The 263448-nt window shown below is 39.5% G+C and overlaps 3 protein-coding genes and 1 pseudogene across 8 annotated transcripts; 2 read left to right on the top strand and 2 right to left on the bottom strand.

Moving 5' to 3' along the window:
* Positions 1 to 20746: 20746 nt before the first annotated feature.
* Positions 20747 to 112500, bottom strand: nadsyn1 (NAD synthetase 1). Of its 5 annotated transcripts, XM_028793792.2 has the most exons (21): positions 112318 to 112493; positions 104579 to 104639; positions 95812 to 95928; positions 94448 to 94501; positions 91635 to 91724; positions 91227 to 91278; positions 86870 to 86958; positions 83382 to 83499; positions 80347 to 80478; positions 71967 to 72041; positions 69436 to 69560; positions 67536 to 67584; positions 67168 to 67270; positions 63837 to 64005; positions 63057 to 63192; positions 58062 to 58168; positions 55467 to 55598; positions 45867 to 45936; positions 39621 to 39749; positions 26539 to 26715; positions 20747 to 21169 (listed from the first exon to the last, which is right to left on the bottom strand). In XM_028793792.2, exons 1-21 carry the CDS (start codon positions 112400 to 112402, stop codon positions 21119 to 21121), a joined length of 2121 nt encoding a protein of 706 aa, XP_028649625.1. In that variant the 5' UTR covers positions 112403 to 112493; the 3' UTR covers positions 20747 to 21118. The 5 variants fall into 5 exon arrangements, 3 of the variants coding, with proteins under 3 accessions (XP_028649625.1, XP_051779671.1, XP_051779672.1); XM_051923711.1 differs by lacking the exon at positions 112318 to 112493 and having other exon boundaries at positions 95812 to 95870; XM_051923712.1 differs by lacking the exon at positions 112318 to 112493 and having other exon boundaries at positions 91625 to 91724; positions 95812 to 95870; positions 104579 to 104624.
* Positions 112501 to 115106: 2606 nt separating this feature from the next.
* dhcr7 (7-dehydrocholesterol reductase) lies at positions 115107 to 191710 on the top strand. 2 transcript variants are annotated; one of them, XM_028793791.2, is made up of 8 exons: positions 115107 to 115389; positions 162849 to 162961; positions 171080 to 171302; positions 175542 to 175632; positions 182407 to 182620; positions 183942 to 184146; positions 188547 to 188678; positions 188891 to 191710. In XM_028793791.2, the coding sequence occupies exons 2-8, from the start codon at positions 162855 to 162857 to the stop codon at positions 189353 to 189355; spliced, it is 1437 nt and encodes a 478-aa protein (XP_028649624.1). In that variant the 5' UTR covers positions 115107 to 115389; positions 162849 to 162854; the 3' UTR covers positions 189356 to 191710. The 2 variants fall into 2 exon arrangements, with proteins under 2 accessions (XP_028649624.1, XP_028649623.1); XM_028793790.2 differs by lacking the exon at positions 115107 to 115389 and adding an exon at positions 143739 to 144211.
* Positions 191711 to 253563: 61853 nt separating this feature from the next.
* On the top strand, positions 253564 to 256299 carry LOC114645887 (uncharacterized). Its single transcript, XM_028793789.2, has 3 exons — positions 253564 to 254532; positions 255677 to 255895; positions 255987 to 256299. The coding sequence occupies exons 1-3, from the start codon at positions 253709 to 253711 to the stop codon at positions 256192 to 256194; spliced, it is 1251 nt and encodes a 416-aa protein (XP_028649622.1). The 5' UTR covers positions 253564 to 253708; the 3' UTR covers positions 256195 to 256299.
* A 73-nt stretch (positions 256300 to 256372) lies between these two features.
* LOC127525843 (G2/M phase-specific E3 ubiquitin-protein ligase-like) lies at positions 256373 to 263008 on the bottom strand (annotated as a pseudogene).
* Positions 263009 to 263448: the final 440 nt, after the last annotated feature.

Genomic DNA, 263448 nt, shown 5'->3' with positions numbered 1-263448 from the left:
TTTATATAGGAACATTAACAGTATAAGTCATCATAAGAGGCCTCATGTGTAAATGGTGCATACTCACAAAAATGTTGCATATGCCCATTTCCTTGCTCACTACGAGATGCATTAAAAATAAACTTGGCATACAGACACATACATTATCACGGCAGCCTCACACTATGCATACACAAGTTTATGCTTGGTTTTGCAAACTGGTGGCACCCAGTGTTAAAGCAGTGCTACTGTTTCTATGTGGTCTCCCTTTTTTTAGATTCACACCAATGACACAGGATTTATCAAATACACCAAAATTAATTACATATCATTTCCAAATTTAATTCACTTGATTGTAATCATTCTGTAACAATGTAATGGTGCATGGAATGGCGAAACCAACTACCATAGCTGCTTTAGCATTGTTAGAAGACAAATGAAAGAATAGAGAGCACATTTTTTTTTATTATTATTTATTTATTAATTTTTATTGTAACCATTCCATACAAATAGATCAATTTATAACCAAACAAAATTGAAGACAAATCAAACCCTACCCCTGAGAAGGAAAGCTAAGCCAAAGGAGAATTGCTTAGGGCTTTTTAATAAGGCAACAATAAATAAAAGAAAGGGAGAAATAAATATATAGGTAAAAAGAGATGGAGAAGGGAATTAAATGAGGTAATAGTTATTTCTCTTATTCTAAAATAATATTGATTAGATCCTGCCAGGTTTTGAAAAAATTTTGTACAGATCCTCTAACTGAGAATTTGATTTTTTTCAATTTCAAATAATATAAACCATCGGTTTCCCACTGACTTATCAGAGGAGAGTTAGGATTCTTCCAATTTAACAGAATAAGTCTGCATGCCAAAAGTGTAGTGAATGCAATCACCGTTTGCTTGTCCTTCTCCACTTCAAGTTCGTATGGAAGAACACCGAACACAGCTGTTAATGGGTTAGGAGGAATTGTGATACCAAGGCTGTCTGAAAGGCACTTAAAAATTTTGGTCCAAAATGATGTTAGTTTGGTGCAGGCCTAGAACATGTGACCCAGTGAGGCAGGAGCTTGGTTGCAGCGTTCGCAGGTTGGATCTTGCCCTGGAAACATTTTGGACAGTTTTAAGCGAGACTGATGGGCTCGATATATAATTTTTAGTTGCATAATTCTATGCTTTGCGCATATGGAGCTCGAGTAAATTCTCTGCTTTGCTACCTTCCACTCCTTTTCTGATATATTGATTAAGAGATCTTCTTCCCAATGTCCTCTTGGATCTTTGAAAGGTAGGGACTCTAATAGGATTTTATGTAATGCGGAAATGGTGTTTAATTCCTCAAAATTGAGCAGTATTTTTTCCAGCATTGTGGAGGGTGCAAGGTGGGGGAAATCGGGCAATTTCTGTTTAACAAAATTTCTAATTTGAAGATAGTGAAAGAAATGTGTAGCTGGGAGGTTGAATTTTGAACATAATTGTTCAAAAGATGCAAATATGTTGTCTATATAAAGATCTCTGAGCATTTTAATCCCAAAACTTTTCTAGGTATTAAAAACTGGATATGTTTGCGAGGGTCTTGCAGAGGTGCCACAGATAAAAGATTTTCCATCTTAAAATGCTTTCTAAGTTGGTTCCATATTCTGAGTGAGTAAAGCACAATTGGGTTATTAGTATATTTGCGATAACTTGCATTTATTGGAGAGCAGAGCAGGGAGTATAAAGAAGTACTACAGGATTTTACTTCTATTGCGGACCAAGCCTGTGTATGTTCATTTATTTGTGTCCAGGTTTTTATGGCTTGTATGTTTGCTGCCCAGTAATAAAACTGAAAATTAGGTAAAGCCATGCCACCTTCTGCCTGAGGTCTTTGTAGGGTCGCTCTTCGGATACGTGGGTGTTTTGAGTTCCAAATGAATGAGGTTATTGTTGAAACTAACTGTTTAAAAAACGATTTATTGATATATATTGGAATGTTTTGAAATAAAAAAAGAAGTTTAGGAAGGATATTCATCTTAACAATGTTAATTCTTCCGGCTAGAGTGAGATGAAGGGTTGACCATCTATGCAAGTCTTGCTTAATTTTTTTCATACAGACGGCAACATTTTGTTGATAAAGAGCTTTATGTTTACTTGTGATATTTACCTCTAGGTATTTAAACTGATCTGCTATGGTAAAAGATAGGGTGTCCAATCTAATATTATATGCTTGTGAATTCACTGGAAAGAGTATACTTTTATTCAGATTAATTTTAAGACCAGATATCTTTTGAAATTCTGTTAGTGCTGTTAAAACTGCAGGGACAGTGTTTTCTGAGTCTGATATATATAAAACCATATCATCTGCATATAGAGAAATTTTCTGTTCCAGTCCTTCTCTGACAATCCCCTTTATCTGATAAGACTTTCGGCAGTGAACCGCCAGTGCAAACAGCAGTGGCGACAAGGGACATCCTTGTCTGGTACCACGTTCTAGCTTAAAGTAGTCTGAGCAAATGTTATTAATACAAACTGAGGCTTCTGGATTGGTATACAGTAGTTTGATCCATGCACAAATATTCGGGCCAAACCCAAATTTCTCCAATGCAGTGAAAAGGTAGTTCCATTCAATCATATCAAATGCTTTTTCTGCGTCTAATGATAGTAATATCTCTGGGGTGTTTGATTTTGCTGGTGAATATATAACATTAAACAAGCATCGGAGATTGGAAGATAGATGTCGGCCTTTAATAAATCCAGTTTGATCCTGTGATATTACCGAGGGCAGCACTTCCTCCATCCTTCTAGCTAGAATTTTTGAGAGTATCTTAACATCATTATTCAGGAGTGAAATTGGTCTGTATGATGCACATTGTAACAAGTCCTTATTTTGTTTGGAAAGACGGTGATTAAAGCTTGACAAAATGTTTGAGGTAGTATTTGGTTGTCTCTAGCTTCTGTAAATGTTGCCAATAAGTGGGGAGCTAGCTGAGTAGAGAATTTCTTATAAAGTTCTACGGGGTAACCATCAGGGCCTACTGATTTCCCGCTTTGAAGTGACTTTATAGCATCTAGTAATTCTGTTAGCGTTAGAGGTTTATCCAGTTCCTCAGCACTTAAAGCATCTATTTGTGGTGTCTGTAATGTATCCAGAAATGCATTAGATTGTGTGTTGTCTTCTTTGAGCTCAGTAGAATATAAGGATTTATAATAATCTCTAAATGCGTGCATTATATTTTTATGGTCAATAATTTCTTCTCCATTCGTGTTGGTGATTACTGGTATTGCATTGCGAACTTCTTGTTTGTGAATTTGTTAAGCTAAAAGCTTATTAGCTTTTTCTCCGTGTTCATAGTAATGATGTCTAGACTTATACAATGGTGTGAAAAACTATTTGCCCCCTTCCTGATTTCTTATTCTTTTGCATGTTTGTCACACAAAATGTTTCTGATCATCAAACACATTTAACCATTAGTCAAATATAACACAAGTAAACACAAAATGCAGTTTGTAAATGGTGGTTTTTATTATTTAGGGAGAAAAAAAAATCCAAACCTACATGGCCCTGTGTGAAAAAGCAATTGCCCCCTGAACCTAATAACTGGTTGGGCCACCCTTAGCAGCAATAACTGCAATCAAGCGTTTGCGATAACTTCCAATGAGTCTTTTACAGCGCTCTGGAGGAATTTTGGCCCACTCATCTTTGCAAAATTGTTGTAATTCAGCTTTATTTGAGGGTTGTCTAGCATGAACCGCCTTTTTAAGGTCATGCCATAGCATCTCAATTGGATTCAGGTCAGGACTTTGACTAGGCCACTCCAAAGTCTTCATTTTGTTTTTCTTCAGCCATTCAGAGGTGGATTTGCTGGTGTGTTTTGGGTCATTGTCCTGTTGCAGCACCCAAGATCGCTTCAGCTTGAGTTGACGAACAGATGGCCGGACATTCTCCTTCAGGATTTTTTGGTAGACAGTAGAATTCATGGTTCCATCTATCACAGCAAGACTTCCAGGTCCTGAAGCAGCAAAACAACCCCAGACCATCACACTACCACCACCATATTTTACTGTTGGTATGATGTTCTTTTTCTGAAATGCTGTGTTCAATTTACGCCAGATGTAACGGGACATTTGCCTTCCAAAAAGTTCAACTTTTGACTCATCAGTCCACAAGGTATTTTCCCAAAAGTCTTGGCAATCATTGAGATGTTTCTTAGCAAAATTGAGACGAGCCCTAATGTTCTTTTTGCTTAACAGTGGTTTGCGTCTTGGAAATCTGCCATGCAGGCCGTTTTTGCCCAGTCTCTTTCTTATGGTGGAGTCGTGAACACTGACCTTAATTGAGGCAAGTGAGGCCTGCAGTTCTTTAGACGTTGTCCTGGGGTCTTTTGTGACCTCTCGGATGAGTCGTCTCTGCGCTCTTGGGGTAATTTTGGTCGGCCGGCCACTCCTGGGAAGGTTCACCACTGTTCCATGTTTTTGCCATTTGTGGATAATGGCTCTCACTGTGGTTCGCTGGAGTCCCAAAGCTTTAGAAATGGCTTTATAACCTTTACCAGACTGATAGATCTCAATTACTTCTGTTCTCATTTGTTCCTGAATTTCTTTGGATCTTGGCATGATGTCTAGCTTTTGAGGTGCTTTTGGTCTACTTCTCTGTGTCAGGCAGCTCCTATTTAAGTGATTTCTTGATTGAAACAGGTGTGGCAGTAATCAGGCCTGGGGGTGGCTACGGAAATTGAACTCAGGTGTGATACACCACAGTTAGGTTATTTTTTAACAAGGGGGCAATTACTTTTTCACACAGGGCCATGTAGGTTTGGATTTTTTTTCTCCCTAAATAATAAACACCATCATTTAAAAACTGCATTTTGTGTTTACTTGTGTTATATTTGACTAATGGTTAAATGTGTTTGATGATCAGAAACATTTTGTGTGACAAACATGCAAAAGAATAAGAAATCAGGAAGGGGGCAAATAGTTTTTCACACCACTGTAAATAAGTTGTTCAGTTTCTTTAGTTGTTAAGATGTTAAGTTCTGTATGCAGGGTGTGCCTTTTCCTGTGGAGAGCTTCACTTGGACACCTGGCTTGTTCTTCATCTATTCTAGTAATTTCGCTTCTTAGCTCTGACACTTTCCTTGTTTCTAATTTATTTCTGTGGGAAAGAAATGAAATAATCTGTCCTCTTAAGAAGGCCTTTAGAGTTTCCCAAAGTGTTCCTGCAGAAACCGCTGTGGGCGTGTTTGTGTCTAGGAAGAAGCTGATTTGTTTGGATATAAATTCTGTGCAGTTCTCGTCTGCCAATAGAAGAGGGTTAAGGCGCCATCTGCTAGGTGAGTGTGAGGGGCTTAATGATTTTAGCTCCAAGACTAGAGGGGCATGGTCGGAGATAACAATTGTGTCGTATTTGCATGATTTAATTGTAGGCAGGAAATTATTATCTATAAAAAAATAATCAATTCTTGAGTAGCTATAATGCACTGGTGAGTAGAACGAATATGTTCTTGAGTTTGGGTTAAGAAACCTCCAGGGGTCTGATAAGTTGTGATCATTTAAAAACTGTGTAATTGTCTTTGCAGTATTAGATGTCGTCCCCCCTGTTACAGGAGTCCTATCTAAAAGTGGATTTAAAACACAATTAAAGTCCCCAACCATTATAATTTTATGAGTGTTCACATTGGGAATGGATGCAAATAGATTTTGCATGAATTCCTTATCATCGACATTGGGTGCATAAACATTTATCAAAATCATTTTACTGTTATATAAGTTGCCCATGACCATCACATATCTCCCTTCAGGGTCCGATACTACATCTGATGCTACAAATGGAACTGTTCTGTGTATGAGAATTCCCACTCCTCTAGTTTTCTTTATAAAGCTAGAATGGAACATTTGGCCAGTCTAGTCTTTTTGTAGTCTGAACTGATCCTTGCTTAGTAAACGGGTCTCCTGTAAAAATACTATTTTAGCGTTTAAGCCTGTTAGGTGAGAGCATACTTTCTTTCTCTTTAATTCGTGATTCAGGCCTTTAACATTCCAGCTCACAAAGTTAACTGTCCCATCATGGAGACCTTGATTCTGAGTTTTTAATGTCATTTTATAGTCTTAACTGGTAATGAGGCAGTTTTAAGCTTAGTTTTAAGATTCCCCATGAGTTATTGCATTTTAGCCTATTGTTGCATTGATACTTATAGTTATAGGGATTAGAAGAATAGATTAGATATAGCCTGCTCTCCTTCTCTCCCCCCTTTATCCCCCCACCTCCCCATTTTGCCTCCCCACATGAGGCTTTATCCCACTTCGTGATGTCCCGGTCCTCTGACATACGAAGAGACATAGCACGTCCAAAACAAAACAAACCCCACCCCGCAGCGGCGTTAGAGAATTAAAACAAAGAGATATCTATTGCAGCTGAAGTCTAAATACTATCTGCCGAAAATATAATCATTAACAGTCTTTAAGCTTAAAATAATCAGTTGTGCACAAGGATCCCCAGACAGAAACACTATAATTTTTTTTTCTTTCTTCAAACTGTCCTCGTACTGGTTTTTTTTTTTTTTGCTGTTTTTGTTTTCTGTGGTTTTCAGCGATACCTTTTGCTTATTGCTCGTCAACATTTGAAAAACACCCATTGGAATTTAACTCATTGTCACCCTCCTATAGAAACGTCAGACACGAAAAAATGATAACAGTTCATATTAGAAAAGAAAAACTTTACATTTTTGCAGCTCTCGATTGTGGCAAAAAGAAAAAAGACATTGCCAGTGAATTTGGAATTTCACCATTGACCCTGTCAACTTTCTTCAAAGACCAAGCAAAAAAAGAAGAAAAATCTCGGGTTGCAAATGTATGTGAACTGCTGCATTTGAAGATGTTGAAAAAGCGTTTTAATATGGTTCAGTGATGCTCGTTCAAGAAACATTCCTATTCATGCGGCACTCATTCAAGAAAATGTGAGGTTTCTAAACTCTCTTGGGACCTCCCCCAACTGGACAACACACTGAAGAGCGTCCCGAAGTGCGATCACCGCATCAGTGGAAGACTGTTTATCTGTTGCCAGGGCAACAGCAGGCTCACAACTCTGATGCGGCTCAGCACTGAAACAAACAGAAAAGATTCCGATGGGTGATGCAAGGAACATTGTAAATGTGTAAATGCAAATGCAGGGAACAGTATTACTTGGCCACTAACCTGGCCACGTCTCTGCCTGACTGCTGTGTTTGTGTATAGGAGAGAAGCAGAGTACGGCACGCTACAATAAATAACTGTGCTGTTCCTGTGTCAAGCTGAATAAAGCTTGTTTTGCTAAAGTACTGAGACTCGGTCTTGTATTTTGGGGTATAAAACAGGGACTTATAGCGTGACCCAGATCTTTTAGGATTTACTTCTGTAGCGCTTCACTGCACCGCTGTGAGCCTGCTGTTGCCCTGCCCCAGCAATGGACGAACAATCTTACACAGACTTGGCGATCTCGCTTCGGGGTGCACTTCAACATGACATTCCTGTTGGGTGGGGGGGATCCCAAAAGAGTTCAGAAACCTCACAATATGAAGAAGAAGAAAAGATTGATTCAGCTTCTGATTGATAACTGTGCTGCCCACAACATGCTTCCACATTTAGATAATGTTCGCGTTGAATTCCTCCCACCCAATTGCACAGCAGTGCTTCAGCCATTGGATTTGGGCATCATTCGCACCCTTAATGTGTGTTATTGCAAGAAAATGCTGAGAAAATTCTCGTCAGCATAACTTGTAGACAGAAGGAGATTAAAATTTACGCGAAAGAAGCTATTGAAATGATTGCAAATGCCTGGACACAAGTTAAAGAAAGCAATATAGCAACAAATACAGAATCTCATTACAACAAAATTTTCATTACAACGAAATATTTTTTAGGTCCCTGGCAGTTCGTTATAATGGAATTTAACCTGTATATACACACACACACATATGTATACAGGTCAAATTCCATTATAGTGACTACCAAAGTAATGAAATTTTCAGAATAACAAATACTTTTTGTGGGCCCAGATAAGCATTCATACAACATCATGTTAAATGAATTTTGTTTTAACAAAATGTACAGTACATTTCAGTATAATGAATGTTTTTTGACCAAAAATGGCCACCGAAGGTAAAAATGCAATGCAAAAAATAGATTCCATGCAGAATCTTGGGGACCCTGCAACAGACTGTCTCAAAGAAAGAGACAGTCTGTTGTGAAATTTCTGGTCTCAGGCAGTCTCAGTGAGGCTTGGCAAGAGTGTAAGGCACGACATTGTACATCGTAGCATCTGCATGGGTAGTTGTGTTGTTTGCAGATACTGTATTGTTTGAGTTTCACAGCGCTTCTCAAAGTTTTCTTTGTGATGAACAAAAAAACAAAAAAATAAGTGAGAAAAAAAACATCAGTTTACACTGAAAGAAAAATTAACAATCCTAGAAATTGCAGCAGATTCCGGAATGAAGAAAAATGACGTAGCGAAAGTATTTATTCTTTTACAATGTATATGTGTCCTCTATCTCTCTTTTTGAATTTTCAGCTTCATTTAATGTTGTTTATCTATTTTGCACATTAAAGACTACTAGCCAACCCGCGGCGTAGCATACGCCGTATAATTATTTATTGATGACTGAACACTTCCTGAAAGACACAGTTGTCCAAATGGGGTGGGTTTGAGGATACAACTGTGAGTGAATGAAAAGATGGAACTCTGGAGAGAGCAACATACTGACATTGTCAATAGATGGCACCAGAAGGTCAGCACGTGTGTTTGTGAGAGGCAAGAGAACTTCGTAATGCCCATGATCCAAACGACCGCTAAAGAGCAGGGATATGGAGAGACGTTGGCCCTGTTTGTACACTCGAGGAGAGGCATCAGGACGTTCTCAGAAGTGAATGGTGATAGTAGCTGTAAGTATTTGGCACATCGCCACAATTTCTGCCTCACCACCATAAACTCCGGAAGTATTCATGTAGTCAGCGTATTGTTTAGCAGACTGTATGACTATGCTGCCGTGACTAAGAGCAACGGACAGCACGTCACCGAAGTTATCCCAATGTTAGCAAACAAAGGTTACAGCCATGTTGCGAAGTTCAAGAGCAACAGTTTCGTCAATGACATTTTTCCAAAAATATCCGACTGATTGAAACAAACAGTTACCTGATGCAGGAATTTGTATTACATTGAAAGAAGCATTTTTTCCATGAAATACATCTGAAGTGGTGGCCATGTTTGGAAAATGAACAGTCAACGTGGCTCAGAGGTGCATGTAGACTGTAGCACAGACCAAAGCGACTCAGGATGTGTTTGGAAAATTAACAGTCAATGTGGCGCACAGGTGCATGTGGACTGTACAGATGAAAGTGACACAGGTGAGCATTTGGGGGCGAGGCTGTGTCTTGCGTGTGTGCATATCCGACATCCGGGGAATAAGGACAGTTTGTGACAGGATGTGTTTGGAAAATGAGCAGTCAACGTGGCGCACAGGTGCATGTGGACTGTACACAGATGAAAGCGACACAGGTGAGGAGTTGGGGGCGGGGCTCTGTCTTGCGTGCGTGCGTATCCGACATCCGGGGAATAAGGATAGTTTATGAGGTAGCAGCTGCGATAGTTTAACACTCCAGTACATTGCGGTGAATGCTGGTAACAGTCAGGCAGGCGGGCAAGCCATGCTCTTAGTATGGTATGAATCATGTATTTGTAGACAAAGGTTTTCCCCGTTCCTGCAGAACCATCTAAGAATCTAAGAAGAAACGTGTTTCTCGCGGATGTGAATCGGTGTATGCAGCGTGTAATACATTTAACACTCCAGTACATTGTGGTGAATGCTGGTAACAGTCATGCGGGCGGGCAGGCGGGCAAGCCATCAAATACACTATGCTCTTAGTATTGTATGAATCAGGTTTTTGTAGACAAAGGTTTTCCCCATTCCTGCAGAACCATCTAAGAAGAAGCATGTTTGTTGTGGTTGGGAATCGCTGTATGCAGAGTGTAAAACAGTTTGCGAGTGTGGCAGGAGGAGGGTTAGAGTTGGTGGGCGGGGCTCTGTGAGTTGGCAGGCGGGGCTCTGTCTTGCGTCTTGCGGCCCATGGTCGGCTGCTTTAGTGAATTATATATATCGATATTTCAGCCCTCAGATCACATCCTGTTTGTCTGTTTGTTTGTTTGGCAATAATGCAAAAACAGCTGAACACATTTTCATGAAATCTTGCATGTAGACTGCTGTTAGTCTAATTTAATATATGAGTTATATGTTTTATCAAATATTTCATTGGGGAAGGAGGATGTAATAGATGCAGCTCAAAGACTGCACATTATTCCAAAATGGCTAAATCAATCTTAATGAAAATTTACATGCATAATAAGATGGAGTGAATTTAAAATCCAGCCTGCATGGCATTTCAGTAATCATTAGGATAGGTAGTTGTAATGAATGGGCAAAAAATGCATCACCCCAAAACATCTGAGTTGAAGTGTATGGAATCTTGCATGCATATTGCTGTTGATATAAAATGCTGTTGATATAAACTTAAAATTTAGACTTCAAGGTCTTTAAAAAGTTCCATCAAGAAATGGGGTTTACATGCCATATCAATGATTCAGTTATTCAACTAGCCATCATATTTAATCATGTGGAATTAGACATCTATTATTGAAACCACAGTAAATCAGGAAACAAAAAGTGGTATTTATGGTTCTAACCCATCAAAGAGTTTCTGCAATAATGGAATCCAATCATACACAAAAAGTATAAATTTTTGACTACTGAGAGCATAGAAACTGACAATTATCAGGACAGGTAGTGAAGATGATGGATGGAACACTTGAATTTCAGCCAGCCATGACAAAAGGGTCAACATTTAAAAATCACATAAATACTTTATACATATATACAATACCTGGTTAGTGCATCCTACTTTGACTATAATATATACAGATAGATGTGTGCTTGTCCAGTATACATATCCACACAAATGAACCCATCTCTGTGAATTTTTGCACATATTACTCATTTGTACAGGGGAAGACCATAAGCTGTGATAGTGATGGCACCTACACTACACCTACACCTGGTAGTATACTGTACACTAATCAGCCACATTAAAACCAGTGACAAATGTAGTGAATAATGATTATCTTGTTACAGTGCCACCTCTCAAGGAATAGGATATGTTAGGCATTACGAAAACAGTCAGTTATTGAAAGTGATGTGTTAGAAGCAGGAAAAAATAGGCAAATGTAAGGATGTGAGCAACTTTGACAAGGACCAAATTGTGATGGCTAGATGACTGGGCCAAAGCATCTCAAAATGGCAGGTCTTGTTGTGTATTCCTGGTATGTACTGGTTAGTATCTACCAAAAGTGGTCCAAGGAAGGACAACTGGTGAACCGGCGACAGGGTCATGGGTACCCAAGGCTCATTGATGCTAGTCCATCTGATCCAGTCCCACAAAAGAGCACAGATTGCTGAAACATGTAATGCTGGCCAAGAGAGAAAGGTGTCAAAACACACAGTGCACTGAAGCTTGCTGCATAACTTTAGACTGGTAAGGGTGCCAATGCTTGGTGTACACTGTATATATAATATGTATTTCAAGTATGTTTCTTTTCTGTATATTCATTGTTATGTTACAATATTTGTTTTTATGATTGTCTGTTCAATAGCCTTACAATCTATGGATACAGTATCAGCTCTTATATGATAACCATGCACAACTAATTCATTGCTTTTTATGTTTAATGTTGTAACAATCACATGATTGTTTGGCAATAAAAAAGGGAAATGACTAAAATAAACATGCAGAGTTAATTCCCTCTCTCTGAACCTGATCTCTTGTGAAAGATACAGAACACAGAGATAGATCTGAAAATTAATGGCTATAAAGATCACAGAACAAAAAGTGACATTCTCAAACCAACATAATCCATTTCAGGGTCATAGGGTTGAAGCCTATCCCAGTAGCATTGAAGACAAGGCAGTAATCAGCCCTGGGCATGTTGGCAGGCCATACATAAAGTCACACTCCCAATCACATAGTGGACAATTTCAAATGGCCTGTTAATTTTAGCCACAGGCTCATTCCACCACGGTGTGCTAAGAAGTGCCTCTTTTTTATCCACTGCTATCAGGCAATTCAATGCTTATACTTGATGTACTCATTTTTATTTTATTTATTGATTGATTGGATTGGATATATTATTGGTCCCTTGAGTCTGTATTATTATTTTTTATGTTTCTGCTGCTGCATGCATTTCAATTTCTCCATGGGGTTAATAAAGTTTATCTAATCTAATCTGCACATCTTTAGGGATATTAGCAGAAAGCCCATGTAAACACAGTAAGAAAATGCAAACTCCACAACCAGGTCACTGGATCTGTGAGAAAGTAGCACAACCCACTGCACCACAGTGTTATACCTTTAAAAAGATGTGACATTCAAAATCTTTATAGAGTGTCTGAAATTCTATATGCATGAAATATTATATGGGCAATTAGGAGGAGTGTATTTAAGTTTATTTTTGATCTCATTTACTGTACATAAACATCTCTGGTAGAGAGCACAATGAGACTAGGACATTTTGCCCAAATACACACATACAAATATATGTGGGGAATGAAAATTGAAAGCCTCCTTATATTAAACCCTTTATCCACAATCCAGCTTTTTTCTGATGGACACACAAAGGTACAGGGTTCTTGGCTTGTGTATAATTAGAATCTTGAAGTAGGCATGGTTTTAAATTAATCTGTGAAGAATATAGCATTTTGATATGTTATATAATATTATAGTTAATGTTTTCAAAGAGAAGTAAAATGGTGATTTGGTGAGTAGTTTTGCAGCATTTCAGCATTTACACCCCACTCTTATTCCCAGTTTAGGTCACTGCTATATACATTTTTCTTGTTCTTCCTATAGTCATGTGGGTTTTCAGTAAGGACTTCGTCTTCCTTATGCAGTGCAACAAAATATAATTCTTAAAGTGTAGATAGAGAATATGCTAAAGATTAGATATCTTTAAGAAAATAAGGATTTTACATAATTAGTAACATCAAGTTGCACTTTCATGCCTATTCCTTGTAAGTAGATCTTGGTGACTGGCAAAATTGTGAGTTGTTTATTTCTCAAGATGTCCTTGTATGCTTACTCGCTCAACCATCAGTTGATATCTGGCATTGACACATAACTTCTTATACCAGTACACTCATTTATTCATTTTTCTGAAACTGCTTTTTTCTATTACATGTCGATGAGTCATAATAGCCTACTCATGCAGCACCAAGCAAAAGGCAATACCTAGCCCAGGATGGAATGCCAGAGCGCCTTCACATATATTTTCATAATGAGCAAATTTAGAGTCATCAGTTAACCTAACAATCATGTATTGAAATGTGGGAGAAAACTCTAGTATCTCCACTGGACCCACGTGAACACAGGGAGATGGAGTAAATTGTCTTAGCCAGCAATGGATTCCAATGAAAAATAGCAGGTGTACTGTATCTGGAACTTGAGAGTTATAGAAAGACTACAGAAAAATGTACCAATGCAATCAAAGTAAATTTGAATACCCTCTTTGGTACACCATATGTATTTCAAGCAATGTAGGTTAGTAGCTAAGCAGAGCAACTTACAGACCACAAAGTTGCCACTTTATAAGCCCCATGGTCATATGGTCATTTTACCCACTTTTGATTTAACTACACAAAAACATACAAAACCATTATATTCTATCCTTATCTGTCTGCCAGATATGTAGTAATGATAATAACTTATTTTGTTTTCACAGATATATTTGGGAAAGTACAGTATTTTAGCAAGTTATCTTTCTACATGCCTAAATTACTTTTCTTAACTTCGGGATAGATTTCTTTAATTTATAGATAATAATAGCTAAAAGGTTAGTTTTCCCTTTCTAAACTAATTTAAAAGAAACTAGAAAAAAGAATCATGTTGCAATTAAGTTATCTGCTGACTCATGAAGCAACCTACACTACACTGTAGCAATATGACACCTTAAAGTGATGTTGTGGTTGTGGGCTTTGCACTAGTGGGGGTGGGGAGGTTGGGCATGTGGACAATTAGACAACAGCTTAGACTTGGCCTTAGACTGCCTGAGTAAGATGTCATGGAAAATGTTAGCAGCCAGTGGGCCATAGACTTGTGATGAGTCACCCTTTGCTAACTGCAGATGAAATTAAGAAGGTAACCAAAATGGCACTTTCAATGACAACTACTACCAGCTGAAGACAACACAGACAACAGAACTTCTCCTTGTGTGGAAAAACATACATTTTTTGGAATTTTCCCTTTTCCTAGAGATCTGATAAAGAATTTTGTTCTTTGCTCCACTTTAATTTCCCAAGGATTATATCGGCAGACAAAGCTTTCATGAACATTATACACACTAACTGGGCTGTCACATAGTACATATTTTAGCCTTGAGGATGATATAGCCAGGACAGTCCATAAATAATAGAAATCACAAACAAAAGCTAACAGTTTTTAACAGACACTTTTTGGAAATATTTATTACATACTGTAAATAAAGTGCTGGTTGGATCAGTTGCCACTGGCAAGGAGGCCTGAGTAGTATCCCTATGCCTCATAATCATTAGGCTCAAAGCAAGGTCAGATGGAAGTAAGTGCAAAATTAGGTTATTGCTAGTAAAATAGGGATGGAGTAGCAGGGCGCACAGGCATTTATAGTCTGAGCTCTGGCATGCAGATAGATAGATAGATACTATGAGCCTTAAGTTCCTGACCAAGTTTGTTGGTGCAATGTCCAGGTGCTAATGGCATTTGCTGAATCCATTTACAACAGTATTACATGTGTATGGTCATCCAACCTTCAAGATGAACAACCACTTTAATTAGAGCAGGAAAGAGGTCACAGCCCCAACCATGGGTTACTAGAAACAGCTGAAGACTGACAGCATAAGATGGACCTATGCAGTGAGCTCAAATTTTGAGACATCATTGCAGCAATTACCCTCAAGCCAAATGTTGTACTGGTATCTGAATCATGTAGACAGGTAGTTCTGGTTAAGCTGACCATGCCTTGAAAAGACCAGATGGAAATGGCCAATGAGAGGAAAAGAGCCAAGTGCAGCATGAATGGCTAAAGTGCATGATGTGTACCCTTTAAAGTAAGATGCAGAGGGTTTGTACCTCACACCCTCTGCATATATGCTATTAGGGATACACATCAAAAAAAGGCCATCAGAGATACAAAAAGGGTGATGAAAGGGCCTTTAAATTTTTGAGGGTCAGGACAAGTGAGCAAAGATCTAAACAAAGATCTAACAATGATACTGGGTCACCTGGGTGAAGGTATCTGATACTTAAAGACCCAAAACACTCAATGAATCTAGACAGCTTTTATCCAGAAGTTTTTATGTGTGTGGGAGGGGTTTGTTGTTCATTATTTCTATATTTTTTCCTTAGCTTCTGTATAGTTTCAGCTTCCTATTGGGGACAAATAAAGTATTTATGTATGTATCTGTCTATCTATCTGTCCATCATCACTACTGATGTGCCCAAGTCTATCAAAAGGTACATCTTATAATCAAACCAGTAACTTGTTTTCTCCACTCTACAAGCCTGCTTCTTCTCTTCTTCCGTCAGCATCTTTTTGCGTTAAAACTGATTAAGTCAGTGTTTGTGTTGCAGTTACTTAATACGTTTTCTTTAATTTTTCACTTAAGTCACAATCTGCCTCAAGAATGATTTAAGATATGAAGAGGTAGGGGAAGTGATGGCGAAGGTGGTAGGGATGAGAACGGCACCCGTACGCATGGCTGCTGCCGAGAGTTTATTCTACAATACAATAAATAAAAATAAAAAAAGGAATAACTTTGGAGGTCAATCCAAAAAAACAGGTAGTAGATGTTATGTAGTATATGTGTACCAAATTTCAGGTCAATAGTTCAAACAGTTTGCGAGCTACAGGTGATTTAAAATCCTGGACAGACAAACGAACAGCCACGGTAGCATATTATATATAAAGATGGTTTGTTTGTAAAGTCGCACAGAGTTCATGTACCTACTGAATGTATTTCATTTTGTTTACATTTTATCAATTGACTCAAATCGCACTTCTTCCACTGACTCTCTGTGAAAAGAAATTCTAGGAAGAAAGCTTCCAATTAACTGCAGGGGTTTCAACCAGATTCTAAATTTGTATCACAGAACATTTGCAGACTACCAGAAATATCCTGATCCTAGTTTCAATAATAAAGGTTTTGCCACATTAGGTAATTATAACTATCCTTGGTACAAATAGTCCTCTAGCTACAAATGGCTATAAATTTGAAATTTCTAAAAGTCTGTATTGCTGAATGGATAAAGGATCTGAAACTAGATGTTTCCATTCATTTAAATCCCTTTGTGGATATTAATTTCCTGTGTGAAATTGTTTGATAAACCACAAAAAAGAAACATTATTTATCAAATTAGATGTACAAATACAATAAACATTATTTATGAAAAGAACACGTATATATACCTATCGTTAAAATGTAAACCTGAAAGGCAAATAAATTCATTGCTGTCCTTATAATAAAATTGAATAAAAGTGAATTTTCTTTAGAAGTGATATGAAATTAATAGCATTCTTTCTATATGCTGAACTTTTTGGATCCCTGTTGGGGCAATTCTCATAAATATTTTTAAATAACAGCCAAGATCACCAATGCAATGAGTCAAATGTGGACATCCTTTTTAATAGCATTGGACTCAATGGAGCCTGTATATTAGCAGCAGAGGTCTTATACAGATTGAAGAATATCACAGAGCAACGATCTTAAATAACATATGTTCATTTGTATGATAATGTTAAGAAACACATTAGTCTGCACCAATCAGCATACAGATAAAAGGTATAATCTATAACATGCCCTATACCTTTGTATATCTAAAAATTAAAGTGTTACATAAACATTCCATCATTGAATAGGATATTGTTTATATATATACAGTGGGGCAAAAAGTATTTAGTCAGCCACCAATTGTGCAAGTTCTCCCACTTAAAAAGATGAGAGAGGCCTGTAATTTTCACCATAGGTATACCTCAACTATGAGAGACAAAATGAGAAAAAAAAATCTAGAAAATCACATTGTCTGGTTTTTGAAGAATTTATTTGCAAATTATGGTAGAAAAAAAGTATTTGGTCAATAACAAAAGTTCATCTCAATACTTTGTTATATACCCTTTGTTGGCAATGACAGAGGTCAAACGTTTTCTGTAAGTCTTCACAAGGTTTTCACACACTGTTGCTGGTATTTTGGCCCATTCCTCCATGCAGATCTCCTCTAGAGTAGTGATATTTTGGGGCTGTCGCTGGGCAACACGGACTTTCAACTCCTTCCAAAGATTTTCTATGGAGTTGAGATCTGGAGACTGGCTAGGCCACTCCAGGACCTTGAAATGCTTCTTAGGAAGCCACTCCTTCGTTACCTGGGCGGTGTGTTTGGGATCATTGTCATGCTGAAAGACCCAGCCACGTTTCATCTTCAATGCCCTTGCTGATGGAAGGAGGTTTTCACTCAAAATCTGACGATACATGGTCCCATTCATTCTTTCCTTTACACGTATCAGTCGTCCTGGTCCCTTTGCAGAAAAACAGCCTCAAAGCATGATGTTTCCACCCCCATGCTTTACAGTAGTTATGGTGTTCTTTGGATGCAACTCAGCATTCTTTCTCCTCCAAACACGACGAGTAGAGTTTTTACCAAAAAGTTCTAATTTGGTTTCATCTGACCATATGACATTCTCCCAGTCCTCTTCTGGATCATCCAAATGCTCTCTAGCAAACTTCAGACGGGCCTGCACATGTACTGGCTTAAGCAGGGGGACACGTCTGGCACTGCAGGATTTAAGTCCCTGTCGGCGTAGTGTGTTACTGATGGTAGCCTTTGTTACTTTGGTCCCAGCTCTCTGCAGGTCATTCACTAGGTCCCCCCGTGTGGTTCTGGGATTTTTGCTCACCGTTCTTGTGATCATTTTGACACCACAGGGTGAGATCTTGCGTGGAGCCCCAGATCGAAGGAGATTATCAGTGGTCTTGTATGTCTTCCATTTTCTAATAATTGCTCCCACAGTTGATTTCTTCACACCAAGCTGCTTACCTATTGCAGATTCAGTCTTCCCAGCCTGGTGCAGGTCTACAATTTTGTTTCTGGTGTCTTTTGACAGCTCTTTGGTCTTGGCCATAGTGGAGTTTGGAGTGTGACTGTTTGAGGTTGTGGACAGGTGTCTTTTATATTGATAACGAGTTCAAACAGGTGCCATTAATACAGGTAACGAGTGGAGGACAGAGGAGCCTCTTACAGAAGAACTTACAGGTCTGTGAGAGCCAGAAATCTTGCTTGTTTGTAGGTGACCAAATACTTATTTTCCACCATATTTTGCAAATAAATTCTTTAAAAATCAGACAATGTGATTTTCTGGATTTTTTTTCTCATTTTGTCTCTCATAGTTGAGGTATACCTATGATGAAAATTACAGGCCTCTCTCATCTTTTTAAGTGGGAGAACTTGCACAATTAGTGGCTGACTAAATACTTTTTTGCCCCACTGTATATATATAGAGAGAGAGAGAACAAAAAGGGAAATAGTTGTCATTATATCATCATCTCCATAGTAAATGTGCTGGAAACAAATGGTATAGAATGTCTTAGTTACACAGGCACAAACAGAAACACTTCACAAACTCACACAAAAAGTTTTCCTTAATGATCTGTTACAGTAACCAAAGGACTGCATGATTATTACTTGGAACTATGCAAGCTTATACACAAAGAAATGAACAAGTTATCTAAGTTTATTAGTGGCTGTCATCCATCTTCTAAGCTGATATCCTGGCAGCACTAGACTTATTGCAGAAACTAACTCTCAACTGACAAGGCGACAGCTTACAGTAGGGCACACTCACTCATACGGGACAATTTTGAGTTGCCAATCTGAACACTTAAGTGTTTAGGATGTGGGAGGAAAACTTGAGTCACAGACATGGTGGAAACACACAACATGGGTACTGCCTGTGCTAGATAAATAGCTCTGGAACTGTAATTGCTAACACTAGGCTACCTTGCCCTCATCTAGAAACTCAATACTGACAAATATAAAATGGAAATTGACTAGAACTACTGTATTACATAACATTGACTAGTAAGTTATGTGACATAACATATACTCAAATCCTCTTAATCAAGTTTAGGGTCATGCTAGGCCAAAGTCTATCATAGGAGCACTGGGCACCAATGCATCATGGAGACCACTCAAGCACTCACCCAAACTGTACCAATCTCCAATCAACATGCGTTAATGTTCAGCTATCAATTAGAATAGAATAGAAAGCCTTTATTGTCATTGTAAAATAATTTACAACAAAATTATGAGCGTCACACCCAATGGGTACATAAACAAAACAACACTACTTTTGTGAAAACAAACCGATGCTACAACATTTAATACAAAGAAGAAGAACAACAAAAACAAAAAGAACAAAATCTAAAACAGTAATATACTAGACAAAGAGCCCGTTTCGACAACGTAAGATGAAACGGGCACGAGTTTGTGTCAGCAGTGTGTGAAGAACAAATGATAAGTAAAGAAGAAGTTGTTTTGTAATTATTGTAGTCCGCTTTATTCATTACTGTACAGGCTTGTACAGTTAGTTGATGAATTTTCCAGGCCTATAGTATAATATTGAATGATGAATGTTCCAGTACAATATGGAATAGTAATAAGTATAAGCACCAAAAACCTGATATAGGTGTATTGAATGAATGTGTAATTGAATCAGAATGCATAATTAGGCCTTGAGCTGTAGTCGAAATCGCCTTTCAGGCCTCTAGAGCTTTAATCGAAGTTGCCTTTCTCTTTGAATTTTTGCGGTCATAAATCCGCTACCTGCCGCGATGTTGAGGTTGGATGTCGGTCTCATAAGGTTTTTCGGGCAGCTGCGCAGAAGGCGACTGCGCATTCGGCTTCGGACGTGCGCAGAAGGCGACTGCACATTCGGCTCCGGACGGACGTGAGTGAGTGAGTGAGGAGGCAGGCGAATTATGTATTAAGAAGTAATATATGTAAAAATATACTTTTAAAGAAATGGGATAAAATAACAACAAAACCAGCACTACAATACAAAAAATAATACCATTTCACTGGAGAATAGCTACATGAGAGCAGCAGCAGTATGTATAGGTCTATTTCTCAGCACTGACCAAAATTTATTTAAACTGACTTAATTTGCTTATTTTTGTTCAGTGTGTTTATGGCCATTGACTAGAAACTGTTTCTGAATCTACTGGTCCGTACTTTCAAAGATCTATAACATTGACCAGAGGGCAACAGTTCAAACAGTTGGTGACCAAGATGTAAAGAATCCTTAATGCTGTTTGTGGCTCTGTTGAGATAGTGGGAGTGGGTAATGTCTGTCCAACCTGGAAGACAACAGCCTGTGACTTTTTGTGCTGTGTTTATGATTCTCTGAAGAGCTTTCTTTCAGTTTCTGTGCATCTGCCATACCGTACTGTAAGCCACCAATAGTTTTTGCTCCAAGTTCTTTTTCCTGAGCACTCAGAAAGTGTAGTCTCTATTGGGTTTTTTTTTACCATTGCTGTGGTATTCTCAGTCCAGGAAAGGTTTTCTGAAATGTGGGTTCGGAAGAATTTGAAAGTTTGCACCTTTTCCCCATGGTCTCTGTTAGTATGACAACTTCTGTTAATTAGGTCATTTGGGGGAAAACAAACAAACAAACAAACAAAAAAACACACCAAAAAACCTTACAGCCAGGGATCATTTTTTATTTAATTCTAGAATGGAGTGAACTGCTTAGCAAGTGTTTGAATTCAGATTAAATTAATTTTATTTCTTAGTCAAGGTGTTTTAATTATTGTTCATATTAGATTACTGAATATCACACAAGCATAATCATATTTAAACTGGATTATTCAGAATAACAGCTTTACCACTTACTACAGTTAAAAAATTAAGCAATAAACCAACACAGCCATTTTAACTGCTTTTATGAAATTTGGTTTACATGGAACCAAATGGAAAAGGAAAAATGGATGCTTTCTGAGGTAGAATAGAGCATTGCAAGGATGGAATAAATGCAGTTCAAACTTTACAATTATACAGATAAGCTGAACACTTCAGTCTAAGGAGTCACTCTGGCTGACACCATCATCTGAGATCTCAGATACCTGAAAACAAATGAAAAAGAAAAAGATGCATTATATATGCTGCTTTATTTTTATCATTTAAACATCCACAAGGAGTGTTATAGAGTTCATGGCAGTCATTGAGGTGAAGTAGCGAGGCAAGCAGGGATGGTACTGGAAGGCACTCTGATGATACAAATAGTCTTTTATGTGGCTTGAGGGCTGGAGTCAAAATTAAAAATAACGCACACAATTACACAATGGGATATTGTGTATTTTAAACAGAGCACAATCTAACTAGAATAAGATTGTTAACCACTAAAACTACATTCATAGTCTCATCCAAACTATTTTTTATATGGTCTAAAGTAAAAGAAGGGCAAAATGCTGATTAAGATCGGCAGAGAAGCCAAATGAAAAGAATGGGAAAAAATGGTCTGATTCTTGTTTAGTTAAGTGAACAGCTTTCAGAAGGCAACAATACATTGTCTCAATTTTTCAATTTGACATTATTTATCAGTTTTGTCTAGCTAACTTGTGATGTCCATAGCTTTTCTAACATATAACAGGTTTAAAAAGTTGCTTCTTTGTGATATTCCCAACATTCACGTGCATCTCTAATCACTATTGGGTCATTCATAACATCATATAACATAAATAAGCCTGGGTACAAATATCAACTTTCCGATTGTTATTTTTCATTTAAATGATTATATTTTGTGTCTTAAAGTCTCAAATTCGATCTTGTGAAATCTCCTGCCTGCTCATTTACAATATGTAGATTTTTGCTCATCTTCATTTTTGGCATCGGATCCAGTAGATGTCACTAATTAAGGCTTTCTGCAGAAAAAGCACTTTACTACTTTGCATAAAATGGTGTGTCCTCCTCAAATGAAATTAGTGGACGTATTACAGATTCAAACAGTGCGTTCGTAAAGAACAACTGTATAAAAGCAAAGCCATATTTAAGCTGTGCAACTTAGAAGTATTGTTGTAACACAACAAATCTGAGAATTCATTTATTCAGATGTCATCCATAAATGTAATCTCAGTTAATATTCAAATGAGTAGAGAGTGCACTGCACTCGCCTCAGGCCCAAAAAAATAATCTATAGCAGTTTTTATCTGAAACATTAAGAGAACCCTACACCATTGTTGAAAACAAGAACTTCCAGCAAATGATACAGTCGTGGGAACTGCATCATGCTTTACCAACCAGAAAGCAAATGAGTGAAATTATAGTATCTGGGGTTTATGAAGATCTTAAGCAAAGCATCACAATTAAAAATGACTGAACACCTGTGGCGGATGTGTTGTAGACAAGGGCACTGAATGCCAGTCACACCAGGAGCAATCTTGCTGCTGAGATGGCTGGCTGTTGTTCCAAAAACCTTCAATCATTTCCAATGCATTATTACATTGCGGAAACACATCAATCCCAAGTTTCTGTGTTGGCAAGTCCAATAAACGTTGCTTCTCTTCTCTTGGCTAGCTGTACTGTTATGGTGGAAAAAGTTTTCAACATGCCTCACCTAGCCAACCAAGCGTGCAAAGTTGGAATTTTCACAGTAGCCTGTGATACCAAAGTGAGTGTGTGCGCAAAGCAGCCAACGTGAAGTAGCTCCAAAAGCTGTACCACATGGATCATATAAGCAGCATCATCAGTCACAAAGGCTGGTTGTCTTTTATGTTTAATTCATCCAATGCTGCTGTCAGCATGCATCAGAACTAGATTGCTGTTTTAAAATGCTTCCTTTTTGTCGGAGGAGGAACTGTGTGGACACATTTTCGAGACAGATTAATGTGACTGCTACACTTGAACAACTCAGGACATGTGTAACCTATAGAATTATAGAAAGACATTAGACTTCCCAAGGTATGTTTAATTTCAACGAATTCAAGATTATTTTAAATGTCCTGTAGGGGAATAAATTTGACTAAAAGGTTAGTTGAACAGTGTCTGCATGAAGATTCATAACACACGAATAGGTTACTGAATAACAAATATTTATTATTTAAGCAGCAATATTTGATACATTTATATTGATACATGATATAGATGTTTAATAAAGTAGATGTCATTGCAATGTACTAAAACAAGGAACTACCCCATTATATGAGTGGACTCAAATGAGGCAATACATGTTAGTTAAATTATGGTGACTATTGAATGAGTGCAGTGCTGTAAATGTTTTTGTTTTGTTTTAAAAAGAGCAATATTATTTTTTTCCCCATCTTATACTGATGTTAACTGTCCATTGCTTATCACGCATTGCTTCTTAAATGTCATTCCATGCTTATGCATATGTTATGAAGTCACTAAGTAGACACCCTTCAAATATAGTGTTACTGAAATTAGAAATTTCACATTATATTAATGTTCAATATGAATGTTTCAGTAATCTCTAAAACAAAGTGCACACTAATTAAATCAAGATTTAATCGATATTGAATCGATTCTGGACATTGTGAATCAAAACGTAATCAGGACATCACTTTTGATACCCAACTCTAAATGTAATATTGCCACATCTGCTTTCTTCAATTCAAGGTTCCAGAGGACTGGGGCCTACCCCAGCAGCAGTCAATGCAAGGCAGGGGAGCAATCCTAGACAGACAGTCAGTCCCTTGCAAGGTCCTCTTTAAACTAAATGAATCATAGGAGAGACAGAGTCTTCAGAAGTGACACTTAGCTGGCCTGAAATCTAGGCTGCAAATGAAACCCTCAGTCCACCATTTAAAAAAAAAAAATTGGACGTGAGCATCAGTAGGCTTTGCGCTCTAGGAACCAAGTTACCTGAACTATCCTTGAAACGTCTGATGTATCCTTGAAACGTCTGATGTGAGAAGGTCCTTCAAAAAGGTCAATCCTTGCAAAGCTCCGGGACCAGACGGCATCCCAGGCCGTGCCCTCAGGGCGTGTGCTGACCAGCTAGCAGGTGTGTTCACCAACATTTTCAATCTCTCCCTGAGGCAGTCAGTGGTCCCCACTTCCTTCAAGGCATTCACCATCATTCCTGTCCCAAAGAAACCGGTGGTCTCCTGTCTGAATGACTATCGCCCAGTTGCACTGACATCGGTCATTATGAAGTGCTTCGAGCAACTGGTCAAAGGTTATATCTGCTCCTCCCTCCCCGACACGCTGGATCCTCTCCAATTTGCTTACAGAGCAAACAGATCGACAGAGGATGCCATTGCCCTCACCCACCTGGAAAGAGGAAATACATATGTAAGAATGCTGTTCATAGATTACAGCTCAGCATTCAACACCATCATCCCCTCAAAACTCGTCTTGAAGCTTGACGACCTTGGGTTGGGGACGACCATCTGCAGATGGATTTTCTCTTTCCTCACAAACAGGCCCCAGGTGGTGAGAGTCGGCAAACACACATCCTCATCACTCATTTTAAACACAGCAGCGCCGCAGGGCTGTGTGCTTAGCCCCCTCTTGTATTCCTTGTTCACCCACGACTGTGTTGCAAAACATGGCACAAACACCATCATCAAGTTTGCAGACGACACAACCATCATAGGCCTTATCACTGACAACGATGACACGGCCTACAGAGAGGAGGTGCTGGCATTGAGTAATTGGTGCCTAGATAACAACTTGTCTCTTAACGTCAGCAAAACCAAGGAGATGATCGTGGACTATTGAAAACAACAAGTTGAAAGGGTTAACAGCTTCAAGTTCCTCGGAGTAAACATCACCGAGGATCTCTCGTGGACCCTTCACATAGACACTGTGGTCAAGAAAGCTCACCAGCAGCTCTACTTCCTGAGGAGGCTGAGGAAGTTTGGCATGAATGCCAGCATCACCTCAAACTTTTACAGGAGTGTGGTCGAGAGTCTGCTGACGGGCTGCATTACCGTCTGGTATGGGAGCTGCTCTGCCAGCAGCCGGAAATCACTACAAAGAGTGGTGAAGGCAGCAGAGCACATCACAGGCAAGAGTCTTCCTGCCATTGAAGACATTTACCTCCATCGGTGCTTGCGTAAGACAAGCAGCATCATAAAGGACCACAGCCATCCAGCACGCCAGCTGTTCTCCTTGTTACCATCTGGCAGACGATACAGGAGTCTGGCTGCTCGGACTATAAGACTTAAGAACAGTTTTTACCACCAGTCCATTCGACTCCTCAACAGCAACACCTGAACACTTACATACACTTACATTACATCTACATTGCACTATTCACACACAAACTGTACCTGCACACACTCAGAATACTGACTGGAACATGCATCTGCACTTTATGGAATATGCATCTGTACTTATAAAACATTATCTGTGCAATAACTGTCATTTGTACTTGCTGCTCATTCAACTCATATTGTTCTATAACTTCTTTTAAAACATACACATTTTATTTTATATGGCTTGTCTATTTTTAACTTGTAATCTTTTTTAAGCTTTATTGGATCTAGGCTGAGTGACTTGTTTTTCTCGTCATACACATTTCATTGTATGTTAACCCTGTGTTAACCTATATATGACAAATAAACCTAAACCTATTCTATAACATTTCAGTAATTATTTACCGCTCTGATCTTAAAATAGGCCATTACAATAGCAACTGATGAGAAGAATTCATAATTACTTGCTGAATTATGGTATTTGAAGGTTCCTCTAGACTGCCTCTTTCTCCTGCATGATTTGGCTCAAAAACTAATCAACACATCGCCATTTCATAACAGGCTTAAGTTCTGAGTTTAGTATTTTTCCATCCAAACGGTTTAACTCTAGACTGTGACACACACACAGATAGACACTCACCCATCATCGAGTTACCTACAATCAATAATATGTTAATTTTCTTACACATTAATCCAGTGCAGGGATGCTAGAAATGTCTACAAATGTCTAAAGGTTCCTACCTTGATAGCAGTGGACCATCCTACCCTAGATAGGACACCAGGCCATTGAAGGATATGCAAAAATATGTGGCCAATTTAGACTTGCTTATTAACCAAAATGCACATCTTTAATAATGTGCAAGGAAGGAAAATCTGAGTCCCAAGGAAAAACGAGTGCAGAAGCCGAGAGAATATGAAAACTCCACAGAGAAGGTGACCCGGCAGAGACTAAAACTAAGCACTAGGGTGCTGTGAGGTAGCATTACTAACTACAGTATCTAGAATTAATAATGCCACTTCTTATACTTTAAATACCAAGCAATATCCTATAGTAATTTTGATAAGCAAAATGATGCATCTTTTTAATTGTAAACACAACTAAGCTCAGTTTCCATTGTATCTATTAATTAGCTTTACCAGTGAAAGAAGGACATCTTGTAAAAGTATATTTAAAAAGATATTAAGCAGAATTAGTTAATACTGCATATGTGATACTTGGTCACAAGCAGAAACGACAAGCACATAAAGATTACAAGAAGCACAATGTCTCTCACCTTTTGGTCAATATATCGGAACTGCCAGGACCATGAAGTATTATACAAGAAGGGTCTAAGGTCAAAGCGGTTGTCATCCGGGCTGTAGTTCTCAGCATGGTAGGCAGGTGTGACTGTTGTCATCTTATGTCTGTTGATAGAGTACATTCTGAAGAAATATTTGACTTTCGCTGCTACCTGTAGTTGATATTAAAGCAACCAAGAAAATTTGAAAGGTTTTGATATACTGTACATTCAACATATATTCAATTATATACTGTACTCTTCTTTGATATATGCTATTATCTTCTTATATTTTTGCCACATTAACATGCTATAAAGATATGTATGTATGTATAATGATCATTATGTTTTTGATACTATTTGACTTAACATGGTTGTCAAGTTTTGTAGATCATGGAGATATAAAAATCCCAGTTTGATCTCCTTCAAATTCAAAATTGAAGACAAAATGTGGAAAAGTGTTGTTGGGACGAGTCTATTCCAGAAATCATCAAGTGCAAGGCAGGAATAAAACATGGAAAGGGTGCCAGTCCATCACAGGACAAATACACAAACACCCACACTAGGGCCAATTTAGCAATGCCAGTTCACCTAACCTGCATTAATTTGGACTTTGGTAGGAAACCAGAGCACCAAGAGGAACATCATGGGGACACAGGGAGAACATCCAAACTCCATGCAGGGAGCACCTGAGACATGAACTCTAGTCTCCTTATTGTCATATTCTTAGCATTCTTAATCTACATCAAGTAACTCAAATTTTGTTCCTGGTGGGCTGCTGTTTTTATTTCAGCCTTTTTTTTCAATTATAAGTAAACTAGGGGGCTCCGCCCCCTGCTCGCTTCGCTCGCCAACCCCTGGCGTTGGGAATGAGAAAGAGCGTGATGTATGAATGAGATATAGAATAGTGTGAAGGTGTAGATGATGCAAATAGAAAGCAAACAATAAAGTGTGTGGCACAGTGTAAAGGTTTATTGGAAAATTTCTTTGCACATGCCGTTTAAGTGTAAAAGGTAATTCCAGGTCAGAACTTGTAAGGTCAATGAAGATGGTTATTGTCGTGATCAGAGTCAAGTTTGTCAGAGCTTAGAAAGAGTAGTGTCTCTCCAGGAAGTAATGCAATGACTTGGGTATTTATGTTTTCCACATTAATATTTTTTGGACATAATATAGTGCATTGTGTTAAAAGGGGCATTTGGTCTAATGAGATTGCTGTTCCAAATCTGTCTGTAACTAAGTCGGCGCAGATAAAGGCTTGAGGAATTGTAATAATATCTGGGAGAAGTCTATCTGTATTGGTGAGTGTACCATCTCCCAGTTGTAATAACCAATTGTTATGATCTGGATGTGGACATCGCATGTTTTGTACTAACTGTATCTTTTGAAAGCAATGCCAATTGTCTGCGTATTTTAAGGTGCACTGAACAATAGCTGAGCGCATGGAATGTGGAACAATAGCTAAGCACTGTCTAAAATCTCCTCGTAATAAAAGTACCTTTCCTGCAAAGGGAAGATTATTATTCATAAACGTTTGTAGAAGTTTATGAATGGTGTTGAGTAAGTGAGTGGATGCCATTGTATATTCATCAATAATTAACAGTTTTGCAAGACGGATGTCATGTGCAGTGCCACTGTTAATGTTCATAGTGGATACCGATTTGTAGGATCTAATGCAGTTCATAAAGATTTCACTTTCAGGTACATCGTTAGTTAGAAGCTTCTGTAGATATTCAGGATATGAATGTAAAGGAGGCAGTCTAATTTGACCGTTTTGATAACAACGTGTAAATTCATTACTTGTATTGCCAGTTGTTTCTTCAGGGAAGTTAAGTGAATGACAATGATTGCAAATAACATCCATTAATCCCAATGAATTTTCCTGAATAGTGGACTCATTATTGAACGCGTTGTCAGCCACCTTTATTTATTTTGTCCCTTCGCTGCCGTTTCTGTATGTCTGAGGCGGGAGGTGTTTCGTTTTGAATCCGTGCCTGTTTTGATGTAGCACTTTGAGACGCGCGCTGTATGCGTCTACGTTCAGTGTGTCTGTTCATATGTGCTCGTTTCTGATAATGTGTTAGTTGAGCTTTGCGTTTTTGGAGCCGAGACATTTTTTCTTCCGGAGGTTCAGAAGCGCGTTGTAAGCGCCGCCGTGTATTTTGTTTTTTCATGCGGGTTCGTTTGTTTGGTCCCGTTATCCGAGCCATATCGTTTTGTACCTGTGATCGTGTATTTATGACTTGTTTGTTCTTCAACGTGAGAAATATGGATAAGTAATAAGGAGGATCGCACTCACTGTTAATATGGAGCCTTTTCTGCAGTTGAACGGTTAATAGTGCTTCAGTGTAAGGAGATCCACCTATGCTGCATAGTGTGAAGGTGTTGAGATGACGTATGTTTAATACGGACGGGCACTGACTTTTAATATGGAGCCTTTTCTGCGGTTGAACGGTTAATAGTGCCTCATTGTAATGAGATCCACCTATGCTGCATAGTGTGAATTGTGTTTGGTCCCGTTATCCGAGCCGTATCGTTTTGTACCCGTGATTGTGAATTTATGACTTGTTTGTTCTTGAGCGTGATAAATATGGATAAGTAATAAGGAGGATCGCACTCACTGTTAATATGGAGCCTTTTCTGCGGTTGAACGGTTAATAGTGCCTTATTGTAATGAGATCCACCTATGCTGCATAGTGTGAACGTGTTGAGATGAAGTATGTTTAATACGGACGGTTCATTTAGAAATGGGGCTCTGTGTGTAGATTTGTGCATATTTGCGTTGTTGATTTGTTTCAGGGTGCACCGTTCCAGTGCGATGCAATATTTGTCCATATATGCGAAAGCAGTATGGGCCATTGCCTTTTGGTGGCCTGATATTTACTGCGGTAGATGCAAAAGCAAATGAACTATTGTAGGATCTAATGCAGTTCATAAAGTTTTTACTTTCAGGTACATCGTTAGTTAGAAGCTTCTGTAGATATTCAGGATATGAATGTAAAGGAGGCAGTCTAATCTGACCCTTTTGACAACAACGTAAATTCATTACTTGTATTGCCAGTTGTTTCTTCAGGGAAGTTAAGTGAATGACAATGATTGCAAATGACATTCATTAATCCCAATGAATTTTCCTCAATAGTGGACTCATTATTGAATGCGTTGTCAGCTAAGTGGCGCAATCGTTTAGCAGGTGTCTGCGGACGGTTCCTTTAGAAATGGGGCTTTGGGTGTCACTTCTTATTGATGTTAGTGTGTTTGTGGGTCTGAATCGTCGTTGTTGTGAACGTTTCGTGTGCCATGTCCGTAGTCAGTCCCGTTTCGTCTCTAATGGGCTTGGTGTGGCGGTCACGGCTTCTTTTTTTTGGTGTGGCAGGAGCTTGTTGAATCCTCCTCTTTGTGTGCGTCCCGTTTCGTGTGCAATGGGATTCGTGCGGCGCTGTGTGCTTTGCCGGCGTCTGGGGGGGATGTTGCTTGGAGGGGGTGGTGGGATTAGTGGGGCGCGAGCGTCTTCTTTCTTTTTGTGTGCCAGGGGCTTGTTGAATTCTCCTCTTTGTGTGTGTTCCGTCCATTGCTTGTGTGTAGGTGCTTGGAGGTGGGTGTGGGATTTGTGGGGCGCGAGCGGCTTCTTTTTTTTTTTGTGTGCTAGTTTCGTGTGCAATGGCTTTCGTGCGGCGCTGTGTGCGTCGCCTGCGTTTGACTCCTTTTTTCTGTGCGGACTCCTTTTTTCTGTGGTCGCGGCGCCTCATTTCTTTGACTCCTTTTTTTTGTGCTCACTCCTTTTTTCTGTGGTCGCGGCCGCCTCTCGCGGCGCCTCATTTCTTGGGGCGCCTGCGCAGTACGTCTTTTTGCGGCTACGGCCCATGGCCGGATGCCCTGCGTCCATCCTGTTTAGCATTCTTGGTTAGTAATGTGGATTATTGGGCTAAAGATAAATACTTTCTCTGTTACTTTTACACTTTACTCAACTGTTCAGATTCAGAATCCTTAAATACTTCTTTTCCCTTTAAAGAAACAAAGTGGCACAGTGGTAGTGCTGCTGCCTCTCAGTGACGAGATCATGGGTTTGCTTCCCGGGTCCTCCCTGTGTGGTAGTGCTTTGAGTTGTGAGAAAAACACTATTTAAATGTAAAGAATTAGTATTATTATTATTAGGGCTGGGTATTGGCACTGATGTCCTAGCTCAATTCATTTTCGAATCACAATGTCCAAATTTGATTCAATATTGATTTTAAATTGACTGAATTAATGTGCACTAATATATTTGAAGTGCTGGTGTTTTTAAAAATTATTCTCCATGCACAGAGAGCATTAATATAATGTGACAAATTTCAGTAACACTTTATTTGAAGGCTGTCTACATAGTGACTTCATAACAAATACATAAGCATGTAATGACATGTAAGAAGAAATACGTGATTATTAATCGACAGTTAATATCAGTATTGGAAAGATGTGGAACAACATTCACTATAATTTAACATATGTATTGCCACATCAGATTCCACACATATTATGTGTGTGCTCCTTCTTTTAATACAATGCAATGGCATCTACTTTATAAAACATCTATATCATCTTGTGAATAATATTATTGTATAATAACAAACTATTGTTTCTTAAATAATAAGTATGTTATTCAATAACCTATTTGTTTGTTATGAATCTCCATGCAACACCCTTCAATTAAACTGTTAGCCAAATGAATTTCTCTTTGGACATTTAAAATAAACTTGATTTAGTCGAAATTAAAGCTACAGCAGGAAGACTTGTGTCTTTCTATAATTCTACTAGTTACACTTATCTTCAGTTGCTCATGAGTAGCAGTCACGTTAATCAATTTTTGCAAAAGAACTGGACATTGTGACTAAAACCTCCATTAATATGATCCATACGGTGCAGCTTATGAAGATATTCATGTCGGCTGCATTGTGCATAAGCTCACTTTGGTATCATTGAAGATTCCAACAATTGCCCGCTTGCTTGGCCGGGTGAGGCACATTGAGAAGACTTGTGACTGATGTAGTCATGCAATAAAACACTCACTGGAAACCGTAAAAAGGTTTTTGGAAAAACAGCCTGTCATCTGAGCAGCTGTGCATACTGTATAGGTAGTGAGGTTGCTCCTGCTGTGACTGGCATGCAGTACACTTGTCTGCAACATATCCACCACAGGTGCTGAATCAAGTCAAGTCAAGAGTCGGTCTTAATGTAGTGACATGTAATTGCCACGTAGGAATCTGCTGTCCTGGATTTTCAGCTATCGCAAGTTAGGGTTACTCTCTCCGCTGACCTGAGAGACTTGGTGATGCTTTGCTTAAGACTACATAAAGCCTAGGTACAATAACTTCCTGTATCATTTATGGAAAGCCCTCATTTTCAACAGTGATGTAGGGTCTCATATCTCTACAGATAAAGACTGCTATAGATTCTGTTATTTTGTGGGCATGAGGTGAATTAAATGGAAGCTTGGAGCTACCCGCCATTTCCAATTTGGCTCTACTTGTTTGGGTGTCGACTTAGATTGTTTATGGGTGACGTCAAGATAAAGAAATGATTTCTCAAATTTGTTGTGTTACAACAATACTTAAGTTCTAAGCTGCACAGCTTACATATGGCTTTGCTTTTATTCAGTTGTTCTTAACAGATGCACTGTATGAATCTGTAGAAAGTCCACACATCTGATTCAAGTGTCGAAGGCGCCGGAGAGTAAAGTGCTTTTCCGTTGAAAGCCTTAACAGATGCATTAGTTACATCTACCGTATTGGACGCCAAAAAGAAAGATAAAGAAAAATCTGTATATATAATAATTGAGCAGGATAGAGATTCACAAGATCGATTCTGTGACTTTGAGAATCAGTATCAAATTGTTTAAATGAAAAATAACAATGAATCGGAAAATCAATATTTTTACCCAGACCTAATTATTATGAAGAGTCTTTTTTTCTACTGCAAATGAATCCTGTCATGCAAATAAAAAAAGGAGACAACTGCAGATTTGGTTGCATGTGTACCTTATCTGTCTGTTTCAATGAATATTTAAAAAGAAATAAAAGAGAAAAAAGTAAACAACAGGAAAGTAATAATGTGCACAAGTCCACAAAACATTCCAATGGTGTTCTCAAAAAGTTAAGAAAAATAACTATGTCTGATGTGGAAGAAAATAATAAGAACAGTGCCTTGCAAAAATATTCACCTCCCTTGGTGTCTGTCCTCTTTTGTCGCATTACAATCTGGAATTAAAATGGATGTTAATTTGGATTTTATGCAATGGACTTAATGAATATTTGTTGATGTGAAATGAAAATAAAATATATGGTATAATATATAAAATAAGATAAAAGAAACAACTAAAAACTGAAAGGTTGAGAGTGCATATGTAGTCATCTCTTTTGGTATGAAACCACTAAACACCATCTGGTCCACCATATTAACTTCAGAAATCAAATAATTAGTTGATTAGGGTCCACCTGTGTGCAATTAAAGTGTTGCATGATCTGTCACATGATGTCTCTATAAATAGACATGTTCTGAATGTCCCATAACTCTGCAACATCACTAAGGAAGCAACTTGTAGACCAAGGAGCACTCGAAAAAGGACAGAGACAAAGTTGTGGAGAAATATACATCAGGGTTAGGTTGTAAAAAAAAAATATCCCCAACTTTGAATAACCCAACAGAGCACCATTAATCCAATGTTGCAAAATGGAAAGAATATGGCACCACTACAAACCTGACAAGAGAAGGCCAGCCACCAGAACTCACAGACTGGTCAAGGAGGACATTAATCAGAGGTACAACAAAGACACCAAGGATAACACTGAAGGAACTGCAAAGATCCACAGCAGAGATGGGAGTATCTGTTCATAGGACCACTTTAAACCATACACTCCACAGAGTAGGGCTTTATGAAAGAGTGGCCAGAAAAAAGGCCATTGCTTTAAAGACAAAAAATAAGAAAACACATTTGGAGTATGCCAAATGCAATGTAGCAGACTCCCCAAATATATAGAAGAAGGTTCTCTGGTCCGATGAGACTACAACTGAACATTTTGGCCATGGTGGGAAGCAACCATGTGTGGTGCAAACCCAAACACTTCCCATTACCCTGTGAACACCATTCCCATAGTGAAGCATGGTTATGGCAGCATCATGCCTTAGGGATGTTTTTCATCGACAGGAATGGGAAAACTGGTTAGGATCTAAGGAAAAATGGATGGCACTAAATACAGGGCAATTCTTGAGGAAAACCTGTTTCAGTCTGCCGGAGATTTGAGACTAGGATGAAGGTTCACCTTCCAGCAGGACAATGATTATAAACGTACTGCTAAAGCTACATTGGAGTGGTTTAAAGGGAAACATTTAAATGTCTTAGAATGGCCTAGTAAAAGCCCAGACATCAATCTAATAGAGAATCTGTGGCATGACTCTGAAGATTGCTGTATACCAACACAATCCATCCAACTTGAAAGAGCTGGAGCAGTTGTGCCTTGAAAAACTGAGTGAAAATCCCAGTGGCTATATGTGCATTCCTAAAGAGACTAGCAGCTGGAATTGCAGGAAAAGGGGGCTCTTGGAAGTATCAACTTTGAGGGGTGAATACCTATGCACACTCATGATTTCTGTTTTTTGTCTTCATTATTGCTGCAAATTATTATTTTGCACCTTCAAAGTGGTAGGCATGTTGTGTAAATCAAATGGTGTCAACCCCTCAAAATCACATATCTATCTATTGTATATTGTGCCTCTTATAATATAGTGCCTTTAATATCTATCTGTTTATCTATTAATCTGTCTGTTCTATATAGTGCCTTTCCTATCTATCGTATATTTTGCTTCTTATAATATAGTGCCTTCCATATCTATCTGTTTATCTATTCATTTATCTGTCATATATACTGTATAGTACCAGGTTGAAATATGACACACACAGAGGGGGATGAATACTTTCACAGTCACTGTTTTAGAATTTAAATGACATTTTTCACTAGTAGTAACTATTGGCCTATAATTTTGAATTGAGACCACTCTTCAACTTTAAGGCTGGTAAATAGTTATATAGAAAAATATTCTCTTGCATTTATCACTAGACACAGTTACAGTCTTTCACCAGTGCTTTTCCTAATAATCTGTTTTCTAACAGTGGAAGCTGACTTAAGTGTATTGATTTTTTTGTCAATAATTACCACTGTAGACAGCAATATATCTTACCCAGAGTAGAATCATACATTTACAGTTACAAAGGAATGTGTTTAACTTTTTGATACAGTATGCCCATCTGTGAAGTGTTATGTGAAGTTTATGTGTCACTGGTTTCCCTGGTGTTATGCCAAGCCTCGGATGGTAATAAGAATTATAAGGAGGATAGAGCCCTTTAAAAAAAACGTCATACAGATATGTCTCTTTAATAATGCTTTGTTTTATATTTCTGTTTCCAGGATGACAGACTTCTGTGTATTATGACTAATTTCCAGGAAGTGTTATGTAGTTTGCACTATTGGTTATAAATTATGAGGTATGATTTGCATATTCAATGTACAATATGGCTATAAATAAACAAAAAGACTTCCAGATTTTAAACCCAATTTACTTTTTTTTGCAAGTTTTGTTTACCTTTCTTATTTTTCTCCTCTGTTTTTACCTGCCTGAGATTCCACGACCAGTTACTTTCTGTGGGAAGTCTGCATACTTCTTCCCACGCTTAAATTGATTTTCTTTAGTTATGTTCTTTCCACATCCCAAACATGTGTCTGTTAGGTTAGCTGGCATCTGTAAACTAGCCAGGTGATGGGCTGGCAACCCACCCAAGTTTTAGTTCTGCCTTACTCAGAATATTTCAGGAATAGACTTCAAATGACCTTGGAAAGGACAAAATGGTTTTAGAAAACGTATCGATTGAGGTTCATTTTTAATCTTTGAAAGAAGTGCAAGTTTCATTGTTTCATATTATCTTTACTATGTTAAAGATTTCTGGTAGCTAGACATTTTTACAATTAACACTAGAATTACCAGAGCCTACGAAAAAACTCGTAAATCCGTCCCACCTTAAATCGCGTCTTAAATCCGTTTGCACCTCTCCGCCAGAGTCCTTTGTCATCTAAATGTGCTGATAAAGCTACTAGCAGCCAGCTATTCCATCCCCCCACCGACTTAGAACGAACTTCTCCTAGCTCAAGCCTTGCCTTGATTTGATTACCTGGGATTGAAGTGGAGTTTTACAGTGGAAATAATTCTAGCGTTATTTGGAATACACGCATTTCATGTGTGTTCCATTTCTATAGTTGGCTGTGCAAACACATTTTTAAAACAGAAACGTTTTTCATATTCTAATAGTAAATGACAAAATGTAGGCATAAACTATATAACGTATGAAGCCTGAAGTCCATATATCAAAGAAACACTTTCACAAAAGGTACAAATAAAAGAACACATGCGCTTTCATTCAAAAAAAAAAAAAAAAAAAAAAAGCCGCGTTAGCATGCCACATTGACACTCTTACTACAACCGCCGCAGTGGCGTAATGTTATCAGCGCCTGACTGGGAGTCAGAGGGTGGCGAGTTCGATTCCGCACGGTTCCACTTCGAGAAAATAACTGTTCTTATTCTTACAATTTTAGAATAACAATATAAATTTGATTTCAGTCTGTAACAGGCGGTGTAACTTATGATACTGGTAAAGGTTAGCTTTTTTTTTTTTTTTTTTTAATTCACTTTTCATTCTCGCAGTCACATTCAGAATCAATCCATACAACCCCATCTGACACAGCTGGTTTCACATAAATAAAAGTGCACTTTTATTCAAGACTATAACCGAAGAATAAAGAAAGCAAGTTACAGTTGGTGGTTGATACGACAGCTTGCGTGGTGCAATGTTAAGAACTGCTGATTTCCGATCCGTGCTATATAAAATCATCACATTCAAATATTAACAGTTCCCACACACCCAAGGTCCGCCATTCCTATATTTACGACATGTGTACTTGTTGCAGTGTACACACCTCTCTGTGCTATGGTTCCTATTACAGTGAATGAGCACCTGACACTGTACTTTCTTCCCTGGGGGAAGCTGAGGTCTTAGAACGGAAGTTTGTTGACGCTGTATCATCTTTTCTTTTTCCATCGCCTTTTCCTGTAAGAAGCGACGACGAAGTTCCTCTGCAAGGTGAGCCATGAACACTCTTCTTTCCTCAGCGGACCCCGTGCATGCCTTATACAATACGTGTGCGTTCATCGCTGCTAGGTCAAGGATGTTGTACAACACAGCAACCGGCCACCTGCGTGTTCCTGTGCGCACTGAACAAGCACGCGCCGTCTGGTCCATGATGCCAACGCCACGCTGGGGAAAAAAGAAAGACAAATATATGTGACATTTTGAAGAAATCATTTTATCACCAGAAGAGCACCAGAGTACTTCGTCACACTAATATTTTTTTCATTAGCATACCTTCATGTGGTTGTAGTCTGTGACCGTGTTTGTTTTTTTTTTTTTTATCTTGCCCAATCTCCACATCATGGTGCATTGTGCTGAGAATGCAGACAGACTTCATCTTTTTGGGCACATACACTGTCAGCATGGCACTGGGAGATCTAAACACCAGCGTGGAGAATTGTTCGTGTACTGAACTGACTTTAGCTGCAGGTGGAAGTTCCCGTCGCACTTTATTCATGGTGCCAAGCAGAGTTGTATTGCGGTGCAGCAGTCTATTAGCCAGCGAAAGTGACGTGAAGAAGTTGTCTGTTGTTACGGTTCTGCCTTTTTGGATTGCGGCAGATTTGGAGACAAAGTACATGTGCAATGCCACTCCTTATTTAGGAAAAGATCCCAGTCATCCCACGGGAGAAAGACTTTCCGAGTCTGTGGTCATAAAGCTTATGGAGCCATTTCTGGACAAAGGCAGAACCGTAACAACAGACAACTTCTTCACGTCACTTTCGCTGGCTAATAGACTGCTGCACCGCAATACAACTCTGCTTGGCACCATGAATAAAGTGCGACGGGAACTTCCACCTGCAGCTAAAGTCAGTTCAGTACACGAACAATTCTCCACGCTGGTGTTTAGATCTCCCAGTGCCATGCTGACAGTGTATGTGCCCAAAAAGATGAAGTCTGTCTGCATTCTCAGCACAATGCACCATGATGTGGAGATTGGGCAAGATAAAAAAAAAAAAAACAAACACGGTCACAGACTACAACCACATGAAGGTATGCTAATGAAAAAAATATTAGTGTGACGAAGTATTCTGGTGCTCTTCTGGTGATAAAATGATTTCTTCAAAATGTCACATATATTTGTCTTTCTTTTTTCCCCAGCGTGGCGTTGACATCATGGACCAGAAGGCGCGTGCTTGTTCAGTGCGCACAGGAACACGCAGGTGGCCGGTTGCTGTGTTGTACAACATCCTTGACCTAGCAGCGATGAACGCACACGTATTGTATAAGGCATGCACGGGGTCCGCTGAGAAAAGAAGAGTGTTCATGGCTCACCTTGCAGAGGAACTTCGTCGTCGCTTCTTACAGGAAAAGGCGATGGAAAAAGAAAAGATGATACAGCGTCAACAAACTTCCGTTCTAAGACCTCAGCTTCCCCCAGGGAAGAAAGTACAGTGTCAGGTGCTCATTCACTGTAATAGGAACCATAGCACAGAGAGGTGTGTACACTGCAACAAGTACACATGTTGTAAATGTAGGAATGGCGGACCTTGGGTGTGTGGGAACTGTTCATATTTGAATGTGATGATTTTATATAGCACGGATCGGAAATCAGCAGTTCTTAACATTGCACCACGCAAGCTGTCGTATCAACCACCAACTGTAACTTGCTTTCTTTATTCTTCGGTTATAGTCTTGAATAAAAGTGCACTTTTATTTATGTGAAACCAGCTGTGTCAGATGGGGTTGTATGGATTGATTCTGAATGTGACTGCGAGAATGAAAAGTGAATTAAAAAAAAAAAAAAAAAAAAAAAGCTAACCTTTACCAGTATCATAAGTTACACCGCCTGTTACAGACTGAAATCAAATTTATATTGTTATTCTAAAATTGTAAGAATAAGAGCAGTTAATTTCTCGAAGTGGAGCCGTGCGGAATCGAACTCGCCACCCTCTGATTCCCAGTCAGGCACTGATACCATTACGCCACTGCGGCGGTTGTAATAAGAGTGTCAATGTGGCATGCTAACGCGGCTTTTTTTTTTTTTTTTTTTTTTTGAATGAAGGCGCACGTGTTCTCTTATTTGTACCTTTTGTGAAAGTGTTTCTTTGATATATGGACTTCAGGCTTCATACGTTATATAGTTTATGCCTACATTTTGTCATTTACTATTAGAATATTAAAAACGTTTCTGTTTTAAAAATGTGTTTGCACAGCCAACTATAGAAATGGAACACACATGAAATGCGTGTATTCCAAATAACGCTAGAATTATTTCCACTGTAAAACTCCACTTCAATCCCAGGTAATCAAATCAAGGCAAGGCTTGAGCTAGGAGAGAAGTTCATTCTAAGTCGGTGGGGGGATGGAATAGCTGGCTGCTAGTAGCTTTATCAGCACATTTAGATGACAAAGGACTCTGGCGGAGAGGTGCAAACGGATTTAAGACGCGATTTAAGGTGGGACGGATTTACGAGTTTTTTCGTAGGCTCTGGTAATTCTAGTGTTAAGTACATCTGATAGCAGGTCTAATGAAAGAAATCAGCAGCATTTTGTGATACTTTGGCAAGCATATTCATTGATAAACAGTGGCAGTGACATCAGTAGTCAGGTATATTTTCATTCATCCATCTATTCACTGAACCTTCTTTATCAAATCTTAGACTTATGGAATCCAAAGCATATCCTGTCAGGACTGAGTGCAATGAAGGGTCCAAACTATTGCTGGACACAAACACACACACACAATCAAACAGGGCAAGAGTTACCAATTAACCTAGCTTGTATTATCTTTAGGATACAGGAGAAAACTCTACACAGATATGTACAGGCCTACCTCCTGAAATAGTTTCAAATGAACCCGAAGGCACACCTTTCAAACTAAAAGAAATGGTAAAAACAAAACAAACCAATTCAACAAGTGACTATGGCCCACCTGTGCAGGTGAGTATGCTTCTCTCCAGGTGTGAATGAGTTTACAGAACATGCTATAGGGGCCACATTTGGAAATCTTCCTCAACTTTCCATACATGGAGAGTTCAGCATAAGTCATACCCATGTCAGCCTATGGTAAAAGGAAAAGGAGATCAGTCACAGAAATTGTCATTTCTCAATTTCCAGTGGAATATTTAGTCATGTGACCAACCACATGAAAGACTGATATTTTAGATGCTGGGTCACGGAGAGGGAAAAAGCAAACAAGAAAAAAAATAATAAATAAATAAATAAAAATATACTTTATCATGACGATGCACAAAATCAGTTTTGTTACATATTCTGGTTGAAAAGAGGATCAGAATCTACCCTCTGCCTTTCATTAATTCTGAACTGCTTTTTTTTCATAGGGCCTCTAAGGTTACAAAGGCCATTGACACAATGGTGGAGAAAAATGCTTTCATCAGACTTGCATAGCAACTGAAATAATGTCACCAGTTCTGAATTTCACAGTCTAAACTGTGCTAAATCTGAGCATAAAGTATATACTGTAAGAAGCTGGAGCATTCAAGCTTCAGTGAACGACAGAAGGCATTTAGTTCAACTTGACATGCCCAGCTTGTAGTATTTTCACAGAAACCCACTTACCAGATATATTTAATAAAAAGCTTTAAGAAGCAGGTCTACATGCATAGGAAGTAAGTATATATAATTACCACAACTTAGCCACCTACATGCTATCAGGGTTCTCAGGAAACAGGTTCAAAAAGGTGATGAGTCATGCAGTATGGTGGAGAAACACCCTAGTGTCATACTGTACACCATCATGCAACATCTTTGAAACAAACTCCATAAAAATAAACTTTGTAACAAAATAAACATTGTACACATTGTGCCTAACTGGATTGTGTTGTTTCAAGCAAATATCAGAGCAGTCCCCAAAAATATAGTATCCCCCCACCTTAATGAGCATTCTGTAAACCATGCTAGTAAGTAGAATGCTCTTTCAGCACACTAACAGACATTCATGAAGAGCAGCAGAGGGAAAAATAAACCTAATACTTTTTTTAAAATATCTCAAACTAAATCAGATTATGCATTTCTTCAGGAGTTCCATGGATCATGCAGGACATAATTTTAATGCTCCATACAGGACTGAAGTTGGTTTTGCACACACAATGTCACCCAATGCAACTCTAGATAAAATTTGTATTCCTCACCAACACTTTTTCTAGTGAACACAACCAAAACACACAATCATAAACAGAATATTATTTTGTTCCTTACACCCTCCTGATGATGCTTTTCCGCTACCTCCCAAATGAGGTGAGGTTGACCAGTTACTTTTATCTCAAACCCAGAAGTACTTGCAATGCAAGGACATGGTCCTTTGGAAGCACTTCTGGGTCAGGCAGTAGTCCCATGAAGCAGGGATTGTAAACAGCATCAACCTGGTGACACCCACAGAACCCAACAGGGCTGTACTGCAGTTCCCAGTATGCCCTGTGGGTATCCAAATGGCTATTGAAGCAAACCCAGGGAATCCGTCATCTGGTGTATTGAGGGAGAAAATATTCACCAGTCATCAACTCCCACTGTCCTTCCATTGTCCTGGCCTCCTGGCCATGTAATAGGGTTCTTGTTCAATTACAGCCAAGATGCTAACCCATGTATGCCATCCACTACAATAATATAACACTGATCCCTCTGCAGACTGCATCACATGCCTAATTTGCATGCACAATTAGCCATATGCCCAGCTTAGATCTCAAAACAAGCCTTAAAGGATCACTTCTCTGTCATTCTCGTGTAAGAATGAGAAGCCATTAAAGATTTATTACTGTTTACAAAGCATTTCAAAGGAGAAAGAAAAAAGTGAGAAGCTGCACCTAGTGCCATGACTTGAAACAATGGAACAAGTCAGCCCCACGCCACTGCCAATGTGTGACCCAAGATTAAAACTATGTGCATGCAGTGATCTTATATTCAGTTACTTACTGCTACTGTAGTTGCTGGCCACCTATTGCATTTTGTATATGGTATCCGTTGTACCTTCATTTTTTGTTGTTTGAGACATGGTGGCACAGTGGTTAGCACTGCTTCCTTTCAGCTCAGATCACATTCTTGGCCACAATAATAGGTCCAGCATAGGGACCCTTAAAGGACCATTTCACCATTATAATCCACTCAAAACTAGTTCAGTTTCTCTTTCCCCATTGACTTCAATGTAATTTGTGGAGTTTGGCGAAATTCACAGACATTTCCATGGTTTAGCTAAACTCATGGCGAAGCAAAATTCATGATGTTCACTCATTACTAGTGGAGAGCTAATAAAAAAAAAGAGTGCCCGGAAAAGACTTACAAACTCTTCCTTGCAATTTATCATTCTGTGCTGCACAGCTTGGGCATAAGTGCCAAGGAAGGATGGCAATAAGCAGCAATGAATACTTGTTCTGAGGTCTGAAACAATGTCTTTTTGTTTTATATATAGTGCTTTGAGAAAGTACCCATTTTCTGTTGATTATTTCTCATTTTGCAATGTTGCAAAGTCAGATTAAAACATATTTAAATGGGATTTTTTTATTTCTGTGGATGTAATTGTCTATAATGTTAAAATGAAATTTTTAGATGTCTTCAGAAAAAAAATTGTTAATTGCTTAATTGGTAAGTATTCCCCCCTTTTGTTTTAACAACCTAAATTGGGTGATATATTTAATTTTATGAGATCCTTCTGATTGCATTAATAAGATACATTAGTGTTCATTTGGACTCTTGATTACACAATAAATATCACTGACTTTGTGAGGTTTGACAAGTTAAAAAGCAGATCAAATAACTCATACTGTCATGTAGACCAAGGGGTTGTCTGTGGAACTTCAAGATGACATTTTTAGGAAGGAAAAAAAAGCTGAGATGACAAAGATATGGAAAACTTTGAACTCGCATAAGACCACAATGAAATTCATTCAGACAAAGTGAAAACATGGCACAGACATTACATTACCAACATCAGGCCTTTCTAGCAAACTGGGCAACCAGACAAGCAAAGTAGTTATCAGAGAAGATGCCAAGAGGCCAGCTACAATGAGAGAAACTGTCCAGATATCAACAATTTCTTCAGCATGTAACAGATGCTGCCTCTTAGGGAAGAGTATCTAAAGAAAAGCCACTTCTGAGAAAGGTCAACATTAATTTATGAAATGAGAAATCTGAAAGCTTTTTGGAAGAACATTTTGTGATGTGTTGAATTCTTTTTTGGAAAGCAAATTACTATGCTTGCCTCAAACAAAATAAAGTTCAGCACACTTGGTTAAGTGTGGTGGAGGCAGCATCCCAATGTGTAGTTGCTTTTCAGCAGGAGGTACTGGAAAGCTTTTTTCATCAATGACAACATAGATTGAGCCAGATAATGGAAAATACTTGCAGAATCTGTTTTAGTCCACCAAAGTCATGTGGGTTGAAAAATAATTTTACCACAGGAGAACAACTCGAAGCACGTGACAAAAATTAATAAGAAATGACTTGAAGATGCAAAGTAGTTTGCACTACCAAAGCCCAGAGAATTAAACTGAAAATCTGTGGTATAACCTGAAAAATTCTGTCCACCCTGCATCTAATTTGGCAGAGTTGGAGAGAATTTGCATTAAAGGATTGGGGAATGGTTAGGTAAAATTGTGAGTACTTTTGTTAATGAAAAAAAAAGTTGTTCACTCTGAAGGAATTAAAGTTTTTTAAATAAATATATTATCATTCAATTAATTGTGTTAATGAAGGTAGAAAAATTATTTCAATATGTTTAAATTTAGAGGTTTTACAGGAACAAACATGAAGACATTCCAAGAGATGAATACTTTCTGAAGGCACAATAGAGAGAATTTTTCTCAGTTATAAAAACAGATGGCCACTGCATATTGAATCATATTGATATGAAGTAATTTAGTGACTATATTTTTCCCTTGAAGTGACCTTCTGTAGGTTGCATAAATGGCTAATGCAAACTACCCATCTAACAGATATACTGATATAAGCATACGTTTTGCTGTTATAGGATGTGAATTACGATTAAACAGTTTTGCATCTGTGTTGTCTGCAACTACATCCTCAGTGCCATCTTGTTAAATTTATTAGATAATAATTTAGTCACATATTTTATATGGGGCTATTTAATATTTTTAGAATAAAGTTGACACAGATTAATTGTTTTTGGTATAGTGGCCTGTCCCAGGAATGTCTCATAAGGTTTTTGCATTGTTTTGATAATTTAGGTGATTTTGCATTGTGACTCAAGCTTAATATGTCAGCTCACAGCACTGTCTTATAAAGTGCCTATAAAAAGGATTCACCCTTATGGAAGTTTTAATTTTATGACTATTAATTTAGACCACATTTACTGAGATCAGTTTTCACTTTGACACTGAGTCTTTTTCTGTTTCTTAAAGTCAAAAAAGCCAAATTAAATTCATTATGATTCAATTTTGTATAACAATAAAATGTAAAAACATTTTTATGGGTTGAATACTTTTTGCCAGCTAAAACATTGTGCACATAGAAATAGTGAACATGGCCAGGAATGATGATGTTAAGTGCTGCATGTCTGTTAGGAGCTGCCAGTGGCCATACAAGACAAGATCATAGTGACCTTTTGAACTCTCTCACCAACACAGTATGAATGTTTTGTCAGTGATATGAACAACAGTTCAAATGAACCCAAATATTTTGGTAATTGTGAGTGTGTGGCCAGCCTGATGACATATGTTTAGTGTACAGATGAAGCAACCAGACCAGTTTAAAGACTAGGTTAAATACACTCTCTGTCAATGTACTGAGACCATTGTTTAAGAGTAGGCAATCATCAAAATTGTATCAATTTGTACCCTTTCATTCCCCAAAAATCACTAGCAAGCAATAAATAACATAACCAAATACTAGTAAACCAGTGTACTTTGATAACCAAAGCACTTAGTAAAAATCAAACACATTCCAATGCCCCACATTTACATACGTTAAGAAAATGATGCTAAATATAAATGTATAAAATAATTTTTCCACTCCTGTCTCTCCAAATAAATTTAAAAGGTAAACCAAAAACACTACTTACCCAAAACATTAAACATATCTGATAACCCAGTCTGAACTGTAACAGTCAGTAACAAGTGTAGATTAAAAACTACTGCAGGGGAATACTGCCTATGAATTAATTAGAATATACCTAAATGATAAAATAGAAGTAACCCCATTTAAGAAGAAACTAAAACAGTCTCACTGAATGTCTGTCGAGAACCCACTGTAAGCCGTGCTACATTGTCTGAGGTAAATTTAGGTGGCTACTTTACTAGCAGGTGTGACAACAGAATGATAGTTGCAGGTATGATTCCTTGAAGGTTGTCATGCCCACTGAAAGTGTTCTGAGAGGCTCAAAGAACAATCCCACATCATAGCTAGCACCTAATGAATGCTTTTCACTGGCTTCTGAGATACACAGGGCTGTGGAGTCGGAGTCCTGCAGTCAGCAGCAAATATTGGGTTACTACTGTCGGTGTTGGTAAAATTGTACTGACTAAATGAAAATTGTAATATAATGTGTTAAAATTTCCAATTTCATATATACTAATTCAAATAAAATATTTTTTTCTTCTGGCCACTTGATAAAAATATAACCTCTTTTTAAAACTTGTAAGTTTTGTCTTTTCTTTTATGTTATTCAATGTTTGTAACTTCTTTAAAAGAATAATACACACTGGCATCACTACAGTCTTTTAAATCCAAACTTTAACAGGCAGTGATAAAATGCTTTGTATCTTGTATGTTGTGTGCTTTCCGTCAAGTCACAGTAAATACACTGCACTGTAATTAAACCCCTTAAGTCACCGGCTGTTTCCTAAACTTTCTTCTTTATTCTCGGTTATACTTTTGTTGGATGACTGCTGATAGGTGCAACTTGTTAGGTACAGGAGTCTTTTTTGAAAGCTAGTTCATTTCCTTGCTGCGATACGATGATGTCCAGTCTGACTCTGCATTGTTTTTCTACAGGTTGCCAAGTGTATTTTAAACAGCAGGATGTAAAAAGGGAGGCTGCCATGGAACTGAAAAGTCCTACAGATTATCTGTCGGTCAAGGTCACCCAACCAGTTTTTGTTTCAGTAGCTCGCTGTGAACAAGCTGATCTGCTGAATAAAGACTAACTGACCTTGTTATGCCAAAGCTTAACATCTTCTAGGAATTAATGAGTACAGCCACTCTATTGTACCTCATCAGTCTGCAAAATCTGCCCATCAGCCAGGGGCTCCAGTTCTGCTGTTGGAGGAGCGGAGAGGATACTAGAAAGGAAGACAAATTTGATTTTTCTTCATTGCAAAATGGCAGCCAGCTTTGACACAGAAAATAATTCTCTTAAGACTAGATTACAGCAAATAAAAATAAAACTAATGACATAAATAAAGTTCACTGATTTAATTTCAGAAATTTTAAAAATAAATTTTGAAGAAATATTTTTCATCATAAATTAGTTAAATGGACTCTTTCACAAATTTTCTTTTGTTTTGTATTCAGTTTGAACATTTTCTACCAACATTTTAATGAGGACCTTCGACCTTGTACCCAACACGCCTAAAATAGGCCCTGCCCCCCACAACCCTAAAATGGATTAAATGAGTTTGAGTATGTTAAGATACCTTTAATAAATATGAAACATAAAAAATAGACATTCACATTAAAAAATAATCAATGGAAACCATGATGAGTGACACAGTAAGATGCTGACAGACAGTTCTAGAAAACATGGCTTTAAATCTCATTCCATTCACTTGCATTGTGGAATTTGCATATTCTCGAAATGTCTCCATCAGTTGTTCTCCAAAAACAAATCAAATATATGAGTTAATTGGTTGATCTAAACTGGCCCAATATTTGTACATGTGCCCTGTGACGGGTTGGGACCTTACCCAGGAATGGTTCCACCTTTTACCTTTACAGGACAGTTTTGAAATATAAAGAATGAATGGACATTTCTGCAATGAATACCATTCATGGATGGTTTAATATATGGTTACTTGTTTTTTACAGCTGAGATATTGTTAGAGTACTTGACTTGCTGCAGATGATACCGGTGATCATGTGGTTTAAAGTCCAACTCCTCAGCCACTGTACCACAAAATATGAGGATAGACCTTTGGACTTTTTGATTGCTTGGCATGCTTGCTTTCATATTGTAACAAGCTTATTTATTGGCACTCTTGTAGTGATGGAAAAAAAAATTAAGAATTTAGAAGAAAACTTTCTACTGTAACTTTCCATGTAATAAATAACAACTAGCTTGCTTGCTCTGTTCATGTGTAACAGGACAGAACAAGCTAAAAGAGGAACTTGAGGTATCCTGAACAAGCACAATAACCACAGGTTGGGGTCTGCAAAGACAAAGATACATTTTTACCATAGCCTAGAGTTATGGGTTAGAATGATGGTTGATAGAAGGTTTGAGAACATAGCCTGGATTGGTTCATAGGCACAAGGCCTCGGCATTACAGAGGAATGGGTCTCCAAACTATGACACCCCACTGGGCCAAGACAGACCGGCTCTCCAGAAGCTCAGAGTTTCTCTCTTTCATTCCATCAGTTCCATCCAGAGTCCATGCTCTATCAAAGATCAATCAGCTCATAAGCACACACTGAGTGTCTGTAGACTTCTAGCGAGAAGAGCTGTAATCCATCTATGTTGTAATGTTAGTTGCTTTGCTTCTCCTTTGGACACATTAGGACCCTTACGGCAGAGAATGTTAATTTATAATTGAGTGAATAAAATGTAAATCTGATCCCCTGGTTGCCTTGTACTCTCATCTAAATGACCTCAGAATCTAGAGGCAGGAGAAGGGAGGAAGGAAGTATTTTAACCATAGGTGAAGTCATCCCTGACAGACACCACAAGTGTAACAGCAGACTGTAGCTGCATCTCCATGATAGTGTGGCAAGCTTAAATTCATTAGTGCAAGACAAAAATGTTTAAGATGTTCAGGTCTTTATAATGAAGTGTAGAATCATAAAGTGATGACAGGGTCATCATCAGACCTTTCCACAATAAGCACTATAATATCCTCATGCCACCTTCCCAAACAACTGCTTCCAAAAAGACAACTGATTTTACTGCAAAATTACCAGAACAAACTAGATCATGGAGGAATGACCAACTATTGAACATGTTCCACTCAAGATACTAGCTACCATGGTCGTCTTTTTAAAGTATATTATCACTACAAGACGTTAAGTGTCAAGCCCTACTGCAAAATAGAAGCACAAACAATGACATATATACAAAAGTCAAACATTTAACAAAAAGGACACAAAGAAAATGTCACAGCAAAGTCAGCAGTACTGGTTTGTCACTAAGCACTAGCTCACTGTTACCATGAAAGAAAACATTGCTAATATCTCTTTTATTGCATTGCAATCGTCTGATTCTTTCTTGCAACCAATTTAGATAAAATGTGCACCAGATGTGAGCTAATCAACATTCCTTACATAATGTATGTGTATATGCCTGTACAGTAGATCAATGAATTCAGTGCAGTTCTGGAGGGTCGCAGTGGCTACAAGCTTTTGTTCTTACCTAGTTGCTTGATTTGAAGTCAGTTATTACCCTAGCAACATTTTAATGCTTCATTTTAGTTAACTGGCCTTTTAAGATTATCTTAATTAATTTATTTCATCTTAAACAACTGCAATGTTGTTTTTTAATTGCTTTTAGTCTTTTTAGCCAGATGCCAATAGACAATGAGATGAAAATGACAAACAATTCACAAATTAACTTGGGTTTCATTTATGTATGTGTGTCCATCACAAAGTATTTGTTTGAATAAAATATTTGGAAAGAAAAACTAAAGGGCTGAGACTTTCTACTGTGCTCTGGGCCACAAGTTAGTTGCAGGATATCCTTTGAAAAAAAAAAAATCTACAATCTAAGAATGAGCTGCCATGAAAGAATGAAATCTATAGAATTAAATAACAAGTTCTGTTATCAGCCATGACTAGCTTCTAATTTGTTCTTATTGGAACAAAAGCATGCAGCCACTGTGCCCGCCAGGACAAAACTCTTTTGAAACATGTCTCAAAGCAATAGTGCATGATATCTGATTTTTACTGATAAATGAGTGCATCAGCAGTAAATACAGATAGTAGATCATATTCACCAAACTACTATCACAGTTTGCTGTGTTATAGCTGAAGTTGCAACAAATTTCCATTTTTTTTTTGTATGACTAACAAAACACTTTACACTTAGATTTAAAAACAAGTAAAACAAAATGCAAAACTGACAACTCCAGCTCTGAAAACTATAAACCATTAATCGCTATGTCACTTTAATTAGTGCTGTAAATGGCTTTACAGCCTAATATGTGCTGCTTTTGCTAATTTTCCACATTATAGATAAGTTCACCTTTCATTTTAACACAAATGTAAACTAATTAGGGATAGCATGGTGGCACAGTAGATGGTGCTACTGCTTTTCAGCTCCAGAGTACCAAGTTGAAATCCCAGGCTGCGTATCGCCTGCGAGTCTGGAGTTTGAATCCCACTCTGGGATCTGCCTATGTTGAGTTGGCACATTCTTTCTGTGTCTGCCAGTGTTTTTCCTACACATCAAAATACATGAGTACGAGATTTAATATGAACTCTAAACTAGCCGATTGTAGGTTTATGCATAAATGAGTCTTGCAATGGATCGTTTTAAACATTTTTAACAAGAATACTCCAGAATGTTTCTGTTTTTTAAAGAAGAAGGGATAGTTTGGCATGTATGGTAACAACATTGATAACCAGACAATATTTTTTTAAATATTGAATAAATTATAAAAGATGCAACTACAACAACAGTTATCAAAACCTTCTGTTGGCTCTCGGTTGCAATTCCTTAACATTACAGTGCCAATCAGCTTTGCCACCCATCATTTTGGAGCTTCTTCTTTAAACCTGTAAGCCAAAGCATACTTGAAGAGACAACTGAGCAACAAACAAGAAACATATCTGTTTTTCCCTCTTGGGCCAGATGTACTTGTTCTAATGATGCTAATATGCTGCTTTCCTGTGACTTGCTAGCTGTTTTCTTCAAGAAGTTAAGCCAGCATTAGACATCAAGCTTTCTCTAATTTTCAAGTGTCCCATTGCCCAAGTGTCTGGATGGAAGTATGAGGCACCACTGTGCAATTATCATTTAAACTGATTTGATTTTTTTTTTTTGCACATCCAACTCTTAAAACAGTTTATATGCAAAGGTGATTGCTCATTGTAGCCTTTTATTCTAGAATTTGGACATGTCCACACAACTGTCTTTTCAGCAGCAATATATTGTACACCAAAATTTATATTCTTCCGTAGCTGGGCTGCAATTGGGGCCCAATGTGTGCAAAAACACAAACCATCATCTCTGAATAGCATGGGTTGGCAAAGTCGGACCTGCTAAACTTTTCTGAGTGGGTTACTGCTACTTTTTTGCATTAGATATTAAAAATCCTCCACCAGGCATCACAACTTCAAATAGCAGCTTCACCGTTATAGGAAGTAGGTTTATTAAGCAGTGTATACAAGAGATCATGGAGGAGATGTGCCTGGAGAACCAAACCCATCCATCCATCCATCCATTCTCTTCTGCTTATCCAAGGTCGGGTCGCGGGGGTAGCACCTTGAGCAGAGATGCCCAGACTTCCCTCTCCCTGGCCACTTCTTCAAGCACTTCCGGGAGAATCCCGAGGCGTTCCCAGGCCAGCCAGGAGACATAGTCCCTCCAGCGTCTCCTGGGTCTTCCCCGGGGCCTCCTCCCGGTTGGACGTGCCCGGAACACCTCACCAGGGAGGCGTCCAGGAGGCATCCTAATCAGATGCCCGAGCCACCTCATCTGACTCCTCTCGATGCGGAGGAGCAGAGACTCTACTCTGAGCCCCTCCTGGATGACTGAGCTTCTCACCCTATCTTTAAGGGAGAGCCCAGACACCCTGCGGAGGAAACTCATTTCAGCCGCTTGTATTCGCGATCTCGTTCTTTCGGTCACTACCCATAGCTCATGACCATAGGTGAGGGTAGGAACATAGATCGACCGGTAAATTGAGAGCTTTGCCTTATGGCTCAGCTCCTTTTTCACCACGACAGACTGGTGCAGAGCCCGCATCACTGCGGACGCCGCACCGATCCGCCTGTCGATCTCACGCTCCATTCTTCCATCACTCGTGAACAAGACCCCAAGATACTTGAACTCCTCCACTTGAGGCAGGATCTCGCTCCCAACCCTGAGAGGGCACTCCACCCTTTTTCGGCTGAGGACCATGGTCTCGGATTTGGAGGTGCTGATTCCCATCCCAGCTGCTTCACACTCAGCTGCGAACCGATCCAGAGAGAACTGAAGATCACGGCTTGATGAAGCAAACAGGACAACATCATCTGCAAAAAGCAGTGACCCAATCCTGAGTCCATCAAACTGGACCCCCTCAACACCCTGGCTGTTCCAGTTAATGAGTTTATTATCTACAGCAGTTTCTAGAGAAGTAGAAGAAATGGATGACAGTATTTTGCAACAGCTTTACTAATAAACAGAAGTTTTTTTTTATACATTATTAAATCACACTGGATGAAAATACCAAATATAATGGACATTGCACAGCTGCCCATGTTTACTTGGGGAAGTGAGTAATCATTCCAAGTCACTGAGGAGCTAACTGCACTACACAGCCTGAAAAGCAGTATCAAGGAGGTCATGACAGTTTTTGTATCTACTGTACACTTTATCTGCTCATGTGACCTTAATCACAGGCAGTTCCAAAGTCCGTTGGATGAAGCTGATACACGGTATGATGATGTAATCTGCAAAACCAAAGCAAGTCAGATGGCTCAATCAAAGCACAGTGCTGAAGACATTTTTGACTTGTGCTCTGAAATCCATGCATTCGTGACAATAAATGGAAAAGTCATCAAGGAAATATCTGACAGTATGCAGATTTGGAAGATAGCTTTTCTGACTGATCCCATACAACATATTATTGACCCTAATAACCAGATTTTAGGGCAAGGGGAAGCTTATTTGTGACTTTTACAGCTGTGTGAAGGGATTTTAAATGTCGCTACAGCTGTTTAAAACAGCTGAAAAGAAACCACATCACTTTCCCAAAGCACTCCTGACTAGGGTTGTGCAGCATAACGGTACTGGAAAATTACACAAAAACACAAATTTTAAAAAAGTACGGTACTATCATTTTGGGATTTTCGGTAACAGAAGTAAATGTCAGCTTTCTTCTCAAGAAGCTATGATGTCCTTCAAGTGAGCTAACACCAGTCTCTCAAAGGTCTTCATTTCCACAGATGTCACAGCAACAGGCCTGTTGTAGTCTATCAGTTCTGTCATACTGGATTTTTTGGGGACTGGAATGATAGTGGCTTCTTTGAAGCATAAGGGACGTTCACACAACACTAATGATTTGTTGAAAATCTGAGTGAAAGACAGGGGCCAGTTGATCAGCACAGATTTTTAAGCAGGATGATGACACCCCACCCAGACCTGTTGCTTTCTTAGTGTGTTGTTCTTTGAAAAGCCGACACACATCCTCTTCAGAGATATTTAATGCAGGGAGTCGGAGAATGTGTGTGGTGGTGGTGGTGGTGGGGGGAGTCTATAAGTCTGTACACTGAGAGGGCTGCAGATAATGTCCATTGTATTCTGGGGCTTGTCAAACCTGCAGTAAAAAGCATTCAATTCATCAGCCAGCTGGGCGATTTACTGCAATATGGGGGGGGGGGGGGGGGCGTGGTGGTGGTGGTTTCCTGTAATTTGTAATATTTTGTAGCCCTTTCCACACTGATGCAGGGTCATGGGCTAAAAACTGATTTTTCAGCTTTTCAGAGTAACTCTTTTTTTGCCAATCTGATTTCTTTTGTCAGTGTGTTCCCTGCCTGTCTAAAGAGTGTTCTATCCCCACTTCTATAGGCAGCTTAATTAGCTTGACAAAGTTGCTCGAGTTTTGCAGTGACCCATAGTTTACTATTGTTAAATTGTAACCAGGTCTTGGTGGAGACACACATATCTTCACAAATGCAAACATAAGATGTTACTGTGTCAGCCAGTTCACCTAAGTTAGCAGCAGGATCTTCAAAGACCCTCCAGTCCATACAGTCAAAGCAGGCTTGCAGTTTCAACTCTGATTCAATAGCCCACCTTCTTACTGTTTTACTCACTGGTTTAGCAGATTTGAACTTACCCCTGTAGGTTGGGAGCAAATGAAACAAACAATGATCAGAGAAGCCCAAAGCTGCACAGGGGACGGGGTGAAAGGCATGTTTTAACACTGTATAGCAATGATCTGGTGTGTTAATGTCTCTGGCTGGGCACTTTATTTGCTGTATACATTTAGGAAGTTCCTGGCTGAGATTTGCCTTATTAAAATCCCCTACAATAATCAGAAGGGAGTTTGGATCATTTTTCTCCATGCTAGTTACCTGATCAGTTTCTGTGGTGCCGCACTGACGCACGTGTGAAGTGGAACGTAGACACTAACCAGCATAAATGAGGAAAACTCCCGTGGTGAATAAAAAGGTCTACAGTTAACAAAAAGCCTTTCTAAGTCAGGGCAGCACAGTTTACTTAACACCGTAATATCAGTACATCAACCTTCACTGATATAAAAGCAGATTCTGCCTCCTTTTCTTTTCCCTGATGTCTCCAATGCACGGTGCGGTCTATAAAGTTCAAAGCTGGACAAATGTAATTCTGAGTCGAGGATGGATTCATTTAACCAGATTTCTGTGAAACACAGAGCAGAACAAAGTGAAAAGTCCTTGTGAATTCTGTTGAGGAATAACAGTTTATCCATTTTATGGACTAGAGAGCGGAGGTTTACTAGATGCAACCTTGGGAACACCGTTCGAAAACTCCACTATCTTGGTCTAATGAGTGCACCAGCGTGCTTCCCCCTTTTGTGATACTTGTGACTGCGTCTGCTGTCGACAACTACTGCTCCACCAGCTAAGATATCCAGAACATTCTTAATTGTGAAAAATCCAGTGTCAAATCACACAAAGTGAATTGCCGAATATACAACGATTCTTTACGGGTATACTTAATTATAGTTGAACACCAAATGACAGGACAAATAAACAAAAACAGACAAAATACTAGAGAGAACCAAACCAAGGCTGCCATTAGTAGTGCCATACCATATAACAGTAGCAATCTATAAAATAGTTCAATGTCTTGAACTGGTTAAGTCCATAAATGCACCTGAATAATACCCCATGCATACATTTTCTAACTTACATTTTTTTCATCTAAAACCAGGGAGTGAAATTAATGTAGCACTATACAATATGTAAATTCAAATAATGGCATCCATGTAATTGTACATTTTTTTCAACATTCAAACACAATACATGTTTGTAGAAACTCATACTTTCTTTGGTATAAGTTACTGGTTACAGTATGTGTTTGACAGATCCATGTCTAAAATACTAAAATAAGATTGATACATTAAATGTAGGGCTCATAATTTCATTATTTAAAACAGCCATTCCTAAAGGCAAAAATGCAGTTATCTTCAAACACAGTAAAGAACACAGTTAATAATTACAATAATAATTTTTTAATAATTTTTCGCATTTATATAGCGCTTTTCTCACTACTCAAAGTTCTAACCTATTTATTTACTTAGACATGTGTATATTGTAACAGAGCACCTCCAAGTGGGCACTTCAACTAGAATTTAAATTGACAAAAGAAAAGTCAAAAGAATCAAAAATGAAAGATGACCAAAATGAGCAGCTCAAAATGTCAAGTAAATAAATAAGTAAATAACTGATACTTTATTAGGCCTGACTATATTTTTTCCTGGAAATCTTTAAAGACTGAAACCAAGAAATATCCATTTACACAAACAGTCATGGGTGTCTAGACAAACCACCGAGTCATGAAACCAAAGAGGAAAATTTGACTGCTCAATAAGAACCTGAACGACATACGACTAAGCCACTGGCTGACCAAATAAGCTTGATAGACTGAATGTTTTCTTCTCATTTGTCAGATTTTATGTTCTTATCAGACAGAGAGTCTCAATTACTCATCCACCTCTATTGGCTAACTAAACAATATTCCTCTCTCTTTCCAAAATTTTCCTGACTATACTATTTTCTTGCCTGTGTGTCTATTTTCCTTTTCACCTTCAAACTGTAGAATCTGCATTTGGGCCTTTAAATTCCGAACCGGGATAAATCTGGGTGTTTCTACAATCATTTGTGAGGTCAGGGATGCCCCTAAAAATGTTAAAGATCTGGTGGCCTGCTGAAGCACTACACCATGAGTTTCCCTCTCTCAGTTAAAGTAACAAAAGAAATTAATATTTTTAGGCTATGTACCTTCTGCACTGGGCAGAAGAGTCCCAGCTTTACTTACCTTTCCAGATAGTTTTAATCTGACTTGCTAATAGTCTTTGATGGCTGGTCTCTCTCATTTTGATGTTCATGTAGTAACTTTCTTTAGAAATTATAGGCAGCTACGTACAGTGGTTACTGCACAATGACAGAGAATTTGAGTTCTTTATTCCATAATTTGGATTATTCCTCTTTAAATGGCCCCTGTCCAGCCCCTTATCTGTTCAGGGTCAATTTGATTCTCCTTCTGTGCAAGCAACCCTTTACTAAGTAGGCGACCTTTCACTTATACACTGCACGCATACAAACAGACTGTCCTAAACCATAACATTAAACAATATTCTCAAGCTATCGTAATCTAACCATATTAAAGTTGTACTGCTCATCAGATTTTGAACTATTGGATACTCCAGTACAAAATGGCAATCCCTCCAGCAGTAGCAAATTTCCTGCTCACCTGCGTAATACACTGAGGTTGAAGTTCTCGATGCAATACTGAATGAAGCTTCTCAGATCTGTCTTACTGATGCCACCTATAGGATTGATATCTGCACTGGAGCAATCATACTTGGTCAGATATCCTCTGAGGCTGAAACAAAATGGATTGAGAATCAGGAAAAGCCATTAATAGCCCTGAAACAACTGAAAGTCACGCATTGGCAAATATTTAGTCATTCTGAAATAATCTGGCACATAGCATATAAAAACTCAAACAATATGAGAGCACAAATAAAGAAGTTTTAGGGGAAGATTATTTTTCCAAGCTGCGATGATTGCTGTGAATACTGTGTATACTGTAGTCTTCCTTCGTCCGTCTGTATTTACTCTTGGAAGTAAATACATTTTGGAGCTGTATGATGTGAAAGGTTAGTTAATTGTTAAGCAGACAGTGAAAATATAAGGTCTAGCAGCATCTTTCAGAGACAACATTCAAATTAGTCTTATCTGAAGACCTTGTTGGGTGATGGGACAAAGGTGATATTCCTGGATACAGATCATATAACATAATGTAACAATTCAAGAAATTTTAGGGGAAACCACCGAATTCTTTCTGTTTTTCTTTTATGTGGTTTCATTCGAAGCTTACTCCTGGCCTTGTCACTTTGAGGATTTCACACTAGGAACCGGCCCTTTGTCAAGGGGTAAAAAAAACAAAGCAAAATGGCAATTACAGAAGTCAATTATAAGTCATGTACTGTAGACATATAATGCAAACTAGCAGTTCTACAAGTGGAGGTTTGGATACAATTTACAAACAAGACTGTTTAAAAACTCTACCTGATATGAATTTATTAAACGAATACTGTAAAGGTAGATTTAACCATGTCCTTTGTATTTGCAAAACAGTCACCCAGGAAGTGAATATAAGAATATAAATATCTGCACAGGTGGACAGACAGCCCTAAACACAGAGATGTTCTACCAGTCTAAAATCTTTCTTACTTCTTGTGCTTTCACATTCAGTACATGAATGATTATATATATTCACCCATGCCTTTATTAACTAATCCCAGTCATTGTAGTACAGTGAGGTGAGGGCCACAAGGTCGGTGATTGTTCAGGCTTACACTGCAGGCAAACATACTCACATACCTACACTCACAGAACAGCAATTCAAAATCAACATAAAGGAGCATTTTTAATATATTCTTGTTTATCAAGCCGTGGGAGAGAGGAGAAGTGATGCATGCTGGTCAGACTTACAAGCAAGGACTTCACTGTGCTCTGAACGTGACACTGTTACTGCTAGGATTCATGTAACCTCCACATCTGAGGAATGCAGAAAAAAATGAAGTACCTGGCTAAAACCCAGGGGCACTTTGAGAGACAAATTCCACACCATGTCTGGGCTGGAATTAGAACCCAGGACTCCAGACATATGGGGAAACCACTGTGTCCCCTGCATGTACACTAATAACTAGTAGGAAATAGTAACTAATACTAAGAAAAACTAACTATGAAATGATAATCAAATGAAATGTGTAATGTGATCGGTGTGGCAGCTGTTTGAAGTTTCCTTCACAATAAATAAAGATTCAGACTACAAATGCTATGAATGTAATGACTCCAATCTCCAGGCTGTCAAATAAACAATCCACACACTGTGGCTTAGTGTAAAGAGTCTTTGCTTCAGATGCTGACGTCCGAGGTTCGATCCCCGAGAGGGGTGCAGTGGAGTGTGTACGCCTGATGAGCCCAAATATGGGCGAAACGCGTGTTGCATACTCTTTGCATTATTTGACAGTAAACTATGTAATATATATACTAGACAAAGAGCCTGTTCCGACAACGTAAGATGAAGCTGGCACGAGTTTGTGTCAGCAGTGTATGAAGAGCAAATGATAAGTAAAGAAGAAGTTGTTTTGTAATGATTGTAGTCCGCTTTACTCATTACTGTACAGGCTTGTACTGTTAGTTGATGAATTTTCTAGGCCTATAGTATAATATTGAATGATGAATGTTCCAGTACAATATGGAATAGTAATAAGTATAAGCACCACAAACCTGATATAGGTGTATTGAATGAATGCGTAATTGAATCGGAATGCGTAATTAGGCCTTGAGCTGTAGTCGAAATCGCCTTTCAGGCCTCTACAGCTTTAATCGAAGTCGCCTTTCTCTTTGAATTTTTGCGGCCGTAAATCCGCCGCCTGCCACGATGTTGGGGTTGGATGTCAGTCTCGTAAGGTTTTTCGGGCAGCTGCACAGAAGGCGACTGCTCATTCGGCTTCGGGTGTGCACAGAAGGCAAGTGCGCATTCGGCTTCGGACGGACGTGAGTGAGTGAGGAGGCAGGCAAATTATGTATTAAGATATATATATATATATATATATATACACACACACACTCTCTATACTATATTATATATTTTTTTTTCACTTTGTCATTCTTCCCTTTTAAAATTAATATTAAATGAAACTGAAAAAAAATTTAAGCAAAATTTGGGCCTCACTCTAAAGCTGGTCTCTCCCCTGGTGTTTAATCCCTAAGAATGAGCACCAAGTGGCTGTTTATATAGTACAATTGAAATGCACAACAAACATTCACTTACCATTCATCCACATTGGCAGATCCAAGCACCAGGAGACCACCAGGTTTCCCTTTAGCCCAATGGCTTAGCTGAGCAAATAGATATGCCAGAACCATTCTTACTCTGGCCTGAGGCAAAGAAAAAAACAATGTTCAGCAACTGACAGTATAATACTGTATAAATTGCATTAAAAAAAAAATAATGACGATTGTTAACAATAACATAACAATTCACTACAAATATCAACATGAATTTAAATGACATAGTTCAGCTTAAACATGTCAACTAATACAATCAGGATTATGCTTTCATAATTCATATTTACAATTTTTATGAACAATTATATTTCTATATTCTGCAGAACTATAGGGGTTTAAATATGTTCTTAATTCTGTCAATGTTACACATACAGTAAATATATAAAATAATATGAATATTCAACCATCCACACATTAATCCATCCAACTTATCCCAGCAGCAATGAAAAAAAAACCCTTAATAGAACACCAGACTATTGTCCATTCATGTCAATTTAGATTCTCCTGCTAACTTGATGTGGACTTAAGATGAAATTGGAAATTCACTTAAGCATTTAAATGGTGTGTTATTAATTCTTCCATCCGATCCTTTCTATTTTGTGTTTTACTTTAAGTTTGTTTGTTTTCTTTTTACTGTCTTGGCTCCTGTACTGATGAAGCCTATAGAATGCCTTGGCTAAAACCGATACCAACTTGAGTGAAGGTTTTGTGGCATGAGCTGACAGATGTCATGTGGTATTTTCTCATTTTTTTAAGGTACTGATTTTTCTTTATTGACAACCAGCAAGCCCGCGATTCTTGAAAGAATCGCAAATTCAAGAATGGCAATCACTTTCTGTTCCCTCCGATACTTGGAGGGATGAAATATCATGGAGGGTGGGTGCGTCCTAGGAAAGTTCATATAAATAAATAAACATATTTGTACTAAAGCGGTTTCTTTTTGGAGCTGTGACTCAGTTGTAGGCGCCTTCGTTTATTGTGTTTAGCCATGCAGTCTCGTTTTGTTTTTCTATGGGTGTGTCGTGAGCGAGAAGTCGGTTGCTGACGGCGGCGGATTCGTGTGCTGAAGTGGCCATGGCGGCGGATCCGGGCATGGAGGGCCACATTACTAAACGAACGTGGTATATGCGGTGGTGTGGGCGGTCACGTTCGGGCGGCTGTACAACGTGGCGTGCACGCTTCACCTTAGGTTTAGTTTATAGGTCGTAGCCTTTCCGTTACTTGAGGTGTTTCGTTTTGGAGCTGTGACTTCTTCGCTTGTGGTGTGTTTGTTTCTCTGTTACTGAATTACCATTATGTGGTTCAAACATGCCACACAGCCCGCTGGCACACACATACTACTGACTCTGGGAGGCTGCTGCGTTTGACTGTGGGTTGTGGTGTTTGGGCGCCATCTACTGACTCTGGGAAGCCGCTGTGGCGCACTGCGCATGCGTATCGGTGCCTCCGTGCATGAGTCTGGGAAGCCGCTGCGTTTAACTCTGGGGCGCTGCGGAGCACTGCATATGCGTATCGGTGCCTCCATGCATAAATTAAAACTGTGGTTTAGTAATATAGATAAATGTTTTAATCCCCTTTATTGTTGGTTACTTTGCTTGTTCACAGCATTAGGCTAGGGGCTGTTCATTCAAATCTATAATTCCGAGAGGTAATTTAATAAGGAAGTCTCAGCCTGAATTACTCCTATTTCGGAACCACACTGGTTTTCACATAAGCAGACTTTCAGGTTTGTGACAAAAGTTTAAGTTAAAGCATTTACAACCTATGGAGATTGCAAGGCTGCATTTTTCACTGAATAAGTTTCATTTCCTCATCACAGACTCCTGCTCTAGTGAATGCTTGTGGGATAGCAGATTGGAGTTTGAAAAATGAACCAAATTTTGTGGAAGAAAGTGCCCCTTGCAAAGTATGGTTTAAAGATAAATAGACAGGTGCCCAATGATCAAAAAGTCTGCAGTGTTTATAAAGTTGTTAATCCATGAGAAATAGCAGTGCTTGGTGGGTTCCTATAATTAAAAAGAATATGGCAACTGGCAAACTGTAGATAATTGACTAGACTTGCAGTACTCTTCTTTGCCAGTGGGTGACATCATTAAAACAAGACTTGGCACAGGAGCTGCTTTAAATCGATAAAATTATATACACTATACAACATTATATACAAACTGTACAAAATGAATGACACTAGTGTAAACTAAGGAGGCACAGTGTCACAGATGTTAACGCTGCTGCCTTACAGCTTTGCGTGGGTCTTCTGCCAGCATGCCAGTTTCCTCTTACAGTCCAAAGAGAAGTCAGTTTGGTTATGTGTCAAGTCTAAACTGATCCAGTGTCAGCATGCTGCACAACGAACTGATGTCCTGTTCTGAGTTTGTAAAAGTTTGCATTGCACCCAATTCTATTGTGATAGAAGGAATGGCATGTCTGAGTGTTAACTACCATGTATGTTTACTTGTGCTCCGTACAAACGTTTTCTGAAGTATACAGTATTAAAAATATACTGAATATTCATTGAGGCATTTGTAGGCCTGGTAAGTTCACAGATGCAAAAATATTTGTGTCATGCATATTACTGTATTATGTATTATTTGGCTGATGCTTTAATCAAGGACTACTTGAGTTCAGTGATGCAGAATGCCTGAACAAACTTATCAGTAAGGCCAGCTCTATCACAGGACTGACTCTGGACTTTCGGGAGGCTGAAAAGATGGTGGCAAAACTGGATATCATCATGAACAATTCTGCCCATTCCCTCAAATGGGTACCTTCCTGGAGTACTTTTACCCACTGATTCATACCTCTATGGAGCAATATAGGGTGGTCCAGATCTAACTATGCAACTTTTAATGCAATGCAGGAAAACAATGCAAGACAAAAGAATTGTTCGAAATATCTTGCAATAAATGAATGCAGGGCAGGTGCTGCCATCTATTGGCAACAAAAATCATTTTTTGTGAATTCTCTATGTAATAAACTTAATAAGTTATAGCATAATTAAAATTGCATAATTGAATAATTAGATCCGGACCAGCCTGTACAAAGCACCTCTGGGGATCATTTCTGCCTTCAGCAATTAAGTAGTTCAATGCTTCATCCCGATGTCCCTTCCTTCATTCCAGCCAAAAGTCCAAGGAATACAGTACAAACTTCAATTTTCTAGTTATTTTAGCATGACACTTATTGTATTATTTTGATTTAATTCGATATACTGTACTTTCTATTAATCACCAAAGGGAAACTGTCTTTGCAATTGACCTTTTTGGGTCAGAGAACACAGTCAGTCACTCTACAGCGCCCTTAGAGAAATTTTCAGGTTAAGAGTCTCAGTCATGGGTGAAATTGAGTAGGATCACTTGTTGCAGTAATGGGGTCTGAACCAGCAGCCTTCCAAATACCAGCACATATCCTTAGCCTCAGAGTCACCTCCCCACTTTAATTATATTTATGTTATAATTAGTTATATTTACATGTTTTTATTATACAGTGATCCCTCGCTATATCGCGCTTCGCCTTTCGCGGCTTCACTCCATCGCGGATTTTATATGTAAGCATATTTAAATATATATCGCGGATTTTTCGCTGCTTCGCGGGTTTCTGCGGACAATAGGTCTTTTAATTTCTGGCACATGCTTCCTCAGTTGGTTTGCCCAGTTGATTTCATACAAGGGACGCTATTGGCAGATGGCTGAGAAGCTATCCAGCTTACTTTCTCTCTCCCTCTCTCTCTCTCTCTCTCTCTTGCACTGACGTAGGGGGGTGTGAGCAGGGGGGCTGTGTGCAGCTGCTTCCTGAAGGACATGCTGCACGGAGCTTCGCATACTTAAAAGCTCAAAGGGCACGTATTGATTTTTTTTATCTCTCTCTCTCTTCCTGCTCCTGACAGAGGGGGTGTGAGCTGCCGCCTTCAACAGCTTTGTACCGGCGGTGCTTCGCATACTTAAAAGCCAAAAAGCCCTATTGATTTTTTTTTTGACTGCTTGCTTTGCACTCCTTTGAAAAGGAAGATATGCTTGCATTCTTTTAATTGTGAGACAGAACTGTCATCTCTGTCTTGTCATGGAGCACAGTTTAAACTTTTGAAAAAGAGACAAATGTTTGTTTGCAGTGTTTGAATAACGTTCCTGTCTCTCTACAACCTCCTGTGTTTCTGCGCAAATCTGTGACCCAAGCATGACAATATAAAAATAACCATATAAACATATGGTTTCTACTTCGCGGATTTTCCTATTTCGCGGGTGGCTCTGGAACGCAACCCCCGCGATGGAGGAGGGATTACTGTATTGTCTTATATTGTAGTTTGACTCAATATCTATGTGTTTTACATTTTTATGTTTTTTTTGTTTTGCTGCAGTATACAATTGAATTTCGCCTTAGTGATCAATAAAATATATCTAATCTAGTCTAATTTTAAACATTTGGAAGATACAATAGGTTACATTTCCTTTGCTTTTCCAATTGGTTTCACATGCAGGTGAAGTGACTTGCTCAAGGTTACATGCTGTCAGTAGTGAGATTTCAGCCTACAGCCTCAGGGTTGGAAGTCCAAAGCCTTAACCACTATAACACACTGCATTATCAAGGACTTCATCCATATATACATGCATTAAGTAAATGCAAAATGTCAAAGTTAATGAAAAACTTGTGACAACACAAATCATGATGTACCCATATTAGCTTAGTACTCCATTCTGTTACATCAATAAACTAAACATAATTATGATTACGCAGCTTATGAAGATTTCTAGTTACCTTAATAAGAGATGAGAAGCATAAAATATGTGCATTAAAATAAATTGTGACTACCTGTACAATACAAATCATCATTACCCATATACGTTTTTCTGTGCCATCAAAGAGAACTCTGTACCTCTTTGAATATAAAGCTCTTTCGAACATGACATAAAATTTCTGAACAGCTTACTAAGACCTTCAGATATGGAACGCTCAGCCATCACCTTGAAAATCCTGTCTATCCCACCTGAACATTTTGGAGGGCCAGGTTTTCTCTTGTGGTGCCGCCGTTAACTCTAAATTTTGGCCACTTGCCAGTCACAATGGAGAAGATCCCCATCACAGCTTTCACTGCTGTATCAATGTTTATATTTAAATGGTAGCTGTAAGGGAAAGAAAAAAAATAATAATTTAGACATTTTACAGGCCAAGTGAATTTAAAAGATTTAAACAGCAAAATAAGAAAGTGATAGGACTGATTCACTACACCCAAGCACACAAAACTGAGTAGTTCACATGAGACTCTATTCGAAATATCCTATAATCCTATATATTACTACTTGGTAATATGGAGAGTAGTGTTGTTAATATATTTCTTGACAATAACGTAACATTGCCAGACCTGCTTAATCCAATTCAGGTTCATAGCATCAGATTTAAGGCAGGATCCAGATCAGGGCAGACTGAGGTACACATCCACACTTACTGATACAGGCCCAATTTAGAATCCTCAATTGATGTTACACACATTTCTTTAGGTTGTGGAAAGAAAAATGAGGTAAGAGGAAAAACACCCACGCAGTAATGAAGAGAACATGCAAACTCTACGAAGACAGTGACTGAGCAGGGCATTCAGGTCCAAGACACTGGACTCCTTAAGGCAGCAATGCAAACCAATGCATCAACATGAAGTTTGTTCACCATAAGCAAATGGAAAACAATGTAAGACCACTGAAAATGATAAGCACAACAAGCATCCGAAGACTGGCATCAGTGTTACACTAACCTGAATACACAACTAGCTCACCTGCCTATCTGCTCCGCCAAATCCTTGGCTCGACTGAAAGTGTCCAGAGAGGAGTTTTCGCTTGCCATGTAACAAGTGGTAAAGATTCGGCCACACAGCTCTCTTGGGCTTTGAGGCATAAAGTCAGGCTCACCCACTATCCTCCGCACATAAGCAAGGACCTGTTGGTCTAAACAATGGCAGGCAATTGAATTAAGGCAGCATTAAGGAAGACCTTACTGAAACAAGCAAACAAGTGAACTACTATAAAGGACATGCATAGCTGCATAACGGGGGAAAAGCAACACAATTTGGCAAGAGTAATAATTCTTTACGTTTATATAGCGTTTTTCTCACTACTCAAATCGCTCTCCACACAGGGATGACCCGAGAAGCGAACCCACAATCTCCTTACTGCAAAGCAGCAGCACTACCACTGCACCACCTGTGAGGATAGGAGAGTGGGGTCCAAAAGGACACTGGTTATGGAAAATTCTATAAACAGAAGGGCAGGAGAGATGCTTGATGCCTAATTTCATCCATTTGCCAAATTATCTGTAAAGAGCACTAAAGAAAATTTAACATACACTTCATGTCATGCTAGTCTTTTCATGTCAAATATAGTGCATTTATCTTGTCTGAAACATCCAGAAATTCGAAGAATGACTTTCTGAAATGTGCATTATGTCTAAAATTTTTTACTATTTTAAAAAGGTTTTTCCTGAAAAATAGAGAGAAAGAGGTTGAGAGCATGCGCTGCTTACATAAAAATACAAAAAAATCCTAAATGCACATCAAGTAGCAGTAATGTGGTAAAGGCAGAAAAAAAATGGGAAAAGAACACACTATGCAGTCAGTTCAGAACACTGGCAGCTGACAAAAGAAAAGAAACAATGGAGTATGTAAGTGTTACAAATTACTGTATATGAAAGCAGAGGTGTTACTGGTATTTTTTTACTCGTGTTTATTTTTTAAGAGTGTTATGTTTAGGGTTTGTTATTCGAATACTGGATGACAGGAGCCAGAGTCTATCCTAGCAAAACTTGGCACAAATCATGACTCAACTGAGGATGGGATGCCATTCTATTGCAAGGCACACTTGGTAGCTTTCACTTCTGGGTGCCACATCATGCAGCAGTCTTTTTACAGAATACAATTTGGCCTCTGGCTTGTTACTTATTACTATAGTTTGTTAAATGGATTTTTAAATTGAATTGAAGATCTACTACTGTCAACGTAGACCCAAGCTTCGGCTCATCTCAACTGCCTTTTTAGTCGAGCTGTGAATTTGAGAGATTTTACAGAATGAGCATAGTGGATCTAAGGTTACCATACATCTTCAGCATCATATGTAAGAGACTCTGATGAACATAAACTGGGATATACTAAATATTCTGGTAGTCAGCAGGAGCACTGCGATCACTACCACCAAAGGAAATATCTCACACCTTATCAGAGGAGCAGCTGGTCTCAGGATAATAATAATAAATACTACTACTAATAATAATATCACATTTTATTTACATATGGAAAGATCAGGGGTAAAAGTAAGTTGGAAAGGATTCAACACTCCATATAACATTTATTTAACGGAATGTTAAATTGCTTTTTAAGTTGATAGAACTATCACATCTCAGGGAGAGTCACGGTGAGTTCAGGTACTGTGGCATTTTTGTTACTGAGGAAAGCTAGCTTAAACTCCCTATTTCAGATGCTGTTTAATGCTGGACAGGTTTCATCTGATATGACCAAACAGAGTTGAAAAAGTTGACTCAGGATTGGGTCACTGCTTTTTGCAGATGATGTTATCCTGTTTGCTTCATCAGGCCGTGATCTTCAGCTCTCTCTGGATCGGTTTGCAGCTGAGTGTGAAGCGGCTGGGATGGGAATCAGCACCTCCAAATGCAAGACCATGGTCCTCAGCCGGAAAAGGGTGGAGTGCCCTCTCAGGGTTGGGAGCGAGATCCTGCCCCGAGTGGAGGAGTTCAAGTATCTTGGGGTCTTGTTCACGAGTGAGGGAAGAATGGAGCGTGAGATCGACAGGCAGATCAGTGCAGCATCCGCAGTGATGCGGGCTCTGCATCGGTCTGTCGTGGTGACAAAGGAGCTGAGCCGTAAGGCAAAGCTCTCAATTTACCAGTCGATCTATGTTCCTATCCTCACCTATGGTCATGAGCTATGGGTAGTGACCAAAAGAACGAGATCGCGAATACAAGTGGCTGAAATGAGTTTTCTCCGCAGGGTGTCTGGGATCTCCCTTAAAGATAGGGTGAGAAGCTCAGTCATCAGGGAGAGGCTCAGAGTAGAGCCGCTGCTCCTCCGCATTGAGAGGAGTCAGATGAGGTGGCTCGGGCATCTGATCAGGATGCCCCCTGGACGCCTCCCTGGTGAGGTGTTCCGGGCACGTCCAGCCGGGAGGAGGCCCCGGGGAAGACCCAGGACACGCTGGAGGGACTATGTCTACCGGCTGGCCTGGGAACGCCTCGGGATTCTCCCGGAAGAGCTAGAAGAAGTGGCCGGGGAGAGGGAAGTCTGGGAATCTCTGCTCAAGCTGCTGCCCCCGCGACCCGACCTCGGATAAGCGGAAGAGGATGGATGGATGGATGAGTTGAAAAAGGTTCTGGAGACTTGGGTGAATGACAAATACATAAAATATAAGCACATTACGGTTAAAGTCAACATGTGTGATCCGGACTTAAAATGCTGACTGTATTTGTCCATGTTAATGCCTAGGAGTGGGTTGCATTGGCCTTCCTGTTGATGTTTACTTTTAAACTCTGCAGCAGAAGCGACTCACTCTGCTATAAAAGACTCTGAGAAGTAATTCTGAGCAAACTTCTCAGAGTATGTTCCTTTTGTGGACACAACAAGCTGGACCTGCACTATTCAAATGTATACGTGGACAGGTCTGATCTTGGATACCAGAGAGATGCTGCCTCCTGCAAGCCTTTTATTGACAACAGCACCTCTCCAGTATCCAAGCCAGAAGTTCTGATATGTACTTGTTGTTTGTTATATTATTTATATATCATGTATACTTTTTTCTCTCTCTCAAGGTTCTGTAATATTTTCATTTCTCCTTGGGGACAAATACGTGTATATCTGTCTATGTAGATGGGCTAATTTATAGCTGTCAGTTAACCTAATCTGCATGTCTCTGGAATGTAGAAAGATATTATAATATTATTATAACATTATCCTAAAGAAAATCACATGAATAACTAAAGACGGGCAATGCCCTGTCTGGGATTTAAACTCAGAACCCTGCTGCTATGAGGCAGCATCACTAACTAATCAACATATTTTACTTTTTTTGACACACCCAACTCAGTAATGATATTGATATACTAACTCCCATTCTGGATGGCAAAGCACACTTGGCGACACATAGAGAACACAATGCAGGCAGTAGCTGAGCTGTCAATCCCTCCACTCAGTGGCAGCAGGAAACCAGCCTGAAACAACAAAAAGACATGGATTACGTTTAAATACTGTATAATCTTATAACTGAAGATTTTTAATAGAAGTGCTACACACAGCAGAGGGTGTCAACTGTGGATAGTATAGTGAACTACCACACTCATTGGTTATTATAAAAAATGAATGGATGTTTCTTTATCACTTCTGTACTTCAAAAAATATAAATTGTTTAACTTCCAAATCTAGAAGAGACTATGAAAGAAAATGGTCATAGCCAACTAAAACCTAGATGTAACTCACCTGTCCACTGCGCCTCAGATAATCCCAAAGCCAGCATGCTGGGCCTAAACTAACAAAAGAGGAATCAAGTTAAAGAAAGCCTAGATCCAAAGAAATTCTGTTACACACCCTTCAATGTACAAAGTTTAAGTCTTTTATAAGAAGCAAACATAATAGTGGTGGTCATTGATCATAAAGAAAAAATGTATTTGTGCATAATTTATTTTAAAAATAAAAGCACTTGGACATTTCTGGACACTTCCACACTTCCAGGAAAGTAAGCCACTTCTTCCAAGAACAGGTGCTGCCACCTGCTGCTCAACAGACCTATGAATATTAGTGCAGGGCACAGACTATGGTCTAGGCATTCAACACCAAAGTGGCAGTGGGCAGCACTGGCAGCTGACATGGTTTGATACAACATTCATGTCTATATGACACCTTCATATTCTGCCTGTGCTCACTTGAGTTTAGTCCAAAAACACTCGATCAATCCACCTGCCTGTCTGTCAGTATATCACATAAGGTGAATGGCTTCATGGGAGAAAGCCGCCAACCTCCTCCAACACGCTAAGATTATGTAAATAAAGGTTAAGAGTGAAAATAACTGAAAAAGTCACAAAATGTGACATAGCCTTAAGTAAAACTCTAACGTCTTGGCTGTGCTGTTCTCTCTTTTCCCAGTGGTCGTAGCACTCCTACGTAGTCATAAATGTTCCTTCATCATCTTCAATGCTGAAAACATACTGAGTACAGCCAAAAAAGCTCTTAGTGCACTAGCACTGTAATCGGCACAGTCTATTAAAATACGTATTTGAACAAAAGCAAATACAGTGATCCCTCGTTATATCGCGCTTCGCCTTTCGCGGCTTCACTCCATCGCGGATTTTATATGTAAGCATATTTAAATATATATCGCGGATTTTTTGCTGGTTCGCGGATTTCTGCGGACAATGGGTCTTTTAATTTCTGGTACATGCTTCCTCAGTTGGTTTGCCCAGTTGATTTCATACAAGGGACGCTATTGGCAGATGGCTGAGAAGCTACCCAGCTTACTTTTCTCTCTCTCTCTCTCTTGCGCTGACTTTTTCTGATCCTGACGTAGGGGGGTTGAGCAGGGGGGCTGTTCGCACACCTAGACGATACGGACGCTCGTCTAAAAATGCTGAAAGATTATCTTCACGTTGGCTACCTTCTGTGCAGCTGCTTTGTGAAGCGACATGCTGCACAGTGCTTCGCATACTTAAAAGCACGAAGGGCACGTATTGATTTTTTTATCTGTCTCTCTCTCTCTCTCTCTCTCTGCTCCTGACGGAGGGGGTGTGAGCTGCCGCCTTCAACAGCTTTGTGCCGCGGTGCTTCGCATACTTAAAAGCAAACAGCACTATTGATTTGTTTGCTCCTTTGAAGAGGAAGATATGTTTGCATTCTTTTAATTGTGCAACTGAACTGTCATCTCTGTCTTGTCATGGAGCACAGTTTAAACATTTGAAAAAGAGACAAATGTTTGTTTGCAGTGTTTGAATAACGTTCCTGTCTCTCTACAACCTCCTGTGTTTCTGCGCAAATCTGTGACCCAAGCATGACAATATAAAAATAACCATATAAACATATGGTTTCTACTTCGCGGATTTTCTTATTTCGCGGGTGGCTCTGGAACGCAACCCCCGCGATGGAGGAGGGATTACTGTATACCTTTTTTTGTATGGAATGTGTTTGCTTATCCCATTTACTGTGAATATTCTTAAGGGTCATTTCTACCATTTTGGGAATCTGAAAAATTATAATTTCAGAAATTATTCTGGCAACAGGTATTTCAGAAAAGGGTCTGGGTACTTGTAGTGCAAAACCCATAGCATACTCTACACATCAGGTGTTGTCTGAGAGACGTAATAGTAAGAGGGGAGAAACACAGACTCACCTGATTTCCTCCTCTGGTGTGTGGTATCGCCATTGAATTGGTTCATATGATGGTAAGAACAAATCACAAGGAGCAGATAGGGCAAAATCCACTTTCACCCTGTAATATGTCTCAGACTGACTGGCCTACAGTAAGAAACAAAAAAATTAACCATTAAATCAGAGGTGATATTCTAAAATATGAACTCAGCCAGTTCTGTTTTCCCTCAACTTGATGTTTAAAAGTCCTCAAAACACTTTAAGCACATACTGAATTTCAGGTTTTATTTTCCCTATATATGTTGTTACTCTTATTTCTTCTGTCAGCAATAGTGTTACCTAGTGAAATTCACAAAAGTGTTTGTCATAATGAATGTGTTAGGTTTGCTGGTGACCTTGTTTAGCAAATTCTTCCCTAAAACTTCACCGCTTCACAGCTTAGACAAATGTTTTTTTGCCCAACACCCCCATGAGGCCAGCATAACATTACAGAGCTGTAGCACCCTTAATGGGGATGTCACTACCCAATCCAAACTACCTACCTGATTTGTGCTGTGCATGCACATAAACTATGTACATGCGTAATGTAAGTGTACTCCACCTCACAGTTTATGATGCTGCTCAATCTCCTTAATGCATGTGTAAAGAATTCAAAGTGTATATACGCATGCATGATGTCACTACCCAATTAATATTCCTGTCAGATTTGCACCCTGCATAAATTAAAACAAACAAAAAAAAAAACACACTTTTCATTTGAGGTTTAAATTAGTTTACCATAATAAGAATATTATAAAAATCCTTTATTGTTCTGCAAAGATTCATAGTAAATTGTGTCTTCACTACTGGGTTAAGTATATTATGCTCGTCACTGTGTAGCGCAGATCAGGTAGCGACAGGGACAGCCCCCCTGAGTATATAATGCTGATCCTTTCACATCAGAAGTTCTGTGGGTGTTTGTTAGTCAAAGTGACAGGAGTTCAGGAGATGCTAAGAGAGATAAAGAACTCGTAGTATAATTTTAGCTCAGGAAGGCATGGTGGCACAATGGTTTACAACAAGAACTTACAGTTCCTAACAAGATGTCAAGGAAATAGTTACAAGAAAAGAAAAATAAATTAGGTAGGAATAATAATCAATAAGTCCTAAAAATCAATATAAGCTTACGTAACATGGATATATAATTAGTAGAAAACAGCTTAGATCACATTATTGGTCACAATAACCGGGTCAGTAAAGTTGGCAGATGCTTCCCTAGCCATCAAGGTAACTCTTAAAAGACCACTGCACCATTATAATTCACTCAGAACTTGTCCAGCTTCTCCTTCTCAATCAACATTAATGCAGTTTGCTGGAATTCCAGAATATTTACATTCTTATGCCAAAATCGTCGAAAAGCAAATTCAGCGGAGTTCGCTCATCACTACTATAGTCAGAAATTGGGGAATGTTGCTTTAAAAGTAACTTAGTTACACTACTCATTACTTACAAAAAAAGTAACTAAATGTGTTATATAGTTACTTGTTATAAAAAATAAATGCATTGCAAACAATTTTGCATTACTTTTTGTTCTTTTTCTAGGAAAAAACTGCACATTTCACCGGTCTGCATTTGCAATTAAACACTATGCCTATATATGAACCTTCGTGTAAGCCAAACTGGATATTTTTGTTGTGCTTTATAAACACATTTTGTCCTTCTTGTACTGTGAAGTAAATAACATCCATCCTCTTTCCATACCCCAGCGCAAGCTCTTGAAGATTCGCTCTTTCAGCACTGGACGCTGTGCCACAAGATCACACTTCATTATATCTATACCGAATAACTGGATTACATATATACAAACATGGACAAATTTGTTGGTACCCCTCCACAAAAAGAGCAGTACCCACAATTATCTCTGAAATAACTTGAAACTGACAAAAGTAATTGACACCCATCATTGTGTATTCCATATTTAGCAAAAATCAGACTTTTCTTAAGATTTTTGATTCAACAGAATATTTCAGATAACAGAAATGAAAATGGCATGAACAAAAATGATTGGACTCTTTACTTAACATTTTGTTGCTTTGCAGTGTTAATTAACTGAAAAATGTCTGGGAATTGAAAACATACTGAAATAAGTGAACTAACTACTCTAACTGGGTCAACAAGTATACTGTTAAGGCCGATTTCCAGCAGCCATAGCCATTTACTAGCTGCTTCACAGCACTGGAAACATTCAGTGATTAACATGGCCAACTTACAAAATCACCTGCACTCATTCACACCAAGCCAATTTAGACTTACAGATTAAGTAACATGCATGCCTTTGGGGTGCAGAAAGAAAATCGACGTAGCTAGAGCATAGATGCAGACCCAGAATGTGCAAACTCCACTTGCACGACCACCAGAGGTGATATTCAAACCCGGGACATGTGAAGCATGAAGCAGCAATAAAAACCACTGTGCTACCATAGTACTGCCTTACTGGTCTAATGCACCACTTTTTCTATTTTGCCTTTTGCATGAGTGCTACCATAAAGATATAATGCAAAAGAAAGCTTTTACCAAAATGCTCCTGGAAGAGCTTTCTGCTCGAAAGCTACGTACATCCTCCAAATCCAGTGTGGCCGTCAACACTTCCTAATCACAAAACAAAAAAAAAGAGTGAATTATTACGTGTAAGTTTTAATCATAGATAAACTCACAGATGCCAAATGAAAAATGTTTAATTTGTGTCATTTATTTACTAACACAACACACTGTAACATTACCTACCCTGGTAACCCAATTTAATCAGCTGTAAATAATAGTTAAATACAAAACACACCATATTCAAGGCATGAAAAAGCCTTTGACACCCACACTCACAATGACATGTAGACAATTCAGATTTTGCAAGTTAACCTGACAATCATGTTGTTGGCACGTTTGATGAAACTAGACTATTTAAAAGGAAACCCGTGGGGAAGAATCCACACAGTGAAACAGCAGGTACAAATTTGAAAGCAGTACCCTGTATCTGTGAAGTGCTCACTACTACACCTCTGTGCCATCTACAATTAAACTTGTCTTCCTTTAATTCTGTCTGAAAAAATGACAGTTTGACAAATCTATGGACATTGCAACTGGATTAATTTGGCTTCTCAGCCTTTGCAACATGAGACTAACCATTATCATGAAAAAAGAAACAACAGGATACTTAACAGACACAATCTACCCATTACAGCAAGAGACTGAATGGTTAAGTCCATGTTAAATATTTAAAGACAGCTTATATAATAGATATCCTTTCCACTGTACAATTGTATCCTTCATCTTCTAGGCTGCCAGACATCTTTTTTACATGTCACAGCATTATGTAGAAAGATATAAAAGCACCTTTGCATGCACTAGGACTGAATGGCGATCTTAAACATGTTCATTTTGTGCATAAGGACAATACCTTCTTTTTCATGCACATGTTAACCTGGTACTTCAAGAAGGAATATAAACCCATGTTAATCTTTTCTACAATAAGCACTTCTAAACCTGACCAGAGGCAGACTAATAACATGTGGACACCTCTTTCTATTTCTCACTGGCTGGAATTACACATCCTTATTTAAATCTGCTTAACCCAGTTATACTATCACAGGCTGGACAATTCATATACCACCTGGATCAACACCAAGCCAGGAACCAAACCTATATGAAGAGCCATTCATCTACACTCATTTACACTAGGTCAGTTTAGCTTCTGCATTTAAAATGATCTGTGCTTATGTAGGGGGGTGGGGATGGGCCAGAGTACCCCAAACAAAATCCCATGCAGATGCAGGAACAACTTGCAAACTCCACATGGTCAATGACCAGGCAATTGTGTTAACCTCTGTGGCACCATTCTTGCCCCATCAACTATTAACATTCAAGTCAAATACAAATGACATATGTACTCAAAATGACTATTAAACTGATTGTATTTTATTTTGCAATTATTTGTAATCTTGATACATATGGGACTACCTAAAAATTCACTTAAATTGACATTTATCTGTTTAGCAGACATTTTTATCCAAAGTAACTTACAAAAGAGGTCAATCGATTAAACATCAGTCTGGGGACTGTTTAAGAACAAGTATTTCAGGGCAAGGTTACCAAACTGATCATCAGAAATTAAGAGTTCAAAATAAAAAACAAGCAAGTTGCAGATCCCAGATTTACAAAACATAACAAATCCAATATCAGTTAGAGAGAAGTTTACTAAACAATAAAGTCTTCAAAAGCATTACAAAGTTCATTCCACCCACTTTGAGCTATACATGAAAAACAAGACAGGAGTCGGAACTGAGACTTAATGCCACACAGAGGTGGCATCAGGAGGCACCATTCATAAGCACTGAGTAGTCGAAAAGGAGCATAGGACCTCACAAGTGATATATACTGTACATCTATTTATACACATATATACCTGTATATATATATACACACATACACACATACACACATATACATATATCTGTATATCTATCTATTATATAAAAAAATCTTTGACGTCACGGGAGACTAGACATTAAAACCTTAGGAAGCAAGACCCGTGAGACAGTAACTTTTGCATGTCATATCCTACTTACAAACAATTTACAACAACTTTACCGACATATGACCCCGCAGTTGTTGGAATGCCTTTGGCAGACACACTTCATGTGCTCCCAGCACTTAAAAATGTTATACGTTCTAGATGGCATGTGAACAACTAAGCAAAGAAGAAAGAGCAGCGCATCGAAAAGAGACACGAAAGCTTTGGAGAGAAAAGAAGGCAAAAAAGGATGCACAAGAGAACAATAATAATCTATGTGCAAATTTAGAAAATAAGGAAAAGTAATAATCAGCCCGGACGTCCCGCAAGACAAAGTAGTGAGACAAAAGGACAGGTGCTGTACAGGCTTTTAAATGATCGACAGCGCGACAAGCAGAAGATGCAGCTCGGCAGCAGCAAGCAGAAAGACAGCAGCTGATCTGTCCGTATCTCCTTAGCATGCATTCAGCCCTCGGGTATGGGTTGGGTAAGCGAGTGAGGCAAGGATGGCTGCTGTACAGGCTCTGAAATGATCTACGTGCAGCGCGAGAAGCAGAACACACAGCATGGCAGGAGGAGCAGCAAGCAAGCAGATAATAATAAAAATAATAATAATAATAATAATAATAATTCATTAATCTGTCCGCATCTCCAAAGCGTGTGTCCAGCCACCCCATTCACAACGTGAGCGGCAGAGACGTGAGGTGGCTGGCGCATGGCGCATCATGGGGTTGGTGTATTCACAAAGCAAATATATATAAAATACTAAGCCTAAAAGTGCAATGATTTTGTGCAACGATTTTATGTAACTTTTTTGTGTTACGCTTTAAATCAGCTTATTTTAAAACTTACTAGGGGGCTTTGCCCCCTGCTCGCTTCGCTCGCCAACCCCTGTGTTTGGTTTACTGGATATACAATACAATTTATTTTTTGTATAGCCCAAAATCACACAAGAAGTGCCGCAATGGGCTTTAACAGGCCCTGCCTCTTGACAGCCCCCCAGCCTTGACCCTCTAAGATGACCAGAAAAAACTCCCAAAAAAAAACCCTTGTAGGGAAAAAAATGGAAGAAACCTTGGGAAAGGCAGTTCAAAGAGAGACCCCTTTCCAGGTAGGTTGGGCGTGCAGTGGGTGTCAAAAAGAAGGGGGTCGATACAATACAGTACAATACATAGAACAGAATAAATCCTCAAAACAGTATAAAAATAAAAATTCTAGAAGTACGGAGTAGAATTTCACATTAGATGATATCACATAATATGATTTGGATTTCTTTTAAGTCCTGGAGACCTCATTCATCAAGCTGCCTCCCCCATTTTGCCATTCCACATCTGAAATAGAGCTAATCTGATGAAAGGACCCCTCATTCCCACATTCCCATTCATCAGGGATGACTTTACCTTAGGCAGGCAATCTACAATTTAAAGAGATTGTTATTTTCTTGTGAATTGTTACATATGCATTATTTTCACTTTTACTTTAAAAACTTTTGTAAAAACAATGCTTGTTTCTTTATTTCCTGCCCTGCGCGAGGTTACATCTCTTTCGTCCCAGACGTATAATACTGCTCGTGTTGTGAAGGGTGTTGCGGCTGAACGTACGCTAAGGATATGCCTTTGGATCATTTGCTGTCTTTTTGCTGCTTGCTAGCTGCCTCTTCTGCCTGTCACATGTCGTTGTTTTAAGAGCTCTGAGCACATGATGCTTGCCTGCCAAAAGCAATCCAACAACTGCTAGCTTAGAGGTCTGTTGACTTGTTTTAAATGATGGCTCACTGCCTGGTCTCGCGTGACGTTGTAAAAGCAATACCTGTGTTTTACTTCTGGCCCCGGGCGTGGTTGAATTCTTTCTTGCAGGATGTATAACGCTGCTCGCGTTCGGTTGAGGTAGCTGCTGTCGCGCTGCCCTTCAATCTTTTTAAAGCCTGTACAGCCGCTGTCCTTTTTGCTCTCCACGTCTCATGTTTATGGTCCCCGCGAGACGCACCGTGGCAAGTCTCCTTGGTCTCGTGGGTCTTTAAAATGTCTTTCGAGATTATCACGTATCGTAGCCTTGCATTTGCTTTCCATTCCAGGATTTTCTTTTATATATAGAGAGACATATATATGTTTGGTATCATTCTTTATAGTGTTTATTGAACTTTAATGTGATGTTGTTAGATTTTCAGATTCTTATTCCGTTTTTAACCATACCCGGGGCTGGAAATAAAAGACAAAGAGTAGGACAGCTGCTGTACAGGCTTTTAAATGTTCGAAGCGGCGCACGAAATGCAGATCACATGGCACGGCAGCAGCAGCAATCCAGCAGCTGATTAAGCAAAGAGGAGGTAAAAAAAAAAAAAACTGTATTTGTTTCGCATTGTATCACTGTTTAAGAGGGGGTTCCGGAGGAGCAACCGCGTCTTCTTGGGGTGTGTTCAGTCCCCCTCTTCACAACGTGAGCGGCATAGATGCGAAGTGGCTGGCGTGTAGTGCAGGTCGGGGGGTTGGCAAGCAACGCAAGCAGGGGGGAACACCCTAGTATATATATATATATACTAGGGGGCTCCGCCCCCTGCTCGCTTCGCTCGCCAACCCCTGGTGTTGGGGAATGACAAAGAGCGTGATGTATGAATGAGATATAGAATAGTGTGACGGTGTAGATGATGCAAATAGAAAGCAAACAATAAAGTGTGTGGCACAGTGTAAAGGTTTATTTGAAAATTTCTTTGTACACGCCGTTTAAGTGTAAAAGGTAATTCCAGCTCAGAACTTGTAAGGTCATTTAAGATGGTTATTGTTGTGATCAAAGTCAAGTTTGTCAGAGCTTAGAAAGAGTTGTGTCTCTCCAGGAAGTAATGGAATGACTTGGGTATTAATGTTTTCCATATTAATATTTTTTGGACATAATATAGTGCGTTGTGTTAAAAGGGGCATTTGGTCTAATGAGATTGCTGTTCGAAATGTCTCTGTAACTAAGTTGTCGCAGATAAAGGCTTGAGGAATTGTAATAATATGTGCCTGAAGTCCAGCTGTATTGGTGAGTGTACCATCTCTCAGTTGTAATAAGCAATTGTTATGATCTGGTTCTGGACATCGTATCTTTTTTACTAACTGTATCTTTTGAAAGCAATGCCAATTGTCTGCGTATTTTAAGGTGCACTGAACAATAGCTGAGTGCATGGCATCTGGAAGAATAGCTAATCACTGTCTAAAATCTCCTCCTCATAAAAGTACCTTTCCTTCAAATCGAATATTATTATTCATAAACGTTTGTAGAAGTTTATGAATGGTGTTGAGTAAGTGACTTCATGCCATTGAACATTCATCAATAAACAACATTTTTTCAAGACGGATGTCACGTGCAGTGCCAACGTTAATGTTCATAGTGGATACCGATTTGTAGGATCTAATGTAGTTGATAAAGATTTCACTTTCAGGTACATCGTCAGTTATAAGCCTCTGTAGATATTCAGTATATGAATGTAAAGAAGGCAGTCTAATTTGACCCTTTTGACAACAACGTGTAAATGTATAACTTGTATTTCCAGTTGTTTCTTCAGGGAAGTGAACTGAATGACAATGATTGCAAATGACATTCATTAATCCGAATGAATTTTACTGGTGTATGTTTTTCTTGTGCCGTTTGAGAGGCGCGTTGTTGCATGTGTAGTATTTGGGACGTGTTGTTTTGGAGCTGTAATCGATTTGCCTGTGCTGTGTGAGAAGCCCGTTGTAGCCTTCGCTGCCATTAACGTATGTCTGAGACGGGAGGTGTTTCGTTTTGAATCCGTGCCTGTTGCGATGCAGCACTTTGATTGATAGTTTGCGTCATGTGGATCTAGGATGTAGATTTGTGCATATTTGCGTTGTTGATTTGTTTCAGGGTGCACTGTTCCAATGCGATGCAGTATTTGTGCACATATGCGAAAGTAGTATGGGCCATTGCCTTTTGGTGGCCTGATATTTACTCCGGTATATGCAAAAGCAAATGAACCATTGTAGGATCTAATGCAGTTCATAAAGTTTTTACTTTTAGGTACATCGTTAGTTAGAAGCTTTAGTTGAGCTTTGCGTTTTTGGAGTCGAGACATTTTTTCTTTTAGAAATATGGATAAGTAATAAGGAGAATTGCACTCACTGTTAATATGGAGCCTTTTCTGCGGTTGAACAGTTAATAGTGCCTTATTGTAATGAGATCCACCTATGCTGCATAGCCGTCTATTTTGTTGTTTCTTTCGTTTTCGTGTGTTTGTTCCTGTTATCCTTTCCTTTTCGTTTTGTACCCGTGACCGTGTATTCATGACTTGTTTCTTTCTCAGCATGCGAAATATGGATAAGTAATAAGAAGGATCGCAGTCACTGTTAATATGTTTCTTTTTCTGCAGTTGAACGGTTAATAGTGCTTTATTGTAAGGAGATCCACCAATGCTGACACCTATGCTGTCTAGTGTGAAGGTGTTGATGTTCACTTTAGAATATGTGGCTTTGGGTGTCACTTCTTATGGATGTGTGTGTGTGTGTGTGTGTGTGTGTGTGGGGGGGGGGCTGAGGATTGTTGTCGCGCGAGCGTCTTCTTTCTTTTTGTGTCCCTGTGTCTTGTTGAATCCCCCTCTTTGTGTGTGTCCCGTCCCTTGCTTGTAGGGTCTGTGGGGTGGTTTTGTGTTCTTTTTTTTGTGTTCCATGGGCTTGTTGAATCCCCCTCTTGGTGTGTGTCCCGTCCGGTGCCTGTAGGGGGGGGGGGTGCCTTGCTGTTGTGCGCGAGCCTCTTTTTTTTTTTTTTTTTTTTTTTTGGGTCTAGTTTCGTGTGCAATGTGTTTCGTGCTTTGCTTGCGTTTGAATACTTTTTTATGTGCCGTTTCCTTTTTTCGGTGCTCTTTGCGCCTCATTTCTCAATTTTTCCTGTGCTCACTCCTTTTTTCTGCGGTCTTGTCCGCCTCTCGCGGCCCCTCATCCGCCTCTCTCGCCCTCTTCTATCCGCCTTTCTCGGCTCCTCAGCCGACCCTCGCGGACTCTTTTTGCGCCTGCGCAGTACGTCTTTTTGCAGCTACGGCCCATTGCCGGATGCGGACTGTTTTTGCGCCTGCGTAGTACGTCTTTTTGCAGCTACGGCCCATTGCCGGATGTGCCTGCGTCCATCATCCGGTTTAGCATTCTCGGTTAGTAATATGGATATATAAAGAGAGAAAGACAGAGAGAGAAAGAGAGAGAGAGAGTAAAGGACAGCCAGAGTCCTTACCCAGCTGGGACACACTCATGATGGAAGGACAGGTGTAGACGGCTTATACAGAGCCTTTATCTCACCCAGGATGCTAGATGGCAGCAAGCATAGGCTCAGATTCCCACATGGATGCCCACAGGGTAGGCCAGGTATTGTAGTCCCGGAGGACAGCCTTGTTGGGTCCCGTGGGAGCAAGCAGGGGGAACTGCAGGATTGAGGAGTTTCTACCTCACCCAGAAGTGCTGACAGACCACATGTTTGGAAGATCGGGAGCACTTCCAGGGCGGTTAAAATAAAAGGAGCTGCCTGACTCACATAATGGAGCCCGAGTCTTGAGGAGGAAGACAATGAAGCTTGCGAGAGGAGTAGAGGAGGCAGTGAGAGACAGAGAGAGGAAAAGACAAGTAGTGTGCTGTATTATGCTTGTTGTACTTGTGGCTGAGGTGGTGGGAATCCCATGTAAATATATATATACACACTTAGACCCATAAGTATTTGGACAGTGATAAAATTTTCATAATTTTGGCTCTGTGCGTGACCACAGTGGATTTGAAATGAAGCAGTCAAGATGTGACTGAAGTGTAGACTTGCAGTTTTAATTTAAGGCATTTAAGAAAAACATTATATTAGCCATTTAGAAAAGACAGCTGTTTTTATACATGGTCCCCCTACATATACTTGAATAAATGATTTAAACAAATTAAAATTATTAACGTATAGTAATAAAATTAATAGTAATTCATCAATTCATATAGCTGGAACATATCCCAGCAGGCAAAAGGCAAGTGGACATAAAACTCAAATTTAATATTATTATTACTGATAACCCATCTGAATTCAAAAGAATACAGTTTAATGTAAAGTTGTTTTTTGCATTGATCACTATCAAAAGTCAAATCACTAAGAAAAACAGAAACTGATCTGTAGCATGTATTTTTTACAGATGGCTAATTGTTTATTGCTTTTTCAAGACTAACTTGCTCCAGCTAACTATAGTTAAAAAAAAAAAAAATGTTATATAGAAATTAGTACTTAGTTACAACGTACCTGTGATACATGCGATTAACTGACAGCAGTATAACTTAGGCCCATCATCTTAAAAAATCTCCCAGGTGCAGCCTGGTAACACAGCTAGTAATACATAACATGGTGAAGCTAAAGTATTAATAAAAATATATTTTATAAACTCACCACATCTTCCAAGGAAAACTGGGCTCCCTGGGCCACAATGTCTCCATTTATTGCTATTAGCGCACAGCCGTCATAATATAAGCGATCACCATCACAGCCTTTCTGATTGGCCAGCAAATAGATCCCTCCACTCTATATTAAAAAGGCAAGAAAATGTAAGCAAAAAAGTAAATATAACATTAAATTCTAAATGTTTAAACATTAAATTTAGAATATGCCAACCCTTGGGTTATACTATGTATTCTACTACAGAACAGAATCAGGAGTTCTGGTTTGCTTTAAAGTCCAGTTGAAATAGCAGACACATTTCAGACAAATTAAATAACAAAAATGAGTTCCGGTTAGGTAGTTTAAATATTTATGAAGTGAATCCACTTTTGGTATCACATGAGATGTTTCGGAATGTAACCAGGTGCTAAACATGTATTCTCCGGGAGCTCGTATGATTAGGCCATGGTACCACTCATTTCAAGGTTTGGTGTGGAAATGCTACCTCCTGAAATTATGAACCTTACAGACTGTCAGAGGTGTTGAATAACAGGATTGACTTTATCACAGGGTGGCAGACCTAAGATGTCTTAACAGAATCTAGAAATTGACTTCTAGTTCCTATAAATCAAACCATGCTTTATAGCTCATTCTAAATAACACAAGGATTTTCCGAAACAAATTAGAATATAAGAGTATAATCAAAGCAGGAGTGCAATAATGAATATGCAAATATTAGTATATAACACTATAGTAAAGAAAGCAGGGATAAATCCATAGGTGTGAAAAGGGAAGATCAAAGGTCACAAGGCAGGAAAAAGAGGCTGGTCCGAAGAAAACATGACATAAATTGGTTCCATTTTCCTATCACAGCTAGTCAAAGACAATTATTTTTTATCTGACCAGTGTTACACTCCAGGATTCAACATGACTTCTAGCTGAAAAGCGTGGCCAATTTAACAACTACTGCTGCTGAATCTCATAGTCTCTGAGTGAATCGTATTAAATGACTTGGAATCACAGGGAATGATTGATTACACCATTTCTTCATGAGTTTTTATTATGGTCCAGATCTTATATTGTGCCACAAAAGTACCACAAGGTTGTCTCACTGTGGGAGCCAATCGATGTGGAGTACTGATCAAAAGTAACAACCTGAAGAACAATTAGGTAGTTGCTGCCTTCAATGTAGTCCATGTTTTCCTCTGGTACAACACACTTGTGAAACATCTGTGCTGGCCTCACACTTAAAAGAAGCTTCTTTCACACTAGCACAAACACTCATTTTGATTCTTTCCTTGCAGGAATCATAGTTCTTCTCTATTTGTGAGCATTGCATGGGCTGTATTTCCGGTTGAGCATTCATTGGCTGTTAACTTTCATTTACACAAAATCCTATCCCTACAGCTTAAGACTATATGTGAGAAAATCAAACCAGTGTCATTGTTATAGCAAGACGAAGTGAGGTGTTAAGAACATTATGACTGGATCATGGGGAGTTTCACATTATGTACATTATCTGATTGAATTCGGCACATGCTGCAGTTGTCAGCAATTTAATGTGGTTTTCTTAAGATTATGTAATGGGATGCCATGCTTTAAATTTGTCCAAAAAATTGTGTGGTGTGATGTCAGCTTAAATGGTGCATCCTCTCCTAGTGTAGTGTCAGGTAAAAGAAAAAAAATATCATGGGTCACTAAATAGAAGGAGCAAACACGGACGATAGATCCTCGGTTTAATGGTGGTGAAAGTCCACATTCTTGTTTTCTACACAATGGAAGAATACTTGGAGAGAACCTATCCCATCCCTCTTTCCCGTTTCAAGCTCCAGTATAAGAACGACTCTCATTAAACTTAGCGTACCATTGGTTTACTTTGCCAGGTGGCACAGGTTAAATATGTCAAACGGTAAACAAAATCTTAGGGCCAGGGTGGATACAGTGGGGTCTCAATTGATGGGATGAAATTTTGTTTAGGAGAAATAAATGAACTGTAAATCTAGAGAACTGGGAATCCTTTATCAAACAGCACCACATAGAGACTTTCCTTATTTTAGGTCATATTCTGACCTGAACTTGCTACACCCCTTTATTTTTAAGTAGCATGGTATCTACCATGTTACCAAACTAACCCCTGCTCTTCAGCACCTACAATCGGGGAAGCATCCTCTGTAACAAATACAATGCCAAAACTGGATGATGTTATTAAAAGATCACAAATTATAAGCAAAAATAAAATAAAAATGACAATGAAACATACACAACATACTCCAAAAATAATCAAAAGAATCTGGAGATCCTGACAAACTAGAAGAATGTCTCTGGTGGAAATATTGAAGACCAGATTGTTAACCGGATTGTCAGTCAGTAGGGCAATCAACCCATGAGCTTTCTATGCTGTCTACCTGTCTTATATAATGAAGTTGGGAATCAGAACTATTGTGTTCCATGGAAGGACTCGTCAATATATATGACATGCATAATCCTACTGCTTCCCTTAAGTGTGTACTGCTTTGTGCCCTCCCCCACCAAAACCTATCATCTATGGGGAGGAGCGAAAGCTTTGGAGTCATCAAAAATTTTGATTTCTGGTTTTTGATGGATCTCGACATTTTAGGATCCCCAAATACTGAAAACATTAATATCTCGATGATGGGTGTGTGTCTGTGTCTACAGATAAAACGGCTAGACAGGAAATACCAAACTTGAAACTTTAGCCTGTTATGAGATGCCGATGTGCTTATTAGTTTTTGTGCCAAATCATGCAAGAGAAAGAGGCATACTAGAGGAACCACCAAATAGTGTAGTTCTGCAATTAATTATGAATTCTTGTCATCAATTGCTATCATAATGACCTATTTTCTGATCAGAAAGATCAGCATCAGAGTGGTAAATAATTACCGAAATGTTATAGAATAATTCTGGTAACTTGGTTCCTAGGGCACAAAGCATACTGACGCTCACGTCTAAATTTTTTTTCTTTGATGTCAATACATGCACATTTTAGCTTATAAATTCATTCTTCACATTCTTCAGACTGTCATTACCTTGGCAGTGGCTGACTTAATGAGGTCCACCCTCACATATGCCTTCCGTAGCTCATGGTGGCTTCCTGATGAATTGGTGAATATTTCAACTCCATCAAGGCCCATGTTGATATGGGGACTGAAAAAAAGAGAAAACCACAAAATTAAGTTTCAAAGGTATATGGATACCTCAGAGACTAGAATGATTATGAACCAGTACCTATCAAACTGATTAAAAAAATAAATAAAAAAGGAAAGTCCCATTGAAAGCTGAGGATCCAGAATTGAGTGTACCAGTGTCTTCCAAGTTTTTAGCCGATAAGTTAGCCGCATACATCTCTTACATTTTTAGATAACACCCAAAAATAATGCAAAACATTCTGTCTAATAAATCTATAATATAGTAAAGAAAGTAATATCTGAAAATTGCTTCATCTACTGCACTTTGTTCATCTTGTTTTCTAATGCAATACACAACCACAGACTGCCGTGTACAGCAGAATGTTAACACTAGAGGTCGTCATTGGCCATCTGCTACTTTTCTTTTTACCAGTAGATGGTGCTGTTTACCAGATTGACTATATATTGGCCATAAACTGAATTTGTTCATTATACAAATATTTCAGCATTTTCATAATCTTACAAATATTGCACAATTTACAAAATTAATGGTGCTGTTTACCAGATTGACTATATATTGGCCATAAACTGTGAATTTGTTCATTATACAATTATTTCAGCATTTTCACAATCTTACAAATATTGCACAATTTACAAAATTAATAAAGCTATACAAGTATTTGCATAAAGAATGGCAACTATACTGCACTAAGCCCTTGAAGTTGACAGTACTACATAGTCCATGATTTGTCCTGTTTAATAGTTTATTTTTTGTTGCACATGAAAGTTATGTTTCTTCAACTGTTTGACTTAGTTTTGTGTAATGGTCGGGAAAAGTGAACAAATGTCTTTTGCAAAGTGGAGTTGATTATATGGAGAATATTAGCAAGAAAAAGGTTTTCAGGTGATGGAAGTATTTCAAACATGGAAATGTAAACTCTTATTAATGGAAAAATAAAAACTGAGGCTACTGCCTTGAAGAAGATGTAAATAAATCACTACTGTGAGTTTCTGAGAAGTTTATTGAGGGCTAGAAGAAGTGTAAAGACTCTATTGGAAAGTAAAGTGAAGCAAATGACTCTAAACCAGAAAAATCTTTACATACAGAATGACAGGTGAAACTTTCAAAATAGTAAGTCCTCAAATATTTCTCTGATAGCATACTATCAGATAATAAATTTCAGTTATGTTTCAGTTATTGAATTTTTGCAGGCTTAAGAGAAATATATGTGACAACATCCAAATCAATGGCAGTCATCAGTCTGATAGATACTTTAATAAAGTATCTATCTATCTTTAACTCCAAGCTTTTACCCACAAACATATTTTTTGTTTTCTTTTAATTACAACTCTAGACATCCATCCACTATTGAGCAAACTTCCTCCAATTTCAGTATTGGGAAGTTGCGGCCTGTCCCAGCAGCATTAGGCACAAAGAAATAAGCAAACCTATATGGGGTGTCGGTTCATTACATATTTCCCTCATGTGCAGGCACACGCACTTATACAATTTACAGTTACCAATTAACCTAATTTAAACGGTTTTGGAATGGAAAAGGCAACTTAGCGTACCTGGAAAAACAGCTACATAATTAAGAGTAGAATGCACAATTTCCACATAGACAGCCAGGATTTAAATCAAGCACTTTGAAGCTTTGAGACAGCAGGGTTTACCACTGTGCCACCATGTCACTGTGAACAAAATGATTTTCTATGCAATTTATAGACAAATAGAAACAAACTTTTTTTGCCCCAAGAGGGAAATGTGGCATTTACCTATATTTTTATATTGTTTATACATGTTGTGAGGGACAGCCAGCATTTCAGTCCAGCCGGGACATCCCTCAACGAAAGAAGACAGCCTTTTTAGGGCACTACATCCCCGGGGACGCTAGATGGCAGCTCCCCTGGATGGAAATGGTTCCTCGGATTCCCGCATGGCAGCATGGGACATGGAGTCCATCTCTTCAGCCCTGTTGGGTGCCGTGGTGCCGCCAGGGGGAGCTCACCAAGAATCCGGGGACTTTTTACAATTACACCACCCCGAAAGTGCTTCGGGGTCATGAGGACGGAAGCCCGCAGTACTTCTGGGACAATTGACAAAAGAAGATGTGGTGTTGACCCAGAGAAGAAATACTTCCGGCTCATAGACTTTAAAAGGAATGTGGGAAACCCCAGCAGACTGAGCGGGAGTCGGGAGGGAATGCGACAGAGCTGCTGGGAGGAATGGAGGATTTGTTATTGGTTATTGTAATTGTTATTGATTTACTGGAGTATTGTGGAGTGGAGGTGCTTGGTGCACACTATTATTATAATAAATAATAATTTGGACTTTTATCTGGTGTCTGACGTGTTGTCTGAGGGGTCAAGGAGACAACAGAGCCCCCTATCTGTCACAATGTGCATATTCAAATATATATACTGTACAGTATTGCTATAACAGAACAAAGGACGACTAGCCCTCCTTAAGACATGGAGAAGGTTTGATCATGTGAGAAGTTGTTTACCTTAAGTTTCTTAATTTCCACAGTCTACAGGACAAATAATTACTCCTCGCTGTTATTTCTTATCTATGCCTATATCAGGATTGTAATATGTTTGCGAGAGTGTCAGAATACAAAGAGTTCACTTTCCATTCTCTAATAGATCTGTTGAATTAAAATAAAACACATATATATATGTGTGTGTGTGTGTGTGTGTTTTTATTATTCATCTTCTGAAAATAATAACCACCACCAACCCAAACCATGAGGGTACACCATCACTAAAGTTTTTTTACTCTCTGGACAGAGTCCAGAAGCTTCAGGACTGGAAGAGCCATGACATCACTTCTGCCTTGACCTCAATCTCCCATCTCTTCTGGACAGACCATGTAGAAGGATTATGACTATATGACTACTGAAAGTCTATGTTCACGTTAAACCAGGAGACCGACCTGATCTCTAGACATTCTCTACTTACCCTTTGGTAGCATTATGATATTTTGCAACCTTGTATGCGTTTTCATTTGCTTTAATTCATTTTTGACCTTATTAAATGGGGTTATTGGCTGACTCACCACAACTCTTTCGTTGAACTCATACATCCTGTAATATACATATCCTTCTACAGCATGACTTCAGAACATTCATTTAAAATGAATCCACAAGATCACTACAGTATATTTTCAGCTACAGATCTTTTTTATGTTTGTTAATCTGTGCCCTTTGAAATAGGAAACCTTTGCTGGAACTTTTAGTGTCTTCCCTGATCCCTCGCCATTATTAAGAAAGTCACAAAAGGTTAATAAAATTCCACAGAATTTGAAAAGACAAGTACATGTTTCTTGATGCCTTTGGACAGCACCTTCTGGCTTGCTCATTATGTGTTTTCTCTTTCTTTTCTTTTACCTGTTTGGAGCCCAAAGTTCTTCGCACATTTCACTGGCTATGCATGTGTCCTTAGTAGAAAGAACAGCATCTCCGAAAGGCACAGTTTCCTGAAAAACACATTTTAAAAGAAAATGAAAAGAGTAATCAATATTTTTGAAAGGCTTTTAGTTACATGTGTAGGCACAACACACAATGGAATAAAATTATTTCATCGCTTTAAAAAAAAAATCATATTTCTGTTATGCAGCAATGTCCAAAACAATCCTTTCATTCTTATTCCAAGCCTGATGAGATCCCAGTTGATTTAATTAGTACATCTGTAAACAATGCAGAAGCACATTTATTTTTAACACATTGATTTGAAAAAAAATTCCTTCTTTTTATATAGTGCGTTAACAATACACAGGCAATAAAAGTCTGTAACACCATAGTGATTTTTCACTGTTTCCTCTTCCTCTGCAGCACTATATAAGTGTTTTCTTTCATCCCATCCTTAAGTTTTACAAAATGTACCTGATGATCCCCATGTCCTTGGACAAAATGAGATATGTAAATAAAATCTAACTCTGCATCACACTGTAGGATTTGGATACCAGTGGTCAGTCATGAAGGCTGCAGTGTTACTGTTTTGTGGATGCTCTGCTGAAGCAGGATCTGGATGACATGCGGCCTTATGGATTCTCCAGGAGGATGTCATACTCATCATCAGAGTTCTAAAGCTGAAGCACAGCTGGATTGTACAACATCACCATGAAAGGGAGACAAACATGTAAGTCTACATTCAAGTAGACAGGAAAAGGACATTCTCACTAGATACTGTGACTGGACCTGAAACAAGCAATTTGTGCCTTAAAACCTCTAAATGTGACAGAGGTCCAGTAATTTTGTGAGGAGGAATTGAGAACTGTTATAAAAGAATCATTAACTACACTGTACATCTAATTGTTGTTATTGCTACTAAAGATGGCATAACCAGTTGTCAAGTTCAAGAGGCCTTATTTTCTCAAAATGGGCAGTGCAGTTGGGAACCTCATAACCTCCTTTCACAACAAAACTACAGCAAAGTATTTCTATTCTGTTTATTCATCCATATGTATCCTTTATATCTAATAGCAGAGTTAAACTACTCATGAAAAGAGGACAGATAGTCTCAGTAATGAGACTAAGAAGGCAACTCAAAACAATGATTTGACAGTACAGGCATGATTTCCATAAAGTAAAGTGCATGAATCAGAGACAAAGTGGATGCCTATTTCAGGTTTTTTCCATAAGTATTCAGTACTGGGAACATAACTTAAAACATGGAAGCAGAGGTAAGTGGGGCATCAGGCTGTGAGCTGAGCTGATTTGTGCTCTCCATTAAATAAAATGAAGTTGCATATTTTAATACATTGATAGATAGATAGATAGATAGATAGATAGATAGATAGATAGATAGATAGATAGATAGATAGATAGATAGATAGATAGATAGATAGATAGATAGATAGATAGATAGATAGATAGATAGATAGATAGATAGATAGATAGATAGATAGATAGATAAGCAACAGGCACTGGTATTCTGTTCAGGGAACTTTGCACCCATTTCTGTTAGGATAGCCTCCAGCCTCCCACAACTCTAAACTGGAGTAAGCAGGTTTGATAAATGAAGGCTATGTTATTTTATGCGTCTCTAATTGAAATGATCCAATCATCTGTGTGATTGTTTAAATTAGAAAGAATGATGCTATATTTAATATCAAGATTGCAATTTTAAATAATGTCACATGACTACCGCTCAGCTAAGTGAAATTTTAAAAATCATAAAAAAATTCATGTGTCTTTCTGAGTATGTGCAGACCGATAGATAGATAGATAGATAGATAGATAGATAGATAGATAGATAGATAGATAGATAGATAGATAGATAGATAGATAGATAGATAGATAGATAGATACTTTATTAATCTCAAGGGGAAATTCACACACTCCAGCAGCAGCATACTGAAGGAAAGAAAAGAAAAAAAATATAAATTAAATTAAAGAGTAATAAAAATGCATGTATAACAGACAGTAGCTTTGTATAATGTTAACATTTACTCCCCCGGGCGGAATTGAAGAGTCGCATAGTGTGGGGGAGGAATGATCTCCTCAGTCTGTCAGTGGAGCAGGACAGTGACAGCAGTCTGTCGCTGAAGCTGCTCCTTTGTCTGGAGGTGATACTGTTTAGTGGATGCAGTGGATTCTCCATGATTGACAGGAGCCTGCTCAGCTCCCATTGCTCTGCCATGAATGTCAAACTGTCCAGCTCTGTGCTTACAATAGAGCCTGCCTTCGTCACCAGTTTGTCCAGGCGTGAGGCGTCCTTCTTCTTTATGCTGCCTCCCCAGCACACCACCGCGTAGAAGAGAGCGCTCGCCACAACCATCTGATAGAACATCTGCAGCATCTTATTGTAGATGTTGAAGAACGCCAGCCTTCTAAGTAGGTATAGTTATATATATCATGACAAAAAAAAGCGGTGATATGTGGCATATTGGTTGAACATGCAAGATCGAATTTCATTGTACTTTGTACATGTGGGGATGCTACCACTACTACTACTAATAACACTGAAACAAATTCACTACCAAAAAAATGCAATAATGAGAAAGACAGTCAGAGGGCAGCACTGCATAACATTTGAATTTTTTTAAGTAAGAAGATCAGAAGATATCCATAAAAGGCAACTTATGGTCATCAATTCAGATTACCTACTAGTCAGGTTCAATGCAACCAGACCTCCCTCTCTCACAGAACAAGTGAAATCTTTACTGTCGAGTTTTTTTTGCTGGGATGTCAGTGTCCTCCACACGTCTAAGTGGACACAATTTGGAAATGTAGTATCATTCTTACATTCTTCTCAATGACATTTGTTTATCAAAAAGTTTTAAAAAGACATTACTGTTTTAGGTGCTTCTGCACTAACAGAAACAAAACATACTGGACTTTCATATATTGGCTTGTAAAAGGATTCCACAATGATCCAAATGCTTAACATATAGGGTATGAGAGATGTGAGTATATATAATTAAAATATATAGGAATATTTCACGTTTTTGGGAAAAATAATTACTAAATAATAATTACTAAAGCAGTGCAACCACAAAGCAAATTTTAAAATTTTACATTTTTTAATCTTAATAATATGTGTGGCAAATGTACATCAGTACACAAACGAAAAATCCCTAATTTCATGTAAAGCTTACACTTTTTTACCCAGCATTCAAGTACACATTGTTTTCCTAATGCATACATAAATACGTAAATCTTCAGTATCTAAATAAAAGTACATGCCAAGATTCAGTTGACTATATTGTGGCCAAAATATGTATTATAATATAGGAAAATCCTAAAAAAAAAAGTGCAAGAAATAGTTAGCAATTTTAGTTTTTCATATTTGATTAGACTTATCAGATAAGCACTAGTCACTAATCATAGCAAACTGCAGTGATGTGAGTCGACTTTTCAAAATCTAAAGCTTCCTAACTGGTCCTGATATGAAAGAGCCATTGAACAAGCTGTCATGTTGTCTCATCTGCTTCATAATTCACCACCACGTCAGTCTGAGACAAGTTCATGAGGTCTTTTATTTCAGGAGTTTTGAGAGTACTATTTAATAAATGCATGAAAGTTCATGATGAAATAACTTTTTTTTTTTATAATCTGAACGGAAAATTTACTAACTATGATGTAAAACCAAGACAAACAGGATAAGGCGTGCTTAAAATCTGAATGCAAACCAAGAGTCAGAATTTGTTTTCCCAATTCCTTTTAAATGTCTTGTGTTTTTGTATTTGTAAAAAGAGCCGTGAAAAGTAAGCACCTGCTGTTCATCATGCTCTTTTCATAGATAATGATGGCGATATACTGACCAGAAGTGGAATGGGGAGAACCTTTTCTTAGAAATCACAGGTGCATTGCAATAAGAACCTGACAGAGTTGGCCCAGTGCACTGTCTGCGTTAAGAGTCCCTCCAGAAAACCACAGCCATTTAGAAGAAGGTGAGTCATGAAATCTCAGTAAACTGCTCACACCAAAGTAACTGGAGCTTTACAAATATTTTTAATGTTTAAATATTTAAAAAGAAACCATAACCATAAAGGAGAAATGCAACATTATATTGGCATACTATTATGTACACCTCTAGAGCTACTATGCTTTCTGAATAAGTGAATAATTTGATATTCTTGATGGTTTACTCTATGCAAACATTTAAAAAGGCAGGATTCCCTTGCCCCCTTAGCTAGTGTAGCCAGCCAAAGCACAGGCTTCCACTGAAGTGTGAGCACCACCTGAAAGTGACAAAATAGCATTTGGCTTCCTTTTTGGCAAAAACTTTTAATTTCCATACCTGACCAGTCACTCTCTGAATCATTCTGGGAAGGAAATAGTCCTCCACATGCCTATAAGGGGAAAAATTGTGAGCTCTAATTAATTTTTCCACAAATACTAATCAACAGTAAGCACTAAAATGTGGGCATAAAAAATTTGAGATTTAGGGTTTATCATCAAAAATTGTATTAGTTTTAAAAACAGGTGCATATACCTCCTGGTTTAAAATAAGTACTTGTCTGTTTTGGCTACTTATCATTAATCATAAAATCAAAAAGCTATACTGATGCAAGAAGAAATAAAGAGGTCTAAAACCTTCCATTTTATACACATAAGATTTGTTTGTGGGAAATTCAGTATTTTATTAATGTGTTTTTGTAACATCTTTTACAAACAATTCAGACCCTCCAGCCCCACATTCTCATACCTTGGCTTGTTCCAGGGGGTGAACCAGCGCAGCTCTCTGTAGTTGCCATTGTTTGCCAACATCATTTTGGGTCTAATAAGCAAAATTTTTCTGCAAAATAACAAACATAATCATAAGGAGAAAAAAGGTTTTAAAAATGCGTGCTCCATCTGAAATTATTTGCCAGTAATGGCACTACACTACAAAGTCATGTCACTTAGGACCACCAGATATTCTATTTAAGGTGAATACCAAGACACTCAGGGTGGCATGATGGTGAGGAGGTTAGCACTGTTGCCTCAAGTATCCCGTGTCCTAGTTATGAATATCACGTCCATTCAATGTTTGTGTAAAAGTGGGGATGGAAACAATTTACTGTTAATTTACTATATTAAGACTAGAAGTTGAATTATCATATAATTATCTTAAATTTGCTTTGGGAAATCAGAAAGTTTAATCACTGTTTTATAACGTTTGATATGCTTACTTTAAATAGTGTTGAAAAAGTAAGGTAGTATGTCAGAACTTTTACATCTGAAAGGGGATGCAACAAGAAGTCAATCAAAATGACACCCTTTATTGGCAAACTGATCTGATTATAATGTGCAAGCTTTCATGGCAACTGTACAACCTGCCTGAAGAAGGGGCCTCAGCAGTCTCCAAAGCTTACACATTGTAATCGGTGCAGTTAGCCAATAAAAGGTGTCATTTTGATTGACTTCTCATTGCATCCATAACGACTAACATGGTACAACACCCTAGTACTATCTAAAAAGTGAATAATGCAAGTTTAGTAAAAATGGAGCATGCCAAACATTTTGAGCAAATAACTGACAAAGTTTGATACACATTGTTTAATACTGTGGTGGAAAATACTGTGGTGGAATACTAAAGCCTCATACCTACAATGTATTACAACATACAAAACAAGCATGCCACTTGGCTGCAGTGGTCAAAGAAAAGCACACAGAAGATGTGTACAATCATATAACAAGACAAGTTAGCAATCAACATGGGTGACGAGAAAGGCTTTTGGCAGTTAATCAATTACCTTGCATCAAGCTATTACATTCCTTCTAGGAGCACTGCGACCAGCCACACAGAGAAACGTTTTACTGAGAAGACGCATACCTAAAACTTCAACTAGCCACAGTACGCATGCGCATACTTAAAACTGATGGCTCTAACAGCCAAGAGGTATATCAGACAACACCATACTACTACACAGATTCATGCTGCTAGACCAATTTGGTAGTACTAAAGTTACGAAATTACATAGCTATACAGCCTTCCCAAAAAGCTAACTGTGCTGTGTGGTCATGGAGACTCTCAGGCAACATGGTTGCATGTGTCCATGATGATGCATTGCACATTGTGGCCATTATTTTAGTGCAGGCAGTTCCCGGATTATGTACAAGATAGGGACTGTAGGTTTGTACTTAAGTTGAATTTGTATGTAACCAAGTGGTCTGCCAATGAATAATGGGAGTTTCACCTCTCTCTGACTTTTTTATTATTTCTACTTTATTTTCCATGGTGAAGGTTTTTCTCTTCTTTACTGTATCACCGGCACTTGCATCAGATTTGTGTTTCAGAGACATTCTTGACGGGTGAAGACAAAAGGTTAAGATGAGCTCTTCTGCACAGCACTGTACATGCTATCACAGCAGGCAGGCATCCCTCGTCAGCACGCCTGGTGTACTAACGAGAGACAACTTCCTGCTATGTATGTAACAGTACAAGCAGGCTTGCTATTGAGAATGAATGGAAGTAGCGAGGGGCGGTTCACCACCCACCCACCACACAGTCACCTTCACTACAGTATGCTGCCTACAGCGTGTGTCCGCCCACCGAGAACGAATACGGTGCGGCCAAAGGCGTGTAGTGAATCGCCCACCACCACCCCCATTCAACAGGCAGCCACCCGAAGCACACTACAATGCTGCCCACCGCCGCCCCATTCACCCTGAATGGCCTCCGTTCAGCCACAACCGGGTCACCGCTTGCAGAATTACCAGCCGCCCACCGAAAATGATTTGGGGGGAGCCGTGTGCAGTGGGCGGGTAGTGAAACGCCCTACACCGCTTCATCCAGCCTGCGTCCAGTCAGGAGCAGTAGCTACAGTGGCGCAGTGGGCGGACAGCGAACTGCCCCATTAAGCATCCATCCTGCACACGGGCGATTGCTGTGGCCCCAGTAACTATGGACAACGGGTCACCGCTCGCTTGCCGCCAGGAGCCGCCCGAGGGACACAGGGACACTACACTGCGCAAGCAACAAAATCGCACCCCTGCAGCTACTACTTGCAGCATCCTCCGACCAAAGATGATGGAGCGGCAGTTAATGAGGCACATGCGTCACAGCTGCGGCCTCGTTCGTAAGTCGTAGGTCGGATGTCCATAACCTGGGGACTACCTGTACTGCATAGAACTGCTTTTTAGTGGCACATTTTGCTTCCACAAAGTTGCAGTTAATGAGAGAGTTAACATGTATCATAACCATAGCAAGAGGTCACTTGAGTATGCTAGGACATCCGTTCCACCAGAGAGGCCGGTTTCAGTGCCTGGTGTGACGCACGTGATAGACAGGCATGGGTATTATGATTTTCCTTTCACATCCACAAGATGTGTGTATTAGGTTAAATGTCAGTACTACATATTACCCTGTGTTACAATGCATGTAGATATATGTGCAAGTGGGGTCTGCAAATGTCAAGAGCTGGTTTCTGTTTTGCATGTGATACTGCCACTATAGGCACTGCCAAGTCCCTCAGTACAGTTGTTTTTAAGAATGGTATTTGAGCACATCCTTGTCATTGTATATTCCATGCTTACTTGTTCAAAAACAGCACTCTGCAATTGTAGCGGACATTTCTATGCATCACAGGCCTATGGGAAAACAAAACAAGAAAAGAAAAACACATTAAAATGAATACAAAATAAGTCTATTTATTATTCTCGGCCAATACTTGAAAACAAATGCTTAGAAATTCAGACCAAGAGTGATAATGATTCTAAAGTTATAAGAAACTGATTTGACAGATGAAAAATTAACAAATTAGTTCCATTGCCATCGTATTCATCTTATATATTTTTATTATAATTTTAATAAAAGAATCACCCAGTTTCTGAACCAGATTTCCTCCAAATAGTTTCACAGCCTATCAAAACTGGAAATAAATTTAAAGCAAATAAAAAAATACTATAATAATTTATATTCAGTTTCAATTTCACTCAAAGCTTTGAAACGCTTTACAATTAGTGTCATGTGTATAAACACTATATTTGGTTAAATATAGAAAAAAAAATCAGAAAGTTATAGATAGCCTTAAATATTTTTTAAAAATTAATGTTTATTAATTTATAGTATCAAAGGCAAATAAAATACACTATAAACATTTTCTAAATCAACATTATATCAAAACAATACAACGTCTCAGCATTGAAAAAGGTATATTTTAAAGCTTCTTACCGATTACCTACACATCATACACTTTTTTATATTAGTATTCCTAAGACCCAAAATGGGCTGTATGGTGACACAATGATTAGTAATTATTCCTTATCATTCCAGAAACTACAATTTCTGGCACACGTATTATCACTGTGCAGTTTGTGTGTTCTCCCAGTGCACTCATTAGTTATCTCCCACATTTTGAATATATGGTTCCCAGAGGATGGGAATGGTTTGGAGTGCAGTCATCAGCTGCTCCTTTACACCATCAGGGAACTGGATCAGAATCCTACCTGGTCATCATGTGTGCTCTGCAGGGGTTTTTCACAGAATAATCAATGCTGTCTCTAAAACCCAATAGATGTGTATGATAGGTTACTTGATGAGCGACTGCAGGAATATGCAGGAGTGTGAAAATCCTGGCTCCTGCTTCTCATGAATTCTAAACGTGCAGGGCTCAATAAATAAATGGACAGCTGGATTAATTAAGTATTACCTTTAAATTTTCCTCTATGAGCGAGTGTGGGTATGTGCAAGAGCGCGTGTCCCATCCTGGAATGGATCCTGCGTTACACTTGTTACTGCCTGGAGAGGCTCTAGCTCTCTACAGACTTCGAACGGAAATATAGGAACAGAAAATTAATAGGGAACACAGAATACTGTTATAAATTATAACATTTAATATGTGAACCCAACCAACCAGTTTATAAACAGCTTTCCTTCCCATCTCAGTAACTCAACTCACATTCCAACATCACAGATAATATCTTGGGTGACAGGAGATGTAAGCAGCTCCTCCAGAACCTGGAAGCAGTGAAGCGGTGTGTCGGATTCATAGAAGTGATCAGAGCAGCCATAGCCACTTAAAAGGAGAAAAAAGAAAATAATATTAAGTAAAGGATGAACACAAATGTCAATAACTATTCAAACTACATGTCATTTTTGAAAATACCAAACCACTACAATCAGATTCTAAAGTTGCTGGTATACAATACATTAAAACAAAATGGTGCATATAAAGAGGACCTTTCTATGCAAATCAAAATCATAAATAAATAGAACAGTTAATCTCTTCAGTGTCCCAAAAGCTCAATTATTTTCAGTATGCTGTTGTTCAATGTGTTTTCAGATTAAAAGGCCAGTAATGTGTTAAGCACATTGTAACACAGTGTCATATGTAGAAAACATTCCGTTATCTACCAATTGTGAGGACAAGTACTGACACTAATGGCAATTACCATCTCTCCTCTTCATAGTAAGGTGTCAGATTAACTGTCTTCCATTGGGTTTCCGATGAGATCCTTCAATAATGACTAATAATTTCTCTTTTCCTCCAACTTTTTCTTCCACTGATGTATGATTCATTTTTAAAGTAAATGGTCCACCATTTAACGTTGCTGTATATATATGGCCTGAGTGCTTACTTTTAAGGAAAATAAAGAAGTATTGTTATGACATATAACTAGAGCATGCCAGAATCAAAAAATCCATCCATCCACTGAATCTTCTTAATGCCGGCAGTATAAGGTGCAACAAAAGGGAACCAAACCTGGACAGTACAATAATCCATGCAGGATAAACACAGACAAACATATAAACTCTCATAGTAATCAGTTTAACTAACTGCACATCTTTGAGGTTTTGGAGGAAAAAACATTACATGGAGGAAAGCCTGCTCAGACACACAAAATGAGGAAACTCATCGACAGTGACAAGGCTTGGGTTGGGATTGTGATCAACAGGGAGTGATTATAAAGCTGTCCTTGATCTCAAATAATGTCAAGAATACCAAAATCACCAAACTAAAAGAGTTGTATTAGAACACAATTAATAAGAAACCGAAGGAACTAGGCTATAGGAGACAACAGGTATAACTACAAATAAATAGAAATAGAAATAAACAAAACCACACAGTCTCCCTAATCCTTCCTAATCTGGATTGCTGCCCTCAATAGTATGGCAGAGAGGCTAGTCCACTTGCCTATTGTAAGTTAGCATTAATTCGGGTTCCTTCTGTTAACATCTTCCACTTCCTCTAGCCAAACTAAGCTCTTGCCAATATTCATTCTTGTACCTGCAAGCTTAACAAGGTTACAGTATACCTGGAATAAACTGCTAGAATCCATCCAGAAACCATGTCTGGGTACCTTCTGGAGTCTACTCCCAGTTTAAGGATCAGTCATAGGAATCCCTGAGGATGTTCTTCTAGTACTTTTCCTAATGCTAAAAATCCTTCAAGTGGCCCCATGTGACCCTTCAGTTATAGGCTTGTAATCTCCCAGCTTCTAATGAAAAGGTCAAATTACTTGTATGTTATTGGCAGGTAACATTACTACTACTACTACTACTACTACTACTACCAACCTGCTAGAATTTCATCATATGGCCTTGAATAACCTAATGGGTTAATCTCTTGCCATCTACCAAAATAAAGAATTTCTGCCATTAAGCTTCAAGTCCTTCACTGTCCTTTCACTTTCATCATAATCTAAATAATTACAGGGTGTAACATTCCCTACTAATGATGGTCCGGTGCTACATCTATTATTAGAAAGAGCATACTCTCCACCAGGCCATTTTACACCCCAACATCTATATTGCACAAAACTGCGTGCATCCGTTGTCCTGATGGTGTCCCCCTTCACAAGGCAAGATCCGGGCTTCTGGGGATGTGAAGTATCAGCGTAATACACTGCACAACAAAAATAAAAATGCCCACAGATTTTATATTTATATTACCCTAAATTCTTGTCTATAAGCCGGACTCATGTATTAGCCGGAGACCAAAAATCATACGAATTTTTAAAATAAAATCGTATCATAGATAAGCCGGACTCATGGATAAGCCGAACGTACTATAACCTATAACTAATAGAAGGGAGGGAGGTCAGTGGTCTCACTCGCGCCCATTTAATTTCTTTAAGGGGGGAGAGAGTGTGAGATATTGCCGTCTCTCTCACTCCCCGCATGGCGCGGTTGGAGCGGCCGGAGCGCGTTCTTTCTGCTCTGGGCGTCGCCGAGTCAACATGAGCGCGTAGCGGTCATTTAAATTGTGATTTTATATGTAAGCATATTTAAATATATATCGCGGATTTCTGCGGACAATGGGTCTTTTAATTTCTGGTACATGCTTCCTCAGTTGGTTTGCCCAGTTGATTTCATACAAGGGACGCTATTGGCAGATGGCTGAGAAGCTACCCGGCTTACTGTTCTCTCTCTCTTGCGCTGACTATCTGTGATCCTGACGTAGGGGGATTGAGCAGGGGGGCTGTTTGCACACCTAGACGATACGGACGCTCGTCTAAAAATGCTGAAAGATTATCTTCACGTTGCTATCTTTTGTAAATCTGATTCCTGAAAAGACATGCTGCACAGTGCTTCGCATACTTAAAAGCTCGAAGGGCACGTATTGATTTTTGACTGAAAAACAAACTCTCCCTCTCTCTCTTTATCTGCTCCTGACGGAGAGGGTGTGAGCTGCCGCCTTCAACAGCTTTGTGCCGCGGTGCTTCGCATACTTAAAAGCCAAACAGACATATTGATTTGTTTGCTTCACTCCTTTGAAGAGGAAGATATGTTTGCATTCTTTTAATTGTGAGACGGAACTGTCATCTTTGTCTTGTCATGGAGCACAGTTTAAACTTTTGAAAAAGAGACAAATGTTTGTTTGCAGTGTTTGAATAACGTTCCTGTCTCTCTACAACCTCCTGTGTTTCTGCGCAAATCTGTGACCCAAGCATGACAATATAAAAATAACCATATAAACATATGGTTTCTACTTCGCGGATATTCTTATTTCGCGGGTGGCTCTGGAACGCAACCCCCGCGATGGATGTATAAGCCAGACTTATGTATAAGCCGATATTCTATTTTTTCATTTTCACAACTTTTTTCCTTAGATAAGCCGCGGCTTATTGACAAGAACTTAGGGTAGATATTTTTTCCTCTTTATTGATCAGATTTGTTTGTGTTTTTATACTGTGTTTACTGTAGTTTTGTTGCTGTGCAAAGTGCATTGTTACAGTGCATGCTATTAAAAGTGTTAAACAAAAAGACACATGCCCAGTTATACACCACTAACCATTACACTAGGTGATTCATAAAAAAAATCTTTAAAGACTATATTTAGCTGATGAAATGTAAATCTTTGCTGCAATAAAAATCAGTTTATTTTTGCTTGGGATTAGGGAGGTCAAGCACATTAAGGCCAATTTACACTTGGAACATCCGCGTCACCACGAGCGTCCACTAAGGTGCACGTGATATACTGTAAATTCCATCAGCAGTCATAGCATGCAAACCCTCGCATCAGCGACTGAGTGCTTCCAGAATTTTGTAACGACATGGTCCTGTGCACATCAGCTACATGTATGCACTAGACAAGAAAACATGGGCCATTTGTGGAACTGTTGAGTGAAGTGCTTAGTTGCCACCTGCACCTATAAAATTCTACCTTAAAAGCACAGAGATAGTCAAATGTGCACAAATTCAGTATGAGAAAGACCCTGAGCGAAGATTAACTTTTTTGCTGGTAGAAGTGGAAATCTCTTCAAAATTGCTATGTAAAGGCAAAAAAAAAAAAAAAATATATGGGGGCATTATGCAATCTTGTAGTGTTGCACAGTGAATGTTTGTACTTCAGACAGACCAGGGGGCACATTCTCTGCATGTGACCGTGCGTGTAGTTGTCTGCGTCAGAGTATAAACAGGCACTTAGTCACTCTTACATTAAACACGCCCAGGGATATCTGACCCCTCAATCAGTACAATGTTAGCCACTTTAGGAACTGTCATACTTTTGTCCGAGAATGATATGGAACCAAGGCAGGACACATTTTAAGATAAAAAAGCTCTTACTCTTTCTCCTACACATGAATCACCTTTTCAGCTTCTCAAACCTACTAAACGATTAACCTAAGGAAAATGCCAGTGACTTAGACACTTTCAGATCTTTACATAGACAGCTTATTTGCATCCTTCCATCCATCCTCTTCCGCTTATCCGAGCAGAGATGCCCAGACTTCCCTCTCCCTGGCCACTTCTTCTAGCTCTTCCGGGAGAATCCCGAGGCGTTCCCAGGCCAGCCGGGAGACATAGTCCCTCCAGCGTGTCCTGGGTCTTCCCCGGGGCCTCCTCCCGGTTGGATGTGCCAGGAACACCTCACCAGGGAGGCGTCCAGGAGGCATCCTGATCAGATGCCCGAGCCACCTCATCTGACTCCTCTCGATGCGGAGGAGCAGCGGATCTACTCTGAGCCCCTCCCGGATGACTGAGCTTCTCACCCTATCTTTAAGGGAGAGCCCAGACACCCTGCGGAGGAAACTCATTTCAGCCGCTTGTATTCGCGATCTCGTTCTTTTGGTCACTACCCATAGCTCATGACCATAGGTGAGGGTAAGAACATAGATTGACCGGTAAATTGAGAGCTTTGCCTTACGGCTCAGCTCCTTTTTCACCACGACAGATCGATGCAGAGCCCGCATCACTGCGGACGCCGCACCGATCCGCCTGTCAATCTCACGCTCCATTCTTCCCTCACTCGTGAACAAGACCTCGAGATACTTGAACTCCTCCACTTGAGGCAGGATCTCGCTCCCAACCCTGAGAGGGCACTCCACCCTTTTCCGGCTGAGGACCATGGTCTCGGATTTGGAGGTGCTGATTCCCATCCCAGCCACTTCACACTCAGCTGCGAACCGATCCAGAGAGAGCTGAAGATCACGGCCTGATGAAGCAAACAGGACAACATCATCTGCAAAAAGCAGTGACCCAATCCTGAGTCCACCAAACCGGACCCCCTCAACACCCTGGCTGCGCCTAGAAATTCTGTCCATAAAAGTTATGAACAGAATCGGTGACAATGGGCAGCCCTGGCGGAGTCCAATTCTCACTGGAAACGGGTTCGACTTACTGCCGGCAATGCGGACCAAGCTCTGACGCCGGTTGTACAGGGACCGAACCGCCCTTATCAGGGGGTTCGGTACTCCATACTCCCGGAGCACCCCCCACAGGATTCCCCGAGGGACACGGTCGAACGCCTTTTCCAAGTCCACAAAACACATGTAGACTGGTTGGGCGAACTCACATGCACCCTCCAGGACCCTGCTAAGGGTGTAGAGCTGGTCCACTGTTCCGCGACCAGGACGAAAACCACACTGTTCCTCCTGAATCCGAGGCTCGACTATCCGACGGACCCTCCTCTCCAGAACCCCCGAATAGACTTTTCCAGGGAGGCTGAGGAGTGTGATCCCTCTGTAGTTGGAACACACCCTCCGGTCCCCCTTCTTAAAGAGGGGGACCACCACCCCGGTCTGCCAATCTAGAGGCACTGTCCCTGATGTCCATGTGATGTTGTAGAGACGTGTCAACCAAGACAGCCCTACAACATCCAGAGCCTTTAGGAACTCCGGGCGTATCTCATCCACCCCTGGGGCCCTGCCACCAAGGAGTTTTTTGACCACCTCGGTGACCTCAGTCCCAGAGATGGGGGAGCCCACCTCCGAGTCCCCAGGCTCTGCTTCATCATTGAAAGGCATGTTATTGGGATTGAGGAGGTCTTCGAAGTACTCCCCCCACCGATCCACAACGTCCCGAGTCGAGGTCAGCAGCGCACCATCCTCACCATATACAGTGTTGACACTGCACTGCTTCCCCCTCCTGAGACGCCGGACGGTGGACCAGAATCTCCTTGAAGCCGTCCGAAAGTCGTTCTCCATGGCCTCCCCAAACTCCTCCCATGCCCGAGTTTCTGCCTCAGCAACCACCGAAGCTGCATTCCGCTTGGCCTGCCGGTACCTATCAGCTGCCTCCAGAGTCCCACAGGACAAAAGGGACCAGTAGGATTCCTTCTTCAGCTTGACGGCATCCCTCACCGCTGGTGTCCACCAACAGGTTCGAGGATTGCCGCCACGACAGGCACCGACCACCTTACGGCCACAGCTCCGGTCAGCCGCCTCAACAATAGAGGCACGGAACATGGCCCATTCGGACTCAATGTCCCCCACCTCCCTCGGGACATGGTTAAAGTTCTTCTGGAGGTGGGAGTTGAAGCTACTTCTGACAGGGGGCTCTGCCAGACGTTCCCAGCAGACCCTTACAACACGTTTGGGCCTACCAGGCCTGACCGGCATCCTCTACCACCATCGAAGCCAACTCACCACCAGGGTTATTCAGGGTTTGCATCCTATGAATAATATTACATTTTAGAAAATCAGAAATTGTGTTAAAAGAAAGCTACGCAATGTTCTACTTCTCATAACCATATCTACTTCTGAGGCTATACTGTTTAGTCTAGAGCCAGCATTTCAACAATATATAAAAATATTTGAAAGAATCTACCCCTCAGTGATCCTAGGGAAGAGCTGGAAAGGGACCTTTCAACCTGTATCTCAGAAAAGGAGTAAAATTCAGCCATAGATAGAATAACCTCCAGCTCTATACATGTCAAGTCTTTTATCGCTTACATTTATACCATTTAAAGTTGACTAAAATGTACCCAGGGCAATGTGTTGCCTTCTAGTTCCAGCATCACTGGATTACACATTTTGCATATGTGTTAAAATGAACATTTTAGAAAAAAAAATCTTTAAATATTTCACAAACAGCTTCAGCGTTACAATCTAATCTATTAACTGAGATATCTGGTGTAGTCCAGGATGGCATTAAATTAAAATCTAAATCAAAGACCAATATTTGGATGAATCTAAATTCACAGCTCTCTCATTCACCAACATTTGGGTTCCTAGGTACAAATCATGGAGCTACAGCTCCCATGGAGCTATAGCTCCCTGGTATAATAAGTACAGTAGGTGACACAAACATGACAACAACAGCAAAAGGCCTCCAAAAAGACCCCCAAACCAGGACTTTTCACTGGCTTGTCCAAAGATAAGTGATACCCTAGGCAGCTTGACTCCAAATTCAATAAGCAGGCTTCAGCCTACACAGGCCCAAAATTAGGCTTGGCTTTCAAAGTTCAAAAATATACTTTAAATATTCAAAGATATAGGCTGAGGGAGGCCCTCACCTGTAATGTTTATATAAACAATCATTGTGTTTAATTTTCTCATTTATGATTTGATGAGTGTTATTTTTACAACTATTGCTTGCATGTATTCCATATAATTTGTGCATTGCAAATGATACCCGTGTTTTAGCTGTTTTTCACAAACTGCAAAATGTGGTAATAACACTGTTAGTACTTTCTCCCTGTATTTGTGTGGACTTTGCTCTTGGTACTCAAGTTTCAAACATCCGAGCGATATGGAAGGAAAGAGAAAAAAATATTCTGAGCAACAGCAAAAGATATACTGTACCTCTGAGCCTGCTGTTTTTAATAGAGATGGGAAGCTAAAAAAAATGAAATGGCGTTAGGACACACTTTAACTGGTCCTGATGCTGAACAGAAAGAAAAGAACTAAAGCAGTTCCATTACAAGGGGCATAGAGGAGTGCTTTGTTCCTCTGAATTTATAAGATCAGAGCGGGCACTGAGAAACACAAGAACCAAAAGAAGCCATGCACAAACAAAGAAAAGACCCTAAGCATAAGGCCAAAGCGACACTGGACTGGCTCACCAACAGAAAGGTGAATGTTTAGGAATGGCCAAGTCAAAGCCCTGATCTTAACCCCATTGACAATCTGTAGCAATATTTGAAAAGAGGTGGCATCCCACCAACTTAGAGGTTCTCTATAAATTCTGCCAAGAAGAATGGGGAAGAATAACTCCTGAACAATGTGCAAAACTGTGCCATACTTACCCCAAAATAATTAAGGCTATATTGCAGCAAAAGGGTTCTTGACAAAGTATACATTGGTAGGGCTTGAATACTTAAGTAAACACTAACTTCTGAGTTTTTCTTCTTCAGTTAAATGTCTACAGAAAATGGTTTATTTTGACTTTGCAAGTGTATCATTACAGCATAAGAGTTCACATTAGAAATACTGAATGGATAAATATGTGTACAATCTTTTGTCATGCAGAAAATCATGATGACTTTCAAGGGGATTGAATACTTTTGCATAAAATTATAGAGCACATACTGTATATGGAGAAAGCAGGTAGGCCTACCAAAAATGATTTTTCACAAAGAATGTTATTAATTTGGCATTAAATACTCCAAACAGAACATAAAAGGTGACTGGGTACCAGAATCTGTCTGCTTCTTTTTTGTGAAACAGTCTTATGTGTATCTTGTGCAGCATTACAAGGAATGTGGAGAAGCACACCAACAGCCAAAGTGATCTCTCATACAATTATAATACAAATACAAAACTTAGGAAAATTTAAACAAAATTAAGTAAAACCAAAATCAAGAGCATATTTAACAAGTTTTGAAACATGACACAGCTAAGGAATGCCTGCATTGATTTTTACCTTTCTTTAAGGCACTTGATGCTAGTAAAGCCTTGGCATCTTGAAGGTACGGTGTTAAAGAAGAACAGGTGGTACATGATGACCATTTAAATGGAGGTTCTTACCAGATGTTAAGCACACACTAACAAATTACTTACCAAATTTCTAATTCTGGTCCAAGTCTGTATGTTGCACCCTTGGATTTGGCTATTTCAATGCCTGAAAATTGACAAAGAGAAAAAGGTACAAAACCTTTATTGCTGTTTATTATCTTTGATATGTGTTTTAATGATGTTATTTTTTTTTAAATTCCTTCATAACATTAACTGGCAGTCCCCCATTGGTCTGTCCAGGAAACTGCTGCATATGTGCTTTTCTTCTGTTGTCACTAACATTCATGTAGGCAGGAATAACACAAACAAACACAGTGTGTCACTGTTATGAATTTCAGTCTGTTGTCCTTAGTAGGTATGATTTTTGTGAATCATGTTTAATTTTAAGTTATTAATTCACATTTTTTTATCATTTTGTTGGTGACATCATCACCGACCGTTTTTTGCCAGTCACATATTCAACAGCGGTTCTGCATGTGATGTCACAATTACCTGATTAAGACTGCACTGTTGCATAACTGTTTTTTGATAAATTTAAGAAAATTAATTCAAATTATTGAGGAAAGGAATTTGAGAGAGGTTTGGAAATGTTTTTCAAATAACAATTTTTGATTTTGCGTTTGGTGTTGTGGTTACAGATTTATTTTGACGTCCTGGGTCAGTCCTAAGCTTGTTTTTCTGACTACTGTTTGTCTTTCCTCTTTCTGGTAGATTCATTTCTTACTACAAGCTCAAAACAAATCCTTCTAGACAAGCTATTCCATCTGTTCACAACACCCATCTTGCCTATGTCTCTCCTGTTCCATCTGTCCAACATCCCCACCACCATTTGAGTCTCTTTATGCTGGGCAAGTTTTTATGGGCATTCAAAAAGACCATGCAGTACTGTGTTCGGGCAGACAACCCCTCCATTTATTTTAAGGTCTGTGCATGTTATAAATACTTCTAAAGCCTATATCACATTGCACTAATTTTCCATTGAGTTTCCGTTATACCCTTCATTTACATAATCTTAGCGAGTTAGATGCGTTCAAAAGTGCACTTCTGTTAAGTTCTGTCAAACAGTCTAGCATACCTAGCAACTCACTCCAACTAGTGCAAAACTTACTCCAACAAAATCAAGCAGGTTTGATTTTGTCTTCTGTCGTATGGGTGGGCTCTGTGTGCATGACAGCTTACAACCAATGAATGCTTACCTGGAAGTACAAAGCATATAATGCAGTGATGAGAAAAAGGAACACACATGTTTTGGACCACACAAACAGAAGAGAGGATCATCTGTCTGGTGTCTTGCATTTTGCGTACCATGTCAGAATTAATAAAAGGAAAATTTCCAGAATTACAGCTGAACTCGCTGTACCTATTAACCCTTTGTACAGTGCTGGCTCAATCAGGCAGCACATTATTGTCAGTCACAAAAAGGGGCAAGCACAACTGTGCTGGAATGTCAGCACTCAGTCGGTAAATGTGATATGGACTGCAATTTTCAGTCGCATAAATTGACATGGTCCAGCAAATCTGACATGCCCAATGACTAGAAGTCATGTAATGTGACATCAGCTTAAGTTGCCTGGGTACACACAAGTCCAGCAGAACCTGTAGGACTAACTTCTAAACTGCCCCAGCATGAGTAAGTGTGTTCTGTAAAATACTGTCACCCATCCAGGGATGGTTCTTGCATAGCACTTGATGCTACATTCTTTAAGTATGTACCATTCACTGGCATGCTTAGAGATATGTCTCACCCCAGGCAGCTTGACTCCAAACTCAACAAGCTGGCTTTGGCCTGCACAGGCCCAAAATAAGACTTGTCCTTCAAAGTTCAAATATATATTTTAAAATGTTCAGATATAAAGGCTGAGAGTGGCCTCAGCAGTGATGAACCATTGGCCCCACCACATGGAATTCCACCTACAGAAATATGGAATGCATTCAATCATACATCTCTCTATTATAAAAGAAAATTTTGAGATGAGACAAGACTATTGCCAAGAGATTTTTTCAAATATGTAGAGGGGGTCCCATCCTCCTCTCAACTACTTCCGGTTAACAGCCCATGGCCACGATCCTCTCACATCTCATTCATGTGAATGCTTTTGTCAGACACAGTTCTTTCTCCCTCAGCTCTTATGAATTTTTACATTTTCCTCACTTTAAGTTCCCAATAAAAGAAGACTTATTATGTATAAATCTTATTGAAGAATTTTATCCTGAAGGGTTATCAACAGAAGAAATGAGTACATGGGCAATCCTAGCACCGAGAAACAATGAAGTCAAACGAATTAACATGAAAATTGTCGAATGGTTACAGGGCAAATTGATTAAATGTGTATCAATAGACTGCTGAAAAGGTTGGTGGAGATGGTGCGGAAGATGAAATACATCAGCTTACAATATCCCGTACAATATCTACAACCGTTAACACCGTCCCGTCTTCCACTGGCCGATTTACTGTTAAAATAAGGATGTATCATAATGTTATTGCGTAATTTATGTATGAGTGATGGGCTATGCGATTGGACTAGATTAGATTTGTATTGAAAATTGGTCTAACAATTTTAACAGACGACAAGAAAGGTAATGTAGTACATATTCCACGGATAACATTAAGACACCAAAGTAGATCTTGATAGGTGATTCGTATTAAAACGTTTACAGTTTCCCGTTAGAATAACTTTTGCAATGACAATTAACAAATCACAGATACAAACATTCGAAAAAGTCAGTTTATTTATTACAGAGAAACAAACGATATTCACTCATGGGCAGTTATACGTCCAAACACGGAATCAAAATTCAATGCGATATTGAAGAAACGTTAATTCCAAATATTATTTTTACTGAAGTTTTACAGTAAAAGTGTAAGTTTAAAAAGTATTTGCGTGTTAATTTCAAAGCCAAACAGAATGAAAACGTATAATGCAATGAATACCTCTAACGCAACAATTTTCTTTCAATTTATTACGTTTTACTATTTTTTATTATGGTTAATGACTGGCTGTAATGTAAAATACTTAGTTCTATTATCCATATGTAACAATTCCCATGAAAATAACAATCTGTTTAAATTGTACATCCGCTTCCTCATACGCGAGCGGCAGAGCCGCGAAGGTTGGTGAGCGAAGTGGGTAGTATACAATAAATAAATACTAAATGAATCATATTATGAGAAATACAATAAAACAAAACACATGGAAAATACTGCAACAAAAATGACAAAACCACACTACAACAAAAATAAATATAAGCCATGGAACAGTTGTGCTCTTTGGCCACTTTTCACATAAAACGTTTTAATCAGTGCAGTGCCTCTTTAGCACATAAAATTTTTATAATGCATCACTGTGGAGCCGTTTGACAGTAAACACTAAATTGGCACAACTGGTGTGAAGTGCATCAGGAAACACATCTGTGTTTTGGTTTGGGTGAAGTGGATGAGCCTAAAAGAGGAAAAAAACACAAACATGAGGAAGGGTATTTTGTGTGCACATGACACAAGAGTCAATAAGTAGGTGATGACAAACCCGTGGCTTTACATTCTTCAAAACACTGGAATTAGTGTGTCTACTTTTCTAAAGCGTGCTGTATCTCTCCAGTGTCTCGTGTGCAAGAGGAAAGCTACATGATAAACGCCTTCATTTTTCAGTGTTCTCAAAAACTCAGAAATTTAAGGAATCCAGAGATACTGTTGAAATTAACAGTGGGAAAACAATAGAATGCTAAAGACTGTTGAACTGGAAATATTAGGCATATGTGCATACTTTTCATAATATTACTTAATCAGTAAAAGGAAAACACACAATTGTGCTGTATAACAAGATTTTGCCTTGAGCAACTTGAAAGATAAGATGTAATTCTGCCAGCAAGCTCAAGCCAGATATTAGCCTTCTGTTTATTTACAACCAGTTTCCACTCAAATTACATTCCTACCTTCACCTTTATGCAAACAGTAATATCTGGACGTAGTACTCATGACTTCCTCTCTACTTGCACTGACAGCTTCAAGTTTTGCTATACTTCACTTATTTTATATCTGTGCTGTAGCAAGCATTATATTTGAAGATTAAAGGTCTGACAGGCTCAGAAATATAAATGTCATTTGGGTTTTGTGGGGTGACACGATGGCACAGTGGTTAGCCCTACTGGCTCATGAACACACAATTATGCTAGTACAGGCACGGGCTACCCTGTGACCCTCATCTGGATTTAGAAGAGTTGAGAACATTATATTACTCCATTTTAATTTCAAAAGTAAATGTAAGAATTATATAAGGCCTTCAATAAATACTATTCATCTGATTTTATGAAATATCCACTGTTGGTCGTCTCTAGGCAAAGGCGCAAGAAGGCTCACCCTGTGCTCTTAGATTGAATGTCAGTATATTGCATGGAGAATGAAGAGTGTGAACATGCTCTCATAGTCAGGCTAACACCTTCAAGAGGGGGCCCTCCCACCTCCCAACTCAATTAATATGTAATGTAAAAATAAATACACATCAAGAGAAGGAAAAAGACACTGACAATTGGCAATACTGCCAAGAATTTGGTTCCACTGTAATATTTTTGGTAAAATTATTTTAATGAGGTAAATTTCTCAGGGGGGCACCATTAGTTGATGTAGCCTACAGGTGCCATACACCCTTAAGCCGACCCTGATGATATTAGTTTCTGGTGTCACGGCTAAACACTGCCCATCAGCCACAAACTAGAGGCCTCCGCATTACAAAGAGGCTCTCATCTAGTTGAGCAATGAAGGGAGACTTCCTCTACTCTGCACATGAGACAGCTTAAATTGCAGCTGTGTGTTTCAATGTGTGCTCTCATCCAGGCCCACGCTTCCATCAGTTACCTCAACTGTTACAAGTACTGTAGACAGTAAAACCTTTCACATCATTAGGAGATCTATAGCTGTCAAGTCTCAAAAGGCATAAAGAGGAAAATCATACATTTTCAGGAGGTACTGAAAACCCATGCTGCTGGGTTTCCGTGTGTGACAGGGAGGCTTAAAAGAAAGAGCATGTGGTGTTAATTCCTAGCAGAGACTTGCACTAAACTGTTAAAGGCAGCCATTACAAAAGCTTTACTGGAGGACCTACAGAGGTTTAACTCACTCACCTGACTTATATAGTCAGATGCGAATGCCTGCCTAGAATAAATAAGCATCTGAAGAGCACAAAGTAACACTGTAATTTAAAAAAAATATAAATATACTCATTTATCTTTTTTCTAAACCACTAATCCTGTTCAGGGTTGTGGGGAATCAGTGCCAATTAGGGATATCAGAATTTTTGCATTTGATTCTAATATCAGTGAAAATTTACAATACTCAATATCTATTCAAGACCATGGCAAAAATACAGAAATCCCATTCAATGCATAATAAGTATCTCCATTACTCAAATGAACGAAAAATACTTATACATACTAATAGTAACAGTAGCTTTAAAATAAACTAGTGTTGGCATTCATAAATGTCAAAATGCAATGCAGGGCTTGAATTTTAATGTGTGGTAGACAGGGATTCCCCCAGTGTAACAACAATTCAGGGGCATGTTATAATCTTGGGGTGATTTCAGCATAGGGTTTAGGAAGAATGATATTATCATAGGCTACCTGATTTACCTTATCATGTGCACATTCTACATTTATTCTTTGACATTTTTCTCCAATAAATGAAACATACTGCTTAAAGTCAATACAAAAATAAAAATGTAAACATTATTATGTATTTACTGTTGGATTAGCAAATTCGAAGAAAATTCAGAATATTCTTGTTTAAACAAAATTGTTTTTCTAACAGAATGCTTTTAAAATCTGCTTTGTCAGAAAATCTCTTTGTTAGGTTTATAAACTTTGCTATTGTAAGGTTAATATTTGTATCATTAGCTGTTTACACAAACTTACTAAGGAGTGGTACTTAACTAATAAGTCAAATTAATTCAAATTTTAAGCATCACAAACTCCTGACCCGTTCTTCCTTTTTCACATTTGTCCAAAACTTTATGGCTCCCTGCCCGAAAAAAGTTCAAAAGTTCAGTCCTCCTAGTTTTATATTACTCCATTATTTTAAAACTCTTGTATAACGGTACTTTTTGTGCTGTTTTCAGAATATCCTATATGAGTGATCAGACTTTTGTCATTGCTTATGCCTATGTACAAGTTTAGAATGAAAACATTAACTGGACTTGTGTTAGCAGTATTCATTTAATCTTAGCCGTTCAAATGTCATATGTGCTTTCACTACATTTGTCACATTTTAGGCATGAACATTAGTTTGCCCTGAAAAACCAAATGAATGACACCCATCTGACATTTGCACATTTGTATTCAGCAAAGCAGTATTCTGTTTTGCCCGCTTCTGTGATTTTGCATTTCTTTTAACATAATATAGGTCATATTAATTGGTAAATGTGCTTTGTGCTTCAAAGAACTGAAACTCAAATTATTTTATTTTGATATTAATAAAATGGAGTAACACATTTCATCACAAGTCACCTCAAATCTTATCAATTGTGCATCTGGGCCTTCATCTTTTTTTTCTATCTTGGTTTGATCCAGTTTGCCCTGTACGCTCAAGACACTAATAGACGCCATTGTATTAAATCTTCTCTCATCATTCATTCTACAAAGAAAAAAAAAATAGACTGAAATGTTTCTTGTGAACGCTGTCTCATTTTGCCCATTATTCAACCTGAACTATAGGAAATCCAGTAACTTGTAATGCAAGTGAACAGAATAACATGTTTCAGTAATGCTAATGCATTTATAAGGTTTCTCTAATAACTAATTAGGAATTAAATTACTAATTAAGCACTGATGGAGTGTACCATTAGGTCACTGAAGGAATGTCTGGTAAAAATGGAGCTTTGCAGTCTTGCAATTGTGACTAATAATTAACAATTTGACATTTCAAACAGTAATAGCCAGTAACAACACTGGTAATGTCTTGGTAGAATTTTTAAATCAATGTGAAAGTAGCTTGATGAAAAGGTATCAGTTTTTTACCAAAAACATAAACATTTCAGGGTGTGGTGTGTATATATATTTATATATATATAAATATATTTGCAGACAGAGATCCACAAAGGGTGTATATGTGTGACTAGGAAACTGTGTCAGGACTAGACGCAAGTCAGGGTCAATAAAATTGCAAATAAAATAAGTTGATGAGCTCATAAAAAATTGCTCAAAAAATATATTGGGGTGGTGGCACAGTGGGTAGCGCTGCTGCCTCGCAGTTAGGAGACCCGGGTTCGCTTCTTGGGTGCTCCGTGCGTGGAGTTTGCATGTTCTCCCCGTGTCTGTGTGGGTTTCCTCCGGGTGCTCCGGTTTCCTCCCACAGTCCAAAGACATGAAGGTTAGGTGCATTGCCTATTCTAAATTGTCCCGTGTGTGTGTGTGTGTGTGTGTGCGTGCGTGCGCGCCCTGCGGTGGGCTGGTGCCCTGCCTGGGGTTTGTTTCCTGCCTTGCGCCCTGTGTTGGTTGGGATTGGCTCCAGCAGACCCCCGTGTCCCTGTGTTAGGATAATGGATGGATGGATGGATATATTGGGGTCACATAACCATAACAGTTAACAATATGATACTGTCACTGACATACAAATGTGATGGCATGTTGCTCCACAGTTAATGAGCCATCCTTTCTCTCAGAACAAACTTTAAAAGGTCTTGTGATTCAGGACTCAGAACGTGAAGCAAAAGTCACCTCCTTACTCCACCTCCATACGCCACAGCCCACGGCCACCTTGTATTGTATGCATTGTATTGAATGTGCCAATAACTTACTTTTTAATATCCGGTCCAAGTTTCCATCAAAGTCCAAAGCCCACTGATTGAGGGCACAAGTCGCTAAAGTAACTTTGCGTCCCATGCTGAAAATGACACTGAAACCTGGAACAACTCTAATGACAACAAAGTCAATCCGGGTTGCGCGTCTGCAGCGTCCACATTTCAGGCTGTCATTCGAGAACCGTGCGCAACGTGCGCATGCGTACTCTGAGATACAACCCAGAGGGCGGAGCACGTACCTAGTGTCCGTTATCGACCCGAGTTGTCATCGTGAGTCGTTTTTAGTTTAATTGAATTTGCCCGCACGCATACCACAAACTAATAGTTTTGTGCCTTCGATTGAGACCGCATAGTGGAAATACCCACGACTATCATTTACAGACAACCGAATATCAGAACGACTATTGAATTTTGCTCTGGTATATTTGGCTACGACATAATTTCGACAAATAAATGTGAATGATAAAATCATGTATATTTGAAGCTTTTTTTTGTCTGAACCAAGCACCCTTGAAGAGTGTGACAGGCAGCACATGCCACTGAGCAACCCACACAGGTATTGAACTAGATTTCATTCGGTGTTATTTGTAAACATGTCTTTGCATTAATAGTTATAATAAAGGCAAGGCAGAGGAGCAGAATTTTAGCCACTGCTCGTCAGCTCCAGAAACCTCGGTTCAAATCCCAGCCTGGTCGCTGCTTATGTCAGTATGACTTTTCTCCAATTTCCCAGTTATACATATATAAGGTTCATCTCTCTCTCTGCGGTGGGCTGGCGCCCTGCCCGGGGTTTGTTTCCTGCCTTGCGTTCTGTGTTGGCTGGGATTGGCTCCAGAAGACCCCCGTGACTCGGTAGTTGGGATATAGCGGGTTGGATAATGGATAGATGGATGGATCTCTCTCTCTCTAGACTACGCCTATATGTATAACCACACTGTTAAAATGTGGATATCCATTAAAAAACTGTTAAAGCATTGACGAGTGGAAGGTTTGTATCAGTAAAAATAATGCAATCCGTAATTAATTTTTTATCATGATATTGAATTAATTCCAATACTTATTATACATGTTATAATCATGTCAGATCAAAACAACTCACGCTAATTAGTCTTGCGATGTAATGGTTAATTTACAAATGATGTACAATTCATGTTCCAAAACTAACAAAACCTAACTATAGAAACATGTTATTGTTTGTATAACAACAATTTGTATACATTGAGATGAGTCCGGTGTTTAACAGAACACTTCATCACTGCTGTCTGAGGGAGAAGGAAAGGTTGGTTTAGTGACGATGTAGGGTGTTGCTACAAGTACAAGTTCACCAGTTACAACCCCACAATAAGTCAGGATACAGAACTGCAATCATATCTTCAGACCTACTGAAAAATGAGTCTGCTAATGACCTTCAAGTTTTTGTTCCTCACAATGCAAAGGCATGGGGAGTCATCAGTGAATGCAAATTTAGAATTTTGTGCCAGAGTGACTTTAAGGTAATACAATAATTATTCATAAAATAGTCTTGCAAATTGAAGCAATTAAATAATGTTGACTGCTAAATGTAATTTTAATTGCTTTGATCTATTTATGTTTTATCTGTGTATTGTAATACATTTTTTCCACTGTGAAAATAAACAGTTAATGTAATGTATTTGTATGTTTTTTTTGTTTGTTTTTTTAGAGTGTAGTAATGCATTAACCTCCAATCTACATTTGCTTCTAGCCTTGTTCCTACTACTGCTGGACTTGGAATCTCACAAACCTGCAATTAAATAAAATTGGAAAATAAATACACTTTGAGGTAAAAAGTAGTTAAAGAAATGTACTTTGCTGTAAAAACAACAATGCTTATAAATCGAATTTTAAGACGGTTATCTGTTTCAAAGTTGTGGGTAGCCAGTGCCCATACTGACCTCATTGAAAGGGGGGTTCAGTTTAGTATCACCAGCTGACCTAACTTGCATGTCTTTGAGATCTAAAAAACAGACGAAGACTACACACAGACACAGGGGAAACGTTGAGGAAGCAGCACTAAACACTGTGCTACCCCAATAAACAACTGCAAAGACCACATGTTTGCATCTGTCATTTATTTATTTACAGTTTTTTTTTTATAGAATGTAAATTGTTGTTTGAGTGACTAAAATGAAATCGAAAGCTTAGGTGAGCGGTGGTCATTCTATCTTACAGTATATAGTGCCTTCAGATCTATCCGTGGCATTTTAGTAAATCTTCCTACTTTTCACCTTTTTGTACATGCATTATTGTACAATATCATTTAGATCAATGTATGTGTAGGTCATAAAAGGCAGAACTCTAAATTTGGCAAAAAAAAATCTATTATAACTGAAACCAATATGTGCCACACTCAAGACGTTGTGTAACACAACACAGTATTGTGCCCTGGACATAACCCAAAAGTGCAGCAGCAGTGCTCACTACCGGGTGCAGTACATGTACTGTAAGCGCAAGTTATTTGACATGGTTCCCTTAACAGAGGTTTTTTTTATTTTTAAGCTGTTACCCTGTGAGAGCGTGACGTGTGCTTAAGTGGGATGGACTGTTTTCAGCCTTTGCTCAGAAAGCCCCTCCCTCAACTTAATTAAACGAGTTTCATAATAATGTTATATCACTGTAAATCCATTCAGCTGGTTTTATGATTGCTTTGGGCTTCCATTATTACCACAGTGTGACAAAGAATGAAATGTGGTTTTTTTTCAACTTCGCAAGTGTCTTGGGACCTTCTAAATACATACAAATGTCAGCTTGGCTAGACAGAGCGCAAAGAGGACTATAAAATTCGAACTAATCAATGGAATAACGTTAGTGAGGAAAAAGTGGTCATTTTACAGAGAGCTGCATACTGCTGTCCTAGGGTGAAAAGTCCGTTTTTCTGATAAGATGCTTATGTCGGACAATTGTGGCTTCAGAGTTTCCAACCAATGGAATCGTATAAAAATCGAGTAGGTGGAGCCTGTCGTAACTCAAAGGAACATCAAACAAGCAAGTCTGAGCAAAAGACAGCAGCTGGTAGCAGAAAGGAGAATCCAAGTTGTGGGCTTTAGAGGGGTGAGTATCAGTGGTTGAACGCCAAACGCGTGAGGGGGAGGGCTTGGAGTGGACGGGTTGGCAGAGCGGAATGTTTATGCCATCATCGCTTCTTGTGCCGAGTTGTGTAATCACAGAAACAGTACTGGAACCAGATGCATCAGGCAGGCGGTCTTGTATTTGCGATAAAAAGTTGTAAAAATTAAGTGTAGCCAGCATTAGAATAGTGCTTCTAATTGCACTTACTCGCCGTATTGCACAACAGCCATAGGTCAGATATTTCGTTGTATCTTTTAGATTATCATCAGCAAAAGCAATGATGCCTTGTGGCAGTTGTCCAGTATCACTGCTTTTATAAACGACGAGTGATCGTATTGGTTTTGTTCGAGTTTGTATTAATTATGTACAAAATCGTTACCGAGCTTAAATGGAAAGGCGGCTTTCATTACCGGAAGTACAATCATTAGGCAGCATCCCCTCTTCTCTGTTAGAAGTCCCCTGCTGTTGCCGAGGTTTACGGTCTTGCTCTACAGTCTGCGGTTTCTGTTATTTGGTTTAATTGTTCCCTTCGGCACTCTATGGGTTGGTCGGGGCGGTGGTTACAGAATTTCCTAAGCAATCGATTGCTGTTTTGAGTTAGGTTTCACAAAGCGAGTCGAGTCCGGAGTGAGCTAAGCACTGCAAAGAACTATGGAGTACGGCGAAACTGTGGAGACGCGATAAAAACATTAACACCAAAACCAAGGGAGGCGAAAGAGACGGCACTCTAAGGGCAGGGAAATGCGTTCCATTGTCTTTTGCGATGCCATCTGCCTGTGCTTGCCTAGTGTGGCTGTTCTTCCTGTGGACATGTGGGATACAATGAGACAGTTCTTGAGATTTGTACCTCAACACCTAACATTTATGTTTTGAATTTTCCCGGAGCGTCCACAACTCGTTTTGGTTGTCTTTAAGTGTTACTTACCATGATGATGTGATGTTTTGAGCTGGCAGTGTCTCCTTGTTCTGCAAAGATCGTTTTAAAATATTGTCACTATTTTTCAGTAACAGTACAGATGGCTTTTATGAAACCTTTTAATTACATGTATTAAAGGTGGATTAGCAACTTTGAAGTCAATGTGCCATGCAAAGAATTAGTGTTCTGTGGTACAATGTCGATAGGATAAGCAGTGTTTTGGAATACGTGAGCTTATCTAAAATTAACAGTACAGTATATTTAAATTAGGAATTAGTTTCTACCCAAGGATCCATCAAAAGGTTTCATAAATAGTAATTTGAGCAACCAGTGGACTATCCCACTCATGTAGATAAGTGACAATAACCAAATCACTTTGTAGGAGTAGTTTATGTAATCTCTGACTTCTGTTCTAATGCACCCTCTAACCAATTTAATCCTCTAATAACAGCCACGTGTTTTGAATGGCAAAGTTAATTTTTTATGTTGATTTTTTCTAAGAATGGAATTCAATAACAAAAGTGAAAAAAGGCAAATGCAATAATATTACAAATATTACAAAGTCCAACAGACTTGACATTCACCTGCCAAATCAGAGAGCTATATGATAAGAATCCCATCTAAAATGACTCCACATCTATATTGTGATGCCCGGGTGCCTACAGCCGCCTTAACCCTGACACAGACAGTCAGGACACAGGTTTATTTAATATTTTTATTTTATTAATTTTCATTGTAATCATTCCATACAAACAGATCAATTTATAACCCAACAAATTTGAAGACTAATCAAACCCCACCCCTGAGAAGGAGAGCTTAGCTAAAGGAAAATTGCTTTAGGCTTTTTAATAAGGCAACATTAAATAAAAGAAAGGGAGAAGTAAATATCTATGTAAATAAGAGATGGAGAAGGGAGTTAAATGCAATAATAGTTATTTCTCTTATTCTAAAATAATATTGATTAAATCCTGCCATGTTTTGAAAAAATGTTGTACAGATCCTCTAACTGAAAATTAGATTTTTTCCCATTTCAAATAATATAAAACATCGGTTTCCCACTAGGACACAGGTTTAGCACATAACACTTTTATTTACTTTTCTCTGCTCCCCACAGCACAACACAGTACACAAAGCACCAGCACAGTCCCATCTCTCAGCCAGTCCTCCACACAAGCTTTGTCCTTCCTCCTCCCGACTCTGTCCATTGACTCCGGGCGACTGGCCTCATTTTATAGGGAACCCGGAAGGACGCCAGGTGCCTAACGAGCTTCTTCTGGCAGCACTTCTAGGTGTGGCGAAGGTGCTACCAAATAGGGCCTCGAAAATGTACATGCGCCCCATGGCGGTGGCTATGGGCCCTAACAGAGTTGAGCTTCTATGCTCATAACCCATGGTCCTGCTGGAAACCAAGGGGGCTGCCCTCTTTAGAAACTGTCCTGGAAATACTCTCTTCCCCCCAGTCCTTTCATAATCAGGGCATTCCAGCTGTCTGCCTCAATATATAAAGTTGGACTTCTGTTTAGCATCACACAAAAACCATTGCACCCATTTCTACAATACTTTGCAGCTACTGTATTTCTGGTATTGTGTAACTTAGAATACAGGCTAATGCATTTTTAGATTTTCTACCTACACTGCCTGGCCAAAAAAAAAGTCGCCACCTGGATTTAACTAAGCAAATAGGTACGAGCCTCCTACTGGATAATTACTGCATGGGCGATTATCTTTCAGCTGGCAACAAGTTATTTAACCCCAACTGGTGCAATGAGTTACTTCTCATTTCTTATACAACCATGTCGAAAGACGCATCTCATGGTTGTGGAGAAGATGTTAGTCTGTTTGAGAAGTGTCAAATCATTGGCATGCATCAAGCAGAGAAAACATCTAAGGAGACTGCAGAAACTACTAAAATTGGATTAAGAACTGTCCAATGCATTATTAAAAACTGGAAGGATAGTGGGGACCCATCGTCTTCGAGGAAGAAATGTGGCCGGAAAAATATCCTGAATGATCGTGATCAGCGATCACTTAAAATGTAATCAAATCGAAGAAAAACAACTGTAGAACTCAGGTCTATGTTTAATAGTGAAAGTAAGGGCATTTCCACACACACAATGCGAAGGGAACTCAAGGGATTGGGACTGAACAGCTGTGTAGCCGTGAGAAAACCACTAATCAGTGAGGCAAACCGGAAAAAAAGGCTTCAATTTGCTAGGGAGCATAAAGATTGGACTCTGGAGCAATGGAAGAAGGTCATGTGGTCTGATGATTCCAGATTTACCCTGTTCCAGAGTGATGGGCACATCAGGGTAAGAAGAGAGGCAGATGAAGTGATGTACCCATCATACAACATCTTGGTGAAAAATTAATGCAACACTGGATGGAACTAAATCTTGTGACATTGCAGAAGCTTATCGAAACAATGCCACAGTGAAAGCGTGCCGTAATCAAAGCTAAAGGCGGTCCAACGAAATATTGGAGTGTGTGAACTTTTTTTTTTAGGTGGCGACTTTTTTTTTTTGGCCAGGCAGTGTATAAATATATAGAAAAAATAAAAACTGAGATAACCTCAATAAAAGTTGCCATTATATCTGCTGAAATAATACTAAACCAAAAACGCTACTAGGTAAATAGTGTGCTTTACTGTGCCTTAGTGAAATTGCTTGGGAGGAATGGCACCGTTTATTTAGATTAGAATCAATCTAGTTTATATATTATTCTTCTCTTTTATATAAAATTGAATTTCTGTCTGTCTAATTGAGCATCATGCAAAAACCATCACACCTATTCATACAAAGTTCTTCTCTGGCATAATACTAATTTTGAATATAGGGCTAATAAAATTTTAGATTTCCATCCATCCGTTATCCAACCCGCTATATCCTAACAAAGGGTCACGGAGGGTCTGCTGGACAGCCAACACAGGGCACAAGGCAGGAACAAATCCCTGGGCAGGGCACCAGCCCACCACAGAATTTTAGATTTAATATGCATAAATATCTAGAAAAAAATAAAAAACTGAGACAACCTCACAAAAATTGTGATTTTCGCTGTGATGTTTAACCACAATATCCCTAGAACTCATATCAATTTGAATATAACATCAGAAAGAATTAGAAACAAATGAGTAACATGTTGAAAAAGAAAAAGACTTTTTACATTTGCTGCTCAGTAGCTGTTTAATGTTTAACCTACAGTTGTTCAAAAATGGGGGCATGGGCTGTCTGGATCCTTTCTCAACACAATCAGGTACAAGACACACCCACAGTCAGTTAAGCCCACTCCTATGCACGTCTTTACAGATGTGGGTGAAAACTGGAGTGTCTGAGGGAAAGCTTGTGCAAGCCATGGCAGAACTCTACCCAGACAGCGTCAAGGTGCAGAATTCCAACCCAGAATGTTGGATCTGTGAGGTAGCTGTGCTAATCGCTGCACTGCCTTACCACCCACCCAAAATATGATTCTCATAAACAGTCAGTCATTCAGTACCAACCTGCTATATCCTAACACAGGGTCACGGGGTCTGCTGGAGCCAATCCTAGCCAGCACAAGGCAGGAACAAATCCTGGGCAGGGCGCCAGCCCATTGCAGGATACACACACCAAGCACACACTAGGGACAATGTAGGATCGCCAATGCACCTAAGCTGCATGTCTTTGGACTGTGGGAGGAAACCCATGCAGACACAGGGAGAACATGCAAACTCCACGCAGGGAGGATCCGGGAAGCGAACCTGGGTCTCCTTACTGCAAGGCAGCAGTGCTACCACTGCACCACCATGCCGCCCTTCTCATAAACATTTTACCCAATTTCATGGTCTTTGCGGTGAGGGGCTGGAGCATATACCACGAGCACTGGGCTTAATGTAGGAAACAACTCTCAACAAGGTACTGGTCCATTACAGGACCCACTCAATACACATGCCCACATAGGGGCCTTTTTGGAATCGTCAGTCCAGAGAGGAAAACCAGAGCACGTGGAGCACATGCATAATCTACATGGACAAAGACCAGGCATGGGATTCAAATCCAGCATGCTAGATCTTAAACCATCTGCACCACCATGCTGTCAATTATGCACATCAAATCTGTGCAAAATTAATCTTGCTACTAATATTTGTGTAAATCAGAAAACAAAAAGATGTTAACTACTGGGGAATGTTGTCATGCCCTGCGGTGGGCTGGCGCCCTGCCCAGGGTTTGTTCCTGCCTTGCACCCTGTGCTGGCTGGGATTGGCTCCAGCAGACCCCCGTGACCTTGTAGTTAGGATATAGCGGGTTGGATAATGGATGGATGGACAAAATGTTGTTATCCATTTTCTTATGCTGTGTGTTAAAGAGGGAGTCATAGCCTTTTGTTATTACTTCATTACACATCCATTCACAACCAGTTTCTGAAGAGCAAGTACAGTATGCTAACAATGGTCACATTTGTGAAGGACACCACTATTTGGGGTCTCATCACAAAGTATGATGAGTATATACAGCAAAGAGGTAAGAGAACATGTCAAATGATCTAGAATTTAATTTAAAGAAAACAAAAGAACTGCCGCTTGATCAGAAGAGGACCTTCACATTTATACTATGCATCACCAAACAAGTTTTAATGGTATTCAATAAATTTCAGGTTTCTGGACATCAGCACTTCCATGTGGAAGGGCAACACATTTGTTGTGGTTGTGAAAGTTTACTAGAGGCTGTTAAAGAAATATAGAGTTGACCATTTTGTACAGGTTCCTTATCTCTGTGTTTTGCCCATCAAAATTGATATGGCAATATCTCTAACAACAAGAGAAAGGAGCTAAATGGAGTGGCATGCACTACTTCTAACATCAATAAATCATCACGTAACGTGTTGTTGTAGAAATTTGCCTTAATATGGCTGCTTTATAGAACCTTACATTTATAGCTTCAAGCAAAGAGACTTATGAGCTCTTCACCAGCAGACCAAATGCTGGGACCTGAGCTACACCTTTGCCAATCATCAAAGCAGGTGCCCGCTTACTATCCTGTTTTCCATTGAAGACGTCTCTGCTCAGCTGCTAACTGCCGGAGTAATAAGACGGTTACCCCACTTAACAATATACCTTGACCCAGTGCTCTGTTCTCCTTTTGTTTGTTTTTTTTGCTTAGGATATGTCTGTCCCTCACTTCACATTGAATTAACAGTTATTACAAGATCAGTCGATAAGTGTTTGTCCATTCAGATCCTGTTTACCCTTTTTAATAAGGTTAATTTGGCAAATTCCAAAGAAATTATGCAAAAGGTAAAAATTCAGATCATTAAACAATTCCAAGTTTAGGTCAATATCTAGCAGTCTACATTAATATTAGTTAAAAGAAGCAAAATATCAAAGACTTCAACAGGTACAGTTATGGCTTATTTGAACATTCGGGTATGTTTTGAGGTTTAAGAGATTAAATAAATGCCTAGCAGTCTTGAGATTTATGATTTCTTTAAGAAGATTATAGTACTGAAAGGGTTAACGTTCAAATGGCCCAGAGTGCTGGCTTGTTTCTTCAGTATTAGCTCACACAGTTCACATTTTGACTTTGCAACAGTGCAAGTTTCTATTTTAATCTGTTATCTAATTCATAGTTCAGTATTGTGAGTTTTGAACATTTATTCTTCATGTGGAATATTTCTATGCCCATACACCTACCCACTGTGAATTCACTCTACACTTCTAGACAGAGCCATTATGATCATATCTGACCCAACACACTGTGCCCATGCTCTGTCCACTCTCCTCGTGTCTAGTAAACCGCTTAAGTCAATGAAGACCAGGATGATCAGATTTCATAACAGTACTTATGCTGTCTGAGACACACATATGAAACAAATTGACTCTAAAACCATCATTATTAAAAAAGTGTTGAATTTTTCTAACCATATTTGTGTCCAGATTGAAAGTGGTCATTACTGTTGTCCTTTTTTTTTTTTTTTTAGAACATCATAACAATCGAGACGAGAATAGGCCATTCAGCCTAACAAAGCCCGTCCATCCTTATTTGGAACACATGCATTTCATGTGTATTCTGTTTCTACAATAATCTGTGTAAACACAATGTTAAAAAAGAAATGTTTTTCATATTATAGTAGTATATGACAAAATGTTGGCATAAACTATATAATGTGTGAGGCCTGATGTCCAAAGATCAAATAAACACTTTCACAAAAGGTTCAAGAATAAGACAACAGCTTCTGTGGCGTAGCGGTAAGATCTGCTGACTTGTAATCAAGAGTCCCTGGTTTGATCCCAACTGCCTCCTATATATGCCGTTTTCAGTAGTGAGCTGCTCTTAATGTTAATATTATACAGTACATACATACATTTGGTTTGCGTCTGTAACAGACGGTGTACATTTATAGTACTTGTAAAAGTTACTGTTTTTTTTTCCATTTATACTTTTTATGCTGTGCAAATACAACTTTTCTTCTCTTCTTTCTGATAACAGGACACACCATTTAGTTGCTTTATATTTGTAACATGTTTATTTTAAGAAAATGAATGTTACCTATATCTTAGAAAAAGTATTATGTCAATCAAAACATAAAGAATATTAAATAACATAGCCATTGTAATCATGTTCAAAAGCCATTAAATAATTAAAACTCTTTTAAAATATTAGACATTATAAATTATTACATAGAATTGTATTTTAAACAAATTATTCTTTACTCATCTTCTTATAAAGTAGATAGGAACAGAGCACATATACATCACTTTTACATGCCTTTTATATATTGTGTGTGAACATTCAGCCTGACTACAGACAGACACCAGGACACACACAAGTCCAAACACACGCTTTTAATATTACATTTTTTTCCTTTACAGCACCTCACACAGTGCATCAATCAGATATAACAACAACTAAGTCCTTTTTACTTTTCCTTTCCTTTCCTTCTTCTCTTCTCTTCTTTTCTCCCCTGCCGCCTCCACTCCTCTCCCGCAAACACTGTCCTCTGCTTCCCAACTCCGGCTCCCTGAATGGAGTGAGGCAGCTCCTTTTATAATGCATCCGGATGTGCTCCCTGATGACCTTCCTGCAGCACTCCCTGGTGTGGTGGAAGTGCTGCATGTGCACCCGGAAGCAGTCCAGGTGTACTTGGTTCCTGTTCCGGCAGCACTTCTTGTTATGGCGGAAGTGCTGCAGTCCGTAGCTCCGGAACCATCCAGGCGCCCCCTGACGGTGGTCATGGATCCCCACAGGGTTGAGCTTCCAAGTTCTGTGGCCCCCATGCAATCTAGGAGGGCTGCCCTCTTGCATCCCGGGAAAGGAATTGCTCCTCTCCAGGACCTTTGCTTCTCCAGGCGTCCCAGTGGGGCATGATTCCCAGTCGTATGTCACACGTGTTAAATCCAAAAGATTTCTAACAATTGCATGACCCTAACGTTTACAACGGTAATGTCCTCAATCTCAAAAGATTATATTCAACTGATCGCAACCAACAGGTAAAAATAATTGTTGTTTTAATCTGGGAAATGCACAACAAACTAAAAAATGCATGTCAAATCACATACATAAATTGCCTTAATTAACAATATAACAACTGCCTCTCGAAACTCACTATACTGTGTTGCATGGCAGTCCTTCAAATGTTTGGCTAAACTGGTAGTGTTCCCCAACTTGGTCCGTATTATGTGGTAGCACAAGTTGCATACAGGTTTGCATGAATCCATGGGTTTATCATCTTCATGTGGAACAAAGCCAAAATATTTCCAGCTGGCATTGCAGCTGCACTCTTTGTCAATTAAATGTGACCGAGAAAGCTCTGATGCCGCTGAGGTATCTGGCTGCGTAACAACGTGTGGATAACTAAGATGACGCAATGCGCATGATGTCTGAGTATACCAGAAGTGGGGTATGTAAAATCAATACCATGAAAAATGAATATTGTAACCATTTTATACATGATGGAATTGATATCATCAATCATCAAGGTTTTTGACAACACTAGTCCATACAGGATCTCCAGTTTGATGTCCCTGAGCTTGGTGGCTCCACTAGTGATTTATTGCCAGCTGTTCTGACAGGAATGTTTGTCACAATGGAGAGGTTGATAGTAAACAATGATGCTGATGTCACGTATCAAAACTTCAACACACATGCAACCCAGATTTTTGCTGGCACTGCAACTCACACACACATTGCCTTCATTTCTAACAACGTGCTCAAAGGACACTAGGAACATGTGGCAGCCATGATGCGTGCACAGAAGCATTCTGAACATCAAGAATAAACCCGGCCCAAAGGGGGAATCATGTATTCAAGGACATCAGTGGACATCAAGGGGAAGTGCATTTAAAACTGAACCCAGTAAGCACTTGAGGCAGAAACCTTGACGACCTTTACGAAGAATATTGGGACAGCTTAGCTATTAGCAAAAGAAATGAGTTTAATGGACTGAATGGTCTCTTCTCATTTGTCAAATTTCTTATGTTTTTATGTTCTTATAAACCTGGTTATTAATTCTGAACACATACAGACTATGTCTTGGGGGATTATCACTGGAGGCTCCCATAGAAGAAAAAGATAGGGAGCTGCTGATAGTTCTTATGATTTCTAAATAGTTACTTCATTCAGTTCCTCTAGAAGTTATTATGTATTTTATTAGTTCTGGTGGCTCATCTAGAGCAAGTCAAACTTTTCCATTTTGGCAGCACTTTTTTGTTTTCACCATTAAAAAATTATAGCTTGACAGGAATCGCATTGGTGATTGAACTTTCACAAGTAGTGTTCTTCAAACAAACATTGATCTAAAGATGTAAAAGAAATGTTTGCATATGATCAGAGGTTTTGAAGATTTGATGATGTTCTTGTTTGTCGGCATGGAGTTCCCTCTTGTTTTTCTTCCCCCAATTCAGGATTACATCTGGTTTATCGATGTGCTTCACTGTTTTGTCTTCTTATTGTTTCTTGTTCTTGTCAGTTTAGCGCCTTCTTTACTTGATGTTCAGCAGGTGTTGCTGCTCTTCTTCTTCCTGCTTCCTGCATCTTTTCATTCTTGCATTCTACACTTGACACTCGGTAGACGTCCCTGCTCTTCTTCTTATTCCTATCATGGTGTTTTTCATCACATAATCAGCTTCCAAGATTTGCTTTATGCTCATCAGATGTTGCTACTGTTCTTTTTCTTTCTGCCATGTTACTTGCTTTTGCAATTACTTTGCTGTAATAACTACATGAGTTCAGGTCACTTTTGCTGAGGTTGCCACTACCTAAATTTTTTTACAGTGTCAGGAACATGTCTGATAATAACCTTTCGATTAAGGCCAAGACCAAAATCCAGTTTTAGCCCAAGTAGTTCAAGGGTAACGGCTTAACAGCCGGACCTAACTTAGCATTTTATATATACAGAGAACTTTAAAAATCCAGTCATACCAGCATAAATGGTGGAGTCATAGCTTTTGTTGTTGAATCTATTTTAATACTGTTTATCCTCACATTAATTTAAACCCATTTACAAATTTTTCCTTGGTGAACAAAAAAATGCCACCAAAGTGCTCCTAAGGACACCGCGCTAGATGGGAAAGAAAAAAGCTGAGCAGACGCAGAAGTCAGCCGCCAGACGCCGCCACGCTAACCAGCACCACGGGTTGCAGCAGGAGGTAGGTGACAGGCCCAGGGATGAAGGGCCGCGGGAAGGTTTTTCCACCTTGGTATCTGCCTACCTCCTAGACGCCGAGGGGCGAAGCACCCGTTGGTGGCCTGAGGAAGTGTGTCCGTGGCGTGACAGCAAAACAAGCTCAGGAGAGAGCGAGGCTGAGCTGTGTCTTCCCTTTAGCCCGGTCCATCGGCTGGAGGAGGAGAGCTCGGATAAGCTTCCCGACGTGGTGTTCCCGCGAGAGGAGCAGGAGTTCCTCCCTGAAGCAGGTACGGGGGTGGAGGGTGTGTGTTGGTTTCCCGTTGATGGAGGGCATCGAGACGGGAATAGCGAACCTCCACCCCGATCCAGTGTCGCTCAGGGCCTCGATGGCTTGCGATTGGCAGGAGAGGACGAGGTAAGTCCAAGTCCACCGCTGACCGGAGAAACTGACCTGTTTCGGGCTGCACGGGATTTGGAGGGCATCATCCTACTCCTGCAGTCCCTCTTTCAGGTTTTCCAGGCCCTGCAAGAAGCAAAGGAAAGACTGGAGAAGAAGCTCAGCACGCCGATAGGAATCATCCTGGAGTGGGTGAGGCGACGCAGGGCTGATTCCTCCAGCCCGACCTATGCAACGGTGCAGGTGAGTGAGGCCTGTGCCGTAGATGAAAGGGGAGAGTGATCAGTCCTGCTTGCCCAGCAGCCATGCATCCTACAAGAGACACAGCCATGATGACTGACAGCGCAGCAGAGGAGCATGCAGGGAGGCAGCTGATAGACATCGGCTGCCAAACAGCCTTGCCGCGACTGCTGGCGTCGAAAGGGGTGCAGACGGTAAGGGGTCTCCCTTCTTTCCATAAGGGGACCCAGACCGTCAGTGCACCCCAAAGCAAGAGGAGGAAAAAACGGGATTCTCCTAACAGCACGCAGCGTGAGCCCGTCTGCTCAAAGGCAGTGGAAGGTTGCGCTGCAAAGGGGTGGAGATGCCACGAGCCCCCAGCTGAGTGGACGTCAAGGCAGGAATTCCCGTCTTGCTTCCACACCCACAGGGTTTAGAGTAAAGGGAAGCGGCGTTGCTATGAATGTGGCCGCTGTGGACACGGCTGGAGGGGTTGTCCCTGGAGGACATCCACAAGACGCGGACGTCGGGAGAACTCCTCCCGATTTTCCAGTTTTGTCTCCACAGGACAGGTCCGCGAACTAGATGATGCTGTCTCCCCAACATGGAGAAGACCAGCCTTTGCGGGACGTGCCGTTGAGCCCTACAGTGCTCATCTGAGGGAAGGGCCCTGTGACGGATGGCCGGGGCCCATGCCTGGCCGGAACGCCCCTTCACCACATCTGCCAGGGGGACAAGGGTGGGAAGCCCAGTATCTCCCCCTGGATGCTAGATGGCAGACTCCCTGGGTTTCAGCGGTGCCTCTGAATCCTCCAGGGCTTCATGGAGGTTGGAGTTCTGTGCAGCCTTGTGGGATTCCACAGGCGCCGCCAGGGGGTGCTGCAACAGGAGCGGCTGGCCCCTTTTGGGCATTGGTTTCGCCTTACCCGGAAGTGCAGCCGGATGTCGATAATCAACCACCTGGAGCACTTCCGAGTACCCAATAAAAGGGTGCCAGCGACCACCCAATCTGTGTCGGGTCAGGCACAATAAAGCGCCTTTCTTACAATATTAATTGGATAGGCCTCCTTAAAGGTCTCTCATTGTTCCAACCTCCATTTTTGAGGGTGCAGACCACATGCCTGTATTTGAGTTTCTGGGGTGAGGCCTACATTTTTAGATCTTCCTGGATTTTGAAGGCCTAGTTTTAGATTTTTTTAAGAGTCTTTTTGAGTTTTGTGAGATCTACATTTTCATTATTCTTGCCTGAAGTGCCATCTGAAAGCTTATTAAGTGACAAAATTGCTTATATGCTTACATATTAAAGTATGAGTGTTACGAACTGCGGAGGGCAATTCCTGGTGGTGATTGGCAGATAGATGGCCCTACCTTTTGTGATTCCACCCACAAAACAACATGGAGCATAATACAAGCAGAGAAAATACAGCCGATACATAACAATAATAACATTAATATAACCAAATGGCTCGACAAAGAGCAAAAAGGATATAAAGCAAGACAGTGGTGGAAACCCACGCTGAGATATAACAATGAAATTTTGAGTTCTTGCCAGGTATTGTCCTGTATTTTGTGTTTAAAAATAAATCCCACATTTTTTGTGTTAATTCTGTAGATTAATTGAATATGCCTTAAAGGTCTTGCATTGTTCTGACAGAAATACATTTTATTTAGTCAATGTACACAATAAGCAGTATTGAGGTTTCTGATTAATAATTTTTATTTTACACAAAATGTTGTGGAGAGGACTTGTGGGAACAATTAAAAATATCTGAGGCGTCTGCTGCATTTTCTGTTCATTTGTTGATAATTAGCACAGATTTATTCCTTTTAAGTATTCTGTCAATAGCCACCACCTATTGCCATTCTTTAAACTACATTAAAGAATCTCCCTTTTCACCTCTCTCCCTCTCCTCATGCATTCTTGTTTGTTAATGAATTCTTCCCGGATGTTTGACAGCACTTTTTATTGTTCCACCCCGGGTGGAATGAGTTCATGATTTCAGTTTGTCCTGTTTGATGGGTGGGACGCTGTCACTGAGAAGAGGACAGAGAAACACAATACTTTCTGTGTAAAGCTCCATCTCTTTCTTTCTCCCCTTAAAAATCCTCTTTGGGTTTCATAAAAGCAGCCCTTTGATCATATTTTTCAAAAAGTTAGGTTTTGCAATGAAGAGCAAAGATTTCTTACAGTCTATTAAACTATAGTAAATATTGAATGTTGCTGAGGATGAATACGAGCTCGAGGTTGGCATTTTGCTGTTGATTTAATCAAATGCACTATTTACAGTATGTTGTTGAGTGCTGTTACAACATATTGTGGTTATCTCTACAAACAGAGATACCGTCTCAGACCAGGACAGCTCCACTGCAAATGATGACCATAGTGAGCAAACACAATCTGCAAACCACAAATTAGAAATCCTTTTTTGACTTTTCAACCTCCAGCTTCAAACTGAACTGATGAAAGATTGTTTTCATATTAAAAAAAAAATGTAAATGCTTTGAATTTCGTTGTATGAGTAAGTGCGGTGGTGCTGTGGGAAGTGCATGGATCAAACATCCTGGGTTCGGTTCCTCAACCTGGTGGTTAGCTGTGTGGAGACTGCCTGTTCTCTTTGTGTACTCCAGGCTTCCACAAAGACTTTCAAAGATCTGTCTGTTAGGTGGATTGGTGATTGCAAACAAGCCCAGTGTGGAAGTGTGCGTGAGTGAGCCCTGTGATGAGTTGGGCCGTTTCTTGCCTTGCATCAAGTGCTGTCCCCTAACAACCCTGAATTGGATTAAGTGAATTTGAGAATATTATCTATCCTCTTTAGTAAAACCCCTGCGTGTGTCCATGTGTCTGTGTGTGTGTGTCTTCTGGTGAAGTGTGCATGCGCAGGGCACGGTGCGATGCTTCAAAGGCCACCTGACGCGTCACAAGACAGAGAGGGCGGGACCTATAAAATATCGTGCGGCCGATCCAATCAGATTTCGGTAAATGAAGTAAGACCTAAAACATAACGCATGAAAAATCCAATCGGGTACTGAGGCACGGAGACCAGCTTCCCCAAAGAGGTGGGATTAGTGTTTGCTGTTGTGCAAGTGTTCACTCTGAGGATGTCAGATTTGCGATTAACAAACTTGGCCCGTTAAAGTGTAAAGTGTCAGTCGTTGAAGGGGTTTTCCTAAATATACGAATTTTCATGATATTACAATAGGATGACTTTTAAAAGTAGATTTATTTTCGCACACATAAAATCCGTTGCTGGGGAGACGCCACACATACAATAATCAGCTGCACGCCAGCACAGATTAAAATATTTGCTGGGCAACTGCACAGTATTTGCTGGAGAGACGTATTACTGCGAGAGAAAATTAAAGGCACACAATACAGTGATGCATATTACAGCCACATACAAGCCAGTATTACTGTAACAGAAAATAGACGGCCCCTTGCCATTTAATATAGACTGTTCCTACTAATGTTTATGCACTACTGTTCTAGTGCCCGTTATTGTAATGGGCTTAATGTCTAGTATAATAATAATAATACATTTTATTTATATAGCATCTTTTCATATATGCCATGCATGTAGGACCTCCAACCTGCAGGGATAAACCTGGGGGTTAGTGACAGAATTGGCACTCTAGTCACCATAACAAACCTCACACTGGTTCCATTACATCTGAACTAGTGTGGTGCTGAGATGTCACCTGTTGCATGGCTGCACTTGGGTCGTAATCTGGGATCCTGAGTTGGTTTGTCATGTGGTGGGTACAGCAATGCGCTGTACCAGTGCATGCTCCTAACCTCCCTCTCTCTTTTCATATATATAAAATACTAAAATCTGCCCATCTGCCTGTCTTGTGATTATTTACTGTCTTCTGGGGTTACAGCTTTGATTTTGGTCTTTCTCGAAAACTTAAGGCCTGATACATTCTGGTAATTCAAAAAACTGGAGGTAGCAGCAACCTCGGCAAACTGCCCTGTGCTCGTGGGTTTCTGTTGACAAAGTGATAGGCAGGTACAGTGACGTGTTACAAAAGAAAAGAAGATCAGCGACATCTGATGAGCATCAGGCAAATCACAAAGGCCTGTGATGTGACATACAACACCATAATAGGAAGAAGAAGATGATGAAGCAGAAGAGTAGTACCATCTGCTGTGCTTCAAGTGTAGGATACTGAGTGCAGGAACAACAAAGATGGAGAAATGCATGTGGTCAGAGGTCCTCATGTTTTACTACTATATTATGTTGTGCTACATTTTGCTGTAGGTCAGGACAGACATTAGCCTGGGGGTCTCAAACTCTGTCCCATTAGTGCTGCAGTTTATACAGGCTTTTATTCCAGTCACTTTCTTTCTTAGTAATTACAGCTGCTAATGGAACATATTTTGCACCGCAGTGCCATGTTGTTAGATAAGGTAACATGTACCATTAACAGCTAAAATTATAAAACTGGTTAGGGTGAAAACCCAAGGTCATTGTGGCTCCAGCAACTACTGCATTATTTCATTACAGCATGGCAGTGCACTCACTCTAACACTTCAGACATTTCTAATATTTTTTTATTTTTCTCTGTTACAATTATTTTGAATTGCAGGAAGTTAGAACTTATTGATAATTGTAATTTAGGTGTTGCATTCTTGATAATCAAGTCAATTAAAATCAAGATATCACGTGTTTTTCATTACCAGAAGTAAAGGTCTACTAATTTAAATATTTGGGCTGGATGAAAACTTGTAGTCTTTTGGCCCTCCAGAATCTGTATTCGAGACCCCTGCTTAAACGTATCCAAGTGTGTTTACCCATTAAATGTCTATTAAATAACGTGATGCTCTCTCTTTTATCATAGTTTTATTTACAGTTTAAGTACAAATACAGGGTACACATTACTGATATTATTAGGCCAAGCAATCATTCAGAAGCTGTTTTAGCATTACATTTTTTCTCTAAAAAGCATGTAAAAAGTATTGAATTTTTTGGCATGGAAAAGGAGATATATATTAAATCTGATCTTTCTACTGTAAAATGTGCAAAAGACTTAATGTACAAAGGACAGAACTGTAGAAAATATAATAATGATACAAATAACAATAATAATAACTAATGCTACTACTGTCAAAATGTGTTGATTGTGTGGTATATCTTGAAGGATGGTGAAATACACAATACAACGTCAACATCGAGACAATAGTAGTGTGATTCCTTGTGGATTTCCTCTTTGGAACAGCGCACAGCACATGTGCGATTGACAGAAGTGTCACCTTCGGATTCATCAGAACTACTTTCGATTCCGATGTCCATTTCAATTTCACTGCCTGAAGGCAGATTTACAGATTCATCACTGCTTGTGTCACTGTCAACACCTGGGCTGCTGAAAAATGTTTCATACAAGATGCCATTATGAGGCTAGAAGAAGACGTGTCTGTGCCGTTGCCTGGGTAACACTCGGGCCTGTCGCTTATGAAAGACACACCTCTATTGTTTACTGAGCAATGCTCAGCACATTACTGTTTTGGCAATTTTACAGCCTGAGTAATCCTCGGGTCTAACGCTTATGTGAGACACGTCCATACAGTTGCCTGAATGACGCTTTTAGCACTATTTTTACAGCCCGAGTGACACATGGGTCTTATGCTAAGGAGGTTAAAAAAAGTTATTGAAGTTTTAGGTAAGGTGTGTTTCACTTATGAATAAATTATTCATTTTCGGCACAGCTATTCTGTGTAAGACTTATACTTTTACCCTGCATTTAGACATACTGCACATTAAGTTATCCACACCACACTCAGTTTAAAGCCAGTCTCACGCTACACAACTTGATGTGACTTCTAGGCAGACAGCATATCAAATTTAACAACTGCAGTTTTTCAGTCTTGTTTCCAGTAAGGGTGTCAAATTGTACAACTATGGAATAGCAGGGTATCGCTGTTTTCCGTATGACTTTTCATCTTGGTTCCCAATCTTTTGCAAAAGTATTGTGAGATCATCTCATTTTGGTAGTCAGTCAACATGAGCTTCCAAAGTTAGCATAGTGACTGAAAAGCACTTACCGAGTATAATGCATTCAGCCATAATCCTGCCGATCTTTTTTTTCTTTTTCTGAACTGGCTCTAATGTTCAAAGAGCTTCTCCTCTGTTTGCGCAGGGTAATTTCTTCTTTTCTTGCAGCTCCTATTGTTCCTTATTTTTTGTGAGCATGCATTGAGTGCTCATTGGCCATCAACAATTGCACACACCAAAGCCCCTTTGAATGACTACTGACTCACTACAATAAAGTCAAACCCAGTTGGATTTTGTTGTTACGAGTCACAAAGCACTGTGCCCGAGTCGCTGTGGGTGTCACACTTCGTGGCCGTGCTGCGGCTGTCCAGGACGGTGTAATTTTCCTAAGATTATGTAAAGGAAGGCTATAACTGAAAATGGTTGGAAAAGTCTTGGAAGTGTGAGGACGGCTTAAGAAAGCAAACAACACAATTTATTGATACTGTAGATGCAAGGATCAGTGAAAGAGGGACAGGTTCGGCACACTTGAAGGATTGGAACTAAGGGAGACAAGACAAATAAACATGTACAGTAAGCTCATTTAAAGATTTCTGATTTGGCAGAAAAGTAGACATTTAGTTTCCTGATTTTACAAGCTTTTACATATTGCTTTTTCAGTGAGTTTCTTCTATTGTCACAATTAGCCCTCTCTCTTGCTGAAATGAGAGGGATTAAGAATTATGCTGTGACAAAAGACACTGTTTCTTTCAGCTTAGGCTGCTTGAAATCAGTAGTTTATAAAAAACACACATTGGCCTGCCAGCTATTGTTGACTTGACTCTTGCTACAAAGTAGTAATTAAATATAAGAATTCAATATAGCTGGGCTTCACGCAAATAAAGCAGTGTAACAATGCCTAAGCGTTCAGTGTTCTTTGGTTTTGTCTTTGATGCGGATTCCAGTGAACCAGTTGATCACAGTGGAGTGCATCTTTTTATCTTACAGTGTGGGTCTTTAGGCTCTGTAGGCCTCTGTAATTTTGTAGGGGAAAGCATGCTGTTTGTTTCACACCTGGTCCTCTACTGAGTTTCCCTTCTGGAAGTTAAACTCCACTTCACATCCATTCAGGTTGCATCACTGGCACAGAGACCAGACTTGAAGGAGTAATGCACCAGGATAGGATGGAGAGTTTGGAAAGCATCTAGAAAATGTAACTTGTTCTGATTGGATAAGATTTCACTAAATCTGTTATATCAGTAGAGCATGCATACTCAGATTGGCAGTGACCGACCGAGGTTAACATTCAAAAGTATACAGTGGCAAGAAAAAGTACCAGAACCCTTTGGAATTGTCTGGTTTGCTCCAGCCATAAAATGTGATCTGATCTTTATTTAAGTCACAAGCACAGAGGAACATAATATACTTACATTAAAAATACATAATTATAATCTTTCAAATATTCACAGTCTACTTTGGTTAAAGTGAGTTAAACCCTTGGACTTAATAACTGGAGTCCAGTCTTCACCTCAGGTCACTGGATAGCTTCCATGTCTCGCAACCATATAGCAAGACAGGAAGCACCAGGACTCTAAAGACTTGGACCTTTGTCCTTTTGCATAGATATTGGGAGCGCCATACACCCCTTTCCAGCGACCTCATGACCCCCCATGCTCGTCTATTGACTTCATAGGAAGAGTCACCAGAGACATGAATGTCACTGCCAAGGTAAGTAAACCTCTCGACAAGGTCAACACTCTCTCCGTAAACAGACACACTGCTGATGGATGTGCCCCAAGAGGTCATTAAAGGCTCAGACTCCTCGCTCAGTCTCTCGAGCACCCCGATCAGAGCCTCCATTGACTCCGTGAAGATCACAGCATTGTCAGCAAAGTCAAGATCTGTAAATCTTTCTTCACCAACAGATGCCCCACAGTCGCTGGACCCCATGACCTTCCCAACACCCAGTCCATACAAGCATTGAACGGAGTAGGAGCAAGAACACACTTCTGACGAACCCCAGAATCAACTGGGGAAATCACAGAGGTTCTGCCTCCACTCTGCACAGCACTCACAGTACCAGTGTACAGGACAGCCATGATATCCAGCATCCTCAAGGGGATCCCGTGAACCCTCAGGATGTCCCACAGGGTAGCTCCATCAACTGAGTTGAACACTTTATGAAAATTGACAAAGGCTGCAAAGAAACTCTGCGGATATTTGCATCTGCACTCCATGAGAACCCTCAATGCCAGGATACAGTCGATGGTACAGTAGACTTCTTAGGTGTAAAACCAGACTGTTCCGGTCACTGGTAGGTGAGCAAGTGATCACAAAACTATTGAGGACGACCCTAGCAAGGACCTTACCCGGCACCAAGAGCAGTGATATCCCCCTGTAGTTGTTGCAATCCAGGCGATCACCCTTCCATTCTCAGACAGGGACACAAAGTCCCGTTTTCCTGTCCCGTTAGGATGATGCCAGTCTCCTAAATGGAAGCAAAGATTGCTTGCAATGCCAGGATCACAACCTTACCACCAGCCTGGAGAAGTTCACCCCGGATACCACAGATCCCTGCAGCCTTTCCCCCCTTCAGATGGTTCACCACCTGTGCAATCTCCATGAGATTGGGTGGGTCACAGCTAATTGGAGGATCAGCCTCAAGAACCGTGGACCCCGAGATATCCAACATCCTAGCCGGAGGATCAGCTTTGAACAACTGCTCAAAGTAGGCAGCCCACCAGGTCACAACTGCAGTGTCATCCGTAAGATGATAAAATGGAAATACAATATTTAAAAAAAAATTGAATAACATTCAAAAACAAGACAAAAAACGTGCAAAGATTTCTAATGTGTTCCTAACAGCCTTGAATTTTTGTGTCATCTATAAAATTCATTAATTTATTCACTGGGTTTGAATCAGAGCTGTTAATAGAAATTAGCAGGAGTAATTGTCTGAGGGACTCTAATAAGGCAGTAATGTTTCCTTTGTTGTGTTCTCTGGTGTAGTGGGGTGCCACACAGCTGGTTCGGGTCTGCATATTCACGGATGGTAGATGATAAGTTGCCGTCACTTCCTCAGCCTCCTGATGTAACAGTTGCATGGATAAAATATCCTCAGTGAACAACCAACCCCACCCCACCATTAACCCCCCCATCCCCCAACCCGCCAGCACTAGGCGCTGTTGTGACAAGGGATGCTGAACCCAAAGGAGACACAGCCACTCCTCCGAAAAACCCCTCTTAAATGGTGATACAATGGGAAACAAATACAGTGTTTTTTTTAACCTCCTCTTTGCTCGATCAGCTGCTGGCTTGCTGCTGCTGCCATGCCGCGTGATCTGCACTTCGCTCACCTACCCCTTCCCCACTCCAGCCAGCGCTATGCGCCAGGTCTGAACACAACCCAAGGAAACGCGGCCACTCCTCCAAAACCCCTCTTAAACAGTGATACAATGGGAAACAAATACTGTAACAGTTGTTTTTTTACCTCCACTTTGCTCGATCAGCTGCTGGCTTGCTGCTGCTGCTGCCGTTCTGTATGGTCTTCATTTCATGCGAAACTTCGAACGTTTAAAAGCCTGTAGAGCACCTGTCCTTTTGTCTCACTGCCTTGTCTCTCTTATCTCCCAGACATCCTCAAACACTATGCAATCTCTTTTCGCTGTTCCGTTATTTCACCGAGTAATTCTTTCTATTTGTTTGCGCTAATGCAATGTTTACTCTCATTATTTTGAGACTTTCGAATTTTCCTACTTCCATTATCTCTAACCTGCTCTGCATGTGTATCACAGGACTTGCTTCCAAAGGTTCTAAGTATGACATGACTTGTCTGTCTCGTGGGACGTGAAGGTGTCTCTCTGTCTCTCTTCAAAAGATCACGTCTCGTCGCAGGAAAAAAGTCTCGTATCGTCGCAAAATTTTTTTTTATAATAGAGAGATAGATGTAAAGATTGTCCTACCATGATACTGAATGTCAAATTATGATTTTTTTTAATGGAAGGAATGTGGTCTGTGGACAACAATTCACAAACCAAACAAAACCATACAAACAAGCCAGGCATAGGACATAAACACAATCCAGAAAAAAAATTGTTCTCTGAACTAATAGGTCCAAGTTTCAATGAAAGCAACATATTAACACACACACAAAATGATCACTATCCGCCAAGCACCTCATGGCTTCCTTTTTGAATCCGGCACCTCATTTTCTTTCTCCCAGCAGCCCCAGGGAGAAGAGCAGGAGCTGCCAAGTGCAGTGATCCTGTGGCTGCTGGGAATTGAAGTCCTTTTCATGTAGCACTGCTACAGAATAAATGTAAAAAAAGAAAATTCAATTTCCTGTCAGGATGTTTCTGCAATGTAAAATGCCAACTCCGCAATTAGACATCTCAGCCTCAACTGATCCTTCTTGATCTACAGGAACAGAAACTCTTACAGCAAGCAGTTAGCCTCGTGTGATACATCACTTTTTTCTCAGTTCATTTAAATTGTATATGTGTAAAGTTTGAAAAGTGTTAAGTTGCATTTTTAATTTGTTTCTTTTTGGTTTGTAAAATGTATAACCTATTAAAAAATAATTTAATTCTGTTTATTAATTATAAATTTTACATAACAATAAATATCTTGTTTATCTCTTTTAAATACTTTATACTAGTTGGATTTATGAAAAACATTAAAAATTGCATTTTTAAGTGAGAACCATGATATTTCCAGATTTCAGCTTTCATGGATGATATTGACATGTATCCCCTGCGAATATGGAGACCTTACTGTAAATAATTTTAATCATTTGCAAAATAAAATCAGCTTAGCACAAAGAGGCATGAATCTCATGCAACAGCACAAGAATATCACTTTCACCACTGGCTGAGGAAGGAAGCTACCTGTGTATTGCTTTCCCGTTGTTTAAGTGGGCTTCCCTCAATCCAAAACCGAAAGACATGCTGTTAGGGTTGACATCCATCTCTAAATCAGCCTGGTGTGAGAGTATGTGGGATGTCAGTATGCCTTCTAATGAAGTAACATTCCTCTCATAACTGTTTACTTCTTGAATCCATTGCTGCAGACAAAGTGCTTAGTCCTCTGTGACTCATTGATGGATTGATGAAAATGTGAAAAAGGAAACAGAAATATTTACAAATTTGACAAATGTTTTTATAAAGTAAAATATATAGGTTAGGGTTTGAAACATATTTACACAAAGTGCGTATTATATCTTCTTGTTCTTCTTCTTTCGGCTGCTCCTGTTAGGGGTTGCCACAGCGGATCATCTTCTTCCATATCTTTCTGTCCTCCACATCTTGCTCTGTTACACCCACCACCTGCATGTCCTCTCTCACCACATCCATAAACCTTCACTTAGGCCTTCCTCTTTTCCTCTTCCCTTGCAGCTCTATCCTTAGCATCCTTATTATATAAAATACTTTAAATATGGTTAAAAGGGATACTGAATTAAAAGTTATCAATGGAACAGAATTTGGCTCCTGTGGTATAATAGGAGTACCAGTTATACCGAATGTCATAGATCAGGAAAGATGAGCTTCAAGTTACTTGAAAAATCTTATGCCAGTCAAGTATTTAGCCTGATGATCTACTTTGTGTAACTCAGGCCAGCGCTGGGGGCATGCAGCGTGCTGAGGTCTTTTCATCTGATTTCACAATCTCATCTTTGTTAAACTGTCTGTTTCTCACATCCACAAGTCCTTCAGCACTGCTATCCAAAACTGGATGTACAGTTACTCAAGGGCTAATGAAGGTTTCTCCCTAACACAGTTTCTACTTTTCTTTCCTATGTTGAGAACTCCTATCTGCAGGGCCTGTGAGCCAGTTCTAATGTCAGCTGGGTGGGTGAGATAGGGGTGTTTCTTTTTTGGGTTTAGATGTGTGTGGATTTATTTATTTTTGCTTTCATGTCTGATTTTTAAAAATTATTTTATTATTATAAATGGGATCACAAAAATGATATGTCATAATATTCAATTTTGAAATAGTCACCATCTTTGGATGATGTTTTTAATTAGAATAAACACTCTTTTTATTATAATTAAAAGCAAATAACAATCCATACCCTCAAATCAAACTTAACAAACTGAAGTTCAACCCCCACCCAAAAGAGAGAAAAGAGCCAACAACCAAAGCAAATCTTTAAAAGCAGCATGAAAGGAAGAGTATCCCTTTCCCTGATATAGATACTTATTCTAAAATATTATTGATTAGATTCTGCCATATTTGAAAAAACAGATTCTCTAAGTGATGATTTGATTTTTTCCACTTTCAAATAGTATAGAACATCTGTTGCCCGCTGACATAAAGGAGGTGCGGTGCGGATTCTAACCAGTTTTGAGATGTACTTTTACCTAGTATACAGTGCAACAAATTGGGATTAATAAAGTATCTATCTATCTATCTATCTATCTATCTATCTATCTATCTATCTATCTATCTATCTAACAAAGGACAAAATAATCAAATAATTCTTTAGACAAATTAAAATTATTATTGACAGCTTTCTATTTTCACTTCTGTGAACAGAGAAATCGTGCTTCCCCTTTTTTATTTTTTTTGGAAATGTTGCACTATAGGCAGACAGAGAAGTGGTTGACACTTCTAAGATGGAGAATAGCAGCTTCTTTTTGCTAAGCCTCAATCTATTTCAGTGATCAGCGTGAGCTGACTGACATTTATCTCAGAAATGAGTTTACTTTCTAAAGAATGGCTGCAAGATGCATTTCCTCAATAAAGACCTCAGAATTCAGTCAGAGCTCTCCCTGTTGTTAGCTTTACAACTTTCTTGGGTTCCTGCTAAGACTGATCCTAAAATGTGATTTGTCATAATTATAGATTATTTTGTATGTGCCTCAAATGTGAAAGAGAAGCCATGAAGACTGGTAAAGGACCAGTAGAGCTTCACCAAGCTGACATTTGCCAGGAGACCTAAGCAGGGCCAAACTTCTAAAAAAACAAAGCAGGCAGCCTGTGAGGCTGTTGGTGGACCCGTCCCCTATCCTGGCCACCATACTTGTATCTGGCCTGTAGCTTTTCTTGGCAATCAGGGGAAATCTGCACATAGGCTTATACTTCTCTTTTAAAGTATATACAAGGTGAACACATTTGTTGGTACCCTTACAGCTCATTGGAAAAGTGCTGTGGGCCTCCTGAAAACTGATTCAGTAAAAAGCAATTGTCCCCTGTATACCTCCAAGCTTTTGATATTTCATCGAGTAAAGCAAAGCAAGTGTGCAAAGAGATTTTGTTGCTTATTCTACAAAGAAATTCTAAAATGGCCTGGGCACATTTGTTGCTATCACTAGAAAGGGTCCTAAATGATTGGATTTCAGTGATTTTCTTTTTCAGACTAGATGATTTCTTTAATTAGTAGCACACATGTCTCATTCCAGTTGTGTAACCAATCATTCATACTATTTAAACAGAGAAAAGTACTCACTCTGCTCTTTGGTATTGTTGTGTGTCCCACATTGAACATGGACCAGAGAAAGTCAAGGAGAGTGTTGCCTGAGGAGATCAGAAAGAAAATTATACACAAGCATGTTAAAGGCAAACGCTAGAAGACCATCTCCAAGCACCTTGATGTTCCAGTGACAACACTTGCAAATAATATTAAGACGTTTAAGGTCCATGGAACTGTAGCCAACCTTCCTGGACGTGGCCGTAAGAGAAAAATCGACTCCAGAATAGGCAGAGGGATAGTGAGAATGGAAAGCAAAAAGCCAAGGCAACTTCTAAAGAGACACAAGCTGAACTCCAAGGTCAAGGTACATCAGGGTCTGATCACACCATCTTTTTGAGTAATAGTGGGCTCAATGGAAAAAGACCCAGGAGGACTCCACTGTTGAAAAAAAAACATAAAAAAGCCAAACTGGATTTTGCACAAATACATATTGACGAGCCACGGTGCTTCTGGGAGAGTCTTTTAGACAGATGAGACAAAATTTTTTGTCAAGTCACATCAGCTCAATGTCCACAGATGAAAAAATAAAGCTTATAAAGAAAAGAACACCATACCTACTGTGAAACATTGAGGAGGCTCAGTTGTGTTTTGGGGCTGCTTTGCTGTGTCTGGCATGGGGTATCTTGAGTTTGTGCAGGGAACAATGAAATATCAAGATTATCGAGACATTCTGGAGTGAAACGTACTACCCAGTGTCAGAAAGCTCTGTTTCAGTCGCAGGCCATGGAACCTCCAACAGGATAAGGACCCAAAAAAGCAGCTAAAAGCACTCAAAAATGGTTAAGAATAAAACATTGGGCTATTCTGAAGTGGCCTTCTATGAGTCCTGATTTGAATCCTATGGGACATCTATGAGAAGAACTGACACATGCAGTCTGGAGAAGCTCTCCTTCAAACCTCACCCAGCTGGAGCAGTTCACTCACGTAGAGAGTGGACCGAACGACCTGTGGACAAGTGCAGAAGTTTCATTGAGAGCTCCAGGAATCGCTTCTTTGCAGTGATTGCCACTAAAGGCTGAGCAAGAAAATACTGGGTTAAGGGTCCCATCATTTTTGCCCATGCTATTTTCATTTGTGTTATTATTTAAAATATTCTGTTGAATCAAAACTCCAAAGCAAAAGTCTGATTTTCATTAAATATGAAATAAACAATGATGGGTGCCAATTACTTTTGTTAGTTTCAAGTTGTTCCAAAGATAATTGTGGGTTCTCATTTTTCATAGAGGGGTACCATCAAATTTGTCCATGTCTATATAAACACTAATTACTTACTTGTTTAACATTTTATAGACTCCATAATGTGTACAGGGCGGCACGGTGGCGCAGTGGTAACCCTGCTGCCTCGCAGTAAGGAGACCTGGGATCGCTTCCCGGGTCCTCCCTGTATGGAGTTTGCATGTTCTCCCCGTGTCTGAGTGGGTTTCCTCTGGGTGCTCCGGTTTCCTCCCACAGTCCAAAGACATGCAGGTTAGGTGCATTGGCGATCCTAAATTGTCCCTAGTGTGTACGGTGGGCTGGCGCCCTACCCAGGGTTTGTTTCCTGCCTTGCCACCTGTGTTGTCTGGGATTGGCTCCAGCAGACCCCTGTGACCCTGTGTTAGGATATAGCGGGTTGGATGAATGGATGGATGGATATAATGTGTATAGTTGTAGTACAAAAGTTAACAAAAAAATGTTATTCTGTTTTAGAAATCAATTACATTTCCTTCTACACTGGAATAGACATGTGCTGTGATATAAATAACTTGTAAAACACATAATATATGAATATAATACACAAAAATAATGCTTAGCAAAATAAAATAAGGCAATCTGAAAAGAACTGTTACTTACCGACTGAAAAACTGAACAACATTTGGGTGGCAAGAGGAGGGATGCTTTATGCACAGTTACCCTTCTTGACTACTTTCTTTTTAAACATTTTTCATTTAATGAGGCAAAAAGAATAATAAAAAATCAAACGCACAACACTATTAAACAGCGGCAGCACCAAAATGCAGCCCTATGACCAGTCTGCCTGTTGCACGCTCTTCAACTTTTCTGGATGGGTGAGCAATATAAACTTTTTATTGGCATGCACACTTTTTTTTACATTTATTTGGGTGCCGAATCAGAATATGAATGTTTTGATTTGGACAGTGACATTAATTTTTGGACACAGTGGTCATAAATATTGAAGGATTGGTGTGCAGTAAGCACTTAAAAGTGCATAATGCAACGTAAAACAGGGTTGCCAGGTATTTCAGTCAAAGTCCCCCTAAAAGCAAGCCGATTTCCCCCCATTTTGAGAAATATCCCCCCATTCTGAATAATTAAATTTTGTTTATTAGTTTACACATGTAATACAGGCTGTTATGAAAAAACAAAACACTGACTGGTTGTAAAGAAAGGTCTTGTCTCTTGTACAAGTGAATTATGTTGCCTTACTGTGTAACTAACCAGCACAGGCTACAGATGCACTAAAGTATTTTAAATAACTCCGATGAAAAATCATTTCCAATTTTCATATGCATTATTGTATGCCATATGCAAAAGAAGGGTGTGTGTTTTCATTACATAAAGGATATTCACAAATGATGGGCAACGTTTGTTATCCAAAACAGGGTAAAACCTGCCACTTGATGAACAGCCATGCTAATGAAAAAAAAATCGGTAAAAGCTTTCTTTAATGATATTAAAGTTTAAGTAACTTACTGCACATAAACCACTCATAGGACATAGTCATACACATTAAGTGGTCTGTGTGTGTGTATTCACCCTGCAATGGACTGGCCACCAGTCCAGGGAGTGATCCTGCTTTTGGCCCCCAGTCCAGGGAGTGATCCTGCCTTTCACCTGATGCTTGCTTGGATAGTCTCCTACTGCCCTGCAGTCCTGTCCTGGATAAGCAGTTTTGGAAGTTGGATGGGTAGATAGATATAAACAGGACTCTATGCATGTAATGACAACGTTATGTGCTCTGATATGAACAACTTTTTTCATTTTAAAATTCAATAACTCAAGGTAGTGTGTACACCCCCAAAAATAATATGCAATTACAGAAACATTTACAAGACAAAAATTTTAAAAAGAGTAACCATTTAAACAATAGACACTATCAATAAACTTTTGTTCCGTACCTCCATTTAGCGCTGAATCTGTCTGTACCCTGGTGCTTTAGGACTTAATAGTACGAATGATAATTATTATTACGCTGAAATGTAGTCAAAATGATTTGATTCTAATCTTGTTACCCTAAGACGACATCTTCACATATCTCTCCAAACTAACACCAGCCCAAGATTTGCTTTGGTGCTTAGCAGGAAATCTGAATCTTCTTAATAAAGTTAGAAAAATTAACAGGAGGCGTAGAGACCAGGGTGGGATGAGAGTGCTATTGCCCGACAGCCATCAGTCCCAAACTCTCGAGATGGGTCTCAGAACAGCCTGCGCTCTGCGATTACACTCTGTTGGACCACTCTGACCCTTAACCAATTACACGCGAGCTTCGAGACGACTGGGCGGGGCGATGACAGGTGGCTGTTCCACGGTTCAGGATTGTGTACATTTCTGACTGCAATTTTGTTGGTAGGAAAACTGTGGAATGTATCACATTCTATTTTAATGGGAAGGTAATTATCATAAAAACATCCCCGTTATTTTTAAAAATCCCCCCATGTTATGTATGCCCCCCATAAATCTCTCCATTAAATTCTTCCACGCGTTTCACCTCCACGTCCTTGATTTCCCCCGTGGCAACTCCAAGTTAAAAGTTGAAAACTCAATATAATAAAAGCAATTGCAACGGTATTTCAAGTTCAACACCAATAACGCGAAGACAGCAATACTGAAAAAAAATCACATGCCCATCCTAGCAACCACCCCCACATCCCTGCCTGCCGCGGACGCCTGTGATCGCGCGTGACAATGACCGCTAGAATTCCAGATCCCAAAATGCTTTATTAATCTCGAGAGAATTCTAGCGTAGAGGAAGAGCGTGCCTTTCGACTCCGCAGGGAGCGGCAGAAAATTCGTGTGTCGTCTTTTATCGGGGACAGATCAGTCCGAGCAGCTTGTCGCTCTTGATGAATTAGTGAGGCTTCTTCAGGCCACTGAGTACATTGCTGCAGGTCTTTGACACCCTCGCAAATATGAGGCAGACGTTAGAAGATAGACCTGAAGCACGAAAAGAAGCGACTGAAAGGTATCTGCAGAAAGTGGGAGTAAAAGTACTGCCAACGACGGATTCGGCTGTAGCGGTGAGTGACCGTAAAGCATCGAGGAGGGGGGCCCTGAAATCAGTGAGTTTTTCCAATGGGTGCACGATTATGACAAAATTAATATTTGACATGTATGGCCTTTAATAATACAATTGTGATTATTAATTTCAAATGAGAGCAATGCATTGAAATGTGTACGTTGACTTACCAGCTGCATATACTGTACCCACTGTATACTTGCAGTACACCCACAAAAAAATGTTAATTTAAAACTGTTAAATAGTGATTGGTTTAAAAATACAAAATTTTGTTTTAATATTTTTTTATTTTTACAATAAAGATATGGCACATTTATTAAAATAATTTTTGCAAATGCTATATAAATAATTATGTGATAAAATTAGTTATGACACAAATGTTGAATTTCTTTTTCCTAAAACAAATTTTACTTCTGAAAACACAGTCATCAGCACCACTCTTCACTCATAAATATTTAACATGGGAAACATGGCTGCTTCTGCTGTAATAAGAAAAGAAAAGTTGCCTGTGTATAAAAAAATGTTTAAGTATTTAATACAATATTACATGTTGGGTAATGTAAGATTAAGAAGTTAATAATATAAGCACAACCTAGTAGTTCTATACAGGTATGTATACACATTAAATATATGAATATATGGCAATCTGTTTTGTAACAGGGAAACCTTGATTTGTGACATTGTGAGAGTACTAATCGGAATGCATTAATCATCACTTCTATCAATTATTATATTGTGGCAGACATAATCATAATTACAATTAATATACTAGTACTTGTGCAGCTCTACCTGAGCCCCAAGGCATGGAAATGGCTATTCAGATCTCAGGGGCCAGCCAGGTTTGGAAAAGAATTTTGGGTACAGATTGATAAAGGCCTTTATAAAACATGCGGGTATCCAAGTAATTCTGACTAACCACAAAAGAAGTTATACAATGACATTACAGAAAGTCAGGAGCCCCTCTTTTATCTATAAAAGGTTCCATATGGTCCAGATGCCCCATAATGAGTTAGAGGGCTGTTGTAAAAAGCAAGGCTATGTTACACAGACCCAAACTTGTCACAAGAGCAAGTAGAAAACAAGGCCCCAGCAGTATGAGGATTTGAGAATTCACAAATTTTCTTTTTCCTCCTCAGCTTTAAAAGACAGAAAGGAAGGTATTCACCTAGGGATTGAAGGTGGTTCATATGCTAGAAGACCATTTATAAATATCAATACTGCACCTGTCAAAGGATAGTCTAAGATCCAGCTGCACCTGTAAACACATGAGGTTACCACGCCTCTTAGCTGTAACTGAGTCCGGCTTTTCTGTTTAGAACAGGGAATGGTGGGGTTGGGAGCACCTCGACCATCTGTAGTCAGTGTGAATCACCATCAAATATCCATCCATCCATCCATCCATTGTCTCCCGCTTATCCGAGGTCGGGTCGCGGGGGCAGCAGCTTGAGCAGAGATGCCCAGACTTCCCTCTCCCCGGCCACTTCTTCTAGCTCTTCCGGGAGAATCCCAAGGCGTTCCCAGGCCAGTCGAGAGACATAGTCCCTCCAGCGTGTCCTGGGTCTTCCCCGGGGCCAAATATATTGTGGATTAACCCCCATGTAATGCTGGGTACTTCGCTATATAAGGCTCAGTTTAGGACGGGGCAATGTAATGAAGGGTAAGCAGGGACTGACATACTTGTCAGGAGTGATGGTGTTTCCTTAACTGATTGGGAGGCCATCATAACAGATCATCGGCCAGGATGGATGGGCATCCCAGATGAAAGAAGCAGTGTTCTCTGATGAATGATGGGAGACTGCCCGCCAGGGTCAAAAGTGTCCCCAGGACAGCATCCCTCTGGTATAGCACCTGTTTGAACACCTGCAGGGACATACGGGGGTTGTAGTTCTGGAGGGAGAGAAGCTCTCTTGGTGTCCATACTTGCCACCAGGGTGAGCTGCTGGGGGAAGACTTCCATGTCAGCTGGCCTGGAAATGCTTCATGGGTGCGGTACTGATGTGCTGAAAATACTCCTGGGTCCAGCTTGAAAATGAGTCCTTTGCCTCACCCAAATGTGAAATGCATAGAGTGGAGGTTTAGGAAAGGAATACAATTATTATGGAAGTTTAATGGAAGAAGCCTTCAAGAAGATATTTTAATAGTGAACACAACGCTGATGTATTGAAGTTATGTCTGAGATTTGGGGATCTGAAGCGCCCTGTACAGGGCAAAACATGTATATGCAATTATACTGTGCTGTCCTAGAAACTATTGAAATCGTCAGGAAAAAAATTTGAAACGTAGAGATGTCAGGTAATTTAAAGGAACTACTCTGGGCATCTCCCTCCTATGTGCTTGCATCACTTGTGTATTAGCGTTGGGAAAAGTAAAAGGGACACCAATTTGCCAATGTTAGCGGCTAAGCGACTTTGTCTTACTTCGGAGGTTTCATTTTGCTGACGTGCTGGCCTCGCTTGTGTTATTAGCGGCAAAACAAGTTTTCTGTTTCCTCATAGGAGGAAGATATGCACACTTATACGTAGGTCATACCAAAAGTAATGAGCATTCTAGTTTTATGACTTGATAAAGATTTGAATCATATGAATTAGCACCATATTCATATGTACACCCAGTGGCTTACCTTTCTTCAAAGTGTTTTCTTAGTGTATTGATCCTCTCTCGCTCTCTGACTGTATAATGAGTTCACTGATACTTTTCTTTCTTGCCTTTGTTAAATGTCCTCTATATGTATTCCCTACAGGTCAAATGATAAAGTGCTTTACCCCTTATCTGAACATCTGGGAGCATAAGATACAACGTGCCCCATGATATTTTCCTATCTAGGAGATCTTCCTAACCAAGTCTGTGCTGTGCCCTTTACAGTATTAGAAACTGGGAAATGTTTGTGTCATGAGACTATGGAATAAAAACAAAAGGTGTGAGGTACGAATGCACAATGGGTGTCGGATTTGAATTCCAGGCCCAGAGCTTGTTCATGTGGAGTTTGCACATGAGGATGAGGATTTTCCTATGGGTACTCTTGTCTCTGCAAATGGCACCCATTCCTGCAATGGCCCACAATCCTTTTGTACTAAGTTTGAGAATAAGACGTTATTGAGCAGTTTCGACTAGATAATGATTTTACATTAAAAAGTTAACATTTCAAAGAGTGAGAAATTCATAGATTTATCAGCATGTTTTAAGTATGAGCGTTGTACTCAAAATAATGAGTTCATGTACTGTATATTAGAGTTACTAAGAAGTGTCTGATAATATTGAAATGTATTATACTGTAACTAATAGTCTCAGCTTTCATCTTGTCTTGCACCTAAAAGAAAAGTGATATGATGTCACCTGCTTCAGTCATATGCTTATGGTTCATTGTGAAAAAATGGCTGACAAAGACATTTCATTTCAAAAACATGCAGTTGACAGCTACAGCTGGGCAAATATCTCACCATGTCTAGGTTTTATTTTTCTGATGGCACAGCATATAGTCCTATATATAATGCAAAGTTAACTAGCTCACTTATTCATCAACAAAAACACTACTTCCTGTTTAGTCAAAAAAAAAAAAAAGCTGACAGGATGGCACAGTTAGGCCTGTAGGCATCTGCTGAGGAGAACATTTTGATATGTCAATATTTAGGGGTAAACACCTCCAAATGAAAATAACTTGTTAACTTATGTGGTTGCAGTTTGGTGACATTGCAGAAAAAAGAATATTAGCTGATTCATTTTTTTATTTGTCCACATTTGTCATTAATGGTTTACAATTGTTTTTTTTTGTATTGCGTGCCACTTAGGAAAGTAAGGAACCACACAGGGAAGGAGTGCCTTTTGCTTTATGCAGATGAAGAGAAGCTGCCAGGAGCAAAGGGGCAGGATGAAAGTTCCACAAAGCTCAAAATAGACATACTTTGCACGTTGTCCACTTGCATACAGTGCACCCTATTCAGTCGGCTTCTTTCTCCAGTTCTAAGAGGAATTGTCCCCCGTGGATTGTTAGTCACACTTGTATACAGTACATACACTTCATCACACTTGTATACAGTACTGTACATACACTTCAAACAACAGGGTTAGAGATGATGGGCCCCTGACGGTGAAACACATGCAATATATTGTAGAGAACTGGTGTGTCCCCTTGGAAGTCAGACTGTGATGTGCTGCTTAGCACCAGTTTGCAAGGCAGAACTAGTGACCGGTACTTGTGAGCTGGTACAGCACAAGCCAGGAGTGACAGCAGACTTTGGTAAGTTTTAAATCCATGGTCAGTTCAGTAAAGAAGTCCCCCAACAGACAAAGCATACTGGAGGTAGATGTTGCAGTGCTTTTTAGTGGGCCTCTACTGGTGTACCCCAACTCTCAGCCCCCACCCCAATCGAAAGTTAGGTAGTGTGGCACTTCGACCACCCTACCCCTAATAATGAAAGGCAAGAAGGAGCAAGACTGACTAAACAGAGTAGCGCAAATAATTTGGCTGCACTTCAAGCACTTGGACATCCAGTTCTGATTAAAGCTACCTATTTCATAGGATGTGCTGCAGAGTGAAATTATATATATATGGCCAAACTTCCCATTATTCCTACTAATTACCAGTTTGATTTCAACAGCATACAGTTTCCTGTAAAACTGTATTCTTCCCATAACCAAAGCCAAGGTCAGTCGGTGAGAAACAAAAGAATTGACTTCATGGCATGAATGTTTTACTCCTGGGCAATTGTATTTAACATGTTCAGGAGTTTAGACCTCCAGTGAACCAATAACGCTATCCTCCTGGTAAAGAAAATAACAAATATCTTATATAGAAAGGTCCTCAGTTAGTTACATGGTACTTCTGATACATCTAGTTAACAGCACTATAATTGACACCCATTGTCAGAGGAAATATTCCAGGTGAGGCTGGGTAGCACTGCTCATCTTTTTACATTTAAAGACTGAATGTCTATTTTTCCCTTTTGTCACATTACCCTACTTGTTTAACTTGAGATTGTCATGATTTGCTGGCATATTTCTGACATCTCTAATATTTATTTCCTGCAGTTTTACATGCTGTTTTAGATTAACATTTTTGACCTATATTGGATAGTCTGATATTAGAGTTTCTAAGACATCCTTGATTTAGACATCTTTGTATTATTTTTTTTTTTCAGATTGAAGCTGCGTAGATTTTAAAATCCATTGGTACAGACGTTTTTACCAAAATGTTGTTTTCAGCTGTTTCACTTGTCAGCCTTTGCGTACCTTCTTTTTAGTCAGTTCACTCTTTTTTTGTATTATTTTGTATGATTACTGTGTTTAGCATGATTTGGATCAGTTAATTGACTAATACATTCATCAATCCATCCGTTTTCTAATCTGCTTATCTAGCTGGCAAAATTCCCGGCTCTTTTTGGTGTTATCAGAAGGCACAAGCTAATTTCTGGCTTTAGACAAGACATTCACACGCTCCTCAACACACTTTCACACTGGCCTAACTGAGGGACACTCTTGATTTGCTCAGGTTGAATTAGCCTGTTTGTGTATCTTTGAAGTGTGAGAGGAAACCTGTGTGGACACAGAAGATACCGCAGCCAGAAAGGAAGGGTACAAGGACTACTTTAGTCATGTCAGGAGTTTTCATTCTTTTTGGTAATTCTGGTGTGTATTTAAGGGGTTGTGTTGTTTGTTATAATATTTATTTATTTATTGAGCTTCTGTAAAAAAATTAATTTTCACCTTGGGATGAATATACTATAGTGTGGTCCAGATATAACTGTGTAACTTTTAATGCAATGCAATGCAATAATTGCATAGTTAGATCTGGACCACCCTGTATTACTGTATCTGTCTAAGAGGTCCTCTACTGGTGTAGTAGATAGAAAGGCGTAGTGCGTTGTGTCGCCGTTTGAAATTTATACATGCAACAGTCCTACTCATAAGCTTAAACCAATGTGGTGTTGTTATGATTGGTACATTTTATTAATTTTTTTTGCCTTTCCCTTAGTATTTTAAATGATCTATGCAGTTAAACTGGGGTTTTATACCTAGGGAATGTAATTTGGATATTAGATTTTCTCATTCTTGACACACCAATTTAGATTTCTTTTGGGTGCCACTATTTTGTGGTAGGAGCATCAGCTTTTGCCAATGCAAGAGTTCTGCCCGTGCCCGACACACATCCTTATCAGCACAACTTATAATTTCTGGCTCATGCCATTCTTATTTTTCCATGTTTGGGCAAAAATATGTGCCATTTTCTAATGTCTTTCTTATCTTGGTATTCTGGCTTTCTATTTGTTCAACGGTTTCTGATTCCTGTCCTGCATTTCTGGCTTGGCAGAAATTAGGGTTTTTTGTCTTTCTTATTGACCTCTGCAATATTTTTCAATATTTTTCAAACTCATTTAATCTCACGATCTTTTAGTAAAACGTTTTTTACTGTCCTTTGCTAAGAAAGGACCGGCATTACATAAGATATATTTCTTCATGTAGCATTTTCAGGTGAAAGGTTCTTTGGACAGTGCAAAGTGACTGTTTTCCTACAGCTAGATCAAGATTTACAATCTTTATGTATATTATACATTGTCTACATATCTAAATCTCTGTTTATCCTTACAATCATCTCAGAATTCAGTGGAGTTTGATCAAATGGTTGTCTTATCAGAAAGTCTGTAATTCCCAAGCGGCCTTACCCAGCTGCTAAACCCTTACTAAGATAGCTTATCTCCTTGAACATTGCATAAATGTTCATTGTTTTCATGTTCAGCAGTTCACATTTGAAAAAACTCATAGGTGACTTGTAACTTTGCTGTTTTAATTAATAAGGGTGTGTGTTCTGACAGGGGTACAATGCCTCCTTCCATAGTTTTGTGCTTTTGGCTGGCACTCATTTTATTTTGTCAGGTACAAGAACATGAAGTGACCTGGCACACAGCGTGGATCTCTAAATCCGATCTTTTCCTCAAACTGACCCCTAGTTAATCTTCTGGCCATGAGTGTTTTAAAACTTCTGCTATCATGTTTAACACAAGAGGGACATTCTTTTTTTCAGGGATAGAATCAAAAACAAAAAGAAGTGTTTTTCCCTAATGACTGGAAGTTGTTGTGAGACAGAGTCTCCAGAGACTATTATAAGAGAGATTTTTAAAACCATCCATCCATCCATTGTCTCCCGCTTATCCGAGGTCGGGTCGCGGGGGCAGCAGCTTGAGCAGAGATGCCCAGACTTCCCTCTCCCCGGCCACTTCTTCTAGCTCTTCCGGGAGAATCCCAAGGCGTTCCCAGGCCAGTCGAGAGACATAGTCCCTCCAGCGTGTCCTGGGTCTTCCCCGGGGCCTCCTCCCGGTTGGACGTGCCCGGAACACCTCACCAGGGAGGCGTCCAGGAGGCATCCTGATCAGATGCCCGAGCCACCTCATCTGACTCCTCTCGATGCGGAGGAGCAGCGGCTCTACTCTGAGCCCCTCCCGGATGACTGAGCTTCTCACCCTATCTTTAAGGGAAAGCCCAGACACTCTGCGGAGGAAACTCATTTCAGCCGCTTGTATTCGCGATCTCGTTCTTTCGGTCATTACCCATAGCTCATGACCATAGGTGAGGGTAGGAACATAGATCGACTGGTAAATTGAGAGCTTCGCCTTGTGGCTCAGCTCCTTTTTCACCACGACAGACCGATGCAATGCCCGCATTACTGCGGATGCCGCACCGATCCGCCTGTCGATCTCACGCTCCATTCTTCCCTCACTCGTGAACAAGACCCCGAGATACTTGAACTCCTCCACTTGGGGCAGGATCTCGCTACCAACCCTGAGAGGGCACTCCACCCTTTTCCGGCTGAGGACCATGGTCTCGGATTTGGAGGTGCTGATTCTCATCCCAGCCGCTTCACACTCGGCTGCGAACCGATCCAGAGAGAGCTGAAGATCACGGCCTGATGAAGCAAACAGGACAACATCATCTGCAAAAAGCAGTGACCCAATCCTGAGCCCACCAAACCGGACCCCCTCAACACCCTGGCTGCGCCTAGAAATTCTGTCCATAAAAGTTATGAACAGAATCGGTGACAAAGGGCAGCCCTGGCGGAGTCCAACTCTCACTGGAAACGGGTTCGACTTACTGCCGGCAATGCGGACCAAGCTCTGGCACCGATCGTACAGGGACTGAACAGCCCTTATCAGGGGGGCCGGTACCACATACTCTCGGAGTACCCCCCACAGGATTCCCCGAGGGACACGGTCGAATGCCTTTTCTAAGTCCACAAAACACATGTAGACTGGTTGGGCAAACTCCCATGCACCCTCCAGGACCCTGCTAAGGGTATAGAGCTGGTCCACTGTTCCGCGACCAGGACGAAAACCACACTGTTCCTCCTGAATCCGAGGCTCGACTATCCGACGGACCCTCCTCTCCAGGACCCCTGAATAGACTTTTCCAGGGAGGCTGAGGAGTGTGATCCCTCTGTAGTTGGAACACACCCTCCGATCCCCCTTCTTAAAGAGGGGGACCACCACCCCGGTCTGCCAATCCAGAGACACTGTCCCTGATGTCCATGCGATGTTGCAGAGGCGTGTCAGCCAAGACAGTCCTACAACATCCAGAGCCTTGAGGAACTCCGGGCGTATCTCATCCACCCCCGGGGCCCTGCCACCAAGGAGTTTTTTGACCACCTCGGTGACCTCAGTCCCAGAGATGGGGGAGCCCACCTCTGAGTCCCCAGGCTCTGCTTCCTCATTGGAAGGCATGTTAATGGAATTGAGGAGGTCTTCGAAGTATTCCCCCCACCGACCCACAACGTCCCGAGTCGAGGTCAGCAGCGCACCATCCCCACCATATACAGTGTTGACACTGCACTGCTTCAGATTTTTAAAACTGATTTTATTAAAAGCAAGTTACATTCAATACAATAAAGTCCAGCTTAACAAGACTATTTTCAGTTCAACTTCCATCCAAGAGAAGGCCAACAGCCAGAGTAAATCTTTAAGAGTAGAAAAGAGGAAAGATAATCATTTTCCCCAATAGAAATGCCTATTCTAAAATGTTATTGATTTGATCCTGCCAAGTCTTAAAAAGGGCGGCACAGTAGCGCAGTGGGTAGCGCTGCTGCCTCGCAGTAAGGAGATCTGGGTTCGCTTCCCGGGTCCTCCCTGCGTGAAGTTTGCATGTTCTCCCCGTGTCTTCGTGGGTTTCCTTCCACAGTCCAAAGACATGCAGGTTAGGTGAATTGGCCATCCTAAATTGTCCCTAGTGTGTGCTTAGGTGTGTGTGTGTGTGTGCACCCTGCGGTGGGCTGGCGCCCTGCCCAGGGTTTGTTTGCTGCCTTGCGCCCTGTGTTGGCTGGGATTGGCTCCAGCAGACCCCCGTGACCCTGTAGTTAGGATATAGCGGGTTGGATAATGGATGGATGGAAGTCTTAAAACGTTTTGAACAAATCCTCTGAGTGAGAATTTGATTTTTACCAATTTCAAATAGTAACATCTGTTACCCACTGACTTAAAAGAGGTAGGCTCTGATTCTTCCAGTTGAGCAAGATAAGTCTGTGTGCTAGTAGTGAAGTAAAGACAATTACCATCAATTTGGCCTTCTCCACTTTAAGCCCACCTGGGAGCCCACCAAACACAGCTGTTAATGGATTAGGAGGGATTGTGACACCAAAGCTGTCTGATAGACATTTAAAGATTTTGGTCCAGAATGATGTTAATTTGGTATATGCTCAAAACATATGGCCCAATGAGGCTGAAGCTCAATTGCAACATTTGCAGGTTGGATCTTGCCCTGGAAACAGTTTGGGCAATTTTAAATGAGATAGTTGTACTCAATAAAAGGTTTCAAGTTGAATAATTGTATGTTTTGCACATATGGAGCTAGAGTGAATTCTGTGCATGGCTGCCTTCCATTCCTTTTCTGAAATGTTGAGTAAGATGTCTTTTTCCCACTGTGCTCTGGGATCTTTTAAATGAAGGGACATTAAAATGTTTTATATATTGTGGAAATGTTGTCTGAGTCTTCAGGACTGCTATATATTTCTCCTGGAATAGAACTAGGTAGGAGGTGAGGAAAATTGGGTAGATTTTGTTTAGCAAAGTTTCTAATTTGAAAAAGTGGGAAAAATTGTGGTGATGGGAAGCTAAATTTGAAGTGTAATTGTTCATAGGATGCAAAGACATTATCTATGTACAAATCTCTAAACGATTTAATCATGAATGTTTTCCAAACTTTGAGAGAGTGGGAAAAGGTGTTTATCATGTAGAGGTGCCACAGATAAAAGCTTTTCTTTCTTGAAGTGCACTACATTGGTTCCATATTCTGAGTGAATGAATGATAATTAAATTAAATTGTTTTTGGAATAGCTTGTTGGCCCATTGTTATCGATGTAAACATTTTCTTTAAATAATCTGAAGTTACCTCCTTCTGTTAATATTATGTTGATTTTGTTACCACTCAAACATAATCGGGATCTCTTCCTCTGTCAAAATTATAGACCCTTATAGCTAATTAACATAGACTAAAGTTTTAGGTCAAAGGTTAAATAGTGTCATTGACAAGCTGGTCAAACCAGATCAAACCAGTTTTATAATATGTGCAGACTGCTATACATTATTAATGCTGTTGCATGTATTGATTCTCCTACTGCCTTATTGTTTGTTGATAGCAAGAAAGCATTTGATTCTTTCAATAGGATAATACTACAACATTTTATTAATATGATCAAAACTTCACGTAAATCTCCCCATCTGCCGTACTGAATAACTCAGATATATTTCACACATTTTCACTATCCCACACTTTAAGACTGCCCTTTTAATGCATATTCCTTGTCTTGTCTCTTCGGCCTTTGGCTCTTGTAATTTGTTCTTTGAATATGATTTCTCCAATTACTGTATGTGATTCTCACCAGTCTATTTTACTTAATGCAGATGCTATTATTTTTTTCTAAATAATGTTCCTTCAGACCTTTTTCACTTTAAGCAATACAAGATTAAATGGCTAAATCATTTTTACTACCCCTCAGCAATTTTTGCAAACCTATTACCTTTCTTCCTGATATCTATATTGTTCCTCAGTTTTAATATCAGGGTATAAATGTATTCCATATCCTAAAAAGTACTGCATTTCATAACTTTAAATATTTACTTAATGGAGTAGTTAATTTTCTAAACTTCTGGCCCAAGACTAATGATTTCTTTCTAGCCTGGGGTTAAAACTGTCAAAATGAACTCCACTTATTCACCTTAGCTTTATCCATTCAATGATTGTACCTCTACCACTATTCTAAATAGTCTTAAGATTAGATCTGAAATTTCTAAATTTCTTTGGAAGGGTAGAAAACTCACATGTAGAAACATGACATCCTCTTCCTCTACTCGGTTATATCACTGGGGCATTGTTCTTCTAACCAGTCAGTTCTGGTTCAAATCCTCTGGAAAAGATGAATTTTTAATTTTGATTTTCTAATTTTCTTTTTCTTTTGGATGTTCTTCCTGTCTCACTCTTATTGTCAAGAGATTTTTTTTATCATGTTTCAGCTTTGGAGATGGCAGTAGGGGTTTTGTTCAGGTTTCTTCTGTTTTTTGGTTTGCTCCTGTTTTCGAAGTCAGTTTAATTTTAAAAGGAAAATTGCTCAGTCGCAAAAAATGGGTTGGGCTGCAGATTTTCATCGTGCAAGGACATCTCTTGAGAATGATCCATGATGTGGCTGGCTTTTGACTTTAACTGCAAAACAAAATATTGTTACCATGTACAATGACAATAAAGTTGAATCATCAACAAACACAATAAAGACTCCTCAAATTAATCCATTCTTCATAACCAAGTCTTTTTACATTGTGTGCTCAGAATGCTGACTTGTAAAGTGAAGCAAAACTGCATACAGTGCTCCATGGAGAATCTCTATTGACTTTAGACTGGAAGACATTTAAGAGGTGTTTCATAACTAGAGAGGAAATTGGGATACATGACTATGACCCAGAGTCGAAATAGAGTTGCAGCCATGGAAGCATAGTGATTCTCTTAACATGAAAGAATGAAGATGATGTGCATGTATTCTGTATTGGTTATGTTTCTCAAGAGACCCACATTCTGAAACCAGTCAATATCTGATAATTTACTTTGGTGTTTGTGGCAGTTAGTTAGGGAAAAACACTGAGGAAAACTGTCGACCAATCCCTCTTCTGCTAAATGACATTCACAAAGTAACAAGTGAGAAACCGTGGATTCAAAGAGATACCATCCTATCATATTATCCAGACGTGTGGCCTTGTATGACTATAAAATGTTTCCCATTCTGAAGGACTACCGTAATTTGATATCAGTTATTTGACGTCAAGTCAGTTACAGAAGGAAAAGAGGCACAAGCTACACAAAAATATTCTCTTTGAGTGGCATAGAATGTTTTTGGACATTACAACAAGTATATTAGTGGTCACTTTTATATCTTAAAAAATAAAACGTTTTGGTTTTACCAGTGTTTAATACCTCTTAATAACCTCTCATATGCTTCTAACCTGTCTTTTCATTTCACCTCAGCAAAAATGCTTAAGAGAGATGGCATGGGCTTTTGCTATAAAATGTCCAAATGTTACACAGAAGGCCGATTTCTTTAATTAGTCAGCCTTTAATATGTATTTGTTCACTGACAAAATAGGCAATAACTACAAATTAGCTGATTAAAAATAGATATCTAGCATTGTGATTTCCATCCATCCATTTTCCAACCCGCTGAATCCGAACAGGGTCACGGGGGTCCGCTGGAGCCAATCCCAGCCAACACAGGGCACAAGGCAGGGAACCAATCCCGGGCAGGGTGCCAACCCACCGCAGGACACACACAAACACACCCACACACCAAGCACACACTAGGGCCAATTTAGAATCGCCAATCCACCTAACCTGCATGTCTTTGGATTGTGGGAGGAAACCGGAGCGCCCGGAGGAAACCCACGCAGACACGGGGAGAACATGCAAACTCCACGCAGGGAGGACCCGGGAATCGAACCCAGGTCCCCAGGTCTCCCAACTGCGAGCATTGTGATTTATTCATTAAATTAAAAAATGTCATTACCAATAATTAAACTGGAAGTACCCTTTAACTATGGTCATGTGTAGTCCCCATCTTCCTTAAAAGCCGTTTGTTGAACCATCCCCACCCATCTTTGATAATGCTTATTTCAAATATTTGCAATATCATAGAAAATTGGGAAGAGTCATAAGAGTTTTTAACAGGCCTGTGTTGCTCACATATGGAAGTGGATAGCGGATGTGCAATATTGTTATTTTTTTAATTGTTTCCTCGAGATAACGGACTAATTTTATTGAGATCAAGAGAAAACAAGAAATAATTGTATCTAATGTTTAATGTTTAGCTTATTGAAGCCATGCCCTGTTTGAAATGGCAGAAGAGCAGAACTGTCACATTTTTGTTCAATCAAGGGCTGACGCAGGCTGAAATATGTTTTTGCCTTAGTTTAGAAAATAGTAACGTTAGTGTTCGGCATTTAAGAAGACGGTTAGCAAGGCTTCAGCTGTATAGGCATCGCAATCTAAGCGAGCCTGATGCCAGGAGCAATGATTAAGTTTCGTTTTCTCAACATCTTGATAAAATTAGTCTGTTATCTCAAAGAGACAATTTAAAAAAAAAAAAAACGATATTGCACGTCCTCTCTCGGCTTCCGTACTCACAAGTTCAAAACCACTTCATTTACTTTACATTGATGCACACATACCATGATTGGTGACAGGGGTTTATACTTGTTTTTGCAAAGTTAAGTCCTTATATTTTTTTATAATTCAACCCTTTTTGTTATGTTGAATATACATATGTTCAAATTTTCCCCAGCTATCCTTGCTTTTTAGTCCAGGTGACTATAACACAGTTTAAAACCCATGCTTTCTTTTAAAACCTCAACTCTTCTGAAACAACATTCAGTTAGAGCCCAAATGCCTTGTACAATTAAGGGAAAAACAGATGATAAAAAGAATGAAATGAGAAGTGTTAGGAACTGAAACCTGCTGCAGCGCAATGAGACTCGGATACTGAAGTTACAAATGTGCGAGGTGATTTCTAGAGTTAAGGAAAAATGTGCCAACACTGTTGCTTCATATCTTAGTGGCCTTGACTGACTTGGCTGATTGTGCAGTTCTTTAACAAATGTCTCAGTGGGCTCTTTACAACATGTCATGCACACACACATACTCACAAAAATAGGGTCCCTTTTGGCATAGTGAATAAAATTTGACCTATTAGGTGAAAGCAGATTATGCAATGCAGCTGCAGCAGTTTCATCAGCTACTTATGTGTCCAGAAAACCATACTGTACAAAACGAATAGTGGCTGAATAAGAAGGTAGGGCACCTGGTGTCAGTTAGCTGCTCTCCAGGTAATTCCTCATAAAAAGAAGAAGTAAAATGTGAAATAGCAAGCCACATTTTGAAGGCTAAATTAACAAACTGACGTTTTACAGCTACCTTGCGGCTCCATACTCCACACTTTACAACCCCAGCTCAAACTCTGCTTGTGTGGCTTCTGGGTGTTCTCCTCATTTCTATGTGCGTGCACTACTGCTGTGTTTCTCCCTCATCCCAAACATGTGTGTGTTCTGTTACATGGTGACTCAAAGTTGTCTACATACACGCGAGTATAGTTGTGAATGTGCTGGTGACATAACAAACGTTGCTTCTTACTTTGTGACGTACTGTATGTGTCACAGTGATAGGCAACAGGCCCCTTGACCCTGAACTGGACGGGTTTAGCAATGGATGGATGAATAAGCTGACCTTGCATAACCAGGGATCATAAAGTTAATATAATTCATTATTGTATAGAATAGTCATTTCTGAAAAAAAGAAAAAAATAGTGTTATTTTTCTTTTGCCTAGTCAATTGTCAGCTTGCAAATTTGTGAAACATGTAAGCTAAATTGATTATTTGCTTGATCATTTCGTTTGCCAAATTTGAATATCTTTCATCTAGTAGTGTATTTTTTATAACATAGTTTACCTCATATAAAATGCCTATCTGTGTAACGTTAGATCAACTTTGACAAGAACAGGTCATTTAATCCTACAATGCTTGCAAAATTGTATTCACCTATTCGATGAAAATAAAATCAGGTTGAGTTCTGAAGATCCTTAAAATCCTACAGTCTAACACAATACTTGCTAACTTACAGTGCTTCTTTACATATCAGTAGCTCTCTGTATGTTTAATATATAGTGTGGCCTGTAGGGGTGTCACTGAGTCCCAAATCTCCAAACACAACTACATTCAGACAATTCACCTTCAGTTGAAGGTATTTTTATTAAACAAAGTACCCTTCCACTAGGGATGCTCTGATCAGGTTTTTTAATCCCAGTACCGATCACTGATTTCATGTTACTTGATCGGCTGACTCCGATACAGATTCCAAATTTTTTTTCCCCCACTTTTTCCCTTTAAAAACGTTTTTGCACTAAGGTCCTGCATAACCATATGCATACAAACCTGTGTGTTTGTGTAAAGTGTATTTTTATAATTAAACTGTTGACCACAGGTGTTAACTGTTCATTTTTTATTAACAAAATTAAATGTAGGTTTATTGGTCAATGCCTGTAAAATTAGACTAAACTACCGTAAATAAAAGTAATAAATAAATAATATATATATATATACACTAACTAGGGGGATTTGCCCCCTGCTCGCTTCACTCACCAACCCCCGCCTGCGCTACGTGCCTCTGCCGCTGGCGTATGTGGATTTCACTTTTACCAAACAACAAAACTTAATTCTCGTGGATAGGCCTCTTCATTGGGAATAAACACTACTTTTCCCTGATGGCAGCATGAATTAGATGATCTACAAGTCTCTGACTTAAAGTTTAAAGCCGAACAATATCTACATACTTTTGTCATATCACCTGTGTCCTGTGTATATTCAATCTCTTTTAGCTTTTTGCTTTTTGTCAATATCGCATTGAATTTTGATTCCGTGTTAGAAATTACATAGTGATAATGCAATGTATAACTGCCCGCGAGTGAATATCGTTTCTTTCTCTCTACAAGAAATGTGTCTGACAATAGCATTCACTCAAATGAGAAATGATTGAACCATATGCATGGTTATGTGGTCAGGACTTTCCCAAATATCTTTGAGTAAGCTCTTGTCTCACGGGGCTTGAAATTTTCTCTTGCAGGATTTCACTTTCACCAAACAACAAATCTTTTAATTCTCGTGGATACGCCTCTTCATTGGAAAGAAACACTACTTTTCCCCAATGGCAGCATGAATTAGACTATCTACAAGCCTCCAATTTAAAGTTTAAAGCCGAACAATATATTCAATATCTTTTTGCTGTTCCGTTATTTCACCGAGTAATAATTTACCTTTGTTTGCACTAATGCGATCTTTACTATCATTTTTTTGAGACTTTCGAATTTTCATACTTCCATTATCTCTAACCTGCTCTGCATGTGCACTGCGCCAGTGTTTTTGAATTCTTTACGACATTCTACTTTATCATCTACTCTGTCTTTTATTTTTGGCCCCAGGTGTGGTTAAATCTCTTGGCATAAAGTCTCGTCTTGCGGGACATGAAAGTATCTCTCTGAGAAAATCACGTCTTGTCTCTCTTCCCATGATTTTGTTTTATAATAGAGAGATAAAGTATGTCCAAAAATATTTTTTCGTAATACATATGGCCTAAAAGAAAATAACAATTATATTAGTGGTCACTTTAATTTTAAGAATTCTGAGTTACCAATTTTGATTCTTTTTAGACCCATTAAGAACTTTTGCATGTCACCCCTTGCATGTTTTTTGGTTTCTGTTTTCGGGTTAGTATCTCAACTAATAGTATATTTTTAAAAGGAAATGCATGCTCATTAATCACAGTAATGTACTTTTTGCTTTCATTCTTTAGGTGTGTTTATTTTGTCTTGTAAATTTGTTATTCATAGTATGAATGAGATTGGGTCTTTTTGTCCCATGTCCATATAGGGCAGGTTTAAACCATGCACATGTTGTTGCCTAGAGAAAGTGCAGTTGTATCATAAATTTTGAATAACTAAAAAAATTCATTCATTGCACTCTGTAATGAAAATAGGATTATTTCACATTCATGTGAATGAAGTTACTCATATATAAGAGCTAATACTCGATTACATGTGATTCAGTGATGATCTGAGATCCACTAATTACTGTTTAATGCATTTCTAAGAGCTAGCCAATCACTAAATTGTTAGCTACATTTAACTGGTAGTTGTGCTATGTTCACAGACATTTTGAGACAAACTCAAAATTTATGTTATTTCATGTGCATTTTATTAGGATTTTCCCTTATTGCTGTGAAGGTCCGGGTTGGCAGCAGTTGGTATTAATTGCAATTCATCTTCTTCTTCTTTCGGCTGCTCCCGTTAGGGGTTGCCACAGTGGATTATCGTCTTCCATATCTTTCTGTCCTCTGCATCTTGTTCTGTTACACCCATCACCTGCATGTCCTCTCTTACCACCTCCATAAACCTTCTCTTAGGCCTTCCTCTTTTCCTCTTCCCTGGCAGCTCTATCCTTAGCATCCTTCTCCCAATATACCCAGCATCTCTCCTCTGCACATGTCCAAACCAACACAATCTTGCCTCTCTGATTTGTCTCCCAACCGTCCAACCTGAGCTGACCCTCTAATGTACTCATTTCTAATCCTATCCATCCTCGTCTCACCCAATGCAAATCTTAGCATCTTTAACTCTATTACCTCTTGCTTTCTGGTCAGTGCCACCGTCTCCAACCCATATACCATAGCTGGTCTCACTACCATCCCGTAGACCTTCCCTTTCACTCTTGCTGATATCCGTCTGTCACAAATCACTCCTGACACTCTTCTCCACCCATTCCACCCTGACTGCACTCTCTTTTTCACCTCTCTCCCACAATCCCCATTACTCTGTACTGTTGATCCCAAGTATATAAAGTTATCCACCTTCGCCAACTCTACTCTCTGCATCCTCACCATTCCACTGACCTCCCTCTCATTTACACACATGTATTCTGTCTTGTTCCTACTAACCTTCATTCCTGTCCTCTCTACAGCATATCTCCACCTCTCCAGGGTCTCCTCAACCTGCTCCCTACTCTCGCTACAGATCACAATGTCATCAGCAAATATCATAGTCCACGGGGACTCCTGTCTAATCTCATCTGTCAGCCTTAATAACATTCTGGAGTATATGCAAATTGCCATCATAAAAACTAAGGCAGCAAACTTTGTGAAAATTAATATTTGTGTCATTCTCAAAACAATGATGTAAATATAGCCTATTGTGTATTAAATGGAAGGAGTTTAACTCAAAGCAGATTGAGAACCACAATACCCAATAACCAATAACCAGCAGGACTAACAATATGTATATAGCAAATTATTCTTAATGTCCAAAACCAAGGCCTTCGATTGATACTCAGGGTTCAAACCAAAGCCAATGCGTTTCAGGGGGTACTGCTGTTTTTTAAACTGGAAGTCACTCCTGTGACCAAAATACCCTTCATTTTTTGTGTTTGCCACCATTGAAGCAATAGTATTTATTAGTTATCCATAAAAAGGAATTTTACATAGTTTAAAAAATGATCTGTTTGACTGTTCAAGTGTGTGGCCGTAGTGTCTTTGTTCTTTTAGGTTTCCTAAATCTAATAAGCATTCTTTTTCTCTGTCTTTCCAGGAGGCAATGACAATGTACCAATCATTCTCTGCCAGCAGACGACGCAACAGATCTTCAACCAATGGACTTGATACAAATGAAAAGGGCCAGCTGGGACAGTGGGGCAGGGCCTGGTAAGATAAGTGTGCGGGATGTGGGAGGTTATGTAGAATTTGCACTGCACTGGAGGATCAACATAGGCATACCTATGTTTTGTTATTTTTGCCTGTTCTACCATTGGTGCATTCTAGAAGTACTACAGATGGAATGCCAGGCTACAGAATGCCAAATTGACATCATGGGAAAGTTCATTTAACCTACCAAAGTTCACTTAAAATCAGTTTGAATGAAAAGAAAAGTAGATCCATATTGCGGGTGAGATTCTTGAGACAGAATGGTGAAAGAAAACTTTAAACTGGAATGACAAGACTAGAAAAGAATACAAAATGGAGAAAGCTGTTAAAAGAAAGCACAGACTTCCTCCCATCTTGGAAAGATTTATTCTGCTTGTTTTGAAAAGGCACTGAGGTCCACCTTGTCAGTTTTCTGAGCTGTTATTCTTGCTGCACTTACTCTTATTAAAAATACAACAGACATCACATCCTGCCATCTATCTAGTTGTCCGATTTAACATTGCTGGGAAGGAATGAATGAATTATTTAATCTAACACACATTTCTTGGAACAAATGAAGTACATGGAAGAAATCCTAAGACATGGGGAAAAAGAACAAAATTCTTTCAGAGAGTGACTGGGTATAGGATTTAAATTCAATCTCCTAGAGTGGTGAGGCAGTGGTGCTGTCCATTCTATCATACACAAAATGTGCAATAATTTGTAATGTCAATACAATACCCATACCCATTGTGATAGATAAGTGCCCCATAGCTTTGCAGATATAAAATGTTCCCCTTTTCTATTGAGCCAAACAAGGTTGGAGCAAAGGAAAAGAGAAAGGCCCAATAAAATCACAATTGTCGCTGTGACCTTGCTGTTCAACACTTTTTTTTTTCCTGGGTGTCTCTTTTGTTCCATTCATCCATCCATTTTCCAAACCGCTGAATTCGAACACAGGGTCACGGGGTTCTGCTGGAGCCAATCCCATCCAACAGAGGGCACAAGGCAGGAACCAATCCCGGGCAGGGTGCCAACCCACCGCAGGTCTCTTTTGTTGGTTTTTAAATTTACTCATTCCATAAGTACAACCATCTTGCAATCTCTCGCTTTTTTCTTTCTTTCCAAGTTTTAACCCCTTATCTTCCTACCAATAAAACAACATGTTGCTTATCTCCCAACTGTAGAACTCATTCACCTCTGACTGGGGCAGACTTTAATCCCCAACTCCTGATTACTTGTTTAATATTACCCCCTTGAAGCTCTAAGATCTTATGGGTATAGCACCCTCCAATAAAAGTCCCAGGACTCCTGAGTATCTACCAGCCTTTAAAGGTCTATGTTTTCAAAGAGCTCCTGTCTTGCCTGCTCATTTCTTTTCAGGCAGCTGAGTCCCACTTTTGCAGAATTGGTTATATCTACTGCTACTGGATGGCATCAAGGAATTGTCCCTGAGATTCTGCCCTGCACTGCATTGCTTTCTCTGTAGTGTCCTCAGATTAATTCTGGTGCACCAATAAAGGCCATGTCACATTAGGTGAGTTTTCCACTGATTTTGAGTCATAGCCTTTATTTACATAATCTTAGCTAACTGGACGTAGTTGGCAGCAACCTCCCATAAAGTCTAGTCATATAGTCTGCCATACCCAGCAAGTCAGTCCAACTAGTCCACTACCTGTCTCACCAAAATCAAACACGTATGATTTTATCATTAATTGTAGAACCAGGCTCTGTGTACATAATAACTGACAATCAACAAATGCTCATTCGGAAATACGAGAACATAAAAGGCAGTGATGAGGAGTAAGGCCCACACAAACAGAAGAGAAGATTATCAGTCTCATGTCTCATGTTCTTTGTAGCACAATAAAGTGGAATGAATATAAAAGGGCCAGCAATTGCAGCTGAACTCACCATAACTGTTAACATTTTGTATAGCGCCAGCTACATCAGGAGGCTGTTTTTGGTAGGCAGAAAAAGGGGCAAGCACAGCTACACTGGAAAATCTGCACACAGCTGTTAAGTTTGACATAGGCAGTGATTTTCAGTCATGTAAACTGACATGGTCTGGCAACGAGATCAGCAAATTCAGCTGGCAAGTCTGACATACCATATGACTAGAATTTGTGTACTGTGACTTTGTCTTAACACCTAAAGAGAACTTGACAGTCCAGTCTATATACTTTGGCATGCAAAGGTATACTAAGAGTTCCTCTTTCTCGCTTTCACACTGTTGGACTGTTACCTGCCATGTGCTATGTTGCAGTTACTTTTGGCCCTAGCCGTTTTTTGCCTTCCAGACGACCATTTACATCATATACAATAATCAATTTGCTCATTTGTGTCTCTATGCCTCAGTCTATTTGAACTTCTCCCATTCGTCAAATGCGTCAGAGCCTTTCCTACACGAACCTCGAACAGAAACAGTTTCATCCCAAGAGCTATTAACGCACTTAATCAGTCCATCAAGTGCTCCCAGTAGAACCGTTTGTACTTAGAATTACAATTGTATGTTTCAGCTTATCTATCTATCTATCTATCTATCTATCTATCTATCTATCTATCTATCTGTCTGTCTGTCTGTCTGTCTGTCTGTCAGTCATCATCTATCGATGTTTCTAAATGGTGAAAATTAAAGGAATTTCTTAGAGTTTATAATCGGGGAGAGCGTATTGTAATTGAGGATTAAGGTCAGTTAAAATGAGAGCAGATGAATGTTCAAAGACGTCCAAATGAAAACAAGAAGCCAGCTAAGAGGAACAAAATAAACAGCAGAAAAAGTGGAAGAGTATCTTTTCAGAATGCTCAGAGGAGGAGCAGCATGCCAATCAGGCACCCAAAAGAAATTGCTGTTCTGAGGGCAAAATTAGATGTTCAACAAAGGTGGCTTTTGTAAGAAGCACAAACCATGAAACCTTTGGCATCCACATCATCAAATTTGTTTCAATTAAAACAGAAGATTCACCTTTTTTTAATGTGTTTTGTTTTGCATTTTTACTGGGTACTTTCCTACTGCTCCAAATATTTGGAAAATCAATTAATAGAAGAGGTTCAGCACATTATTTGTTAATTTCTTGATAATCGATGCTCATCTCTTACCACAGTTTTTTAAAGTACAAAAGTAATTAACTTAAAACATCTAACAATAGTAAAGGCATGAAATGGCACACATTTGCTCTGCTACCAACCTTCAAATGCATCTGTTTTCAAAATGAGGGATGTATCTGTTGTGGTCCGTGTAAGTCGTCTCAGACTGGTTTTAGTGAGAGTGGCATAAATTGTATGACTCTTTCTTTGGAGGCTTTTTTAGAAGAGCAGTTGAAATACAAAGAAAAGTCAAAAATAGAATCTAAACCTTAATTTGTTTATTGTTCAAACGCAAGTCCCTTGTGAACTCTTCCTTTAATGTGCACAAAGTTCAGACACTGCTTAAAGTGCAGGGGTAGGCAGCATCGGTCCTGGAGGGCCACACTGGCTGCAGGTTTTTGTTCCAACCCAGTTTCTTAATGAGAACTCAGTTATTGCTGATGAAGCACTTATTGCTCAAGTGATATTTTGATGCTTCATTTTAGTGGTGTCGCTTGTTAAGGTTCCTCACCCTTAATGGCTTATTTCAGTCATAAACAGCTGCATTCAGTGTTTTTAGTGGGTCCTTATTAGCAATAAGATGCAAATGACGAAGGAGCCAGCAGTTCTCCATCAAACTTGTTTCCATTTACAACTGTGTGGCTTCATCATGCACTCATTTATTTAATAAAACACTTGAAAGAAAAATGTGATAGACTAAAAAGTATCAGTTTTAGGCTTCAAATCTTTTGGATGATTTCATTGGAAAGGAAAAAAATCTACAATATAAGAACATAATATTGCAGACCAACATGCCATAAGCTTAAATAAGAACTGAGATTAGCAAGGATTTTTTTCTTATTAAGCAGTTGGGTTAGAACAAAAACCTGCAGCCACTGCAGCCCTCTAGGACCGACGTTGTCTACCCCTGTTTTATGTCACAAATATGATTATATCAGGTATAATGTTTTGTGCATCACATGCCTAATAACATTCAGCATTCCAATGATTTGATGCTCCAACATGGCATACCCATGAAAGCAAAAGTACAAAACTGGAATAATATGATGTCACCAAAATAACAGTAAAAATACAAAGAAACACTACCAAGAAAGCACTAATGCATGCCTGACAATGCACAAAAATACATTTTAAAAAATATATTGAAGCGTTTTGGTGTGAACGTGAAATGAACACCTGACAGTGACACTATGTGTCTCTGGAGTTTCACAGTTTTGGAACTGCATGACAATGTATTAACCAATATAGACTGCATGTTATCCTCAGTTACGCCATTTAGGTTTATCCCACTTGACACCGATGGTGGTCTAAAAGGTTTGAATCAGCCTTTAGCCACTGAAAGGTTTATATTTTTTACATGATAGAGATTCATGACTGATTTATCACCACTTTTGTTTGTTTTATAGTGTTCTCAATGGAGAACAAGACATCTTATGAAGCTTTCTTGCCTCTACAGTTAAATGACTAGCATATATGCATTTCATGAAGAAATGTAAGCACTAAATTCTGCACATGCTGCTCCTCATTGTATCTGTCTATCCAAATACTACTAAATGGCACATTAGCAAAGTAAAAAACCCTAAGGCCTTGCTTTAGTCCAGAACCGTGAGCAGTGGCAAGCACTTTATGACTGCATTATACCTTTAATATGCTTTTTCTTTTCTAAAGCCCACAATAAGATTATTCTCATTTATTTCTACCTACTTCAAAAAATACAGCTGTTATTGAAAAATGTTGAAGCGGCAGTTATCATGGACTGTAGAATAAAATTAGGTCAAAAGCAACTGAAGAAACAATTTGTACTTGAAAGTGTTTTGTTTGCACATGTGCACTGGTTATTCTTTAACCAGCAAGTTCATTCTGAAAGCAGCTTTCCAGAATGTGCAGTGGGCAGTGTTATTTACTCTGGGCTGGGATAATGACTAACATTAGAGTTCTAGAAACTTTAACACTTGCTCAGTGAGCTAGTTATTAGTAAATGATTTGTTGTAGTTTTAAAAATAAATCTACCAACAACTGGAGACTTCTTTGCAAGGAAACCTTTCATGCAACTGAAGCTGGCTTGACAGTCTTTGTTATCATGGGTTAATGTAATGGCTGTGCTACATTTATGTATTAGAACAGACATTTAAAAAGTGGTGTATGCACTTCATGTGGTCATGTGATGTTTGATTTCTGTAATGCCTTTTTTTATGAGTACTTTAAGTACCAGACACAATATGCTATTTGAATATTATGCTGAGGCATTAATTATAACTGGTAAACCACCTAATGTAAATTACAGTACCGAAAAATTAACCACTGCCATCTAGGGATGATTGGCCAGTTCATTTCAGGCACATTTCATCTAATTCATGTTCTTCTTTGACTTAGAAAGTTAAGCATCTTCAATTTTTGGTTTATTATTGATTAAAAATTACAAGAATTTTCACTCCTTTTTTGCAGTCTATGTTCAGTGTGGTCAATGCGGTGATGTGTAACTGGGTATATATTAGTTGCTTGCATTTTATATAATTTTAAATCCCAATATAATTTACAGTAAAATATCCAAATCCTTCCTACTGGAAGAATTTTCTTTGTCAGAAGTTTACACAGGATGATGCCAGAGGGCATTGTTATTTTTACTGTTTCCAAGGTCAACAATCAGAATGGTGATACCCTGTTTTTCAAAGATCTCATCTATTCACATCCTGCTTCTTTTCATTAAAACAGATGGAGCAGAACTTTTAAAATCCACATAGTCAGCCAGCATAGTATTTATAAGTATTTCAGTACTGTCATGTTGTGCTTTTTCGTGGTTTTTTTTCGTGTTTTGTGCGTCCAGATTTCATAGGTTTTGTTACTCTTCTTTGTCCAGTCACTGTGATGCTACTACTTTTTTGGGTTTGGTAACAAATCTCAAAATTAACTTGTGTAATAAATCTTACTTCAACTTGCGCTACTATTTTTATTTTTCTAACATTTACCCATTGCTGCCACTTTTTAATAAATATCATCCATTCTTACTGCACGCTGCTTCTGTCCATTTTTAATAATTTTTAGGTCACCAATAGTTTAATGGATTTTGAAATAACAAAGTGTCAGTGACAAAGGAAGGGACATCTTATTTCCCACCCCCCTCCATGAGTAGATCCTCTATGTCCTCTGGAGTTTATGGGGCCCACTACTACTTCCTTTTCTGAACATAAGATTCAGATTCAGACCTCTTTTCTGTGACATTCTGCAGTAATAATCTAATATTCAAGCAATGACACAAACTGTTTTCATTTGTTTTATTCTTTTACTGAATGATATTTGTTTTCTTGTATTACTGTTTCTGTTTAGGGTACTGAACCTGTGCTATTTAATCATTAACTTTAAGCAATTTAATTAGAGCCAGGAAAAGACTCTTCATACTGATGGAATACAAGAACTGAAACATAGATTAAAGTTTTATGTATTTATGGCCATTTTAAAGCAAAAATAAATGAATCAGTTATCTCTGTGTGAGCTCTTCCACTGACAATTTCCCGTGTTTCTTCACACACATGAATTCAGCAGATAAACATCTCAGCACTGTGTATGGTCGATTTTGATTGGATTGAAATGAGGGTGGCATTTTGGATTTTCAACACATTATTGTTATGCACTGGAGAGTCTCTCATGTAATTATTGTGACTTCAGTTATTAGGAATGGTATCATAGTCAAAAACTCAGCAGTGCTGGACCAAAGTACTCAACTAAATAATCTGAATTAGCTCTACACATGTAATACAAAGCTAATTGGCTTTATTGTCCAGAGAAGTGATAATGCAAGCATTTTCCAGTTCTGAATGTAGTGGCTGTTAGTATAAGGACCTCCATCACAAAAGCCTTAATACAAGTATAGCATGCTATTGTCTGTTCATTAAAAAAGAATATTGTGTCTCCAAAATCTCTGCCATGTCTACATATTGTCCTTGCTCTCTCTCTCTCTCTCTCTCTCTCTCTATATATATATATATATATATATATATATATATATATATATATATATATATATATATACTGTATTTATATATTACTGGATATATGAATCACTGTCTGATTATATGGATGGTTACCTACCAGGTAATATGTGTGGTTAGTCAGCCAGTCGGCAAACATCTGCCACATCCTTTCAGTTGCGAGAAGCAGGTCATAAATGTGTGATACAGTCCTTGCCAAATAATACAAAGAGTACATGACACGTATTTCGCCCAAATTGGGGCTCATCAGCTGTACACACTTTAGTTTCACCTTGCGGGGATCGAACATCAGATATCAGCACCTGAGGCAATGCCGCTGACGTTGTGTCATTGTGGCTTTTTCGCTTAGTTGAATGGGTGAAAATCGGAGTATTACATTCATAGGTCTGAATCACAGTATGATTATTTAGATGGTTACCTAGCAGGTTCCGTGTGTGGTTGGTTGGCTAGTTGGCAAACATTTGTCACGTCTGTTGGGCCACTGCTAGGACCCCTGCTGGACCTCCTACCCCTTGCCTTCCTATGGGAACATTGCTGGCTTCCAACCAGGACTCATTTTGTCGCTTTCCCCAGTACTTCCCCCAAGTGTATGCATTTTCAGGCACCGAATATACTCATAAATGTTACTGCCCAATAATGGAGCTCAATTATTATTTTGGAATGGCAGCTGCTTTTGCCATTACCAGTTGTATGCATTTTAAGGCCCTGTACCGTTCAACACAGTTTTGGTCGTGACTGCGATCCCCACCACAACCCTATGTGTATTTTGTGAGGTTATTAATGTTTACTTGAAAAACATATTCTCCAGGCAAAGTTGTTCTGTATAGTTTTATTGCTTCTTTATTTACTGCTGTTTGCATGCTTTACCTTATAGTGTTATGTTGTTTGCTTTATAAGGCATATTCTTAGGATGTGTAATTTTATAAGCTCACTGTGCTAAGTAGAGTTAATGTTTTGACATGGAAACAGGAAATAATTATAAATCTGGAAAGAAACGAGAACAATCCATCACTCGGCTTATGGGCCAACACAGACTTTGCTAATACTTAGTCTGTTCATTTTTCAGGGAAGTGGACTCATTCTCTCTGGTGAGCATCCTCTTGTTGCTGTGCTTTGCCCCTTTCCTTGTTTTCTACTTTGTCATGGCCTGTGACCAGTATCAGTGTTCATTGATGGACCCCTTAATGGAGGTTTACACTGGAAAGACCACCCCTTTGGAGATCTGGAATCGGGCAGCTTCCTTTAGCTGGACTGCAGCAAAAATCTACGCCATCTGGGTCTCTTTTCAGGTAAGCAAAACATTTTCCGTAGTGTATATTTACGGTTTCCCTGATTGTTATTCATATTTGGAAACTGTCATTGATAGATCTTGTAATCCATCCATTCATTGATTTATTTTGAAACCCACTTAATACAACTAAACAGTGGTGGACTGGAACCTTTTTCAAAGTTGCCTACTACACCTTGCAACGTGTACTGCCTTAATTAGCTCCAAGCCCCCCATGACAATGAATTGGATTAGTTGAGTTTGAGAATGTTATAAAATTGTGCAAATTCAACTACAGGTAAACTGTTCCTGCAGCACTTCCAGCTAGGCCAGTTCATCACCGGACGCATTCACTAGCTCTGAACCTCCAGTTAATTTAACACGTTTGGCTTCAGGGATGTGGAAGGAAATCTAAAATATCCTGCGAAAGCCCCAAGCAAGCACTGGTTCAATTCCAGTCTTATAGGTGTCACATGCTTGTGATATTTTATGTATTACTAAGACCTGCAGCCCTTTATCCTTATTTTGATGTGTTTTGAAAGATTTTCCTTGTTTTGTTTTCTTGGAATGAATTCTTTTTTATTTTTCATGCTGTTTTAACATTTTGACATTTAGTGGCAGCACCGCAACGTTTTCCCATTGCATGGCTACCAGTGTATGCACACCAATTTCTAACATAGGAGATGTAGTTTTATTTAAGAATGAGAAGTTGCCTTTAGCATTTGTTTAATCTTTATGAACAGTAAATAAAAGACTCTTCTGAGTTCCTAAGAGTAATATTTTCATTCAAAATAATTAATTTCAGTTTTCAAGGTTGATAGCTCATTGGGTTGACTTGTTAGAAGTTTGTCCAATCATTTTAGCCAGGTCTGTTGGATGTTTCTGACCTCTGCTTAGTGACTCCAAACCTCAGCACTAGGTTCACTTTTAGCAAATTCTGGTTATTTTCAGGATCAATGTATTTGCTGGCCACAATTATTAGTTTCTTTTAAATTTTGCCTACTATTTCATTTAGATCATTCCTTCATCACATTACTTGTTTATTGTCACTCACCTGGGACGTCACCAGTTTCTATGTTTCAACAGTGGTTACTTAGGATGTGGCTGCTTTGTTAGACACATATGTGCACATTATTCACTGCATGATATTGAAACAGTTACCGTACTTTATTTAAGGATGAGCAATAAGAATGTATATGAACTTTATTAAAAAGGTACACCTGAATATAACTCTTAAGAATGGTTTTCTTCCTTCTAAATGATTTTGTAATTAATTTAAAAATATAATTTAGGACTGCTAATAACATTGATTTTGATATTACCCTTTCACTCTTGACAAAATGTATCTTACCTAGCGTTGACCTATGCCTGTTTCTGACTAAACGTTAGCCCACCATTTTACTTAATCTCCGCCTCACTTACGTCTCTTGTGACAGCCCCCTGTAATTTTATGGATGGATTTATATGGTAATTACACTAACTGCAAATTGGATTGTTTCTACACCACACTAGCATATCAATCTATTTTGTGCACACAAAATGATTTTTATAAAGGACGCCTATCCACTGACAAATTCACTTTCCTCTTTCTCATTGCCAAAGTCATCCAAAACCACCTGGGTAACATGTCGCGTGCACTTCAGTCAGAAACTGAAAGAGGGCACGTTATGGTAGGACTTTGTCAGCACATGATTGAGGAGAATCCATCCATTATTTTAGGCATCATGGTGCTGTTATGACTTGTTTACTGATCTCATGAATATGGACAGAAAGCAGTCATCTGATTAAGGAGTTTATTGAATTGTTCTATTGTTCTAGAGTTTGGAAAAATAAGGAAATAGTGTCTGATATCTTTGTTCTCTATTGTAGTTTCTTTTTCTAAATAAATAAAGTATTATGCCTAGCGCTATTAAAATGTATATCTATTGAATTTTTATTTGTATTTTAGTACATATTACAACATATTTAGTAAGTTTTAACCAGGAGTCATGCATCATGGTAACAGTCATTAGTGAGATACTTAATTACTGCTATTGTAAATCCATTATAGGAGGAGGAGGTGGAGGTTGGGAACATGCACTGATACAGCACACTGCCATACCCATCACACGACAAACCACCTCAGGATCCAAGATTAGGATGCGAGTGCTGCCATGCACCCGCATATATCATGGCAACAGTCATTAGTGAGTTGTTTAATTACTGCTATTGTAAATCCATTATGGGAGGAGGAGGAGGTTGGGAACATGCACTGATACAGCACACTGCCATACCAACCACATAACAAACCACCTCTCAGGATCCAAGATTAGGACCCAAATGCTGCCATGCAACGGGTGTACAAGGAAGGAATAAAGACCAGTTAAGGCATTAGGCATAGTACAATTTTATTTTAAAATATATTTAAATACATTTATTTTGAATTTTATTTTTATTTTATGGTTTTGTTTAAAAATTATATTTATATTCAGCAATATTTAAGTCAGACTGAAAAACGGACATTCTGTTAATGCATGTACTGAGCTATTTATGTTGTACTGTTGCAGGTGAATGTTCGGATTTGCAAGCTGTTTTATGTATTGCATGTTTCGTTAAGTTGAAGTGTCAGAATTCGTTTGTCCTTATGACATATGATAAATAAAGTAACTGACCTAAAGTAAAAAAAATGAAAGTACATGGTATCAAGAGCTGAAGACCAAACATGCATGAGCATGAGGACTCTGTTTATGGCAGGCATTTGTGTATTCTTTATAACCTGGCAGTTCTCCTCACTTGTGTGTTATTGTCTTATAGATCCATTTCATTTACTGAAAATACAGAATATGAAATGCAGGATTTTCCTTTCTATAGGTGTTTTGTCTTGGTAGAGTAATATGTTACTCTACTTTCCCCTTTTGTATTATTAAGATGTAGCCTTTGTCAGAATGCCTCAAATCTCCCAGACTTATAAGGTATTGTACCATATAATTTCACCTCACCTTCCCTTCTACATTTATAACCTCAGGAATTTAGGTGTAGTAAAAGACAAGCAGGAGTTAAGTTACAATTTAAACAATGTATTATTGATAATATTCATAAATAATAACAATTTGCAAAGTACATTTGAATATTGGTGACCATACACCCTGATAAATAGTGATGTGTATTTTCAGGCGGCACACAGACTTGTTAGTTACTTAAAATGTCTCTAGTTAAGTCCTTATTATGGGTCAGCTTTCTTCAAAATAGGCCATATGCCCATCTCAATATGGCTGCCGAGCTGTGCTCTTCATCGTGTTGTCCTTTTCAGTTCATGGTGTGAGATGCTCCTTCATCATTTGGTGTAAGAGAGAGAGGGTGAGGTAAAGCAAGCAAATTTATAGTTTTTCTGTCCAACCCCTAGAGCCAATAAGGCGTCATGGTACTTAAAGGCTTCTGATACAAGCCAGTTCCAAACAGCCATACTTCAGACCAATGGGGGGACAGAATACCTTCACACCTGTCCTCCAAACCATGTGTTAAGGTAAAGCTTGGCAGTTAGGCAGCCTGGCTTTCCTGAGGGGTTTGCCTGGGAGACTTCAGTAGAGAAATATTGGCCAAACTTGTTTGAGGCACTTCCCCTAACCCTGTCGTAAAATTCACTTTCCTGACTTAGTCCTAGGGGGATAAACATGAATGCTTCTCACTATCCATCCATCCATCCATTTTCCAACCCGCTGAATCCGAACACAGGGTCACAGGGTTCTGCTGGAACCAATCCCAGCCAACACAGGGCGCAAGGCAGGGAACCAATCCCGGGCAGGGCGCCAACCCACTGCAGGCTTCTCACTAATGTAACACTAATATTTCATTGCTTTGCCTAAGTTACAAATAAAGACATACAAAATATTTATCAACTTGAATGCAAAATTTCACATCACATGAAAGCATTCGCTTTCATGCTGCCTGTCAGCATTATGTCTTAACGCTACATTCATTTCTGACAGTGAAGTGACTTGGAGTGTCTTCTCACTAAGCTGTCTGTTTTTGAAGTGTACAGGTTGAGGTGACCCCTTTCTTCAGATGAAGACATTTCAGATAATGGGAATCAATTGAGAATAATGCATGCATAATATAGTGGAGTGCATTAATGTTGAATCTTTTATGATGAGGAATGCCAATAACATTCTAGCATTGCAGTTTCTAGCACTCTTTTCTTTTCAGATGTTTAAAGAACTCATCAAATTATCCATTACTGTGTTTTTAACCTCTTTCTACCATATTTGATCTCTGTGCACCTCAGGTTGTGCTGTACATGTGCCTGCCAGATTTATGTCACTATTTTCTGCCAGGATATGTGGGTGGAGCACAAGAAGGAGCACGCACACCAGCGGGTGAGAAAGCATTAAAATCTGGATTTGAATTATTTATGTGAAACTTTTCTTCCATTGTAATAATCCATTCTAAGGTCAATTAAGTCACATGGTGTAGCCCCCAAGCTTACAAAATTTTAGGAGTGGCGTAACGTTTTGATGGCTGGGTTTGTTCACAAAACATTTCTCAGTCAAAAGTCAGTTCTGATTTTAATCATAGTTCCTAATTAAACTGTTTGCTGTCCTACCGCAGTACTAAACATGATAAACTGGATTCATCCCTGCCAGGATCCCTCATCATCCTTTACTAGATAAAGCAAACCAGAAAACAGATACATGGATGAATTTAAATAATCAAGAATGCCGTAACGGAGGGACAAGTATCCCGATGGAGGTGGATGGTAATTCCTTTCCTGGATTGGATTCCATAATAGAAAGATGTGGGTGGACAGGCATCCCAGCTGGGTTAACTGTTGGTAATAATAATACTTTACATTTATATAGTGCTTTTCTTACCACTGAAAGCGCTGTCTACACAGAGAGGAACTGAGACATGAACCATGATCTCCTTACTGTGAGGCAACAGCGCTACCACTGTGCCACCAGCATGGAGGCCATAATAGAAGGACAGAGTGAGATTGCTTCCCAGGGCAGAATATTCTCCTAATACACAGGGTGGCAGCATCCCTCTGGTGGAACTCCCATTTTATACCCGCAAGCCGTAGTGGGAGCTGTAGTCTTGATGGGTAGCCCAAAAAGTGAAACACACTGTGAACATTGTTGGGAAAAATGATGTTTGCCCTGCACAAAGCATACAGTATGTCTTAAACAATATGCTAAATTTACAGTTTGTTATTATAAAATCTGTGGAGGGGTTATAAAGTGAGTTTTACAGAATTCACCATAAGTGTATGTACAGTACATTTCTGACTTCACCCTCTGAACCCCTCCTTAATAATCCACACACCAATGCCTCCCCCCCCCCCAAATCCACACCCATTTACTATATATTGCCGTTGATTCCTGTATGTCTAATCATCATTTTCCTCTGATGATGACACCTGGTAGGTTGTCAAAAGCTTAGGAATAAAAAAATATTTTAAGATATGTGGCTCATTTTCTCTCTTTGTGGATTTCTAGCTACAAATATTCAAACTGGATTACAGACCTTGGCTTCTATATACAGTGTGTATATATGTTAGTGTTCTGTAGGGGGCATCTCGCAACCCAAGACACCAATATAGGAGTCCATAATGACAAAACAAAGGCTTTAATAACAAAGTCTCAGTAAATAATTACAGGGAAGCAACAAAGTACAACGTAAACAGAAAATAATAAACACCTCTGCTCCCTGGGTGTAACTTAACAATAGTAACTTGTTTACTTCCTTCTTCCGACAAGTTAAGTAAGCTCTTGTCACCAGCTGCTTCCCAACTCTAAGCTCCCTGAGCAATGGAAGCAAGTCCTTTTACGTTGTGCCCCAGTCACCTGCTGTAAGCACTTCCAGGGTCCCGGCTCTTATTGATCACTGTTGTTGTATGGGTAGGTCTCCAACTAGTGGCATTAGAGGTTCCTGCATGTTAGCTCCAAAACAGAGGTTTGCTGGAGAGGGCCAGATTGATTGTGCTCCCCAGTACACCCATAAGGTCACTACACTTCTCCCCCTAATAGTCTTGGGAACCACAAACCCTGTAATAGGGTGTATATTATAACTTCTGGGGTCTTGAAAGACCTGTGAGGTCAATAAGGATACTGCTACCCAGATTAATTTCTCTATATATATTTGTAGTACTAGGGTGTTGTACCGTGTTAGCCATTATGAATGTAGAGAAAAGCCAAGCAAAATGACACCTTTTTTTGGCTAACTAAAAAGATTACAATATGCAAGCTTTCGAGGCAACTCAGGCCCCTTCTTCAGGCAAGATGTAATCATGTGAGTTGCCTCGAAAGCTTGCATATTGTAATCTTTTTAGTTAGCCAATAAAGGTGTCATTTTGCTTGGCTTTTCTCTATATATATTTAATTTTTTTTTAGTGGATAAAAATCAATTGTGTTATTCCTCTGCAGTTCCTTTAAAGTCAGCCCCTTCTCAGTGTGACTTTATAAGTGGGTTAGACCATGGATTATAATGATTGAATCTGGACATAAAGTGTGTTCTAATGGACAGATTATATACAGATCAAAGGAGCTCTTTGTCAGAGTGAATAACAAAAAGTTGGTTGTGGCTGTTGGCAATAGTAGCAGAAAATGCTTTAAAACTAATGGAAGTTTTAGAACAAATTCAAAGTCGTTGTCAAAATAAAAGTCAAAATGAAACTCTTTTCCTAAATTGAATGTTAGATTTGCTCAAAGTCTAGTCTCTCATAAACCCTTTCTTCTAACTGGTAAAAAAATTGTTGTCAATTTTGTATGACATTGCGGTCACGTGGCACAGGCATTATGTGCCTGACAGTAATGTACCATACCATAGGCGCACAAAATGGTGGCACCCATTAAAATAAACACACAAAATGGTGATAAAAACTAATAAAAATTTAAATATAATTATTGATTAATAAAAAACTAATAATACAATAAAAGCCTAAGATAAATTAATAACACTTTCCTGGCACAATTTAAATAACTAAAGGCAGATGTATTCTTTCATTCTACACTGTGAGAACACACAGTGTCTAAGCAAACAAGGTTAATAATAATAATAATAATACATTTTATTTATTTGTAAGCGCCTTTCTAAACACTCAAAGACACCAAACAATAGATGGAACACAGATTATTAACAAAACTAAAAATACAAAAATTAAAATCAGACAGAGTAATTGTAATCAAAGAGAAAAAGCAGTCTTAAACAAATGAGTTTTAAGTTTAGATTTGAAAAGTGAAAATTATTCAATATTTCTAAGCTCAGATGGTAGTGAGTTCCAGAGCTGGGGAGCAGAGCATTCAGTAGTGGTAAGACAGACGAAGGGAACAATCAAGTGGATAGAGGAAGAGGATCTAAGGGTACGGGAGGGAATGGCAACATGGAATGGAGGAGGTCGGACAGATATGGAGGGGCAAGGTTGTGGAGACCCTTAAAAGTTAACAGAAGAATTTTGAATTGAATGCGGAATTGAACTGGAAGCCAATGAAGCTGCTGCAAAATGGGAGTGATATGGTGAATAGAGGGGGTTCTAGTAATGATGCGGGCAGCTGAATTCTGGACCAGTTTAAGCTTGTAAAGAGATTTGCGAGAAAGACCAAAGAAAAGGGAATTGCAATAATCCAGACGAGAAGTGACAAGGCTATGAACAAGGATAGCAGTGGTGTGGGGAGTGAGGGAAGGGCGAATACGAAATATGCAGACTGGGAGATGTTATTGATGTGGGACTGAAAGGATAAAGTACTGCAAGGATGACACCCATACTCTTAACCTGTGGGGAAGGGGAGACAGAGGAATTATCAATAACAAATGAAAAATGATCAGTTTTAGATAATGTTGATTTTGTACCAATGAGGAGAACCTCTGTTTAGTCACTATTTAGTTTAAGAAAATTTGAAGAAAACCAGGATTTGATTTCTGCTATGCAATCAATAAGTGAGGAGGGTGGAAAGGAAGCAGTAGGTTTGCTATTGAGATAGAGCTGGGTGTCATCAGCATAACAGTGGAAGCTAATGTTATATTTACGAAAGATATTACCAAGGGGAAGGAGAAAAACAATGAAAAGGAGGGGCCCCAGGACAGAGCCCACCTGAAGTAACAGCGTTGGGTTGGGATGTGAAAGATTTAAGCTGAACAAACTGAGTGCGGCCTGAGAGGTAGGATCTGAACCAGTCTAGTGGAGTGTGGGTAATGCCAATCGAAGATAATCTATTGAGAAGAGTAGTGTGATAAATAGTGTCAAAGGCTGCACTCAGATCAAGAAGGATGAGAATAGTAATTAAACCAGAATCCGCTGCCATAAGGAGGTCATTAGTAATTTTTATAAGTGCTGTTTCTGTATTGTGGAGGTGTCGAATACCAGACTGGAACTGTTCATACAGATTATTTTGAGATAAATGAGAATGAAGTTGAATAGCCACTACTTTTTCAACAATTTTGGAAATGAATTGTAGATTAGAAATAGGGTGAAAATTACTGAAATTAGTAGGATCGGCACCAGGTTTTTTCAGTATTGATGTTATTGCAGCAGTTTTAAAGGATGATGGAACAGTACCAGTAGTGAGAGAAGAGTGGATTATAGCAGAAATAAGAGGGACCAGAGAGGGGAGGCAGGCTTTGAACAGAACTGTAGGGAGGGGGTCCAGTTGACAGGTGGATGGCTTAGACTTACAGACAAGATCTGAGATTTCTGAGAAAGTAGGAAGCTGAAAAGAGGAAAATGAGTGAGTTGGTGGGTGAAATTCAAATGAAGTACTGGAGGAATCCCTACCGAGAGACTGATGAATCTTCTGGATTTTTTCATTAAAAAAGGACATAAGGGAATTGCAAAAATCAGTTGAGTAAAGGTGAGAAGGTAAAGAATCTGGGGATTGTGTGATATTATTAAGCAGTAAAAACAATGACTTGGTGTTACCTTCATTGGAAGAAATAATGTGAGTATAATAGTTAGATTTAGTTTGGACAATGCAGTCCTTGTAATGAAGTATATGGTTTTTATACATCTCTTTGTGAACAAAGAGTCCAGTTTTTTTATACAACTGTTCAAGTTGCCGGCCTTTGGCTTTCAAAAGCCGAAGTTCAGGCATGAACCAGGGAGCAGAAAAGGAGAAAGAAACAGATCTAGTTTGTAATGGAGTGACAGAGTTAAGAATACCATTAAGTCCAGTGTTATAGTGTGAGACCAGTTCTTCAGGAGTGAATAAATTATGAATGTCCATAAGGGAATTAATACTAGAGGAAAGAGAGTCTAAGTTAATATTCTTAATATTATGGAAAGACATCAGATGGGAAAGCTTAGTGTTGGAAAGTGCAAGTTTAACATTGAATGAAATAAAAAAATGATCAGTTATGGAGAGTTCATCCGCAGTACAATCAAGCAGGGTAACTCCAGAACAGCAAATCAAGTACAAGATATGTCCTTTGGAATGAGTGGGAACATCAGTATGCTGCTGGAATCCAAAACTCTCAAGGCAGGGTGTAAAGTCTCTAGTAATAGGGACATTGAAATTATCCATATGTATATTGAAATCCCCCAGAAGTATTATGCTTGATGAAACAGTAGATAAGTGTGTAAGGAAAACAGCAAAGTTGTTCAGAGAGTCATGGTAAACAGTTGCAATAATAGTAGGAATATGTCCAGTTAATTGACACACAGGAGATTCAAAAGAACTGAAGGCAGGAACAGACAACGGCAGGACTTTCCACTTCTCATGATACATTAATGCAAGACCTTCTCCCCGGCCAGAGCCACGGGGTTGAGAGATGTAAACAAACCCTGGGGGAGTGAATTTGTTAAGATGGGAAAAGTCATGAAATTGTTGTCTTGTCTCAGTTAGACAGAAAAAGTCAAACTTACGATCAGTGAGGAGATCATGGATGAGAGGCCCTTTGCTCGTAAGTGAGCAGATGTTCAGCAGACCGAAGTTGACAATGCTGTTATCGCATTTAGCGCAGTGTTAGCCGACCATGCTAGGCTGGCTAACACACTGTGGTCAGCGACTGCAGCGCCTAAATTACGTGGAGGACGTTGAGAACTGGACCAGATGGAATTTATTATTTTTGAACTGTCAGCTTGGATACTCTGGTGGGACCCACGGTGGATGTATCTCCAATGAATACGATGTCCAGGTGGAGATACAGCCCAGTCAGTGGAGGCTCGGACAGGTGGAAGCGCAGTCGGAGGAGCTCGGCAGCTGCGTACTGAAGCAGGCATGTCGCAGGTAGGATAGCAAGCGACAGGAGGGACCAAACAAACACGAACCAAATAAATATCCTACCGGTCCACATGTTAAGCGAAGATGCAGACAACTCAGATGTCCGGAGAACAAAGCCTGGTAAGTTTCAAAGTGGGGATAGACTGAAAGATAGTCCATACACAGCCAAATCACCAATCGAGATAGAAATCAGTCTAGCTTTAAATGACTGAAAAATAAAACTCAACGAATAAATCTGCCTAAAATGAAAACAGTTGCTTAGTCCATTAGATTGCAAGTTAATCGTAAAAAAGTTAATGTATTAACTAAGTCCAAGAACGGGCCTCTTATTAGGAAATGGGTTCGAATGAAACACAAATGTGACATTGCCACCCCCAGCTTTAGCTGATACAAAATCAACAGATAGCATCCTTCTGTGAAATCTGTGCAAGATGTTCAGTTTTACACTTCATTCATGTAACTGATTACATATTTCATCTGTCTTCTGTCATTCATGTCTGTTCTACCTTTCTAACTTACAATGAGTTTTTTTGTGTGTTTCTGCACCATTCATACTAATTATAATGACCGTGATGCATCAGCACCCCATCCTTTACCCATTCAATAACATCAGAGTATCAGCTGAACAATTTAAAGGCTTTAGTTGACCCAACTGTTATTTTAAGTGTAACTCCTTTTCAAAGATTTTAATCAGTTGGAATAAAGACTAGAAGGCACAGGGTGTTCCTAAATTAGAGCAATGAGAAGTCAAGCAAAATGACTTCTCACTACATTCATAATGGCTAACACGGTACAACACCCTAGTATGTACTAGGTAAATTAGGGCAGGAAAACATTGAATGACATAAAAGTGAAATGCAAAGAATTGTCTTTAGCACCCTCTGGTGGCTATTCATAATATACCACCTTAACTAACAAGGAGTGTGTTCTGTTTCACAGGAATCATAAATAAATATGAAGTCAATGGTTTACAGTCATGGCTAATCACGCATGTCATCTGGTTTGCGAATGCCTATTACTTTAAGTGGTTTTCTCCAACCATTATTTTTGATCACTGGATTCCTTTGCTGTGGTGCACAAATATCCTGGGCTATGCTGTCTCTGTGTTTGCCTTTGTCAAAGGATACCTGTTCCCTACCAATGAAAAAGACTGGTAAGTGGTAGTAACTTTAAATGTCAATTCTTTATTTCTTTTAGTTCATGGAAGCTAACATCTGATAAAGGAAATAACAAAGTACCTTTATTTAGTTTTATATGTTTTGTTATTGGCAGCACGGTGGCGCAGTGGGTAGCGCTGCTGCCTCACAGTTGGGTGATCTGGGGACCTGGGTTCGCTTCCCGGGTCCTCCCTGCGTGGAGTTTGCATGTTCTCCCTGTGTCTGCGTGGGTTTCCTCCGGGTGCTCCGGTTTCCTCCCACAGTCCAAAGACATGCAGGTTAGGTGGATTGGCGATTCTAAATTGGCCTTAGTGTGTGCTTGGTGTGTGGGTGTGTTTGTGTGTGTCCTGCGGTGGGTTGGCACCCTGCCCAGGATTGTTTCCTGCCTTGTGCCCTGTGTTGGCTGGGATTGGCTCCAGCAGACCCCCGTGACCCTGTGTTTGGATTCAGCGGGTTGGAAAATGGATGGATGGATGGATGTTCATTATTGTCAAGTGTAACAGAGTACACAGTAAGATTAATATTTTCATAAGCTCTCCAACACCGTAAAGAGAGAAGAGCTGTCTTACCTAGAAACGTCTGTCTTCCTTACCAAAAAAAATGTCATCAATATTCTGAATATATGACAGCACAAACATCTATTTTAATGAATTTACAAGACAGTATTGTTTTGATGAATTATAAGACAATGTTCTATCATAATGTGAGACTAACAAAATAATTTTAAAAATATGACCCGTAACCATTCAGTTTGTGTCTGCCCTCGCACACATTGTCACACTAATTCTCCATTATATTCACCTCACATTGACAACATTTTCTTTTGTTGTTGATGTTGAAGGCTGCCCAAAACCTGGGTTTTTGACTGTGTCATCTGAAGTGGTCTGGTCCTGGTACATGTTAATGAGGGGAAGATAAATAGCTCTGTGTATGGGGCTAGTCGGAAGCTGCACTGTTCTATAGAGTTAGAAATGCCATAAATTTCATGATCCTTGAATTTGTAGTTTTCGGCACTCATGTTGACCTTATTCTGAAAGAGGCCAGATGCACTATAAGTTACAAATACTAGAAACTTGTAGTGCACATATTTGAATACACAGGGGCTCATCTACAGCCTCTTACTAAATCAGGCAAATGCTCAAATTGCCCCCTAGGTGCCGCTCCTTGTGGAGCAGCAGATGCCTTTTATGCGAGTGGTTCCCTCCTGGCTCTCCCCCAGCACCTAGTTACCCATTACAGTTTCCTACATTTGTTTTTTTGGTGCCCTTCCAAGTGCAAGTATAATGTTTTTTTTTATATATTTTTTATATCTTGCAGTAAATTCACTGGAAACATCTTTTATGATTTTATGATGGGCATTGAATTTAACCCTAGGATTGGCAAGTGGTTTGATTTTAAGTTATTTTTCAATGGACGGCCTGGAATCATTGCATGGACACTCATCAACTTATCGTATGCAGCCAAGCAGCAGGAACTGTATGGTTATGTGACCAACTCTATGATCTTGGTTAATGTTCTTCAGGTAAGAAATAATGTTGACTTTATAGAGGAGGGTTATATGATATAGATTGTTGGTTTGGTTATTACTGAACATTTATCAAAAAAACCATGTGTGTTCTGCATTGCAGCAAGGATGAAATAGAGATAGCCTGCTGTAAATGCAAGACACCCTCACATTCAGAAGCCCAATGGGTCACTAGAGAGAGGAGAGTTCTTCCGTAGGCCAACTGGCTAAGAGAGTTGTAATCTGCTGTTTGAATCCAGTGGCCCAAGTTCATGTTCAGCTGTTCAGGGTGCAGACACTCAACTGAGAGGGGGTCCAGATGAGTGCTGTTCTTGCTGGAAACATAATCTCTGCCATTCTCCTGTAAAGCGGAGCAGAAAACTAACAAGTCTGCATTGTAAATAAGATACCAGTTTACATACTAAATAAATGAGTTTAGTTATATTGCAGCTGCACCATAGGAATTCAAATATCCTTGGTCAGTCATTGTCTGGATGGAGCTTGCATGTTCTGCCCATCTCTGTGTGGGTATTCTCTGGGTACTCACCTACATGCAGTGCAGTTTAGGTTAACTGCTAACTCTAACTTTGCCCAGTGTGAATGTGTGCCAGAGTTTGCATTCACAATTCTGCACTGGTGCCTCATCCGCAGCTGGCTGCAGACTTGTACCCTGTGCTGCTGGGATAGGCTCTGTTTCCCTGCAATCCAAATGTGCAAGAGATTTAAAAAATGGATGGATTTATATATATGTATATATATATATTAGTACTTTTTGCTTCCACTAAGTATACTAACAGTATAAGTATTTTCTTATGCTGTTGACCCTCTGATTTATCTTTACATGACCCTGTGTTAGGATATAGCAGGTTGGATAATGGATGGATGGATGGATGTTAATTATTCCATGTGAGAGGAAAACTGGAACAACAGAAGAAGGTAACTTGGAGTTCACCATGAGGCAGATGTTTCCTTTTGTTCCTACCTTTTATTTCTTTTTCGGCAAAAGACATAATGCTTGAAGGATAAGTTTGGTACTTTTCAATTCAAAGTTATTTCTTCACAATTATGGTATAGAATAGTGTTCCATATGAAATTGTGTTCCAAAATGGAGTGTATTTTTTTTTTTAAGTTTTAATAAACACCTAGCCTGTTCTTGCACTATAAAAATGGAGGTGATTGGGCAGGGGTCCAAATGTGAAAACAAAGGCCTTAAAAGTCCAAGGCAAGATGGTACTGAGTATTGATCCATGTCCAGAGATTGCACACAAATTGCAAAATGGTGTATTCATGTTCAGGAGGGGAAAAAAGCAAAAAGCAGAACATTCAGTTATTTTAAAACAAGACCAGCTGTACTCTTCACCTCACTGATCATGTACCTCCGCTACCACCTTTCAGCCGCAGGGGCATAGTTTCACTTCCAAAAGAGCTGTTATTGTTGTTACTGAATGTTGATGCGCAGGTGTGAATTGTTGTGTCTGTATTGTAGACAACTAGACAATAATTACTGAAAAACTTGCAGTCATTCACAGTCTTTCACTATATGTGATTAAAAATAAACAATAAAACGTTCATTTCAAATTTGTACGAATCAAAATTCACAACCCGAACATATCATGGGCTTGGGTTAATATCTTCCAGGAAGAAATGGTGTCACTCACTAATTACATTTACTCACTCAAAAAGATTGTCCTCTGTTCTGTAGATAGATAGATAGATAGATAGATAGATAGATAGATAGATAGATAGATAGATAGATAGATAGATAGATAGATAGATAGATAGATAGATAGATAGATAGATAGATAGATAGATAGATAGATAGATACTTTATTAATCCCAATGGGAAATTCACATTTCCATATCCTCCGTATCATGCTTTGCAGAAAAGAGTGACAGATTTTCTAGGGTAACCAGGGGAAAAGACATGATCAAAAGATGGAAATGGGTCGAATACTGGGACATCAAGAATTACAGCAACTGAAGCCAGCAGATCATTAACAAAGGTAACAGCAATGAGTTGTTTTTTGAATCTGTGTACTCTGATATGGCTATGAACTTGTGGTGAACTTTGATCCTGTCGCGTTGTGATGTAAAGTTCACAACCTCTTAGTATGTGCCCCCAAAAACAGGAAGTCAGAAAATGGCGGCAGAAACATCCTAAAATATTTAATATCAACAAAATTAACCCCTAAATAAAAAGAAAAAACTAATGTAACCACCAAAATCACAGAGATAGAAACCCCCTTATTAAATGCAAATTTGTACCAAAATGGCCAGGGAAATTTGGAAACGATTCAGAATATCCAAAATTCAGGGAGAGTGATTCAGCATGTGCTGTAAAATTTGATAACTGGTTTCTGGTGCTTCAATGTGTTGCATCTTGGTATGATGCTCTCACATAATCTGCCTTTTTCATTTTGTCAGTGTTTATTTTGTCATGCGTGACCATGACTCACCACAGAGTGTTTAATGCTGAGTATCGATTGACACCGTGAACTTAGTATTGACGTGGAGGAGGCCATGGCACTTTCAAATGTGTAAGGCTTTTATAAAAAAATGTAATGCTGCGCAATCAGTTCTGTTTATATTATGTGTGCATGACATTCTTATGTGTGCACAAATTTTTGCTACTTGGCATGAATCATAACCGTAGGAAAAAATAATCATATGACTACAGTTAAAATCTGTAGTTAAACTGCTGTGTCTGTATGTGATTCAGAATGTGTACCAGCATTGCCTATTTAAAAAACATTTACTGCCATGCATGTGTGGCTGTGGATCACCCTACTGACCCATCTTGAGTAAGCAGTCCCATCCTGGGACGAGAGGGGATGCTGTCACTAACGGTATCGTCTTTTTGTTCCCACAGCCATGAAAAGGTGCCCAGTGAGGGCAATTGACTCTGCCACTTCCAGTTAGAGGAGTATAAAAGCAAGACAACCACAGAGGGTAGGGTCTCATTCTGGACCAACACTCCAGAGAGATGAAGCTCCAAACGAGACCTGACTACTACCGATTCCTTGCAGAGGGCAGTTTGTGTTTCGTTATAGCGCAATTGTATACAGTTTTCATTTAAAACTTTGAGTTACTATTAAACAGGGTGACCCAGCTGATAACCGAACATTTTTTAAGTCCAGTGGTCGTACCTCACACAAACACAGGCAGATATTGCTGAGCAATGACGGCAGAACGAGTGGAGCGAGTACAGCAGCTTGCTGAGCAAGTGAACAAGCTGCAGTTCCAAGTTGTAGCTTAACAGGCCAACTTGGTTGAAGCAGAGGCAGCAAGACAATAAAAACCGAGTTGTCCTTGATATGACATCAAAACTTTTCTGTGAGTGCACAATTGCCCGACAAGACATGCTCCATCATAAATTGACTTATCTGCTCACTCAGTCTCTCTGCAGGGAAGTGAAACGGGTTTATTACAATACGGTGGATCATGCCACTGCCGATTACCATACACGCAAATGGGAGATCCTTTTCTGCTATGGGCTGACTCCAGTGTGCCAAGTCCAGTATCACTAAGAGTGGTGCTTTGAGAGTGGCACTTTGATCCCAAATGCCCTGCCTGCACCCAAATGTTAGACCCCTGGGGCAAGCTAGCCTGCTGGCACCGCTCGGGTGAAAAGTCAGCTGACACGATGAAATAGATGGTTGCTGCTGATTTTTGGGCACCTGAGCAGAACTGACCAACCAAAGCTCAAAAGCCAGAGGAAAGCCCTAAGGTACATGGTCAAGCAAAATGACCAAAATGACACCTTTTATAAATACTATATCGTTATTTGGAACATTTGCATTTCATGTGTGTTCTCTGTCTACAACAATCTATGTACAGTAAACACATCATTAAAACAGAAACGTTTTTCATGTTTTAGTAATAATTGACTTCTCACTCTATACAACTCTAAGCAACTGACACGCAGGTAAACAGACTTGAGCTGAGAAAACTGTGCGGGGTGGGGGATGTGACAGCAGGCTGCTTGCTGCTTATCCACACATTTACAGGACAATAGACGCTGATTGAGAGGTGCGAAGCGTTTTAAGGTGGGACGGATCTACGCGGTTTTCGTAGGCTCTGGTAATTCTAGTGTTAAAAATGGAAGAAAACAAGTTAACGTGTATTATACTTGACGATTTACACCATAAAGAGCAGTCAGCTGAAGACCACCTGAGAGAGACATGGAGCACACCTACGTAAAGGACCACAAGGGAACTAATGAATATGTTAATCTTCTCCTTTCTTAAAAATGTTGAAAGGGAAGCCACAAAGCAATGCAATACAAATCCAGGCCCAAAACATTAATTTTTAATCGTATTTCAAACATCTCATGTTTGAAGGAAACTAAAGTTGTCCTGCTGATGTTTAGCACCTTTGTTCCAGCTGAAAAAATGGTTATACTTCTGTTTCTCTTTAAGGGTATCTATGTTGTGGACTTCTTCTGGAATGAGGCTTGGTACCTAAAGACCATCGATATCTGCCATGATCACTTCGGATGGTACCTTGGATGGGGTGACTGCGTTTGGCTTCCCTTTCTCTATACTCTACAGGTAAGAATGGTATAAAATTATTATTATTTTTTCTGTCAGACTCCTCTCTGCTAAACACAAATGGCAATGATATGTTACCAGACATAAACTGAAAATATTCTAACAGAAGTCTGACGTTACTTCAGGTAATGATGAATATTACTGGTTATCAATACTACTCCCAAGATGTATTCTGGTACTGGACTGACTGGAACTTTCTAATCTTTTCGCAGGGTCTTTATCTTGTCTATAACCCTGTCCAGCTGTCAACAGCTAATGCCATAGGGGTTCTACTGTTGGGACTTGCTGGCTACTACATCTTCAGGATGACCAATCACCAGAAAGATCTTTTTCGGCGAACAGATGGCAACTGTAAGATCTGGGGCAGGAAGCCTGCTTACATTGAGTGCTCCTACTCTTCAGGTGATGGAGCGAAGCACAAGAGCAAACTGATGATTTCAGGTTTCTGGGGAGTGGCCCGGCATTTCAACTATACTGGTGATCTGATGGGCTCCCTGTCCTACTGCCTCACCTGTGGCTTTAACCACTTGCTGCCTTATTTCTATATCATTTATATGACTGTGCTGCTTGTGCATCGTTGTATCCGGGATGAACACCGTTGTTCCAGCAAATACGGTAAAGACTGGAAACGCTATACTGATGCTGTGCCATGTCGGCTGATACCTGGAATTTTTTAGGACATGCTGTTTTTTTAATTATTCATTTTACATAAAAATACAAGTGTGTGCCTACCCTTTAAAACCCCTTGAGCCTCAGCCTCACAAGAAAATTGAGTCGAGTAAACAGAAACACTGCCCTTTGTATGGCACACTGAAGTTTTCCTACTTTTGTAGCGTGACAGCTCTTCACATTTCAAAACAGTCTGATCAAGGAAGGATACTTTGAGTTTGGTTAAGTAATGTAGCTAATAAAAAGAAAAAAAAACCATGGTATTTACATTTAAGAGATTCACAATTGGGAAAGCAAAGACAATTCTGTTGTCACTCCATAAGATTTTGACTAGTGATGAGTGAAATGATTCACATATAAAGTCATTATTTTGCTGGGAGAAAAATGAGCAAAATAAACTGCATATTGCTTTCAAAGACATTCATACCACTTACACAATATGAGAGGCATTTGGTTCCTGTCTGGAAGCATTTTCATGCATTAATTCTACATGTGTCTGTCTGTCATTTAGTATTTACAGTATATAAAAAGAGAGAATAACCAGAAGTGTGCATATCATTAACTAGGATAAGGCGAGTGCTACGTTCAGGGCCTGAGGATGTTGCCGGTGTAGAAAACAAAGTGATATGCACAATGGTGCCTTTTAGTGTTTCTTTGTGTGAAAAATATGCAGTTACATGTTTAAACAACGCACTGCGCACCTCTGCATTGAGGTGAATGACGGGCATAAATAAAATTAATTTTGCCAGGATTGTACATGCCTTATATAGCTTGAGAAAAAAAAGAAAAACATGTATTGGGTTCACAGTTGCACAAAGTACGCTGAGAAAAGTTCTTTTAACCTAACCACACTTTTATTCTTGAACTTAAAGGAACAACTTTAGGGTCCTTTAAGGACTCACTAGTTTGACTCTAGTTCTGTGGGTTTCTGACAATTAAAAGAATTCAAAGGTGTTGTCTTCATCACTATAGAGCTGCAGAGAAGTGGGACCACGAGCACAACAGACAGTCTTTAAGGGAGGAAAGCCAGCCAGGGAGTGAACTGTTTGAACTGGCAAGTAACAAACTTAATCAGGTTTTTGCTACCGTGAGATGTGAGGCTTGCAAATTTTAGTGTCGGTTTTGCAAATCGGTAGGTGAATAAAAACTTGTCCATTTCGCTCATCACTGATGCTGACCTTATATCAGGGATTCATAAGCCATTCCATTTTTGTCTAACCTGTCAAGATCAATACGAAGCTCCTCATAACCTTTACGTAGCACATTGACAAGGAGTATGAGGCTGGGATGAGTTAAAAGAATTGATAGCTCAAAATATCTAAATAAACCAAAATCTGACAGTCATTTACAAACAAGTTCAATGTTGCCTGTATGGGAGTTGAGCTGTTTTCTCACTTTTTGATGTGTGTATTTTCTATGTCTAGGTTAATGAGTGCTCTCCCAGCCAACATCAAGATAACTAAGCAGATGAGCTTGATAGACATAATGGTCTTTCTCATTTGTCCTATGCTTTTATGGAATAAAATGGCATTTGGCAATGATCATGCAGCATGACGCACATTTAGCACTCAAGACATTTCCTGAATAATTATATTTTATATTATTGTTCCTATAGTAATTGATAATGTAGCAAACAGATAAATGTGTGATGCCGGTGGATTCTAAAATGAAGGCATATGAAATGAGAAGGAAGAATAAATTGCTACAATAATTGTAACATTGTTTTAGGACATCCTCTGTGTGCTATGCTTATATCCCCAGGGGGCTTTTCTGTGAGATCACAAATTCAGAAGTGTTAATTACAAGCTGTGGGGAAGTTTTGACAAGACCTGTATGGATGTATTTGCCAAGGGTCATTGAAAATCATTTGATTGATGTTTTAGTTGAATAGATTGGTTTGTGACTGAAATGATTTTTGTTTACATAAAAAACTAAATATGCACACTGTAATAGTGATATGACTGAATAGCACTGTAACACCCACGACAGGTGGTGGCTGTCTTACTTTTTGGTAGCCTTTAGATTCATTAACTCTTTGTCCATTTTAATTCAATTCAAATTCTTGATTAATTTGTAACTTGTACTGCCTTGCTTTATACCCTAAAAATTCGAAAATACCCAAAGAATACTTTTTTCCTACTTTTCTAGAAAACAATGGGAATGTTTTTGCACTTGTGTATTGTAGCAACTTTAGCACACACAGATGCAAATAACAATGAACTGGCTTTTTCTGTCAAACAAATATGAACTATGTGCCCCCTCTAACCCTGAACTGGATTACGTGGGTTTGAGAATGTTTTGTCGTGTCGTGTTATGTGTGCTAATATAAATAAAATGAACCGCCACGACCCTATTTGTGATGGGTGATTTCATTGTCCTCGTACCTTGCAGTAAAATGAAAAACAACAGTTCCTTGTTCTAATGATGCAGAAACATCAAACATGCAAAACAAAAAGTAGGTCAATAAAAAATGACTTGACAATACACAATAGTGCTAGTTTAATAAGTAAAATAATATAAAATAAATACATATGTATTATGGGGCAGCTGAAACATCTGTCCACCCATTATCCAACCCGCTATATCCTAACTACAGGGTCTTGGGGGTCTGCTGGAGCCAATCCCAGCCAACACAGGGCGCAAGGCATGAAACAAATCTTGGGCAGGGTGCCAGCCCACCACAGCAGCTGAAATATCCATCCATCCATTTTCCAATCCGCTGAATCCGAACACAAGGTCACGGGGGTCTGCTGGAGCCAATCCCAGCCAACACAGGGCACAAGGCATGAAACAGACCCTGGGCAGGGTGCCAGCCCACCACAGCAGCTGAAACATGTTATAGTATATAGTAAGTAAGCATACAACTGTATTAGCAGAGTCACTCAATACATACCGGACAGCATAAATGGTCAGTAAAACTGAAACAATAGAAAATAGATTGGCTTTCGAGGTGCTCACATGATGGAGCCAAGCTAACCAAGTGAAGCAGATAAATGAATGTTAACAGTTTAATGGTAAAAATGGATGTCCAGTTTGCTGGAATATGATTAAATGCCACAGTATCTATTTGTTCCCAGGGTGTCTTTGGCATTTGAGATAATGGAAAGTACATTCTTCATGCATCTTTTTCTGTAATTGCCCTATATTAACACTTTAGAACAATCTAGATGAGAACAGAGCATTCAGCCTCAATAAAGCTTGTCAGTCCTATCCTCTTAATTCTTCTAAAATAACATCAAGTTGAGCTTTGAAGGTCCCTAAAGTCCTTGTTCCATGTGTCTTGTCATCCTAAACACGTTCTCGTTGAACTTAGGTTAAAGTAACAGGCTCAATCCACTGTACTAATTCCCTTCATAATTTAAACACTTCAGTCATGTCTCCTCTTGACCTCATTTTGCTAAAACGAAGAAGGTTCAGCTCTTTTAATCTTTCCTTATAACTCAGCCCTTGTAGCCCAAGCATCAGCCTAGTTGCTCTTCTCAGGAGTTTTTCTAGCGCTGCTATGTCCTTTTTGCATCCTGGACACAAAAACTGCAAACAGTACCCTAGATGAGGCCTCACCAGTGCGTTATAAAACTTGGGCATCGCCTCCTTGGACTTATAATCTACATTGTAAACTCCATAGCATAACATTCTACAGCTGCCTTATTGGCTTCTGAACACTGTGTCCTAAATCCTTTTCATAAGGTGTACTTTCAGTTTTCAGACCTTCCACTGTGCATTCAAACCTAACATTTTTACTTCCTACGTGTAAAACTTTACCTTTACTTACATTAAATTTCATCTGCCAGAAATCTGCCCAAGCCTGTATGCTGTCCAAGTCCTTCGGTAATGATTCAATGGATTCTAGATTATCTGCCAGTCCACTAAGATTAGTATCATCTGCAAATATAACCAGCTTGTTATTCATAATCCTATCTAAATCATTTATATATATATATTAAAAATAGCAGCAACCCCAGCACTGACCTCTGTGGAACACCACTCTTAACATCGGCCAGTTCTGATGAGGTTCCCTGCACTATCACCCTCTGCTTCCTGTGTCTGAGCCAATTCTGCACCCATCTAAAATCATCGCCCTGAACTCCCACTTGTTTTAATTTGATGCCCAACCTCTCAAGTAGCACCTTATCCAATGCTTTCTGAAAGTCAAGATAAATGATATATACATTACTTTGATCGTATCCTTGTGTTACTTCCTCATAGAATTCTAGCAAGTTAATAAAACATGAATTCCCTCTTCTGAACCCATGCTGACTGTTCAGTAAAACTCTTGTTCTTGCCATATGTTGCTCAGTCTTATCCTTAGCAATTACTTCCATTAATTTATCTTTGATGCATGTTAAGCTTGCGGGCCTATAGGTGCTTAGATCTGCTCGGTCACCCGTTTTATATAACGGGATCATATTTCCCCAATGTGCAGTGATTTCCTAAAAATGTGTATCAAGGGTTTATGTATGTACTGACTAATCTCCTTAAGAACTCATGCAGTTGCCATACCATATATATATATATATATATATATATATATATTGTAGCAAAGGCACTATATAGGTGTTGACCCGAGACAGACTGACAGCAGAGGTACATATAAAAATAAAAAGGTTTTATTTTTGTCTTCAGCCGTGGGGCACATCTTCCCTGTGTCCCATAGGCCCTACACAGTCCCCAAAACACCCAAAAATACACTCTTCTTCTTCTTCCACTCTTCCCAGGCAGCTTTGTCCTCCTCCTCCTGACTCTGGCGCCCTGAGTAGTGGCTGCAGCCTCCTTTTATAGCCCACCCAGAAGTGCTCCTTGTGGTAATTGGCCTAATTAGGCTGCACTTCCGGGTGTGGCTGCATTACAGCCCACATGGGCTCAGGAAGCCATGCAGCTCCCCCTGGCGGTGGCCACGGAGCCCAACAGAGATGAGCTCCGGTGTAACAGAATTGTAGCCCCGATGTAACCCAGGGGGGCTGCCACCAAGTGTTCCAGGGGACATAGTGTGCACCCCAGGGTTCCTCCCCCGGATCCAGTGTCAAAGGGGGTCCCGGCCGTCTGCCACTATATATATATATATATATATATATATATATATATATACAGTAATCCCTCACTATATCACGCTTCGCCTTTCGCGGCTTCACTCCATCGCGGATTTTATATGTAAGCATATTTAAATATATATCGCGGATTTTTTGCTGGTTCGCGGATTTCTGCGGACAATGGGTCTTTTAATTTCTGGTACATGCTTCCTCAGTTGGTTTGCCCAGTTGATTTCATACAAGGGACGCTATTGGCAGATGGCCGAGAAGCTACCCAACTTACTTTTCTCTCTCTCTTGCGCTGACTTTCTCTGATCCTGACGTAGGGGGATTGAGCAGGGGGGCTGTTTGCACACCTAGACGATACGGACGCTCGTCTAAAAATGCTGAAAGATTATCTTCACGTTGCTACCATCTGTGCAGCTGCTTCCTGAAGCGACATGCTGCACGGTGCTTCGCATACTTAAAAGCTCGAAGGGCACGTATTGATTTTTGATTGAAAAACAAACTCTCTCTCTCTCTCTCTCTCTCTCTCTCTTTCTCTTTGTCTGCTCCTGACGGGGGGGGTGTGAGCTGCCGCCTTCAACAGCTTTGTGCCGCGGTGCTTCGCATACTTAAAAGCCAAACAGCCCTATTGATTTGTTTGCTTTTCTCTATCTCTCTGACATGCTCTGCTCCTGACGCGCACTCCTTTGAAGAGGAAGATATGTTTGCATTCTTTTAATTGTGAGACGGAACTGTCATCTCTGTCTTGTCATGGAGCACAGTTTAAACTTTTGAAAAAGAGACAAGTGTTTGAATAACGTTCCTGTCTCTCTACAACCTCCTGTGTTTCTGCGCAAATCTGTGACCCAAGCATGACAATATAAAAATAACCATATAAACATATGGTTTCTACTTCGCGGATTTTCTTATTTCGCGGGTGGCTCTGGAACGCAACCCCCGTGATGGATGAGGGATTACTGTATATATACTGTATATATATATAATCTCATACCATATACTGTATACCATTTATATATGAGGGACATTCAGAAAGTTTCCATACTTTTTTATAACTCTTGTTTATTAAGAATTTTAAAAACAAATTACATCACTTTTCTACATTGTCACCTTCCTTTGTGATGCAATTTTCCCAGCGTCATACCAACTTTTTAATGCCATCAGCAAAAAACGTTTTTGGTTGAGCACATAGCCACTGATGCACCACTGCTTTCACATCAAGGTTATTTCTTTATTCCTCATGGTCGTGGCTGTAGCTGGACGTCCGGAGTGCTCTGCATCCATCACACTAGTACGGCCATTTTCAAACATTTCAATCCACTCATAGACAACTCTACAAGACAGAACTTTATCCCCATACTGAACACACATGCGGAGATGAATTTGTGCTCCCGGCACATCTTCTGACTACAAAAAGCATATGACAGAACACTGTTCCTCTTCGCAGCCATCTTCACCACAGGATAACAACTCTTATACTAAACTGTAAGGGCAGCCGGACACAACTAGTCACATGACACTCTCAAACATGACCAAGCACTACTCCCACCTTCACCATTTCCAATGAAAATATAAAAATGCAGAAACATTTTGAAAGTCCCTTGTGTGTGTGTGTGTGTGTATATATATATATAAAATAATATATATATATCCACCCATCCATCCATTATCCAACCTGCTATATCCTAACTACAGGGTCACGGGGGTCTGCTGGAGCCAATCCCAGCCAACACAGGGCGCAAGGCAGGAAACAAACCTCGGGCAGAGCGCCAGCCCACCACAGATATACTGTGTGTATATATATATATATATATATATATATATATATATATATATATATATATATATATATAATATAGTATACAGTATACCGTGACCCTGTATTTAGGATATAGCGGGTTGGATAATGGATGGATGGATACTATATATATATATATATACTGTGACACACAGACACTGACAACATGTTTTTAAAACACCAAGAAGCTGTTTAATTTCTCTTCTTCAAGTAAATGGTGCCCAAAGCACCTCCACCACAATAAACAAATAATCACAATAATATTAAATCTCCAAATCTCCTCCACACTTCCCAGCAAGTTCTGTCCTTCTCCTCTCAACTCCAGCTCGCTTGCTGGGTCTCTCCCAGTCCTTTATATAGTCCTTGACCTGGAAGTGCTTCTGTCCTTCTGTCCATGTGACTTGTCAGCACTTCCGAGTCAGATGGAGAATTTGTAATTTCTTCAACCCGGAAGTACTTCTGTGCTTCCATCCCTGTGAGTTTGGAGTACTTCCGGGCTATGTAAACAGTAGGGACTCCTCAGTCTCCCTGCAGCGTCTCCTGGCAGCACCCACGGTACCCAGCAGGGCTGTGTTGCCGAACTCCAAGTCCCATAGTGCCCTGTGGGCATCCTGGGCACCGCTGTAGTCCAGGAAGATGCTATCTATGGTCCTGGGGGAGGCAGTGTCCCTGATAAACTGCCTTCCCCCATCCTTCCATTACTGGGGCGTCCCGGCCGGGATAAACTGCCAGCTGTTCCTTACAATATATATATATATACTGTGTGTATATATATACAGTGGGGGAAAAAAGTATTTAGTCAGCCACCAATTGTGCAAGTTCTCCCACTTAAAAAGATGAGAGAGGCCTGTAATTTTCACCATAGGTATACCTCAACTATGAGAGACAAAATGAGAAAAAAAAATCTAGAAAATCACATTGTCTGATTTTTGAAGAATTTATTTGCAAATTATGGTGGAAAAAAAGTATTTGGTCAATAACAAAAGTTCATCTCAATACTTTGTTATATACCCTTTGTTGGCAATGACAGAGGTCAAACGTTTTCTGTAAGTCTTCACAAGGTTTTCACACACTGTTGCTGGTATTTTGGTCCATTCCACCATGCAGATCTCCTCTAGAGTAGTGATGTTTTGGGGCTGTCGCTGGGCAACACGGACTTTCAACTCCCTCCAAAGATTTTCTATGGGGTTGAGATCTGGAGACTGGCTAGGCCACTCCAGGACCTTGAAATGCTTCTTAGGAAGCCACTCCTTCGTTACCTGGGCGGTGTGTTTGGGATCATTGTCATGCTGAAAGACCCAGCCACGTTTCATCTTCAATGCCCTTGCTGATGGAAGGAGGTTTTCACTCAAAATCTGACGATACATGGCCCCATTCATTCTTTCCTTTACATGGATGAGTCGTCCTGGTCCCTTTGCAGAAAAACAGCCTCAAAGCATGATATTTCCACCCCCATGCTTTACAGTAGGTATGGTGTTCTTTGGATGCAACTCAGCATTCTTTCTCCACCAAACACGACGAGTAGAGTTTTTACCAAAAAGTTCTATTTTGGTTTCATCTGACCATATGACATTCTCCCAATCCTCTTCTGGATCATCCAAATGCTCTCTAGCAAACTTCAGATGGGCCTGCACATGTACTGGCTTAAGCAGGGGGACACATCTGGCACTGCAGGATTTGAGTCCCTGGCAGCGTAGTGTGTTACTGATGGTAGCCTTTGTTACTTTGGTCCCAGCTCTCTGCAGATCATTCACTAGGTCCCCCGTGTGGTTCTGGGATTTTTGCTCACCGTTCTTGTGATCATTTTGACCCCACGGGGTGAGATCTTGCGTGGAGCCCCAGATCGAGGGAGATTTTCAGTGGTCTTTTATGTCTTCCATTTTCTAATAATTGGTCCCACAGTTGATTTCTTCACACCAAGCTGCTTACCTATTGCAGATTCAGTCTTCCCAGCCTGGTGCAGGTCTACAATTTTGTTTCTGGTGTCCTTTGACAGCTCTTTGGTCTTGGCCATAGTGGAGTTTGGAGTGTGACTGTTTGAGGTTGTGGACAGGTGTCTTTTATATTGATAACGAGTTCAAACAGGTACCATTAATACAGGTAACGAGTGGAGGACAGAGGAGCCTCTTACAGAAGAAGTTACAGGTCTGTGAGAGCCAGAAATGCTTGCTTGTTTGTAGGTGACCAAATACTTATTTTCCACCATAATTTGCAAATAAATTCATTAAAAATCAGACAAGGTGATTTTCTGGATTTTTTTTTTCTCATTTTGTCTCTCATAGTTGAGGTATACCTATGATGAAAATTACAGGCCCCTCTCATCTTTTTAAGTGGGAGAACTTGCACAATTAGTGGCTGACTAAATACTTTTTTGTCCCACTGTATATATATATATATATATATATATATATATATATATATATATATATATATATATATATATATATATATATATATATAAAAGGTAAAAGACAAAACACATTAAAATATTGTTTGTAGTTTAAAAAATTAAATAAAGTCCGTGAATAGGAAGGTTGTAGATGCAGAATCTATCCTCTGGTATGTTTGTCAGACACATGACTTTGACCTTATGTCTGAATTTCCTTTTGTCCTCTGATGACTGGACGTTTCTTAATGGTGGAACTAATTAATGTCATGGAGGTTCTTCTACACTGAAAGCAGAAACAGAACTGTGATTAGCAACAGTGCAACAGCATCTCCCTCTCCTTTACCTATTGTAACCATAATGACTGTCTATGATGAGAGTCACCAGGCCCCTCATATTTACAATATATAGAGAGAGATGAAAAATGGTATTGTTTCAAAAAGGTAATAGCAAACGAAAGCTCTCTTATGAACACGTTTCTGCGTACACACCATAGCAGTGCTCTGCTTCTCTTGCCATATCCTGTCAGTCGTGTTGTGTAATAGCTGCTGTGGCTGGCTGTGGTCTAATCACTCTTGTGGATGGTGGAAATCAGATCATACCAGAATGTTCAAACAATGTTCTCCACCTTCTGTGCAAACAAAGAATGCTGTAATGAGTTGCTGGCACAAATGCTGCCAAATTATCAGGGATATCTAAAGAAATGAAAGAAAAAGCAAAACTGACTGTGCATTGTTTATGGTTTAGTGAACTGTAATATTTTGAAATGGTTCCATGTTAGGGGCACCCTATATGTATTTTTAATTGGTTATCTAATTTAAAAAATGTACATGTAGTCTAAGAAATAGGAACAATAAATATTCAGTTTATATCTGTCTTTATTAATTCTATATTTAGTAAAATTTCAACTTTAGATGTTTCTGACTGTATAAATTAAAAGCAGATGCAATACTAACTGACCAAGAAGTACCCTTTGGTTAAATAAAAATCTCAAGCCATACCAGTTCCTAAGAACCAGGATTGGGAACAATAAGTTTGATATGATGTTATGAATAAAATATTTTGTTTTTAACCTTCTGGGTTATTTCAAGAGACTGTTACTTATTTAGCTGTCTTTTATGCTTAAACTGAAGCCTGCATGTTATTACGCAAAATTAATAAGAAAAAACTGTGTTTGTTCACATACAGCAGTGGTCTGCAAAGTCAGTCTTGGTGGGCCGTAGGGGCTGCAGGTTTTTGTTCCAACCCAATTTCTTATTGAGATGTCAATTATTGCTCTTAGAGCACTTATAGCTGAATTGATGCTTTTAGACTTCAGTTTAGTTGTCTCAGCTTTTAAGATTCCCCTGTCTCTGTTGCTTTTGTCTTAAACAGCTGCATTTCCTGATTTTATTTGCTCCTCCTTAGCAATAAAATGAAAATGACAAAGGAACCGGCAGTTTTCCATCTGACTTGTTTCCATTGACACCCGTGTGTGTTCCTCATCAACAATCTGGTTCAATAACATTTGGAAGGAAACCAAAGAGAAAGAAGTGAAAGATTGAGAAATACTAATTAATCCGCTTCATTGTGCAAATCATTTTAATGATATCCTTGGAAAGAAAATAAATCTACGATATACAAGAATGAGATGATGTCAAAATGAGAACATTAACAAGCAGCACAATTCAATAGATCTGTCATTGGCAGACCCTGATGTTGAGTATTGTGATGAGCGTCAATGCACAGAGTTAAGCTATTAGATCCATCTCGGCTTATGACATCCTGTTGCATTACTGTGTCCTGAATGCTGTTTAGTCGAGATGCCTAGTGATTGAAAGTCCCCTAAGTGCTCGTTTCAGTTAAAAACTCCATTATGAAATGTTGCCAACCATGTCCTCTATAATTACTGATATTTGACATTGACTACTTTCTGGTCTCTACCTAAAATCGGAGAGTGCAAAGTGGTGGCTCTGAGGCTAGGGTTCTGCACCAGCAATCAGAAGGTTGCCAGTTTGATTCTTGGGCCCTTGAGCAAGGCCCTTACATGCAAATTGCTCTGTTCCAGGTATGACGTTGATCTGCATCCATCCAGCCCTGCAAGCAGGTCCTCCAACTTGCAGGGGTTGGTGGCAAGACTGGCACTCCAGCCACTGTAAAATACCTCACAATGTTCCATTCCATTCCAACCAGTGTGGCGCTGAGGTGTCACCCATTGCACAGTTGTACTTGGGTCCTAATATAGGATCCTGAGGTGGTACTCCTAACTTCTCTCTCTCTACCTAAAATCTGATATTAGGTAATCGGAAGAGCAGTCCTTGGATAATTGTGAGGTAAAAAATAACCAGAAGATAGATAGTAGATCTTTATTTCTCACCTGGGTTAATTTGACTTTCTACAACCCCCGGGCAGCGCTACATAGTAGCCTCTTTGTGGTTCTGCCGCTCGCATATGGGGATGCGAATGTACAATTTAAACAGATTTTAATCTTCATGTGAAGTGATACATTTGCATCCACGTGACGTATAACTGTGCATGATTGCATTTCTCTCTATTAAATAAAATGACTTTTTTGAATATTTGGCTTTGAGATTTGCTAATTGTCTTTGCAAGAGCTATTCTAACAGGAAACTGTTAACGCTTTAATACGAATGGCATATCAAGATCTCCTTTGTTGTGTAATGTTATCCGCGGGAGATTACGACATTATCTTTCTTGGATACATCCTTCTTTCTACAGTAATTCGTGCGGTGGAACACTATACGGTGTTAACGGTTGTAGATATTCTTCGGGATATTGTAAGTTGTTGTTTTCATCTTCCGTACAATCACCACCAACTGTTTCAGCATAGTCTATTGATACGCGTTTAACCATTTTGCCATGTTACCAATTGACATTTTTGCCATTAATTCATTTGACTTCATCATTTCTTGGTGCTAGGATTGCCCGTGTACTCATTTTTTCTGTTGATAACCCTTTGTGATGAAATTCTTCAATAAGACTTGGACATAATACAGTACGTCTTCTTTAATTGGGAGCTTAAAGTGAGGAAAACGTTAAAATTTATAAGAGCTGAGAGCGCAAAAAGTGTGTCTGACAAAAGCATTCACACGAATGAGAGGTGAGAGGACCGTGTGCATGTTTGAATATGGCTGAGAGGAGGGTGTGACTTGAAAACATCTCATGGCCAAAGTCTCTTGTCTTGTGGGACTACATTCCAAAAAGTCTCTTCAAAAGATCACGTCTCGTCGCAAGATAAAAAGTCTCGCCTCCCAAGATTTTTGTATTATAATAGAGAGATATATATAGTGTGGCGAACGGCCGGAACCCTTACTTGGCCAGGACACCCAGAGCGTGGAAGGACCGGGGGAGAGTGTATTTGTAAGAACGTTTCTCCCCCAGACCAACAGAGGGCAGCCCCGTTGGTTTCCAGTGGCTCCATGGGTCATGAGCATGGAAGCTCAACCCTGTTGGGTCCCGTGGTCGCACTTCCATCACACCCGGAAGGTGCTTGTTGGGCACCTGGAGTTCTTCTGCTTGCCCTATAAAAAGGGGCTGGTTTGCATCACTCAATGGCCAGAGTCGGGAGGAAGAGGACAAAGCCTGAGAAGGAGTGGAGGCGAATGGACTGGCGGCAGAGGAGGTACTGTGTTGTGTGGTGATGTGTGCACTATGCTGTGGGGAGTAGGGTGAAACGCTCCCCAATGGTAACTAAATGGGTGCTAAAACGTTCTCCTGCCTGTCTGTGTCCAGGTTAAATAGAAAATGGGTTGGGGCTTCAAAGGACACCCCAGAAACAGGGTTATGGTTTGTGTTTCACTCTCAATCTTTTCCCAGGTGTATAGGACTATGCACACACACACACACAGACAAATGTGGACAAATCAAGGTTACCTCACACCATGTTAATGCCCCCTGCTGCTGCGCCCAAGGAGATACTTAATTACTTCATCCCCAGGTTTTTGAGTCAGCTTCAGCATGCCCCCTTGCCACAACTGCAGCATTTTTGTTGGTCCTTGTATTTTTACAAAATAAATGGTTGCTTTTCCCACACAGTTTACACTTTAGCCCAAAAGTGGGGCATTTCTCCTTCTCTCTTTCGTGCTTCCTCCCCCATTATCTGTACTGTATAATGCTTATCTCGCCAAGGGGGGGTCTTCTTTGACTCATTGTCTCACCAACTCTGTGGCTCTTCGTTTCCGTCAACATCTACATTGCCTACATGAGGGTCAGTCTCTCTGACATTATGCCGATAATTTTATTTAAAATCAATTTTCAACATTTTACTAATTTAAACTTTGATATGCTTTTAAATCAAAAAGCACAGCAACAGTGAGCCTTTCCTAGCAGCACTGGGGGGTCAGTAATGGACAGGCTGCCAATACTTTACAAGGATATTCTAACCAAATATAAAGCAAGTCAGGGACGTGCAGTCGGGGGACACAGAGCCTCACCTGACATCATGAATGTAAAATAAATAACGATAACATAAAATAAAATTGCCCACTGGTCTGTGCTATAAATTTGTTTTCTGTATGATTCCAATAATTTTGATCATTTTTATAGTCAAAATCATTGAATTTGTGCATTTTCTGATCAAATACAGGGGAGAGACATGAAGTGCGGCAGCGACAAGACGAGCCTCACCTCACCTCGGACTGCGCTCTCCCTCACACACTGGGCTGATGTATGCAATTGGCGCGTGCCTGTTGCTGTCTCTCTATAAGGTTTGCAGACACGTTTATTATATACCCTGACTTTCCACTGTCTGGCTAATATCTTTAACGAATGTGTGTGACATATTTAGTCTTGCTGATCGGGCATAAAACCACAGTGAAAAGGCACAAGGTGAGGCAGACAGTACCGTGCTGCACTGAAAGGGGCGCATGTGAGCCAAGCAGGTGCTCGTTGCTGTTCTTCTACGTGGAGGCTCTGAGTGCCAATAAGTTAGCGATATCAGAAAGTCAAGTGAACTGCAGCAGTCAGTTTATTTTTATTTTTTTGTTCCAACTGACTGCCAAAATGGAAGATTAGGATTTTTAAAACTAAACGAAAATAAGGACTTTTACAAGAAAGTGACGAAGATTTTCCTGGAGAAGGATAGGCGCATGGACTTCATTTACAAATAAAGGTAAGACCATAAACGGTTTTCAATTTTGTAAAAAATGGGATCAGACTAAGTAAAAAAAAAACAATCCAATATTTAAAAACTAAATCCATCCATCCATCCAACCCACTGAATCCAAACACAGGGGTCTGCTGGAGCCAATCCCAGCCAACACAGGGCAGGAACCAATCCCTGGCAGGGTGCCAACCCACCGCAGGACACACACAAACACCAAGCCCAATTTAGAATCGTCAATCCACCTAACCTGCATGTCTTTGGACTGTGGGAGGAAACCGGAGCTCCCGGAGGAAACCCACACAGACACGGGGAGAACATGCAAACTCCACGCAGGGAGGACCCGGGAAGCGAACCCAGGTCTCCTAACTGCACGGCAGCAGCACTACCACTGCGCCACCGTGCCGCCCTTAAAAACTAAATTTTGACCTTAAAATATTCTTTTGTTTTTCTTGTTATCATTTTGTTGAATATTCTGTATTAAAATTGATTAAAGCATCAGAATTAAAAGCTTTTAAAAACAACTAAATGTTTCAATTAAGGTTAAAATTGAAATCCTATTTTTTTTGTACACCTCTCTATACTTTCATTTGTATTGAATGAGTATGAATTGTGGAAATTTAGAACACATGGAGGGTGAGGAGCAAAATGTACCTTACCTACGTGTGTGTAAAGAATGCTGATGAGATATGAAACGTAACCAGTAGTCAGTGTGCAAGCTGCCAATTGAAAGGTGAATAAGCTACTTTTTTGAGTTCATATATTTGTAACTCTGACTCTGAAGAAGTCACCAGCCATGAACCTCACCGCACGTCACTTAAGCAAGTGCCTGTTTTTATTTAAATGAATATTATGGTAAGTCATCAAATGGTGTTAAAGGACAGTCTTTCCAAAATCCAGTAAATAACCCACTGGTTTTTCATTTAATTTTTTTTCTTCCCATTTGTTCCCATATTTAATTTTTCTTCCCATTCTCACAAATGTCTTTGTAGTTTGTCCTCTGTGAGGTACCATTGCCATGGGTTTCCAGGCTGGCAGACTAAAGCCCACATGGCAGTACTCTGATTCTTTAACCAAGAAGTAAGTACCCTTGAGACTGAAACTTCACCCTCTGCAGTCTGGGAAAGCCATTTGGGCAGAATACTACAATTTGTTTTTTCAGGAGATCACCTTTTAACTAACTTTTCAATATATTACCATTCATTTAGCATTAAATACCACTAGAGGGAACTCATGATATGCATTTCAAATGGATTTTACTTTCAAGGAACTAAAGATGCACATGCAAAGAGTTTTAATAAAATTTGCAGGACTGTTTTCAATTTAGTTTTGTATAATTCCATTAAATTTAGTTGCTTAGTGTCAATTTTTATACAGCTAAAATGTATACATATCACACAGTAAAAATATGCTCCATCTCATAATAACAATATTTTCATAATCTCAGTAATCTGTTTTAAATTGTAACTGTCAGTAATTTATGTGCTACATAATCTAATTGTTGGTAACTAAACTAAAACAATGCGCTCAAACTATATTGAATGCCAGTGATTTCAAAATTAATGTTTCTGCACACGAATGTAATTTTTTACACGCAATGTACAAGAATTTTTTTTTTTTGTTCAAGCAATAATTTCAATAACATTTTCCTTTCAAAAGCTATAAGTAATAATGCAGTATGAAGACTAGGTACGAAAAATGAAATGAAAATGAAGTGAAAAGAGGCCAATCGGTACATCAAATGTCTTAGGCCAGTGGTTCCCAAACTCGATCCTGGGGACCCCCTGTGGCTGCAGGTTTTTGTTCCAACCAAATTCCCTTTTTCATTGGACTCTTAGCTTAATTAAGTGAGTCGTTATTACCCAGTTTCTGTGTTTTTGGAGTCAATATAGGCTATAGAAATTACAAACTAAGTTTGGTAGATTTTTATTAATAAGCAGTTAGATAGGGAATATGTAGTTTTTAAAGTCATTAACAGTATTTTCAGGCTAATTTCCATTCTGCTTTTCTGGGTGTTCTGGTTATTTAATTGATCATTTACTAATTAGCGGGTCTGACACTGAAGTCGTTGCTGCTTTCATCATCCCGGGTTGCCTGCTCTGCTGGTTGTTGTCACTATTAGGGTTAAATGAAGGGAGAAAACTACACAGGAAAAGGGGAAAATAATAGGAAAACAACAAAAGAGAGTTACGCATTTATAGCTTTAGACGAAATTAGAAATATTTCTAAATCTATTTATATAAAAGCCAAATACCAGTGACTCATTCATCACGAAATCTCCCGAACCATGAGGACTTAGGACTTGAAATTTGGAATGTAGTTTACCCTTGACCCATTGGTGCTCGCTAAGAAACGGTTTTAAAAATTTTGTAGTCCAACCGCGTTCTGTCTGTATGTCTGTCCGCTTTTCACGAGAGAATTACTTAACGGATTTAGATCTGGTTGTTTTCTATAATTTGCTTGAACTTTCCGGTTGAATTTGCGACTTCTCTCATCGCGCTAAGTACCATAGTTCGCTTAAGGTAGCGATGTATTTATGCAAATCCAAGAGAGTGGCTGTGGGCCGAGAGCAGAGGGGCGGGGCCTTCGTCATTCCCTCGCCAGGCTCTGTTCGAGTCCGTCAACGTCTCGTCACGTGTTGGAATGCACCTTATCTCCGCTTAGCTACCGATAAATGTTTGTTCAACAGACATTGTCATCTACATATTGTATAAAGTCTGGAGTTTTTGAGAGAGAGATCAGAGCTCTATGTGTTTTAGAGGGTAGCTGCTGATTGCCAGAGATATCACGGCCAGGTGCTTTTCTCCCCACAAGTGGAAGTCTCTCCCATCAGAGCTGAACACAATGCGGTGCCGACGTCTATTGATTTTTAAAGTTTTGTCCTGTTTCATCACTATGTGGGCGCAGCCACGGGGTATAGCTAGTGTCTTATAAATGTAAAAACCATTAAATTATAATTCATTACATTTATATAGCGCTTTTCTCAGTACTCAAAGCGCTATCCACACAGGGAAGAACCGGGAAGCGAACCCACAATCTTCCACAGTCTCCTTGCACTACCACTGCGCCACCTGTGAGGAGTGTACAAATAAATTATGCTACTCTAATACACTTTTTGTCAATTGTTTCTAAGAAAGAAAGAAAGAAAAAGAAAGAAAGTGCATTATCTTTGGCCTGACATCAGCCCCGCCGCCATACTACAAGCCGATCGAGTGACGTGCCTATGCTACACTCAAGCTTAACGTCAATCACATTGAAATTTCGCGTAACCGTAATTAAATTTATATAACGTCTGTCGTGTCTCACGATGCGTGGAGGGTCTGGTAGCTCTGAATTAAACTTACTAACAGAGTCAACGTATCATTTTGAAACGTTTTTATTTCTGTGTGTATATCTCATGATATCAACGATCACAGTGCCCACCTTCGGACCTTAACATTTGCGTCATACCCGTCAGGGGCGGCTCTAGGCTCGTGGCAGCCCTGGGCAGACAAAGAATCGGTGGCCCCTTCGCCCGCCAATGTCAATGTGGTAGGCTATCTTATGCACGGCGGATGGCCACGTCCGTTGCGGACACTGCATAGCCGCCTCGTGCTCATGACGAGCGAATGTCTTGTGTCCCCTGTCCGACCAGATATTCCCTATGACTATTGCGCAAACACTAATACTTTATTAAAACTAGGTGAAACATTAACTTGTAAGACAACCCGCCATACTTGCACTAGCTTCGCTTCTAAATGCGCGTGTCCGTAACTTGAAAACCAAGTAGCGGCCCATGATATTCTCATTCCGGCAGAACGTTATAATACTACATATAGCTTACTGCTCCGACTCTAGCGACATTAGTAAATACAGCGTACTAATTAACAAGAAACACAATGTTTTTCGGCCACATTGCCGTCAGCTGTGTCGTTATTTTCTCTTTCTGTTTTATATTCAATATACAGTATATTGGCGTGGATTTGGCGGCCCTGTGCAGGTGCACAGTTTGCACATGCCTAAGGCCGCCCCTGTAACGGGTAACCCGTTCTTGACGTGAATCATCTCATCTTTCAAATGCTGTGAGCGATCCTTTGCATATTTTGTATCTAAATTTGCACCAGAGGCTGGGATCTCCTCCGCGCTCGTGCTCCTAAAGTTTAAAATTAGTCAAAAAAGGCGACATATGTTGTTTTGGTTTTCAAAACACCCGGACAATTCTGAAATTAAGGAATTTATCATAATGTGAAACGCGCCTCTTCTGAATTTTATTTTGGGATTCCTGATCATCTGCATCCGTCGGCCTCAGTAAGACGACTTGGTCTTTTGCGACGCCGACCTGATCTAAACACTGCAGGGATTTCCATCTCATTTGCCGCTGCTTTAGCCTCACGCAAGAGAGCCAACCACTGCTCGGGGTCTCTGCCAGGTGTCATTGTTGCCTCCCCCTGGCGGCGGCTGTGCTTACTGAGAAGCCACCCATTCCCAGCCTACCAAAAGGTACCCTCATGCAATAGAAGCTGGTGTTTGTGGATGGATCATCTTAAACAGTGGGCTGAGTATACTTACTGACAACCTTTTTCAACTTCGTAAGTGATGGCACAATTGTAAAGGACGCGATCCTGGTTATTTGTTACTACAAACATCAAAGATATTACTTCACAGCAGAAGAGCTGCTGGTATGACCTATTAGAGACAACCTGTTTGTCCCACAGATCAAACCAAATACTTACAGAGTCTTCAACTGTCACCCTGAAAATGGAAACGGGAAAGCAAACCAAAATGAGAAAGTGGTAACTGTTGCTTATTTTTCCAAAGAATGCGCATTGTAACACCTTTGTAGCCTTGTAGCCTAAATGAAAGCTGCAACCAATTAATAATGGAGACAGTGAAACTTGTGGTGCATTTCTGTGTAGCCAGGCTCATTTTAATCTTTACTAAATGTAGCTTCAGTTTTACATTACTGTCACATTCCTACCAATATAAAATGGTACTTAATTGCACACATGTTCTATATATTGCAATTAACATAACAACAATATTGCAATCTGTCATTCTGTTACAGTAATTATATTGTCAGCACTTGTTAATCGTACAGAACTGCTCTGAGACACACCCGAAACACAATACACACAATTCTGGGCATCTAGCTGTCTAACAGTTTAATTAAACGTTTCATCTTTAGCCATTAACACGAGCTTTCCCATTTATTAATATACATGTGTCATAGAAACGTAGAAGACAGAGCACGATAAGGTCAAAAACCATTAAATGATTCATCTGTCGAAAGGTGGGTTTACTGGATATCACATCAATAAAAATGTACAGTACATGATAGCAATGCGGGAAAGCGGCATTGACTGTGCAGTCGGAGGTGAGTATTTTGAACACAGCAACTTTTATTGAATGCCGCACATACAAACATACACCGCTACCCCAACATATGTATCTCCTTTTCCTTACGATAACACTACTATCGTAAATATCACTATATGACAGCGTTAACACAGGCAGACTCGGCGTCCTTTTTTAAAAAAAAATAAAATAAGGAATAAACTTGTAACTCAAAATAGGCATCCTTGCACCATAACTATTAATACATTTAATCGAAAGTTTTACGAGTGTTGTTTCGTGACGATTAGTGTGGTAGAACCAGAGGTGTGACCAGAACATCATGTGTGGGTGGGCATTTGGCTTGTCTGTTGGGGGGTTTGGGCAAAAAAATATCCATCCATCCCCATTTTTGTAGCGGGGTCAAATAATAATAACAACATAGTTTTATATAACCTATAAAAGCAGAAGTTGTGGCATAAATCATAACCTATTGTTCAATAAAATTAATAGAGGCAATGGAACTTGAATTATTATTTTTTGTGAACAAATATAGAACTACACAAGGTAAATATCAATAAAGTCAAATGTATACAACATATGAGAGCAAGAACAGAAACGTGGCTTATTGTAGTCATGGGAGGCTATAGGACATCAGTTTCCAGTGTTTAACCTGGATATTATCTACAGGACCAGTCTGCGGTTACTCTTGGCAAATTCTGAAATAAATTCATTCATGTCTAGATTTGGGATGATTAACTAAAATGGGCTGGGATGGGCTATCCATATTTAAGTCAGGCAGACCGGACTGTATATTTTGTTGAAGGCAGAGGTTTGGAGTACCCGACACGGGCGCAGAGCTGGAGGATTGTGTAGGCTTCTCTACATCTTTTGGAGTTTCAGTTCCCGACGTGGGTGCACTGTGTTCCGTGTTGGTAGCAGTGGTGCTGGGCTCAACCATGGAGCCGGCAGTTTGCTGAGGGACAGAGGTTAAAGATGTCTGCTTTTTAATAAGCCACTTATGCATAGCCTTTGGTGTTATCAACCAGAAAATAAAAGAAGAATGGAACGTATACACTGTTTTAATTAAAGAATGCAGTCAACAGGTTCAAAACGTGCTGCAAAATGTGCGGCGAAGTGAACTGTGAGCAGCACGGTGCCTGTCTAATGGAGGAGACACTGACGGATACGCCCCAAATTCAAACGGGCCGATTGGAAAGCAACTCAGTTTTGAAAATCAAATGTTATTCTTCTTCGGAGTTTTCATTGGACAGACAGAACATTTCGCGGTTTGGGTTCCACAGCTTGTCCCTGGGGGGCAGTGCCCACCCTAGCCCCTCCGTGGTCACGCCTCTGGGTAGAACACTACATTACTCACCTGCAATCAGCGCAATAATGGAGACAGTGAGACCGTGCTGCCTTGCGGTGTGACAGCCGCGCTCATTTGAGTGAGTCCTCAGCGCAGAGCTAACTGTGTCTCACTGCGCCCTCTACTGGCTGCTACAGGAATGATTTATCTATTGATTTAACTTAACACAACCCAGAAGAAGTGTGCAATAGCCAGTAAGTAAATAAAAACGAGCAAAAGTATCCCAAAAAATGTGATCATAACCTTGGCGTGTCACAGTATCATTTGCATTCACTTAGTATGAAGTGATTTTAAATTTAATACACTTTGAGTTTAAATATATGTTAAAAGAATGGGACATCTTTTAAAATTTTGTTCTATTTGTGTACAGCTTTGGGACAGATTAGCAGCAGATGTAGGAATGTAAACATAACACTTTTTACAGCTTTGAATTATTATTTCTGGGTGACACAACAGTGTGTCAGAGTGGTTTTAGTTAGAAATGATTCACTCATTGTTCATTTCACATTGCTGTATGAAGCCTGTCCACTCACTTTAATTAACATTAAGGCGTAAGTCCATGTTCTAAAGTAATTCCTGAAGCTTGTTTGGATGGAGCCATGAAATGTTTTAATTTTTCTCTGTTTTACAAAATGGAAAAGCTGAAAAGTCATTTACAGCCTGGAGCTCTAAAAAAATTTTTTTTAAAAATGCTTTGAACAAAGACAAAACTTTCTTTACGAACGTGTAAACTGACTCTCAACTATAACTGCCTGTTTACTTCTGTAAGATTTTTACCATAGAACAATTACAAAAGAATTGATGAGATAATAAAAATGAAATGTGTTTCATTTTTAAGAATCTATAAGTAAGAAGCTTCTTTTTAGAGAGAAATGTGTGTGGCAAAGAAATCCATTAACTAGTTTGAGGCATTGTGGTGTGGTGGTTAAGGCTTTGGACCTCAAACCCTGAGATTATGGAGTCAAATCCCACTACTGACACTGTGTGACCCTGAGTGAGTCACTTCACCTGCATGGGCTCCAATTGGATAACCAAAAAAAATGTAACCAGATGTATCATAAATGTTATACATTGCCTTGGATAAAGGTGTCAAATAAAGGTAAATTAGACCTTCAGATAATAGTAGAACACAGGAGTGCCAAAAAACAATGCCATTTGTTTATTGGTGTAAAGTTAAATGCTGGGGCGACACGGTGGCACAGTGGTAGTGCTGCTGCCTCACAGTTAGGAGACCAGGGTTCATTTCCCGGGCCCTCCCTGCGTGGAGTTTGCATGTTCTCCCCGTGTCTGCGTGGTTTTCCTCCGGGCGCTCCGGTTTCCTCCCACAGTCCAAAGACATGCAGGTTAGGTGCATTGGCGATTCTAAATTGTCCCTAGTGTGTGCTTGGTGTGTGTGTGTGTGTGTAGCAAAGGACCACTCTATCTCTAGTATGTTCAGGACTTATCGTGTTCGCCACGGAGTGTCGGTCAGGACACTGGCAAATGATGCAGAGTATTCCACACAGTAGCTTAGTTTGAAATTGAACTTATTTATTTGGAGATATACACCTGCATTCGAATAGGTATAGGTGTATTTGTATTTGTGTGGTCTACAATAAAAAGAGAATACATAAACTTATTGATAAAGTACCCAAAGTCCACTAGATGACAACATTACTGAAATTAAGCACTAACTTACCGGCAGTATAGAATCCAAATCATTAACATAATCAGTACATTTAAATGACTTTACGTCTTAACATATAAAACATAAAATACAAAGAAAAGGCAAATGAACCCACCTCTGTTCATCAACGCACACGTTATCTTAACTCAGTACACTATCCATCCATCCATTTTCCAACCCGCTGAATCCGAACACAGGGTCACGGGGGTCTGCTGGAGCCAATCCCAGCCAACACAGGGCACAAGGCAGGAACCAATCCTGGGTAGGGTGCCAACCCACCGCAGGACACACACACAAACACACCCACACACCAAGGCCAATTTAGAATTGCCAATCCACCTAACCTGCATGTCTTTGGAATGTGGGAGGAAACCGGAGCACCCGGAGGAAACCCACGCAGACACGGGGAGAACATGCAAACTCCACGCAGGGAGGACCCGGGGAGTGAACCCGGGTCCCCAGATCTCCCAACTGCGAGGCAGCAGCGCTACCCACTGCGCCACCGTGCCGCCCTCAGTACACTACTGATTCTTAATTATAACAATTAAATGTTTCCCTTTTCAGATTGACTATTGCGACACTTGAGCACCTTCTTCACTTTTTAACATCCCATAATAGACACTCTCATGCATGCTGGGAGGTGCACCCTTAAATGTGATCCGTGTCTCTTTAACATTGATACCTCTCTAACAGTGTGTGTGTGTGTGTGTGCCCTGTGGTGGGCTGGCGCCCTGCCTGAGGTTTGTTTCCTGCCTTGCCCCCTGTGTTGGCTGGGATTGGCTCCAGCAGACCCTTGTGACCCTGTAGTTAGGATATAGCAGGTTGGATAATGGATGGATGGATGGAAGTTAAATGCTTCTTGACTGTATTATGTAAATGGCCCTAACTTATTAAAGACACCACCTTGTTAGATTAGTCAGTCTTGCCTCAGTGCATTGAGCGGTGCGTGTGGCAGGCTCTACTAGGCTTGATGTAATAAAGGATGTCCATTTCAAATTCATTCTTTACAGCCAATTACAACTACTTTTTCACAAAGCCAGTGAAAGGCCCATATGTAATAACTCTGAATGGACTGTGAGTATTGTGGAAAATTTGTTTCTAATATAAGCTCTAAAAGAACACTTTTCAGTCTGCTGCATTTTTTTTTAACTTGGCAACACAAACTAAGTGATTTGAATATTTAAGAGGCATATAAAGCTATGTATATAGTGTGAAAGAAATAGCCGGACACACGATGAAGGTTTGGGGCAGCCACCCGTATAGTTTCCCTGGCTGCAAAAGGTTTAAATTTGCATACAATGTGTTCAGGTTAGAGTCCGAAACAGAACTGTTTAAGTATGGAGGATGAGCGGTTTTTATAGGTGGTTCACAGGAAGTGACGTCTTCAGGGCCGGGACAGGAAGGATTTCTCGTGTTTGGTCTGTGGAGAGAAAAGAGAGAGGTTTAGTGCACCCCGCCGACCCCCAGGCTGGCATGGAATTGGCGTTTCCTGGTCCTTTTGGTTGACTCCCAAGCACACGTGTGTGACAATAGCTAGCTAATTAATTACATTGTTAAGAAGTGTCCTTTAAATTTTTTTTTTCTCCTGTCCCAAGTAACTTATAACTTAATTTAGAGTACTCTAAAGTCACTGGTATATCTATACAGTCAGGTCCATAAGTATTTGGACAGTGATACAATTTTCATACTTTTGTCTCTGTGCTCCACCACAATGAAATTGAAATAAAGCTATTTTTATGTGATTGAAGATTTTACTGAAAGCATCATATGAGGCATTCAGGAATGACAGATATTTTTGTACATGGTCCCCCTATTTTCAGGGGCTCAAATGTATTTGGATATTTGACTGACAAGCTGATCCATGCTGGAGCAGTACCCTCATTATTTCATTAACTATTAAACAGGTAAAAGGTCTGGAATTGATTCCAAGTGTGGAATTTGAATTTGGAAGCTGTCACTGTAAACTCTCAATATGAGGTCCAAAGAGCTGTCCATGCAAGTAAAAACAGGCCATCGTTGGGCTGAGAAGACAAAACAAACCCTTTAGAGAGACAGCAGAAACACAAAGAGTAGTCAAATTAACCATTTGGTACATTCATAAAAAGAAGGAACGCACTGGTGACTTCAGCAACTCCAGAAGGCCTGGATAATTAATTAACTGTGCTAGATGACCAAAACCAAGAACTCTCTCTGGGAGGCAGACCTGGCATTGCCAAAGTCTACAATCAAGAGAAGACTTCATGAAAGTTAATATAGAGGGTGTGGCGGACAGCCGAGGTCCACGGCTGGCCGGGATGCCCCTTCACTGTATATTCAGGGGGAGCAGCCCTGGACGGTGCAATACCTCCCCCTGGACGCTGGAAGGCTGCCCCCCTGGGTTGGAACGGTGCCTTGGTTTCCCACAGGGCTCCATGGGAATTGGAGTTGGGTGCAGCCCTGTTGGGTCCCGCAGGGGGTGCTGCAGCTGGGAACCCATGAGCCCGTCTGGGCAGCATATTCGCCACACCCGGAAGTACAGCCTGATGTTGGCACTCAAACACCTGGACCACTTCCGAGTGCCCAATAAAAGGAGCCAGCAACCACCCCTCAGCGGTAAGAGTTGGGTGGAGGAGGACGAGGTTGCCTGGGAGGAGTGGTAGTGCAGGAGAAGACATGTGTGGTGTACTTGGTGTTTTTGGGACTGTGTTGTACGTGTGGGGATTACAGGGAAGACATGCCCCACAGGTGAAGAACAATTAAAAGTTTGTTTATTTTATACGTGTGCCTCCAGTGTGAATCTGTGTCGGGTCGGGCCTTTTTATAAGAGTTTACCACAAAGTGCAAACCACTTAGAAAGGGAAAACATTTTTGAAAAGCTTGTCCAGTTCTGGAACAATTCTCTTTGGACAAACGAAACTAAGATCAATATACACCAGAATGTTGGAAAGTATGGAGAAGAGAAGAAACAGCTCATGAGCCGAGGAATGCTACATATTCTATGAAACATGGTGGAGGCAGTTTTATAACATGGGCATGAACAGCTATGAATGGAAGTCAGCCACTAGTGTTTATTGATGATATGACTGCTGGCAGAAGTAGCAGGATGAATTCTGAAGTGTGTAGGGCTATATCGTCTCCTCGGATTCAGACAAATGCTGCAAAACTTGTTGGCTAAGGTCTCCACAACTGTCTTTGATTTTCTCTCTTACAATTTTCACCTCCTCCAATGTCAACTGGCCACAGTTCAACAAGTGATTAATGGATAGATATTTTTGGTTTCCATTCATGTTTCCCAACTGACTGGAAAATGGTACTTGTTCTCCCTATCTGGAAAGGGAAGGTTGATCTCCTGGATTGTGGCAACTACAGGGGGATAACACTGCTCTCGGTGCCGGGTAAGATCCATGCTAGGGTCATCCTCAATAGGATCTGTGAACACCTACCTGCGACCAGTGCAGTCTGGTTTTATAGTTAAGAAGTCAACCACATCCTGGCACTGAGGATTCTCATGGTGCGCAAACGAGAATATCAGCAGAGTTTCTTTGCAGCCTTTGTCAATTTTCGTAAAGCTTTTAACTCAGTTAATTGAGCTACCTGGTGGGACTTCCTGAGACTTCGCAGGATCACCCCGGAGTTGCTGGATATTATGGTCGGACTGTACACTGGTACTGTGAGTGCTATGGAGAGTGGAGGCAGAACCTCTGCTTTTTGCCCATGGGTTCATCAGAGGTGTGCTCTCCCTCCTACTCTTTTTTTTTTTTAATTGAAATTATTAAAAGCAAGTAACATCCCACACAATAAAGTCAAACTGAGCTAAAATAAATTTACTTCAACCCCTGTTCTTTCTCCTACTTTGTTCAATGTTTGCATGGACTGGGCATTGGGCAGGGTCATGGGGTCCAGCTGCTGTGAGGCATCTCTTGGTGAAGGAAAATTCATTGATCTTGACTTTGTTGATGATGTTCTGATCTTCACAAAGTCAATGGAGGCTCTGATCGGGGCTCTCGAGAGACTGAGCGAGGAGTCTGTGTGTCTGGGCTTGCTAGTGTCCTGGATAAAAACCAAGATCCAGGTCTTTAATGACCTCTTAGGCACAGCCATCAACAGTGTGTCTGTCTGCAAGTCGACCTTGTTGAGAGGTTTACTTACCTCAGCAGCAACATTCATGTCTCCTATAAAGACAATAGATGAATTGGGAGAGCATTGGAGGGTCATGAGGTCGCTGGGAAGGGGTGTTTGATGCTCCCGATATGCTTTGCAAAAGGATGAAAGTCCAAGTCTTTAAAGTCCTGGTGCTTCCTGTTTTGCAATATGGTTGTGAGACATGGATGCTATCCAGTGACCTGAGACGAAGACTGGACTCCTTTGGTGCTGTGTCTCTTCAGAGAATCCTTGGGTACCCCTGGTTTGACTTTGTGTTAAATGAGCGGTCGCTCACTGAGTCCAGAGTGAGGCACATTACAGGCATTGTGAGGGAGTGTCAGGTACAGCATTACGGCCATGTGGAGCGATTCCCCGAGGGTGATCAAGCTCACAGAATCCTCATTGTTGAGGACCTGACTGGTTGGATCAGACAAAGGGGTCACCCATGTAATACCTGGCTGCGGCAGATAGAGGATCATTTCCAAATGGGGTGGGACGGGACCGTGTGTCTGACTGGGGGATTGCTAACCAGGATCCCGAGCTGTCTCGTTGTGTGGTGGGTGCAGCATGCTCCCCAACTTGACCTTTCCTGACCTGATTCATGATTATACATTTCCACTTTGTTTTCTGTGTGTTTTAACAGATCTGTATCTTTATAAGTACAAATTCTGTATCTAGTAATTAGTATACTGTAATCTATAATTGCATTTTACCTGAGAATTTGTCACAGCACTCTGTGCCACACTCAGTAAACAGCACTATACTAAAACAAATTGTTCAGCATTATATTATATTAAGGCAGCTACATATTCAAATTATATAAGTGGCATATTAACTCCTCTACACTGGTAGCAGATGTTACTGACTGAATGGGTGGTACTGAGGGTACTGGGGACTATCATCACTCCATTGCTGAGCATGTGGCACATTAAGTAAAAAATAATTAAAAAAATGTTTAGCTGCAGATAACACCCAGTGAACATTTAGATATATGCTGTATTTCAGAAGAAGACTGGGCTGAGACCATAACAAGTAATCACAAGAAAATCAACTAGAAAATCCTACTGAAGAACTTTTTAACATTCAATTACCACATTAAGGTAACCTTGCTTAAGCATCCAAAGAGATTTTCTTTACTTGCAATCATTTCATTTCTCGGAGACACACTGCTGCATGAAATTTCTCTCCAGGTCAGTTCAACTAATTAGTTTTATTCTCACCTTCAACTGGATATATATCATTTAATTTTTTGTATTATTTCTTTTCATGTGACATGAACGGTGGCACGCTGGTGCAGAGGATAGTAGAGTGCCGCAGTTTCATTTTGTATTAATGTGAGTTTTCCTCTGGGTTCTAAAATTTCAACTCAGGCTCCACAGACATGCAGTCCGGTCAATGGAGCATTAAGAGTTGGTTAGTACCATCTGGCCAGTGTCACTGATATCAGCCCTGGGCCCTGCTGTCCAGCAGATATTGTGAGCTTAATAGCCATGAAAACCCAATCACCTGCATACTGTATCTGTCCATTCTGGTCTCCATGCTTGTTTTTCAAGATTTAGGCCACTACTTCTTGATGCACCCTTTTCTTTGTCACCTTGCGTACGTTTAGTACAAAAATTAAGGGAAAAAATGTATACTGTAAAAAGAAAAAAAAAGCCAGACTTAAAAATAGACTTTTTGAAATTACATAAAGGCAGTTCCACTAGCATGCCTTAATCTAACATGTTGCTAAAATAAATCTGTTCAGTAGGACAGTTGTTTGAAAATTTTCTTTATATTTCTGTAAATGTTTTGTTAGGGATTCGGATTTGTCATGATATATAAAATGAAACAAATACATTAAGCAGATATTAAATAGGTATGCTGCCATACATACTTACCAAATACTCCATCTGCATACACAAAAACCTCATGTCTTCCCTGGGCCTGTGAGTCTCAGGTGGAAAGAAAATACCAAATTAGATTTTTAATGCAGTTACAGACAGAGTTCATATGGAAGAATTCAATGTCTTCTGCATTTCACTGGAGCAAGAATTAACATTGCTTTGAGAGATAATTTGCTTAAATAATGCATTTGTATTATGGATGCTTCACTTACTCATCTGTGTCATTCACTAACTACATGTGTTTATCTCTGGGTTCTCCTGCAGTGCTGTTTCAATCAAAATGAAGCCGAGAACTCAGTGCTCTTCACACTGTGTCCAATAACAGCTATTATTATGAGGATAACTCGAGCTAATTATTATTTCACTTAATGAAATTGTTCAGGGAGCACAAACAATGAAGAAATACTTTTTTACAAATTAATATAAATGGAAATGCAGTTTTTCCAAAACCTTCACCCATAGAACTGTGTATTTTTTTAACCTACAAATGTAGCTTCTGCTTTTCAATTTACTTCGCTTTGTTTCTCTTCACCAGTACCTTCCCATACAATATGCAACTCTGTGTCACAAACTCGACTCAGAGTCATGGAAAGGTTTGGGGCAGACACCTGTATAACTGATTTCCTGGCTGCAAAGTCGAGCAAGTAAATACAGCACTGCTGTGCACAAAACCGAGTCCAAAACAGAACTGAGGGAATAGGGAAAAGGTGGAGGCTTTTAAAGGGGAAGACAGGAAGTGAGATCATAGGAGTCTGGCTCGTGAATGTCTTTAGCCATTGGTTCGAGCCCGGACGTGACATCACAGGAGCCGGCAAGGTCTCCTTCCATAGGCTTAGTCCCGGAAGTGACATCAAGAGGGCCAGATGGAATCTCCCATGAGTGGTCTACAGGAAAGGGAGAAAAAGAGTCAGTGCACTCTGCCACATCCCAGTATGACTCGGAATTGCCCTTACTCAAGCCCTTTAGCTGCCTCCCATGCGCACGTGTGTGACAACAGCTTCAATAAAAGTTCACCTTCAATACCAGGGAAGCTTTGTTCAATACCACCATGAGGGATGGCTCCCTGAATTACACTTGTGTGCTTTCAACACTCCTAAATCTTCATCTTTATTTGCATTCAATGTTACTCCTTTTCAACATGTGGCACTCATTCTTGCCCATCCCCTTTAGTTCTTGCTCACCTCCAGAGCTCCGTAAAACACCAATACCAAACACCTCATCTGTCACTGTACGCATCTATTCAATGTCTCTTGCATTTTGCTCTCCAACCATCATTTTGGTCTTTCCTGCATTTACCTTTAGTTCATTCAATGCACTTTCACAGAATTTTCTTCTTCAGCACTTAGATAGATAGATAGATAGATAGATAGATAGATAGATAGATAGATAGATAGATAGATAGATAGATAGATAGATAGATAGATAGATAGATAGATAGATAGATAGATAGATAGATAGATAGATAGATAGATAGATAGATAGATAAAAGGCACTATGGTCTGAACATATATCAGGACTAAAAAGGAAGAACTGTACATATTTGCCAGAAAAATATTTTAGTATAATTGCAGCCAAGGATTATTCAGTTAATAATATGGTGGCAAACTCCCTGCTAAGTGTCACTTCATGCAGGAACATTCTGACATGTCAAGATATTAGTAAATTGTTTCTTAACTTGTAAAGAACCTTTTTACAACAATTGACAAAAATGAAATATAATTACCTTTTTTATCTAAGATGTTTCAGATTTACTGTGCATAATAAAAAGTAAACTAACCTTACAAACATCCTTAACATAACATAATGGTCAGCAAACTGCTGCTCCATTCATGTCCTGCTCCGCAGTAATAACTTTGGCCCAAGCGCCTTTATAGAGTGGAGCTCGTTGCAGGACAGACTAATGGAGCGCCTATCTATGGCATTTAAAGGAATGACAAATCAATCAAAAAAACTTCTAACTCCTATTCTTTTTAGTCTACCTGTCACTAATAATAAAAACTATACAGTTTGATTAAAATATACACAAAACAATTTGGGTTACAATGTAAGCAATTACAAATACCTGTATCTCTTACAAATATTAACATTTGTCTTTTTTAATTTTGCTGAAATGTAGTGCTTTAAATTTAGACATATAGATGAATGAAACAATATGTATGAAATTTACTGTATTTTGCCATGAATCTCAGAGAAAAAATAACAACTGATAGATTGCTGTTTGTTTTTCTTGTATGGAAGCATTTTCTCGCATTAATTCTCTGGGTGTCTGCCTGTCATTTAGTATTTAAATAAAGACCTCTAGTGGAAAAAATAGAATCACTGAACTCACTCTGTATCATGTAATCATTTTCTTGAGTCATCAGATGTGGGCTTGTACTGGGAATTGACCGCCAGCCTTTTCAATTATGATACCAATTTTGGCGACTGCAATCCTAAAGATGCACCTTAGACAGAAATTATTTCACAGCAGTGGTTTGCAGGAGAGTCAGAGGCTCAGCCTTTTTACCAACAGACTTTATCAGTTTTCAAGTATATCAGTGGTTTCTTTTTCTTTATCAGATATTCCCGATTTTAATTTTTTACACCTTTTATACTATTGTTCTGATCAAATTCTTATACAGTTCTCTGGGCTAACTGCTGGTTTAGGTCCAATTACTCTAGAGGCAGACAACAGAAGGAAGAGTGAAGGTTAAATCCAACAGCCTGCATTCACAGCTTATAGTTTGTGCAATGAATACCAGGCATGGGCCTTCAAAACATGTGAGGAAACAGAAAACAAAGTGCTTTTATTTTGAGATAATAATGTACACATGTACAGTATATAAATACCCTAAAACAAAAGCGGCAGTGTTTATTTTTGCCTCATATATATGCATATTGTTCCCTATTTCCTTGTCTATGCAAATTTGAATTCACTGCCTCAGAGCTATTAAACTACTACTGGTTAAACAGAGTGCTAGAATTCAAATGTAACCACAAGGGGTGCCACTCATCCCCAAACCGCAGACACAATGTCACCTGACACAACTCCAGGTTAAAAAAATGGCTTTTATTTGTTACCAACTTGTCCCAACCAAGCATCAGCTAGAATCAACACAAGAATATGACAATCAATCAATTTCTTCTCTCCTTCCTTCCTCCAAGTGAGTGTCACCTGCTGCCTGCCGACTCTGACTCCCTGAGGTGACGCTGTGGGCTTCTTTTAAATTGGACCTGGGACTGCTCCTGGTGTCATGGCATATGCCATCCGAAGCACTTCAGGATCGTGTGGATACTAGGGCAGCCCTTTGCCGGCGCCCGAGGACTCCAACAGTACTGTGTTTCTGCCACCCTGCAGGTATCCTAACTGGGATGAGCCAGAGGAACACTGCCACCTGCCATGTGGGGGAATGAATTGCTCCCAGCATCCACAAATCTGCCAGTCCATCCATTATTGTTCTGTTCCAATTGGGATGAAGATTGTCAGGTGTTTCGGCTGGGTTAAGACTCCACTCCAGCTGTCCTTTCATTATGACCTTCTGGCTGGGCAAGAAATCATATTTCATCTTTCCTCCATGGCACTTACACAAGGCACATTTATTGTACAGGATTAAAGCAGTGTTATAATTTGATCTCTCAAAGTGCACTTGAAAAAATAATATTGCAGTTTTTTTTTAAATTTATGCCAAATGTAACAGTTTATTAAATATAGAAAAAAAAACTCTTTCTGTTACCTAGTATGGGCCTCTGTAAAATGCCAAATTTTCTTGTGGGGACAAATAAAGTGTGATCTATCTATCTATCTATCTATCTATCTATCTATCTATCTATCTATCTATCTATCTATCTATCTATCTATCTATCTATCTATCTATCTATCTATCTATCTATCTATCTATCTATCTATCTATCTATCTATCTATCTATCTTTTAATAGACAGTGTTCATACAGTTTGTAATATAAAAAAATTAAACTATAATCATTGCAATAGCTATACTCCTAACCCATTTTAGCTCTATTGTTAGTTTTTCTCAATATCTTTGATGTATTTCTCAAAACTCTGACTGCACCCTCAAAACAGTGCCTCAGATGTTCACAGCAATATTTCAGTTCACATGGGACCTACAAAAAATGCAAATGATTGATTTTTCCATTATTTTTAACACCATTCTGCCTCATCGATTGGGAAATGGCTCAAGGCTTTGCATCTTGATGCCTTCACAGTCTCCTGGATCATGGATTTCCTGACCAACAGACAGTAGTTTGTGTGGGGCTTTGTGTCAGCAGAGGTGGTGTGTAATACTGGAGCACCTCAGGGACCTGTCCTGTCCTCTTTCCTGTTTACTTTCTACACAACAAACTTTCAGCACCATACCAGTGCTTGCCATTTACAGAAGTTTTCAGATGATTTGTCCATCGTAGGCTGTGTTAATAATGGAGAAGAGTCAGAGCTCATTAAAGTTGTGGATGTCTTCATCTTGTGGCGCAGGGACAACAAACTGCGACTCAACATCAACAAGACCAAAGAGCTGGTTGTGGACTTCCAGCATGTCATGGAGCCATTCAGGGCAAGGACATGGAAGTGGTGCAGAACTACAAACACCTGGGGTTTTGTATAAACAGCGGACTGGACTGGTCTGACAACACAGTGGTACCGTACAAGAAGGGCCAGAGCAGACTGTACTTCCTAAGGAGACTCAGATCTTTTGATGTATGCAGCAAGCATCTGGAAATGTTCTACCAGTCCATACTAGACAGTGTGTTGTTTCATGTAGCAATCTCTTAGAGAATTAACTTGAGCTCAAAAGATGCACAATGTCTGAAGAAACTTATCAGGAAAGGCTTCTCCATCACAGGGTCGAACAGTAGACACACAGAAAGCTGTTGCAGAAAAGAGTCAAAATCGGATGCCATCATGAAAAATCTCCTCTATTTCCTCCACAAGGCGTTCTCTTGGAGCAGTTTTAGCCACAAGCTCATTCCACCACGGAGTACTAAGGATTGCTTCTGATGTTCTTTTCTGCCCACAACCTGATTCAATGCAACCTCCTGACTTACTGATCTATCTATCTATCTATCTATCTATCTATCTATCTATCTATCTATCTATCTATCTATCTATCTATCTATCTATCTATCTATCTATCTATCTATCTATCTATCTATCTATCTATCTATCTATCTATCTATCTATCTATCTATCTATCTGTTATATAGTGTCCCACACGTGCGCATGGGAGCCAGCTGATGGGCTCACAAAGGGATAATTCCTTGCCATACCAGGGGGTTTCAGGATGCACTAATCCTCCCTCTTTTTCATCGACACACCAACCATGGGAAATTTCACCTAGACTGGTTCCTTCTGGTCACTTCTGGTTCCTGCCCCGATTACATCACTTCCCCTGCCTGCCTTTAAAGCCGCCATCTTTGCCTGTTATGTTTGTTCTATTGTTGAACTGAAGTCTGTTGAGACCTGTTCTATGGAACCAACTTTTCAATTTTGGCAGCCTAATTCAAGTATATGGGCGGCTGCCCCTAACCTCTTCCTGTGTCTGTCCAATCTTTTCACAATAGTGATTTTCCAATCTATTTATCTGTCTTTGAAATAGACACAAAAAGGTTAAGCAAGTACCTAAATGTTTATCTATGGTTTTGTTTTCTTTTCATGGTTCACTCTCTTTCAAGTGTATTTTATCCTAAATGCATGACCCTTCTTTAACGCTGCTCTGTTTTTTCTTTCACACAGGTACAGTACGTTCTCCTATTTGATTTAATCTCCTTTATGCAGTACACCAGGCAGTGGTTTTCTCCCTTACACTTCCCAAGTTAAAAGCTCCCTCTTCCTTTTTCATATTGCAATCCTGTCCATGTTTTGGGGTTGATGCTGTGATTTGCAAAGTTAAAAATACTAATGAAAACCAGAAGGGAAAATATGACTGACAGCAAAGAATAAGCTGAAAGCTTTTCAGGCAGCGAACTAGTTCGATGCCTCCCCAAGTCCTAAAACGTGAATCATTTATAAATTGCATCTCTCTCTCAACATGAAGAATAATTTATGGGTGTGTTTTGAGGCCGGAAACCTTGCAATCCCACATTATCCAAATATTTAAACAAGGAAAAAGTTATTGTGGTCCTCGTTACTTGTCTGGTGTCACCCATAATTATAGGTTGCAGTCATTCTTGGTAATGATAGCATACTTGGGAGTAATAATTGAAATTGTATCCATGGGCATTTTTCAAAGGCTGGGCTGTTACTCTGAAGAGAAAATTGAGCAAAACTCATTTTGAATTCTCCATCATCTCCCCAGTTGCATAACATTTAATGCATGTTACACGTTTGTGAAAATACAGTACTGGCTACAGAGCAAGTTTCAATCTGTATAAAGCCACTATTTGGTTTTCTTGCTCCATGATTCATGTTAGTCATAACTGTAGAAATGTTTTCAATGATCATTTATTGGATCACAGTATAAAAAAATCCAGTTCATTTTTAATTATGATCTAATAAATAACCTTCCATTCATTTTGATATCCTCTTAACTCATAGTGCTTGTATAATGAATGTATTATCAGCAATAAAAGAAAAACTTTAGAATTATTTTTTTTTCTTCTGTCAAAAATTGTGGATATTCTTTACAGATTTAAAGGTGCTGAGTCCAAATTTGGCAACAGAATTGCTCTGTCACTTCCAGTTTTTGAGAAATGAAGGTTACACATATAACTGTTTTAAATATAATTATTATTTATAAAAAGTAGTGCTCTGAAGGTGTTTCACGGTGGAATGACTAACAGACGTCTGCTAACATAGACTCATTCCACTTCTTACTATAATGTCTCTCCATTTGAGCAAAGTCCTGGATGAACCTCTCAGGCCATTTAAACCATTTAAGCAGCAATTTTCTCTTGTGGCGGATAAGGGGTTCCACCGAGCTCCAAACCCTGGACACAACCAATACAAATACACAGATTGAAAACAGAGGTTTTTATTATAAAAATACCTGACCAAGGTTGCTCTAAAAGGTTGCACAAGCAATCATAAGCACAATTCCTCTTCCTTTCTTTCTTCTTATGCTGTCCATCTCCCTCCAGTGAGTGTTGCCTTCCTTCTTCCTGAATCTAATTCCACTGGAGGAGGATGGATGGCTTCCTTTTACGTCAGACCAGGGAGTACCTCTAGTGCCAGGGTATTGCCAGATGGAAACACTTCCAGGTCAAGCGGAAGCTTTGAAAAACAGGGAACATGAATTCCCTCAGCACCCTCTGGCGCCACTCATGGGACCCAGCGGGACTGGCTCACAGCACTAAAATTCCCATCATGCCCTGCTGGTGTCCACATGGTTACCGAGGTCCTGGGATGCTGCTGTCTAGCAGATGGGGTATAAACATTTTCCAGAATAGAAGCCTTCTCCTACTGCTCCTTTTTTGTCCTCCCATCCAGGTAAGGGTCCCAGCCCCCCCAGACTTAACACTATAAAAAGACAAAAAATCTTCCAAAAACCTTGCAGGAAAAAATGGAAGAAACCATAAGAAGGGCAATTCAGATAGAGATTCCCCTTCCAGGTCGTTGAGCGTGCAATGAGTGTCAAAAAAATAAGGCAAATGCAACACACAAAACAGAATACAAGTCATCCTTATCTCAGAGCAAGATAGACAATTTATCATGGCCACCTCAGAAATACAATCCAATAGTACAAATGACTTTGTTCTTCCACAGCACTCCACACCAAGTGCAGGTGCAGAACGTTCCAACAACTCTTAAGGCAAAATGCAAGAACAGACCACTCGCTAAAAACAGAACTATCACATACAGTATAAGGATACCGATTTTTTCAAATATACAGAAAACAAAGTAGAAACTGAATAACGTAAATGGAAACTAACAATATCTGTCCATTAATTACTTGTAGAACTTTGGCCAGTTGACAACGAAGTTGGTGAAATTGTAAGAAGGAAAGCCAAAGACAAAGTCAGACGTATTCAGAGACCTGGAGACCTCAGCCAACTAGCTGCCTGCCCCTCCTGGGCATTCTACACAGGTCAGGGTAGTACAATTGTATAGTGCTATTTACTGAGTGTGGCACAGAACGCTGTGACAAATTCTCAGGTAAAATGCAATTATGGATTAAACTAATTACTAAATACAGAATCTGTACATATAAAGATACAGATCTGTTAAAACACAAAGAAAATTAAGTGGAAATGTATTATCATGAATCAGGTTAGGTCAGGTCGGGTTGAGGAGCATGCACTGGTACAGCGCATTGCCACACCCACCACATGACGAAACAGCTTGGGATCCTGGTTGGCAACCCCCCAGGCAGACACATGGTCCAGTCCCACCCTGCAGAAATGACCCTCTATCAGTCACAGCCAAGTGTTACGTGGGCACCCTCTTGGCCTGGACAGCCAATACATAAATATTCATTTATACTGTATCATTAAAAGATGTGTCAGCACAGAACTATATAAATGACCACATTAACATTATTTTCTAGGCTTTTTATGCTTTTCCTTTCCTTCTGAATAGCATTAATTCCCTGTAAATAAACCCTGATAAAATGTGAATATGGGTTGTTTTATATCCTCTTCATAAAGACACCACCATGTAAGCACTTCGAATCTCACAAAAATGTACTGACAAGTGACCATGTGACCAAAGTGATTCATGTGACCAAAGTAGATGTTTATCAATAATTTAACAGAACCAAATGGCTTAGGCCTCACATTCTCAAGCCAAGAAGCAGATAGTTCTGGAGCCTGGGGTGAGAACATTCATGAGAACAATCATTGTCTGAAATCTGAAATTCTTATGCTTAAATTTCTAAAGACCGCATGACGAGTCTTTCCTTTAGGTGTGAAAGTTCAATAGAGGGGCTACAGCAGCTTCCTTAAGTAAGGTGACACCCATGACACCATAAGTGATGCATGTGGCACAGACACCAGGCCATTAGCATGATGCGAAAAGAGTGACATTGATCTGTACAGGTGCTGGTCATAAAATTAGAATAACATGACAAAGGTGATTTATTTCAGTAATTCCATTCAAAAAGTGAAACTTGTATATTAGATTCATTCATTACACACAGACTGATGTTTAATCAAATGTTTATTTCTTTTAATTTTGATGATTATAACTGACAACTAATGAAAGTCCCAAATCCAGTATCTCGGAAAATTAGAATATTGTGAAAAGGTTCAATATTGAAGACACCTGGTGCCACACTCTAATCAGCTAATTAACTCAAAACACCTGCAAAAGCCTTTAAATGGTCTCTCAGTCGAGTTCTGTAGGCTACACAATCATGGGGAAGACTGCTGACTTGACAGTTGTCCAAAAGATGACCATTGACACCTTGCACAAGGAGGGCAAGACACAAAAGGTCATTGCTAAACAGGCTGGCTGTTCACAGAGCTCTGTGTCCAAGCACATTAATAGAGAGGCGAAGGGAAGAACAAGATGTGGTAGAAAAAAGTGTACAAGCAATAGGGATAACCGCACCCTGGAGAGGATTGTGAAACAAAACCCATTCAAAAATGTGGGGGAGATTCACAAAGAGTGGACTGCAGCTGGAGTCAGTGCTTCAAGAACCACCACGCACAGACGTATGCAAGACATGGGTTTCAGCTGTCGCATTCCTTGTGTCAAGCCACTCTTGAACAAGAGACAGAGTCAGAAGCGTCTCGCCTTTGGACTGCTCCTGAGTGGTCCAAAAGTTATGTTCTCTGATGAAAGTAAATTTTGCATTTCCTTTGGAAATCAAGGTCCCAGAGTCTGGAGGAAGAGAGGAGAGGCAAAGAATCCACGTTGCTTGAGGTCCAGTGTAAAGTTTCCACAGTCAGTGATGGTTTGGGGTGCCATGTCATGTGCTGGTGTTGGTCCACTGTGTTTTCTGAGGTCCAAGGTCAATGCAGCAGTCTACCAGGAAGTTTTAGAGCACTTCATGCTTCCTGCTGCTGACGAACTTTATGGAGATGCAGATTTCATTTTCCAACAGGACCTGGCACCTGCACACAGTGCCAAAGCTACAAGTACCTGGTTTAAGGACCATGGTATCCCTGTTCTTGATTGGCCAGCAAACTCGCCTGACCTTAACCCCATAGAAAAACTATGGGGTATTGTGAAGAGGAAGATGCAATACACCAGACCAAACAATTCAGAAGAGCTGAAGGCCACTATCAGAGCAACATGGGCTCTCATAACACCTGAGCAGTGCCACAGACTGATCGACTCCATGCCACGCTGCATTGCTGTAGTAATCCAGGCCAAAGGAGCCCCAACTAAATATTGAGTGCTGTACATGCTCATACTCTTCATGTTCATACCTTTCAGTTGGCCAACATTTCTAAAAATCCTTTTTTTTGCATTGGTCTTAATTGATATTCTAATTTTCCGAGATACTGAATTTGGGACTTTCATTAGTTGTCAGTTATAATCATCAACATTAAAAGAAATAAACATTTGAAATACATCAGTCTGTGTGTAATGAATTAATCTAATATACAAGTTTCACTTTTTGAATGGAATTACTGAAATAAAATCAACTTTGTCGTGATATTCTAATTTTATGACCAGCACCTGTAGATGCAATGAAAAAATAAATTAAAATTAATTTCAAAGCCAAATTCAGCTATAAAAAGTATAACAATAACAACAACAACATCATTTATGTATATAGCACATTTTCATACAAAAGATGTAGATCAAAGTGCTTTACAGGATGAAGAAAGAGAAAAAAAATACAGAAATAAAATTAGGCAATACTAATTAACATAGAATAAAAGTAAGGTCTGATGGCCAGAGAGGACAGAAAAAAACAAACAAAAAAAAACTCCAGACGACTGGAGAAAAAAACAAAATCTGCAGGGGTTCCGAGAGACCACCCAGGCCCCTCTAGACATTTTACCTAACATAAATGACCTCACATCAGTCCTCATGGTTTTCAAGCTTCACATGGAAGAACTTGATTACGACGGTCATGTGGACGTCTGGCCTTCAGTATCTATCTATCTATCTATCTATCTATCTATCTATCTATCTATCTATCTATCTATCTATCTATCTATCTATCTATCTATCTATCTATCTATCTATCTATCTATCTATCTATCTATCTATCTATCTATCTATCTATCTATCTATCTATCTATCAATCCAGCAATGTAGGAACAACACGGTGCTTTGATCAGGTGGTGGTGACGCAGATCGCAACCTCAGAAAACCGGGAAAAGAACAGCAGAGAAAGTAGGGGTTACTACGGATTGTGAAGACACCAAGAATGATAATGATAATTAAATGCATATACTGAATATCAGGATTAAACTAAAATTAAACTTCGAGAAAGCCATGTTAAAGTAATGTGCTTTTAGCAGTATTTTAAAGTACTCCACTGTATTAGCCTGGCGAATTTCTATCGGTAAGCTATTCCAGATTTTGGGTGCATAATAGCAGAATGCCGCCTCACCACTTCTTTTAAGTTTAGCTCCTGGAATTATAAGCAGACACTCATTTGGAGATCTAAGGTTACAATTTAGAGTGTAAGATGAAAGGCATTCTGAAATATAGGATTATTTAAGGCTTTGTAAACCATAAGCAGTATTTTAAAGTCAATTCTAAATGGCACAGGTAACCAAAGTAGTGACATCAGAACTGGACAATATAGCTGTAAACACAAGCAGACCTGGATACAAGATAACACAAAGTTCTGTGCTACATGGGTTCCTTGAGTATATTTTACACCCATTCAGGCTTCATTAAGCTTCAAAGATATTTCAATATTTAATGGTATGATAAAATAACAGAATGAAAAATTATTACAATGTACACAGTATTAGATGTAATTAAGTTCAATTAGTTGTTATTCTTTCCTGATTGAACAAACAAGGCAATTGAAAGAACAAGGTAGTATGTATGCAAAATAGACCATATATAGACCTAAGGAGCATCCATGTGATGCTATGAAGGAAAACACATGGACATCTCCCCCAGGGAAGCATGGCCACTAACAGCCTCTATTCTTTCACCCACAAACCAGATAAAAAGTTGCACAGATGGCTGCTGATGTCACTTTTGGTTTGACCCTGGAGGTCACACCTGTTTTGCCTTGTGGACTATTTAAAGAACGACATCATTGGAAGTTAATATGCATTTCTGGAATGAATTCAGAAGAGGAGAGCGCTCCTCTACTGAAAGTGTTTTAAACTCTTTTGCCTGAGAGAGGAGCAAGAGGTTGACAATATTAGCGATCATTTTCGTTTGGTCTTTTTCTCTACTCTGGTTAATTTGCCTGACATTAAGCAAAGTCCTGGCTGGTCCCGGACCCTTGATCATCTCCCTGTTGTCTTTTCTTTATAATATATATGTACAGGTAGACCTTCACTAATCCAACTTCCTACAACCCTTTTCCTTTGCTAATCTGGTATCAGTTCCACACAACTGTGATTTCAAGATTCCTGGGCCACTGTACCCATCTACTGTGCTTTGTTTTGGTCTCTTTACGTGTTGTTGCACTCTTGTAAACTAAGACAAGCATTGCCTTCTGAATTTCCCAAATTTATAGGTATGCTCCACTTAATGATCACTTACAATTCTGAGCAGGCAGTTGAGAAGTGTTTTCCGTCATTAAGCAGACTGTTGTGGTGTGAAATTTTGTATATATGTTGATAAATATTTTATATGTCTTTATTTCTGACTTAGACAAAGTAATATAATATTAGCGTTTCAGTGTTTAAAGAACTCCTCCTCCCGGTCTTTAGGACTAGCTGAGGAATTTTATGGCAGAGTTGGGGGAATTGGAGGAGTTGCGGAAAATGCCTAAAACCAGTTTGGCAAGTGATTCTCTGCAGGACTCTCTCAACCAACCCCAGCATGGAGGACAAACTGCCTAGCTGGCAAGCTTCATCTTAACAAATGGTACTGGGGGCAGGTGGGAAACCTATTGTATTGCACCAGAATTCTATTGGTCTAAAGTTGGCTGTTTGGTTTTGAAGCAGAAGCCATTCTTTAACACAACTAGGGGGCTCCGCCCCCTGCTCGCTTCGCTCGCCAACCCCTGGTGTTGGGAATGACAAAGAGCGTGATGTATGAATGAGATATAGAATAGTGTGACGGTGTAGATGATGCAAATAGAAAGCAAACAATAAAGTGTGTGGCACAGTGTAAAGGTTTATTGGAAAATTTCTTTGTACACGCCGTTTAAGTGTAAAAGGTAATTCCAGGTCAGAACTTGTAAGGTCAATGAAGATGGTCATTGTCGTGATCAGAGTCAACTTTGTCAGAGCTTAGAAAGAGTTGTGTCTCTCCAGGAAGTAATGCAATGACTTGGGTATTTATGTTTTACACATTAATATTTTTTGGACATAATATAGTGCGTTGTGTTAAAAGGGGCATTTGGTCTAATGAGATTGCTGTTCCAAATCTCTCTGTAACTAAGTCGTCGCAGATAAAGGCTTGAGGAATTGTAATAATATGTGGCTGAAGTCCATCTGTATTGGTGAGTGTACCATCTCTCAGTTGTAATAAGCAATTGTTATGATCTGGTTCTGGACATCGTATCTTTTTTACTAACTGTATCTTTTGAAAGCAATGCCAATTGTCTGCGTATTTTAAGGTGCACTGAACAATAGCTGAGTGCATGGAATCTGGAAGAATAGCTAATCACTGTTTAAAATCTCCTCCTAATAAAAGTACTTTTCCTCCAAATCGAATATTATTATTCATAAACGTTTGTAGAAGTTTATGAATGGTGTTGAGTAAGTGACTTTATGCCATTGTACATTCATCAATAAACAACATTTTTTGAAGACGAATGTCACGTGCAGTGCCACCGTTAATGTTCATAGTGGATACCGATTTGTAGGATCTAATGTAGTTGATAAAGATTTCACTTTCAGGTACATCGTCAGTTAGAATCTTCTGTAGATATTCAGTATATGAATGTAAAGAAGGCAGTCTAATTTGACCCTTTTGACAACAACGTCTAAATGTATTACTTGTATTGCCAGTTGTTTCTTCAGGGAAGTGAACTGAATGACAATGATTGCAAATGACATTCATTAATCCGAATGAATTTTCCCGGTGTATGTTTTGCTTGTGCCGTTTGAGAGGCGCGTTGTTGCATGTGTAGTATTTGGGACGTGTTGTTTTGGAGCTGTAATCGATTTGCCTGTGCTGTGTGAGACGCCCGTTGTAGCCTTCCTTGCCGTTAACGTATGTCTGAGACGGGAGGTGTTTCGTTTTGAATCCGTGCCTGTTGCGATGCAGCACTTTGATTGATAGTTTGCGTCATGTGGATCTAGGATGTAGATTTGTGCATATTTGCGTTGTTGATTTGTTTCAGGGTGCACTGTTCCAATGCGATGCAGTATTTGTGCACATATGCGAAAGTAGTATGGGCCATTGCCTTTTGGTGGCCTGATATTTACTCCGGTATATGCAAAAGCAAATGAACCATTGTAGGATCTAATGCAGTTCATAAAGTTTTTACTTTTAGGTACATCGTTAGTTAGAAGCTTTAGTTGAGCTTTGCGTTTTTGGAGTCGAGACATTTTTTCTTTTAGAAATATGGATAAGTAATAAGGAGTATTGCACTCACTGTTAATATGGAGACTTTTCTGCGGTTGAACGGTTAATAGTGCCTTATTGTAATGAGATCCACCTATGCTGCATAGCCGTCTATTTTGTTGTTTCTTTCGTGTTCGTGTGTTTGTTCCTGTTATCCTTTCCTTTTCGTTTTGTACCCGTGACCGTGTATTCATGACTTGTTTCTTTCTCAGCATCCGAAATATGGATAAGTAATAAGAAGGGTCGCAGTCACTGTTAATATGTTTCCTTTTCTGCAGTTGAACGGTTAATAGTGCTTTATTGTAAGGAGATCCACCAATGCTGACACCTATGCTGTCTAGTGTGAAGGTGCTGACGTTCACTTTAGAATATGTGGCTTTGGGTGTGACTTCTTATGGATGTGGGGGGGGGGGATTGTTGAGGATTGTTGTCGCGCGAGCGTCTTCTTTCTTTTTGTGTTCCTGTGTCTTGTTGAATCCCCCTCTTTGTGTGTGTCCCGTCCCTCGCTTGTAGGGTCTGTGGGGTGGTTTTGTGTTCTTTTTTTTGTGTTCCATGGGCTTGTTGAATCCCCCTCTTGGTGTGTGTCCCGTCCGGTGCCTGTAGGGGGGGGGGGGGGGGGGGGGGTGCCTTGCTGTTGTGCGCGAGCCTCTTTTTTTTTTTTTTTTTTTTTTTTCGGGTCCAGTTTCGTGTGCAATGTGTTTCGTGCTTTTCCTGCGTTTGACTTTGCGCCTCATTTCTCCTTTTTGTATGTGCTCACTCCTTTTTTCTGTGGTCTTGTCCGCCACTCGCGGCCCCTTATCCGCCTTTGTCGCCCTCTTTTCTCCGCCTTTCTCCGACTCTCGCGGACTCTTTTTGCGCCTGCGCCTCTCGCGGCCCCTCATCCGCCTCTCTCGCCCTCTTTTGTCCGCCTTTCTCGGCTCCTCAGCCGACTCTCGTGGACTCTTTTTGCGCCTGCGCAGTACGTCTTTTTGCAGCTACGGCCCATGGCCGGATGTGCCTGCGTCCATCATCCGGTTTAGCATTCTCGGTTAGTAATATGGATGCCCAATTGGCTGTAGGGTTTGGACAGAGAATCTATACGTTTGTTTGCTTTACCTCTCTTTCTCTCTCTCACACCATCACAATGAAGAAGCATCTCACACACCATGGACTGAAAAGAAGACCACACTGAGAAGCACAACTCGGCAGCCATATTGAGACAGGCACGTGGCCTGTTCTGAAGAAAGCTGACTAAAAATGTTGACTTAACTAGGGATATTTTAAGTAACTAACAAATCTGTGTGCCGCCTGAAACTACACATTTAGCATTTATAGTATCAGGTTGTATGGTTGCCCATATTCAAATATACTTTGCTTATTGTTATTTTTTCATGAACATTATCAATAATACATTGTTTAAAGTTGTAACTTTGCTCCTGCTTGTCTTTTACTCTATGTAATTGCCTGAGGTTACAGATGTAGAAGGGAAGGTGGGGAGAAGTTGTAAAGTACAATACCTTATAAACAGTGCTAAATCCATGGGATTTGAGGCATTTTGACAAAGGCTACACAATAAAGAATACAAAAAGGGAAAGTAGAGTAACATAGAACTCTACTAAGACAAAACACAGACCCCTTCACATGTAAGTTTGTGCAGATTTTTTTGACAAATTCTTCAGCTGCCTTCACATCTGCACTTGCAGCATTTCACATTAAGCAATTCAAAACACTCGCTTGAACCATCCTGAACTAGCAGTAAACTGCACATCATATTCAGGTGTAGCTTTGTCTTTTAACATTCCAGGTAGACTCAGTCATGGTGCTGAGGGGGATTCAATTGTAGGTCGGATGCTTTATCTAGTTCATAAGCAACTTTTCTATATCCAATTGAGTTATTTGTTTGTGTGACATGATTTATGCGGTGGAAACTCTGAGAAAAGCCTTGCTGAGCGACACAACACTACACAGCACTCCTGCTGCACAACGCACCCACTACAAGACATGGATGTTCAATAGCTGGTATTACTCCTCAGTAAAATAATCCTCCCATAATCTTATTCTTACCTGTGCATGTACGGTGCCTTAGATACTTTAGATACTTAGTTTCTTTTTATTGCAGGTAACCAGCTGGTACTGATTTATCTGATATCTTAAAGGTAGGATGAGGCGGTTTGCTATTGTTTACCTGTACCCTTTATGGATATGTTACCTGTGGCTGTACAGTATACAGTACATTACTTCATTATAATTTCACTTGCTTTTTCATTTAATGAAATCCAGCTTGTACTGATATCTGTGATATTTTCAAGGTATGATGAGGTATTTAACTACTGTTTAGAGGTGATCCTTCTGTGATCTGGAATTTTCACTAATCCAGCACTTCTCAGGTCCCAGTGGTGAAACGTGAAACTGTATATACAGTATATATATATATATATATATATATATATATATATATATATATGTGTGTGTATATATATATATATATATATATATATATATATATATATATATATATATATATATATATATATATATATATATATATATATATATATTGTGATAGTTTGAGGCTCTGTGACCCCTTGAACTAGACTAGACGTCAGATATCAGGTAAAAGTCCAAATAATGATTTATTAATAATAATAATTGTGCACAAAGCACCCTCCTCTCCATAATACTCAATAATAATAATAATAATAACAACAATAAACAATAATCCTCCACACTCCCAGACGCGTTGCCACCCTTCCACCCAGCTCAGCTCGATGTCTGGGATTTCCCATAGTCCTTTTATATTTCCTGACCCGGAAGTGTTTCCCATCCTACAGTCCATGTGATTTCTTATCACTTCCGGGTCAGATAAAAAGTCCTTTTCTTCAACCCGGAACTTGCCTACGATGAACTTCCGGGTTATAGGGCACAAACTCCTCTCTGGGCCTCCCTGCAGCGTCATCTGTTGGCCCCTGTGATATCCAGCAGGGCTGTAAAGGAAAACTCCATCGTTCATGATTCCCTGCTGGTATTCGGGGCACTTCCATGCAGCAGGGACAGCTCCATCTGGCGGCCTGGGGGTGTTGGCCAGGGTGACAGGCCGGCCATATCCCACAATATATATGTATATATATATATATATATATATATATATATATATATATATATATATATATATATATATATGTGTGTGTGTGTATATATATATACATATATATATATATATATATGTGTGTGTATATATATATATATATATATATATATATATATATATATATATATGTGTATATATACAGTATATATATACACACATAAAAACCACTCAAAAAAAATTAAAGGAACACTTTGAAAACACATCAGATCTCAATGGGAAAAAATCCTGCTGGATATCTCTACTAATATGTACTGGGTAATGTGTTAGGAACGAAAGGATGCCACATTGTTTGATGGAAATGAAAATTATCAACCTACAGAGGGCTGAAATCAAAGACACCCCGAAAATCAAAGTGAAAAAATGATGTGCCAGGCTAGTCCATTTTGCTGAAATTTCATTACAGCAACTCCAAATCGTACTCAGTTGTTTGTATGGCCCCCACATGGTTGTATGCATGCCTGATAATGGATGGTGTCCTGAGGGATCTCCTCCCAGATCTGGATCAGGACATCACTGAGCTCCTGGACCATCTGAGGTGCAACCTGGCGGCATTGGATGGACCGAAACATAATATCCCAGAGGTGTTCAGTTGGATTTAGGTCAGGAGAGCGTGGGGACCAGTCAGTGATATCAGTTCCTTCATTCTCCAGGAACTGCCTGCATACTCTCGCCACATGAGGCCAGGCATTGTCATGCACCAGGAGGAACCCAGGACCCACTACACCAGCATAGGGTCTGACAATGGGTCCAAGTATTTCATCCTGATACCTAATGGCAGTCAAGGTGCCGTTGTCTGGCCTGTAGAGGCCTGTGCATCCCTCTGTGGATATGCCTCTCCAGACAATCACTGACCCACCACGAAATCGGTCATGCTGAATGAGGTTACATGCAGCATAACATTCTCCATAGCTTCTCAAGACCTTTTCATGTTTGTCACATGTGCTTAGGGTGAACCTGCTCTCATCTGTGAAAAGCACAGGGCACCAGTGGTGAACCTGCCAATTCTGGTATTCTATGGCAAATGCCAGAACTCCACCATGCTGGGCAGTGAGCACAGGGCCCACTAGAGGACGTCTGGCCCTCAGGCCACCCTCATTAATTCTCTGATTGTTTGGTCACAGACGTTCACACCAGTGGCCTGCTGGAGGTCATTTTGTAGGGCTCTGGCAGTGCTCATCCTGTTCCTCCTTACCCAAAGGAGCAGATACCAGTCCTGCTGATGGGTTAAGGACCTTCTACGGCCCTGTCCAGCTCTCCTAGAGTAACTTCCTGTCTCATGGAATCTCCTCCATGTCCTTGAGACTGTGCTGGGAGACACAGCAAACCTTCTGGTACGTATTAATGTGCCATCCTGGAGAAGTTGGACTACCTGTGCAACCTCTGTAGGGTCCAGGTATCGCCTCATGCTACCAGCAGTGACACTGACCGTAGCCAAATGCAAAACTAGTGAATAAACAATCAGAAAAGATAAGGAGGGAAAAATGTCAGTGGCCTCCACCTGTTGAACCATTCCTGTTTTGGGGGTTGTCTCATTGTTGCCCCTCTAGTGCACCTGTTGTTAATTTCATTAACACCAAAGCAGCTGAAACTGATTAACAACCCCCTCTGCTACTTAATATATATATATACGTATTTATATACTCTATATATATATAAGTAATGAAACAGATATGAAACTGTGAAAGGTTTGGTGTAACAACTGGTAATCCCATTTCATGGCTAATAAAAAAGAGGAAAAATACACAGCTCACAAGTGTATAAAATGTTTGCCATATGCCACACAAAGAAAATCAGGAGGAGGATTGATCTGTCCACCAGTGTTAGTCCATCAATGAATGCTGACGTCCGGTGGCTGCATATTGCCAACCCAGTATGGGTGGGCATTCTTAGAGGAAGCAGAAACTGATTCATTGGTCTTCTGGCTGGCGAGTGTCTGAACTGTGGAATGAAAACAAGACAGTACCCTTCTCTCTGCATGGGGTAGTACTACTCATGATTAGAAAGCCCTGATGATGTTCCCCTTGGACGCGTGCTTGGCAATATCTCTCTGTTATTAAAAAAAAATCTTGGGATGAGATTTTTTTCCTGTGACGAGATGTGATCTTTTGAAGAGAGACAGAGAGACATTTTCACGTTAAGTCACATCATACTTACAACCTTTGGAAGCAAGTCCCATGATATACATGCAGAGCAGGTTAGAGATAATGGAATTAGGAAAACTCAAAAGTCTCAAAAACATGAAAGTAAAGATCGCATTAGCGCAAATAAACGGAAAATATTACTCAGTGAAATAATGGAAAAGCAAAAAGAGATCGAATAGTGTTTGAGGATGTCAGGGGGAGAAGAGAGACAAGGCAGTGAGACAAAAGGACAGCTGCTGTACAGGCTTTTAAACATTCAAAGTGCCGCGTGAGATGAAGATCACGTGGCACAGCAGATGATCGAGCAAAGAGGAGGCAAAAAAAACCAAATGTATTTGTTTCCCATTGTATCACCGTTAAAGAGGGGTTTTGGAGGAGCAACCGCATCTCCTTGGGGTGCATTCAGCTGCCCTCTTCAGACTGGCTCGTAGCACTTGTGGGGGGTGAGGGGTAGGCGAGCAAAGTGCAGATCACGCGGCACAGCAGCAGCAGCAAGCCAGCAACCGATCAAGCAAAGAGGAGGTAAAAAAACTGCATTTGTTTTCCATTGTATCACCGTTAAAGAGGGGTTTCGGAGGAGCGACCGCGTCTTCGTGGGATGCGTTCAGTCCCCTTCTTCACAACGGCGCATAGCACTAGGGGGTGTTGGCAAGCAAAGCGAGCAGGGGGCGAAGCCTCCTAGTATAAGTATAAAATAAGATTAGTTGGTTTTAATAAAGAAACATCTGTACTTTAAATATGACATGTACTGATGTATTATCTTAAAAACTCAGGTTTTATCATCCTGCTCCATTGTGTGACCAGGGATCTTTGTCAGTGAGGGATTTTGGAGAGCCTAATTCTTTTTGATGGGAACTTTTATTTGGTATAATCAAGTCACTCCAACTAGTGCAGGATCATAAAGGAGCTCAATGTCATAACGTCTTTGAGCCCTGTAAGCAGCCACATCACAAGAAATGTACATTCACTGGAGGTATTGTGGTCAAACTTTTAGTAAACAGGAAGAATGTGCAAAGGTGTTGAAATGCAGCATTTGGTTTTGCTATCACAGTCTTATGCTTCCACAGTCAATATGTCTGTCTGCCGCCACCATCTAGATAAGGATGTTAATTACAGCAAGACGTGAGACACTCCAGCAACAACTATGCAGTGTTGCTCTGCCTTTGAAGAAGGTACATTGAGAGCTATTCTTAACTTTGTAATATGTCAAAGCAAATATGTTATTCATCAAGTAATAAATTACAGTTAGCACCTAAAGCAGAGTGAGCATTTTTAAATCTGAAGGAGGTACCCTGCACTCATTAACAACATTGTTTTAAAATATTACCACAAACAGACTCAACCAACAGTGGCTTAGGGTGACTTTGGCTAATTAAAGACTGGCTTTAGAGGCCCCACAGTATGAGGTTTGGAGAGGTCAGCTTACAGTTTACTGAGAATGTTGTGGTCCTACACAGCAAGTGGAGTAAAATAAGGAACATAATGCCAGGGGTTTAGATTACTATGGTGCCCTGAAATGGAGGGATCTGAAGCCACTGCAGCCCACCAGGCCTGGAGTTGGACATGCCTGATGTAGAAAAAGTGTTGTCATTTCTACATGGTGTGACTGAAATATATGCAAATGAATCTGAATTGTTTGATTTGTAATTTTAAACTGTGGAGCAGAGGGGTAAATCTCAGGTTTGTCCCAAACATAATGGAGGCTCTGACTGTAGTCACCAGGAATTACTGAAAGAATGTGGATTATAACATTTTGGTGCAAGCTTGAAGAGAGTTTTTAAGAAGAGGTAACAGTTAATCTGGTATACGTTCCTCGTTTCCTTCTGTTAGCATCCCCAATGTCTCTGAAACTCTGAAATATTTAAGATAACAGGGCTACAGAAGAGAGGAGTGTATAGTGTCTAAGTATGAAAAGAAGAAAAAAATGACCTAAAAAAACAGAAAAGATATTTTATTTGTCCTTTGTTTTCTGAACCTTTTTTTCTCATTACAGGGTGACTGGGAACAGAGCTTACCTCACCAGCATTGGGTACAAACGTGTAGAGCAGGGATCTCAAATTCCAGTCCTGGTGGGCTGCACTGGCTGCAGGTTTTCCTTCTAACCCTCTTCTTAATAAGTGACCTGTTTTTGCTGCTAATTAACCTCTTTTCAATTAATTTTAATTGACTTGCTCTTCAAGACTCAGCCCCCTCAATTGTTTCGGTTTCCTTAATTAGTAGCTAAACAATAATGAGATACAAAATGAACCAAAACATGACCAGCAAACTGTGTCCATCACACAATATCTGAAAATAAAGAAAGATGAAAGTCTCAGGAATGCCGATCTGCTCAGGTCCCCAAAACATTTTAACAGTGCTTTTAGAAAGAGAAAATCAACAATTTCGGAAATATATGCCATTGCACAATGACAGCAGCAACAAGCCATGGAATTAAAGAACGAGTGTAATTAACAACAAGGCTTGGCACCTAATTAAGCAACTGGTTGTAGTTTGAGGCCCTGACTTAGTTGGTCTTCTGTTGGCTCACTCACGTCACATTTCATTTTTGTTTAATGAAAGAAATGAAGCAATTCAGAGGAATAATTGTTCTGTCTTGGTAGAGTAATATTTTGCTCTACTTTCCCCTTTTGTATTATTAATATGTAGCCTTTGTCAGAATGCCTCAAATCTCCCAGACTTACCACTATTTATAAGGTATTGTACCATATAACTTCTACCCACCTTCCCTTCTACATTTACAGTATAACCTCACACAATTAGGTGTAGTAAAAGAGAAGCAGGAGTTAAGTTACAATTTAAACAATGTATTATTGATAATATTCATAAATAATAACAATATACAAAGTACATTTGAATATTGGCAACCATACAACCTGATAAAGGTTGATGTGTAGTTTCAGGCAGCACATATACTTGTTAGTTACTTAAAAATGTCTCTAGTTAAGGCATCATTGGTGGTCAGCTTTCTTCAGAAAAGGCCGCATGCCTGTCTCAATATGGCTGCCGAGCTGTGCTCTTCATTGTGTTGTCCTTTTCAGTTCATGGTGTGAGATGGTCTTCCATCAGTTTGGTAAGAGAGAGAGAGAGCAAGGGAGTGAACAAATGTATAGGTTTTCTGTCTAACCCCTAGAGCCAATAAGGTGTCATGGTACTTAAAGGCTTTTGATACAAGCCAGTTCCAAACAGCCATACTTCATACCAATGGGGGGATAGAACACCTTCACACCTGCCCCCAAAACCATATGTTAATGTAAAGCTTGGCAGTTAGGCAGCCTGGCTTTCCTGTGGGGGTTGAGAGAGACTTCAGCAGAGAAATATTGGCCAAACTTGTTTGAGGCACTCCCCCACTTCCCCCCCAAACCTATCGTAAAATTACAAAGAGACTCAGTCCTAAAGGGGAGCTGGGGTTCATAGACCATCACCATTGCTGTTATTATCAATACTAACATATTTATCAACTTGTATGCAAAATTTCACAATGAAGAAATTCAGGGGAACAAATCTTTAAAAACAAGTCCATTAAAATTAATTCAAAAGAAATTAATTAGCAGCAGAAACAGTGCACTAATTAAGGAAAGGGATAGAAGGAAAACCTGCAGCCACTGGGGCCCTCTAGGACCTTAATTGGGGACTGCTGGTGTATAGAATTGGGGCCCTCATACAAAGTTGGCATTGGGACCCTCCTATCAGGCCAGTTTAGTAAGTAACCTAACCTGCACACGTTTGCAGTAAGTGAAGAAAATCCATGCAGACGCTAGTAGAATGTGTCCAGTCCATAGAGATGTTCGCTGGTACTGTGGGGCTTAGCCATTGCACCACTGTGCCTGTCCTATTATTTAAACCTTATTATTTTCATTTCATTTTGTAATACTTTTAGTTCAACATTTAAACCATTAAATATGAGATCATTTACTTAATTTGGTAGGAAAGAGATACAGTACGTTTTTCTTTCAAATATGTACATTCTTATAGACTTTGGAACAGTTGGAGTTTTATGCAAAGTTAAAAACTTCTAATAAAGCACAGACAGCATGACACTGAAATGAACAACGAAAACTGAGAAGATCATCAAAAAGTTGAAACTTTTGATCATGTGAAATCATTGTTTTCACATCCTTACATTGTTGTTTATTTGAAGACCACTGATTAGCAAAGCTACATCAGCGATTTCATCAAAACCAAACTATATTGTTGAAAGCACAGGGATAGATAGATAGATAGATAGATAGATAGATAGATAGATAGATAGATAGATAGATAGATAGATAGATAGATAGATAGATAGATAGATAGATAGATAGATAGATAGATAGATAGTGTGAGGGATGGCCGACAGCTTATCCCAGCAAATACCCCCAAGCTGCCAGATGGAGCCATCCCTGCAACATGGAGGGGCCCGAATTCCAGCAGGGGATCATGGAACTTGGAGTCTTTCATCACAGCCCTGCTGGATACCGTGGGGGCCGCCAGGGGACGCTGCAGGGAGGCTCAAGGACTTATATTTTCCATATAACCCGGAAGTACTTCCCAGTCACGGGGACAGAAGAAATGATGTACTTCCGGGTTGAAGAAAAGAAGGAGTTTGCATCTGACCCGGAAGTGCTGGGAAATCACACAGACTGCGGGAAAGAAGATATAAAAGGACTATGGGAAACCCCAGAAAGTTAAGCCGAGTTGAGAGGAAAGGTGACTGAGCTGCTGGGTGGATTGGAGGAATTGTTATTTGTATATTATTGATTATTTATTGAGTATTGTGGAGTGGAGGGTGCTTTGTGCATTGTATAATTATAATAAAGTCAATATTTGGACATTTATCTGGTGTCTGCCGCCTTGTCTGAGGGTTCAAGGGGACAACAGCACCCCCTATCTGTCATGATAGATAGATAGATAGATAGATAGATAGATAGATAGATAGATAGATAGATAGATAGATAGATAGATAGATAGATAGATAGATAGATAGATAGATAGATAGAAAGCTGTCAATGTCATTAATCCAACCACAACTGTGTGAACTGGAAGTTTTTTTGATACTCAGAATCATTTGCGTAAAGAACTGCTTCCAGGCGTCTGTCTTGAATGCATTTCCCTTGAGTATGTGATCCAAACATCTAACTCTGACTGGCTGTGTGTGACACTTTGTCACTTTACCAGCCTGAGGTCCAATTGGACAAACAAAAGAAATAAATGAATAGTATCTCAAATGTATGATATAAAGGTGTTAGCCAAAAAATAATATTAAAAACAATGGATAACACTAAAAACAGAAAATGCTAACTACTTCAATCACAATTGGACATGTTGTGCAGTGTTCCTGAGAATTAAACATATTGTTCAATACACACAAATCAGAAAAATTGTTGTGTAGCAGTATTTATATATCTGAATACTGTGAAAATGAAAAGCAAGTAGAAAACTGTAACAAATTTGCATTGTGAAGGTTAGGGGGTGTGGAGGATTGCCGGCTTTCCAGTCCGGCCCTCACCCCCAGGCCGCTAGGAGGAGCCCTCCGGACAGCATATTGGTGCCCCGAGTTCCAGCAGGGCCTCATGGACTTTGTAATTTCTATACACAGCCCTGCTGGATACCTTGGGGGCCACCAGGAGTCGCTGTGAAGGGCCTCATGGACTCTTGCATGCCCTATAACCCGGGAGTGCATCTCAGTCACGTGACTGGAAGAAGCGACGTGCTCCCGGGATGAAGAAAAGGACTGTTTGCCCTGACCCGGAAGGAAAACGGACTTCTGGGTTTGGTTTGGAACCACTTCCGGGTCGGGGGCTATAAAAGGACTATGGGTAAGCCCAGACACTGAGCAGTCCCAGGTTTAAATAAATGGGTATTTATTATATTAATACCTCACAACATGCACCAAGCATGATTTACTTGTCCTCCAAGCACCTCTCCTCTTTCCACAGCGCTGCCCTCTTCCATTTGAGTGTTGCTCATCCTTCTCTTAGCTCTGACTCGCCTGGAAAAGGGGGTGAGGTCCCTTTTATTGAGGACCCGGGAGTTCTTCTGGTGCCATCGCTTTCGCCCATTGGAAGTACTTCCAGGTCACACGGAAGTCCAACATAACAGGGTGTACATCTCCATGCAACCCCTCTTGCGGCACCCATGGACCCAACCAAGGCTGTGCTACCGGACTATAACTCCCAGTATTCCCTGAACATACTCCCCAGAGACAGTCCCTCCCTGTCTTCTTTTATCCTGACCAGGGAAGATGCTCTGCATATGTCCAGTCTTGACGCCTGTCCATTTGTTTGGAAGGAACCTTCCCGACTCCTTGCAAGGGTGCCCGTCTATCTTGTATGCTGCCTCCAATATATATATATATATATATATATATATATATATATATATATATATATATATATATATATATATATTTATATATACACACACACAGTATACACACACCAGAATGACTTAAAGTCATACTGAGGCATTATGTAGGCATATTCTTATTGGTTAAATTAATGAATACATAGATTGATATATATACAGGGTATATACAGTATATATAAAGTCACATTTTTGTGAAATGATTATTTATCAGGTCTTTCACTTCATGACTGTTGGCAAAAACTCAACGAAACCTGAGTTTGCATATTTTGAGGTTTTCTTTAGCAGCTAGTAAGGACATCTTTTCTCTTGATATTGTTTGACAGGGCACACATCAGTCCTTGTCTCAGCTTGTTTTAAGCATGTCCTGCTTCAGCGTTTGGAGGTTCACTCAGACTGTTTTAGTAAGTGCAGCTTCCTAATATGGGTTGTTGCCAAATGCTTTGTGGTATAAAATCTTTCCTAAATTCTGGCCAAAACTGAGTTTGAAATTGTGCCAAGCCAAGGACTTTCCTCAGTGCATATTTTAATCTAATCATCTTGATTGTGAATGACAGCCGTGACGATGGAGAAGCTGTGTTGTGTGTGGTAATGTTTGAAAAGGAGAGCACTTACTAGCAATAAGATAATGTTAACAGTGTGCTGGGCCTTGAGGACAGCAAGCAAACCATTAGGTACATTTAACTTGCTAAACTTCAAGTGCATTGACTCAAAACCACTACAGAAGGATGTTTACCAGAATGTCTTTTCAGCTTCTGCATATACAGTAATGCAGGCTGGCATAGAAAAAAGTAACACAGTGCACAGTATGGAGACATAGTCAAGTGTTAACAGATGTCTTATCTGGAGTGGTGATGTGAGAACATCCAATATGATAAGCAAAAACAGATTGTCTTGCAATTATCCCTTTCTGGTAAACTATGTTCCAGACACATTGTTAGTAATTAAAGATGTGTTGTTCTTAACACAATGTGGCTTTCTCTAATTTATTAATGAGAAAATTGAGCGCTTTGAGTAGTGAGAAAAGCGCTATATAAATGCAAAAAATTATTATTATTATTATTATTATTTATCTCTCATAGTCATAAGCTGAGACAACCACTTTTAGCCACAGGATCAGAGATGTAATGCATGTTTTTCATCAAAAACATCAAAAAAGGATACAAATGTTACATTATATTCTTTGTAATAGACATTTTCAAATGACATAGAAAGTAAGAATTTCAATATGACAAGAGGAGACCATTGAATCCGTCAAGGTTGTCTATTTAGCTGACAACTATTTTGTCTGACTATGTTATACAAATGCTCTATAAAAGTTGTCAAGGCTTCCACTTCAGCTATATAACTTAGTAGCTGTGAATTCCCATGACCCTCTGTGTGATTAACTACTGCCTGCCGTCCTTCTTAAATGCTTACTTAATTACTCAGTACTTACTGACTTCACCCCTCCTGGAGCATAGGTCATCCATGACCATTCACAAGGGACTCCTCTCCTGTGCTGCTGCCACCAGTTGATCCCATCTCAAGTCCAACTCTCTGACATTTGCGTTAAGTTGCCTGCTCCAAGTGTTTCACATATGTCCTCGCTTACGCTTCCCTTGCGGGTTCTAAACTACAGCCTGTCTTGTGATGTTGGTTCCTGGCTGTCTCAGACTGTGACCAATCCACACCTACCTCCTCCTCAGGATCTCCTTCTCTGTGGGGTGCTGCAAGGTTTGTCTGCCACAGCTCTATATTATAGATGGTCTCTGGCCAGTGAATCCGCAGGATGCAACATAAGCAGTAATTAATGAAATGCTGGGATTTCCTCAGGGAGGTCTTTGTCTCATTGTCTTTGCTTCACTTGATTTTTGTGTTGAATGAAGAAAGCTTGGTGCTTTAGCAAAACTCTTTGGGGTTCCAGAAGTTCCTCAGCTGAATAAAGGCTGCTCTCACCTTGCTGATCTGGGTCTTTACATCTGTATTTTTCTGCCTTGTTTGTCCATCCACACTGCCCAATTACTGTAAGTGAAGTAATTGAAGGAGTCCACTTTTTCTAGATGTTCTCCCTCAAGCCAGACTGACTTTTCACAGTCTGCTTGGTTTTTCCCAAATGGGTGTTAGGCCTCACCTGGGCTGAGAAAGCAAATAGATCTGAGGCTTTCTGTTGCTCCTGTCCCTTCTTAAATGCACATCTGCTTAATTCTGACTCATGTCTTTGAGTATATAATTCACTATTAAACTGGAAACATTTCCCTGGATTAGTTTTATTGATGTCTTAAACAATTTAATTTCTGAAGATGGTCCACAACTTTCTCTCTTTAAGGCTTAAGACTTTTAATTCTTTAATTCCTGTCAGAGGTAAACACTGTTGTGATTCATGACACCAAATGGCAAAAGGAGTATTAAAATGTCCAAAATAAACAGGCTAGAGTAGGACCACTCTGGATGTGCCTGTGAAAATAAGTCTCACCCCAGGCAGCCAGATCCCAAAATGCAAAAGGCAGGCTTTCAAAATGGTGCACTGGCTTACAAAATTCAAGAAAACATTCAAAATACTCAGAAATTCCCTTCAATGAAGAGTAGTAATCATTAAACTTTCGGATTGGATGACACGGCCAATGAAGAATGCTTATAAATTATTATTTTTTTATAAACAGGAGAAGCATAGAACATAGCTAAAAAGGAAAAAAATACAAAGTAATCCCAAAAAAGGTTAGCAATGAAAAGACAACCCAAGCTAAACAAGACAAATGTGCAAAGCAAAGAATCAGAGTGAAAAACAAAGGAAAGGAATCTAAAAACTAAGAAGTCCAACAGTCCTCACATGATGCTGTCTTCACATTTCTAAGTGACTTACTGCTGGGACCACCTCATGCACCAGAATATAAAAGTGGAGGGCGGACCCTGCTGCAGTGGTGTTAGGGTGGACCTGCCTTGTGGGATTCTACCCATAGAACAGAAGGAATATATCTAAACATGTTAACTACACTACATATTAATACAAAATAAACAATAAGCACAATATTAAGAAGAATAACGTAAAAACAAAAACACTTGAAAATGATACTTCAAAAACAATTGAAATATGGAAAATAAACATAGCCCAGGGAATACAACCCTGCTCTAATGTAACAAACATATTCTTTTCCTCGAAGCAGAAGATTATTCTAAGATTTTATTGATTAGATCTTGCCATATTTAAAAAAAAGTTTTGAACAGATCATCTGAGTGAGAATTTCATTTTTCTAATTTCAGATTGTATAGGACATCACTTACACACTGACTTAAAGGTGGTGAGTTGGGATTCTTCCAGTTGAGCAAGATAAGTCTACATGCTAATAGAGAGGTAAAGTCAATTACAGTTTGTTTGTCCTTCTTCAGTTTAAGCCCACCTGGGAGTCCATCAAACGCAGCTGTTAATGGGTTAGGAGTGACTGTCACACCAAGGCTGTCTAATAGGCATTCAAAGATTTTTGTCCATTACGATGTTAATTTAGTGCATGCCCAAAACATGTGGCACAGTGAGGCTGGAGCTCGATTGCAGTGTTCGCAGGTTACATCTTGTCCTAGTAACATTTTAGATCATTTTAATTGAGATAAATGTGCTCGACAGAAGTTAAATAACTGTGTACTTTGTGCATATGGAGCTACACTGTATTCTGTACATGGCTGCCTTCCACGCCTTTTCTGAAATGCTAAGCAAAGGATCCTTTCCCCATTATGACCTGGGATCTTTGAAAGGAAGGGAATTTAAAATGTTTTTAGAAATTGTGGAGTTTCTATCTGAGTCATCAAGACCGATCAATATTTCTTCTGGAATAGAAATTGGTTCAAGGTGAGGAAAATTGGGCAGGTTCAGTTTAGCAAAGTTTCTAGCTTGAAATTTGTGGAAAACTTGTGTTGATAAGAAGTTAAATTTGAGGCTTAATTGCTCATAGGATGCAAAAACATTATCGATATACACATCTCTAAATAGTTGCAGATAAGAGTAAACATTTAAAAGGCCCACGAGTTCTTTTAATTCCTGTCATATATTGCTGTTTTCTAAAATTTTTGTTTTGAAATTCTTCACCTTTTTCCGAGTTCTAGTACTAGTTTTGATTTTGGGTTAAACCCTAAAATGTATTATCGAAGGATAAGTGAAAGTCACCGCATTTATTACTAAATTTTCAGTTTTTACACCTTAAGATTAACACACACCTCCACACAAAAATACAGAAATCCAGTTCACACAGTTATGTATGAGTGATGCCTAACTAACAGTCACTCTGTAATATTTCACAAGGGATCCCATCCACATCAGAATGTATGAGTGAAGCTCACTATGCCTGTCACTCCTCAGCACTCCGCATGGGACTCAATATCACTGGCACTAATACATTTATGAGTATCTCTGAGACACATTAATGTTCATCTTGCTACTGTTCAAGTTTGTCCCTTCGCCATTGTTCTCTGGAATGACATCCAGGCCAAAGTACGTTTGTGCCTTGTGACCAAGGTTTCTGAAATAACCTACATGTCCCCACAACCCTATATTGAAATCTTGGTATTTGCAAGAAAGTATCTTAGTGGGTGTTAATATAAAAGTAAATAGTAATAATAACTAGATTAATTTGATTAGATTTTTGTAGGAACAGTATGGTCCAAAAAACAATTGCTGGGGTCAGCTTCCATTGAGGGGAGAGGTAGCAGGACAAATAGGTAACGTCCTTTTTGCCTTATCTCATTTAATTCTCAAAGCCGTTTCATTCAATTCACCAATTCAGAATAACAGATAGTGGCCAAGCCAGTATTTAAACGCAGCAACACTATTTACATTGTCACTGGGTCTCCCCATGACATACTTTATAACAAAAGAGAACAGGAGGAAACCAAAAATCCTCTGAGCCACTGGGTATAAGTGGTTCCAGCTTTATTGTGAAGGCTCATCTTTAGCTACCAAAGCCCTTTACGGCTTGGGTGGCTTTACACTGAAACGTTATAAGTGGAGGGAGCTGGCCTGTCAGGGTGAATCAAAGCCTTAATAAAAGCATTGTTCCTCTGGCAACTTAATTAGGCCAATGATGCGATCAAATCCTTCTCTCCAAGAGGCCCTGAAATGCCCGGATCCTTACTGAAAAGATGTTATTTAATATTTAATGAGCAGGTGATGAACTTAGGAGGAGAGGTCTCACAGATCGTCTGGCTTTGCTAACTAAATATAAAAGCCGTTCAGTCCATTGTTCATTCTTAGTGTCCAGAATGAATCAGTTCATTATCAAGTCTTTTTGCTCAATTATTAAAAATGTCATTCCTGTAGGTGGTTAGTGACTACCTTGAGCATGCTCTTGTGTCAGTCACTTGATAAAAACTGATTTGATGATATGGTTTTGGGTGGCATTCTTGGTTTTGATGCCATGCTGTGGTGCTTAGCATGAAAATCCAGTGTCCAAAAGAGTCTTTATATTTCTATTCCTTATATGTGGTTTGCCCACCTCCCTATGCGACTACTTGAGTGGTGAACCCATGGAATGTAAATGAGCCCAGATGTAGCTCACTGAACTGAGATGATAAGATCAGGTAATATTAGGAATCTTAATTGCTTCAATGTGGTTCTTAATTTCTTCAGTGTGGTTGTTACATAATAAGCCCCCCAAAATGAATTGATGCAAAATTTATGTCTTTTTAATATGAAATTGACCTAATGGTGTTTTGTAGATTTGATGTATCATTGAAGTGTAACAATTATATTGAGCTGTATATTTATGTTTAAAATGATGTCAAATTAATTTAAGTTACTTTCTTGTTGTTCTTGGCTTTAACTTCTCTATTTATTTTCTGTTTTTCTGTTTAAATATTATTTGTGTTTTCTTTCTTTCTGTTATTACTGTCTAGTTCCTAATGTGTTTGTAAGGATGCCAATTTAGTTTGTTAATTTTCTTGCCATTTCTCTTATTTATTGCATGTTGAACCTAAAGTGGGCAGTACCCCCTATGTTGACACTCGAGAGTTCCAAGTTTCGAGCAGTCCTAAAAATGACCACTAGAGGGGGAAATCCCATTAAAAAAAATGGGCTAGTTACACAGAGGGCCAAGAAGAATCTATATAAAATTAAATTTATTCTTAATGATAATGCTCTAGCATAACTTGAAGCAAAATAAGGAGTTGCTGAAAACGATAGGACAATCCAAACACAATCCAGAGAATGATAAAACACTGAGAAGAAGGCCCAACTGTCAGAGGGGGACACTTTTACATTTTTTTTGTGCACTGGGTGGTTCCATTAGGCACCCACTGTTGGGACTGGGGGGTGAGAAGTTAAAAGGCTGTCTGTACTTATTAATGGTATTTGCTGTCCTGCAAGGGAGTCACTGCTTTGAAGTCTGACCTTGGAGGATGTCTGTATTTACCTGGCTTGGAAATATTGGTTTCTAATCAGCATGTCTGTACTTATTAATGGTATTTGCTGTCTTGCAATGGAGTCACTGCTTTGAAGTCTGGCCTTGGAGGATGTCTGTATTTACCTGGCTTGGAAATATTGGTTCCTAATCAGCATATCTGTACTTATTAATGTTTGGTAACCATACATTTTGTTAACTTGTGTTTTCATTAATTGTTAAACCCAGGCAATTTAGATGTGCCATTGATTAAACTGTTTGTCCAGGACTGACAACAGCAGGGACTGAAGTAAATATAAACTCCTGGCCAGCAGAAGGCAGGGGAGAGAGTCCACAGGAAACGCTGCCAAGACACTCGGGCAGGGCACAGGGGCCTTGCAGGCAGACAAGGGTACCTGGCTGGCACAACGTTTGGCACAAAGACGGCAACATTTACTTCCAGGGAGGAAGAGACAGCTTCACAAGGAGACGCCAGTTGTGGGTCCAGCGAAAGAGGGAAGCCGCATGAGAGAACCAAGCGAAGCTGACAAGCAATGAATGAGGCGTGCCTAGGTCCCAGCCACACAAGGAGCCCAGGGTGGAAGAAAAAGGAACAATGAAGAGACGCTGACAGGGAGTCAACAATTTGACACAGCTTCTGCCGGGGAACAGAGTGCATCCATGGACAGTTGAACAATTAAGTGTTGGGGTAACACTGTGCACAAACTGGACTCTGCACCAGTAAAGGTTGTATCCTCCAATTCTTGTTTTTAACGGACTTTTAGAGGGTGGACTGTGTACTTTCCTTTTAAAAAAAGGGAAATTGATTCCTGATATGTTTAGTTTTTGTTATGTTCGTTCATCTTTTTAATGTACCATATATTGTCTTGTACAATAGAACTTACTGTTGCTTTTTTCTAAAATTACTGTTGTGTCTTTCATTGTGTGTTTACTCACCGCCCAATTTAAAGAAACCTGTGTGCTATTATTGGTAAATTTCAGGAGTTCCCAGTCTCTTAATAAAACTGGGTGGCGTAATCGGATATTTTAATGGTGTCTAAGTTAGATTACCTATAAGTGTGACCAGACACCTGTGACACAACAATCCTGCGATATCACAAACCACAAGCACAGCAAAAAACAGAAGTAAACTCATAGACTCCCTAGAATATTCGAATGAAGCACCATTCTCCAAGAGTCAGGACCACCTTCCTATGATCACCAGCAACTGCCCTCAGCCCTATAAAGACAAGGGTTTCCACAGTTTCTGGTGCGTCATTCAAATGTTCTAGGGAGTCTATTAATATTTGTTATACTGTATTAATCCCGAGTGGAAATTGTCTGTTCGCATGACCTTTATACTGCAGCATCAAGGTAATAAATGGTCCAGCAGTCAATGTGTTAAAAAAAAATCAGTTCCAATTGTAATGATGATCTTTAAATTGTCTAGTTTTTAAATAAACATGCAGGTAACCAGTGCTTGAATTGGTTCTTCGAAAACTGGTGACCTGTATGTCAACCAGCAGTTTATGTATGCACATTAGGGCATGCCAGCTTTTTACAGAACGGATTTTCCAGTACCAACAAGAAAGAGCAATCTCCAAGGTGGTCCCAACGACCAAGAAACAGCACCACCGAACCCGAGTTACAATCAAAACCATGAAGATGAACCCGAGTTCCACTGCTCAGTCAGACTCTCGGTGCTCCTGTGAGACTGGCAGACTAAGGCAGAATAATATACAATGAAGAACAAATACAAATTTTAACAATTATTAATAATAAAATACATGTATCTAACATTGCATTATAGAGTTAGTACAGTAATATTAATAATCATCAGAAAGTTATTGTTTCAGACAAGGTTGCCAATGCTTGGAACCCAATATTGACAATAATGACTGTGTAAAACCTAAAAGCACTCCACCTTTTACAATTGACTTTGAGTTATTTTCCTGCTTTTGACCTGTAGTCATGTGTAATTTAAGATATTTTTCTGCTTGTTTTATTCTACAGTGAAACCTCGGTTTGTGAGTAACTTGGTTTACGAGTGTTTTGCAAGACGAGCTAAAATTTTTAATAAATTTTGACTTGATAAACAAGCAAGGTCTTGCAATATGAGTAGTATGTATACACTTTGTCTGCTGAGCGTCTTGTGATCACAACTGAGCTGATGGTTCTTCTCTCTCTCTCGCTGCGGGATTGTGGGCAATCGTCTCCTATTCTCCGTCTGAGTAGGTGTGTCTCACTCATATAGTCAACATCCATACAAGTGTATACTGTTTACTACAGCATTGTGACTGTGTGTGTGTGTGTGTGTGCGTGTCTGTGTATGTGCGTGTGTGCTGTTACGTGCTAGTCCCTGTCTTGCACCCCAAAATACGAAGCTGAGTCTCAGTACTTTAGCAACACCAGCTTTATTCCGCTTGAAACAGCAACAGTGCGGTTATTTATTGTAGCAGGATCTGCCACTCTCCTATACACAGACACAGCAGTCAGGCAGGGTCGTGGCCAAGTAATACTGTGCCCTGCGCATTTATAATGTTCCTTGTTCCTTGTATCACCCATCGACGGCAGGCGCTTATAGCATGTCCGCAATCTTTTCGGGTTCGCTTTTACGGCGAACTGCTACAGCACTGGGAGACTGCGATTGCTTTGGGACGCTCTTCCGCATGTTGTCCCGTTGGGTGGAATCTGCACAAGAGTTTAGAAACTCACTCACACCAGCCATGATTCTTTAATGGTAAAGCACAGGTTAATTTGTCTTATGCATTTTTACTTTATATTTTGTATTAATCATTTTTATATGAATAGTTTTGTACGGTGGCCGAGAAGGGCAAAACAAATTTACATTTCACAAAACAACTTTATAACCATTAAGACAACCTTACAAAGGAATTCAGATTAACATTTCAGAAAACAAATTTACATTAGTGAGAACAATTTACAAATCCCTACACAAATTTACAAGCGGTTAAACAAATTAACAGTTCAGAAAACAACTTTACAAGTGGCCCGAAACAAATTTACAAGCGGCAAAACAACTTTACAAGTGGCCCGAAACAAATTTACAAGCGGCAAATCAAACGGAAAGGGTAGGTACAACACACAGGAAGTGCTTGTTGCTGACCTTTTGTGTCATTCAAACTGTTTTGCGAGGTCGAAAATGAATAGAGTTTGTAGCGATTAGCACTGCCGGGCGAAGATGTTTTGTCCATTTTGTGGTAACCATTTTAGCCAGTTAGCTTGCTTTTGTTATTCTTGTGGGAAATGTTTAGACTTTCTAAAAGAGGCTCCCCAGATGGAAGATGTGATACGTTGTTGTATTGGCTATTTCAATGAAGGCCACTCCTACAATGTAATCGTTGACATGATGTCCTTTTTACATGGTGTAAACATTAGCTTGCGGTGTCTTAAAACTAAACTTACAGAAGCCGGACTATATCGTAGAAAGGAGTATTCCTCCACAAACGCTGCCAGGAATGCCATCAGGTTGGAGCTTTGTGGACCTGGTCAACTTTTTGGCTACCGAACGATGTGGCAAGTACTCAGGCAAAAGTACAATTTGCGAGTAAAGAGAGATGATGTTATGGCTTTACTCCGGGAGCTAAATCCCCGAGGATGCGAGAAGAGAGCACGCAGAAGGTTTATAAGAAGAACTTATCACTCGATGGGGCCGAATTATATGTGGCATGCTGATGGTTACGACAAACTAAAGCCATTCGGATTTGCTATTTCTGGATGCATTGATGGATTTTCACGTAAAGTACTGTGGCTTGTAAGTGGACCAACAAATAACAATCCATCAGTGATCGCTCACAATTTCCTAACTTGTGTGCGACACCTTGGTGTTGTGCCCATGAGGCTGAGGACCGATTGCGGCACGGAGAATGGCATTATGGCTGCAATTCAATGTACCCTACGTCACCAGCATGCCGACTACTACTCGGGAGTGTCTAGCCACATGTATGGCTCATCCACGAACAATCAACGTATTGAGTCGTGGTGGTCCATATTCAGAAAGGGAAGGTAAGTGACCTAAATGAACTATCGCTCTTTATCATTACTCTTAGCCTACACATTTTACAGCTGTGATGCATGTTGAGGAAAAACAATGTATTAAGTTACGTTAAGGCTGATGATTAATCGCCATAAACGCATTAAAAATTTATGGGATTAACTTTTCAAACGCCACCCCTAAATGCGTTATTTAGGATCCCTGGCCAATTACTGTGCTCTGTAGTGTTGGGGCAACGTTCAAAGTTACGTTACATTGTCAAACTAATTTTTAAAGTAGCGAGTAATTTAATGTAATACTTATTTTGTTGGAGAAAATATAAATGTTACTTAAGCTGCTCAAAAATGATAATAATAATTACTATTTTTATTATTAGGATTAGTACGGCTTTATTTCCTATAAGTACTGCCCTTTTCTCTAAGTCGTTGCCTTCTGAGGCTGTCACATAGTGCCCGCAGTTCTTCAGGTCGTTTGGTGACATCCTGCATGTGCTGAAGGGTAAATTTAATCGGCCCAGTTGAGGGTCACAGGGAGCCAGTGATTGTTGCAGCAGTACTGGGTGAAAGACAGGAAGCAAATGCATCTTGGGGGGCTCAGGTCGGGGATATAAAAAGGGGATGGATGTTATTTTCTTCACAACACATATTACAATATATTTTCTTAATTTAAATGTAGTTGACCACTACAATTAAATTTAAAATAAGCGTTTGTGGAGTTTATGTTCTACTATACCCAATGCTAGAACTGACATCCTAAGAAATAAAAAGACTATGACTAAAAATAAGGAGTTCTAAAAGCTGCATTATAAATAAATGGAATTTTGTTTGTTAACATCTTGATCAGGAATAAAGGAGTTCATAAAAATAATTAATTTTTATTATAAGTATGGTTTTTGTATCTCTTACTTTTTAAGGAAAAAAGTGCAAAGAAAAGCAGAGCTTGTAATGCATTAAATTATATAACATATATGGTTACTTTTTTTGTAAGTTATGAGGAAAGTGACTACGTTAATTTTAAAAGTAACATTCCCCAAACACTTGTAAACATTTTTTTTCTTTATCTTGATATTATCTCATGATCCACAAGTGTAAATAAATTGGTATGTTTAAGCAAATAGCAGAATTAATATGAAGTTTAACCCAGTTATCTATATAGGTCTCAATTCTGGATGGAGTTATTTGCAGACCTCAGAGATGCAGGACACTTTAATGGAAGTCGTGAACATCAGTGCTTGCTAAGATTTTGCTTCAGTGATGTCATACAGAAGGACCTGGATGAATGCAGGACTCTGTGGAATAGTCACCGGATTCGCCCTTCTACAACCGCATCATGTCCTGGAGGAGTGCCTAATGAACTGTACTATTTACCACACAGGTAATGGATTATCATTTCCCAGTAAATTTTTGTTTTCTTTGTAGCTGAAATGTAAATAAATGCTATTACTCAGATCCATTTCTCAATCCAGATTTGGCTCCAGAGACTGTGGATTTAGGATTGAATGTACAGAACTGGATACTTTCCCCGAATCAAATCAGCCAACGCATTCATGTGGTGACATGAACATGCAGGAGTACTTGGACTTTGTTATGGAGCACAGTCACCTACAGAAGCCAGAGAACTGGGAGTCTGCATCAGAACTGTATATACATCTTAAAGAAATCGCTCAGTTATAATTTGTTCTGTGTACTACAGATCTAATAATGCACACATTAATGGAATAGTGTCTCAAGCGTGTGAAGAGTAACTTGTGCTGTCCGTGAATTTTAAATTTTACTGGAAAAACTTCCAAATCTGTCCTAAATTATTGTAAATAAAGTGAAATGAAATGAAATAAACTGGAGTAAAAGTAAGGCAAAAGTATAAAATATTTATTACACTATTATTTAAGTATCAAAAATAAATATTTAATTTCAAGTAGTCTTGGTTTGGCTTTATTACCAGGAAATCTCTCTTTCAGATCTCAGGATATGATGAAACTGTCCAAATGTAACATACTGTAAACAAGAACACATTAAAACATCTTCAGTTGTTGCTTAAATAAACAGTAATCAAACATGTGGTTTCTTCAAAATCTCAAATATACAAATGCAGCAAAGTTTTATTACAAAATTAAATAATAGTGCAAAAAAGTGCGTCCACCAGTGCAGATGGATGCAGGTTCTCTACCTGCAGTGATTTAAGGCACACACTTATCCATATCTAGTGGACCCTGATTTAAAAACAGCCAAATCCTGGAGAATTCTGAATTCCAAAATCCATATGTGATTTAAACACCTTGTATGAATCCAGCAGTGGTAATTTCATTGTGTTTGAACACGTGTTTGCCATTGGGAACGGTGAATCATCCAGGAACTCAATCCTTGGCAGTGGTTCCAATCCAGACGGGGGAAGTGAAGTTAGTCCAGTTGCAAACATGAAAACATCTTCCACGCAAACAGCAGCCTGACCTTCTGTAAGGAAACAGAATTGTTCATGCACATCTTGGCATATTGTTAAGTATTATTTTTAACTACTTGTAAAATAAATAATTATGCAATCTATTTTGCAAACCTTCACAATCAAGGAGATAGTCAGCCCAGTAGCCTAATGTTTGTCCTTCTTTGAGTCTCCTGTTGCTCCCTGATGGACTGAGGTCAGGTTTGAAAAGTCCCTCAAGTTCAAGAGCAGTGACCTGTGGCACACCACAGGGATCATCAAAGTAGGATGCTGCTGCAGTGCAGTCAAAAACTGAAGAGCTGAAAGACCATTTTTAAATCTAAAAAGTACAAAATACATTGTCACACTGCTATAAAGTGCTAATCACATAGTGTATGTGTATGGACAGTATATTAAAAACATGATTACTCCAATAATTTTCAGCGTCTAAGGTTTTAAGATTTTTCTGCTGCTGACAGAGTCAAAAATGTGTTTTAGTGTATCGGGTCATATTAGAGAAACTTCGTGTTGCTTTTGCATTTTCCCTTTAAAGATGAGTCAATGGGGTATGTTCTTAAAGCCTTTCTGAGTTTCTGGTTTTAGATCACTTATTTTAGATGGTTTGAAGGCTTGAACAGCATGCCTGCCCCTATGTACTACTGTTGAAATGAGATGGGAAACTGCAAAAGGACCAGGACATTTCCCTAAAATCACTATCGACTAAAACATTTGTGACCCTGACTCATCACCAGAAACCCTTTTTGAAATAATATATGTTGAAAATTATTGGAACTGTCCTTCACTAATAATGCAGTAGTTGTAAGTTGCTTGTTAACAACTGAATTGCAGACTGACATCATGTTTGCTTTTAACATGGCAATGTAACTTACGGTACAAAAATTGTAAGACTAGGATATGATGGTACCTGTCAATTACACATGAGTTACGGTCGATAATATACCATCGGAGGTAGTCTGACACAATTGTTCTCTTTTCCTCAAGAGTAGCCACATATCTCAGACAACCAGCTGTCTGTAACATTGTGCTATGTTTTAAAGTACATTCTCGCAAAGCTTCGACAGAAGCAGCACAGTCAATCTAAAACACAAAAAGAGGGGCATATACAGTATACATAGTTATCTCATAAATTTCTGTTCTGTTACTTATCTAGTTTAACCCTATATCTTGTACAATCACAGAACAATAAATGCATTACTCTATATGTTATCAATGAAGTAATGATTTTCTCAAAGCATTGAAGAACCTAATAAATAAACCTTGCCCTACTATAGAATTATGCTTTTCCTACCTCTTGCAAAGCTTTCTTTATTTCTTCTTCAGTTACATCATTCACTGTTGCATTGAATGAAGGCTGTCCTGCAAGATACAGTACAAGATCTTCCGAGAGGAAATGCGGACCTGGGCCTCCATGTACAACTGATACCGCAATCATCTTTCCTGCCAAGAAGTACTCATCCTCCCGGAGAGCTATGAATGAAAATCATTCATATTTTAGAATTTTGGGTGATTTACAATTTGAACCACAATTTCAGATTGCTTTTAATGTTATTTCTACTGTTCCACACATATTTAGCAACTACTTTTGGAAACATACAAATATGTTTCATGATGCATTAAAATCAAGACAACCCTAAGCATGTTGTTGTTAAATATCTCTGGAACAGTTCAAGTAACAAAGTGTATAAGTGATGTGATATATAATTACAAGTCACACATCTTAACACTATGTAGACATACCATTTGCATTGTAGACTAAGTAACGTTGTCCTGTTGGTCCATCAAAAATTGGTCGGTCTTTAAGATGGTTCATCAGTAGAGTTAGAAACTCTCGTCTTGGACCACCTGTATCAATTCCATCCTCAAAAACACCAGCATCATCAGTAAATCTGACCAGCATATCACAGGTTTCTGAATATGTTGCACGCTTGAAACCTCGGACTGCTCCATCCCAGACATTTGACCTTGCAATGTTGAACCGGCTAACTCTTCCATGATCAATATGATGTGACAGCTTTGGAATGACATCAGGTAGTGTAATGTTTACCTCTTCTCTAGAATTACACAAGACTGAGTTACATTTGTGAAATGCCAGACAGTACACAGTTTTCTATTTTTTGCACAACACTGATGTGCAGTAAAGGGCTTCTTTCACATATAATCACAGAAGTAATTCAATCTTTTACCATTAAGTGCACAGAGAATACCTATTGCTATTGTCAATAACTGCCAGCTTACATGGTTGTGTCTGATAAATTCCCCAAATTTACAGGAACTGGCTCTTCATCCTCTTCTTCAACACATGGTGCATAAAGGTGTGTATATTTACTGTAAAGAAATTACCATTCCTATGTTAAAAGACAACTCCACCCATTTTACACTAAAACATTCTTCTTAAGTAATTTCCAACCTAAGTAAATCCCTGAAGTATTTTTTGTAAGTTAACCATTATACAGATATTTTAGAAACAACTTGCGAGTTTATTTTTTTATCTAATCTAAAAATGTCTACCAAGGGAATAGTCACATTTTGTCAATTTTTTTTGCTTACCTGTAGTAGGTGGACTTAGTCACATTGTATTCAGGTAGAGTATCCTCAGTATCAGATATTACTATCTGAAAAATAAAGTGACATGGGGAACTTAAATGTCCAACACAACACAAAACAAAACTGAAAGAAAAAAATATTATGAGGTAACATTTGGTTCAATACTTACCTGTCCAGCTTGAATCGTTGATGACTGTTTGGATGCATCTCTGAAACATGTTAAAATTACTACTTCAGTACAACAAAGTATCATGGAGTTAAAAAGGAAATTTAAAATTATGGTAAGTTATAATAATCTAGATAATTTTGCTAAATTTCAAAATATTCTTACATTATTTACAACTTCATATATTTAGAGTAAAAACTGTGGTCTCAACATAAACTCAAGGGTCTGTCTCAAACATGTGATTTGATCACATTACCAGCTTACAGATTACTTACATTTGCAAATTGGTACTTACACTACATCTTCTAGTTTGTGTTTGGGTGTACTTTGGTTGCAGTCTTCAAAAACCTGAGGGAAAAAGCATAAAATTCTGAACAATTTTATACAGCCTATATTAGTCATCTCTTACTACATAAATACTTATCAATGAAATATTGCCTGCTGAAACATGGCAAGTTGTTAGTATTTCTGACAGATAAACCTGCTGAACAATAATCAAAATGATTCACATGTGTTACACCAAATGCCATTTAAAATGTAAATCCTACTGTTTGTCCAAGTACAATGCAGGAATGTATTTTCAAACTCAATTACAGATGTTACTAAGTAGCTAGCCTCTGTTGAACCAAAATATTGGCAAGCATTATGCACAGAACAGCTCTGGTTAAGATAATTAATACAACCATTCAGTATATTTCTTTTCTAAATAAACTCACCACAGTGTCAGCCTGATTGAATTCAATTGTGCTCCTACTTGTAACAAAAATTTCAGAATCTGAGTCTGATTCTGAGCTAACATCCACTGCAGTTAAAGGAAACAAAATCAACACGTTATTATGTACAGTATGTCATAGCACTGTGAAATATATAAAAGTGCTAAATCAGATCCACTAACCTCTTCTAAAGTCTTTTTCAAGGCATATAAAAAATGAGATCCTGCAATATGCCTTTCCTATTTCCTTTTTATATTCTGCCAATACGAATGGCCTCTCTGTCCCAGGCACATTGACCACCTCTGAGCAATCTGGATACAAAAGTATATATGGCCCTTCATCCATGTCCTTGTTAAATGTTCTCATTTTCTGGACAGCTAGTTTCAGCAGATCAGGCGCTGCTACCAGAGGGTCTGTAAATAATGGGAGTGTTTTCCCTCTTACAGGTTTTAAATCACTTCCATTTGGCACCATCAATCCTATGTTTATCTAGATAAATAAAAATAAACAGAATGAGTTTTCTGTAAATTATATATTTATAAGTTTGTTGCACAGAAAGTTAAACACCAAATGGGTCCACTCATTAAACAATAACCGTCCCTGTAACCATTGTCTTGTATACATGACACAAACAGTTAAGCCATCTAACCTGAACTTGTCTCTGTTCTTATTTTAGTCGTCTCTTTGACCCACAGCTAAAGGACTGTCTTTCTTTTGATTTGAAGTTTCTGTAGTCCATGAACTGTTTATATGATGGGCACGGTTGTTCTTCTGGAATGAACAGAATTGAATATCAACACACTATGGACAGAATAATTGTAATCATTTATGAACCATAAAATGTATTGATGTGTATTTAGTTCAACTACTTCCACAATATTGTTTAGTATAATTACTCGTAATATGTGACCTTTAGTTTATGACCACTGCAGGTAACACTGCTTGTTAAAAGATGAGATACAAAGGTGTGCTTCTATAAGTTTTTTTTAACAAAAAAAAAAAAAAAACACATACATCATGAATTTCTTTACATTTTCTTCACAATACTCCTAAATTGCATAAATATACAGTACACTAGGAAAATACATTCCATTACCTGTTGTAAAAGCCATTTGTTAGTTAGATTATAATAAGTTGATATTAGTATTTTGTTAGTTATGTTAAGGGGTGGCACGGTGGTGCAGTGGTAGCGCTGCTGCCTCACAGTAAGGGGACCTGGGTTCGCTTCCCGGGTCCTCCCTGCGTGGAGTTTGCATGTTCTCCCCATTCTGTGTGGGTTTCCTCCCACAGTCTAAAGACATTAAGGTTAGGTGCATTGCCGATTCTAAATTGGCCCTAGTGTGTGCTTGGTGTGTGGCTATATGTGTGTGTGTGTCCTGCGGTGGGTTGGTGCCCTGCCCGGGATTGGTTCCTGCCTTGCGCCCTGTGTTGGCTGGGATCTCCAGCAGATTTCCCCCCCTAAAAAGGTGACCCTGTGTTCGGATTCAGCGGGTTACAAAATGGAGGGATGGATAGTTATGTTAAAATGTTTGTGTATATATTAGTGCATAGTCAATGGGAGTTTCTATTATAAGCCCTACAAGCTAAATTGTAAATGGAATATTCTACTTATTTCTTGTCATTCTGACTACACACTATTTCATTTTATGATCTGCCTTGCAGTAGGTAAGGCATGGAGGGCAAACAGATTCAAACCGTACTGACATATTAAAGTGAAGTCTATGCAAGTTTGCAATAGAAACATAACAAGTATAGAAAGTAACTAATTTTTAACCAGAGAAAGCTAAGACTGTAATTAGACTGAGAAGACACATTTTTTCTGTTTGTGCCTTTTACTCTGCGTGTATAATAACTTTTCTAAAATGTTGTGATTTTTTCTTTTTCAAATTTTCATTAAACATTTTTGAAATGAACTTTATTGGACTGAGAAATTTGCTTTTGTACGTGTTTGACTCATGCTGGATCCTACCTTGCCAACTGATGCTCATCCTTTGGAACCGAAAAGACGCAGCTATATCTGTACTTTGAAATGTGTTGGCAATTGCTGAATGTTGAAAATAATACGAGAGCAAAACATGTTTTATTTTATTAGGTTACAACCACTACGAAAGTTAACAGTCCCAGTGTATGTTGCGGTAGTAATTAAAAAAACTTAAATGACTGCATTAAGTACAACACACATATATACTGTATATACCAACGTGCACAGAAGTTGTTTATTTGAACGGAATTTTGAATGACTCATACTACGTCAACTGAGCAATAATAAGTTTAACAATAATAATAATAAAAGCCTAGGATAGCTGGCTCTAGATAGCGTTAAGTGTCCACTTACCGGTACTTTGATTAACATTTCCAGGTGGTTTAGACGTCGGCTGTGCATCTGGGTCTTCCGTGCGGGGAGCCTCTTTTAAAAAGTCTAAACATTTCCCACAAGAATAACAAAAGCGGGCTAACTGGCTAAAATGGTTTCCACAAAATGGACAAAACATTGTCGCTTGATTTACCGTCACAAACTCCGTTCAATGTTCCCTCGCAAAACAGTTTGAATGACACAAAAGGTCAGCAACAAGCACTTCCTGTGTGTTGTACCTACCCTTTCCGTTTGATTTGCCGCTTGTAAATTTGTTTCGGGCCACTTGTAAAGTTGTTTTGCCGCTTGTAAATTTGTTTCGGGCCACTTGTAAAGTTGTTTTCTGAACTGTTAATTTGTTTAACCGCTTGTAAATTTGTGTAGGGATTTGTAAATTGTTCTCACTAATGTAAATTTGTTTTCTGAAATGTTAATTTGAATTCCTTTGTAAGGTTGTCTTAATGGTTATAAAGTTGTTTTGTGAAATGTAAATTTGTTTTGCCCTTCTCGGCCACCGTAGTTTTGGGCTGTGGAACGAATCATCTGAGTTTCCATTATTTTTTATGGGGAAATTCGCTTTGATGCACGAGTGCTTTGGACTGCGAGCACGTTTCTGGAACGAATTATGCTCGCAAACCAAAGTTCCACTGTACTTTCATATGTAACTGTATAATTTTGGTATATTAAAAATACAGACATTTTAGGATTTCTGATA

This window comes from Erpetoichthys calabaricus, chromosome 2, assembly GCF_900747795.2.
Source record: "Erpetoichthys calabaricus chromosome 2, fErpCal1.3, whole genome shotgun sequence".
Lineage (NCBI taxonomy): Eukaryota > Metazoa > Chordata > Cladistia > Polypteriformes > Polypteridae > Erpetoichthys > Erpetoichthys calabaricus.
Note: the sequence above shows the minus strand (reverse complement) of the source record. Positions and strands in the feature narration are given on the sequence as shown.

Coding starts and splice junctions, on each gene's coding strand:
- nadsyn1 (XM_028793792.2), bottom strand. CDS start 112,402: ATGGGACGCAAAGTTACTTTAGCGACTTGTGCCCTCAATCAGTGGGCT. Junction 104,640..112,317: donor CTTGGACCGGATATTAAAAA/GTAAGTTATTGG, acceptor GTCAATTTTCAG/GCATTGAAATAGCCAAATCC. Junction 69,561..71,966: donor GCTCTTCCAGGAGCATTTTG/GTAAAAGCTTTC, acceptor TTCTTACTGTAG/GCCAGTCAGTCTGAGACATA.
- dhcr7 (XM_028793790.2), top strand. CDS start 144,104: ATGAGGCAGACGTTAGAAGATAGACCTGAAGCACGAAAAGAAGCGACT. Junction 162,962..171,079: donor GGACAGTGGGGCAGGGCCTG/GTAAGATAAGTG, acceptor TTCATTTTTCAG/GGAAGTGGACTCATTCTCTC. Junction 171,303..175,541: donor CCATCTGGGTCTCTTTTCAG/GTAAGCAAAACA, acceptor TGTGCACCTCAG/GTTGTGCTGTACATGTGCCT.
- LOC114645887 (XM_028793789.2), top strand. CDS start 253,709: ATGTTTTGTCCATTTTGTGGTAACCATTTTAGCCAGTTAGCTTGCTTT. Junction 254,533..255,676: donor TCCATATTCAGAAAGGGAAG/GTAAGTGACCTA, acceptor TTATCTATATAG/GTCTCAATTCTGGATGGAGT. Junction 255,896..255,986: donor CTGTACTATTTACCACACAG/GTAATGGATTAT, acceptor TTCTCAATCCAG/ATTTGGCTCCAGAGACTGTG.